At 43.2% G+C, this 288358-nt stretch overlaps 5 protein-coding genes across 5 annotated transcripts in view; 1 reads left to right on the top strand and 4 right to left on the bottom strand.

The window, feature by feature from the left end:
- The first annotated feature begins 58879 nt into the window (after window positions 1-58879).
- Window positions 58880-98654, top strand: LOC120059261 (rap guanine nucleotide exchange factor 3-like). The gene is made up of 27 exons (XM_039008169.1): window positions 58880-59302; window positions 63106-63150; window positions 72226-72332; window positions 72421-72542; window positions 72802-73042; window positions 73209-73293; window positions 73937-73997; window positions 75279-75355; window positions 75510-75656; window positions 75775-75878; window positions 76334-76422; window positions 76942-77020; window positions 83572-83722; window positions 84137-84219; window positions 84638-84668; window positions 86209-86275; window positions 86532-86669; window positions 88142-88239; window positions 91694-91819; window positions 92858-93039; window positions 95481-95571; window positions 95695-95745; window positions 97182-97269; window positions 97388-97452; window positions 97595-97649; window positions 97734-97805; window positions 97929-98654. The coding sequence occupies exons 1-27, from the start codon at window positions 59219-59221 to the stop codon at window positions 98045-98047; spliced, it is 2658 nt and encodes an 885-aa protein (XP_038864097.1). The 5' UTR covers window positions 58880-59218; the 3' UTR covers window positions 98048-98654.
- Window positions 98592-179776, bottom strand: LOC120059260 (integrin alpha-5-like). The gene is made up of 30 exons (XM_039008168.1): window positions 179411-179776; window positions 143371-143501; window positions 137688-137788; window positions 137145-137268; window positions 136565-136626; window positions 136391-136436; window positions 136137-136262; window positions 135811-135855; window positions 135523-135566; window positions 135340-135396; window positions 134641-134693; window positions 134046-134251; window positions 133622-133813; window positions 133460-133505; window positions 132682-132795; window positions 130323-130378; window positions 129736-129893; window positions 127740-127877; window positions 124492-124559; window positions 120309-120459; window positions 119868-119960; window positions 118317-118396; window positions 118053-118133; window positions 117787-117892; window positions 115254-115412; window positions 113660-113767; window positions 110398-110511; window positions 105507-105608; window positions 103250-103372; window positions 98592-101615 (listed from the first exon to the last, which is right to left on the bottom strand). Exons 1-30 carry the CDS (start codon window positions 179605-179607, stop codon window positions 101532-101534), a joined length of 3165 nt encoding a protein of 1054 aa, XP_038864096.1. The 5' UTR covers window positions 179608-179776; the 3' UTR covers window positions 98592-101531.
- Window positions 179777-239594: 59818 nt separating this feature from the next.
- Window positions 239595-250775, bottom strand: LOC120058659 (cysteine/serine-rich nuclear protein 2-like). The gene is made up of 5 exons (XM_039007409.1): window positions 250129-250775; window positions 245380-245552; window positions 244835-245097; window positions 244273-244560; window positions 239595-240581 (listed from the first exon to the last, which is right to left on the bottom strand). Exons 2-5 carry the CDS (start codon window positions 245537-245539, stop codon window positions 239595-239597), a joined length of 1698 nt encoding a protein of 565 aa, XP_038863337.1. The 5' UTR covers window positions 245540-245552; window positions 250129-250775.
- Window positions 250776-251221: 446 nt separating this feature from the next.
- Window positions 251222-263564, bottom strand: LOC120059258 (transcription factor CP2-like). Its single transcript, XM_039008165.1, has 17 exons — window positions 263256-263564; window positions 262508-262743; window positions 260935-261086; window positions 260737-260813; window positions 260478-260583; window positions 260161-260267; window positions 259821-259973; window positions 259574-259684; window positions 259217-259305; window positions 258982-259030; window positions 254802-254846; window positions 254284-254377; window positions 254066-254156; window positions 253825-253931; window positions 253485-253627; window positions 253289-253340; window positions 251222-253182 (listed from the first exon to the last, which is right to left on the bottom strand). Exons 2-17 carry the CDS (start codon window positions 262627-262629, stop codon window positions 253145-253147), a joined length of 1536 nt encoding a protein of 511 aa, XP_038864093.1. The 5' UTR covers window positions 262630-262743; window positions 263256-263564; the 3' UTR covers window positions 251222-253144.
- A 22384-nt stretch (window positions 263565-285948) lies between these two features.
- Window positions 285949-288358, bottom strand: part of LOC120058895 (POU domain, class 6, transcription factor 1-like) — a 6767-nt gene continuing 4357 nt past the window's right edge. The window contains exon 10 of the mRNA XM_039007638.1: window positions 285949-288071. Within this exon, the coding sequence (XP_038863566.1) occupies window positions 287723-288071 (349 nt within the window). The 3' untranslated portion in view covers window positions 285949-287722. The remainder of the gene's footprint in view (window positions 288072-288358) is intronic.

Here is a 288358-nt window from a genome sequence, read left to right as displayed (position 1 = left end):
CTATAGGAAATTGGGTGCCATTTGGAACGCAGCCATAGAGTGTAGAGGTCGACCGATTAAGATTTTTCAACGCCGATACCGATACCGATTATTGGAGGACCAAAAAAAGCTGATACCGATTAATCTGCCGATTTTTTTAATTTTTATGTATTTGTAATAATGACAATTACAACAATACTGAATGAACAATTTTATTTTAACTTAATATAATACATCAATAAAATCAATTTAGCCTCAAATAAATAATGAAACATGTTCAATTTGGTTTAAATAATGCAAAAACAAAGTGTTGGAGAAGAAAGTAAAAGTGCAATATGTGCCATGTAAAAAAGCTAACGTTTAAGTTCCTTGCTCAGAACATGAGAACATATGAAAGCTGGTGCTTCCTTTTAACATGAGTCTTCAATATTCCCAGGTAAGAAGTTTAAGGTTGTAGTTATTATAGGAATTATAGGACTATTTCTTTCTGTACCATTTGTATTTCATATACCTTTGACTATTGATGTTCTTATAGGCACTTTAGTATTGCCAGTGTAACAGTATAGCTTCCGTCCCTCTCCTCGCCCCTACCTGGGCTCGAACCAGGAACACATCGACAACAGCCACCCTCGAAGCATCGTTACCCATCGCTCCACAAAAGCCGCGGCCCTTGCAGAGCAAGGGGAACAACTACTCCAAGTCTCAGAGCGAGTGACGTCACCGATTGAAACGCTATTAGCGCGCACCCCGCTAACTAGCTAGCCATTTCACTTCGGTTACACCAGCCTAATCTCGGGAGTTGATAGGCTTGAAGTCATAAACAGCTCAATGCTTGAAGCACTGCGAAGAGCTGCTGGCAAAACGTACAAATGTGCTGTTTGAATGAATGCTTACGAGCCTGCTGCTGCCTACCATCGCTCAGTCAGACTGCTCTATCAAATATCAAATCATAGACTTAATTATAACATAATAACACACAGAAATATGAGCCTTTGGTCATTAATATGGTCGAATCCGGAAACTATCTGTAACGGCAGATTTCCTCCTCTTTGTCTGAAGAGGAGGTGTAGCAGGGATCGGACCAAAGCGCAGCGTGGTTAGTGTTCATCATGTTTAATAACGACAATCAACGTGAATACTACAAAATAAAAAAACAACAAATGTGAAAAACCGAAACAGTCCTATCTGGTGCATAGACACAAAGACAGAAGACAACCACCCACAAAACCCAACACAAAACAAGCTATCTAAATATGGTTCCCAATCAGAGACAATGACTAACACCTGCCTTTGATTGAGAACCATATCAGGCCAAACATAGAAACAGAAAACTAGACACACAACATAGAATGCCCACTCAGCTCACGTCCTGACCAACACTAAAACAAAGAAAACACAAAAGAACTATGGTCAGAACGTGACACTATCATTTCGAAAACCAAACGTTTATTCTTTCAGTGAAACACGGAACCGTTCCGTATTTTATCTAACGGGTGGCATCCATAAGTCTAAATATTCCTGTTACATTTCACAACCTTCAATGTTATGTCATAATTACGTAAAATTCTGGCAAATTAGTTCGCAACGAGCCAGGCGGCCCAAACTGTTGCATATACCCTGACTCTGCGTGCAATGAACGCAAGAGAAGTGACACAATTTCACCTGGTTAATATTGCCTGCTAACCTGGATTTCTTTTAGCTAAATATGCAGGTTTAAAAATATATACTTCTGTGTATTGATTTTAAGAAAGGCATTGATGTTTATGGTTAGGTATAGTCGTTGTCACGTTCCTGACCTGTTTTCTGTTGTTTGGTATGTGTTTATTGGTCAGGGCGTGAGTTTTGGGTGGGCAGTCTATGTTTTCTGTTTCTATGTTGGTTTTGGGTTGCCTGGTATGGCTCTCAATTAGAGGCAGGTGTTTGACGTTTCCTCTGATTGAGAGTCATATTAAGGTAGGTTGTTCTCACTGTTTGTTTGTGGGTGATTGTCGTCCGTGTCTGTGTCTGCGCACCACACGGGACTGTAGCGTTCGTTTGTAATAGTCTGTTCCTGTTCGTGCGTTCTTCATGTTTTATGTAAGTTCTCTCGTTCAGGTCTGTCTACTTCGTTTTGTTGTTTTGTAAAATTATCAAGTGTTCTTCGTGTGTTTAGTTTCGTCTTGTTAATAAAGTATCATTATGTATTCACAACCCGCTGCACGTTGGTCCAATCCTTGCTACTCCTCTTCGGATGAAGAGAAGGAGGAGGCCCGTTACAGAATCACCCACCAAACCCGGATCAAGCAGCGGGTTAACGGACAGCGCACGAAGCAGGATTTCTGGTCTTGGGAGGAGATCATAGAAGGAAAAGGACCATGGGCTAAAGTTGAAGTGAATCGCCGCCCATGGGAACAGCTGGAGGCAGCTCGGAGAGCGGAGGAAATCGGAGAGAGGAACCGGCGTTATGAGGGGACGCGTCTAGCACGGAAGCCCGAAAAGCCCGCAAGTACAACCCAAAAATTTCTTGGGGGGGGGCTAAGAGGTAGTGGGTCTAGGGCAGGTAGGAGACCTGCGCCCACTTCCCAGGCTAACCGTGGAGAGCGGGAGTACGGGCAGACACCGTGTTACGCAGTAGAGCGCACGGTGTCTCCTGTACGTGTGCATAGCCCGGTGCGGGTTATTCCACCTCCTCGCACTGGTAGGGCTAGATTGAGCATTGAGCCAAGTGCCATGAAGCCGGCTCTACATATCTGGCCACCAGTACGTCTCCTTGGGCCGGCTTACATGGCACCAGCCTTACGCATGGTGTCCCCGGTTCGCCTACATAGCCCGGTGCGGGTTATTCCACCTCCCCGCACTGGTCAGGCGACGGGGAGCATACAACCAGGTAAGGTTGGGCAGGTTCAGTGTTCAAGGGAGCCAGTACGCCTACACGGTCCGGTATATCCGGCGCCACCTTCCCGCCCCAGCTCAGTACCACCAGTGCCTACACCACGCACCAGGCTTCCAGTGCGTCTCCAGAGTCCTGTTCCTCCTCCACGCACTCTTCCTGTGGTGCGTGTCTCAAGCTCAGTGCCTCCAGTTTCGGCACCACGCAGCAAGCCTCCTGTGCGTCTCCAGAGCCCTGTACGCACTGTTCCTTCTCCCCGCACTCGCCCTGAGGTGCGTGCCCTCAGCCCGGTACCTCCAGTTCCGGTACCACGCACCAGGCCTATAGTGCGCATCGAGAGTCCAATGTGCCCTGTTCCTGCTCCCCGCACTAGCCTTGAGGTGCGTGTCTCCAGTCCGGTACCACCAGTTCCGGCACCACGCACCAGGCCTACTGTGCGCCTCAGCGGGTCAGAGTCGGCCGTCTGCCCAACGCCTTCTGCACTGCCTGTCTGCCCAGCTCCGTCTGAGCCATCCGTCTGCCCAGTGCCGTCTGAGCCATCCGTCTGCCCAGTGCCGTCTGAGCCATCCGTCTGCCCAGTGCCGTCTGAGCCATCCGTCTGCCCAGCGCCTTCTGAGCCATCCGTCTGCCCAGCGCCTTCTGAGCCATCCGTCTGCCCAGCGCCTTCTGAGCCATCCGTCTGCCACGAGCCATTAGAGCCGCCCGTCTGTCCCGAGCCATTAGAGCCGTCCGTCAGTCAGGAGCCGCTAGAGCCGTCCGTCAGTCAGGAGCTGCCAGAGCCGCCAGCCAGTCAGGAGCTGCCAGAGCCGCCAGCCAGTCATGAGCTGCCCTTCAGTCATGAGCTGCCCTCCAGTCATGAGCTGCCCTCCAGTCATGAGCTGCCCTCCAGTCATGAGCTGCCCTACAGTCATGAGCTGCCCTACAGTCATGAGCTGCCCTTCAGTCATGAGCTGCCCTCCAGTCATGAGCTGTCCTCCAGTCATGAGCTGCCCTCCAGTCATGAGCTGCCCTCCAGTCATGAGCTGCCCTCCAGTCATGAGCTGCCACTCAGTCATGAGCTGCCACTCAGTCATGAGCTGCCCTACAGTCATGAGCTGCCCTACAGTCATGAGCTGCCCTACAGTCATGAGCTGCCCTACAGTCATGAGCTGCCACTCAGTCATGAGCTGCCACTCAGTCCGGAGCTGCCACTCAGTCCGGAGCTGCCACTCAGTCCGGAGCTGCCACCCAGTCCGGAGCTGCCACCCAGTCCGGAGCTGCCACCCAGTCCGGAGCTGCCACTCAGTCCGGAGCTGCCATTAGTACAGAGTTGTCCCTCTGTCCTAAGCTACCTCTCTGTCCGGAGCTACCTCTCTGTCCTGAGCTACCTCTCTGTCCTGAGCTACCTCTCTGTCCTGAGCTACCTCTCTGTCCTGAGCTACCTCTCTGTCCTGAGCTACCTCTCTGTCCTGAGCTGTCTCCTCTATGTAGGAGGGGCCTTAGTGAAGGTTCCTGGACCATGGTCGGGGGCGAGGGTCGCCACTCAAAGGACGCTAAGGAGGGGGACAAAGACAGTGGTGGAGTGGTGTCCTCGTCCACCGCCGGAGCCGCCACCGCGGACAGATGCCCACCCAGACCCTCCCCTTGAGTTGTAGGGGTGCGCCCGGAGTTCGCACCTTGAGGGGGGGGTTCTGTCACGTTCCTGACCTGTTTCTGTTGTTTGGTATGTGTTTATTGGTCAGGGCGTGAGTTTTGGGTGGGCAGTCTATGTTTTCTGTTTCTATGTTGGTTTTGGGTTGCCTGGTATGGCTCTCAATTAGAGGCAGGTGTTTGACGTTTCCTCTGATTGAGAGTCATATTAAGGTAGGTTGTTCTCACTGTTTGTTTGTGGGTGATTGTCGTCCGTGTCTGTGTCTGCGCACCACACGGGACTGTAGCGTTCGTTTGTAATAGTCTGTTCCTGTTCGTGCGTTCTTCATGTTTTATGTAAGTTCTCTCGTTCAGGTCTGTCTACTTCGTTTTGTTGTTTTGTAAAATTATCAAGTGTTCTTCGTGTGTTTAGTTTCGTCTTGTTAATAAAGTATCATTATGTATTCACAACCCGCTGCACGTTGGTCCAATCCTTGCTACTCCTCTTCGGATGAAGAGAAGGAGGAGGCCCGTTACAGTCGTGCAACAATTTTTTCCGCAAATGCGCTTTTGTTAAATCATCCCCCGTTTGGCGAAGTTGGCTGTCTTTGTTAGGAAGAAATAGTCTTCACACAGTTCACTACGAGCCAGACGGCCCAAACTGCTGCATATACCCTGACTCTGTTGCAAGAGAAGTGACACAAAGAAATTCATGTTAGCAGGCAATATTAACTAAATATGCAGGTTTAAAAATATATACTTGTGTATTGATTTTAAGAAAGGCATTGATGTTTATGGTTAGGAACACGTTGGAGCAACGACAGTCCTTTTCCGCGAATGCGCACCGCATCGATTATATGCAACGCAGGACACGCTAGATAAACTAGTAATATCATCAGCCATGTGTAGTTAACTAGTGATTATGATTGATTGATTGATTGAGTGCAATGTGAGGCAGATGGTTAGAGCGTTGGACTAGTAACCGTAAGGTTGCAAGATTGAATCCCCGAGCTGACAAGGTAAAAATCTGTCGTTCTGCCCCTGAACAAGGCAGTTAAAACCTCTTAAGGATTAGGGGTGGAGTTTACACTTTTGGGGAAAATCGTTCAAAATTTAAAACGGCCTCCTACTCAATTCTTGCTCGTACAATATGCATATTATTATTAATATTGGATAGAAAACACTCTCTAGTTTCTAAAACAGTTCTAATTATTTCTCTAAGTGAAACAGAACTATTTTTACAGGACATTTCCTATCCGGAAGTGAGATTTCCAATATCGAGGTCTCTCTTCAAAGGCTTGTCTATAAAAGGGCTTGTCACTTATGACTGTAGAAACACGCCATACGCCTTCCCCTGGGTGTCATGCGGAAGTGAGAGAAGAAATGAGGTGATTATCTCGTTCAGGGGTTGAATACAACCTCTTTGATTGAGAGGACCGCCATTTATTTTTTTTTGGGAGGCGCGAATTTGGACCTGGTATCGCCTCCTGGAAAACGTTCGTTATTGATGAATATGATCTCTGGCTTCGATTTTATTCGATACATGTCACAATAGCATCCTAAAGTATGTTTTTTCAATATATTTTAATTATATTATTGAAATTTATTCTGGACTTTAGACGTGATGCGACGCAAGAATTTTGTCAAGATGGAGAGGTTAGCGTCGCACTGCCAGTGTGCTTGCTAATTCAAGAGGGAAATCGTTCGTTCTGGATCGAAATAAAGACGTTTCTGAACAAAGGACCCCTTGGAGAACATTCTGATGGAAGATCAACAAAGATAAGGACCCAATTTGGGATGCTTTTTCATATATCTGTCGAACTGTGCTATGCTACCGTTCGACTAGAATCAATGATGCTGTGTGCTAGCTAATGTAGTAAGCTAATATAACGATATATTGTGTTTTCGCTGTAAAACACTTAGAAAATCGGAAATATTAGCTATATTCACAAGATCTTTGTCTTTCATTTGCTATCCACCATATATTTTTCTGAAATGTTTTATGATGTGTAATTAGGTAGTTGACGTTGGTGTCTATTTACTCTGGCTGCTCCCGTGCTATTTCTGACTGTAACTATGATGGTAGCTATGATGGTAGCAGTAATGTAAAACTGATTTATAGCTCAAATATGCACATTTTTTGAACAAAACATAGATTTATTGTGTAACATGTTATAGGACTGTCATCTGAGGGAGTTGTTTCTAGGTTAGTTAGGTTGGTTCTAGGTTAGTTAGGTTGGCTTTGTGCATGCTACCTGCATGCTACCGGTGCTGTGAAAAATGTCTGTCTATCTTTTGTATTTGGTGGTGAGCTAACATAAATATACGTGGTGTTTTCGCTGTAAAACATTTTAAAAATCAGAAATAGTTGCTATATTCACAAGATCTTTGTCTTTCATTTGCTATCCACCATATATTTTTCTGAAATGTTTTATGATGTGTAATTAGGTAGTTGACGTTGGTGTCTGTATTTACTCTGGCTATTCCCGTGCTATTTCTGACTTTAGCTATGATGGTAGCAGTAATGTAAAACTGATTTATAGCTCAAATATGCACATTTTTTGAACAAAACATAGATTTATTGTGTAACATGTTATAGGACTGTCATCTGAGGGAGTTGTTTCTAGGTTAGTTAGGTTGGTTCTAGGTTAGTTAGGTTGGCTTTGTGCATGCTACCTGCATGCTACCGGTGCTGTGAAAAATGTCTGTCCTCTTTTGTATTTGGTGGTGAGCTAACATAAATATACGTGGTGTTTTTGCTGTAATACATTTAAAAAATCGGACATGTTTTCTGGATTCACAAGATGTTTATCTTTCAAATGCTGTATTGGACTTGTTAATGTGTGAAAGTTAAATATTTCAAAAAAAAAAGAAATTGAATTTCCCGCTCTGCCTTTTCAGTGGAATGTGGGAGGAGTTCCGCTAGCGGAACCCCTGTCCTAGACAGGTTAACCCACCGTTCCTAGGCCGTCATTGAAAATAAGAATGTGTTCTTAACTGACTTGCCTAGTTAAATAAAGGTGTAAAAAAATATATATATATACGTATATAAAAACTTGGCCAAATCGGTGTCCAAAATACCGATTTCCGATTGTTATGAAAACTTGAAATTGGCCCTAATTAAAGCGGCAATTCCGATTAATCGGTCAACCTCTAATCGAGTGAAAGTAGAACACAACCATTTAATATCCGCTGACCCCCTGGCGTGCTGTGGGGAGCAGCATCCCTCCCTGTTGTCATTTGTCTTTTGATTATTATATTTCAAACCCAATCAAAATGACCCTGACCTTAGATATCTATCTATATATTTTGGTTAGGTCAGTGTGTGACTAGGGTGGGTACTCTAGTGTTGTATGTCTAGGGTTTTGTATGTCTAGGGTTTTGTATGTCTAGGGTTGTTGTAGGTCTAGGGGTTTTGTATTTCTATGTTGGCCTGATATGGTTCCCAATCAGAGACAGCTGTTTATCGTTGTCTCTGATTGGGGATCATATTTAGGCAGCCCTGTTTCCCACTTTCTGTTGTGGGATCTTGTCTATGTGTAGTTGCCTGTCAGCACTCGTTTGTATAGCTTCACGTTTCGTTTTGTTATTTTGTTAGTTTGTTCAGTGTTAATGCTTTAAATAAATAAGAATGTACGCATACCACGCTGCGCCTTGGTCCGATCCTTATAACGAATGTGACAGTGTCCTTATATAGTGAACTGTAGTGGATCAAGTCTCATATGTAATCTTTGGTCTTTCACAGAGTAATGTGTTCTCTGAGATTAAAGCTCAAACTCAGTAGCTGTAGGTTTTCCACCAGACCTGGTCAGGCTAAAGCTTTTATGTTCAATGGTATTTGGGATAAAGCAAAGCATTACATCTGGGGGTTTTACCCTGTGCCCTTTGCTACAGTAGTGGCATTTCTTTGTTTTGGTTGCCTTTTAATCAATTCCCCTTCGGAGAGTTTCTAAATTAAAAAACAAAAAAATGAATCCATAAAGCAAAGCAACAGATATTCAGCCCAGGGTTACCCCTGTGGCTCCTCTCATTATAACAATAAATGCACCCTCCTGCTCTCATTAGCATGGAAGCATTTTCTGTAGGCCTCAAACAGAGTCTGAGCAACTAAACGACGGCAGGCTTTCATGTACAATGTTATTTTACACAGAGACAGCAATGCTAGGCTGTCAAACACACAAAAACCCACATAACAGGAGAGTGCTGGCTTTGCTGAAGCAGGGATGTGATTGGTAAAGTAATCTACTGCCTGTTTTCCTGTCTAATGCGAAGGTGGACACCAAACAACAACAAAACATGAATAGCTTAATTTTCTGTGTTGTGAACAAAATGCCAATCACCATTGACAGACTCTTTCTCTCATACAGTGTTGAACAGTTCCTACATAGAACAGAGAAGGTAACTCACTGTTCCATTGTCTTGTGACTATGATTTCTGGATAACTGCAATGGTTTGAAAATAGCTTCTACTGTAGCCAGGGAGCACCTCCTGCACTGTAAGTGGACTGAACACTAGTACTGCTAGAGTAGTCATGTCAGTCAGGGGAGCTCTCTCACTTCTCTTCCTGCTCCTCCTGAGCCCCAGCCCGAGCCTAGGGGAAGACACAGGTTAGAACCTAAAATGTTCCAAACACCTGTTACCGTGCTAACGAGAAAATCTCTTGGAAACTCGTCTTCAGTTATAATGACTCTATTTAATTGTCATTGTCAAAGCGAGGGAAATTAGTTCTCGTCACACGTAGAGTACTTTCTAATTGGTAGCAAGTTATACCTCTACCTGACATGATGATAATTAGCACTAGATTTATTCAAATCTGTTCCCGTAATGACATACCTGTTATTTATTGTCACAATGGTTATATCATAGCATAGTATTAATGCATTATGCACCCCCTATGCACTCCAACGCACCTCCACAGTGGCCGAGGACATGGGTGTTCACCAGCTGGGTCGTCTGGTGGAGCTGCTGACCTCCAGGGAGTGTGAGAACCACCTCCCAGCCATGTCCCACTCGGAACATCTTTCAGCAGCTGGACCGTCTCTCACTGGAGTACAACCAGCTAGACCTCCAGAAGAGAGATAAGACAGACACTGGTACTGCAACGCTAACAGTACATCACAACCAATAGCTCAGATGATACACTTTGCAAACTCAACTGTGTCTGCACCATACATTTACCGTACTTTTACACATTTGTATGTATTGAAAGGAGTCTTAGAGCAACGCAGCAATCAAAGGGCATAGCTATCTGTCCATTCCTGTATTGATGAATGTACTTTCATATCACGACTGTGATATGTGGTTGTCTCACCTAGCTATCTTTAGATGAATTAAGTAGGTCACTGGATAAGAGCATCTGCTAAATGACTCAAATGTAAATGTAGCTGAATACACAGCATGCTCTGCTCTATCACAACACTAATGTGGGTATATCACAAAATGAGGCACTCAATGACGTTGTTGTTTATCCCAGTCTGTGAGGACTCAGAGGAGAGTGAGCTGTCTGTTCCCCCTGTGTCCTGCTCTGTTTGCCTGTTCCTAGTTAGCTGCAGCAGTGTGGCTGGGCCTGTTGTCTGACAGCCATTTTCTGTGTGTTTACCAGAGAGGGACAGTGAGGCTCAGTGCCGGACAACTCTGGCAGACTGGCTGCTGAAGCACGGAGAACAGATGTACTACGACAGGCTGTCTCGCGGCCTGCAATACGTCGGGCGGACGGACAACGCCATAGGTCAGACACAGACGGACTGACAGGTTGACAGACAGTCATGCCCTTCAGGTGATACAGACACAGACGGACTGACAGATTGACAGACAGTCATGCAGTTCAGGTGATATAGACACAGACGGACTGACAGATTGACAGACAGTCATGCCGTTCAGGTGATACAGACACAGACGGACTGACAGATTGACAGACAGACAGTCATGCCGTTCAGGTGATACAGACACAGACGGACTGACAGATTGACAGACAGACAGTCATGCCGTTCAGGTGATACAGACACAGACAGACTGACAGATTGACAGACAGTCATGCCGTTCAGGTGATACAGACACAGACGGACTGACAGATTGACAGACAGTCATGCAGTTCAGGTGATACAGACACAGACGGACTGACAGATTGACAGACAGTCATGCCGTTCAGGTGATACAGACACAGCACTGATGATTTGAAAGCAGTCATCAAAGATATGGGATTCAGTTGCCAGAGTAGAACAACATAATAAGTTAAGTTGAACATTTGATTTGGACATGATTTCACCTAACAAGGCTTCAATGACAATGTCTACATAATTACTTCATAACAACAAGATCCGTTTTAATTAGAATTTATAAAATGGCATATTCTGCACAATGCCTATCTCTGGCATGTGGTGGGGTCCAGTTTGGAAGAGACTCCACAGTCGAATACCGATGGATCCGAGGTGGTGTAAATGATCTGACACAGGACTCAGTGGAGTGACACCACATTCACTATGAACCATCTGCTCCTTTCATCATCATCATCATCAGAGAGAGAGAGAGAGAGAGAGAGATAAATAAATAAATAAATCCACTTTTACACAGCAACTTGGTATGTTTGTTTAGATTTAGAGTCAAAAAGAGATCAGTTGCTGTATTTCGGGAACTAATTTTATTTACAGTACCTAAGCATGCTTAGTTCAAGTCCATTAACTTATGGAGGGCACCCAACAGATGTTGGTGCAATTTTAAGCGATTTAAAAAATATTTTTTGTATCACAGATCCAAACTTAACTGAGATGAAGGATGTTTACCATGCTTTGTACATTTTATCACAATTTTTTTTTTCAAAATCATGATGAAAGTGGCCATTTTAGGCCTATACCTGCCTCCTGTAAGACCCTGTGTTTCGTGAACCATACTTGGTAAAGACAGCACATTGGTGTGTCATTATACTCCTTATAGTGTACTCTCAAATATGGAGTACAGCTATATTCTGAAATAAAAATGTTAACATTAATTTATTCAACATTACAAATATTATTCATATCTCAAAAGTACTGTTTTTCAGACATATTTAAATTATAAACTGTATGCCTAGAAATTGACATTTTAGGTCATAAACCAATCACAGCCCATCTGTAGGATTGCACATTCAGTAAATCACCAGCAAAGGGAGTTCCCTTTGAATCCATTTTCCTATGTTCTGTGTTGGTGGTGCTCATAAGATGTATCAGACCTTTAAAAGTAGCAGAGAACCCACTCTGGGATTGTGATGTACTTGTAGAGTATATTGTTTAAAACAATATTTCTAAAAAATAAACTAAATAAAAAAGGGTCATTTTGAGATAGGAATATTCAGAATTTTAATGTTAAATAAATTAATGTGTAGATTGTATTTCAGAATGTAAAGATACTCCTGTCACGTTCCTGACCTTATTTCCTTTGTTTAGTATTGTTTAGTTGGTCAGGACGTGAGCTGGGTGGACATTCTATGTTATGTGTTTCTATGTTGGGTTCATTCAACTAGCCTGATATGGTTCTCAATCAGGGGCAGGTGTTTTAAGTTTCCTCTGATTGAGAACCATATTAAGGTAGGCTGTTCTCACTGTTTGTTTGTGGGTGATTGTTGCCGTGTCTGTTTCGCCACACGGTACTGGTTTCGTTCGTTTGTTCACTTTGTTTTGTATTTTGTCCAGTGTTTTTCGTCTTCGTTTAAATTTATTAAAAGCATGTATTCAAACCACGCTGCGCTTTGGTCCGATCCTTGCTCCTCTTCAGACGAGGAGGAAAACGAGCATTACAACTCCATATTTTAGAGGACACTATAAGGAGTATAATGACACCAATATGTTGTCCCTATCATATACGGTTCACGGATCATTGGGTGTAAGAGAAGGCATGGACTCTAGGTGCTATCTAGAACCTAAAAGGGTTCTAGATAGCACTGGCTGTCCCCATAGGAGAACGCTTTGAAAAACTCTTATTGGTTCCAGGTAGAATCCTTTTGGGGTTATATGTAAAAACCATTCCACTGAGGGTTCTAACTGAAACAAAAATAGGGATCTACCTGGAACAAAAGAATGGTTATCCTAAGGGGACAGCAGTAGAACCCTTTTGGAACCTGTTTTTCTAAGTGTATCGGTCTAAAAAGGGCAATGGTCACTTTAATCATGATTTTCTCAAAAAAAGCATATCAAACGTCCTTCCTCCCAATTAAGTTTCTATGTGAGAATTGCCAGAACAATCTAAGATACGAAAAGTATATTATTTTCTGGTGAAACCACATAGGCTAATATATTACAGACAGGAATGTTTAATCATTCAAAGTTTCTATGTGAGAATTGCCAGAACAATCTAAGATACGAAAAGTATATTATTTTCTGGTGAAACCACATAGGCTAATATATTACAGACAGGAATGTTTAATCATTCAAAGCACCAATGCTCTGATGTTCTTTCAGACTTGGGGAAGAACACCAACCAGGACAAACACCTGAAGAAGTATGTGGTGGAGTACCATCAGAGAGTCAGCTTCTTAGGGTCTGTCACGGCCGTTAAAAGAAGAGGACCAAGGTGCAGCGTGGTGAGCGTACATTTTCCTTTTATTAATAAAAATGACGCCGAACAAAACAATAAACACTACAAAAACGAACCGTGAAGCTAAAGGCTATGTGCCCTAAACAAGGTCAACTTCCCACAAACACAGGTGGGAAAAAGGGCAGCCTAAGTATGGCTCTCAATCAGAGACAACGATAGACAGCTGTCCCTGATTGAGAACCCTACCCGGCCAAAACATAGAACTACAAAACATAGAACATAGAATACCCACCCCAACCAAAATTGAGACATAAAAAGGATCTCTAAGGTCAGGGCGTGACAGGGTCTCCACTGGTTCCGTCAGAGACAGAGGAACATCATGTTGACACACAGCCCCAGGCAAGGCATGGTAAGGTATAGAGCCCGAGGTTATATGATGGACACATAATGTAGATGTATAGATCACTTGTAATGGATTGATAATGTGATGGTCATGTATGAGGCCTTGCAGATAATCTCTACACTGAAAGGAAATTCATTGAAAGAAAGATTTAGTTGCACTAGCTGGGAAGTGGACAGTCATCCAATTTATAGTGCATTCGGAAAGTATTCAGACCCCTTGACTCTTTCCACATTTTGTTAAGTTACAGCCTTATTGTCACGCCCTGACCTTAGAGATCCTTTATTCTCTATTTTGGGTTAGGTCGGGGTGTGACTGGGGTGGGCATTCTAGTTTCTGTATTTCTAGGTTGGCCTGGTATGGTTCCCAATCAGAGGCAGCTGTCTATCGTTGTCTCTGATTGGGGATCATACTTAGGCAGCTTTTTCCCACCTGTTGGTTGTGGGATCTTGTTTTTGTATTGCTGCCTTTGAGCACGACAAAGCTGCACGTTCGTTTCTTTGCTCTTTATTGTTTTTGTGCCGGTTCTCGTAATAAAACATGATGAACCCAAACCACGCTGCATTTTGGTCCGATTCTTACAACAACGATCGTGACACTTATTCTAAAATGGATTCAATAGTTTTTTCCCCTCGTCAATCTAGAGACAAAACCCCATAATGACAAAGCAAAAACTGGGTTTATAGAAATGTTTGCTAATTTATTAATACTAAATATTACATTTACATAAGTATTCTGGCCCTTTACTCAGTACTTTGTTGAAGTACTTTTGTCAGCGATTATAGCCTCGTCCAAATATGGGGACTTTACATTTAAGAGGTTGGCACACCTGAATTCTTAGCTTGGCACACCTGAATTCTTCTCTGCAGATGCTCTCAAGCTCTGTCAGGTTGGATGGGGAGCGTCTATGCACAGCTATCTTCAGGTCTCTCCAGAGATGTCGATCAGGTTCAAGTCCGGGCTCTGGGTGGGCTTCTCAAGGACATTCAGAGACTTGTCCCAATGCCACTCCTGCGTTGTCTTGTCTGTGTGCTTAGGGTCATCCTGTTGGAAGGTGAACCTTAGCCCCAGTCTGAGGTCCTGAGCATTCTGGAGCAGGTTTTCATCAAGGATCTCTCTGTACTTTGCTCCATTCTTCTTTCCCTCGATCCTGACTAGTCTTCCAGTTCCTGCCGCTGAAAAACATTCCCACAGCATGATGCTGCCAACACCATGATTCATCGTAGAGATGGTGCCAGGTTTCCTCTAGACGTGACGCTTGGAATTCAGGCCAAAGAGTTTAATTTTGGTTTCATCAGACCAGAGAATCTTGTTTCTCATGGTCTGAGAGGCCTTTAGGTGCCTTTTGGAAAACTCCAAGCGGGCTGTCATGTGCCTTTTAATGAGGAGATGACCTTCAGATTCCTGGTCACCTCCCTGACCAAGGCTCTTCTCCTCCGATTGCTCAGTTAGGCCGGGCGGCCAGCTCTAGGAAGAGTTTTGGTGGTTCCAAACTCCTTCCATTTAAAAATGATGGAGTCCACTGTGTTCTTGGGGATATTCAATGCTGCAGAAATGTTTTGGTACCCTTCCCCAGATCTGTGCCTCGACACAATCCTGTCTCGGTGCTCTATGGACAATTCCTTCGACCTCATGGCTTGGTTTTTGCTTTGACATGCACTGTCAACTGTGAGACCTTATATAGACAGGTGTGTGCCTTTCCAAATCATGTCCAATTAATTGAATTTACCAAAGGTGGACTCCAATCAAGTTGTAGAAACACCTCAAGGATGATAAATGAAAACAGGATGAACCTGAGCTCAATTTCAAGTCTCATTACAAAGGGTCTGAATACCTATTTGAATAAGTTATTTCTGTTTTTTATTTTTAATACATTCGCAAACATTTCTAAAAACAATTTTTTTGTCTTTGTCATTATGGGGTATTGTGTGTAGTAGATTGATGAGCGAAAAATAAATATTTTATCAATTTTAGAAAAAGGCTGTAATGTAACCAAAATGTGGAAAAAGTCAAGGGTTCTGAATACTTTCCGAATGCAGTGTATTACTAATAATCAGCATCAACCTGATGTTTCCCCTGTCACCTCATTTTGACTAACTACTTTTCCCAGGGCACTTGCAAATTCAAAAATGCAATTATCACCTGTGTAACCCTCTCACCAGGCTCGAATTTGACTCTCACGATATTAACTTACGTAGAATATCTCAACAGCATGGGATGTTAGGTGAGAAGGACATCTCCAATAAGAATCCCTATTGTAAACTATCTAGGGTGATGACAACTAGGGTATTAACTTCAGATAGAATGATTAGAGATTTTTGTTATTGTATAAGGATATGCTTTCCCATGCATTAAATTAAATTGAAACAGTAAATGACTCCATCAAGGCAACATACATAAGGTTCAAGATGTGTATTATTACATTTTCAAAGCACCACATCAAAATAAATAAAAATAATAAACCCCAATGAGTCGTGCACAACCCCTGTCCCAATTATTTAAAAGCTTGCTTAATCTTTCCAAGCAATTCTCTCTCGGTGTCACACGATGCTAGGCTGACCTCAAGGCTGTCAAATACCTCCATGATGAGACGGTAGTTTCAGTCTTTACTAAGTCTTTCTTAACAAAATTATAACAACTCTCTTATAAAATAAAATCGGTATTTCCCTTCAAAGCTCGGTAGGTATGGGTTTTGTTCTATTTTTATCGTCTTCTTTTATAATTACTGTAATGTCCATCCTTTTCTCGACGTCTCTCTCCCTCTCTTTTTTTCCCAGGCCTCCCGTTAACCAGGTCAACTCCCATTGGCCACAGCTTAACAAGCGACCTTATTGGTCAAAACTTAAACTTAAAAGTAAACCAACCTATTCACTTTTACATTACCAATTAGTTATAACAAATAAACTAAATACTTGGTTCTACCAAGGGTATTACACCTGTCAAAAAAGATTCTGGAGATTCTCACGGGCACGAAGGCCAAGTTCTCATGGGCTTGGAGGCCAAGTTAAAACAAAAAACAGGTGTTTGATTCTCCTCTGATTTGGCTTGATTCTCCTGTGCTTTTGTTGTTTGTCACTGTCAGTAAAGGGATCTGTTGTTGTGCTTTTGTTGATTGGCAGGCAGTAAGAGATCTGTTGTTGTGCTGTTGTTGATTGGCTGGCAGTAAAGGGATTGGTTGTTCTGCTGTTGTTAATTGGTTGGCATTAAGAAATATGACAGTAAGAGATATGCCAGTGAGGGACATGATGTGGAGTGATCTGGAGCGGGTGGTGGAGAGGGCTCCACCACCCTGTCCAGCCGTACCTGCGGCGCTTGACTGACGGTGCATGGCCCCTGGTGTGCGGGGTCCTGCTAGGCTTCGCAGGGGCCTTCTTCATGGGGGCACCCATCCTCCTCTTCCTCCTGCACATCTTCCGGGACGACAAGAGGAAGCTACTCCACCTCTCTAACATAACCAGAGGATCGTCATCATCATCACATAAAGCCAGAAAAACACGGCTATGGCTGGAGATGTGACATCAGCAAAAATGTCCACCGATAAAGTAAATTGGAAAGGTTAAGGGATTCAAGCCAGGGGCCTTGGTGCCCTTGCCAAGTCAAGACAAATATCCACTGGGGTACACATAAAGAACTGAAGAGAGTTTTTTTTTTTAAAGTGTTGCTACTGCTTCAACATTACTTGCCCTGAAGTTAATAGGTGTTATCGACAAAGATCAGTGGGAAAAAGTTTCTGGACGACGATCGTGTCATGCTGACTTTCTCTGACTGAAAATGAATCAGACGATGAGGAAATCCCTAACTTAGGTAAAAACATTTTCATTGCACCAGACATTGTAATCTTCTGATGACAGTGATGAGGAAGAAGTGGCGATCAACAGTGTTGTTGTCATGGAAGAAGGTGACCGAGTTTTGAAATCAGTGGAATACCCGGTGGAAGCAGAGACATGATTGCCAAATGTGTAGAGTCGAAAAGAGAACACAGAACGCTGTCGTATAAAACACCTGTCTCCGGATTACATGTTCAAACTAAGGGCAACGAGGGAGAAGGGTTCATACATGTATACGGGTAAGTGTCTAGCTACATTTTCAAATATTATACATTTCTAAATCTAAAGTCGTTTTCATTGCAAGTTAAAGCGTACTGTTAGCTAGTTGGCTAACATTAGCTGGCTGGCTTGCTAGCTAACGTTACGTGTATAATCTGTGTAGTAATATTATTTGTATCTCAGAAATCCATTTGCATTGCTAGTTATAGCCTAATGTTAGCTAACTAGCTAACCTAGTTGGTTAGCTTTAGCTACCTACAGATTAATGCATGGTGCATGGTAGTGTTGCCGTGTTCTAAACAACTGGGAACTCTGAAAAATACGAGGTCAAATCATGAAGTCAGTGATCTTCAGGTAGGAATGTCGGAGCTCTAGAAAGAGGCCCCAGTTCCCGAGTTTGGAATTTCGAGTTAGATGACCGTTCAAATAGATTTTTTCCCAGTCTGAGCTCGTTCTCAGTTGTTTTGAACTCCCTGAAGTCAGAGGTGGGAGATTTCCGAGTTCCCAGTTGTTATTAACGCGGCAATAGAGTTGGGATTATGGTTCATTGTTTAGCTAGCTAGCTACAGTGCATGTCTAACAACAGACACTATGCAAGTAACCATTTCACTCTACCATTTACACCTTCTGTATCATGTGCATGTGACAAATAAATGTAGATTTTATTTTATATAGTGTGTTTACCAGAAACAGTAATGTTAAGAACAACATGACCTGCACCAAAATCAGATTAGGATATAGGCCAAGAACTAGATAAAGTTTATTTTTACTACTACTTTCTGCTACTACTTTCACCACTTTTAGTCTTGAAATCTTTGGTTGTTCACTACACTAAAATAGAATTCACTCTGTTTAGCACATGGCCTTACATGTGAATCCTTAAAGAGATGGGTGGGGCTAAGGCTTAAGAGGGTGTGAATGATGCTGAATGGGTGTAGACAAAGAAGAGCTCTCCAGCAGGTGTACCAAAACATTCACGGGCCATTTTCTCAAAAGTGGGTTTACAAGTTTATCAACTTTCAATGCAGAATTACTTTCCCATGGTTCCTCAACTGCAGGGCATGATATACCATTTTCTAGCATAGGACCGAATCCAAATCAAATCACACTTTATTTGTCACATGCGCCGAATACAACAAGTGTTGACCTTACTTACAAGCCCTTACCCAACAGTGCAGTTCAAGAAGAGCTAAGAAAATATCACCAAATAAACTAAAGTAAAATAAATAAATAAATAAAAGTAACACAATAACATAACAATATTGAGGTTATATGCAAGGGGTACCGGTACCGAGTCAGTGTGCGGGGGTACAGGTTAGTTGAGGTAATTTGTACATGTAAGTAGGGGTGAAGTGACTATGCATAGATAACAAACAGTGAGTAGCAGCAATGTCCGGTGGCCATTTGATTAATTTTTCAGCAGTCTTATTGCTTGGGGGTAGAGGCTGTTAACTTCTTAGTGATCCCATCTCGCGATTTGACAACATAGCAGCGCGCCAAATTCAAAAACAGAAATATTCATAATAAAAATGTATAAATCATACATGTGTTATACATCGGTTTAAAGATGAACTTCTTGTTAATCCAGCCACAGTGTCAGATTTCAAAAAGGCTTTACGGCGAAAGCAAACCATGCTATTATCTGAGGACAGCACCCCATCAAACAAACACATGAAAATCATATTTCAACCCACCAGGCGCGACACAAAAGTCAGAAATAACGATATAATTCATGCCTTACCTTTGAAGATCTTCTTCTGTTGGCACTCCAATATGTTCATTAAACATCACAAATGGTCCTTTTGTTCGATAAATTCCTCGTTATATCCCAAAATGTCCATTTATTTGGCGCGTTTGATTCAGAAAATACACCGGTTCCAACTCGCGCAACATGACTACAAAGTATCTAATAAGTTACCTGTAAACTTGATCCAAACATTTCAAACAACTTTCCTAATCCAACTTTAGGTATTTTTAAACGTAAATAATCGATCAAATTTAAGACGGAATAAACTGTGTTCAATACCGGACGAAAACAAAGTGGAGCGAGCTTTCAGGTCGTGCGCCCCAACCACAACAGTACACTTGGCTCGACTCCCAGAAAGGAAATGGCTACTTCCTAATTTCTCAAAGGAAAAACATCAACCAATTTCTAAAGACTGTTGACATCTATTGGAAGCGATAGGAACTGCAAGCAAGTGCCTTGGAAATCTAGTTCCCCATAGAAAACCAATTGAAAAGAGAGTGACCTTGTCACGCCCTGACCATAGAGAGCCTTTTTATTCTCTATTTTGGTTAGGTCGGGGTGTGAATAGGGTGGGTAATCTAGGTTGTTTATTTCTATGTTGGCCTGGTATGGTTCCCAATCAGAGGCAGCTGTTTGTCGTTGTCTCTGATTGGGGATCATATTTAGGCAGCCATTTCCCCACTGTGTTTTGTGGGATCTTGTTTATGTGTAGTTGCCTATGAGCACTTCATTGACATCACGTTTCGTTTGTTCTTTATTGTTTTGTGCGTTTCACTTCAATAAATATGTGGAACCCATATCACGCTGCGCTTTGATCCGAATGTTCTTACGACGATCGTGACAGACCTAAAAAAAAAACATTTCTGGATGGTTTGTCCTCAGGGTTTCGCCTGCCAAATAAGTTATGTTATACTCACAGACATAAGTTTAACAGTTTTAGAAACTTTAGATCTACCAAATCTACCAATTATATGCATATCTGGTGTCCCCCAGGGCTCTGTTCTAGGCCCTCTCCTATTCTCGCTATACACCAAGTCACTTGGCTCTGTCATATCCTCACATGGTCTCTCCTATCATTGCTATGCAGACGACACACAATTAATCTTCTCCTTTCCCCCCTCTGATAACCAGGTGGCGAATCGCATCTCTGCATGTCTGGCAGACATATCAGCGTGGATGACGGATCATCACCTCAAGCTGAACCTCGGCAAGACGGAGCTGCTCTTCCTCCCGGGGAAGGACTGCCCGTTCCATGATCTCGCCATCACGGTTGACAACTCCATTGTGTCCTCCTCCCAGAGTGCTAAGAACCTTGGCGTGATCCTGGACAACACCCTGTCGTTCTCAACCAACATCAAGGCGGTGACCCGTTCCTGTAGGTTCATGCTCTACAACATTCGCAGAGTACGACCCTGCCTCACACAGGAAGCGGCGCAGGTCCTAATCCAGGCACTTGTCATCTCCCGTCTGGATTACTGCAACTCGCTGTTGGCTGGGCTCCCTGCCTGTGCCATTAAACCCCTACAACTCATCCAGAACGCCGCAGCCCGTCTGGTGTTCAACCTTCCCAAGATCTCTCACGTCACCCCGCTCCTCCGCTCTCTCCACTGGCTTCCAGTTGAAGCTCGCATCCGCTACAAGACCATGGTGCTTGCCTACGGAGCTGTGAGGGGAACGGCACCTCCGTACCTTCAGGCTCTGATCAGGCCCTACACCCAAACAAGGGCACTGCGTTCATCCACCTCTGGCCTGCTCGCCTCCCTACCTCTGAGGAAGTACAGTTCCCGCTCAGCCCAGTCAAAACTGTTCGCTGCTCTGGCACCCCAATGGTGGAACAAACTCCCTCACGACGCCAGGTCAGCGGAGTCAATCACCACCTTCCGGAGACACCTGAAACCCCACCTCTTCAAGGAATACCTAGGATAGGATAAAGTAATCCTTCTAACCCCCCCCCCCCCCCCCCCCACCCCCCTTTAAAGAGTTAGATGCACTATTGTAAAGTGGTTGTTCCACTGGATATCATAAGGTGAATGCACCAATTTGTAAGTCGCTCTGGATAAGAGCGTCTGCTAAATGACTTAAATGTAAATGTAAATATCCTAGCTTCTGGGCCTGAGTAGCAGGCAGTTTACTTTGGGCAGACTTTTCATCCGGACGTGAAAATAGTGCGCCCCTAGCCTTAAGAAGTTTTAAGGAGCCTTTTGGTCCTGGACTTGGCGCTCCGGTACAGCTTGCCGTGCGGTAGCAGAGAAAATAGTCTATGACTTGGGTGACTGGAGTCTCTGACAATTTTATGGGCTTTCCTCTGATACCGCCTATTATATATGATTGCAGGAAGCTTGGCCCCAGTGATATACTGGGTGGTACGCACTACCCTCAGATGCTGAACAGTTGCCATACCAGGTGTTGATGCAACCAGTCAGGATGCTCTCGATTGTGCAGCTGTAGAACTTTTTGAGGATCTGGGGACCCATGCCAAATCTTTTCAGTCTCCTGAGGGGGAAAAGGTTTTGTCCTGCCCTCTTCACAACTGTCTTGGTGTGTTTGGACCATGATAGTTTGTTGGTGATGTGGACACCAAGGAACTTGAAACTCTCGACCCGCTCCACTACAGCCCCGCCTGTTCGGCCCGCCTTTTCCTGTTGTCCACGATCAGCTCCTTGGTCTTGCTCACATTGAGGGAGAGGTTGTTGTCCTGGCAGCACACTGCCAGTTCTCTGACCTCCTCCATAAAGGCTGTCCCATCGTTGTCAGTGATCAGGCCTACCACCGCTGTGTCGTCAGCAAACTTAATGATGGCGTTGCGTCTGAGTTTCCCTTTGTAGTCCGTAATTGTTTTCAAGCCCTGCCACATCCGACGAGCGTCAGAACCGGTGTAGTAGGATTCAATCTTAATCCTGTATTGACGCTTTGCCTGTTTCATGGTTCTTCTGAGGGCATAGCGGGATTTCTTATAAGCGTCCGGATTAGTGACCCGCTCCTTGAAAGCGGCAGCTCTAGCCTTTAGCTTGATGCGGATGTTGCCTGTAATCCATCGCTTCTGGTTGGGATATGTACGTACGGTCACTGTGGGGACGACCTTGTCGATGCACTTATTGATGAAGCCGATGACTGAGGTGGTATACTCCTCAATGCCATTGGATGAATTCTGGAACATATTCCTGTCTGTGCTAGCAAAACAGTCCTGTAGCATAGCATCCGCGTCATCTGACCACTTCCGAATTGAGCGAGTCACAGGTACTTCCTGCTTTAGTTTTTGCTTGTAAGCAGGAATCAGGAGGATAGAATTATGGTCAGATTTGCCAAATGGAGGGTGGGAGAGAGCTTTGTATGCATCTCTGTGTGTGGAGTCAAGGTGGTCTTGAATTGTTTCCCCTCTGGTTGCACGTGTGACATGCTGGTAAAAATTAGGTAAATTTGATTTAAGTTTGCCTGCATTAAAGTCCCCAGCCACTAGGGGCACCACTTCTGGGTGAGCAAAGGGCCATTGTTTGCTTATGACCTTATAGAGTTGGTTGAGTGTGGTCTTAGTGCCAACATCGGTCTGTGGTGGTAAATAGACGGCTACGAATAATATAGATGAGAACTCTCATGGTAAATAGTATGGTCTACAGCTTATCATAAGGTAGTCTACCTCAGTCGAGCAATACCTCGAGCTTTCTTTAATATTAGACATCGCGCACCAGCTGTTATTGACAAAAAGACACACACCTCCACCCCTCGTCTTATCAGACGTAGCTTCTCTGTTCTGCCGGTGAATGGAAAATCTCGCCAGCTCTATATTATCTGTGTTATTGTTCAGCCACGACTCGGTGAAACATAATATATAACAGTTCTTAATGTCCCATTGGTAGGATAATCGTAATCGTAGGTCATCAATTTTATTTTCCAATTATTGCATGTTAGCAAGTAGAATGGAGGGCAATGGGGGTTTACTCACTCACCTACGGATTCTCAGAAGGCAGCTCGATCTGCGTCCTCTTTTCCTCCGTCTTTTCTTCATGCAAATGACAGGGATTTAGGCCTGTTCCTGGGAGAGCAGTATATCCTTCTCGTCAAACTCATTAAAGGAAAAAGCTTCTTCCAGTTCGTGGTGAGTAATCACAAAAAAAACGAACAAAATAGCGCAGTTGGTTAGCAGCATGTAAAACGTCAGCCATCGTCAGCCAACGTCAGCCATCTTCGGCGCCATCAAACATATCCAGATGGTGGGTCACATGTGACATATAGATCAGGGCTGGAGAGCTCCTGTCCTGTAGGTTTTCACTCTAACCCTAATCTAGCGCACCTGATTCTAATAATTAGCTGCAATAATCATTATTAAGCATTATTTTATTACACCATTAACAATAAGTAATGTCCTATAATTCTAATATTAATCCAATCACTGCTATCGGCAGTAGCCAATAAGTAATGTCCTATAATACTAATATTAATCCAAGCACTGCTATCTCCAGTAGCCAGCCCCTCTTCCTCCAACCAATGCAGCTGGACATTTACTTTTGTACTACACCGCTCCTAATTATGATACAAGACGATAATAATAAAGCACTTTCCGATAAACTACTAATAATCCATTCTGTGTTTGGTGAGGTAATAAGCATTACTGTCTTTCCAATGGTTAGATGAGATGAGTGGTGTGACTATGACAGATGCGTTGGAACCGTTGGATCCCAGCCCTCACGCCAAAGGTGTTCCAGTGTCCCTGTGACAAACATGTCCCTTCCCATCTCCCTCCCGGTGACGGGCGGCACCATGCCCACCTTTACCTCCCGGTGGCTGTGACGGCGGTGTGCCTGTCTTGCGTTGAGGAGCAACTAATTATAAAGCCTGCCGCCTTCTCCCTAGAGAATGTCTGCCCGTCCATACCTCCACAGACAGTCCTATCCCAAACACTAATAACAATGACAACGCTAGCAGACAATGAGACACAGCTTGGCAGTGACAACGACATGGCAGCCTCTCTGAGAGACAGAGAGACAGAGTTCAAATGGAAAAGAAGAAACTAGCTACAAGGCCCACAGAAAGAACAACTGTATCGTGTAGGTGAGTAAACTGTAGGCCTACAGTAGCTGGGACCTAGATGTTGCAAAGCTGAACATGACAAGGATTACATTTCACAGAAATATCTATTAGTGATGGCGCAAACTCAAACTACATGGCAGCACGCCATTGTCTTAAAGCAACCATTCTAATTCATTACATGCAATGTAACATTTTGCTTGCAAAAAAACCTTTGACATACAGAACACTGCTGAGACAAACACTTTCAGAATATCCCAACAGTAGGCTACCCTCGCAGCACTGAAGTGCTTAGTGCTTAGTGCATCCATACTTTTTATAGTTTGTATATACAGTAAATTAACTAATTACTTAATTATACAAATGTGTTCTAATGTGCTTCAGGAAGCAGGCGGCTCAGATTAATAGTGCTACTAAGCAGCAATTAGAGGCAATTAGTTCATAAATCAACATCTAAACAAATTATAGTTAGCTGGAGTTGGATCTGTGTGTGCCCAAGAGGGCATGGATGTAGAACACATTGCAGAAGTCAAAGGGAGAATGTTGAATTCTGACAACAGTTATCACAACTAGTTTAACTGTGGTGTCTACATGAGGAGACTCCAGATGGTTTTACCACATAGTTATTTTAACACTTTTTTCCTATGTTGGAAACAGAAGTGAAATAATAAATCTAGCTGATTTGATTAAAAAGTAATCATATTTTCTGATACAATAACTTTACTAAGATATCATGAAGAACTGATGGAACCCTCAGCCTACAGTAGCAGCCAATGTGTGGTGTTCAATGTAGGCCTACATTCCATGAGACTTTTAGAAAGAAAAACGCAGGGCTTGACATTAAACGGTTTATCCACGTGTCCTTTAGACAAGGAGGTGACTTAAAATGTTGTTGTGTTGTTTGATGCAACAACAAAAAAATTAAAATGCATTATTTTTCCCAAACCATTATTACAGAGAGTCAGACAAATTAAACTAACCTCTGCTCATTGGCTACTTAGCTTTTTCGAGCCTGTCTCAAAATACAACACTGTGTAACGATCGTCTAAGGGAGGAGACCAAAACGCAGCGTGGTAAGTGTTCATGCCTTTATTAGAAAAGTGAACACTATGACAAAAAATAACAAAGTGATCAACGAAAATCGAACAACACAAAACAGTTCTGTCTGGTACAGACACAAAGACAGAAAACAACTACCCACAAAACACAGGTGGGAAAAGGCTACCTAAGTATGGTTCTCAATCAGAGACAACGATAGACAGCTGCCTCTGATTGAGAACCACACCCGGCCAAACACACAGAAATAGAAAACATAGAACACAAAACATAGAATGCCCACCCCAACTCACGCCCTGACCAAACCAAAATAGAGACATAAAAAGGATCTCTAAGGTCAGGGCATGACACACTGCCCCTTTAAGACAAAAAAATATCTTTACCGACTCGCTTTCATAGATGTCTAGTAAGCAATCACTCCCCCATTGCTGACTACAAATTATCTATAACTGGGCTAATAACTCACTAACTAGCAAAGTACATGAACAAATGTGCACAAGTGGCTACATGCAGCTCTCGCTTTGATCTCAAAACAAGCACATCTACTCACGACCGCTCATGCTGTCAACACAGTCCAGTTAAAGTGAATGGCACAGATCCATATATGGCAATGGTCTATTTGCATATAGGCCTACTGTAGCTCTGATTGGTTATGCCGCACCAGTCTGGGTCTGTGTAGAGTATGACTGAGTCCTGTGTTTCAATGCAATAGAATCTTACTGCGATGCATTCTGCCTACAACAAAATCTCTTGCATAGTTAGTTTTCCATACTAAGTCTTGCATAGTTCGTTTTGTTTGTTGCATTGAAAGTGGCTAGTATTGCATTGATGTGATCACCATTCCCTCACTAAAGGAAACTAGTAAGTTGAGTGAAGTTCAATCTCGTGTTTCTCTGCACGGGCTGATATTTATTCTGCATGGCTGTCCCGGGGGAGCTGTGTGCCCACGCACACGCGAAGCTTAGAGGGAACATTGCCTGAGAGATGGAGATGTGAAGATTGTTCAATTCATTTTACTATAACATTTCAGCAACCTCAAATGTTTAGATTTGTAACGGCTGTCCTCCTCCTCTTCAGACGAAGAGGAGGAGTAGGGATTGGACCAAAGCGCAGCGTGATATGTGGACATAATGAAGTTTATTAAAGTAAAGACGAAAACACGAAAATACTTAAACAAACTACAAAATAACAAACGAATGTAGACAAACCTGAACTATGAGAACTTACAAAATGACGAAGAACGCACGAACAGGTACAGACTACAACAAACGAACGAACAAACCGAAACAGTCCCGTGTGGTGCAACATACACAGACACAGAAGACAATCACCCACAAACAAACAGTGTGAACAGCCTACCTTTATATGGTTCTCAATCAGAGGAAACGTCAAACACCTGTCCCTGATTGTGAACCATATAAGGCTAATTACACCTGACCTAAACATAGAAACACAAAACATAGAATGCCCACCCCAACTCACGCCCTGACCAACTAAACACATACAAAAATAACAGAAAACAGGTCAGGAACGTGACAAGATTGGAGTATGGTCTGATTGTTTGTATGATTGTTTGGACATTTGAATGCATTCCCTCTCTACAAGTTCAGGCCTTGTTCCATGATGAAGTATGCCTAACCTTCATTTCCAAGTTCTCTCATTCGAAGAAGCAATAACAGAAGCCACAGTTGGAAAGAGACAGTAAAATCTGACATCAAATTGACATTTATCTCTGAAGCACAGAAAATGAGAAAGACGACACTTTTCAGGCACATCCATCCGTTCTTATGTAGATCGACTTTCTTTTATGATGTTTTCTTGTGGTTATTACCAGCCTGCAGAGCAGAGGGCTTATCAAACAGGATTCTCTGTTCTCCGAAGAGAGCACATCTGTCTCCTGTCATCGGCTCTGCTCAGCAGAAGGAGTCAGAAATGCTTGTCGGGGATAAAACTAAAGATCGACGGGATGTGAGGTGTGCCGAGGAGATTCTCAGGCTGGGGCTCAGGCTGGGGCTAAGACAGAAGAGGCTGGTGTGTCCTTGGTATGCTGAGTGTGGAGAGCACCGTGCGTAGCCGGGTCTCTGGGGTGTGTTTAGTGTCATTAAAAGCTTTAACTTCCTTCCCCTCCCACCATTTGCATTTCCAGTGATCCTTAGGCCACTGAGGTGCTGCAGCCCTTGCTGGCCCAATCCCCCCGCTCAGCCATCAGCTAGCTACCTCTCGGTGAGTCCCGACTCCCACCCACCAACTCACCCCTGGCTCAATACATATGGATCACAGGAAAGAAAAATCGCATTTACATGCATCTTCTTTAAAGACATGCTGTTTTAATCACCTCAAGCTCCACTTTTGTGCTCCATTCTTTTTCTCTCTCTCTGCTTTCCTTTGGGGGAATAAGACACTTCAGCAAAGTTTATATTCCTGATCAGACCAGCTGGTTGAGTTTACAGATGAAGCCACAGTGCTCTCCTGTGGTGATGTTTAGTCACTGCAACAGGTGACAGTGCCTTGACAGGGCAATGAAATTGACAGTGTGAGGCTTCAAAAACCTTTAGGCTACGTTGTTAGCCAGTTTATAGTAGCAATAAGGCACCTCTGGGGTTGTGATATATAGCCAATATACCACGACTAAGGGCTGTATCCTAGCATTCCGCGATGCGTTATGCCTAAGAACAACCCTTAGCCAAGGTATATTGGCCGTATATCATAAACCCCCTTGGGCCTTATTGCTTAAGTGTAAAGTACACCTTAACTAATTGATCATCCTATTCTTTATCCAGAATCATATTTAGTCTTATTGATTTAGTTGTTCTTGGGTTTCTTGATAGGGATTCATTAAATCCTTGTCCAGAAAAAGTATTCATAGCACAATGTGTCCAATCCCAAGATAACCAGCAAGTGTCCATAATAAAAATCTCATTACAGAGATTTCAACTCACTGTTCCAAGCTAAAATGTGATACTATACTGTAATTTGTGGAAATGGGCCAACTATTCTACACCAGTTCATTATCAGACTACTGAATCAATTTACCCCAATAAGTGAATAAGTCAAAAGATCAGACGTGACCAATGCATTACATTCTAACACATAATGAATCAGCAACAATATAAGTCGTGAATCAGAGTTATCAAATCAAAACAAAATCAAATCAAACATTATTTGTCACATGCGCCGAATACAACAAGTGTAGACTTTACCGTTAGAGTAAACCAGTTTGATTTGACAGGCTCTAACATTGAAATACTCTCAGAGAACAGCAGGCTAGTTACTAGGCCCATCTTCTTCACTTGTTTTGCTGGCCAAATAGAAAACAGATTGTACAGTATTTTACATCAAGCCATGGGCCAATGTCGTGATCATATAATTGGACGTTAAATAATTAACCGGCCTCTTACCAGAAGCAGCATCTGTAATTTTATACCTTAATTAATCACCCGGGAAACACTCCATTCTTATAACCATTTAATTACCAAAGGAGTAGTGGAGGAAGACAATAGGCAACATGAATGAATATTAGATATCAGTGGTCAGATGTGCCCCCAGCCAAGACTGTAAATAAAACCCTGTCCAGAAGGCGCGGCCTGCCACAGCATTTTCCTGAAATGGTACAATCAAGATTAATGATCCCCTTAGCTGTAAACTTTCCTGTTAACGAAGCTCCATAGATCTCCCTCTCTCAGACACACAAGCCCTCTATCCCAGACCCACGCATATCCATAAGACGAACCGTAGACTGTTGATCAATGTCAAGTGACTGTTACTTAAATTTCTAGTTGTTTAAGATGCTCTGTCATCCTTAGGCGATGTAGAAATTGCGATAACTCTCTGGTTGTATTTAATGGCAGGCTGATACCCAGATTGCCTATGTCCCATTTTGGCAGCAGTGGCATCGAATGTGATCCACCCCCCCTCCTTCTGGTTTGTTATTCAAGTGCTGCATGTTTCAATCTTATTTGTAATTCAAAGGTCAAACGTAACATTTTGCTAAAGAAGGCAGCTCCAAAAGAAGTCTGAGTAACAGTCTACAGAAACAGTCTACTCTCAAGTACCAACAATAATCGATGATCTATAATTATCTAATCGAGTGGCTGATTTAATCGAATGGCGGATCTAATTGAGTGTCTGATCTAATCGAGTGGCTGATCTAATTAAGGGGCTGATCTAATCGAGGGGCTGATCTAATTGAGTGGCTGATCGAATGCAGTGGCTGATCAAATCGAGTGTAAGATCAAATCGATTGTCTGATCTAATCGAGTGGCTGATCTAATCGAGTGGCTGATCTAATCCAGTAGCTGATCTAATCGCGTGTCTGATCTAATCGCGTGTCTGATCTAATCAAGTGTCTAATCTAATTGAGTGGCTGATCTAATCCAGTGACTGATCTAATCGAGGGGCTGATCTAATCTAGTGGTTGATCTAATCTAGTGGCTGATCTAATCGAGGGGCTGATCTAGTCCAGCGGTTAATCTAATCAAGTGGCTGAACTAAAAGAATGGCTGATCTAATGCAGTGACGGATCTAATCTAGTGGTTGATCTAATCTAGTGGCTGATCTAATCAAGTGGCTGATCTAGTCCAGTGGTTGATCTAATCGAGTGGCTGATTTAATGTTGGGGCTGATCTAATGCAGTGGCTGATCTAATCGAGTGTCTGATCTAATGCACTGGCTGATCTAATCAAGTGGCTGAACTAATCGAGTGGCTGATATAATCCAGTGGTTGAACTAATCGAGTGGCTGGTTTAATCAAGTGGCTGATCTAGTCCAGTGGTTGATCTAATCGAGTGGCTGATCTAATGTTGGGGCTGATCTAATGCAGTGGCTGATCTAATCGAGTGTCTGATCTAATGCACTGGCTGATCTAATCGAGTGGCTGAACTAATCGAGTGGCTGATATAATCCAGTGGTTGAACTAATCGAGTGGCTGGTTTAATCGAGTGGCTGGTCTAATGCAGTGGATGATCTAATCGAGTGGCTGATCTAATTCAGTTGTTGATCTAATCGAGCGGCTGATCTAATCTAGTGGCTGATCTAATCGAGTGGTTGATCTAATCAAGTGGTTGATCTAATCCCGTGGCTGATCTAATCAAGTGTCTGATCTAATTCAGTGGTTGATCTTTTTGTATTTAACTAGGCAAGTCAGTTAAGAACAAATTCTTATTTACAATGACGGCCTAGGAACAGTGGGTTAACTGCCTAGTTCAGGGGCAGAATGACCGATTTTTACCTCGCCGGCTCGGGGATTCGATCTAGCAACCTTTCGGTTAGTGTCCAATGCTCTAACCACTAGGCTACCCCACTAGGCCGCCCCAGCCACTCGATTAGATCAGCCACTAGATTAGATCAGGCACACGACCTAATCGAGTGGCTGATCTAATCGAGAGTCTGATCTAATGCAGAGTCTGATCTAATGCAGAGTCTGATCTAATGCAGAGTCTGATCTAATGAAGTGGCTGATCTAATCCAGTGGCTGATCTAATCGAGTGGCTGAACTAATCGAGTGGGTGATCTAATCGAGTGGCTGAACTAATCGAGTGGCTGAACTAATCGAGTGGCTGATCTAATCGAGTGGCTGATCTAATCGAGTGGCTGAACTAATAGAGTGGCTGATCTAATCGAGTGGCTGAACTAATAGAGTGGCTGATGTTATGCAGTGGCTGATGTTATGCAGTGGCTGATCTAATCCAGTGGTTGATCTAATCGAGTGGCTGATCTAATTGAGTGACTGATCTAATCGAGTGGTTGATCTAATCCAGTGGTTGACTATGGCCCAGGGGTATACATTCCTCATGGAGTCATGTATATAGGCTACACACAGGGAGCACAACATCTGGAGGAATCAGTCATGGCAGGACAGCTGTATGAGGGGTATTGCACTAAACACTAACTACATTACTTCAGGTTGCCTACGAGTAGTTAATTAAGCAGTGATTACATGAGAAAAGAGACATTCATTATTGGGTAAAATTACATTACAATGGTCATCTGATTTAAAAATATGAAATGCCCAGTGTCCTTCCATTGCAATTCAATCATTATTTTATGCGCTGATTCTATTCTGGTCACCTATACAAGTAGGTAATAAGTAAGTAATTACATGATAAAATGGAAATTCATTGTAAAGTGCAGAGAGGAGCTACAGTACCACGATACATCACTTTTAATGGAACAAGTGAATGGAATGGAATGGCATTCCATTAAACTCTAGAACCCTGTATAGCACACTCCCACCATGACTCACAATCAGATTGCTTTCATTGGTTTATTCTCTCACTGCCATTTAAAAGGGTTTATCTATCTTGGAATTAAGAACATTTCCAAGAAGAAATCCAATAACTTTCTTTTCAAGAATCAAATTTCTTCTTACTTTTTACTTAAGGAAAAACATAAGAAATAACGTAAGAACACTTCCAATAACCTTTTTGAGGAATAGCAACTTTGCTTAACTTTCTTCATAAATCTATTGTTAAATTAAGAAGACATTTCTTCTTAAGAAGGTTGTACTTACCAGTGACACCTGCTGGGTCCAGGCCTGGCTGCTATTACCAGAAGAAAAAAGCAGCGTGATAGAGAGAAAGCCATTAAAATGTGGAGTGGCTCGTAGTGGCTCTCCTACGACTCCTGATTAAAGCTGATGGCCCAAGGAGCTCTGTAATTACTTATGGTGCCAATTTGCTCCGGAGAGGAGGGAGGGAGGCCACAAGACCTGGTGAGCCAGTATATTTTAGGATGATTTCTTAATAGCTTCATAAATCTATTCATGCATCCCAAGCATACCAACAGCATACCAACATCCGCTGACTTCCATCCACTGACTGCCAATGGGATAGAAGGATTAGATGCACCTGCAACCAACATGATGCAGGGATTCAGTTATAATAATTATGAATAATAATTTGGTAGGTGCTTATATTTGTCCTATTTCACACATGTACACATGTGTATTAATATAGTCAAAAGTTTGGACACAAATCAAAATATATTTTACATTTGAGATTCTTCAAAGTAGCCAAACTTTGCCTTGATGACAGCTTTGCACACTCTTGGCATTCTCTCAACCAGCTTCACCTAGAATGCTTTTCCAACAGTCTTGAAGGAGTTCCCACATATGCTGAGCACTTGTCGGCTGCTTTTCCTACACTCTGCGGTCCAACTCAATTAGGTTGAGGTCGGGTGATACTGGAGGCCAGGTCATCTGATGCAGAACTTCATCACTCTCCTTCTTGGTCAATTGGTCCTTACACAGCCTGGAGGTGTGATGGGTCATTGTCCTGTTGAAAAACAAATTATAGTCCCACTAAGCGCAAACCAGATGGGATGGCGTATCGCTGCAGAATGCTGTGGTAGTCATGCTGGTTAAGTGGGTCTTCAATTGTAAATGAATCACAGACAGTGTCACCAGCAAAGCACCCCTCACACCATCACACATCTTCCTCCATGCTTCACGGTGGGAACCACACATGCGGAGATCATCCATTCACCTACTCTGCGTCTCACAAAGACATGGCAGTTGGAACCAAAAAAATCTCCAATTTGGACTCATCAGACCAAAGGACAGATTTCCACCGGTCTAATGTCCATTGCTCGTGTTTCTTGACCCAAGCAAGTTGTCCTTTAGTAGTGGTTTCTTTGCAGCAATTCGACCATGAAGGCCTGAATCACGCAGTCTCCTCTGAACAGTTGATGTTGAGATGTGTCTGTGACTTGAACTCTATGAAGCATTTATTTGGGCTTCAATTTCTGAGGCTGGTAACTCTAATGAACTTATCCTCTGCAGCAGAAGTAACTCTGGGTCTTCCTTTCCTATGGCTGTCCTCATGAGAACCAGTCATAGCGCTTGATGGTTTTTGCGACTGCACTTGAAGAAACATTTTCCGGATTGACTGACCTTCATGTCTTACAGTAATGATGGACTATAATTTCTCTTTGTTTATTTGAGCTGTTCTTGCCATAATATGGACTTGGTCTTTTACCAAATAGGGTTATATTCTGTATACCTCCCCTACCTTGTCACAACACAACTGCTCAAATGCATTAAGAAGGAAAGAAATTCCACAAATTAACTTTTAACAAGGCAGATCTGTTAATGGAAATGCATTGACTACCTAATGAAGATGGTTGAGAGAATGCCAAGAGTGTGAAAAGCTGTCATCAAGGCAAAGGGTGGCTACTTTGAAAAATGTAAAATATAAAATACATTTTGATTTGTTTAACACTTTTTGGTTACTACGTGATTCCATATGCGTAATTTCATAGTTTTGATGTCTTAACTATTATTCTAAAATGTAGAAAATTGTAAAAATAAAGAAAACCCTTTGAGTAGCTACGAGTAGCTGTGTCCAAACTTTTGAATGGTACTGTATATATATATATATATATATATTTATATCCCACTCTCCCTGAGACACCCTCAGAGAGTGTGGTCACGGCCAGGGTCTGCCATTGTTAACGGCGACCCTGGAGCAATTAGGGTTAACTGTCTTGCTCAAGCAACTGAAAGGTCGAACTAGCGACCTTTCAGTTACTAGCCCAACACTCTAACTGCTATAGGCTCACTGCCACCCTCGCTATGTGAGTTAGCACTCGCTATGTTGTATCTGTCATTACTGTGAAGGTATTCCTGTGTCATAACAATACAATCAGTGTAACGGCAGTCTAGCTCTTCCTCCTCCTCGGACGAGGAGAGGAGAGAAGGATCGGAGGACCAATGTGCAGCGTGGTAATTTTCCATGAATTTAATTAACACAAAGACAAGATACTGACAAACTAATACAAAACAACAAACGACCGTGAAGCTACAAACAAAAGTGCAATACACAAGCTACTAACGTTAGACATAGACACTATACAAAATAACAAACGAACTAACCGTCACAGTCCTAGCTGGTGCAGACAAAACACAAAGACAGGAAACAACCACCCACAATCCCCAACACAAAACAAGCCACCTATATATGATTCTCAATCAGGGACAACGATTGACAGCTGTCTCTGATTGAGAACCATATTAGGCTGGACACAGAAACAGACAAACTAGACACACAACATAGAATTCCCACCCAGCTCACGTCCTGACCAACACTAAACAAGCAAAACACATAAGAACTATGGTCAGGACGTGACAGTACCCCCCCCTCCCCCTGAGGTGCGGACTCCGAACGCACCCCTAAAACTCAAGGGGAGGGTCTGGGTGGGCATCTGTCCGCGGTGGCGGCTCCGGCGGTGGACGAGGACACCACTCCACCACTGTCTTTGTCCCCCTCCTTAGCGTCCTTTGAGTGGCGACCCTCGCCCCCGTCCTTGGCCTAGGAATCCTCCCCACGGCCCCCATATGATTTAGGAGGTAGCTCAGGACAGAGAGGTAGCTCAGGACAGAGAGGTAGCTCAGGACAGAGAGGTAGCTCAGGACAGAGAGGTAGCTCAGGACAGAGAGGTAGCTCAGGACAGAGAGGTAGCTCCGGACAGAGAGGCAGCTCTGGACTGAAGGACAGCTCCGGACTAATGGCAGCTCCGGACTGGAGGGCAGCTCATGACTGGAGGGCAGCTCATGACTGGAGGGCAGCTCATGACTGGAGGGCGGCTCATGACTGGAGGGCGGCTCATGACTGGAGGGCGGCTCATGACTGGAGGGCGGCTCATGACTGGAGGGCGGCTCATGACTGGAGGGCGGCTCATGACTGGAGGGCGGCTCATGACTGGAGGGCGGCTCATGACTGGCGGGCGGCTCATGACTGGCGGGCGGCTCATAACTGGCGGGCGGCTCCTGACTGGCGGGCGGCTCTGGCGGCTCCTGACTGGCTGGCGGCTCTGGCGGCTCCTGACTGGCTGGCGGCTCTGGCGGCTCCTGACTGGCTGGCGGCTCTGGCGGCTCCTGACTGGCTGGCGGCTCTGGCGGCTCCTGACTGGCTGGCGGCTCTGGCGGCTCCTGACTGGCTGGCGGCTCTGGCGGCTCCTGACTGGCTGGCGGCTCTGGCGGCTCCTGACTGGCTGGCGGCTCTGGCGGCTCCTGACTGGCTGGCGGCTCTGGCGGCTCCTGACTGGCTGGCGGCTCTGGCGGCTCCTGACTGGCTGGCGGCTCTGGCGGCTCCTGACTGGCTGGCGGCTCTGGCGGCTCCTGACTGGCTGGCGGCTCTGGCGGCTCCTGACTGGCGGACGGCTCTGGCGGCTCCTGACTGGCGGACGGCTCTGGCGGCTCCTGACTGACGGACGACTCTGGCGGCTCCTGACTGACGGACGACTCTGGCGGCTCCTGACTGACGGACGGCTCTAATGGCTCGGGACAGACGGGCGGCTCTGAAGGCTCGTGGCAGACGGGCGGCTCTGAAGGCTCGTGGCAGACGGATGGCTCAGATGGCGCTGGGCAGACGGATGGCTCAGATGGCGCTGGGCAGACGGATGGCTCAGATGGCGCTGGGCAGACGGATGGCTCAGATGGCGCTGGGCAGACGGATGGCTCAGATGGCGCTGGGCAGACGGATGGCTCAGACGGCGCTGGGCAGGCGGATGGCTCAGACGGCGCTGGGCAGGCGGATGGCTCAGACGGCGCTGGGCAGGCGGATGGCTCAGACGGCGCTGGGCAGGCGGATGGCTCAGACGGCGCTGGGCAGGCGGATGGCTCAGACGGCGCTGGGCAGGCAGATGGCTCAGACGGCGCTGGGCAGGCAAGCAGCTCAGACTGCGTTGGGCAGGCAGGCAGTACAGACGGTGCTGGGCAGACGAGCAGTGCAGGCGGCGTTGGGCAGACGGCCGACTCTAACCTGCTGAGGCGCACAGTAGGCCTGGTGCGTGGTGCCGGAACTGGTGGTACCGGACTGGAGACACGCACCTCAAGGCTAGTGCGGGGAGCAGGAACAGGGCACACTGAATTCTCAAAGCGCACTATAGGCCTGGTGCGTGGTACCGGCACTGGTGGTACCGGGCTGAGGGCACGCACCTCAGGGCGAGTGCGGGGAGAAGGAACAGTGCGTACAGGGCTCTGGAGACGCACAGGAGGCTTGATGCGTGGTGCCGGAACTGGAGGTACTGGGCTGGAGACACGCACCATAGGGAGAGTGCGTGGAGGAGGAACAGGGCTCTGGAGACGCACAGGAGGCTTGGTGCGTGGTGCCGGAACTGGTGGTACCGGGCTGAAGACACGCACCATAGGGCTAGTGCGTGGAGGAGGAACAGGGCTCTGGAGACGCACAGGAAGCCTGGTGCGTGGTGTAGGCACTGATGGTACTGGGCTGGGGCGGGAAGGTGGCGCCGGATATACCGGACCGTGCAGGCGTACTGGCTCCCTTGAGCACTGAGCCTGCCCAACCTTACCTGGTTGTATGCTCCCCGTAGCCCTGCCAGTGCGGCGAGGTGGAATAGCCCGCACTGGGCTATGCTGGCGAACCGGGGACACCATGCGTAAGGCTGGTGCCATGTATGCCGGCCCGAGGAGACGTACTGGAGGCCAGATACGTTGAGCCGGCTTCATGACACCTGGCTCAATGCCCAATCTAGCCCGTCCAGTGCGGGGAGGTGGAATAACCCGCACCGGGCTAAGCACACGTACAGGAGACACCGTGCGCTCTTCCGCATAACACGGTGTCTGCCCGTACTCCCACTCTCCACGGTAATCACACACCTCAGGGCGAGTACCGTGTATACTACGCCAAACCAACATCTCTCTCTCTATATCACCAACAACTCATCAAATGTCTCATAATCTCCCATCCTTTCACTTTCCTCCAATCTGTCCAATAACTCCTCCACATTCTCCGACTCGTACCTCAATTTAGCCCACTGCTCCTTCTGGTAAGCACGAGGAACTGGCTCAAATCTCCCACTTGACCCAGCCATACTCCCCGTGTGCCCCCCCCCCCAAGAAATTTTTGGGGGAGCCTCTCGGGCTTCCAACCACTCTGCCTTGCTAGCTCCCGCTGCTGCTGCTGCTGCCGCTGTTGCCTGTTGCCACGCTGCTTGGTCCGAGTTTGGTGGGTGGTTCTGTAACGGCAGTCTAGCTCTTCCTCGGACGAGGAGAGGAGAGAAGGATCGGAGGACCAATGTGCAGCGTGGTAATTTTCCATGAATTTAATTAACACAAAGACAAGATACTGACAAACTAATACAAAACAACAAACGACCGTGAAGCTACAAACAAAAGTGCAATACACAAGCTACTAACGTTAGACATAGACACTATACAAAATAACAAACGAACTAACCGTCACAGTCCTAGCTGGTGCAGACAAAACACAAAGACAGGAAACAACCACCCACAATCCCCAACACAAAACAAGCCACCTATATATGATTCTCAATCAGGGACAACGATTGACAGCTGTCTCTGATTGAGAACCATATTAGGCTGGACACAGAAACAGACAAACTAGACACACAACATAGAATTCCCACCCAGCTCACGTCCTGACCAACACTAAACAAGCAAAACACATAAGAACTATGGTCAGGACGTGACAATCAGCGTAACTATTTTTTAACAATTGAGGTGTTAGCTTTGAGTCGTTAAGCCCATCACATCTGCTCATACATCTTAAATTGCAACTTAATTCTACATTTAATAACATTTAAAATATTCCGCCATGATGAAGCCAAATGGAAATGAATTAGTTTGAGATTCCAATGTCATTAGCTATGACCATCTACTGGGAATCAGAGGGTCAGAGTAGACTAGCTGGGATAATGTGACTGGGGAATGATGTGTATGCACACAAACATCCATCTCTGCATAATTTAGAACATCATTTAAACTCAATCATGTAGCTCCACATCAGGCCCAGGTGCTAGGCCCCATGTGCTAAACATTAAGAGGGTTGGTGGCACTGTTGTCCCCTTGGACATATACTAAATATGAGTGGGATACATCTATACTAGTATATGAATACATCATGTAACGTAATCACATATCTCTTACGCATTTCACATAAGACTGTGTTATTGGCTTTCGAACTGAGCAAGGAAGGATCTTTTAAAACTGCAGTCAAACTGATAAAATGGCTCTTATTAAATACCACAATACAAGTAAAATAGTATTTTCTCCCAGTCTACAGGAGTATACACAAAACCTTTATATGTATTTATGTTTTCCTCAACTTAGATTCAATTGTGCCATGACTTTGTCAGGTTACAGTATGTAGTATGTTAATGGATACTCCAGAACAAGCCTCCACGCTACGTTGAGACTAGACTATATATAACCACATTAGGGATATAATGCTGTACTATTAAACAGACCAGCGAGGAAAATAATGTCATATGAAAGTGCTGATGCCAAGTTCCTCCCCTCTATAGCCTGCCCTTGCTTCTATACACTCCACAGAGACCAGCCGGATCTCTCCTCTCCACAGCTGCTTTCATAGATGCACACTCAGACTGTCTCTGAGTTAATTACAGGAAGACCACTGTCTTACTATGCAGCAGATGGGTTTAGTCAGCAACTTCTCTAAACAACATTTGTAGGTTAAATGTCCTTTGTGAGTCCCCGGGCCCATACTGTCTGATTTGTGTTTGTCTTATACTGTAGTATACTGCCCCCTGCAGTGTCAACAATAACTATGACAGAAAATACTCATCAACAACAAATTTTTCCTGACTAGAATTATGACGATAACGAGACGAGATGTCCTGGTAAAAACAATAACTACTACAAATTACTTTTCATTTTTGTAGTAACCTGGTATATTTATGTTTACCAATAACTGGCAGTATTGACTCAAGACGGGGGTTTGCTTCCCGCTATCCGTAGCTATTTCCTATGTCTGCCTATATAACTATGATTAAGAAAGCTTCAGGTAGCCAGGTGTATAAGAGAATGTAATTCTAAGTTACAATTAAATACTAAACCGTACTTAAGTCTCATGAGTCGTAACTCTAAGAAGCCTTTCAGGATACTACATATTTGGCGATGAGGATAACTATGGAGAACAGCGTTGGATTTTTTTTGGCACGAATTTAACGGAGAGTTTGGCGTGCGACGCGGGAGGTGAGACTCAAGTGAGCGGTGGAAGATTCTGAAGGATTGATTCCCTGGATACGGGTAGGACAAATTATTGACTGGGTGAGGGGAGAAAGAATCGGAAAAGATGGCTTTGGCAACAATAGGCTCGCTACCACCATTTGATCCTAAAAATCAGGAATGGGAGGAGTACTGTGAAATAATGGAACATTTCTTTGCTGCTAATGAAATAACTGATGCCACTATACAGAAATCCATACTCATAAGCGTTGACGGTGCACAGACGTACAGCTTAATGAGAAACCTGTTGAGCCCAGATAAACCAGGAGAAAAGTCATTCATAGATTTAGTCGAGCTATTAAAAAATCACTTCAACCCCAAACCCAGTGAGTTGGTACAAAGATTCTAGTTTGATTCACGCATGAGAAAACCAACGGAATCAGTGGGGGAATATGTGGCTGAGTTGAGAACTAGCATTGGACTGTAACTATGGGAATACATGATCGCAAATGCTACGCGATCGGCTGGTGTGTGGGATTAATGATGACAGGATACAAATACGATTGTTATCAGAGCCTAATCTCACGTTTGAGAATGCACTCAAACTGGCCCAGGCCATGGAGTCCGCAAATAGAAATGCACTGGATTTGCAGGCAAGTGGCGCAACTGCGTGCCATACAGTAAAAGAGAGCAGCGCTGAGCGCGTAGAATTTCAAAGAACGGAAAGCCGTGGTGCAGCAGCCAATAGAGACTGTTATCGTTGCAAAGGCAAACACGCAGCGTTTGACTGTAAATTCAAACACGAAAAGTGTTATGCATGTGGGATAATAGGCCAAATTGCGAGGGCGTGCCGCAATAATAAAAAAAGCCAAGGGCTGCAGAAAAGAGAACGGACAGTAAACCGAATACCTCCAGACGCTCTAGCTACCACTCTAATCAAGTGAGTGAAAGTGAGTACGCAGAGTAAGCATTCTCAATGTACAGGGGGCGAATATGAAGAAGGTGAAGCCTTTCATTGTGGAAATGGGAATAAATGGATTGAAGGTACCGTTTGAACTAGACACAGGATGTAGTGTCACACTGATGAACAGGTCCAAATTCTATAGGAAGTGGAAAACCGTTGAAGTGCCTAAACTGAGAGACACCCCCATTAAACTCAAAACGTACACAGGGGAGAAGATCACTGTGATTGGAGTTGTTGATGTTCAAGTGGAATATCATGGACAAAAGAAAAGTCTGCCTCTCTTAGTAGTGGAAGGTACTGGCCCCAGCTTACTAGGGAGAGGGTGGTTGGAGGAAATAAAATTGAGCTGGGATGAAATCAAACATGTCACCACAGAGACATTGACACTACAGCAGGTGCTTTCAAAGCATGAGTGTGTTTTCAAAGAAGAGCTAGGGACATTAAAATAGATCCAAGCTACCATTCATGTTGCTGCTAATGCTACTCCCAGATTCTATAGGCCAAGATCAGTTCCATATGCCATGAAGCCTAAAGTGGATGTGGAAATTGACAGACTCTTAGCAGAGGATATAATTGTACCTGTCAAGTTTTATGAGTGGGCAGCACCAGTTGTTCCCATACTAAAACCAGATGGTTCAATCAGATTATGTGGTGACTATAAGCTGACTGTAAATAGAGTTTCCCCTCTGGAGCAGTACCCCATACCCAAAGTGGAGGATTTGCTTTCAACGTTAACCGGAGGGCAACATTTTACAAAACTGGACATGAGTCACGCATATCTGCAAGTGCTAATGGATAAAGCTTCACAGAAGTACCTGACCATAAACACCCACAGAGGGATGTTTACCTATAAACGCTTACCTTTCGGGGTGTCTTCTGCACCAGCTATCTTCCAAAGAACTATGGAGGGAGTTCGGCAGGGGATACCCAAGGTAGCGGTTTACCTCGACGACATTCTTGTCACGGGAGTCACGAAGGAGGAACATCTCAGAAACTTAGGTGAAGTTTTGAGGAGGATGGAGGACGCCGGTCTCCGGCTGAAGAGGAGCAAGTGTACACTGTTAGCTAATGAAGTGCAGTACCTGGGTCACAAGGTGGATGCCAAGGGGTTACACACTGTCAAAGCTAAAGTGAGGGCTGTTGTGGAAGCTCCAGCTCCAACAAACGTTACAGAGCTGAAAGCCTATCTAGGCTTACTGAACTATTACAATCACTTCCTCCCAAACCTCTCTACCCTCTTAGCTCCTCTACATCAACTGCTAAGGAAGGATGTGGTCTGGAAATGGTCAGAAAGACAGGAAGAAGCTTTTGCAAAGTCAAAGGTGTTACTGCAATCAGCTGAAGTACTAGTGCACTATTCAGCAGACAGAGATCTCATCTTATCGTGTGATGCCTCATCGTATGGTGTGGGGGCGGTGCTATCCCACCGGATGGATAATGGTGCAGAGAAACCTATCGGGTTCATGTCAAGAACGTTGTCGCCAGCGGAGAAAAAGTACTCTCAGCTGGACAAGGAAGGACTGGCTGTCATATTCGGAATACAGAGATTCCACAAGTACTTGTACGGGAGAACATTCACTATTGTGACCGACCATAAGCCTCTGATCTCTCTGTTCCATGAACAAAAGCCAGTACCACAAATGGTTTCTCCAAGAGTTCAACGTTGGGCTGTGTGGCTCAGGGCGTACGAGTACAGAATAATTTACAAACTAGGTAGATACCATGGGAATGCTGATGCTCTGAGTAGGCTGACCGTTCCAGAAATCATCATTCAGGAAGAAGAAAATGACCAGGTTTTGATGATCGATGTGTTGGATGATGCACCGGTGAACACAGCACAAATCAGGCAATGGACTTCAAAGGATGTGACGTTATCACAAGTGCATGAATTTATCCTGAAAGGATGGCCTACAGTGACAGAGCCTCAGATCATGCCTTACTACACTCGCCGCTTGGCATTGAGTGTCGAGATGGATGTGTTCTGTGAGGTTCAAGAGCAGTTATCCCACCACAAGGGCGGGGGTTGCTACTGAAGTTGTTGCATCAGTCGCATCCAGGTATGTCGAATGAAAGGCCTAGCGAGGTCATATGTCTGGTGGCCAAAGATGGACCACGATGTGGAAAATGAGGTTAGCCGGTGTGCAGATTGTCAGAGTAACAGGAAGTTACCCCCCACCGCGCCATTACATCCATGGGAATGGCCAGAAAAACCATGGACATGACTACATGTGGACTACGCTGGACGTTTCCTAGGAAACATGTTCCTTGTGCTGATTGATTCTCATTCAAAGTGGATGGATGTTTACCCCGTGAACACGTCAACATTGTACCCTACGATTGAGAAGTTGAGACAAAGCTTCAGTGTTATGGGATTGCCTCAAATGTTGGTTAGTGACAATGCTACTTGTTTTACAAGCATTGAATTCACAAGTTTCATGAAACACAATGGAATTCAGCATGTAACGTCGGCCCCTTTTCACCCATCTTCAAACGGATTAACAGAACGTGCAGTTCAGACCTTGAAGGAGGGGATGAGGAAGATGCAAGGGCCCAGCATTGAAACAAAGGTGTCAAGATTCTTGTTTAGCTACAGGATTACTCCTCAAGCTACAACTGGGTTGTCACCTGCAGAAATGTTGATGTCAAGGAGGTTAAGGTCAACCTTGGATCTCATCAGACCAGACCTGAAAATTAAAATACAACAAAAGCAATGTAATCAAAAATATAATCATGACACCCGAGCCAAACTCAGAAGTTTCTCACCTGGAGATGATGTCTATACAAGAAACTATGGGTTTGGTCCTAAATGGATTCCAGCTACCATTGAGGATTGCTCAGGACCAGTATCTTATACTGTGATCATCGGAAGTGGACAAAGACTAAGGAGACACGTAGATCAGATCCGAGCTCGAATTCCAGTTCCATCCAGAGATCTGGATCAATTCTTAAACGAGCAGGACAGGACATTGGAATGTTCCCCAGAGTTGCAGTTGGACAAACCACCTGAGACCAACAATGCTCAACTTCCTGAGACCACCAGTCTGGGACGACCTCCTCCTGTGAAGTCTCCACAAAAGGACTTTGTTTCACCATCAAGGGGTGAAGATCTGGTGGCACCAGCTACACCACCTCTGAGACGCTCTATTAGAGAGAGACCAGATTTTTCAGATCGTAAAGGAGATCATTTTTGAAAAAATGTAAATAAGAAAATAGCATAGCTCAGAAAGGAATTAAGTTGGGTTATTAGCTTTAAAGGGGGGGAATGTAGTAACCTGGTATATTTATGTTTACCAATAGATGGCAGTATCGACTCAAGACGGGGGTTTGCTTCCCGCTATCCGTAGCTATTTCCTATGTCTGCCTATATAACTATGATTAAGAAAGCTTCAGGTAGCTTAAGCCAGGTGCATTGGAGAATGTAATTGTAAGTTACAATTAAATACTAAACCGTACTTAAGTCTCATGAGTCGTAACTCTAAGAAGCCTTTAAGGATACTACAATTTTAGTCCACGAAAATGTGACGAGAAGAATTCCATATGATACTAATGGACATGTCATTTGACACAAAGTTAATTTTGATATGTTTTGTCCAATCCTAAGCATGCATGTATGCAGAATATTTAATGCAAACCTCTCATTGGCAGAATTGACATCTTTCAGTTGCCCGGTCTGATTGTGCTGATCTGCCGGCATTGTCACTCGTCAATCTTTTGAAACGATGCGAAGGCGGGACACTTGATTTTTAACTAACCTCAACTGGAAACAATGTTTACTCTCTTTTACATTCATGTAGGCTATTTTTGCTTTGATCACATCAGTAGGTCTATTTTACCATATGCACTGTTATTCATTTATCTCTGTTGCTGCTCTCAAGCAGCAGTCTGCAAATGCGAGTTGTGGTTGCTTTTATCCTATGGGGAAAACAAATGCTATTTGTTGAATATTAGGAGTATAGTAATACTTCTGTTTTTTGTGAGGCTCAAATGTTTCCCTTTTAGAGGAAACCACCATTTTTTTTACCCCCTTTAAGGATATGATGGGGAGAAAATCAGAGTAGTAAATTGTTTAACCTGTAGCCAAGGCTTTAAGGTTAATTATGGCTGGCGTTGATTATTTAATTGATTATGCCAGAGAAGCCAGTGTTTGGCGCATATATTGACACAGGTGTTGTTTTTATTATTTATTTAACCTTTATTTAACTAGGCAAGTCAGTTAAGAACAAATTCTTATTTAAAATGACAGTCTACCCCGGCAACGCCCTATGGGACTCTCAATCACAGCCAGTTGTGATACAGCCTGGATTTGAACCAGAGTGTCTGTAGTGACACATCACTGAAATGCAGTGCCTTAGGCTACCAAGTGGCGCAGCGGTCTAAGTAAGAGAACAATATTTCAGCAATGTGCAGCTACTATGGTCTTTACAGTGCAAGCTGTAGAGAGAAGGGTACATTATACCAAGGAGGTGACTTTTGAATAGTAGGCCTAGGATGTTCCTTACCTGTTAACACAATCACGCTAGGCCCGGTCTAACAGGGTAAGAAAGTAGGGTGGATCTAGGAAGAGGATTGTTCAGGTTGTTAATAAATATATGTCGAACTCATAAATACGACATTCCTGCTGGGAAAAATGCACGTGAATGCTCCTCCAACTCATAAATATGACTAGGGAGGAATCTCAATTCCATACTCCTTATGTCCTCTCTCCTCGCCTCTTTCTCAAAACCCATTGGATGAGAAAGCTAGAGGTCCAGCCCCACTGACCTTCTCCTACAATTGGTTTTGAGAAGGAGGCAAGGAGATAGGAGAGAGGAAACGAGGAGTATGCAATTGAGATTCCCTGTAAGAAACTCTGGTATGATCTCTGGACCACAATCTTTCCCGCATACTGAACTCTGATGTCACGCACCACTGAAAATAGCAACAAACATGGCCGTGATTTCGGCTGTCAATGGTGAGAATGGTTCTTGCGGCCCTTCTGAGCTACGAGCACATGAATGCTCCAAGTCGTTACTCCGAAGTAGACAAGCCGTTCCTCCGATCACTCTGACATGATGTGAACGTGCATAAAGACAGAGCCCAGAAAGACCACATCCTGTCACACTGATCTATATTTTACACCTTCTACACAGCAAATTGGCCAGTGTTACCTAGTGTTGATTTTGCAGTGTAACATTTCTAGTGTTGAGTCAGGTGTTAAATTAACACTCATTGGTGAAAAAGAACCTCCGTGTTGGTGTTAATAACCAGTGTTAACCCAAAACCAAGCCCATCATTATCATATTTCCCGGTATACTCTATTGCAGGTTGATTTTTAGAATTGTTTGTTTCAATATCTATGTTTTTGCATGTACATTAAATAATTAATCAATCTTATGCTACTCAAATATAAATAACATACATTTTTCTAAACTAATCCAAAATGTTACTTCTAAACTATCCATTACTGAAATAGTTGATCCAGTTGAAATACAGGTAATTTTGCATTCAGCTGGATTCCAATAGCAATTACACATCACTTTGCGAACCATCATAATCTGACTTGCAAGCTAGAAAACCTTGTGTTTCAGGCCACTGTATTATAGTAAAGTAGGCCCTCAAAATTAGGACTTATTAAATAAAGAATTACATTTTAATGATATCATATTCACTTGGGATCTCACTTTGTGAAGGCCACAGGACTGAAAATTGATGAATCCAACAACCATTTCTCTATCACTGACAAATAGTCATGGGTGGTAACTCTACAATTCACTCAAAAGGCAAGGAAAAACGAAAATAAGGCTTTACACTAAGCAGTGTGTTATTTCAGCACTTAAAAGCGTGGACCTGTATAGACACTGGAACAGTGTTAAATGTAACACTGTCAGTGTTACCAACATCTTTCACAGTAATAAACCCAGGGAAACTCCGGAATTAAAAGAGCTCCTCAACCAGATTTTTTTTTTTTTTTTTAATCAGGTGGCACTAAAGAGGGGGGAAAATATTCAGACAAGACTCAAAAGTAAAATCAAGGAGTGCAAGGGAGCATACAAAGAAAAATTTGAAAACCTTTCAAAATTAAGGACAAGGACAGTAGGGAAGCCTTGCAAGGGCTACAGACCATTACAGGCTACAAACCAAAGAGACTTTGTATGACCATCGAAAATGACCTTGTTTTTGCAAATGATTTGAACAGTTTCTATTGTAGGTTTGAGTGGTTCTGGACAGTATAGACAGCATACTATTGATACTGTATACAGATCTCTGTGAATGACATCAAGCAATTCTTTCAAGTGTTAACCCACGAAAATCATATGGTCCAGCAGCAGCAAGGCACTTCAGGCCTGCGTAGACCAGCTCACATTACCGTTCCAAAAGCTTTTCCAGCTGTCACTGGACAGTGGGATAATTCCAGATTTATGGAAAAAGTTGCTGATTGTTCCAATACCCAAAAACAACAGGCCCAAAGAAAATAACGATTTACGCCCTGTTGTGAAAAAATAACTCAAAAACAAATGATCTCTGGTCTCATCTCAATTAGATCCAAATCAATTTGCCTACTGTGTCTACAGCGGTGTTGATGATGGGTTACTTGATGGGTTACTGGTCATACTGAACAATATCTATGAACACTTATAATAGGCAAATAGCCTAGTGAAAATTGTATTAATTGACTTCAGTTGTGGGTTTAACACCATCCAACCCCACCTACTGATGGATAAACTAGTGAATTTGGGTGTCAACTCTAACCGAGGTAAAGACAGATTACCGTAGGATATTCGATGAATATTTGCCTGCAGTTTTCCTTACGTCCACCAACAGCAGTTAGGGACCGTCAACATAGTGACAAATTAAAATTATTCAAATTTCAATAGCTCTTTAACCATTACTCATAAAACTTTAAAAACTGGTCCTAGCTAACATGATGGCATAGACACACATTGCACACACTTGTTTTGTCTGTTTACATCTCACACGATGTAAAGTTATTTATTAGAATTTTTTTAATTCAATAGTGCCTTGGTCATGTGACGCACACACCTCAAACAAGGTTCATAATGTACACTCAGTGGGCCTACACATTGCACACCCTTTTGTTTGTCCATTTGCAGCTCATGAGATTTTACGAAATGTTTAAAATATTCAACTTTCAATAGCTCCTTAGTCTAAAGACCTACAACCCTCAAACAACTTTCAGAATCTCCACTGAGTAGCCGTATACAGTTGAAGTCAGAAATTTACATACACTTAGGTTGAAGTCATTAAAACTCATTTTTCAACCACTCCACAAATTTCTTGTTAACAAACTATAGTTTTGGCAAGTTGGTTAGGACATCTACTTTGTGCATGACACAAGTCATTGTTCCAACAATTGTTTACAGACAGATTATTTCACTTATAATTCACTGTATCACAATTCCAGTGGGTCAGAAGTTTACATACACTAAGTTGACTGTGCCTTTAAACAGCTTGGAAAATTCCAGAAAATGATGTCATGGCTTTAGAAGCTTCTGATAGGCTAATTAAGTATCTGTATCCACAGTAAAACAAGTCCTATATCAACATAACCTGAAAGGCCGCTCAGCAAGGAAGAAACCACTGCTCCAAAACCGCCATAAAAAAGCCAGACTACGGTTTGCAACTGCACATGGAGAAATGTCCTCTGGTCTGATGAAACAAAAATAGAACTGTTTGGTCATAATGACCATTATGTTTGGAGGAAAAGGGGGAGGCTTGCAAGCCGAAGAACACCATCCCAACTGTGATGCACGGGGGTGGCAGCATCATGTTGTGCGGGTGCTTTCTGCAGGAGGGACTGGTACACTTCACAAAATAGATGGCATCATGAGGATGCTAAATTATGTGGATATATTGAAGCAACATCTCAAGACATCAGTCAGGAAGTTAAAGCTTGGTCGCAAATGGGTCTTCCAAATGGACAATGACCCCAAGCATACTTCCAAAGTTGTGGCAGAATGGCTTAAGGACAACAAAGTCAAGGTATTGGAGTGGCCATCACAAAGCCCTGACCTCAATCCTATAGAAAATGTGTGGGCAGAACTGAAAAAGCGTGTGCGAGCAAGGAGGCCTACAAACCTGACTCAGTTACTCCAGCTCTATCAGGAGGAATGGGCCAAAATTCACCCAACTTATTGTGTGACGCTTGTGGAAGGCTACTTGAAAAGTTTGACCCAAGTTAAACCATTTAAAGGCAATGCTACCAAATACTAATTGAGTGTATGTTAACTTCTGACCCACTGGGAATGTGATGAAAGAAATAAAATCTGAAATAAATAATTATCTCTACTGTTATTCTGACATTTCACATTCTTATAATAAAGTGGTGATCCTAACTGACCTAAGACAGGGATTTTTACTAGGATTAAATGTCAGGAATTGTGAAAAACTGAGTTTAAATGTATTTGGCTAAGGTATGTGTAAACTTCCGACTTCAACTGTACTTTTGTATATATTGTGTATATATATTTATATACAGTGCCTTCGAAAAGTATTCAGACCCCTTGACTTTTTTCAAATGTTGTTACGTTACAGCCTTCTTCTAAAATTCCTCATCAATCTACACATAATACCCGATAATGATGAATCAAAAACAGGTTAAGACATTTTTGCAAATGTATAAAAAAACAACTGAAATATCACATTTATATAAGTATTCAGACCCTTTACTCAGTACTTTGTTAAAGCAACCTGTTTGGGCTAGGCGTCCCACTAGCGGGACAACTGGCGGGCGCGCAGTTCAAATAATCATAAAAACTATGGATATTAAACATTTAGGTACATACAAGTATCTTATATAGGTTGAAAGCTTAAATTCTTGTTAATCTAACTGCGCTGTCCGATTTACAGTAGCCATTACAGCTAAAGCATGCCATGCGATTGTTTGAGGACGATGCCCCACATCAAAATATTTTTCCACCGGCACAGGTTTCCTAAATTCACAAATAGCGATTAAATATTCACTTACTTTTTGAAAATCTTCCTCTGATTTGTCATCCAAAGGGTCCCAGCCAGAACATGTAGTGTCGTTTTGTTAGATAAAATCCTTCTTTATATCCCAAAAAGTCACTTTAGTTGGCGCCATCGATTTGAGTAATCCACTCTTCAACATGCAGAGACAGGAATTTGAAAATCTACCGCTAAACTTTGTTTCAACAAGTCAAAATATGTTTCTATTGACTCATCAGATACCCTAAAATGTAATCAAACTATAATATTTCTTACGGAAAGAAGTATGTTCAATAGGAAACCAATTTTAGCAGGTGCATCTTGTCTTCATCACACGCCCAAACATGAATTTCCAAGACTGTGTCCTTCTACTAAAACTCATATTTCTTATTCGTTTTGGAAGTTACAAGCCTGAAACCTTGCACATAGACTGCTGACACCCAGTGGAAGCCATAAGAATTGCATCCTGGGAGCTAGAAATGAGTATGCCCTTATACTTGCCATTGGAAGAGCATGGTCTCTGGGGGATTTTCTCCTACCATATGTAGTGTGTTATACTCTCCTACATTATTTTAATATTTCTACAAACTTAAAAGTGTTTTATTTCCAATGGTACCAATTATATGCATATCCTGGCCTCAGGGCCTGAGTAACAGGCAGTTTACTTTGGGCACGTCAGTCAGGTGGAAATTGAGAAAAAGGACCCTAGCCCTAAGAAGCAGCTTTGGCAGCAATTACAGCCTCGAGTGTTCTTGGGTGTGATGCTACAAGCTTGGCACACCTGTATTTTGGGAATTTCTCCCATTCTTCTCTGCAGATCCTCTCAAGCTCTGCACAGCTATTTTCAGGTTTCCAGAGATGTTAGATCAGGTTCAAGTCTGGGCTCTTGCTAGGCCACTCAAGGACATTCAGAGAGTTGTCCCGAAGCCACTCCTGCGTTGTCTTGGCTGTGTCCTGAGCGCTCTGGAGCAGGTTTTCATCAAAATCCTCTCTGTACTTCATTTTTGCCTCAATCCTGACTCGTCTCAAAATCAAAATGATGCGTCTGGTTTCCTCCAGACGTGACACTTGGCATTCAGGCCAAAGAGTGCAATCTTGGTTTCATCAGACCAGAGAATCTTGTTTCTCATGGTCTGAGAGTCCTTTAGGTGCCTTCTGGAAAACTCCAAGCGGGCTGTCATGTGCCTTTTACTGAAGAGTGGCTTCCGTCTGGCCACTCTACCATAAAGGTCTGATTGGTGGAGTGCTGCAGAGATGGTTGTCCTTCTGGAAGGTTCTCCCATCTCCACAGAGGAGCTCTGGAGCTCTGTCAGAGTGACCATCAGGTTCTTGTTCACCTCACTGACCAAGGCCCTTCTCCCCCGATTGCTCAGTTTGGCTGGGCGGCCAGCTCTAGGAAGAGTCTTTGTGGTTCCAAACTTCTTCCATTTAAGAATGATGGAGGCCACTGTGTTCGTGGGGACCTTCAATGCTGCAGAAATGTGTTGGCACCCTTCCCCAGATTTGTGCCTCGACCAAATCCTGTCTCGGCGCTCTGTGGACAATTCCTTCGACCTCATGGCCTGTCAACTGTGGGACCTTTATATAGACAGGTGTGTGCCGTTCCAAGTCATGTCCAACCAATTGAATTTACCACAGGTGGACTCCAATCAAGTTGTAGAAACATCTTAAGGATGATCAATGGAAACAGAATTCACCTGAGCTCAATTTCGAGTCTCATAGCATGTAAACAAGTTATTTCTGTTTTTAATTTTTAATATATTTGCAAACATTTCTTTGTCATTATGGGGTATTGTGTTTAAAATAATGAGGGGGAAAAAAGTATACATTTTAGAATAAGGCTGTAACATAACAAAATGTGGGAAAAAATGTATGGGGTCTGAATACCTTCTGAATGCACTATACAGTAGATGCAACACTAGAAGGGTGTCACGCCCTGACCTAAAACACCATAAAGAACCCCCGAGGGCTCTCAATGGTGTTTTAGGTCAGGGCGTGACTAGGGGGGTTTCTAGGTATTATATTTCTATGTTGGTGTGTGTGTATGGTTCCCAATTGGAGGCAGCTGATAATCGTTACCTCTATTTGGGGATCATACTTAGTGTGTCCTTTTTCCCACCTGCGATGTGGGATATTGTTTTGTTTGAGTGCCAATGTGTGCGACGTATTTCACAATCGTTATATCTTTGTTGTTTTGGAAGTTTCACTATCATTAAAAATGTGGAACTCTACTCACACTGCGCCTTGGTCCAATTATTCATACGACGGTCGTGACAAACGGATCATGGATATCCCGGAAACATGAAAGAAGTGTTTTTAACGCTCGTCCTCTGGGTTCCTTTTTTCTACTTTTAAATAGTTTTTAACTGTACAAAATCAATTAATCAATCAGACAATCAATCCATTTTTTATACATTTGCAACAATTTCTAAAAACCTGTTTTCACTTTGTCATTATGGGGTATTGTGTGTAAATTGCGGAACATTTAAAAATACAAATAATTTTAGAATAAGGCTGTAAGGTAACAAAATGTGTAAAAAGTCAAGAGGTCTGTATACTTTCCGAAGGCACTGTATCTCCCCCCCAAAAAATATGCAACCCTTATTTTACCAGGTAAGTTGACTGAGAACACATTTTATAGCAACAACATGATGGTATGAGGGCCAGATTGGGAATTTAGCCAGGACACCAGGGTTAACACCCCTACTCTTATGATAGTGCCTTTGGATCTTTGGTGACCACAGAGAGTCAGGACACTCGTTTAACATCCCATCCTAAAGACAGCTCCCTACACATGGCAATGTCCCCCATCACTGCCCTGGGACATTGGGATCTTTTTTTTGACCAGAGAAAAGAGTGCCTCCTACTGGCCCTCTAACACCACTTCCAGCAGAATCTGATCTCCCATACAGGACCAATCCTGCTTAGTTTGGGAGGAAAGCCACTAGTGTGATAGAGGGTGGTAGGCTGCTGGCACAAAGGTACTATATCTAAAGGTATCTTAATTCTACAGCACAACAAATTATTTTTAATTTATGAATAATAGGATATAGATATAGACAGCTTAGCTTTCCGGTGTGGTTATCATAGTGTGGACTCGACTGTCTTTCACAAAGGTAAACCAGATCCTTGCTTTGCTTTAACAATGAGTTAGTATTCAATATGTGTAACATATTTTGATGCATTCATCCAGACTCCACAGAGACAATGATACACAGATGTTTCTCGCCCTCACTTCCCTCCCTCACTCACCGTCATGGTCTGCATCACATCATGTACAGGTGAGTACTACTGTAACACTGTGACGGTGTAGCAGAGTAGGGGGCCATTTTAGGACAACTCCCCCCGTGACTACCTCCCCCTCTCCACCATGCTGCCATCCCAAGCTCCTATGGGCACATTAGTCATATCCAATCAGACAGCCATAGGAAGCTGACACACACACACACACACAAAGCTCACAAAGCTCACAAACCGTATCTGTGAGGTACTGGCATATCAAAAGGAGAGGAGCGTGAAAGAGGAAGACAGCTTTGTGCTCTCAGAACAAAACGTGGAGGCTGAAACATGGCAGAGGAGGTATCAGGTATGAAGATTTTAGCTTGTTAACACACATGTATAGACAGACTGTGCAAAATTACAGAAATATAATTGATGAGCTTCAGGAAAAATAAGTCATTTTTTACTCATTGTGGCAATAATTTAGTATAAAGTTAGTTTGTTACTTTTTTGAGGGGGTGCATTCAAAATACAGGTAAGAAGGAATTTGTAAATGTATGTGATAACAAACCAAGTTGGTTTGGATTATCAGGAGCAGATAGCCTCAGCTCCCCACATGTTCCCTTTCAGGCACAGGACTTTCTAACATTATCAGTTGTGTTTTTGAATGTGCTGTTGGACAACAGGAATAAGCGTTTCAGTGAGGTATAAAGAGAGGGAGTCTACTTGTCTGCTTGTCTGTCAGCATAAGCAGTCCTCCCTTCCTCTATGAACATAGGGTCAGGTGAATAAATACTCTGACATCCTCTCTCTACTTGCTAACTGGCCAGGCCCAAGGGAGACAATAGGAAGGAAAAGGCGAGAGGGAGGATGGGAAAAGTTCCCGGGTACACTCTTAGAAAAAAAGGTGCTATCTAGAACCAAAAGGTTTCTTCGGCTGTCCCCATAGGAGAACCTTTTGAACAACCCATTTTGGTTCCAGGTAGACCCTTTTGCTTCCAGGTAGAACCCTTTCATGTAGAACCCAAGAAAGTTCTAACTGGAACCAAAAGGGGTTCTACCAGGAACCAAAAGTGGTTCTACCAGGAACCAAAAAGGGTTCTCCCATGGGGACAGCCGCAGAACAATTTTGGAACCCCTTTTTTCTAAGAGTGTATGTACTGTACTGTACAGACTTTCAGGACAGAAGTAAAATGTGCTTTTTTGTATCTTAGTACAAAACTCCATATTGGTAACACTTGTAACGCAGCCTGTCCTACATTCTAAACCTTCCATTTCGCATTCATTTTGTTTGTATACATCTTTCACCACACAACCATTGATCCAAAATATAAGTTTACTGTGAAATATAATGAGTATATTGGTTTAATCACCAAAACACAACATACTGATATTTTCTCAATTTAGTTATTTTAACAACCAGTTAATCCAATAGCAAAAACATTTAAGATACAGTACATGTTTCAAAATCGCCCTTTGAAAGTAGTGTTCACATTAGGCAATACACTTACTTACAGTACCCATTCAAATTGACTGAACATCTCATTTCCATAATTTCCATCCCATGTATGATCAAGGTGTGATCATTGAAAACATTTTTCACATTGTAATCAAATTAAAGAAACATAATGCTTAGCAGGCACAAGTTTGCAACAAGCTTGTCTTGAGCATTTGGTAATAGGTTTTTATCAAAATTGCAGTAAATATCCTCCTTGTTCATGCACCTAAGGAAAAACCTTTTGGCATGGAAAATCCAAGCCTGACATACAGTAGGTCTGGATTGAAACCATTGCATGCCTCATTCATGGCCTGAAGGAGGGTGGTCAAAATGTAACTAGTACTTTTGGGTGTCAGGGAAAATATATGGCGTAAAAAGTACATTATTTTCTTTAGGAATGTAGTGGACAAAGGTAAAAGTGGCCAAAAATAGAAGTAGTAAAGTACAAATACCCCCCCCCCCAAAAAAAAAACTACTGAACTAGTACTTTCAAGTATTTTTACTTAAGTACTTTACACCACTGTTCAATTCCCACTGGGGCCACATACCAAAATGTGTGGACTGTTGTCACTTTGGACAAAAGTGTTTGCTATGTAAATGTCATATATTATAGTAAATGTATTTTATCAAAAGAGAAGAGAATCACATCAAAAGTAATGTGAGCATTGCATTGTGAAAGGCAATTACTTTATATTAACATGTAATGCAATGTGGAACATGTATTTCTAGATGAAACACTGATTTAAGTTTGGTAAAAAAGTGACTGTATTATTTTGTTATGTACTTAATCAATTGAAAATGTGCTTAGAGTTTTTAAGCTGCCTTTTTGATGATCTGTTCTGAGTTGTGAAAATGTACTACATAAGAATCACAAAAGCCCAAGTACAGCAAGAGGATAGTGCATATTGTACAGTAATTTATGTATGTTTCCAGGAACATGGAAAAGGGAGTCCCATGAGGTGCTTGTCCCTGTACTGTGTGTGTGTGTGTGTGTGTGTGTGTGTGTGTGTGTGTGTGCATTTTACAGGCAGTTGTAACAAAGAGCCACAGCAAAGACAGCTGGCTAAGAGCACATTCCAAATGGGCGTAGATGTGATGCAGGAAATCCCACTCCCTTTCCCAGAGGACCTCCTGTATGAGTAAAACACACACACGGTCATAGAGACACAAACACTTACACTGATGAGTTGATGACAAGCTTCTCGTGGGAAAAAAACATTGAGACTCCCCTTTTCTTGTTTATCCAAACTGTAAATCTATGTCACTTAATTAAACAAGTTCAGTATTCCCAGATTACTGACAGAAATATAATATGTAAATTAATGCACAGATGAAATCAAAAATGAGGGGGAGGGGGATCATATCTCTTAAAACTCAATGGAATTGATATGTCAAAATGACTCACTGTTAGTCCACAGGTCCACTCAATTGTAGATGACTTGAGAACAGTGACTAAGACTGTAGTGTGAGGATGCATTCACTAGGTGGCGGCATTCAATTCCCAAAATGCAAGAGAGGCTCCAAGTAATCTTTTTTGGCCCCCCAAAGCTTTTGGTCAAAAGAAATAGGACTGTAAAATCACTAGGAATTCAGCTAAAAATGAGTTTAATTTAGGACATCTGTTCCCAAGAAACATATGTGATCGTGTCTCAATGTAATTCAAGGTATGAAATTATTCTTATTTTAAAATACAATCTCTTTTTAGGCTTAGTTGTGGTCAATTTGCTGTGTAACAGTTATTAGAATTATGTTCTGGCCCCCAGACCATCTGCTCTGACAAAAATTGGCCCACAGCTGAATCTATTGTAGTTACCACCGCCTTAGGGCCTAACCCTAGGCCCAGCTGTTCCTGAACTCAAACACAGTGTTTACTGGCTTGTGTTCCAATTTGTTTCCTGATAAAGCAATCATAGGTGTGAAAGGATTTAATTATTTTAATTCTCCCAGTCCTAACAAAAGTATGATTAGAGAATATTTGTTGGTCATTATGTAAACCGCATATAGTTCTCCTCAACAGATGTGTATTAATATAAGCCTTTTCAGTGAGACTAACCCATTCAACCAAACCATTAAACGACAGAATTGAAATAAAACATAAAGATTTGCAGCCCTCATGACACTCTGCCGTGCAGTTAGACAGTGGAAATTGCTCTGTGAGATGCTTTCTGATGGAGCCTAGCAGCTAGCTACAGCATGTGTTATTCCTTATCGAACAAACGGACGTGTTGACATTCCCTGAGGAGGTCATAAGAATGAAAACTGGATTCCTTCTTCACTGTGAGGATTGTTGAACTAGCATCGTAGAGTCCCTGGAAGGCATTCAGGAGATAGAGGGAGAGAAAGAGAGAGAGACAAACACTAGAGCCTCTGAAGCACACTCAGCCTTCCTTACCGTGTTGTCTGTGCGTCCTCAACGCAGACTGTACATTTTTGTTTATTTGTTTGTTTGGGGATTTTTGGTCTTGTCTAAGCAGGATCGCAGATAGGCAAAACATCCTTTGCAGTCCTCAGGAAGTCATATTTGGTAAGAGATTGTTGTTGCCTGCTTTTCAGGTGGATTGTTTTCCTGAAGTACAGGGAGAGTTTTTTTGGCTTGCTTTGAAGGGATGAGACATTTCACATAGGCTGTAAGTGTTTAATGGGTGCTATTTTTGGGTTAGATGTTTGTTGTACATTTGACATTTGAGTCATTTAGCAGACGCTCTTAACCAGAGCGACTCACAGGAGCGATTAAGGTTAAATGCCTTGCTCAAAGGCACATCAACAGATTTTTTACCTAGTCGGCTCGGGGATTTGAATCAGCGACATTTCGGTTACTGTATTTCGGTTACTGCAACCTGTTTCTGTTACCACCCAACCACTGGGCAACCTGTTTTGTGAACACCCTTAACTTGCTCACCTACTGTCTCTAGAGGCAGTGATAGAGTGAGGAAGGGTGATATCCAAAACTGCAAAATACTTTGAAGAAAAACAATTGGTGTCTGGGTCGAGATAAATAAACAGAGAGTGGGCTGTGACAGCCTCTGTAGGGTCAGCCACAGGAAGGGCTGCTCCCTGCTGGAACAATGACTGGGAGAGCCCTAGGTTATGTCCCAAATGGCATCCTATTCCCTATATAGTGCACTATAAACTAGAAAATAGGGTGCCATTTTGGACAAGATCTGTCCAGCCGGACATTCTACTGGTTTACATTTCCTAACTCTGCCCTCCAGGTGAACTCTGAAGGATGTTGCCAAGATAGACTGCCCCCCCCCCAGAACATTGCTAGAGGAAACTAAATCAAATTGTCTTTCCTCTCCCTCTGTCTTATTTTACCTAGTGACGGCTTCAGCCATGTTCTCCATGGATACCTTCTTCAAATCTATCCTGTTCCCATCCAGACGGATAACAACAGAGGGGGAAGTAAGTTTATAATGTTTATACATCAGGTCACCAAGACAACCAATAGTTCTCCCTCTTCATAACACAAACACCAAATTCCCCACAGCAAAACTAATATCTTAAAGTTCCAATGAGCTTCTTTAAATTCAGAATGGTGTTATCTGAATTGTTGGCGTGTTAAATTCACTACAGCATAATTTGACACTTTTATCAAGCATAACCCTCACAAAGAGAAGGACTTACACTGAAATCAATGGTTAACAGACCCTGTATGATAGAATGCATAATTTGAATAATATTACACACTTAATAAGCACCGGTAATTGTCGTTCTACAGGTGTGTTATGCTCTGGGTTCAAAGAAAGGTCTGTGGCACACATGATGTAATGATAAGAAACTGTGAGGTAGTTCATAACATAAGACTTCATAGCAGAGTATGTCTATGTAGGATGTGTGGGGGGAGAAGTTGAGAAAGTCCATCTTTATATATGGTCCTTTAGCCGTCTCATGCCTACCCTGTTGTTGTCTGTCTGTCCCTGGGGCAGTTTATCTGTCTGTGTCCATGAGTCTGTAGCCTACTGCATGGTTTGCTAAACAGCTGTGGTCACCCTGACAAGTGTCCAGACACCCCAATCCACACGCACACAGAGAGAGAGACAGACAGACAGACACTTAATTCTGCCCATGTCAAAAGTCACCTATATATCAGGGGGAAGCTAACGCCAACTGGGCACATATGTCAATTCAACGTCTATTCCACATTGGTTCAAGGTAGTTTCGTTGAAATTATTTGGAATCAACGTTGTTTCAGCCAGTGTGTGCCCAGTGGAAGGTATCTGACAAAATAATACAGGTCTGGTTCCGGAGTTAATTAAGCAATTAAAAATCCCATCATGCTAAGGGTCATGTATAAAAATGCTGGGAATGCCATTATTTTGGCTACCATGGCTATGCCCCCATAGGATGACAATGCCCCATCCACAGGGCATGTTTGGTCACTGAATGGTTTGATGAGCATGAAAATGATATAAACCATATGTCATGACCATCTCAGTGACCAGATCTCAACACAATTCAACACTTGTGGGAGATTCTGGAGCGGCACCTGAGACAGCGTTTTCCACCACCATCAACAAAACAACTAATAATGGAATTTCTTGTGGTAGAATGGTGTCACATGCCAAGGTGCATTGAAGCTGTTCTGGAACATTATGAATACTTTTATTTGATATAGACCCCCTACTTCTCCTTAAATCCATCTCATCTGGCAGGTCAAACAGAGTGCTGTAGCTGCAGGGCTCAGGCTCGACATTGTGGTGTGTTTTGGAATCAGATAGGCAAAATAGCAAAACAATATATTGGAAACCCATACAGAAGCAGGCTATACAAAAAGTTTAGATCAGCTATTGGAATGACTCCCAAAATTCCATCGCAACTGCAATGTTGTGAAAAAAAGGCAATTTGCTGCAGTGAATAGAGAATCATATCATTCTGAAGAGGCAGACGATTTTTTATTACTTTAATTAATGATAATGCCTTATTGAGCAGCGTGGAATCATTTGAGAGCAAGTGTGCTCATGGATAGTGACAATCATGCGCATGTGCTGAGAGAGTTGAGGCTGATTGAAAGTGACAATCATGCGCCTGTGCTGAGAGAGTTGAGGCTGATTGAAAGTGACAATCATGCGCCTGTGCTGAGAGAGTTGAGGCTGATTGAAAGTGGGTTGTCGTTTCTCCACAGAGCCGAGGCAGCAACGTCGTGCGAGGTGGAAGGGACCTGGCTGAGTTTTGATGTTGGCACAGTAGCCTAACCAGCAGTCCGGTCGGATACAGATAATGTAGACTTGTGGCTTTGGTGACAGAAGGGCAACATGTGTGGATTCAATTGGTCATGCAATGAGGCAGTATGCAATGTTGTTGTAATGGTCCTGAGTCTGTAACGGGTAGACATGCTTGGAGGTGCCGTCTTCGTCATGCGTTATTACCGCAGATCCACTAACCTGGAAAGTTGTTCTGTTTGATTGGGAAAAAATATGCATCTGTTCCGGAGTTACAATTATCGAGTTTTCCCGGATCGTTATTCTGTGGAAACATCGAGCATTCGAGGCATCAGTTGGGTATGTTATTATTGCCTAGAAATTATATTCTATATGTAGAATTGCATTCCAACAGTAGTAAAAAGACAGTAACGTTAGGCTAGTAGGCTAATAATATTGTAGCCTAATAATGATAATCATCACTACTCATCATCATCATTTTTTGTCTTTACCACGTGGAATTATTTAGCTTTGAGATGGTCTGATGATGAAGATAATGCATGATGGTAATGATGAATGATGAATGATGATTGTGATGGTTGATGATTGATGATGAGGATGGTGAGTGCTCATGAGTCATAATATAATTCTCCATAAAAACATTTTCTGTCTTTTGAAAGTATGACTATGGCTGAAAATATGTTCATAATATTCCAACCCATGGCAACAATGTTTTCACAGTAAACTATAGGCCTTCAATAAATAATATAGCGTATTATTTGAATATGTTTTGAGAGTGAGACTCACGGTATAGGTAGTAATGCTGCGCCACAGTAGCCTACTTGATGAAAAGAAGGTGGTGGGAAGTAAAGCAATCTTTACAGAAAGTCTGACGTGGCTGCACTTGCTATGCACTGTCTCTCTAACTTTCTCACACAATGTACACTTCACTGATCATCCCTGTTACTATACACACTGCAAGAGGAGGGAATATAGATCACACTTCAAAACACTGCAGCACTTCTTCAGCATAATAGCTTATATGATTGTATCTGATTTGTGTGTTATTGTGCTATTGGTGTCTGTGTGAGATGTGTGGGTGGGTGGTGTGCACTGCAGGAGTGTAAAGTGAGGGGCTCTGGAGTAAGAGTCAGACACTGTGTTGGTGGAAGAAGAGGGGGGAAGAAGGCTCACCACATCCACAGTGACACAGTCTGTATGTGTCCCCAAAACAAAAGCAGCATCTTGCGTTGCATGTGGAGAATGGTTAGACTGAGCAGCGGACTTCTCTATTGTCTTGAGTATGGAGAGGAAGGTAGCAAAGACCCAGCCAAAGTTTGATTAAACACTGGTTATTAATAGTGCATTGTTTATTGTTCACCTCAATCCCCCAACTCAGTTTACAGGGGATACAAGAATGTATATTTTCCCTCAGATTCAGAATAGTGCTCCTCAAGGAGGATCTAATTTTGACTTTGACTTTGTTATTGAATAGGTCAGGCAGATTATACTAATCTAGAGTTACTAGTTTAAAGACTGTATGGTTAGCTGAATCAGTGATGACCTCAATGTACCTCGAAAAGGCTTAATTCATGAAAAATATGACATAAAATGAACAAGGTGCTTTTTAAAAAAAGTCACATATACATACACTGTATGTTTGGCAATATGGAGTAGACTAGACACAACATATTTCCAGGTGCTATTGGGACTTCAATGGAGATATTACTTATTATTACTTCACAAGTAAGAATGAGTGAATAATGGTTTAGGAACGGCTATAGATATCATCTTGTAACGTGAGTTTTTGTGTTTATTTATTTGTTTATTTGGATGTTGTTTGTCTTTAAGAAGCCTATAGTTGATTAATTACATAGGACACCCTATGGCAATGATCATGTCTTAATGTAGTCCATGTGCTTAATGTTCTTAAAGCCACGGTGCACTAGTGTTTACAGTATTTCGAGTCCAACCTTACCGTAGATGTTCAGACAAATATCAATACAGTATTACTAAAGCATATGTGGCTCCACATTATCCTTGTGTGTCTCTGATGATGTGTCTGGAATTCATGGGCGGCATGCACTAACATTGGACCCAATTAAACTGGCTTCACACTGGGAGCCAGCTAACTGTAGTTAATTGAGACGTGTGACACGTGTGGTAAGATACCACCACTGGTAGCATTTGAAGACAGAGAGAGTTGTTTATAATTAGATGTTAATAAGAACCTGTCTGTACCCCAATGGCAACAGGTAGCCTAGTGTTAAAGCATTGGGCCAGTAACCGAAAGGTTGCTGGATTGAATCCCTGAGCTGACAAGGTAAACATCTGTTGCTCTGCCCCTGAACAAGGCAGTTAACCCACTGTTCCCTGGTAGGCTGTCATTGTAAATAACAATTTGTTGTTAACTGACTTGCCTAGTTAAATAAAGGTTAAAGAAAATGGCCCTGCTTATTGCATACTACAGCTGGGGTGGTGGTGGTGACTCCTGGAGATAGAGCAGGACAAAATGCCTCACATTCGTAGAGGTACATAGCAAGAAGGGCACTTCTTGATAAGAGGGACAGGACATGGCATCTGGTATTTTCCACTGCTGCCTTCCCAGGACTTGAGTTTTGTCTAAGATGTGAGTGAAGGAAAATAATCAAAGTCACTAAAGTCTACAGGTGTGTCTGTGTGATGCTAGATTAACCAAGAAGTGACACCTCTACAGGTATGGTTTTGCTGCCCTGACATTGACAGTGCATACAAGACAGCACACATGAGAGAGACTTCCAGTAAGTCTATTTTCTAGGAGTTAACAATGGAGCAGGGAAAGTCCCTCTGGTTGGGAGCATGTGACAGGGTTGGCTGGAAGACAACCAGCACACTCTGTCAACAGAAATGAAGGGTGGAGAGTTCTCCACGCTCGGAGCATGGAGAAGGAGCATTGTACACCTGACTTAAGAGAAGAAAAACTATCCAGTAAAATAATAAGAAAAGAAAATAGAACAATATCGAAGTAAAGGGGATGGAAGAGGAATACTTTATCGTCTATATTCTTTATAAATTACAGAAATGTGTCTGTTGAAGCAGACAGCTGTTTACCCACTATCACCTTCTTATCCATCTCTATCTTTCCCAGTCCATATAGTGTTCTGACTGCAATAATGGAGCTGAGGGAAAAATGATATGTTCAAACTATTTTCTTCTTGCTGCATTTGATACCCAAGCACAGCACAAGCTCCCACACAAAAAAGAGAAGAGATGACAATATCTCGTCACGTTCCATATTTCTATCGTGCTCATTGATTAAGCTGATGATCTCACACTGTGATACAGTGAAAATATAGGACCTGTATGTTACGTCGTCTGTCTTTTCTTCTGAGTAGCCCTCAAGGCAAGGCACTAAGCACTCACCAGTTAACCAGACCTGGAAAGATACAGGAGAGAGTGGCCTGAACAAAGGCCAATATTAAGTGACTGTGTAACTCCTCTGACACCTCAGCTAGCAGATCCCATCTATATCATGTAATTTAGCAGCTGGCTTGGGAACACATGTAGAGAGGCTGTAAGTGGATCATAAAATAAGAGTTATAAAACTTTAAAAGAGGAAGTGGGAATTAGTCTACAGGATGGTGTTGATGACATCAGGTGATCTTAGCTGATCTTGTGTAAATGATCCCAGTGTACATATGCATAGATTGCATTTGATTACTGCTACAATGCTATTTGGGTTGTTAATAGCTAGTAACATAAGCATTTCGCTGCACCTGCTATAACACCCGCTAAACTGTGTACGTGACCAATAAACTTTCATTTGATTTGAGAGGAAGATTTACGCATATGTAATTTGGTTTACACCAGATCCATATTTTGCCTTAACCCATTGACATACAGAAAAACCTCCCTGAAAAAAAAAAATGTACACAAAAATATGTATCTCATTAAACATAAGAATATTCCAGATTCATCCAACCTTTCTGGTCCCACCCAGTGGTTTCTGAGAACAATCAGTTGAGCTAGATCTGTTGGAATGCCTATGAGAGGAAGCCATAATATATTATAGGCCTTATTTTTCAGCAATGCCTTGATATTGTAGGCCTTCTGAACAGGATGTGAACCTATGATGGAGAGTGAAATTATTTAATAGTACATGTGTCTTTCTTTCTTTCCCATAGACCCCCCTGCCAGAGGCTCTTGACACACAGGACACCATGAAACAGGTACATAGTATGCCAGTCCAGGGACAGTGAGAGCAACAGAGAGAGAGAGAGCATTTACATTTTAGCAGATGTTCTTATCCAGATTGACTTATAGAAACAATTAGGGTTAAGTGCCTTGCTCAAGGGCACATCGGCAGATTTTTCACCTAATCGGCTCTGGGATTCAAACCAGCAACATTTCAGTTACTGACCCAACACTCTTAAACACTAGGCTACCTGCCGCCCACAATACACTCTTAGAAAAAAGGTGCTATTTAGAACCTAAAATGGTTCTTCGGCTGTTCCATAGGAGAACCCTTTGAAGAACAGTTTTTTGGTTCCAGGGAGAACCCTTTTGGGTTCCATGTAAAACCCTTTCCAAAGAGGGTTCTACATGGAAACCGAAAAGAGTTCTACCTGGGGGAAAAAAGGGTTATCCTATGGGGACAGCCAAAGAACCCTTTTGGAACCCTTTTTGGAGTGTATGTACATCACATCCCTACAGCTAGCCTTAGTCCTAAATCAATCTGCTCTGGCTTCTGATGAATCTTCTGATGAATCACAATCTTCCTGAGAAGAGAAACAACAAGGTCACTGAGTAGGAACGTTATTCATTTCAGCCATTTTGACCTCACCCTTAAATAATCTGTTACACCATAGACACACCATAGATTAGAAGCATAGTGGAAATGGTGAATGAAAGTACACTAAATATTGAATGTAGTGTAGTTAACCTCTTGAATCTTTAGGTCTTTAGGGTTAAACATTTACTGATAGGCCTATGTTGTGTCATATTGCATCAAATGATGTCCCACATTACTGTGTCATGTCATAAGATCTCCAACATACAGTAAGATCTCCAACATACAGTAAGCCTCAAAATGATGATCCAAAAACAAACATGACATCAGGCACTACTAGATAGGGGTCTACCTGTGCCCGAGCTCTTGTCCCTTTGCCCTCTCACTCGCCAAGTTCCCTTTTGGGTGGTGGTATATATCCTGTATATATATTACATTTTTTTGTATACAGTTTCTGGTCTGCCCTGTACGGAGGTTGCGCACTCCAGTTATCCAAATATGCATGGCTTGAAATGCGGTCACTGGTTCGTTGAGTGTGTGTAGCAAGCTATCTACTTTGAATATCAGCAGTACTGCCACAGCAGCATAACATTTTAACACTTGATAATACTTCATAATTTATATCATCAATAATATGCAGTTTAGTTGACAGCAGCACTTCATCATTTATTTCCTTATAGAATCATAGCCGCGGAAAGGGGGCTGGAGGTGCTGCTATAACATGTTAATACATTTGCCAACGTTATGAAATTACTGCTGTCTGTTCAGGAAGAAATTAAATCATTCAGAAAAGCTTACTACACCATGGGTAGTCCTATAATTTAGCCACAGCCTAGCTGTGGATGTTGTGTAGCCCAATAACAAGGCATAGCCTACAGTCGGGAACGCGCATCAAATCTGTCAGTGAACAGCATGCAGACAAAGCAGGCCTTTTGCAATTTTTCAAATACAATCGCAGGAAAACCCAGGTTGGAAAGCAAATGGCTCCTGCTGAAAAAAGAAGACTCTAATCTGTCTGCTGTAGGCTACCAAAATATTTTATCAACTTTCAAATACTGTAAATCCAGTCACTTTTAATAGCCAGGCAATGACATACATTTCAGCAAATAAACACCTGCTTCAAATAAACACCAGGTCTATATCACAGGAGGTTGGTGGTACCTTAATTGGGGAGGACGGGCTCATGGTAATGGCTGGAGTGGAATAGGTGAAATGGTATCAAATACATATAACACATGGTTTCCAGGTTTTCATGCCATTCCATTAGCGCCGTTCCAGACATTATTATGAGCCGTCCTCCCCTTCAGCAGCCTCCACTGTTCTATATGCATTGTTTATGAGGTTACCATACATGTTTTAGGAGGTATAATGTTTGATTTTCTACATTAAATCATTCAGTAATGACTTGAAAACATTATGGCAATTATCAGTTTTTATCCAAGTAAGAAACTGCTAGTCATTGGCTGCTAACAGCTGAGAACCGCTAGTTAACTGGCAAGCATAAAAACAGTCAACAACTTCGGGAGTACAGACCCCCAGAAATGCACATTCAAAGAGAATTATATATTTTTCAAAATATAATTTATTAAACAATTACATATCCAAATAAGCAAAAGCTGTGCGCATTAAGGGAATAGATTGCTGGCTCAAATAGAAGCCTGTCTCTAACAAGCACCTGTTGTGTTCAGTGATTTAAGCAAATAAACACCCTGGCTATTTTTGAAGTTTTATGGTAGGCATATTGAGTGAACATTGTTTTACAAAGTAAAACAGAGGAGAGGTAGGCTTTTGGCACTTGCCTGCGAGTGAGCTGCACATCATTGGGTGAGTCAGTGAAACTGGAAAGCTTTTTTAGGACTATAATTTCCTCCTCATATTGTACAATATGTGTGTCTCCACATACCTAGGCCTAGGCTATTGATGGATTCAAGACAAGGTTGTTTTTATTGGTGTCAGATTCTCAGTTTGTCAGTGTCTAAGTAGCCTGTCATTTTGATCATTTGTGGGGTTTTAAAATAGATTCTGTCAAAGTCTCCAGGCATGTAAAATGACATAGAATTGCATGAAATGCGTTTACTAAAGGCAAAAAACTATCTTAGCTGGTCCCCATGTGTGCAACTTCTGTAAGCTCCTCTACTCTACTGCTCTATGCCACAAGTTGTTGTTTTTCTTCTCATGCATTCTGGTTCCTCAGAGCTCCCCAGGTTACGCTCCTCTCTCACTCACTTTAGTTCAGGTACCTCCCGATTGACACTGAACACAGGTAGTATCGACTCTAACCACCATATACTAAAATATAGCCACTAGCCAGCAAGCTAGCCATACTGTATATCATGAGCTAGAACATTGTGAAAATTAGGATATATTATGAAGTTATTATTTGTATTTGATGAGGCAGCATCTTATTTTCCTGGGGTACAGCAGCATTAAGGCAGTTATATACAATTTAAAATATTACATGACATTACATTTCATAACACTTTACCCAATACATTTAGTGTGTTTAAGATCAGTGAAGATCATTTCTTTTTACTAATTGCGATTTATCGAGCTAGCAGATTTACATAAATAAAAATCAGTGATCAACTGATAACCTACCCTCTTTTCCCTTTTTTTATTTTGAGCACCTGCCCCCTGAAAGGTCTGTGCACAGCCCTGCATGACATTCTCCAACAATTTTAGTAATCTCAATTATATGTCAACCACAACGTGATGACAACAGACATGGCCCTGCCTTCATGCTGTATTCCCAGCTAACTTTTTCTCCATGGCAGTTTTATGTGGCATTGTGCCAGCCTCTATTGACGTCCAGAGGTACAGCATTGGCATCCTCTGTAACTGCTGAACCTGTTACTTTTGTGTTCCTAATATCTTCCATCACTGCTTGAGCAGTGGAGTCTATAGAAACACATTCCAAGTCAGGAGAGCACTGCACCTAATATCTAATAATGATGGAGATGGGGATTGATGTCTGGTGGTTTGGGGTTTGGTGCTAGGTATATTCACATACAGGACACACAGTTAAAAAACTTCTTATCAATGCCGTCATGTCTTTTGCAAGTACTGGTCATAAGAGCTTTTGACCTAAATTGTCACATCCTGTTTGAAGTAAAAAGATATATAAAAATCCAGTGCTGTAGTGAGGTATTTCTGAAGTGGGGCAGGAAGTATGCTGGTGGGAAACTATAACCCCTCAGAAAGTCTGACTTGGTCTTGTCTACAGCTCTTCTCTCTGCCCACCTTTGTGATGCTACATGTCTCCCTCCAGATACAGTCATGTTCCAGAGAGAACCTCAAGGCAACACAGCCCACCAAGGTCACAGCACATAGGGAGACTGTAGACTCACCCACAGAGGAAACGTTCATACAGTAGTGGAAACTATAGAGTTTAACACAGACAAGAGGAAGTCGTTCAGTAAACCCACACACCACACTCAGTGACTCATTTATTTGTTTGTGGGCCCCCTGGAATTAATTTTTTTAATTAGTGAGGGCCCACTCCGCTGCCTACATAGCTACTGTGCTGAGTGCTCCGCTGCCCCCACCTCACGTTGGTCGTCTTTGTCTGGTCTCTGGTGTGGACTACAAACTTCGTGTTGTATACAACACTGTTCGAACTATTTCATTCCCTCAGTAGGCTACAAAGCATTAGCACGATTTCCTACGAACTACATGTTGTACACAACACTGTTCGAACTATTGCATCCCATGCCTCAGTAAGCATAAGCGCGATTTACTGTTATTTTTTTCATAAGGAGAGTAGGCTACAGTACATGCCGCGAAATACATTATCGACATGTTCGTCTAGCGATTTCATGTTCTTATAAACTGCTGAGTTACATGCCCCTATTTACTCTCGCCACAATATCAGCATATATGGCTAACGATGCATATACGGCATAACTATGGCACCGTGCAATGCAAAACGAAGTCGCCCATTGTCAGACTATTTTTACCGGTCCGGGTACACGCTCGCTGCCTAGAACGTTCGGCAGCTCAGAGGTGGAACGCAGCAAGTAACAGACACGCAGTGTAATTAGCGATTTGAATGTTTTTTTTTTCATCACCGTTACAAACATTGTCTAAACTGAGCAGGCAGACAGTAAAGTAGTGTTCATTTTTCAGGAAGTACAATATGGCAGCAACTATAAAGATTAGCCTACATCCTCAGACAAACCGCTGATTTGTTTTTTCTCCAAAGTATAGAGACGACGTCCTGCTTGTGCAACTGGAATATATGTTACAACAAAGAGAGAAGGTTGTAGCCTTTTATAATATATATGTTTGAAATGTTCTTTCAAATATCCGCAGGGTTTGTATTTCAGCTGTTCAGAAGAGGGTGCGTAAAGACCAAAACTGAAAGGGAGTGTGACTGTGTGCGTAAAATAACACACACGCGCAAAGCGTGATCCGGTTCCTTTTTACGCCTCGATCACACCGACGGTGATAGGGCTGGTGCTGGTGCTGGTGCTGGTGCTGGTTAAAAATGGTATGCAGCATCAGCTGGACATGTGTGCAACAAAAGTTCAACATTCACCTGCTACCATTTCTGTCAAGCTGTCTACACATACAGTTTGATAAATCCAACGTATTCACCACCCCGAACGTACTGCAACTGCCTCTGCAACGCAATGCGGAAAGGCAAACGCAGCGTTTCATTGGATAATGAATGTAATTCTGGCGGTGTGATCGAAGCGTTAGCTTTACGAAGAAGAAAGGGTTTACCGGAGGAGTGGGTGGGGCGTTATCTGTAGCCACAGCCTAAAGATTTATATATTTTTAAATATAGATAGTGAATCGAGGAATAAATACACAGTGAATAACAATAACAGGGCTATATACAAGGAGTACCAGTACTGAGTCGATGTGCAGGGGTACGGGTTAATTGAGGTAGCTTCAATATATATGCAAAAGTATGTGGACACCCCTTCAATTGAGTGGATTTGGCTATTTCAGCCACACCCATTGCTGACAGGTGTATAAAATCTAGCACACAGCCATGCAATCAACATAGACAAACATTAGCAGTAGAATGGCCCCACTGAAGAGCTCAGTGACTTTCAATGTGGTACCGTCATAGGATGCCACCTTTCCAACAAGTCAGTTTGTCAAGTTTCTGCCCTGCTAGAGCGGCCCCGGTCAACTGTAAGTCCTGTTATTGCGAAGTGGAAACTTCTAGGAGAAACAACGTCTCAGCCACGAATATAAAAAACATCTGTTCTCGGTTGCAACACAGTTCCAAACTGCCCCTGGAAGCAATGTCAGCATAAGAACTAGGATTGCAAAGGGTCGGAAACTTTCCGGTAAATTTCCGGAATTTTTCCCTGTGAAGTTAAGCCCTGTAATTTTGGGAATTTTGCTTACATTCATCAAAAAAGTTAGCTTATAACTGAACCTTGAGCCATCCTCAACAAGGTTGGAAAGTGACAGTGAAGATGAGGCTTCAGAGTCTGATGTTCAAGAGGTGGACATTGAGGAGGTCCAGGGAGAAGACATGGAAGCCTGAGAGGAGGACAACCAAAGCTTTAGTTTCTAGACTATCATTTTACAGATGTATGTTGAAAACGTTTTTGGGAGATGCGATGGATCATTGCCGATCATTCAATATTCCCTTTGTTGTTCAGTGAAATCATCCCATGTGAAGACTAAACTCATTTAATTAAAGTTCAATTCGTAACTAAATATTTTTTTACATTTCTATTGGAAGGATTTAATCATTTGCAATTATGTCTACTTGTGATAAAGTAAAAGGTTTATGTTTCTGTCTCCATTTGATATGGTAAATAAACTCAGCATAAAAAGAAACGGCCCTCTTTCAGGACCCTGTCTTTCAAAGATAATTCGTAAAAATCCAAATAACTTCACAGATCTTCATTGTAAAGGGTTTAAACACTGTTTCCCATGCTTGATCAATGAACCATAAACAATTAATGAACATTCACCTGTGGAACGGTCGTTAAGACACTAACAGCTTACAGATGCATAATATGTAATGTGAAACTGTGTAGAATTATAGGAATTGCGTTTTAAAATGTATTTTAAACAGTAACTCTCACTGAGCCCGAAGAATGAAGTTACCAAACAGTGATTGTTTTTTTTTTTGTGGGCATTACCGCAGACCACATTAGCTATTGTCAGAGACTACCAGCCAGAGACATCCAACCCATAAACCGTTTTAACAGGCCCAGATGTTCAGGCCCTTTTGTGATGCTACACCATTCAAACACAGACATAGCCATCAAAGGCAGACTTTACTTGGTCTCCATAAGACATTTTTTTATTCATGTTTATCTAAAGCACATAGTCAATCTCTTCCGGAGCTGAAATGTCAAAGAGAGCAGTGAGAGAGTGGGCCACGTCTACAGTAAGTACAGTATGTCATTCACTGGCACTGGCACACCTGTGTGAAAAGTGTTTACTCTGTAACCTGACACATGCAGTCAGAACAATTAAGTGAATAACTAGACATACAGGACCACTGACACACTGCCTTTCTTTTTTATTGTCTATGATCAAGGTTAGGAAGTGACATTCTGTACCCAGAATGTAGTGTAGGAAAGGTTATGTTTTGGTCTGTTTTATTAATAACAATGTGTTTAAGATAGCAAACGGAACACAGCCACAGTAGAAATGCCAGCCTGGCTGCAATGATGATAGGTGATTTATGCATTTGGAGATTATTATCTCAGTGTCAGAGGTCAGAGGTAACCTGCTTAAGAACATGGTGGTAGCTAGTGGTCCCACAGGGACAGTCAGGGCACATGGGAATAGTAGTGACCTCCAGCAAGCACAGCCAGTCTGCAGGCCTGGGAATGGGGGGCACAGCAGATGCCAGAGGAGAGGATGAGAGGTTTAGAATGATGCCTACAGTCTTTGAATAAAACAGCCAATGAGAAAACTGGTGGATGAAGGGGGAAAAGAAGGGAGGGTTGAGGATCCCTCAGTTAACTTCTCACACAGCAGGTGTGTCTCTATGAACTTCCATTCCTTTGTCCATGGTTCTGAAAACACTTTATTTGAAATGTTGCTGAGGTCTTTAATACTTGAGTCTGGCTGTATGAGAACCCCAGGTTCTGTCAGGTTATGTTGTCATCGCAGAGGCCTGAGTCGGCAGATCAGTCACGGGTCAAGAGCCAATCATTTCATCCTGAGTGGCGTGGAGCCAGAGCCATTGGCCAGGGCAGGCTAGTGAGAGGAGAGAGAGGCAAAATGTCCTCACAGGGAGACTGGAACACCACAACACCAAGCCAAGTGGAGAGAAAAGCCATAGGAAATGGTGTTCATTGAGTTCAATCTGAATCTCAAGACCACCACCTTGGACAAACAGTGCCCTGAAAGAAGCCCAAGAACAAACAAGCAACTGTGTGAGTCACTAGTGGAATCACAAGACTAGTTTAGGAGCAAGAAAATACAGAGTGGGAGGGAGTGAAAATAAGAAAGGGAGAAGAAGGTGAAAGTGTTCTAGTTCATTAATAAATTCAGTAAATATTGTTATGTAGTAGTTTTTAATATTGGTTTTGTCAATTATTATGTAATAGTTTGTAATATTGGTTTTGTCAATTGTTATGTAATAGTTTGTAATATTGGTTTTGTCAATTGTTATGTAGTAGTTTGTAATATTGGTTTTGTCAATTGTTATGTAGTAGTTTGTAATATTGGTTTTGTCAATTGTTATGTAGTAGTTTGTAATATTGGTTTTGTCAATTGTTATGTAGTAGTTTGTAATATTGGTGTTTGTTACGGACGTTGCACATGAACAGAAAAAAGTAGGACAGAGACAGCATAGCAACAGTCACAATGTGTTGTGAGTTATGTAAGCTTTGGTCTGCATCACTGATTGCTTTTACACTCTTTAAAACAATTTTTTTTATTCCATATCCTGTTTGGGTGGTAGAGCAGGACAGAGACAGAGGGGAGGGGAGGGAGGGGGGGGGGGGGTAAAATTAGAGGGGTGTTCACTCTTTATTCTAAATGATAGTGAGAAAGTGGATGGAAAGTGAAAGCTGTCAGAAAGGAAAAGTTGTCACTATAGCCAAGTGACATCCACCTCTTCTCTCTTATGCGGAGGGAATTTAGTTGTGTGCTTGCCTCCCACACACACAATTAGGGCCCCCGCAAAGAGAAACTCAACTCACACTAGTGACGTATGTGACATCACACATGGTCTACTTTCTATAATGCTCCTCTCAGAAGATATGTTTTCTGACACTTGCTTTTCACATTTCATTCTAACTCCTGCCTGCAGTAGGTCACTGTTGTCACTTATTCTATTGATAAACAAGACCTTCTGTGATATTTCACATTTCTGCTTTATTCCTAGAATCTCCTATCTTAACACATCATATAAAGGATTGTTGGTTGTGTGTCTATGATAAGCATAGAAAGAGACCCATCGTCCAATTATCTTTTGATTTGTACAAAGCCTACATTTCACTTGTATCAAGTATTTTCTAAGCTTTCTCTCTCTCTCTCTCTCTCTCCCTATTTCTTTCTTTCGCTCTCTCACCCCTTGTAGTTTCTGTCTGATCGTATTCTGAAGGCATCGAGGGTGGTGTACAGTGCCTTGATAGAGCGTAACCCTGGCCTGATCAGGGACAGAAAGCATCACCTGAAGACCTACAGGTATTATTGGGCCTCCTATATCAATGACTGCAATAACTATTGCTTTGTATAGTTCCCTTGTAGAGGTCTCACTCTCTCCTCCTTACAGACAATGTTGTTCGGGGAAAGATCTTGTTGATTGGCTGATGAAGCTAAACAAATGCCTCCAATCAAGGAGCCAGGCAGTTGGAATGTGGCAAGTCCTGGTGGATGAAGGAATCATTGTTCATGGTAAATGAGATTGCTTTTTAAGATGTGTATATAAAGTAACTGCAATTCTTTCACCAAAGTTCAAAATTCTTAATCAAGCCATAGCAGTTTTGGTCATTGTAAGTTTTGTGATAGTTATAGTCCTTGTTTTTAACAAGTCCTCACTTTCATTAGAGTGGGTGAGAGTATTATCATCATGTATTATCAAATATGATTAGTGAGAATCAACTCCTCTCTGTGAGTGTAACAAAACTCAATGTCTCCTATCATCACAATGTAGTGAAGCAAGAGTTAAACTTCCATGACAAAGACACTCAATTTTACCGCTTCCTGGATTCGGAGTTTGGACTAAACCACTTGACTAATGAGAAGGATGCACTGAGTCACACAGCCAATGAGAATATCTACCTGAAACACACAACCAATGAGAAGGACCAATCAGACGAAGAGCTGCAGGAGGGTTTGTCGTTATTACTCCAGATGGGTCCAGATGCTCTTCTGACCATGATTTTACGTAAATGGTGAGTTCCATTTTATTATAGTGTGTGTCTGAATCAAGTTTGTTTTACCCTTGAAGTCAAGGGGACAATGAACTTGTATTCTATCCTATCCTATCATAACCCATCCTATTCTAAATCATAGCCTGTGACAGTATTGTAACCTGCCCATATCCCTTCCACTCTGTAGCCCTACCCAGCGAAGTGCTGAGGACCTGGAAGTGATCTATGAGGAGCTGCTTCATGTCAAGGCTGCTGCTCATCTCTCCACCTCCGTGAGTGACAGCATCCTGTTCTGTCCCTGGGCTGGCTGAGTCCTAAATGTCACACTTCCCTATGTAGTACACTACTTTTGAACAAGGCACATAGGGCTCTGGCCAAAAGTAGTAAACTCCATAGGGAATATGGGGCCATTTAGGATGCATACAGCCTGAGTCTAGTCAGAAGATGTTCAGAACGTTCTGTAGAAATAAGAAACTGCTACACCATGGGCCGTATTCAAAGTCTCAAGGTAGGAGTACTGATACAGCGTCAGTTTTGCCTCATAGATCATAATGAATAAGATTATTTGGACGGGGGGGATCTGATTCTAGGTCAGTAGTCCTACTCTTAGACACTTTGTGAATTAAATATGGACCCAGTTCTTAGAAAGTGGATTGAGCCTCCTGTGGACTAGAAAACCTGCACATGATGACGGTTTCCCGGATCCAGATTAAGTCTACTCCTGGGATGCAAAAGCAATCCTCAATAGAGTATCAAAAGTGATTGAAAGTGGTTTTAAATCCAGGAATCCGTTTAATCTGGGTCCGAGAGGAGGAAGTAACCCTACTGTATGTCCCGTAGAGCTTTACACTGCCCCTCCCTCTGACCTCTCCCTGTTCAACCCTGTCTTGTTCCCTTTCCTTTTTCCTCTTGTAGGTGCGTAAGGAATTGGCAGCAGTGTTGGTGTTTGAGTCCCATGCCAAAGCAGGCACAGTATGTGAGTGTGATAGTCTGTAGTAGTCATCTGTGATGTTTGTTTGAACTGTGGTGGACCCACATCACTACCACAGTGCTATAGATGCTCTGTCTCTGTTTCCATCCTCCCCCTCACTGCAGTATACAACTAACCTGTCCTTTAGGCAGAACTAATTATTCCTGCCACTGATGTAAAACCTACTGAAACCCACTAGAATATTTCAACATTCAACTTTATCTTGGAAAATCAGTCCATTAGATTGTCAGAGAAAGCTGTGTATCGGCAGAGCTGACAAACGCCAACCTAAATGCCGTGTGTACCTTTGTGAACATGGACAAGAAGATACAGATCACCAGTATTTTGCCTCCCAGCCTTTCGTTTTGATTGGACTTAGTCAGTGGTGTAAAGTACATAAGTAAACGTTTTTTGAGGTATTTGTACTTTACTTTACTATTTATATTTTTGGCAGCTTTTACTTTTACTTCACTACATTCCTAAAGAAAGTAATGTCATTTTTACTCCATTCATTTTCCCTGATACCCAAAAGTAGTCGTTACATTTTGACAAGAAAATGGTCCAATTCACACACTTATCAAGAGAACATCCCTGGTCATCTCTACTGCCTCTGATCTGGCACACTCACTAAATACACATGCTTTGTTTGTAAATGATGTCTGTGTTGGAGTGTGACCCTGGCTATCCGTAAATAAAATAAAAACCAAGAAAATTGTGCCGTCTGGTTTGCTTAATATAAGGACGTTGAAATGATTTATACTTTTACTTTTGATACTTGAGTACATTTAAAACCAAATACTTTTAGACTTTTACTGAAGTAGTATTTTACTGGGTGACTTTCACTTTTACTTGAGTAATTTTCTATTAAGTTTTCATTACTTTTTCTCAAGTATGACAATTGATGACTTTTCCCACCACTGGACTTAGTGCCCTTTGGGACATCATTACCTGTGAAGATGATTGACTTAGTGCACTTTGGGACATCATTACCTGTGAAGATGATGGACTTAGTGCCCTTTGGGACATCATTACCTGTGAAGATGATGGACTTAGTGCCCTTTGGGACATCATTACCTGTGAAGATGATTGACTTAGTGCCCTTTGGGACATCATTACCTGTGAAGATGATTGACTTAGTGCCCTTTGGGACATCATTACCTGTGAAGATGATTGACTTAGTGCCCTTTGGGACATCATTACCTGTGAAGATGATTGACTTAGATGCTGATGTGTGAGAGAGAGAGACTGGTGTGATTAATCCTGATTATGTGTCTCTGTGTTTCTCAGTGTTCAGTCAGGGAGACAAAGGTACTTCCTGGTACATCATCTGGAAGGGCTCAGTCAATGTCATCACACATGGAAAGGTAAGGCCATTACCCCAAGTATCTTACTTGTTTACAATTCTTTAGTATACACACTTTTGATAAATATGTGGATACTAATTTTGAATTCTATTCACACTGTACTTACAGTTACATAGTTATACCTTGTGTGTGTACGTGCGTGTATGTGATGCAGGGCCTGGTGACGACGTTACATGAGGGAGAAGACTTTGGGCAGCTGGCCCTGGTGAACGATGCTCCCAGAGCAGCCACCATCATCCTGAGAGAGGACAACTGCCACTTCCTACGAGTCGACAAACAGGACTTCATACGCGTCCTCAAGGTGGGTTTGGTCACAACCTGATGTTGTGTACATATCGTATTCATACTGATGTGTACTGTTCCTGTGTGCATTCATACAGTATGTGTGTAAGTAGATAGTCTGTATGACTGTGTTTCAGGATGTGGAGGCTAACACTGTGCGTCTGGAGGAACATGGGAAAGCTGTGCTGGTGCTGGAGAAGGCTGAGTCGACCAATCAGGGAGGGACAGGAAACATCAGCAAGTAAGGCACGCACACCTCTCATACAGCATACTGTATAACAACAGTTAAACAAGCACTTTTAGATTCATCATTCAACCTTAATGAACACACTCATCCAAGGCGTTATTAATCCAATGTCATGTAAACACATTTCTTTGCTGTAGAGTGTAACACGTTTCAGTACCATTTTTGTGGACAGTGTTGTTAATTGTTGCAGTTACCGGCTCACCTATTGTTGATTCAACACAGAAATGGATTTCAACCCTGTTCAGTTGAATGGACTGCACTTTATCTCACCTCAAGTGTTTTAACAAACATTGGGTTTAATGAATGTGATGCTGGTGATGCTGACTGCCTCTTTAGTAAAGTGTCTGCCTGTTGCTCTCTACACACCTACCTATACTCTCTTCCTCTTCCTGTCTTCCCTTTCTATCTCTTTTGCTCTCTCTCTGTCTCTCTCTCCCACAAACACACAGGTATACGGTGATGTCTGGAACACCAGAGAAGATCCTAGAACACCTGCTTGAGACAGTGAAGTTGGATACTAATGGCAATGATGCTATAGGTATGATGCTATAGGTATGATGCTATAGGTATGATACTGTAGGTATTATGCTATAGGTATGATGCTGTATGGCTTGCCTTAGTCCAAACATCTCTCTACTATAGTGGCTGGGCCCCTCTATGTCAGTTGACCACTGACATACTCCCACTGTTTTATGTTCAAAGAACAGGAGTACCTCTTTTAAGACACACTATAGTGAACAATCTGGTGACCAGGATGAACATACAGTAGCTTCACCTCTGAATCCTCAGCCAAACTTTAAAGATAGTTTTATGGGAACTGTTTGTTTGGGTCATTCACATGAAACAGCCAACAAAGACAGAAAACAACAGGCAGAATCAGGTCAGTCACATTCCTGGCTATATATTATATCTCCGCTAAAAGCCAACATCAGATGACTCAAATTGTTCCTGTGTTTTTCAGGTAGGAAGCACGGGGACTGCGGGAGAGACACATAATGCCATTAGGCCTTGTTAGTGTGTTATGTGTTGTTAGTGTGTTATGTCTGTGTGCCTACAGATCCCTGCGTGAGCGACTTCCTACTGACCCACAGGGTCTTCATGCCCTCCAGCCAGCTCTGCCCGGCCCTACAACAGCAATATCCTTTATGATGATGTAGGTGTGATAATGATGACAATGCCGTAAGTTGTTGTGTTTATTTTTATTTACTATGCCTCAATTCAATCAGTTCAAGTGTTAACCGGCATTGGCAGACATCCTTATAGCAGATGTTTTGGCAGTGTAACTGCAGTATTTTAAATGTTTTTATTTAACGTTTATTTAACTAAGCAAGTCAGTTAAGAACAAATTCTTATTTACAATGCCAGCCTAGGAACAGCCAACTGCCTTGTTCAGGGGCAGAACGACAGATTTTTTATTTGTCAGCTCGGGATTCGATCTAGCAACCTTTCGGTTACTGGCCCAACACTCTAACCACTAGGCTACCTGCTGCCCCTATGGGCTGAGCTTGTATGTCACAAACTATCCCTTTCCTTATTATACCTACCGCGTTAGAAGCTCAAAACGGTAACAGAAAGTGTAGGTTAAAAACTTCTTATGGCTGCAGCCCGACGTCGGTACACTTATGACAACAGCCAGCTCAAGTGCAGGGCGCGAAATTCAAAATATATATTTTTTTAAATATTTAACTTTCACACATTAACAAGTCCAATACAGCATATGAAAGGTACACATCTTGTGAATCCAGCCAACATGTCCGATTTTTAAAATGTTTTACAGCGAAAACACCACGTATATTTGTTAGCTCACCACCAAATACAAAAGAGGACAGACATTTTTCACAGCACAGGTAGCATGCACAAAGCCAATCTAACTAACCAAGAACCAACCAAACTAACCAACAAACAACTTCATCAGATGACAGTCTTATAACATGTTATACAATAAATCTATGTTTTGTTCGAAAAATGTGCATATTTCAGGTATAAATCATAGTTTACATTGCAGCTACAATCAGAAATTGCACCGAAAGCAGACAGAAAAATTACAGACACCAACGCCAAATAACTAAATACTCATCATAAAACATTTCTGAAAAATACATAGTGTACAGCAATTGAAAGACAGGCATCTTGTGATTCCAGACAATATTTCTGATTTATCAAGTGTTTTACAGCGAAAACACAATATAGCGTTATATTAGCTTAGCACAATAGCCAGAAAGACAAGCCATTTCCCAGTAGCAAAAGTAAGCGATCGTAACAAACAAGCAAAAGATATATAATTTTTGACTAACCTTGATATTCTTCCTCAGATGACAGTCCTATAACATCAGGTTATACATACACTTATGTTTTGTTCGAAAATGTGCATATTTAGAGCTGAAATCAATGGTTACGCCGTGTGCTAACTTAGCTACTTTTTCCCACTACGTCCGGATTTTTCCTGACACTTTTTCTGACACACATATTCTGACCAAATAGCTATTCATAAACATAACTAAAAAATACATGTTGTATAGGAAATGATAGATCCATTAGTTCTTAATGAAATCGCAGTGTTAGAATTCTAAAAAATAACTTCATTACGATATGCAGCTTCGGTATAGCTAGAGTACCCAAACGTTGGCCGCCCACGACTAGTACAACATGTTCGACAGATATATGAAATAGCATCATAAAATGTTTCTTACTTTTGCTGATCTTTCATCAGAATGTTGGACAAGGTGTCCTTTGTCCAGAACAGTCGTTGTTTGGAATTAGAACGGACACTTTCCCTCTTCATTTAGCACGCACGATTGCCAAGTGGCATGGATCTCTCCATGTCAACAAACGGAAGAGAACGGAACACGGCAAAACTCCCGAAAAAATTTCAATAATCTGATTAAACTATATTGAAAAAACATACTTTACGATGATATGGTCACATGTATCAAATAAAATCAAAGACGGAGATATTAGTCTTCCATAACGGCAGCTAAACAGAAGGCAAATCCATGTCTCTCTTCGCGCCTGCCTGAAAACAGGAAATGGAGGATACGTCATTCCATGAGCTGTAATTCGAGTCCAGATCAAGTTACACAGTCCATTTCTTCTCTCACTCCTTGTCGACATCTAGTGGAAGACGTATGAAGTGCATCTAAACTAATAAATAACAAGGGATTTAATAGGCAGCCCCTGGAACAGAGCCTCAATTTCAGACTTTCCACTTCCTGTCAGGAAGTTTGCTGCAGAATGAGTTCTGTTTCACTCACAGATATAATTCAAACGGTTTTAGAAACTAGAGAGTGTTTTCTATCCAATAGTAATAATAATATGCATATTGTACGAGCAAGAATTGAGTACGAGGCCGTTTGAAATGGGCACCTTTTATCTGGCTACTCAATACTGCCCCTGCAGCCCAAACAGGCTAATGCATGTTTTCATGTTAATTTGGATGGGGGGGACTTATAGATTATCAGTCTAATCGAGGTGTAGAACATAGAATATCACGCATTCAAGTGCTTGAACTTGTAACACAGATGCATGAACTTCTAACATGGCTGCATGGGATTTGTCAGATTATAAAAAATTGGTGGTTTTGTTGCATCCAATAGTAGTGTCCGTGATAAGATAAAGCAAGGAGCCACTTGTGGATTTGACACTTTTGACAGCTCTAACGCAGTTCCACCTCCGAAATCTACTAGAATCTAGCATTTACATTATGTCTCTATAAAGAGACAACAATTTGTCCTTATAAAGGGAAAGCCAATCATGTCGCGGAAACCGACGACTCGCTCCTGGACGACCTAAACACCTTATTTGAGGAAAACACAGAGCCGCCAACGTGGGCCACCGCCGTTCATGAGGACTGTGAGCTCTCAATTTGCATACCGCCCCAACAGATCCACGGATGACGCAATCGCCATCGCAGTGCACACTGCCCTATCCCATCTGGACATGAGGAATACCTATGTAAGAATGCTGTTCATTGACTACAGCTCAGCCTTCAACACCATAGTGCCCTTCAAGCTCATCACTTTGCTTGGAGCCATGGGTCTGAACCCGCGACCTGTGCAACTTGGTCCTGGACTTCCTGACAGGCCAACCCCAGGCAGCAACACCTCCGCCACGCTGATCCTCAACACGGGGGCCCCACAAGGGTGCATGCTCAGCCCCCTCCTGTACTCCCTGTTCACCCATGACTGCGTAGCCATGCACGTCTCCAACTCAATCATCAAGTTTGCTGACGATACAACAGTGGTAGGCCTGATTAACAACAATGACAAGACAGCCATGGCGGAGTGGTGCCAGGAAAATAACCTCTCCTTCAACGTCAACAAAATGAAGGCTCTGATTGTGGACTTCAGGAGACAGCAGAGAGAGCACACCCCCATCCACATCAACTGGGCTGCAGTGGACAGGGTGAAAAGCTTCACGTTCCTCGGCATGGAAAGGGTGAAAGGTTTCACGTTCCTCGGCATGCAAATCACTGACAACCTGAAATGGTCCATCCACACAGGTGAAGAAGGCAAAACAGAAATTTGTTTTGGCCCCTGATCCACGGCCTGTCCACTCCGCTACCATCAAGAAGGCGGAGACCGTACAGGTGCATCAAAGCTGGGATCGAGAGACTGAAAAACAGCTTCTATCTCCAGCTCCTATCAGACTGTTAAATAGTCACCACTAACCGGCCTCCGCCCAGTGCCCTGCCCTGAACTTAGTCACTGTTATTAGCCGGCTACCACTCGGTACTCTATTCTGCACCTTAGAGACTGCTGCCCTATGTACATAGTCATTGAACACTGGTCATATAGTGCATTCGGAAAGAATTCAGACCCCTTGACTTTTCCACGTTACAGCCTTGTTTTAAAATTGATTCAATTGTTTGTTTTTTCTCTTCAATCTATTCACAATACCTCATAATAAGAAATGGAAATATCACATTTACAGAAGTATTCAGAGCCTTTACTCAGTACTTTGTTTTTAGCACCTTTGGCAGCGATTACAGCCTTGATTCTTCTTGGGTATGATGCTACAAGCTTAGCACACCTGTATTTGGGGAGTTTCTCCCCTTCTTCTCTGCAGATCCTCTCAAGCTTTGTCAGGTTGGATGGGGAGCATTGCTGCACAGCTATTTTCAGGTCTCTCCAGAGATGTTCATTCAGGTTTAAGTCCAGGTTCTGGCTGGCTACTCAAGGACATTCAGAGACTTGTCCCGAAGCCACTCCTGCGTTGTCTTGGCTGTGAGCTTAGGGTCGTTGTGCTGTTTGAAAGTGAACCTTCGCCCCAGTCTGAGTTACTGAGCACTTTGGGGCAGGTTTTCATTAAGGATTTCTCTGTACTTTGCTCCGTTCTTCTTTCCCTCGATCCTGACTAGTCTCCCAGTTCCTGCCGCTGAAAAACATCCCCACAGCATGATGCTGCCACCACCATGTTTCACCATAGGGATGGTGCCAGGTTTCCTCCAGACGTGACGCTTGGCATTCAGGCCAAAGAGTTTAATTTTGGTTTCATCAGACTAGAGAATCTTGTTTCTCATGGTCTGAGAGGCCTTTTGGCAAACTCCAAGCGGGCTGTCATGTGCCTTTTACTGAGGAGTGGCTTCTGTCTGGCCACTCTACCATAAAGGCTTGATTGGTGGAGTGTTCTGGAATGTTCTCCCATCTCCACAGAGAAACTCTAGAGCTCTGTCAGAGTGACCATCGTGTTCTTGGTCACCTCCCTGACCAAGGCCCTTCTCCCCCGATTGCTCAGTATGGCCGGGCGGCCAGCTCTAGGAAGAGTCTTGGTGGTTCCAAACTTCTTCCATTTAAGAATGATGGAGGCCACTGTGTTCTTGGGGACTTTCAATGCTGCATAAATGTTTTGGTACCCTTCCCCAGATCTTTGCCTCAACATAATCCTGTATCCAAATCATGTGCAATCAATTGAATTTACCACAGTCTCCAATCTGTAAGGACCGACGCTAAATATGAGAAGCAGGTACGGGGAGTTGACATTTAATACGGAACAGACAGGCAACAAACCAGGAAAAGCATCAGCATACGGATAAACGGGGACATATGACAATTCATGCTGCAGCAGGGAATACAGCGGGGAACTAGACAGATATAAGGGAGGTAATGACAGAGGTGATTGAGTCCAGGTAAGTCCAATAATTGCTGATGCGCGTGATGGGGGAAGGCAGGTGTGCGTACAGATGGTGGCAGGATAGCGTAATGCTGGGGAGCCTGGCGCCTTCGCCCGCCAGGGAGGGAGAGCGGGAGCAGGCGTGACAGTACCCCTCCCTCTAGGGGCGCCACCCGGCGTCCCACCTGGGCAAGTCTGACAGCCGAGGCACGGGCGCTGGGCAAGCCGGCTGGGCGTAAACTCCCGACGAACCGGCAGAGGCATAGGAGCCTGACGATCCGGCTGAGGCGTGAACGCTTGTCGATCCCGCTGCGGCGTGGAAGCCCGATGATCCGGCTGTGGCGTAAAAACCTGACAATCTGGCTGAGGCCCGACGTGGGATGGGCGCCTTCTGAGCCAACCAGGGCAAGAACCTCTCGAGCCAACTAGGGCTTGACAGCCCGACAAGCTGGCTTAGGCACCACCGGTTCCATCGGTGTCGGCCCCCGGAACCGACGTCACCACCAACCGGAACGCCAGCACTCCCTGATACTTCGTTAGATGGCTGCAGCATTCTGTAAGGACCGATGCTGGAGATGAGAAGCAGGTACAGGGAGTTGATATTTAATACAAAACAGACAGGCAACAAACCAGGAACAGCATCAGCACACGGGTAAACAAGCACATATGACAATTAATGCTGCACAGTGAATAAAGTGTGGAACCAGACAGATATAGGGGAGGTAATGACAGAGGTGATTGAGTCCAGGTGAGTCTAATAATCGCTGACGCGCGTGGCGGGGAAGGGCAGGTGTGCATACTGATGGTGGCGGGAGTGCGTAATGCTGGGGAGCCTGGCGCCTTCGCGTGCCAGGGAGGGAGAGTGGGAGCAGGCGTGACACAATCAAACATTTCAAGGATTAACAATGGAAACAGGATGCACCTGAGCTCAATATCCAGTCTCATAGCAAAGGGTCTGAATACTTATGTAAATAAGGTATTTCTGTTTTTATTTATAATACATTTGCAGACATAAAAAAAATAAAAATAAAAAATCCCATTGACGTTATGGGGTATTGTGTTTAGATTGAGGATTTTTTATAATCCATTTTAGAATAAGGCTGTAAAGTATCAAAATGTGGAACTAAGTCAAGGGGTTTGAATCCTTTCCGAATGCACTGTATATTCCGGACTCTGACATTGCTGGGGGGGGGGGGGGATTTGTGTGTATTGTTTTGTATTCTTAGGTATACTGCACTGTTGGACCTACAAACATAAGCATTTTGCTGCACCTGCGATAACATCTGCATAATATGTGTACGTGACCAATACATTTTGATTTAAGTGGATCACATACCCACCATTTGTGGGAGTATTTTTAATTGGTCTACCAAAAACAAATGAAATGTTTTAAATGTTATTAAACTAAATAAATTAAACAAATTAACATAATTTAACCAAAGCATCCAGCTCCTCAAACTGAAGAGACAGACTAGTGTCTCTTCAGTCGACAGGAGCTCAGACAGTGATCTAGGTCTAGAATAGCTGTGTTAAGTTGTTGTTCAGATGGGTAGGTTCCCTTCCTTAACCTTGAGTGCACTTACCATGCCGAGCCGTCTGAGGGCTCAGAGCTGGAGAAGGCAGCCTACGCCCTCAACACCAAGCAAAAGATAGTGAAGCTGATTGGCCAGTGGGTGGCGCTGTTCAGCCAGATGCTCAAAGACGACCCCATCGCTGTTGACTTCCTGGAGGTGAGTGAGTTTGGTAGTGGGCTTCTCTATGAGCACACACAGATATTATGTGTATGTACAGATATATACAGATGTAGGATCTTAATTTGAGACAGCTTGCTACAGCAACAGAAAATGTGGATATTAATTAATAAAAAAATTGTTGCAGGGGTTGATACATTTTTTTGTTAGGGCAAATCAAGACTGACATTTTAAATTGGAAATTAGAAGCCTTTGTAAACCTTGAATACATTACAAGTTTACATTTCCTGCTGTGCAGAAAAATTCTCAGCAACAAATGAGTGATCAAATTAAGATCCTACATCTGTAGATTATCTACACAGGATCAAAAATAGCAGTCTTATATTCATGTTATTTATCCAAATATAAGGCTCTTAAAAGTAGATAATATAGAACATATTGTATGCATGACAGACGCTGAGGAAAGAGGTGTCAGGTGACTCCCGTCTGTCCAGTATGCTGAGAGAGCAGCTCAGAGACAGGAGGAGAACCAGAGTGTGAGTAGGAACACATCACCCAGTCAGTCTGTCATATAGAATAACCGACCAGGTGAATGAATGAGGTCAAAGGTCAAGATACCTGTTATATGTCATGGGTTGGATTGGATATTAATGGTATGACTTCAGTAATGTGAAACTTAAGTTATGTTTATTTCTATGTACTGTACTCACATTTTGAGAGGCTCACATACCCAACATTTATGGTAGTGTATTTTTTATCTGTCTACCAAAACCAATTAACAAGGCATCTAGCTCCTCCTGCTGAAAAGACAGACTAGTGTTCAGTCGACAGAAGCTGAAGCAGCCACGTTGTTAACATTATGAAGTATTGTAACCAGGATGATGGGAATATTTCTAGCATGTAGATTCTAATGCTAATATTTTAGCATTTTTGTATTTTTCAATATCTTTCCAGGCTGGAAAATGGTTTTGGGTCACTGGCAAGGGTAAGCTACTTTATAATAATAATAATAATAATATGCTTATAATGAATAATCTTGGTTAACCCAGAACTAAAATCTTGCATAATTTTGTCAGATTCTCAAGTTATGCTTTAGTAGTCTGTCCACGAGAGTACATGCTCAATAAAGATAACTTGTGCACGCACACATACACTATATATACAAAAGTATGTGGACACCCCTTCAAATGAGTGGATTTGGCTATTTTAGCCACACCCATTGCTGACAGGTGTTTAAAATCGAGCACACCGCTATGCAATCTCCATAAACAAACATTGCCAGTAGAATGGCCTTATTGAAGAGCTCAGTGACTTTCAATGTGGCACCGTCATAGGATGCCACCTTTCCAAAAAGTACGTTTGTCAAATTTCTGCCCTGCTAGAGCTGCCCCGGTCAACTGTAAATGCTGTTATTGTGAAGTGGAAACTTCTAGGAGCAACAATGGCTCAGCCGCGAAGTGGTAGGCCACACAAGCTCAAAGAACGGGACAGCTGAGTGCTGAAGCACGTAGCGTGTAAGAATCGCCTGTCCTCGGTTGCAACACTCACTACCGGGTTCCAAACTGCCTCTGGAAGCAACGTCAGCAAAAGAACTGCACAAGGAGCTTCATGAAATTGGTTTCCATGGCCAAGCAGCCTCACACAAACCTAAAATCACCATGCGTAATGCCAAGCGTCAGCTGGAGTGGTGTAAAGCTCACCACCATTGGACTCTGGAACAGTGGAAACGTTCGACAGACGAACTTGGGTTTGGTGGATGCCAGGAGAATGCTACCTGCCCGAATGCATAGTGCCAACTGTAAAGTTTTGCGGAAGAGGAATAATGGTCTGGGGCTGTTTTTCATGGTTTGGGCCCCTTAGTTCCAGTGAAGGGAAATCTTAACACTACAGCAGCGTACAATGACATTCTAGACGATTCTGTGCAAACTTTTGTGGCAAAAGTTTGGGGAAGGCCCTTTCCTGTTTCAGCATGACAATGCTCCCGTGCACAAAGCGATGTCCATACAGAAATGATTTGTCGAGATTGGTGTGTAAGAACTTGACTGGCCTGCACAGAGCCCTGACCTCAACCCCATCAAACACTTTTGGGATGAATTGTAACTCCGACTGCGAGCCAGGCCTAATCGCCCAACATCAGTGCCGACCTCACTAATGCTGTTGTGGCTGAATGGAAGCAAGTCCCTGCAGCAATGTTCCAACATCTAGTGGACAGTCTTCCCAGAAGAGTGGAGGCTGTTATAACAGCAAAGGGGGGACCAAGTTTATATTAATTCCCATGATTTTGGAATGAGATGTTCGACGAGCAGGTGTCCACATACTTCTGGTCATGTAGTGTACTTCTGCTCCTCTGGTTATTACTACGTTACATGCCCCCTTTACTTAGGCAGATTGTGAGATAACAGAACAATGCGAGTCCTCAGAAATTCTGGAAAAGTAGACAGCACATAACGCCTCCCTGAGCTAAAAGATATAAAAGCATAAAAAACATAAAAAATTAAACTCTGTGTGTTATTTGTCACCATCAGTTTGACTGGTTCTCCAGTTGTGAGGAGCCAGTAGGGAAGTGCCTGCCAATCAGATCACAGGACAAAGGTCAGTGAGACTACTACGAGTTATGTCAACCGTAGCATGATAATGACTATGTCTTGAATAGTATGGTAATGTCTTGAACTATGCCTTTTCTATAATGACACAAAAGGCTAAATGTTTTACTGTTTATTGCTATTGGTTAACCATTCACAGCCCACTGTAACCAGGAAAGGCACTTACAGATTGGTCGGTATTAATGATTGTTTCTATACTTTGTTTTAATGCAAAATGTCTTCTCCCATGTCTCTGTGTTTCCTAGTATTGTATGAGATATTTCGGCCAGACCATACGTCAGTCACGCTGATGCTGCCGGTGAACACCTCTGTTCAGGAAGTGATGTCATCGCTGGTAAACCCAGGAGGAGACCACGTCCTGGTCAAAATGAATTCCATGGGAGGTGGGTGGCTCTTCATGTCATCTGGAAGCAATTTGAATACCTTTTCTAAGATACAACTGTACAGGATATGCAATAAAAGCGCTGCATGGTCAATCGATCGTCTGTATTGTCCGTGCAGCATTTACGGTGATACGGCCTCTGCAGAAGTCACGGCATTCATACTTCTTGCTCTTCGCGGAGCATTGCAGAACTGATGTGACGAATGTTGTGTTTATACAGAACCTCCCGCCCTCACCTACTGTCAACCAATCATGTCAATGTGGAGCTATACGTTGCCCTCTACATCGTTACAGAATTCGAGAGGCGCATAGCGATGCGGTACGGAGCTTGATTTGGTCTCTGCATGCCTCCGGAGGCTTCGCTATTGTGTCACACCCTCGATACGAAGCCCCCGACCACATTTTCAGATTGAGCATAAATTAGATTTTAGTTCCCTATCAGTGTTAATACACTTGATACAACACTATTCATAACGTTACGATTTTATATACACTACCGTTCAAAAGTTTGGGGTCACTTAGAAATGTCCTTGTTTTTGAAAGAAAAGCACATTTTTTGTCCATTAAAATAACATCAAATTGATCAGAAATACAGTGTAGACATTGTTAATGTTGTACAAGTTTATAATTTTAAAAGGCTAATTGATCACTAGAAAAACCTGTTTGCAATTATGTTCGCACAGCTGAAAACTGTTGTCCTGATTAAAGAAGCAATAAAACTGGCCTTCTTTAGAGTAGTTGAGTATCTGGAGCATCAGCATTTGGGTTTGATCTGTTTCTCAAACTAGACACTAATGTACTTGTCCACTTGCTCAGTTGTGTACCGGGGCCTCCCACTCCTCTTTCCATTCTGGTTAGGGCCAGTTTGCGCTGTTCTGTGAAGGGAGTAGAACACAGCGTTGTACGAGATCTTCAGTTTCTTGGCAATTTCTCACATGGAATAGCCTTCATTTCTCAGAACAAGGATAGACTGACGAGTTTCAGAAGAAAGGTTTTTGTTTCTGGCCATTTTGAGCCTGTAATTGAACCCACAAATTGCACAAGGTTTTTCAAATGATCAATTAGCCTTTTAAAATGATAACTTGGATTAGCTAACACAATGTGCCATTGGAACACAGGAGTGATGGTTGCTGATAATGGGCCTCTGTACGCCTATGTAGATATTCCATAAAATATCTGCCGTTTCCAGCTACAATAGCCATTTACAACATTAACAATGTCTACACTGTATTTCTGATCAATTTGATGTTATTTTAATGGACAAAAAAAATGCTTTTCTTTCAAAAACAAGGACTTTTCTAAGTGACCCCAAACTTTTGAACGGTAGTGTATGTACATGGTCAAGTTTTTGTAATATGTAAATGTGATATTACGGTATGTTTTATTGAAAGAATGTGTAGCGCTCAGTAAGTGTTGATACGTTGGGGTGTGTCTGTGAGCTGTATTAAATGGTTTGTGTTTGCTGTATCATAGACAGGACCCAACTGAAGCTGGATACCACAGCAGTCTACACCTCCCTGGGGCTGAATGAGAGACTGTTCCTCTGCTCTGCCAGCCAGGTGGAACAACTGGTGAGTCCTAACCTCCCCTCATCACCTACTTATCCATTTCTGTCTGCTGTAAAAATAAAAAAAAGACCTTTTATTTAACTAGGCAAGTCAGTTAAGAACAAATTCTTATTTTCTATGACGGCCTAGGAACAGTGGGTTTAACTGCCTTGTTCAGGGGCAGAACGACAGATTTTTACCTTGTCAGCTCGGGGATTCAATCTTGTAACCTTTCGGTTACTAGTCCAATGCTCTAACCACTAGTCTACCTGCCGCCCAGTCAGAGATCAGTAGCTCAACACTGCTTATCAATATAAGATACCGTAGCCAATACTATAAAACGGTGTAACTCCAAGGTGAAATGGTTTGACTATAGTCTAGATCAGTGGTTCCCAAACTTTTTATAGTCGCGTACCCCTTCAAACATTCAACCTCCAGCTGCGTACCCTCTCTAGCACCACGGTCAGCGCACTCTCAAATGTTTTTTTGCCATGATTGTAAGCCTGCCACACACACACACTATACAATACATTTATTAAAACATAAGATTGTGTTGTCACAACCCGGCTCATGGGAAGTGACAAAGAGCTCTTATAGGACCAGGGCACAAATAATAATTGTACTCTTTATTTAGCCATCTTACATATAACTATATTTGTTCATCGAAAATTGTGAATAACTATTGGAGAGCGTTTCAGTCTTAAATAATTTTATACACATAGTCTGTGCCTGTATTAAGTTTTCATGCTAGTGAGGGCCGAGAATCCACTCACATAGGTACGTGGTTGCAAAGGGCATCAGTGTCTTAACAGCGCGATTTGCCAATGCAGGATACTTTGAGCGCAGGCCAGTCCAGAAATCTGACAGTGGTTTCTGATTAAATTCAATTTCACAGATTCGCTTGTTGCAATTTCGTAGAGGCTCTCTTGTTCCGATATCGGTAAGTGGACTGGAGGCAGGGCATGAAAGGGATAACAAAACCAGTTATGTGTGTCATCCGTTTCGGGAAAGTACCTGCGTAATTGGGCAACCAACTCACTCAGGTGCTTCGCTATATCACATTTGACATTGTCTGTAAGCTTGTTCATTTGCGCACACAAAAAATCATACAATGATGGAAAGACCTGTGTGTTGTCCTTGTTAATGCAGACAGAGAAGAGCTCCAACTTCTTAGCCTCAATTTTGTCCGCACATTGAATATAGTTGCGGAAAGTCCCTGTAATCCTAGATTCAGATCGTTCAGGCAAGGAAAAAACATCACCCAGATAGGCCAGTCGTGTGAAAAACTCTTCATCATGCAAGCGGTCAGACAAGTGAAAATGATGGTCAGTAAAGAAAACTTTAAGCTCGTCTCTCAATTTAAAAAAAAAAGTGTCAATACTTTGCCCCTTGATAACCAGTGCACTTCTGTATGCTGTAAAGCGTTACATGGTTGCTGCCCATATCATTGCATAGTGTAGAAAATACACGAGAGTTCAGGGGCCTTGCTTTAACAAAGTTAACCTTTTACACTGTAGTCTCAACGTCAACAGTGAAGAGGCGACTCCGGGATGCTGGCCTTCTGGGCAGAGTTCCTCTGTCCAGTGTCTGTGTTCTTTCCCCATTTTTTATTTTTATTGGCCAGTCTGAGATATGTTTTTTTTTTTTTTCAACTCTGCCTAGAAGGTCAGCATCCCGGAGTCGCCTCTTCACTGTTGACGTTGAGACTGATGTTTTGCGGGTACTGTTTATTGAAGTTGCCAGTTGAGGACTTGTGAGGCGTCTGTTTCTCAAACTAGACACTAATGTATTTGTCCTCTTGCTCAGTTGTGCCCTGGGGCCTCCCAGTCTTTCCATTCTGGTTAGAGACAGTTTGCGCTGTTCTGTGAAGGGAGTAGTACACAGCATTGTACGAGATCTTCAGTTTCTTGGCAATTTCTCGCATGGAATAGCCTTAATTTCTCAGAACAAGAATAGACTGACGAGTTTCAGAAGAAAGGTCTTTGTTTCTGCCCATTTTGAGCCTGCAATCGAACCCACAAATGCTGATGCGCCAGATACTCAACTAGTCTAAAGAAGGCCAGTTTTATTGCTTCTTTAATCAGAACAGCAGCTTTCAGCTGTGCTAACATAATTGCAAAAGGGTTTTCTAATGATCAGTTAGACTTTTAAAATGATAAACTTGGATTAGCTAACACAACATGCCATTGGAACACAGGAGTGATGGTTGCTGATAATGGGCCTCTGTACGCCTATGTAGATATTCCATTTAAAAAATCTGCCGTTTCCAGCTACAATAGTAATTTACAGCATTAACAATGTCTACACTGTATTTCTGATCAATTTTATGTTAATGGACAAAAAATTAGCTTTTCTTTCAAAAACAAGTGACCCCAAACCTTTGAACGGTAGTGTATACTAACACATCTTGACCACGAAAGTCCATTTGATGTCACAAAGCCATTACTTTAAAAATATCCTCTCCTGTTGTCCTGGTTTGCAGAAGAGGATGTCTTCCTTAATTGACCCCCCATAAATGTAACGGATATATACCAGCTGTACCAGACCCGCCATGTCTGTTGACTCATCCAGCTGTAACGCATAGAATTCACTGGCTTGTATGCGAAGCAGTAATTGTTTCAAAACATCTCCCGCCATGTCACTGTTGCATCGTGAAACAGTGTTGTTTGAAGGTATCGTCTGTATAGTTTTTTTTGGCCTTTTCCCCCAACATTGTCCCAGCCATATCTGCGGCAGCAGGAAGAATAAAGTCCTCCACAATAGTATGGGGCTTGCCTGTCCTAGCCACTCGGTAGCTCACCATATAAGACGCTTCTAGCCCCTTCTTATTAATGGTATCTGTTGCTTTTATACATGTCTTACTACTTGAAAGTCGTCTTAATTTTCTCTCAAAAAACTCCTGTCTTATTTTTCTAAATGTTTTGGTTTCTAAATGTCTGTGCAAGAGTGAAGGTTTCATCGAGTTGTGAGATAATACTTTTGCACATAACACAATGTGGCTGAGGAAAGGCACTACTCCCAATATAAGTGAACCCCAAATCAATGTAGGTCTCATCATATTTGCGCCTCTTCGATGGTCCAATGTCCCTGTCTGTTGTTCGGTGCTTTCCCCAGGAAAGGGAGCAGTAGCTCTTTGGCTGCATCAGATTCACAACTGTCAGTGTCCATGCTAGCTGGGCTAACAACAAATGTAGAATTAGTTGTTGTTTCTTGGCGTACCCCCGACAGCATTGCGCGTAACCCTGGCGGTACGCATACCCCAGTTTGGGTATACCTGGTCTAGATAATGCATCTATAGTTGCTCATGTGTGCATAGATTAACATACTGTAGCTACAAGTTATCTATATCTACACTACATGGTGAATCAGACAACACACCCAGAGCATACTGTAGATGTTTGTGTGAATTCCCCCCTAAGGTCCAGTATCATGATGTCATGGCAATATTTTGGATGGTTGTTCTCTGGCACCTTCACAGACACCTCTGAAGGAGCAGCAGGGTCCTGATCAGAGCACCATGGACACATGGGAGCAGATGTGTCCCAAGGACATCGCCAGCCAGCTCACCAACTACGACTGGGAACTGTTCACCGCCATGCACGAGGTAAGGAAGGAAACGAGGTGAGGCCATGCCAGAGCTGTGCCAATATTGTGAAGTGGAAGTTATGGATTTGGGACCAGCAGGACAAAAGTTAAAAGTGAAGAAACGGAGTATCCCTGGATAAGGGCATGTTAGGTCTTTAAGGGCATGGCATCTATCTCACGTGTGTATGCACTCTGTTAGGTAGCTAGTGCAACGAGGCAAGGTTACTCAGATGTGAGCTGTCTCCGTGCTAGCATCTATCCTTCGTCCTGATCTTGTATTGATCTTGTCCATTTACACTTGTAAGATCGAATCACAGTCAGTTCCCAATGTGTCTTTTAATTGTCTGAAAAAGTGACAACAATCAGAATGTGGACATTTTACAGGACACATGTTAGCACCAGGTATAAACGGGGCTAAAGGATTTGCTGTCTGTCTGTCTGTCACTCAGGCATGTCTATAAGTTATCCTTTCTCTGACATCTTCAATCTGATAACTGCTACTGCAGCATCATATCAGCCATCAGACCATCTCCTCAATTGATGTATCAGCCACGTGTTTCATCTGACACATACGCCTCTTTATGTAACGTTGATTTAACCAGGTTTTCCCATTGAGGTCAATATGCTTCCCACTGGGCACACACTGGTTGAATCGACGTTGTTTGCACATCATTTCAATAAAATTACGTTGACCCAACATAGAATAGATGCTTAATTGACGTCTATGCCCAGTGGGCAATTTGCCAAGGAAATCAAGTTCAAGTCAGGTTCAAATGTTATGCAAAATCGATTCAATCTGTATTGCTGAAGTTCAGCGCTATAGCACGATTTAAATGTGAAGGTAATTTCCAATTGGGCCAACCTATTTACCGTGAATGCAGTCTTGAGTTTACATTACTATCGCGCTGTAGCGCAGTGCTTCAGCGCTACGGCTTGAATCGAGCCCTTAGTCCATTGGATGTTTGCTTCATATACACTATTCAGGTCCATATAAGTAGCTTTCGATTAGTCCGCTACAGTACATGTGGATGGTAAATAAATATCTCTCTCCCATCAGGTGGAATTAGTCTACTATATATTTGGGCGACATAAATTCCCGGGTGCCACCACAGCTAACCTGGAGCGTTTCGTGCATCGCTTCAACGAGGTGCAGTACTGGGTGGTGACGGAGGTGTGTCTGTGTACTGACCTGGTCAAGAGAGCCATGCTGCTCAAGAAGTTCATCAAGATAGCCGTCGTGTGAGTGGCAAATTAAAACACAGCTTACCTTGTAAAGTGTAGATTCATTATTAGGTTATCTTAGGGGTAACTATCCACATAGAACAGTATACTACACTGAGTATACAAAACATTAAGAACACCTGGTCTTTCTATGAAAGTCTGATCAGCTGAATCCAGGTGAAAGCTTTGATCCCTTATTGATGTCACTAGTTAAATCCACATCAATTAGTGTACAGTCGTGGCCAAAAGTTTTGAGAATGACACAAATATACATTTTCACAAAGTCTGCTGCCTCAGTGTATTTTAGATATTTTTGTCAGATGTTACTATGGAATACTGAAGTATAATTACAAGCATTTCATAAGTGTCAAAGACTTTTATTGACAATTACATGAAGTTGATGCAAAGAGTCAATATTTGCAGTGTTGACCCTTCTTTTTCAAGACCTCTGCAATCCGCACTGGCATGCTGTCAATTAACTTCTGGGCCACATCCTGACTGATGGAAGCCCATTCTTGCACAATCAATGCTTGGAGTTTGTCAGAATTTGTGGGTTTTTGTTTGTCCACCTGCCTCTTGAGGATTGACCACAAGTTCTCAATGTGATTAAGGTCTGGGGAGTGTCCTTGCCATGGACCCAAAATATCGATGTTTTGTTCCCCGAGCCACTTAGTTATCACTTTTTCCTTATGGCAAGGTGCTACATCATGCTGGAAAAGGCATTGTTCGTCACCAAACTGTTCCTGGATGGTTGGGAGAAGTTGCTCTCGGAGGATGTGTTGGTATCATTCTTTATTCATGGCTGTGTTCTTAGGCAAAATTGTTAGTGAGTCCACTCCCTTGGCTGAGAAGCAACCCCACACATGAATGGTCTCAGGATGCTTTACTGTTGACATGACACTGATGGACTGATGGTAGCGCTCACCTTGTTTTCTCCGGCCTTGCTTTTTTCCCAGATGCCCCAAACAATCGGAAAGGGGATTTATCAGAGAAAATGACTTTACCCCAGTCCCCAGCAGTCCAATCCCTGTACCTTTTGCAGAATATCAGTCTGTCCCTGATGTTTTTCCTGGAGAGGTGGCATCTTTGCTGCCCTTCTTGACAGCAGGCCATCCTCCAAAAGTCTTCGCCTCTCTGTGCATGCAGATGCACTCACACCTGCCTGCTACCATTCCTGAGCAAGCTCTGTACTGGTGGTGCCCCGATCCCGCAGCTGAATCAACTTTAGGAGACGGTCCTGGCGCTTGCTGGACTTTCTTGGGCGCCCTGAAGCCTTCTTCACAACAATTAAACCACTCTCCTTGAAGTTCTTGATGATCCGATAAATGGTTGATTTAGGTGCAATCTTACTGGCAGCAATGTCCTTGCCTGTTGTGAAGCCCTTTTTGTGCAAAGCAATGATGACGGCACGTGTTTCCTTGCAGGTAACCATGGTTGACAGAGGAAGAACAACGATTCCAAGCGTCACTCTCCTTTTGAAGCTTCCAGTCTGTTATTCAAACTCAATCAGCATGACAGAGTGATCTCCAGCCCTGTCCTCGTCAACACTCACACCTGTGTTAACGAGAGAATCACTGACATGATGTTAGCTGGTCCTTTTGTGGCAGGGCTGAAATGCATTGGAAATGTTTTTTGGGGATTCAGTTCATTTGCATGGCAAAGAGGGACTTTGCAATTAAATGCAATTCATCTGATCACTCTTCATAACATTCTGGAGTATATGCAAATTGCCACCATACAAACTGAGGCAGCAGACTTTGTGAAAATTTATATTTGTGTCATTCTCAAAACTTTTGGCCACGACTGTAGATGAAAGGGAGGAGACAGGTTAAAGAACGATTTTTAAGCCTTGAGACAATTGAGACATTGATTGTGTATGTGTGCCATTCAGAGGGTGAATGGGAAAGACAAAAGATTTAAGTGCCTTTGAAAAGGGTGTGTTAGTAGGTGCAAGGTGCACCGGTTTGTGACAAGAACTGCAACACTGCTGGGTTCTCATACTCAACAGTTTCCTGTGTGTATCAAGAGTGGTCCACCACCCAAAGGACAACCAGCCAACTTGACACAACTGTGGGAAGCATTGTAGTTAACATGGGCCAGCATCCCTGTAGGGGGTGCGCAACGTAATACTAGGAAGTGTACCTAATGTTTGGTATACTCAGTATAATTTTGTACAATAACAGACTATATACAAAAAATGTAACATACCAGCAGAAATCATGTTTTCATATCCAGTTAAACTGATTTATAAAATATTGGTAAAGGATGGCACTCTGTCTGTGGTCACTGATGCACCAAGGCTTCATTTACACAGGCAGACCTATTCTGATCTTTTGCTATTAATTGGTCTTTTGACCAATCAGATCAGATATTTTGCCAGTAAGTGATAAAATAATCACTTAGATAATGCACATGTTTAGTCTGCCCACAGCTGTTACTGACTGTATTTCCTGTTTCAGATTGAAGGAGCAGAAGAACCTGAACTCGTTCTTTGCAGTGATGTTTGGTCTGAGTAACAGTGCTGTACAGAGACTTTACAAGACCTGGGAGGTGAGGTCTGCTGGGGACAATGACCTACATTTTGATTATCGCTTATAACAATTGATTTGATTATAAGAGATGTGAAATGGATATCAGAGGAGACGTTGTAACAGTTGTTGTTGTTGTTGACAGAGAGTGCCGAGTAAGACGAAAAGGGTCTATTGTGCATACGAGAGGTTAATGGTGAGTGAGTTAATGTGTGCGCACTTACAAGCTAGCCATATAACAGTGTTCCATTGTATGTCATTGATAATGACCGGTGACATCACAGGCCACTTGACAATCCCTCCACTTCATTTCCAATGTGTGTATGAATCATGTTTTCCTCCTATTGTAATATGTAAACATGTTTTCAATAGATATATTTCCTATATAATTAGCAGGTTGGCATTTATTGGGATGACTCATGTACTGGAGGCAGCTCTGCAGAGTTGTCACTATCTGGCACAGCCACAAAGTCCAAAAATCAGATTTTAAACCTAACCCTAACCACACTGCTAACCTTATGCCTAACCCTAACCTTAAATTGGGACAAAAAAAAGCAAAGAGCACATTTTGTGCTCTTGTAGGAAGCAATCACTCACCCATTGCTGACTACAAATTATCTATAACTGGGCTAATAACTCACTAACAAGCAAAGGATATGAACAAAATGTACAACGTCACTACATGTATCTCTCGCTTTGATCTCAAAACAAGTGCATCTATTTACGACCGCTAATGCTGTAAAAACAATCCAGTTCAAAGTGAATGGCACAAATCCATATATACGACAAAGGTCTATTTGTGTTAACTAACGGGGAAAACTCTATAAAGTTGAGTGAAGTTAAATCTCGTGCTTCTCTGCACAGGCTGATATTTCTTCTGCGCGGCAGTCCCGGGGGAGTGGCGCGCAGCTTAGAGGGAACATTGATGCTGGCCTATGTTAACGCCAATGCTTCCCAAAGTTGTCTGGATGTCCTTTGGGTGGTGAACCATTCTTGATATACACAGGAAACTGTGGAGTGTGAAAAACCCAGCAGCATTGCAGTTCCTGACACAAACCAGTGCGCCTGGCACCTACTACCATACCCCGTTCAAAGGCACTTAAATATTTTGTCTTGCCCATTCACCCTCAATGGTACACATATACAATCCATGTCTCAATTGTCTCAAGGCAAAAAAATCCTTCTTTAACCTGTCTCCTCCCATTCATCTACACTAATTGAAGTCGATTTAACAAGTTACATCAATAAGGGATCATAGCTTTCACCTGATCAGTCGGTCATGGAAAGAGCAGGTGTTCTTGATAGTTTGTATACTCTGTGTATAGCCAATTTTGACTTTTCAGCTGGCCCATCTAGTGGAAATCGCTCAGGTCTGCCTCCGGGACAAGATTTATCCCAATAAATGTCAACTTGCATATAAGTAGGGGCGGCAGGTAGCCTAGCGGTTAGCGAGGCAAGCTAGCAACCAGTGTGGCAGCCTCCCGCACCTCTCCCCCCAAAAAATGCACGTGTGTCTTACGAAGGGGTTGGGTTTAAAGCTAATTTTGGATAGACCTTGTGTGCAATTGACCAATAAAATTATATTAATCTATAACTAATGGCGAATTGTTTTTATTTCTGTTAATGTGTCAGGATCCGTCACGTAATCACAGAGCGTACAGACTGGCTGTGGCAAAGCTCAGCCCTCCCTACATCCCCTTCATGCCCCTGCTACTCAAAGGTAATAATGCTTTCTTAGCCTCTTGTGACAGACGTAACATTAAATACCTGAGTTAATTCAACATGACCCTATACTGAACCAGTACGTCGTTCCGTTCACCAACTGTACCTACCTCTAGACATGACATTCATCCATGAGGGAAACAAGAACTACACGGACAAACTGGTCAATTTTGAGAAAATGGTGAGTTGTCTAGCCTAACTATTATACTTTCACATCCTGTAGATGTGCTGGAGATTACCATCCCTCAGCCCTTACCTAAGTTGTCTTCTCTTTGTGTCTGTAAACTATTGGCTATATAAGCTACCTTGTTTCACCGTTGCAGCGCTTGATTGCTAAGACAGTGAAGATAGTTCGAGAGTGCAGAAGCACGCCTTACGGTAAGAAAACAAAATACAAAGGACGGGATAAGAAGGACAATGTTGTGCCAGGGTGTTCACTCTCTATGGTTCTTTGTCCTACAGTGCCTTCATCACCTCAGAAGGGACTTACAGACAGAATGTTTCTGGAGGCGCCTTCCATTCGGGTGTCCACATGTAAGCTATGCCTTATCTACAAAAATCAACACTAATTTTCCATTCTGAGACCTTCAAATGATATTAAGTAAATGTAGCGCTTCCATTTTTTTTTTTGCACATATCTTCCTGTCTCTTGTCCAGATTCCGAGCAATCCCCCCCTCTCAGGAATCCTAGCAACATCCGCCACTATGTTCAGAACTTTGAAGTGATCAACAACCAGCACAAACTGACACAACTGTCCAGAGCAATGGAGTGCTGAACCAAACCAGTGTATAAAGACTGTTATATTACAGCCTGTGAATCAGAGGTTGGCAGGGGAATACACACCTCCATGGTCATACTAATCCACATGCAAGATCTTCTATAGACTCATTTACATGTCTGGTGTCAGGAATGGACTGTGGGGATGTTCAATATCATACAGAGAGCATTGAAGAGAAGCAGCTCGTTGGACTACTCATCAATAGGACAAGAACCTGAGGGATCTGACTTTAGTGACCTCTAGCGTCTTACCAGATAAGTTGTTTGTCCTCACCGACCACTGTTACTGATAGGACTGTGCGGCGCTGCAACCTGAGGAATAAGTATATACATTTGGCATTATCTGTTATTTATACGATCATTTGTAAGATAAGCTTATGGTTTTACAAGTGAGTGCCCTAAAAGCACAATAGTTCTGTGCTATAGCTCCTAGTTATGGTGTCTGTTTTGGTATTTTTCTCCACTTTGTAATACAACTATAATGAACAATAAATTGTTGAGCAATCAGTTGTTGCCAAACCGCATAAACAAATGTGTAAAACATTTCATGCCATGGGCAAGTTTATTTTTTTAAATAAATTATTTTCAGAACTGTGTGTATTCAATCAAAGCATGGCCTTTTTTTAATTGAAATGCAAACCGTATAATAAGACACAAATGATCACTAAAAGACTAAATCATCTTCCCAGAAAGTCTCCCCAATATGGGGAGAGTAAATTTCACAAATGTTTTTTTTCAATTGGATCTAAAAAATATTCGTCAGAAATATTTACAACTTTGTAAAAAGGAGATTTTTTAAAATGGGGCCTAGAAAGCATTGAGAAAACAAGGATAAACCCAGTGTAGTCTTCTACTGTAACCACAGAGGATTCTGTTTAAAACATCCTCTTTCAATATAAATAATACTAGGTTGACATTTTCAGTCTGGACACTACGATCAGACATATACTTTTCAAAACAATATCATACAAATACTGTTACAAATAATATGATACATGTTAAATGAATCCACTGAGTGGCATTAGCAGTCTTTGCACCATGAGTGTTGATAAAGCTTGTGGATTAAATCACCAATATGAGCTAGGGGGCATTCAAAAGAAATAGTGAAAACAGATGTGTAGCATTATGGCTGCGTTTGGATAGGTGATACAATTGAACTGAACATACATTATCACACATGCCCACTCGAGTTCAACTCAGGAGGTTTGATGGATGTATTTTTTACCACTGATATCTGAAATAGTGATACTAAACATTGGCTAGTTATAGCAGTGTAGCAAAATGTAAAAGTGGTGAATACGTGCAGTGGAAAAATGTAGGGGGGAAGAAACAGACCAATCGTTTTTTACAATACCCCATCCGACCATAGGGAGCAGACTTTGTATGGTTTTTAACACAGACTCATCATTAGATGTTAGATACACCTGGTTTAACACAACCCCTCCGGAACAAAATGAAAGAAAATTCAAAAACTACTGCAAAAACTAAAACCAATATCAACCAGAGTGAATAATAATATTGCACGTACAAACCATTTTTTCCCCACCAATGCCCAGTTGCTATCCCTTTACAAGAGGCAAACTGATTTTACTGTGTATGCATGTGCATTTTCATTGCAGTCTCTCTATTGCATTAAGGGCCTGATTCAGACTTGAGATAAGTTGACTTAACATGGACTTGGACTGGTCCTAGCTGTCCTAAACTCTAATCAGGCAGTCACAACCCATCCTGAGTACAGATTGAAGTGATGCAATGATCAGCATTACTGTTGGACAAGTCTACCGTTCCCTAGTGATGCAAGAGAGAAAGGAGAGGACTTAGCAATGGGATTGATCTCTCTGATTCACACAACAACAAAAAACAGACAGGAACATCAACACATGAAAACACAGGCAGTCCGACACACTTACATGACAAATAAATGAGCCCCACAAATTCAGTCCATGGGTGAAGCTGCAGCATCGTGATGTGAGAGCTTCTGGTACTCAGTCAGTTTTTGTTATCATAAGGACATCAAATAAAATAAAAACAAACCAGAGCAAAGATGTTCCTAGCACACTACAAGATCAAGGTGAAATGTGTAGGGACTGGATATTTGGCCGTTTCCCCGACACTCACCGGAGTAAGCCCTGACCTGCAAGCAACCCACTCAGATTGTATGTACTACAGCTTCCCTGATCTCTGTTGGCAACATAGTAATGTACTGACTTCAAGACATCATTACACACCAAGGCTGTGGATACACCTGGATGGTCTGCTTCAACCCAATTTCCATACTGCCTCTTACAGCACAAGCAAAGTCTGGAAAAACTTGTTTACAAGTCACCAGACAGAGTACTGGCACCAGAGTGTTTCAAGCTCTCAGTGGGATCTATCTCACAGGCCCATGGTGGATAGATCCAGTCAAGTCCCAGTCAACTTTGAGGCAATGCTTTCATCTGTCAGAACGAACACAAACATACAGGATCAACAAAGTGATCAGTAATGGTCAAGTCAAACCCAAAGGAAGATCAGTCCGTCAGTATCCTGTCTGTTTTTGGCATCTTGTTAGACATCAGTATATTTCCTTTGAGTGCAAAACAACTGGACCAAGCACTGTATGTCCACCATTCTGAGGCTGAAGAAGCTATTTTGGCAGTACAGGAGTTTGTACGTGCCGAACATTACTGGAGCCAAACTGAACTTACATTAAACAAAAGACTGGCTGTAAAAACATGTAGGTAGAAATGTGGATAGGTAAACAGCTCAGGTGTAGATTATGGAGGCATGAGACAGACATCCTCTGGTGAACATGCTCCTCTGGTGAACATGCTCCTCTGGTGAACATGCTCCTCTGGTGAACATGCTCCTCTGGTGAACATGCTCCTCTGGTGCCCTGAACAGAAAGCATGTTTCTAACTTCGGTTGGGAAAATATCAGATCAGATGTCTTTAATAGCTACAAAAAGGAAGGGAGATGCATTCAGTCCCCCTCAACACCATCATATACCTTTTTAAAGCAGTGATCACACTTTTTTAGCACCAAAATGAAGGCAGTTGAAAAAGAGTAAAACAGAAAGCTGTTTTAAAAACAAAGCTGTTTTAAAAGATGTGCAGGGAGAAACCAAGCATCTTCCTTGATCGAATCAAGGGCTTCCATAGGCTGCTCCTCTTCTTCTGTAGTCACTAGTCTTGGACTCAAATAGGATCAGTAAGTTTAAAGCCAGTTTGTCTGACTGTGACCCGACGACAACAAACATAAACATATATTAAATTAAAAACATTCATTTGGTTTGGAGTTCTTTGGGTATTTCTTCCTCTAGTGCAGTACAGTGGAGTTCCAGTGGTCTTTCCTCCTCCTCCTCCCCTCCCTCTTCAACTGCAGTCTAATCCTCTCTGGATGTTAAAATTAACCACATTTCTCCATTGCAATCATGTGGGTTTCTAGCTTTCTTTGGTTCTGTGACAACAAAATAGGTTGTTTTAATCCTTTCTATGTGGTGTTTAGGCCTCAGACGCAGCCTGGGGCTTGAGTTGGGCCTTCTCCATAGCCGTGCCGTAGGGTAGCGACCTTTTGAAGAAGCCAAGCTGGGAGGAAGAAAGACGACGTTATCAAAGTTGGAACTAAATATATCATATCATTCAACACCTCAAATCTTCATATGTCTCTCCAGCCAGATGTACAGTTGAAATGGGAAGTTTACACACACTTAGGTTGAAGTCATTAAACCTCGTTTTTCAACCACTCCACAAATTTCTTGTTAATAAACTATAGTTTGGGCAAGTCGGTTAGGACATCTACTTTGTGCATGACAAGTAATTTTTCCAACAATTGTTTACAGACAGATTATTTCACTTATAATTCACTGCATCACAATTCCAGTGGGTGAGAGGTTTACATACACGAAGTTAACTGTCCCTTAAAACAGCTTGGAAAATTCCAGAAAATGATGTCATGGCTTTAGAAGCTTCTGATAGGCTAATTGACATCATTTGAGTCAATTGGGGGTGTACCTGTGGATGTATTTCAAGGCCTACCTTCAAACTCAGTGCCTCTTTACTTGACATCACGGGGAAATCAAAAGAAATCAGCCAAGACCTCAGAAAACAAGTCTGGTTCATCCTTGGGAGCAATTTCCAAATGCCTGAAGGTACCACGTTCATCTGTACAAACAATAGTACGCAAGTATAAACACCATGGGACCACGCAGCCATCATACCACTCAGGAAGGAGACTCGTTCTGTCTCCTAGAGATGAACGTACTTTGGTGCGAAAAGTGAAAATCAATCCCAGAACAACAGCAAAGGACCTTGTGAAGATGCTGGAGGAAACGGGTACGAAAGTAGCTATATCCACAGTAAAACGAGTCCTATTCAAAACCGCCATAAAAAAGCCAGACTACGGTTTGCAACTGCACATGGGGACAAAGATCATACTTTTTGGAGAAATGTCCTCTGGTCTGATGAAACAAAAATAGAACTGTTTGGCCATAATGACCATCGTTATGTTTGGCGGAAAAAGGGGAGGCTTGCAAGCCGAAGAACACCATCCCAACCGTGAAGCACGGGGGTGGCAGCATCATGTTGTGGGGATGCTTTGCTGCAGGAGGGACTGGTGCATCTCACAAAATAGATGGCATCATGATGATGGAAAATTATGTGGATATATTGAAGCAACATCTCAAGACATCAATCAGGAAGTTAAAGCTTGGTCGCAAATGGGTCTTCCAAATGGACAATGACCCCAAGCATACTTCCCAAGTTATGGCAAAATGGCTTAAGGACGACAAAGTCAAGGTATTGGAGTGGCCATCACAAAGCCCTGACCTCAATCCTATAGAAAATGTGTGGGCAGAACTGAAAAAGCGTGTGCGAGCAAGGAGGCCTACAAACCTGACTCAGTTACTCCAGCTCTGTCAGGAGAAATGGGCCAAAATTCACCCAACTTATTGTGGGAATCTTGTGGAAGGCTACCCGAAACGTTTGACCCAAGTTAAACAATTTAAAGGCAATGCTACCAAATACTAATTGAGTGTATGTAAACTTCTGACCCACTGGGAATGTAATGAAAGAAATAAAAGCTGAAATAAACGATTCTCTCTACTATTATTCTGACATTTCACATTCTAAAAATAAAGTTCTAAAGGAAAATATGGGAAGTTAAGAGATGGGAATTGCCCACTCTGCCGGACATTAACATCACCGCTATCCTGACCACTCACTTTGTACAGGACGTAGATGAGCAGTGCCAGCAGCAGAAGCCCAGCCAGTATGGCCAGAATGATGATCCACAAGGGCACAGAGTATTGGCTGTCTTGTTTGTTCCACACCAATGGGGTCACCACCTGAAGAGGGGGAGCACATTTAGTCATGACCTCCACTTACAGTGAATCAATGGGTCTGAATGTATTCAGACCCATTGACATTTTCCACGTTACAGCCTTATTCTAAAATGGATTAAATAAATAAAAAATCCTCAGCAATCTACACACAATACACCATAATGACAAAGCAAAAACAGGTTATATATTTTTGCTAATTTATTACAAGTCAAACAGAAATACCTTATTTACATAAGTATTCAGACCCTTTGCTATGAGACTCGAAATTGAGCTCCAGTGCCTTCTGTTTCCATTGATCATCCTTGAGATGTTTCTACAACTTGATTGGAGTCCACCTGTGGCAAATCAATTTGATTGGACATGATTTGGAAAGGCACACAGTTGAGCAAAAACCAAGCCACGAGGTCGAAGGAATTGTCCGTAGAGCTCCGAGACAGGATTGTGTCAAGGCACAGATCTGGGGAAGGGTAAGAAAATATTTCTTCAGCATTGAAAGTCCTCAAGAAAACAGTGGCCTCCATCATTCTTAAAAATGGAAGAAGTTTGGAACAACCAAGACTCTTCCTAGAGCTGGCCGCCCAGCCAAACTGAGCAATCGGGGGAGAAGGGCCTTGGTCAGGGAGGTGACCAAAAATTCAATGGTCACTTTGACAGAGTTCTAAAGTTCCTCTGTGGAGATGGGAGAACCTTCCAGAACTACAACCATCTCTCAGCACTCCACCAATCAGGCCTTTATGGTAGAATGGCCAGACGAAAGCCAGTCTTCAATAAAAGGCACATGACAGCCCGCTTGGAGTTTGCCAAAAGGCACCTAAAGACTCTCAGACCATGAGAAACAAGATTCTCTGGTCTGATGAAACCAAGATTGAACTCTTTGGCCTGAATGCCAAGCGTCACGTCTGGAGGAAACCTGGCACCATTCCTACAGTGAAGCATGGTGGTGACAGCATCATGTTTTGGGGATGTTTTTCAGCAACATGGACTGGGAGACTAGTCAGGATCGAGGGAAAGATGAACGGAGCAAAGTACAGAGAGGTCCATGATGAAAACCTGCTCCAGAGCGCTCAGGACCTCAGACTGGGGCGAAAGTTCACCTTCCAACAGGAGAACAACCCTAAGCACACAGCCAAGACAATGCAGGAGTGGCTTCGGGACAAGTCTCTGAATGTCCTTGAGTGGCCCAGCCAGAGCCCGGACTTGAACCCGATCTAACATCTCTGGAGAGACCTGAAAATAGCTGTACAGATGCTCCCCATCCAACCTGACACAGCTTGAGAGGATCTGCAGAGAAGAATGTGAGAAACTCCTAAAATACAGGTGTGACAAGCTTGTAGCGTCATACCCAGGAAGAATCAAGTCTGTAATCACTGCCAAAGGTACTTCAACAAAGTACTGAGTAAAGGGTCTGAGTACTTACAGTATGTAAATAAGTATTTTATTGTGAATAAAATAGCAAAATTTAAAAAATAATACAAGTTTTTGCTTTGTCATTATAGGGTGGTGTGTAGATTGATTAGGGAAAAAACGATTTAATACAATTTTAGAATAAGACGTAACAAAATGTGGAAAAAGTCAAGGGGTCTGAATACTTTCCGAAGGCACTGTATATTAGCCTCGATTCCAGGCTTCCTGCATTTTCCCAACAGCTGCTGAATGAAACATGGGCATACTATATACAGGGGTTAAGTTAGGCCGGATCCCACCGAGTCCGAGACCCAACACCTATGATCCAAATGAGATCCAGGCAGAGCTGAGACCCTGTAACTTTGGTTATGCGAATTTCGAATTATCTAATGAATTTCTTTTTTTTTTACCAACACAAGTAAGCAACAGCAAAGTTAAACTATTTTACTATAGGGTTGTCTATCTATTCAATTGTTTAGCTCATCACATTCTGTGCACGAAAATAATATCCTCCTCACATGGTCCCTCCACAACCTGTAGTATGCTGTGATGTGCCTACGTCAGTATAGATTGTTTAGGCTACTATATTAAATCCTCTCGGGCACGCCCCCAAACTAGAACCCCCACCTCCCAAATCCCAATTTAACCACTGACTGTATGGTAATGCAAAACTAACAATACAATATTAAAATAGAGAAGTTTGTTGACATGAGTGCACTGCACATACAGCTACCTTTTTAGATCCACTCGGTACTTCCTTGGGCAAGATGGCATAGGGCATCTTGACCACGCTGAACCTTGCCAGGCACTCCAGCACGTACCCCTTGTATGCCCTCTGAGAACGGAAACAAAACAACAGGATCAGATTGGATATCCATTGTGATTTTTCAAATAATTTGTGTAGGAGTGTTTGAAAGGCAAACTGCAACTTGTACGAGTGCTGGCCATGTGTGGACTAGTGATGAGTCCTGTTTGACTCATGTCCAGTAGGAGGCAGTAATGTGCTACAGAGACTGATGAACCTCATCAGACCGGATGGCTCTTCTCACAAAACCCCTCTGACATTCCAATCCTATGAGAAGGCGTTACCCCCAACTAATGAATTTCCAATGCACTTACACATAAGCCTTGGTGTAAGGTCTTTCGCACAACGGCTTCTGTGGACTGATACCCTCCAGCTCTGCTATACCTAATACAGAGACTAGACCAACACACAAACGATACGCTCACAGAACTATTGAAATTACAATTTCATTATTCACTCTGTAAGCTACTGTTTTCCGTTTATTTTCACCAAATATCTGAGTCTTAATACAAACATCTAGTCAATACAATCACGTGTGTGAGTCTGACTGGTCATTCATATTTTACACTCTAATTTGAGGTTTTAAGTCTTGGTGTTTTCTTTGTATAGCTACTTAAAGGAATATTTCTGCTTATACTCAGCCAAATCTTGACATGAGAAAATACACAGACAGCTATGTGAATAGACAGATAGGCCTACAGACAGAACACAAACTGAGACGTTCCGTCTCATGCTGTCAGTGCCATTGTCATCTGGTAGAAACTGTCTACATGTGTAGTGAGTTTGAGAGGAGACAAGACCAGTAGTTCTGGCGGTTGCTTTCATCTCCACATCTGAACCTGACTAAGATCCATTCTTTGATGACCTAATTAAAGTGGAACAGACAGCGTTTTAGCTACTTTGCAGATATGAAACAAACAGACAATCAGAATATCAGTCACAAATATCAAATTCTCAACTTTATAAAGAGGTTTTAATAATAGCTTCTATTTGACAAAAAATGTAATGATGTCAAGTAAAGCATTGTTGGCAGAATAGATGGATGCAGTTCAATGCATGATTAATATAGCTAATTCACCAATACATTTCTTGGTAGTCCAACAAATATTGCTATCATGTTGTAAAGCTGGCCTGGTACATTGTTTGCTGCCTCCAGCCCTTCAGGATGCACTGTATCAGTTTCATTGACTCAATATTTTTGACAAAACACACAAATGTAACTAAGGCTGGGAATGTCAGCAGAATCAAACTATAAAAGGCCAATGACCACAAGTCAGTCATAGCGTGGCTAATAGGCTAGCGTGTCTGTTTATGTACAGTAGCTATTTATTTAGCAAGCTAAAAGCATGGTGCCTATGTTAGCTAGCTAGCTGCTGGGAGGATATCATGTCATTGGACGAGTCAGTGAGTGGCCGACTTTTTCCTACCATATAATTTTTTGGGTGGCTACAACTAGAGATGCAGGTGTCATTTGGTTAGCTAGCAAGAACTGTTAATCACTTTTCTAGCTAGCTATGCTGAACTTGAACGACTTTCATCCACAGTTGGCATCTCTCTTTGTTGTCAATCAAATGGCAGGCAAGTTCCCATTCAGTTGTCAAAACGTGGGTTGGATTACCCTGGATGATTGACAGGGAGCGCTGTATTGAAGCCACCTCCCAGCCATCTTGGAACCAATATTTTAGAAACTATAGAAATGCATTTATTAATCTCTACATTAGTTTGACACGTTTATTGTATTACAGACACCTTAATGCATACTTTGAAATTATATTGTGAGCTAAACATTAACAAATAAATATAAAAGCATTTTCCTTCAAGTTTCTTTTTAGAGAGTTCTGTTACTGTCCCCACTACAACCAGACAATACTTAAATAAATGTAATTTTGTCCTTGAAACATTTAATTGAGAATTTGTTCATAACTGACTTAGTTAAATAAAAATAAAAAAAGTAATTTGTTGTTGAAATACTGTAGAATTCTATTCATCCCTCCCTTAACCTTGTTCTGAACACCTCCAAAACAAAGGTCATCTGGTTTGGTAAGAAGAATGCCCCTCTTCCCACAGGTGTTATTACTACCTCTGAGGGTTTAGAGCTTGAGGTAGTCACCTCATGCAAGTACTTGGGAGTATGGCTAGACGGTGCACTGTCCTTCTCTCAGCACATATCAAAGCTGCAGGCTAAAGTTAATTCTAGACTTGGTTTCCTCTATCGTAATCACTCCTCTTTCACCCAGCTGATAAACTAACCCTGATTCAGATGACCATCCTACCCATGCTAGGTTACGGAGACATAATTTATAGATCGGCAGGTAAGGGTGCTCTCGAGCAGCTAGATGTTCTTTACCATTTCGGCCATCAGATTTGCCACCAATGCTCCTTATAGGACACATCACTGCACTCTATACTCCTCTGTAAACTGGTCATCTCTGTATACCTGTCGCAAGATCCACTGGTTGATGCTTATTTAGAAAACCCTCTTAGGCCTCACTACCCCCTATCTCAGATATCTACTGCAGCCCTCATCTTCCACATACAACACCCGTTCTGCCAGTCACATTCTGTTAAAGGTCCCCAAAGCACACATCCCTGGGTCTCTCCTCTTTTCAGTTCGCTGCAGCTAGCGACTGGAACGAACTGCAACAAACACTCAAACTGGACAGTTTTATCTCAATCTTTTCATTCAAAGACTCAATCATGGACACTCTTACTGACAGTTGTGGCTGCTTTGTGTGATGTATTGTTGTCTCTACATTCTAGCCCATTGTGCTGTTGTCTGTGCCCAATAATGTTTGTATCGTGTTTTGTGCTGCTACCATGCTAAGTTGTCATGTGTTGCTGCCTTGCTATGTTGTTGTCTTAGGTCTCTCTTTATGTAGTGTTGTGTTGTCTCTCTTGTTGTGATGTGTGTTTTGTCCTATACTTATATTGTATTTATTTTTAATCCCAGGCCCCCTTCCCCGCAGGAGGCCTTTTGCCTTTGGTAGGCTGTCACTGTAAATAAGAATTTGTTCTTAACTGACTTGCCTAGTTAAATAAATAAAAAAATCCATATGGAGGACTAGGAAGTGCCAATATGGCCGACCAGTGGCTTCAAAGCCTCTCAATGGCCAATGCATAGTATCAGCAACCCAGGGTTTATTATACGGCATTGGTTGGGACAAGCATGCTTTGGCAGGCAAGCTACTGAAGGGCGAGCAGACTACTATTCCCCAACATTTATCAGTGTAATTTTGTGAGGGTTTATCTACTGTTCCCTCGTTAGATTTTAACGCATCTCGCTCTGGCTAACAGTTGTTGATCATAGGCAACTGTCTAAGGGAGAGAGAGCCTACCTGTTCATGGTTGTTTGATCAATAAGACTGTAGAGTTCCCAAATGTAAGAGGACTCCCGTGGTATTTTTGCAGAAATCCATTCAGTGGCTTTTGGCAAATGCTTCCTAATGATCTAAAGTAGCGCTGTTGCTACTGCCTGTAAATACATAATCCAGTACAAAGTGAATGATGGCAGGCCCGTGTGTAAAATGGCTTATTTGCATATAGGCCAACTGTAGCTCTGATTGGCTATGGCGCACCGGTCTGTGTAGAGTCCCGTCCTGAGGTGTGTTCAATTCCCTTGTACGTTTTCTACGTTGCGAAACGGTTTGTACTGAACGACACGTTTCCCAAAAACATTATTGTACGTTCTTGAACAGACTGAGGTACGTTTGCTTTCGTTTGGTGGGTGTGGCTTGAAGCAATGAGTGATGTTTTTAAAGGGCAGTGACCATGCTGACAGAGTTCCCCAACCCATAACCTCCCAGTTTTTCAACTGGTCGTTCAGAACAGCACCGTTTACATTCAATTGAATGTTCCAGAACGTAAAAACGTACTGAACGCAACCCTGGACAAGACTGTTTTTTATTAGGTTATATTTACTGCGATGTCTATTAATTGTCCAAACGCATGGCAGCTTTCCCATTCTATATTGCTATATACATTTTCACAAATGCCTTACTCTATGTCATTCCCAAACATTCTATGAAAGTATGAAAACATGAAATTGACCAGATGTAAGTGCTCGCTTCTCAGATTTTATAAAAAAAGGTGTAATATTCTTCCTGGGGGCAAGGTGTAATATTATTCCTGGGGGCAAGGTGTAATATTCTTCCTGGGGGCAAGGTGTAATATTATTCCTGGGGGCAAGGTATAATATTCTTCCTGGGGGTAAGGTGTAATATTCTTCCTGGGGGTAAGGTGTAATATTCTTCCTGGGGGTAAGGTGTAATATTATTCCTGAGGGCAAGGTATAATATTCTTCCTGGGGGTAAGGTGTAATATTCTTCCTGGGGGTAAGGTGTAATATTATTCCTGAGGGCAAGGTATAATATTCTTCCTGGGGGTAAGGTGTAATATTCTTCCTGGGGGTAAGGTGTAATATTCTTCCTGGGGGTAAGGTGTAATATTCTTCATGCGGGCAAGGTGTAATATTCTTCCTGGGGGTAAGGTGTAATATTCTTCCTGGGGGTAAGGTATAATATTCTTCCTGGGGGTAAGGTGTAATATTCTTCCTGGGGGTAAGGTGTAATATTCTTCCTGGGGGTAAGGTGTAATATTCTTCATGCGGGCAAGGTGTAATATTCTTCCTGGGGGTGTATATGAACAGATTGTATGTTGCTAAAACGTTGCCAGTTCCACTTTAAAGGTGTGTTGTGGAGCAATTGTGTGTGTAGGTCCTAGATCATCTGTATAGTTTTCTTCGGCCCAGCAACTCAGACAAGTGATGTGTGTTTGACTATGCAGAGTGGTTGGTTTGATCTCCAGTCCACACATACTGTACCTCGATGAAGGTCTCAGCCCAGATGCGGGAGCGCAATTTGAGGATGGCGCTGGTCCCCTTCTCCAGAAGACCCACGTCACACTGCAGTGTCCAGCACTCCACGTTAGAGCAGGACTAGACAGAGGGAGGGGGAGGGGGAAAGAGGAGGGAAGAGAGGGAGAGTATTAATGCTAAACAGATGACATAAGATATGCCATGATTTGAGATATGCCATGCTCAATCTATTATTGCTGTCCTCACCAAGAAAAACCAAACAGCTACAAAACAAAGGTAATTTGTCATTCTATCAGGCTTAATTTAACAATAGTTAGCTAAATGCATGAATTATAAACTGGTGCAGAGGTCAGTAGAGAGGGAGGAGGTGGATAGTAGGCTTGGGCGGTATACTGGGGTATATTGAAATGCAGAGTGTATGATTTTCAATACCCCAAAAAATAAAATAAGTAAAGGCAACGTTAACTCTGCAGGCCATACTGCAGGCCAAACAAATATAACAAAGAGCTCAATGTTATGATCCCTATCCAGGGCTGCTTCCAATTAGAAAGAGATTGAGGGAATGTCATGAAACAAAAAATGCAGCACGCAGTCGACGCTCACCGCCATCCAACATTATTGCCCAACCACTGAAACCCGCCCACTTTTTTAGAATACACAATCTTAATGAAATCCTCATCATGGGAGCTGGGCGCTTTCGTTGTAAACCTCCAAAAACTGACTGTTAGTGCTTTGGTGGTAGACAGGACTCCCCAGGCCTGGGGTCTGGGGGAAGTTGAGGGAGCCTGGTGGGCCTGGGGTCTGGGGGGGTCTGAGGGAGCCTGGTGGGCCTGGGGCCTGGGGGAGGCTGAGGGAGCCTGGTGGGCCTGGGGTCTGGGGGGGGCTGAGGGAGCCTGGTGGGCCTGGGGTCTGGGGGAGGCTGAGGGAGCCTGGTGGGCCTGGGGTCTGGGGGGGCTGAGGGAGCCTGGTGGGCCTGGGGTCTGGGGGAAGCTGAGGGAGCCTGGTGGGCCTGCGGTCTGGGGGGGTCTGAGGGAGCCTGGTGGGCCTGGGGTCTGGGGGAGTCTGAGGGATCCTGGTGGGCCTGGGGTCTGGGGGAGCCTGGTGGGCCTGGGGTCTGGGGGGGCTGAGGGAGCCTGGTGGGCCTGGGGTCTGGGGGGGGGGGGGGGGGGGCTGAGGGAGCCTGGTGGGCCTGGGGGAAGCTGAGGGAGCCTGGTGGGCCTGCGGTCTGGGGGGGTCTGAGGGAGCCTGGTGGGCCTGGGGTCTGGGGGAGGCTGAGGGAGCCTGGTGGGCCTGGGGTCTGGGGGGGCTGAGGGAGCCTGGTGGGCCTGGGGTCTGGGGGGGGGCTGAGGGAGCCTGGTGGGCCTGGGGTCTGGGGGAGGCTGAGGGAGCCTGGTGGGCCTGGGGTCTGGGGGGCTGAGGGAGCCTGGTGGGCCTGGGGTCTGGGGGGGGGGCTGAGGGAGCCTGGTGGGCCTGGGGAAATGGTCCATATGGATATGGTCCAGTGCCAAAGATGCTTCAGCGATTAGTCCCCCTATCCTCCCTAGTGGGGCGGCCTAGGTCAAGGGCAGGAGATGGGGGCTGGGAGGATAGCTGCTGTTCCCACAATGAGTAGAACAGCAGCGACTGGCTATATAATACAGGTGTGTGTGTTCGTGTTAAGGTGTACAATGACAGCCACTGTGTGATATGAGTGTAAATAATAATTACACCTTCATTTTTCTGGATTGTACTAATAGCAGTTTAGAGACCAAGCTCAGCTGACAGTGTGTCTATTTACAGGTCTTCTAGGACGAGGCCAGCCATACAGAGAGGTCTCCCTCATTTATCAGACAACCTAGTAAAACCAGATTCAATCAAGGGGCTGAACAAAACTAACACACTTTGTATTTCTATTCAAAGACCTTTTCAACAAAAACGTCTGTCCTTCGTTCCAAGTCAGCATGAAAACTAAAGCACTAAGAGTGAAACAAAGAATGGAAGACTTTCTAGAAACGTGTCATCGGGCAGGCTTGATAAACGAGGGGTGGGTGAGAGCAACAGACAGGGTGACAAAGACCTCTTCAGTGCTGCAGGTAGTGACAGACAGAGGGAGAGGGAAAACAGAGGGAGAGATAGCTGGTCCTGCAACTGTTTGGATCAAATCAAAATCAAATCAAATATTTTTTGTCATATGCGCTGAATACAACAGGTGTAGACCTTACAGTAAAATGCTTACTTACAAGCCCTTAACCAACCATGGAGTTTTAAGAAAAAATAACAGTTAAGTAAAAAATATGAGTAAAAAATAAAGAAATAACTAACAAATAATTAAAGAGCAGTAGTAAAATAACAACAGCGAGGCTATATCAGTTGGGCCAGTGTGTGCCAGGGCAGGGTGCCTGCACTAACAACACCACGATCTATCAACTAACACCATGACCAAACCGGACGCGCGAGTCCCATCGTGCGCAAATTGATTTTGTCCCCCCACCACAAACGTGATCACGACACACAGGTTGAAATATCAAAAATATCAAAATATCAAAACTCGGAACCAGTTATATTAATTTGGGGACAGGTCGGACTTGCACCGCGTTCAGCGCCACAAATAGAACTGACTTCTATTTTAGCGCTAGGCAACGCAGACACTCGTTGGCGCGAGCGAGCAGTGTGGGTGCAATGATTGAATAACATGTATGTGTACATTTATTTTGCAATGCTCGCACACGCGACGCGAGTGGTGTGGTCAGCATGTAACCAGATCATCATGCCCAGGTGGTTCCCCTGGTCCCACAGATCCCCCTACTCTCATGCCCTTACTGCCCAAGCTCCACCCCATCTCCCTGCAGCCCTTTAATGTTAATCCCCAAAGCGGGGACCACCACCACCCCACGCCCTCTGACCACTCCCTCTTAATTACATCATACCTCATTAGCCAAACCCAGGAGGTTTATCTAAGAGCAGGACCAGGCCAGAGCCACCGTCCCAGATTAACAACATGCCATGGCTCCAGGTGAATCAGAGGAACATAGAAGCAGAGGTTCAACTCTCCAGCTCAGATCTATATCCAAAGAAAAGCCCCTGGTCTCTACCATCCACTTGTCCTGTTTATTTTAACTATTTGACAACAGGAAACAGTCCTTAACAATCAGAGGTTAAAAAAAAGCCCTGCTTATCACTCTAAAAGCATGTTGAATTAGGGTCATTGCCCTAATAACTAATTTCAGCATTAGCTTTCTCCATCGCTCTCTCCCTCCATCCATCAGTCTGTCATTGTGTATGGCCTCACCAGGTTAGTGTGCTCTGCCAGCTGGTCTCTCTGGACTTCTCTCCTCTCGATGTGGTGATCCTGACCAGGCACAAGTAGGGGCGGCTGCTCTGTGGAAGTCTGCTGGAGCTGAGGAGACACAGAGGGAAAGAAGACACTGACCCATTAGGTCAACACATTACGGACACTGACCTCACCCTTGACAGAAGAGTACACCACCCATTAGGTCAATACATTACAGACACTGACCTCACCCATGAGAGAAGAGTACACCACCCATTAGGTCAATACATTACAGACACTGACCTCACCCATGAGAGAAGGGTACACCACCCATTAGGTCAATACATTACAGACACTGACCTCACCCATGAGAGAAGAGTACACCACCCATTAGGTCAATACATTACAGACACTGACCTCACCCATGAGAGAAGAGTACACCACCCATTAGGTCAATATAGAGACTGATGTTAGTGACCCATCCTTATCCTCATCATGAATCTAGTGCATGTGGGTCTTATCCTCATCATGAATCTAGTGCATGTGGGTCTTATCCTCATTATAAATCTAGTACATGTGGGGTGTTATCCTCATTATAAATCTAGTACATGTGGGGTGTTATCCTCATCATGAATCTAGTGCATGTGGGTCTTATCCTCATCATGAATCTAGTGCATGTGGGTCTTATCCTCATCATGAATCTAGTGCATGTGGGTCTTATCCTCATCATGAATCTAGTGCATGTGGGTCTTATCCTCATCATGAATCTAGTGCATGTGGGTCTTATCCTCATCATTAATCTAGTGCATGTGGGTCTTATCCTCATCATTAATCTAGTGCATGTCGGGTCTCATCCTCATCACGAATCTAGTGCATGTGGGGTCTCATCCTCATCACGAATCTAGTGCATGTGGGGTCTCATCCTCATCATTAATCTAGTGCATGTGGGGTCTTATCCTCATCATTAATCTAGTGCATGTGGGGTCTTATCCTCATCATGAATCTAGTGCATGTGGGGTCTTATCCTCATCCTGAATCTAGTGCATGTGGGGTCTCATCCACATGGCTTTGTACAGATCACCGCTAAATGGACAACCACGTCGGGCCCATCTCAGCATCTGTACATTTAGAAGTTCTAGACACAAACAAGCGACTACACCAGAGTCATGTGCCCATGTGAACCCTGAGGTCCCTTTCTGCTGGGTTTTAGCCAAACATTAAATGGAGAAGATGAGTGAGTATCGGTACAGAAGTGGTTAATCAAGCTGTGCTGGGCTGAGGGAAGACCCGAGAGATCAAAGTGACAGTAAGGCTAGTGTCCTGGGTGGGGCTGGTTAGGCTGGGAGGGAGTTGGGTGTGGAGAGCTGAGACTGTTAATCACACACTGAATTATAACCTTTGGGATATCTTCACAGTGCCTGTCTCTCTGAAGTGTTCTAGACTCACAGATGAGCCTCATGTGACCCTGAGAAGGCTGTGTGTGGTGTGTGTGGTGTGTGTGAGTGAATATGTTGACCGTGAGAGATTTTGTTTTTGAGACCTGCTCCACCTTTACAAAAGTGTTACATTCCTTGTCATACATCCAAAGACATGCCAGTAATTGATAGCTCACCTTGAGCTGTAGGTAGTTGATGGAGTGGTTGGTGGTGCAGTTGAGGGGTCCCTCAGTAGACATCTCCAGGGGGTAGAGGAGACCCTGGCCCTGAACACTGAGAGGACAGCTGAGCTGCAGCACTGTGTGGCTGATCCCACTGGGACCTTTGTTCACCAGCTGACAGGGACAGGGGAGAGAACGAGGAGGAAGAGAGAAAGTAAGTAGAATATTACAAGAATATAATCCCCCACCTGGTCTTTGTTCTCAAAAAATTAATCTGTTCAGGCTGACCCAGACCTCCAGGAAATGGAATGTTGATGTGATGTCATCTAAACTTGAGCACTGTTTTTCTTCCTGTTCTGAGAAAGGTTGTCCGGTGGGATGTCTGACAACATAAGTCTAGGTTGTCCTTACAAATTGAGTTAGACTTGTAATGATGTAAGGCTCAAAACAAACCCCTGTGCGTCCTGGAATGTCTTTCTTTCTTCTTCTTTCTCTTTCACAACATTCACAAGGTCGCAGGGATTACCAGGACGTGTACTGCGAGCATGAGCTGACCAACTGGCAAGTGTCTTCACTCACATTTTCAACCTCTCCCTGTCCGAGTCTGTAATACAAACCTGTTGTAAGCAGACCACCATAGTGCCTGTGCCCAAGAACACTAAGACAACCTGCCTAAATAACTACCGACCCGTAGCACTCACGTCTGTAGCCATGAAGTGCTTTGAAAGGCTGGTCATGGCTCACATCAACACCATTATCCCAGAAACCCTAGACTCACTCCAATTTGCATACCGTCCCAACAGATCCACAGATGATACAATCTCTATTGCACTCCACACTGCCCTTTCCCACCTGGACAAAATAACACCTATGTGAGAATGCTATTCATTGACCTCAGCTCAGCGTTCAACACCATAGTGCCCTCTAGTCTCATCAATAAGCTAAGGACCCTGGGACTAAACACCTGACGGGCCGCCCCCAGGTGGTAAGGGTTGGTAACAACACATCCGCCACGCTGATCCTCAACACAGGGGCCCCTCAGGGGTGCATGCTCAGTCCCTTCCTGTACTCCCTGTTCACTCATGCCTGCACGGCCAGACACAACTCAAACACCATCATTAAGTTTGCCAATTATCACCGACAACGACGAGACAGCCTATAGGGAGGAGGTCAGAGACCTGGCCATGTGGTGCCAGGGCAACAACCTCTCTCTCATCGTGATCAAGACAAAGGAGATGATTGTGGACTACAGGAAAAAGAGGACTGAGCACGCCCCCATTCTCATCGACGGGCTGCAGTGGAGCAGGTTGAGAGCTTCAAGTTCATTGGTGTCCACATCACCAACAAACTAACATGGTCCAAGCACACCAAGACAGGCGTTAAGAGGGCACGACAAAGCCTATTCCCCCTCAAGAGACTGAAAAGATTTGGCATGGGTCCTGAGATCCTCAAAAGGTTCTACAGCTGCACCATCGAGAGCATCCTGACTGGTTGCATCACCACCTCGTATGGCAACTGCTCGGCCTCCGACCGCAAGGCACTACAGAGTGTAGTGTGAATGGCCCAGTACATCACTGGGGCCAAGCTTCCTGCCATCCATCAAAGACTCCAGCCATCCATCAAAGACTCCAGCCACCCTAGTCGGACTGTTCTCTCTGCTACCGCACAGCAAGCGGTACCGGAACGCCAAGTCTAGGTCCAAGAGGCTTCTAAACAGCTTCTACCTCCAATCCATAAGACTCCTGAACACCTAATCAAATGGCTACCCAGACTATTTGCACCCCCCCACCCCTTTTTTTACACAGCTGCTACTCTCTGTTGTTGTCATCTATGCATAGTCACTTTAATAATTCTACCTAAATATGCATACTACCTCAACTAACTGGTGCCCCCGCACATTGACTCTGTACAGGTACCCCCCTGTATATAGTCTCGTTAATGTTGTTTTACTGCTGCTCTTTAATTACTTTTATTATAGTAACTTTTTTATTATACTACTTTTATTTAGTTACTTTTATTTCTTATTCTTATGTGTATTTTTTTAACTGCATTGTTGGTTAGGGGCTCGTAAGTAAGCATTTCACTGTAAGGTGAATGTGACTAATACAATTTGATTTGAAGTAGTGTCCGTCTGGTGTGCTTCTCTGCTTCCCCAGGAAGTAGTGTCCGTCTGGTGTGCTTCTCAGCTTCTCCAGGAAGTAGTGCCTGTTTGGTTTGCTTCTCTGTTTCCCCAGGAAGTAGTGTCTGTCTGGTGTGCTTCTACACAAAGGCCACTGTCTGGGAAGTACTACCTGCTACTACAGACCTGCTAAAGGCCAGTGTCTTCTGTATAGAACCCTGTGCTACATCCCGATGACTCTGCCTGTTCAGCCGGCTAGCAGCTAGCCTCCTGGAGGGCCTCTGGCTGCTTACATTGAAAAAAGAGAATGTCCACTGACGGTTTTGATGCACTTCCCTTTTTCTATGCATTGAATGTTCCATTGGATCTTCCCACCCTAATCCTAATCCTAACCTGCCCAACCCCAACCCCAACCCTCTGGCTCCTTACTTCATAGACGTGTTGGACTACAGGCCCAATGTCCTGCTCCTCCTGGGGGGTCTTGGAGACCTTCCAGTTGGGGGGAGGGAAGAAGACCTTGTCTGGCCGGGAGACACTTCAAAAAGAGAGAGAGCGGAGATAACGAGAGATAGCAGAGAGAAGATAGCAGCGAGAGAGTGAGTGACTGAGTGTGTGTGTTTGAGGGGTTAAAGAATAGCATTTTTATGGAGTTCCAAAAGGTTTTCTAACACCGCCAGACTTTTCTCTGAACTCACCCCTGTAAAATAACATCGGCCTGGACAACCACCTCCAGCTTGTAGGGCACCACCTCACTGTGGGAATTATTCTCATTTTTACTGTGGAAATAGGGAGAGAGAGAGGGTGGGGAAGTACAGAATACACACCTATCAGCAACTGTCTGGTAAGTGTGCCTTGGAAAGTTGAGCCTTCAATTATTTGGTCAATGACACAAACACATGTCCAGTTATAGTCCCAGGACAAACATATGCTTAGAGAGGAGAGGTAACTGTGAGTCATACCTGCGGATCTGCAGCTCAAACTGAACCGTCTTGCGTGTGTCCTTCAGTCGTGGCACAGTGAAACGCAGGCCTGCCCACAGCTGCAGATGAGAAGCAACGTGGTCAAGGACTTCAGCCCCAACATGATGTAAGAGAGACAGAGGTACTAATGGCTAAGGGATATTGCAACCAACAGAACAGAGCCAACCTTGTGAGGGAACCTGTGCACTGTTTTGTTACTATTTTCTACACATACAGTACAGAGGCAGTGAGCAGACATTAGCACACCGGGGGTGGGGGGGGGGGGGGGGGGGGGGGAGTTCCCACCAGGCTAACAGGCTTTGCCTCTCCTCTTCTCTCCTCCCAATTCTGTTGTTCTGTTCAGAGATCAATCAATCAGTACTCTCTGTCTATCTGTCTGTCTGCCTGTCTGTCTGGGTGGTATACACCTGGGCATGCAGGTCTGGGAGTTCTTGGTTACAGCATTCTGTTCTGCTGCCCTTTTCTCTATTGGAATGTCATGCCACTTTTATTTTCCATCCAAACCACACGCACGTACAGCACATTAATTGCAATCAGTAGACCAGCAAGGTTAAAGCTTTTACTATTTAACTGTGTGTGTGTGCGTGTGCGTGTGCGTGTGCGTGTGTGTGTGTGTGTGCAATGTTAAAACAATGAAAATATTGCTCATAAAAATGCTGGTTTCTCAATGAATATATTAATCCATATCATCTGTCTGTATATATGCAATTCTGAATTATCACTAATCCACTCCAGGGACAAACTAGGCTAGTGCACACAATGAGTATTACAATGGCAGGATCTATATATACACTATGTATTTGTTGCATACTAAAGTTTTTCAACTTTAGTTTACACTTGAAATAAAACCATTTGATCAGAAAAACCTCTCCACCAACGTCCACTTTACAGTCTTCCTCTGCAGTCAGACACACTACAAACCCACAGCAACCCACTGCCCACGACCAGCAGGTCATTAGGAGGGAACCTCTGCTCAGCAGGGACGTAGACCAGCTTCCTGCTAACCGGACAGGAACTTCCTCTCTGAACACTGATGTAACATGACAAGAAAGTCTTTCCTGTCCAGTTCTCTACCAACCCCTCGATAGCACAACACAATCCCTTCCTTTACACAGGAGAAAAAAGTGATTCTCTGCATAGCTCCGATGACTGTTTTCCACCACTAAACAAATCTCAGAGGGCTAGCGCACTATTCCACTGGTCATCACCACTCATCAGAACTAATGAAGGATATTGCTTATGAGTAGGGCCAGGATCATGTGACCTAATCAGGAAAACCTGGTCGCCCTATTCATAATCAATGCGCTTCAGAAAGGTCTTGAGTAGGACCAGAGCGGGAATATCTTTTTAGGTCCATGTGACCTCATTCTGATTGAGAACAAGATGGCTGAAACGTCAATAATGTTTTCACTTCAAGAGACAGAACTGCTCCTGTTTTCCACCCATGTGACCTAACCAGCAAATACTCCTGGCCCTACTCATAACTAACACTTTCAGAAAGGGCGAGCAGAACCTAAATCCTTGACTTACGCTGGTGCCAGACTTCATGGGATTGCCCAGGTCACAGCTGAGGTAGCGGGTCTGGTTCTCAGCCTCGTAGCTACAGGTCAGCTGGGTCAGGCTCTGGGTGAGAAAGAAGAGAAAATATTTTGAAATTAGAACACAATAGAGAAGAAAGATATTTACAATCTTTAGACTCATTTTATTATTTAATCCTTATGTAAATAGGCTACTCTCAATTAGCTAAAATCTATTTTGCAAGATGACGTGTTAAAGATGGCAGCAGTCAGCAACATTATAAAACGTTTCATAACTCAAGAACATTTGGTTCCATTTAAAGTTTTCATAACTTCCATAACAGTCCTCCTCCCAATAAATCTATCATTGTAAGTCTTATAAGCCAATAGACTGGGAGCCTCCATATCTAATAGAAATGCTGGGGTGAGCTGAATGTTTAGTATTTGCTCTCACCTCGTTATTGCGAGCTATACCGCTGTAGTCTGCTTCAGGAGGTAACACCACATACAGTTCAGCCTCATAGGCCCCACCTTCCCCCTCGTTCCGCGCATTGAAAGTCAAGGTCAGCGAGTTGTCGTCACCTAGGTACACTTCCTTCCTGTCCCTGATGGACCAACAAAACCAGAAATTGATTACTAATAGGGTCAGGGGTCAGAGGTCAGGTCAAGGGGTGTCGGGTCTCTGAGGGTAAATAAGGACAGAGAGGTGGGAGAGAAAACTGTTAAAGCTTTGTGTACAGTTCACATAGTAGTTGGCAATAGCAGTCTGGCCACTAACATGTTTTGTTGCTATAGGCTGATACTTTGTGCTTTGTCTCTTCCTCTTCCCTGTTCAGGCTTTCTGCTATACATATCAGGCTGATTTAGAGCCGGGATTCAGAACGGGACACAGCCCAAAGCACATCACATAGATTCATCTCAGGAAATTCCCTCCCCCTCCCCCTGAACCCCTTCCCTCCCCCTGCATCACCCTCACACAAAACTTTTCCAATGTAGCAATAAAGTCATACATGCGATAGAGCACAGACTAGGACTTTAAAACATATCCCCCTTCCCCTCCATCTCTCCCTCCAGCTCTGAACACAATGAGAGAGGAATTCCATACAAGGGCCACACAGACGCTTCTAATTACAGCTGAACTCATAAAACCAGGCAGAGAGGAAGCAACATGGACCATATTTCAAACACTGATCTTCTGCTGGCCAGTCAGCCAGCCAGCCTAGTCAGCCTCCTACAGCCAGCCAGCCTAGTCAGCCTCCTACAGCCAGTCAGCCTAGTCAGCCTCCTACAGCCAGTCAGCCTAGTCAGCCTCCTACAGCCAGACAGCCTAGTCAGCCTCCTACAGCCAGCCAGCCTCCTACAGCCAGCCAGCCTCCTACAGCCAGCCAGCCTAGTCAGCCTCCTACAGCCAGCCAGCCTAGTCAGCCTCCTACAGCCAGCCAGCCTAGTCAGCCTCCTACAGCCAGCCAGCCTAGTCAGCCTCCTACAGCCAGCCAACCAGCCTACTACAGCCAGCCAGCCAGCCTCCTACAGCCAGCCAGCCAGCCAGCCTCCTATAGCCAGCCAGCCAGCCAGCCTCCTACAGCCAGCCAAGTCAGACTAAAACAGCCAGCCAGCCAGCCAGCCTAGTCAGACTCCAACAGCCAGGGACACTTCTTGAAAGTCCAATATCTTGAAAACTTGACTGCTGACATACAAAACAGTTTGGGACTGTATCAAGTGGACTAATGAAAAAAAATCCTAAATAGTTTGAGTGGATTTTCCCTTTAAAGAAAACAAAGGGCTAACATTGAAAGAATCCACAAAAAACAAAAACCTTTCCTCTGAGGCATTGGTGGAACACGTTGTGTGCCTTGGCAGGAAAACAGTAGAAATATCAACTACATGAATGAAGGATATGTCTCGGATACATTGCTGGGAATTTCATAATTGACCCTTTGCCCCAAGCTACTATTATACAAAGTATTGAAATTAATGCAGCACTATCATCTAACTGCCAAAGACAGTTAATGCATTATGATTTTCCTCACCTGAACTCACTATCGCCCTGTAGCACTCACTTCTGTCATCATGAAGTTCAATGAGAGGCTAGTTAAGGATCATATCACCTCTACCTGACACTCTAGACCCACTTCAATTTACTTACCGCCCCAATAGATCCACAGACGATGCAATCGCCATTGGAATGCACACTGACCTATCCCATCTGGACAAGAGGAATACCTATGTAAGAACGCTGTTCATTGACTATAGCTCAGCCTTCAACACCATAGTGGCCTCCAAGCTCATCATCATACTCAGAGCTCTGGGTCTGAACCCCGCCCTATGCAACTTCCTGACAGGCTGCCCCCAGGTGGTGAAGGTAGGAAACAACATCTCCACTTCACTGATCCTCAACATAGGGGCCCCACAAGGGTGTGTGCTCAGCCCCCTCCTGTACTCCCTGTTCACCCATGACTGCGTGGCCACACGTCTCCAACTCAATCATCAAGTTTGCAGACGAAACAACAGCAGTAGGCCTGATTACCAACAATGATAAGACAGCCTACATGGAGGAGGTGAGGGCCCTGGCGGATTGGTGCCAGGAAAATAACCTCTCCATCAACGTCAACAAAACGAAGGAGCTGATCATGGACTCCAGGAAAAAGCAGAGGGAGCACGCCCCTATCCACATTGACGGGACCGCAGTGGAGAAGGTGAAAAGCTTCAAGTTCCTCTGCGTACACATCACTGACGATCTGAAATGGTCCACCCACACAGACAGTGTGGTGAAGAAGGCGCAACAGCACCTCTTCAACCTCAGGAGGCTGAAGAAATTTGGCTTGGCCCCTAAAACCCTCACAAACTTTTATAGATGCAAAATTGAGAGCATTCTGTCGGGCTGTATCACCGCCTGGTACGGCAAATGCACCGCCGCACCCGCAGGGCTCTCCAGTGGGTGGTGTCGTCTGCCCAACCGCAGGGCTCTCCAGTGGGTGGTGTCGTCTGCCCAACCGCAGGGCTCTCCAGTGGGTGGTGTCGTCTGCCCAACCGCAGGGCTCTCCAGTGGGTGGTGTCATCTGCCCAACACAGGGCTCTCCAGTGGGTGGTGTCGTCTGCCCAACACAGGACTCTCCAGTGGGTGGTGTCGTCTGCCCAACACAGGACTCTCCAGTGGGTGGTGTCGTCTGCCCAACCGCAGGGCTCTCCAGTGGGTGGTGTCGTCTGCCCAACACAGGACTCTCCAGTGGGTGGTGTCGTCTGCCCAACACAGGACTCTCCAGTGGGTGGTGTCGTCTGCCCAACACAGGACTCTCCAGTGGGTGGTGTCGTCTGCCCAACCGCAGGGCTCTCCAGTGGGTGGTGTCGTCTGCCCAACCGCAGGGCTCTCCAGTGGGTGGTGTCGTCTGCCCAACCGCAGGGCTCTCCAGTGGGTGGTGTCGTCTGCCCAACACAGGGCTCTCCAGTGGGTGGTGTCGTCTGCCCAACACATCACCAGCCTGCCCTCCAGGACACCTACATCACCTGATGTCACAGGACATCAACCACCCGAGCCACGGCCTGTTCACCCCGCTATCATCCAGAAGGCGAGGTCAGTACAGGTGCATCAAAGATGGGACCGAGAGACTGAAAATCAGCTTCTATCTCAAGGCCATCAGACTGTTAAATAGCCATCACTAGCCGGCTACCACCTGGTTATTCAATCCTGCAGCTTAGAGGCTGCTGCCCTATATACATAAACATGGAATCACTGGTCACTTTAATAGATAGTTGAATAATGTTTACATACTGCTTTACTCATCTCATATGTATATACTGTATTCTATTCTACTGTATTTTTGTTAATGCCACTCTGACATTGCTCGTCCTAATATTTATATATTTCTTAATTCCATTATTTTACTTTTAGATTTGTGTGTATTGTTGTGAATTGTTAGATATTACTGCACTGTTGGAGCTAGGAACACAAGCATTTCACTACACCCGCAATAACACACTTCTAAATATGTGTATGTGACCAATAAAATTTGATTAGATTTTTATTAAAACTCATAATTACTTAAATGGACTTGTTTATGTGATAGAAGACTAATGACGAATTGAAAGCGCAAACAAATATAGAAATCAAAATGATAGGGCAGAAAGAGAGCAAGAGAGAGAGAGGGAGCAAAATGCCCACAGATCAAAGTGTGTCGATGCTCTGAATACGATGCTCTGAAACGATTCGAGAGGGAGGCTGGTACTGGTTGGCACACATACAACTCCCTCCCCAGTCCCCATACGTTCCAAACAAATCTGTTCCATCCCACCTGTCTTTTTCCCCCCACCAGCTTGACAGCCAATCCCTGTCCCTGTAGACCAGCACTCCTTCCTGTTTTCAAAGCACGGTAGTATCTTCTGTTAGTGGAGCATTGTAGGGCTATTAACAGACTGGCTAAACTAAAAAAACGGGTGGAGCACGACACAGCTTTACTTACCCATCAGATCAAAACAACAACAAGGCCGACTCATCTGCATAGTGGGGTGAAAAGTTCACTTACTACATACAACCTGGCTCACAGTTGACCATACATAGCTATATTCTCCTGATCCAGTGGATGTCCTGAGCCGTGTATGGTCTAGGACTTATAGAGAAGGAAATGAAGGGACTAACTCACCCGTGCACCGCCAGCTTTAAGTCAGGAACACAGATGTTGTCTTCTCCACAGTCCAGCAGAATCTGGGCCTGGAGGAGGGAAGAAGATGAGAGGAACACATTAAACAGTGACAGAGCGTATACATGATCACACAGGCCCCGTTAAAAATGAAGCCTACACTTCTTTCAATTAGAATTCACACAGAGAATTAGACACACTTTGCTTTGATGGTAAACATACAATAGAGTGACTGTAGCGGGACGGGACATGTCGTGTAGCCAATAATGAGGAATATATTCCAGTCCAACCTTCAACCTCCCATCGTCCCCCGAGTAGAGTGTCATCACTACAGACCAGACATGTGTAATACTACTGTTAACAGTCCTCTCTCCCGGGGAAGGTTATAGACTGTATGACTGTGTGTGATGACACAAATAACACTAATTCAGCCCCATGTCTGACTTCACTTCCCTTTTGAGGGAAATGGCTCAATAAGAAGGCAGGAAAAGCTCAAGATCACGTCTGACTGTGTGATCAAAACCTCTGTTTTAACCCCTCTCTCTGGCCTGGGACACAGAGGCATACCATTTAGAGGGAAACTCTCCAGCTCAGCAGTGACTACCATCCCCCGGTTTCACACCTCTGGCCCTGGCTACTATGTTGGGCCCTTCCAGAACACTCTCCCCTGGCTAGAGTCATATGACCTGGTCAGCCAATCACAGGCTGTACCTGGTGGGGATCTCAAACCCCCAACACAGTCTGTGCTTTAGTCTGTGACACAGCGCTGCAGAGACAGGTCAGAAGAACTCTGCACCACCTCAACTCATTTCTGTACCTTCTACATGGACAATCCTGCCTCTAGACATTCCCAAGCGGTATTAGTGCATCTTTGACAATAAAACCACTGTACACTATACACAACACATCCAGTAGTCTATCCTCCTCCTTGTTTGTAGTGCGTGTCTGATTCGGCTCCAAACTTCGGCTTGCCTCTAGAAAAAATGTTGTGTGCCCGAACAGCCGAAAAAACACTCACTGAAGTCCAAAACAAACAAAAACGTCACAAAATGTTGACATAATATGTGCACAAACTCTTCCGAACTGTTTCAGCTGGGAATCATGCCAACGCCTTTAGGCCAGGGTGATCTTGAGGCCTAGACGCTACGGTGGAATGACCAGAAAGACATGAAGCAGGACAGGGTGCAATAACCACTGAACATGTGTGTGTGTGTAGCAGGTTTAGCGTAGGTAATGGTTTCCCTGTGTGATTCCATCACAGTGTGATGATCATGATGCTTTAGATGACAATGAGGATAATAAATAGAAGTTGAGGGAGATTAGAAAGAGCTCAGCGCCTCCCCTGTCATTACACAGCCAGGGGTTCTAATTAAGGGAAAGCAGGGTAACCATAGTAACCTCCAGCTCACTCTGCCCCCTCAGTGTGTGCTGCATGGCCCACAGTCAGACCCAGTCAGTCAGAGAAAAAGTTACAGGTTCCTATCCTCGCTGAAGCTAAGAAATATCAACTGACAGTGCCCCGGCTTCACGGCAACATGTGGAGCACATTACAGAGAAACTCTGAAACTACACAGAGGCATCAGTGAGCTCTCACTCGGCAACCAGAGGGTGTGAGAACCGGGGTAAACCACAACTGCCAGCCCAGTACATACGATGCCATATAGTGAAATCCATAATAAAGCATGGTGCATGTGATTAAATCCAGGCGGTAGTCAGTAATCACCCCCTACACGGTGTTACATTCACAATGGGTATCCATGATTAATGAAATATGTCAGCAGCTTTACACTACTAACCCCCCCCCCCCCCCCCCCCCATACATCATAGACACACATGGGTTATTCGAGTCCCACTCTGAAGTTCAGTTTCAGTACTACAACAGAATTTTTAGAGTTCAGTATTTAGATGTAGTGTAAGTACAACACAGCAGATCTGATGAGGCCCCAGCAGCTTTGATACAACAAGGAGACACCAATGACAGGGCTCAGTCCTGCCCTGCTCAGAGGGAGAGAGATGAAGGGAGATAAATAAATACAGAGAGTGTGAAATACAGAGGTAAATAAATACAGAGAGAGTGAAATACAGAGGGAGAGAGATGAAGAGAGATAAATAAATACAAAGAGAGTGAAATACAGAGGGAGAGAGATGAAGGGAGGTAAATAAATACAGAGAGAGTGAAATACAGAGGGAGAGAGATGAAGAGAGATAAATAAATACAGAGAGAGTGAAATACAGAGGGAGAGAGATGAAGAGAGATAAATAAATACAGAGAGAGTGAAATACAGAGGGAGAGAGAGGCTGCGGTTACTGTGTCTGGCTGTGTGGAAAGTAATCCACGGAGACTCTGTGCCACAAAACGTTCAAAACCCGGACAGATCATTTCAAGTCATCAGTCTTAAGTCTCAAGTTATTTTATTTTCTATTAAGTTGAGACTCAAGTCATCAAATTTGTTACTTGAGTCAGTGTCCACATTTCTGCCATATGGTCCAGCACGCCACAGCTGAAGGCAGGCAGCCCACACGTTGAGCCCTGCTCACGTCTCTCTCCCTCTCTCTGCCTGCCAGGAGAAAACTGGAAAAATTCAGACAAATCTACACCAGATGGCACATGGCCTGTGTGCTGCGAGCGAAGCACTCCATTGGCCCCACCCAGAAATATCTATTAACCCCGTGTGTCTGACTGTGCACCCCTCAGTCGGAACACGACTTATCAACCGTTACACAGCCTATCTGGGCTGAAAGCTGCTATTCCTGGAGGGGCAGTCAAACTCGAACTCTCTCTCCACCATAGTGTGAACATGCCTCACATTTCTTCCGTTGAAACTGCTTTCCAGACCCTCTGGACCCCTTCCCAGCAGAGCGGTTTGGAAATCAACTAGGAGAGCAGCCTTGGTCTTTCTGAGGGTGTGTGTGGGGGAGAGGGAAGGAAGGGGGAGGTCTGGTCAAGGTGAAAACATTACCATCACCTCTGAGTGAGTGAATGGATTTCCAGCCACGCCTTCACTAAGCCTTGTTCATTAAAACATGTGCAGTGCTCCACCACCAGAGATACAGGGGCTGTTGACTCAGAGTAGTCCTCCAGGGTTGGAGTGCTGCGCTGGGGGTCAGACAGAAGGGCGGGAGGGTGTGCTGGGGGTCAGGAGTGCTGCGGGGGTCAGTGGTGCTGCGGGGTTGTTGTACTGGGGGGTCAGCAGTGCTGTGGGGGTGCTGGGGCGGTCATAGGTAGACAGAGGGGGGGTGTATTGAAGTACCTTCTGCTCGATGAGCTCGGTGGTCTGGTAGTTAAGGATGGGTCTGAGTCCGTGGGAGTCGAGCGCTGCCTGAGGATCCAGACTGAAGTTGAGGGAGATGTAGATGGAGGAGAGCTTATCTCTGAACTCCTTGTCATCCTGCAGTCAGATAGAGACAGAGAGACAGAGAGACAGATAGAGAGACAGATACAGAGACAGATAGAGAGACAGATAGAGAGACAGATACAGACAGAGAGAGAGACAGAGAGAGAGACAGATACAGACAGAGAGAGAGACAGAGAGAGAGACAGAGACAGACAGAGAGAGAGACAGAGATAGAGACAGATACAGACAGATAGAGAGACAGATAGAGACAGATACAGACAGATAGAGAGACAGATAGAGACAGATAAAGAGACAGATAGAGAGACAGAGACAGATAAAGAGACAGATAGAGAGACAGAGGCAGATAGAGAAACAGATAGAGAGACAGATGGACAGAGACAGAGAGAGACAGATGGACAGAGACAGAGAGAGACAGAGAGAGACAGAGAGAGACAGAGAGAGACAGAGAGAGAGACAGAGAGAGAGACAGAGAGAGAGACAGAGGCAGAGGCAGATAGATAGACATATAGAGAGAGACAGAGAGAGACAGAGAGAGAGACGGAGACAGATAGAGATGGATAGAGAGAGGGACAGAGACAGATAGATAGACAGAGAGAGAGACAGATACAGAGACAGAGAGAGACAGAGATAGAGAGAGAGACAGAGAGGGAGAGAGAGAGAGACAGAGACAGATGGAGACAGAGACAGATAGAGAGACAGAGACAGATAGAGACGGATAGAGAGAGGGACAGAGACAGATAGATAGACAGAGAGAGACAGATAGAGAGGTACAGAGACAGATAGACAGACAGAGAGAGACAGATAGAGACAGATAGAGAGAAAGAGAGAGACAGATGGAGACAGAGAGAGACAGATAGAGAGATGTATATACTAAACTGTGCTCTTTCAAAAAGGTTCTTACATATATAGGTTTTACGGACACAGTATGTTTTACATGAGTTATCTTGTTGTTATTAGTCCCAACCTTCAGCTCCATTCAACCCCTCCCATCTATCTCTTAACACCATCCATATTGGATTTCTATTTGCTATATATTTTTCAACGGTGCTGTGATGCTTCACAAAAGTTCTGAACCTTCCTATTCTCATTGTTTCTACAGATTGTATATTGAAAATAAAAAAAATTGCTAAAAGTAATATTATATTATTGATCGATTGACTATGACTTTTTAGATCACCCAGTAGTGTTATCTGTGACCAAAAACAAGCTACATATGGACAGTACCAAAACAAATGATCTAATGATTCTGCCTCTTCGCAGCTAAATCTACTTAGCTGGGAAGGTTGTATCCCCCATATAAATGACATTATGTTGGTTGCAAGAATTCTGTATAATAATTTACATAGAAAAATTCTAAGTTTTGAATCTGGCATCGTTTTGCATATCAGTTCAAAAACCATGTTTATTTTTATTTTTTATTTAACCTTTATTTAACCAGGCAAGTCAGGTAAAAACAAATTCTTATTTACAATGACGGCCTACACCTACCAAACCCGGACGACGCTGGGCCAATTGTGCGCCGCCCTATGGGACTCCCAATCACGGCCGATTGAGATAGAGCCTTGATTCGAACCAGGGGGTGTGTAGTGACACCTCAAGCACTGAGATGCAGTGTCTTAGACTGCTGCGCCACACGGGAGCCCATGTGCCATGGAATCAGTACGTCAAAAATCTATTCCCAACTATTTTGCAATCTATATGGCACGGCTGTCAATTATTTGGTCCTTAAATGAAACTGGTATACTTTTTTATTGATCACAATTTTCTTTAACCAATGATGGTCTTTAATGTCGACAGACCAGTTCTTACTTTTTCCCCTTCAACTTTCCTCTTCCATTTTTGTGGTAATGGTGCAATTACTTGGTTGTAATTTTGGGTAGAGCAGACTTACCCTCAGGTAGATCTTGGTCTCGTGACACACACGCTCTCCGCTCCGCACTCTCACACTCCTCTGAAGCATTGCCTGCTGGGAGTCTACAAACAGAGCCCTCTTCACCCCTCCCTTCTGCATGTGTTTCAGACGGTCCAACTGCACCTCTACCAGGAAGCCTGGAACACACACACATACACACAACCATGAATGTGCTATTGTTTTACACACCATCACATTAAAACTAACTTGCATAATCTCAAGCGAATAGAGAATCCAGACTATGTAGTTTGTTTACCATATGGCACCTAGCACAGTAACTATATGCATAGAGGGCTGATTAGTGGAATAATTGCTGGGGTTGTGTATGAACAAAGAGGAGCCTAGTGCTTTGATTGGAAATCATTAAAAGGATCAGAGCAGATATGGGGATTCTGGAAGCCTGACACTGCTCCTCATATCTTTGTCACAATACAATACAATACAAAGCATCAGAAAAGTATTTCAACATACACAACGTTGTGTGCACATCTGATATTCGTGTGCAATTGAGAGTTTGTAATATGGTATTGTACGTCATCTGGACCAGATGAGGACAGTCGGCTCACCTAGGTTGTCTGGTAGGTACTTCCCATTGGCAGAGAGGCAGAAACTCAGGTTGACACTGTTTAGAACAGAGGAGAGACATAACAGAGACACGATAAGGGAAGCATTCATGCCACAAACATGCAAACAACATACATAGAAACGCACAGACAGCTCACTCATTCACGCTCTTCCTTCCATACTTCCTCTTCCTCTCAAATCTGTCTTCAGATATCTAACAAGACAAGCCAAGTGGTATAATGGGTAACACTGTATGATATGAAGTAATGGCTAGTCATATGGGTAATGTTAGGAAAGGCATCTCTATGGTGTAGCCAGCCAAGTTAATACCGTGGCGTGTCCACCCATCCTCAGCTCTCCAGCCTGGAATGGCTGAGTTAAAGAGGGTGAAATTGAACATCATCTCATGTATCCCCACAGACAGCACAGTCAGTCAGTGTCTATATGTGTACGGGCTCAGAGCTCTCTCTCTCTCTCCCCCATGACATCAGTCACAGATTCCAACAGTCCGCAACGCAAACCCAAGCCCTTTACAACCAAACCCTCACTGACTGGAAAGAAAGAGGGAGGCGGCGATGGGGGAAAAAAGGGAGCGAAACAGAGTTAGTGTTGATAGAATACAAGGGAAGGAAGAAATAAAAGAGAATAAAATAGACACCCTCTTTCTGTATCTATCTAGGAGAAACCCCTGTGTCTGTTTGTGTAGGAGTATGTACCTGGGCAAGAGCATCTCCACATCCTGATGCTTCCCAGCTGTGTTCCAACACCAAACAATAACTCATTCAAAAGCAGCTGGCAAACTTCCCGACCCCTCCCTCCCTCCCTCCATCTCCCCCCTCTATTCCTCCTTCCCTCCACCCCCACCTACATCCCACCATCACCTGGCAATGCAGGGGGGAAGCAGCAGACACACCAACACAGTGTCAAGCATGTTGAGCAGCACAGCCAGAGATCAGAGCAACGCTGTTCTGTTCTGTTTCCGCTCCCATTGGATGGTAATGAGTACAATGCTGCACATTCCCTGCTCCTCTCGAAGAAACATAATCTGTTATGAAGTTGCTATAACAACAGGTCACCACCACCAGATAAGCCTGACTGTCTCCCAAATAAATAACATGATTAGTCTTGTGGAGTGATACAGTATGTCCTCAATGGGACTTCCTGTCTAAGTACAAATGAGAGCTAGTTTTGAGGAACTCCTTCCTGTTGCGCCAATTGTAAATCAAGCAGCAGTTAGAGAACAACACCCTTAGATAATGGAGTCTGCACCTGTATTCACAAACTGTCTTAGAGTAGGGGTTGCTGATCTAGGATCAATTTACACTTTAAAACATACTGAAAAAGATAACATGGACGGAGACCTGATCCTTGATCAACACTCAGGTCCTGGAGACTAGACAAGTACTCAACATGACACAGGTATGATGCAGTACTTACCAGGAGACAGGTATGATGGAGTGCTTACCAGGAGACAGGTATGATGCAGTGTTTACCAGGAGACAGGTATGATGCAGTGCTTACCAGGAGACAGGTATGATGCAGTACTTACCAGGAGACAGGTATGATGCAGTGCTTTCCAGGAGACAGGTATCATGCAGTACTTACCAGGAGACAGGTATGATGCAGTGCTTACCATGAGACAGGTATGATGCAGTGCTTACCATGAGACAGGTATGATGCAGTGCTTACCATGAGACAGGTATGATGCAGTGCTTTCCAGGAGATAGGTATGATGCAGTGCTTTCCAGGAGACAGGTACGATGCAGTGCTTACCATGAGACAGGTATGATGCAGTGCTTTCCATGAGACAGGTATGATGCAGTGCTTACCAGGAGATAGGTATGATGCAGTGCTTACCAGGAGACAGGTATGATGTAGTGCTTACCAGGAGTCAGGTATGATGCAGTGCTTACCAGGAGACAGGTATCATGCAGTACTTACCAGGAGACAGGTATGATGCAGTGCTTACCATGAGACAGGTATGATGCAGTGCTTTCCAGGAGATAGGTATGATGCAGTGCTTTCCAGGAGACAGGTATGATGCAGTGCTTACCATGAGACAGGTATGATGCAGTGCTTTCCATGAGACAGGTATGATGCAGGGCTTACCAGGAGATAGGTATGATGCAGTGCTTACCAGGAGACAGGTATGATGCAGTGCTTACCAGGAGACAGGTATGATGCAGTGCTTTCCAGGAGACAGGTATGATGCAGTGCTTTCCAGGAGACAGGTATGATGCAGTGCTTACCAGGAGACAGGTATGATGCAGTGCTTACCAGGAGACAGGTATGATGCAGTGCTTACCAGGAGACAGGTATGATGCAGTGCTTACCAGGAGATAGGTATGATGCAGTGCTTACCAGGAGACAGGTATGGTGGTGTTGCCGTTGTTGACTGAACAACTCTTCTCCTCAGGGTTGATCATTGTGGGGTAGACGGTCAGGGAGGCGCTGGTGTTGACGATGGGCCGGGATCTGTGGTACATTAGATGGGAGCAGAGGCCAAAGTTACATATGATAGAGGCAGACCTTTGGGCTGAAGTTACATATGATAGAGGCAGACCTTTGGGCTGAAGTTACATATGATAGAGGCAGACCATTGGGCTGAAGTTACATATGATAGAGGCAGACCTTTGGGCTGAAGTTACATATGATAGAGGCAGACCTTTGGGCTGAAGTTACATATGATAGAGGCAGACCTTTGGGCTGAAGTTACATATGATAGAGGCAGACCTTTGGGCTGAAGTTACATATGATAGAGGCAGACCTTTGGGCTGAAGTTACATATGATAGAGGCAGACCTTTGGGCTGAAGTTACATATGATAGAGGCAGACCTTTGGGCTGAAGTTACATATGATAGAGGCAGACCTTTGGGCTGAAGTTACATATGATAGAGGCAGACCTTTGGGCTGAAGTTACATATGATAGAGGCAGACCTTTGGGCTGAAGTTACATATGATAGAGGCAGACCTTTGGGCTGAAGTTACATATGATAGAGGCAGACCTTTGGGCTGAAGTTACATATGATACAGGCAGACCTTTGGGTAAACCTCTTAACTCGACACTATTTTTTTACTACTATTAAAAAAATCCCTCAATAGTTTGACAGATAGAAGGTTATGAGTAAAATGAAATTACCTGTACAAAATCGCCTTGTCAACTCCAAAAGCACCAACAATAAGATCTGTTGTGAAAAAACATTTCTAGTTCATAGACTACAAGTAAACAACAAGTACACAGTATAAGCACACTCAGAACTATGAGAGATGTTTTAAAAAATTCACTGGTCTTGTCACTCACCTGGGTAGCCATTCATGTCCTGATCCTTAGCACCTCGAAGTGCGAATCCAAAGCTGGCCGGCACTGTGCCTGAAGCCCATTGGCCAGCTATGACCTGAGAGGGTGTGTCCCTGAGCCCACCGGCGAATCCGTTGTAGATGAGAACCAATCCCTGCTGGTCCTCTCCACCGAAAGGACAGCTGATGGCCAAGTCTACCAATCAGAGAAGAGGAGAGAACAGGAGAAGACCGTGAGATCACTCAGAACTTTCCAGACTACTAGGACTTGGAATTAACTTCATGAGACCAACAAAAACGACATGTAGTAGTCTCAAAATCAATAACCTGACACACGAACGGTCCATAAGAGGGAAGGTTTCACTTTTCAATCAAATAATGCTTTCTTCTGTCCCTTAAAGCCCCAGTATTACCACCACACCTCTCACCATTGTATCCGTCCTGGTTGAGGTCTCCCAGAGGTGCGATGGTGCTGCCAAACCTCCCAAACACCTGGGTCCCGGTCAGGTTGAGAGTTGGCTTCAGGTCTAGTGGTCCACGCTGCAGATAGAGGTACACACGGCCCACCTCCTCCAGACGGCTGTCTGACCCTCGGGTCATGTACATGGGAGCTCCCACCAACAGGTCAGACATCCTGAGGGGAGGAGAGAGAAACACACGGTCACAGACATATACATTGTACAGACTAATGTGGCAAATTCAGTAAGCTTTCCTAAAATTCCCAGGCTTTAGAGAAATTATTTTTTACAATTTCTCAACCCTAGTACAGACACAAAAGACACATTTCCCATAAAAGTAGTCATTGGTCAGAAACCCAGTCTCACCACCACCCATATCATTAAAAAGGGTGAGAACGCCACTATGTCAGCTGTCTGAGAATCGACTCCTACTCATTCTTCATTATTGATGTTGACTGAGTTTTCCCATAACATTATTGGATAAATTAAATCTTGCTCATGGGCGAGAACATACTGTATGACAATGTTTCATTAGAATGTCATGTTCGACTCTTAGAGAACTCACCCGTCGTTATTGATGTCGGCTGTGGCCACAGCATACCCAAAATAGGAGCCCATCTGAGTAAACATCAGTACATCCTGTCAACATCACTATCTATCTGGGTTCAAAATGGCTCAAAATAGAAAAGCTGCTTTTAAGCAAAGGGGCTTCTAACAGAAATGACAGTAAATCTACTTGAATTAAGAGAGATCCTGTAGAAGAGACTACTAACAGAGACAAAATGGTCAATGAAAATGATGGTGCTTGCTTGGTCTAACTTGAAGCTGTTAAGTTAGTCTTTTTTGTCATGTCTGTATAATACATTTCTATCTGAAGTAGCAAAGCCACAGAAACAGCTTAATTTCCAGACTCCCAGGGTAAGCAAATACACGTATGATTTTATTTACTCAGCTGAACCAATCAGCACCATTAAAAGGGGCACACGCTATTTCCATTCCATTTGCAGAAAGGATCATGCTGCTCATTTGGAGAAAATTGCTTCTGCACTTTAACTTCAATAATTATGCTTTACAGCAAACCACAGATGGCTTGAAATCCAGTTAGCAGAGACTTGTAAAGGAAATTATTTTGCTTATATCATCAGTGTTCCAGTATACACTGACTCAGGAAATTAAGAGTTGCCACGAGAAACAGCTAGTTATGGAACCGCAGAGTCTGTCTGAAAAAAACAGCTATGAGTTTGAGATGAGGTTTGTGGCTTACCTGTTCGCCAGTGTAGTTGAGCATGGACTTCAGATCAGTGCCATTTAAAACAGACACCTGCAGAGAGCAGACACACACACAGAACACATGGTCAAAATCGCTGAGGTCCAACATATGTATAGTGTATTAGGCCTGTGTTACGATATTCCACTCAAAATGAGAGCGGTGATGAGGTTTTCTTACCAAACCATAGAGCATGACCCCTTTTGGGACCCCAGCCACAACATCTGAGAAGTGCACAGACAGGGGGAAAACAGAGAAAAAAATGAAGATTTAGGAGGGGAAATATCACAAAGGTCACAGCCGTCTGGAATTCCAGCGATCGCAGTCTTTCCAGCTTAGTAGCGGGACAGAATTGTGTAGGTGAGTTCAGTTTGAGTTCACTTCAGGTATAGTAAACAATCTGAACCCTTTAATGGCTGTCTGACCTGCAGCCAGGCCTGTGGAAGTCTGCGGTACAGATGTCTTTACCTTCCACGTCATCTCCACTGAATTCCCCAACTGCAACAGAGTAACCTGCAAGGCCACAAGAGAGAGCAGACATTAGTCATATGATATCAAGCATTCAGAACCCATACACCTCCATTACTCCTAAAGTGTAATCTATGGATAAAGACATGTACTTTGCCCAACTCTGCATCTATCCACCTTTTATCAGAGGTCAGAGGGTTAGAGGGAACGCGGTGACGTTTCCAAATCATAGTTCTCAAACTCAAGTAGCCTACACAGGAAACCAGCATGTTTGGAACGCAAAGGGATCAGGAGAGTGATAGAATTACGAGAGAGGAATGTCTTACCGTGGTAGCTGTCGTCATATTTGATCTGAGCCTGTCTGGTCTGGGTCTGTCCCTCCACAGACTGCATGAAGTACCCTGGATAGTACGCCTTGATTATCTCCTCTTTGGCTGCTGAGATCACCTGACCTGAGGAGACACAGGAAGCAGGAAACAGGGAGTGAATGGAAAGTTTCTCTCAGGTTTCACACAAATAACTTCAGAATACTGCTACAACTTATTTGCTTGTGGTCCGGGGGGGTTGTCAAACCCTGTACCTTGCCAGAAGAAGCTGCCTGGTCCTCCAAGCACCACTTTCCCATCCTGAAAGCGAGAGAGCGAGAGCAGCAGAGAAAGAGACAGAATCATGAGCGAGATCATGTGTGTTTGCAATCCATAGTATTTGATAAACCTCTGGTACTGAACTGAGAGGAAGTGTTTAGGAGTGTTACCTTCGTGAAATCAGCACTGAATCCCCCCTGACAGTAGCCCTGACCAACCTCGTTAATGAATTCTGAAATAAACAGAGGCAAAGGTTGATACATCAGTTTTAGACATGAATGTTTCCGATTTGAAAAAGCTAATTTAAAGAACCATAAATGTCCTCATATTAAACCAATACTTCAGAATGTAGATATTTTGGAAATATTTTGAACCTTGACGTGATGACTCAACTGGGTATTGTGAACAGAACCAAGCCAGCCAGCCATTACCAGCAGTAGGGATACACTTGGTCAATACGGGATAACATAATTGACTGCATCTGATAAAGGTACATTCTTTCCCCACAGCTAGTGTGTGATGTCGCTGGAAGTGTTTACTCAGTAGGTGTACTTGAGACTATATACATCCCTTCTGTTGTGGCCTTCAGGCGCAGCACTTAACCCCTGTCTAATAGCCTGCTGTGTGGACAGCTGCTGTGTCAGAGGTAGGCCACAGGAGTCACCTGTAGTTGGGTAGTGGGGTAGTCGGTCGGCAGAGAAGAGCATTAGAAAATGGATGATGTCTTTGTGAAAAACCAAGAAGGATTACCTGTGCGACAGGGAGCATATTCCACAAACTTGGTGAAGTTCTTGACAGAGAGGTAGCAGGTTCCCGTGGTATCTGACTGGGGCATGTCTGCTTTGGTTCTCCAGGAGTAGAGGGGGGCACAGGCCTATATGGGGGGGGGGGGCAGAGGAGGGAGTTGTTTTTTCAGTTACAACAACACCCTGTGTAACTCGATGGAAACCCAGGGAGAGGTTAATGTTACATCTGGAGAAAAGTAACAATGTAACCAAATCCAGGTCACGTCCCTCACAATCATCAAAAACAACCTACAGTCGTCTCAACTTCAATGTCACAGGAGCACAAAACAGTTCTCCTCAGAGACACAGTGGAGGTGAAAATTGTAATAGAGTCACAACAAATAAATAGACAAAGACCTTTAAGACAAACTTGGAACAATGAACATATATAACCCCTTGACATGAACGCCAGACATCATAACAGTTGAGGGACTCTGGGCTATAGAGACCAACATTGAAAGTAAACTGACTTTCTCAACCTGGTCTCAGTCTCTGAGTGTCGTCTTACCAGAATGGTGTCTCCGTGGGAACGGACGGTGGCGCCGAACCACTGGTGGGACTTGACTTCAGCCTGGTAGTCTGTGCCATTGACAGTGACTATGCGGTTCCCTGGGACGAAGACAGAACAACAACTAAACTGAGTGTATGAGTGATGACTGAAAAAAGCCCCTAATGAATCGTTGTTGTTCTTCTCTTGGAGGCTCCAGACAACGTCATCCAAACATCTGCTACTACAGGACTTACTTACTGCATCATTAAACACTAACACACATCAAGTTTCTCATGAAGAACCTTCCAGAGAGAAACAGAGGAAAACTAGAAGGTATTTGGTGCTCACCAGAGCCTAATATTCCTCATTATGGCTCTGGTCCTCACTGTTCAGATGTCAACCTGAGTTCTCTGACTGGTCCAGCTCTTGGTGACCACACTGACCCTGACTCTGTTTGGCCACCTGGCCTGTAACCCAGAGCTCTACTCCATCGCTGTCTGAGACCCAAATGGCACCATACTCCCTATATAGTGTGCTACTCTTGACCAGAGACATGCACTATGTAGGGAATAGGGTGCCATTTAGGATGCCGCCTCTGTGACAGGACAAGACATGGCTGCAGGAGTCAGGTTCAAACAGGTTCAAACAGGACGTTTTATTGGCAAGACTGATGCAACATCTGTGTTGCCATGGTGAGACACAAAATCCAAACAAATCGGTTTATACAGTGTACATACCGTGAAACATCCTGTAACAAGTATTCTAAAGGCTTGGAATTCGGACAAGACGTATCCAGTGGAACTTGTACCCAGCAACCGCACCCCAGCCCACTTCTTTTTTCCCACCACTCTCCAGCGCTAAACCACAAGTGTTGCAACAGAGCCATATCTATCTGTCGGGGAAGGGGGCCTGGTGGTGTGAGCCAGAGGTTGTGACCTGTGGATGTGAGGAAAGCAGGCTGTGTTTCAGCCTCCTCTGCAGGCTGTGTCAGCTCTGGGCGAGGGCCTGCTCTGCTCCATGTCTTGGTGGAAGGAAAGAAAGAAAGAGGGGGGGACTGCGTCCAAGGAAAACAAACGCTCTGGCTCTGTTTCTTCCTAGCAACCTCTTAGGCATGCATCTCTCTCTCGCAAGTGTTCCCTCTCCCTCTCCACTTTCTGTTCATCCCTTTGTACATCACTCTCTCTCTCGTTCTGTTCCTTTTTCTTCCCCTCTCCTGCTTTGCTTCATCCTTCTCTCAGTGAGTTTGGTCTCCCCCCTGGCCTGGAAGGAAAGCAGTGGGGATTAGAGTCCTTTAATAACGTCACAGTAGATATAACGTCACCAGGCTTCCCCTTCAGCATTACTCATGGGCTCACAGCACCCCTGTTCCCTACCATAATACATGTGGTCACCTCCATCATGTGTGGAAAGACACGCTTTAGCGATACCACAAATAACATGCCTAACACATAAAACATATCTAAAGAGGCTTGTTCCTTTAACTGCACTGCAATAATCTGCAATACTATTTTCAGAACTCAGGGGCCTTTGATTTGATAAAGTGAGGGGGTGACACTGAGGAGACATGCAAGACAAATAGGACTTTCTATTTAGGACACACTACCCCGGCAACCATGAGTATCAGCAGGGAAATCCATCTATTATTCATGTTTCAGAACTATAGTAGATGGATTCTTCTTGACCACCTGGTCACGGTAAAACAGAAAATGATATTCAACATGACATCTCTACAGTTATGTCAATGACATGATCGCTACGTTCAGAGCCCAAGACTATCAACTCCATACAGAACTGACGTTGGGGTGTTCTCTAACTTCACTTCTCAATGAGCTGCTGTGCTCTGAGCTCCGTGTCTGTCACTGCTCTTATTGTCCATGTCAGAGGCGCTATATTGGCGTTCATACAGTGTGACGGATGGAATGATGAAAAGATCAGTAGGTTAAGATTAAGAGGCAGGACAAGCCAGACAAACACGGCTTTGATACAAACAAGAAAGAAAAATCCAGCAGACGCTTGTGGCAATAACATGTCATGTAACGTCCTTTCATTGAACTTGGGTAGACTTTGTGCTGACGTGACTAGTGCCCCTCTACCCTTCTCTCTCCTGGGACAGGACAGCAGAGGGTAGGGTGAGGTCTGGCGTGTGTCCACAGACTCTCCCCTTTAAACTTTGCGAGAGGAGACCCCTTAGATGAGTATCCTGGGTTAGAGTACAGGGCGGATGCGGTCAGAGACAAGTGGCCAAATTCACTCATCACATTAGCTGGCCCTGGGGGAGTTACTGGTGGTAGGGGAAGATGGTTCAGAGATAGAAACAGGGCTCTGATTCCACCCCCCTGTCCCTCTCCCTCCCTCAGATCCCTGGGCTGTCTCTTCTTATCTCATTGGAATGGGAAGTGGAGAGGGAGGCCTCTTGGTTAGGCTCAGGGAAGACCTCACCCATACTTAGGGGAGACCCTGAAAAATGGCACAAAAACAGACACACCTCTCATATAAAGGGTCAATACTAATATATTACCGGTATAATATCTACCACAGTTAGCTGAGCTCTAACCATGTCATAAACAAATAAGGAAAACATATTTCCTTTGTCATACAGGCAGAGGTGCTAGGCTCTTGTATGCTGGCCCAGATGGCGGAATTGGCTCTTCCTCACAAATCAAATGTGCGCCTTCAAAGCCCACTGTCCAAAACCCCAAAGGACTATCCTTCACCCCAATGCCCTGCTGCACATTACATCACTGTGACGATCATGGCCCTCAGCCAGCATCCAAGGATGTGCAACACATTTTCTAATCTGTTGGAAGAGAAAAGGAAGGAAAACAGAAGAAAGGAGCAACCAGTAATTTGATTCCTTGTGATCTGCTGTAAAATGGGGTTCTAATATACGCAATACACAGCAGATTCTTCTCTCCTACAACTCTGTCACTCCTTAACTTACTCTTTCATCATTCCTGTAAAGGTCGATGGGACCTTCAGCTGTCCAGTCACTGGAACACTTCTCTGAAGAGCTCACAATAATGAGCCATAAACCCAGGAAGGTTTACTGTATGTCTACCCTTTACATTCAGGTTCAAATGAAGCTCTTTGGCGAGAACAAATATATAATTGTATTTATTGTCATTGTATGTAGTGGCCGTTTCTTTTGACTGTGTATTTGTTCTCCCTATATGCCCTGGGGTTGCGACTGAACACATACTGTATCTAGCCTAAAGGGAAGAAACCCTTGTCTAAAACACTCCCAAAACAATTTTTTGTCCCAAGAAAAAAGACACTAATGACATGCTCAAAGGGATCAAATCAAATCAAAACTATTAGCACATTTGCCGAATACAACAGGCGTAGACTTAACATTGAAACGCTTGCTTACGAGCCCTTCCCAAATAGTAAAATAATATTCTAAAAAAATTAAAACAGTAACACAAGAGGAATAAAATACACAAGAATGGAGCTATATTCAGGAAGTACCAGTACCAGATCAATGTGGAGCTATATACAGGGAGTACCAGTACCAGATCAATGTGGAGCTATATACAGGGAGTACCAGTACCAGATCAATGTGGAGCTATATACAGGGAGTACCAGTGCCAGATCAATGTGAGGCTATATACCAGTACCAGATCAATGTGAGGCTATATACAGGAAGTACCAGTACCAGATCAATGTGAGGCTATATACAGGAAGTACCAGTACCAGATCAATGTGAGGCTATATACAGGGAGTACCAGTACCAGATCAATGTGAGGCTATATACAGGGAGTACCAGTACCAGATCAATGTGAGGCTATATACAGGAAGTACCAGTAGCAGATCAATGTGAGGCTATATACAGGGAGTACCAATTCCAGATCAATGTGAAGCTATATACAGAAGGTACCAGTACCAGATCAATGTGAGGCTATATACAGGGAGTACCAGTACCAGATCAATGTGGAGCTATATACAGGGAGTACCAGTGCCAGATCAATGTGAGGCTATATACAGGGAGTACCAGTACCAGATCAATGTGAGGCTATATACAGGGAGTACCAGTACCAGATCAATGTGAGGCTATATACAGGAAGTACCAGTACCAGATCAATGTGAGGCGATATACAGGGAGTACCAGTACCAGATCAATGTGAGGCTATATACAGAAGGTACCAGTACCAGATCAATGTGAGGCTATATACAGGGAGTACCAGTACCAGATCAATGTGGAGCTATATACAGGGAGTACCAGTGCCAGATCAATGTGAGGCTATATACCAGTACCAGATCAATGTGAGGCTATATACCAGTACCAGATCAATGTGAGGCTATATACAGGAAGTACCAGTACCAGATCAATGTGAGGCTATATACAGGGAGTACCAGTAGCAGATCAATGTGAGGCTATATACAGGAAGTACCAGTAGCAGATCAATGTGAGGCTATATACAGGGAGTACCAGATCAATATGAGGCTATATACAGGGAGTACCAGTACCATATCAATGTGAGGCTATATACAGGGAGTACCAGTACCAGATCAATGTGAGGCTATATACAGGAAGTACCAGTACCAGATCAATGTGAGGCGATATACAGGGAGTACCAGTACCAGATCAATGTGAGGCTATATACAGAAGGTACCAGTACATGATCAATGTGAGGCGATATACAGGGAGTACCAGCACCAGATCAATGTGAGGCTATATACAGGGAGTACCAGTACCAGATCAATGTGAGGCTATATACAGGAAGTACCAGTACCAGATCAATGTGAGGCTATATACAGGGAGTACCAGTACCAGATCAATGTGAGGCTATATACAGGAAGTACCAGTACCAGATCAATGTGAAGCTATATACAGGGAGTACCAGTACCAGATCAATGTGAGGCTATATACAGAAGGTACCAGTACCAGATCAATGTGAGGCGATATACAGGGAGTACCAGTACCAGATCAATGTGAGGCTATATACAGGAAGTACCAGTACCAGATCAATGTGAGGCTATATACAGGGAGTACCAGTACCAGATCAATGTGAGGCTATATACAGGGAGTACCAGTACCAGATCAATGTGCATACGTATTTGAGGTAGATATGTACATGAAGGCAGGGTAAAGTGACTAGGCATCAGGATAGATAATAATATATGCAGCAGCATATGATGAGCGTAAAAGTATATGTGTGCGCATGTGTTTGTGTTGTATCGGTGTGTGTGTGTGCGTGCATGTGTTTGTGGTGTCGGTGTGCAAGTGTGTGTGTGTGTGCGTATATGTAGCTTGTGGGTTTGTGTGTGCGCATCTAGTTTCCAGGAACCAACGTGTCAAACAAAGGATCAGTGAAGTAGAACAGAGACACATGATCACCTGCCGGCCACAGCAGCTTGGAGGCCATGGACCAGTGGCTTTAAGAAGTGCTTAGAACAGGACCACGGCTTGACCAGCTTAACAATTGCTAACCATCCTCTAAAATCTCCAGTTCTCAAGAGTCTCACGCTCCAGTCACCAGTCAAGACAATAAAAAGAGAGGAGTGGATGAGAGGTTTATGTTACAGGAAGCAGGGACGGGGCGAAAAGGACAGCTGGCATTCTGCTGTGATGTTTGACTCAAACGTTAGTGCTTAAACCACTTGTGAGTCGATAAGTCAATGTAATTCAGAACATGTTCAGACTGCAAGAGCAAGAAGGTGTGATCAAGACCTAAAGCAATGAGGTCATATTGGTTCTTACCTTGATTGTCAAATTCAATGTTGTGGCACTCAGATTGGCCGAGACTCCATGGGCAGTAGTACACGGACCCGCCCTCTGTGATGTTGAACTGACTGGTATTGGCCTTGGGAGCGCCAATCACTACACTGACGCTGTAAGAAGAGAGAAGAAACATGCAGTCATCCAAATGTCAATATGTCACCTCTACCTAACATGCTTCCTCCCCCAGCAACATAACAGTAGAGGTATAGCAACTTAGATCCACTGAATGAGTTTATTAATGTTAGATTGGTATTATTTTCTGTCATTATAGTTTGTTAATATCTGCTCTTGGTCTGGTATCAAATAAAAAATACATTCCAGACCTTCTATTCAACAGTTTAAGCATGATGCAGAGCCGGCACAGTGCCTTCAGACCCCTTAACTTTTTCCACATTTTGTTACTTTACAGCCTCATTTCAAAATTGATTAAATTGTTTTTTTCCCTCATCAATCTACACATAATACCCCATAATGACAAAGCGAAAACAGGTTTTTAGACATGTTTGCTCATTTATAACAAAATAACTGAAATAACTTTTTTATATACAGTACCAGTCAAAAGTTTGGACACGCCGACGTATTTATTAATTTGTACTATTTTCTACATTGAAGAACAATAGTGAAGACATCAAAACTATGAAATAACACATATGGAATCATGTAGTAACCAAAAAAAGTGTTAAACAAATCAAAATATATTTTAGATTCTTCAAAGTAGCTACCCTTTGCCTTGATGACAGCTTTGCACACTCTTGGCATTCTCTCAACCAGCTTCATGAGGAATGCTTTTCCTACAGTCTTGAAGGAATTCCCACATATGCTGAGCACTTGTTGGCTGCTTTTCCTTCACTCTGTGGTTCAACTCACCCCAAACCATCTCAATTGGTTTAAGGTCAGGTGATTGTGGAGACCAGGTAATCTGATGCAGCACTCCATCACTCTTCTTCTTGGCCAAATAACCCTTACACAGCCTGGAGGTGCGTTGGGTCAGTGTCCTGTTGAAAAACAAATGATTGTCCCACTAAGCACAAACCAGATGGGATGGTGTATCGCTGCAGAATGCTGTGGTGGCCATGCTGGTTAAGCGTGCCTTGAATTCTATATAAATCACTGACAGTGTCACCAGCAAAGCACCATCACACCTCCTCCTCCATGCTTCACGGTGGGAACCACACATGCGGACTTCATCTGTTCACCTACTCTGTGTCTCACAAAGACATGCCGGTTGGAACCAAAAAAATCTCAAATTTGGACTCATCAGACCAAAAGGACAGATTTCCACCTGTCTAATGTCCATTGCTCATGTTCTTGGCCCAAGCAAGTCTCTTCTTCTTATTAGTGTCCTTTAGTAGTAGTTTCTTTGCAGCAATTCGACCATGAAGGCCTGATTCACGTGATCGTGTTACTTGAACTCCGTGAAGCATTCATTTGGGCTGCAATCTGAGGTTCAGTTAACTCTAATGAACGTATCCTCTGTAGCAGAGGTAACTCTGGGTCTTCCTTTCCTGTGGCGGTCCTCCTGAGAGCCAGTTTCATGATAGCGCTTGATGGTTTTTGCGACTGACATTTTCCAGATTGACTGGCCTTCATGTCTTAAAGAAATTATGGACTGTCGTTTCTCTTTGCTTATATGAGCTGTTCTTGCCATAATATGGATCTTCTGTATACCACCCTTACCTTGTCAAAACACAACTGATTGGCTCAAATGCATTAAGGAAATAATTTCCACAAATTAACTTTTAACAAAGCACACCTGTTAATTGAAATGCATTCCAGGTGACCACCTCATGAAGCTGGTTGAGAGAATGCCAAGAGAATCTCAAATATAAAATATTTAGATTTGTTAAACACTTTTTTGGTTACTACATGATTCCGTATGTGTTATTTCATAGTATTGATGTCTTCACTATTATCCTACAATTTAGAAAATAGTAAAAAATAAAGAAAAACCCTTGAATGATTAGGTGTGTCCAAACTTTTGACTGTTACTGTAAGTATTCAGACCCTTTACTATGAGACTCGAAATTGAGCTCAGGTGCATCCTGTTTCCATTGATCATCCATGAGATGTTTCTACAACTTGAGTCCACCTGTGGTAAATTCAATTGATTGGAAATGATTTGTAAAGGCAAACACCTGTCTATATAAGGTCCCACAATTGACAGAGCACGTCAGAGCAAAAACCAAGCCATGAGGTTGAAGTAATTGTCCGTAGAGCTCCGAGGCAGGATGGTGTTGAGGCACAGATCTGGAGAAGGGTACCAAAATTCTGCAGCATTGAAGGTCCCCAAGAATACAGTGGCCTCAATTGTTCTAAAATGGAAGAAGTTTGGAACCACCAAGACTCTTCCTAGAGCTGGCAGCCTGGCCAAACTGAGCAATCGGGGGAGAAGGGCCTTGGTCAGGGAGGTGACCAAGAACCCGATGGTCACTCTGACAGAGCTCCAGAGTTTCTCTGTGGAGATGGGAGAAACTTCCAGAAGTACAATCATCTCTGCAGCACTCCAACAATCAGGCATTTATGGTAAAGTGGCCAGGCGGAAGTCACTCCTCAGTAAAAGGCACATGACAGCCCGCTTGGAGTTTGCCAAAAGGCACCTAAAGACTCTCAGACCATGAGAAACAAGATTCTCTGGTCTGATGGAACCAAGATTGAACTCTTTGGCCTGAATGCCAAGTGTCACGTCTGGAGGGAACCTGGCACCATTCCTATGGTGAAGCATGGTGATGGCAGCATCATGCTGTGGCGATGTTTTTCAGCGGCAGGGAATGGGAGACTAGTCAGGATCGAGGGAAAGATGAATGGAGAAAAGTACAGAGGAGATCCTTGATGAAAAACTGCTCCAGAGTACTCAGGACCTCAGACTGGGGCGAAGGTTTACCTACGAAGAGGACAACGACCCCAAGTACACAGCCAAGAAAACGCAGGAGTGGCTTCAGGACAAGTCTGCAAAAGTCCTTGTGTGGCCCAGCCAGAGCTCGGACTTGAACCCGATCAAACATCTCTCAAGAGACCTGAAAATAGCTGTGCAGCGACGCTCCCCATCCATCCTGACAGAGCTTGAGAGGATCTGCAGAGAAGAATGGGAGAAATTCCCCAAATTCAGGGGTGCCAAGCTTGTAGCGTCACACGCAAGAAGACTCAAGGCCGTAATTGCTGCCAATAGTGCTTCAACAAAGTACTAAGTAAAGGGTCTGAATACTTACGTAAATGTGATATTTCCGTTTTTTTTATATACATTTGCAAACATTTCTAAAAAACTATTTTTGCTTTGTACTATTTGGGTATTGTGTGTAGATGGATTAGGGGGGGATAAACAATTTAATCAATTTAGAATAAGGCTGTAACGTAACAAAATGTGGAAAAAGTCAAGGGGTCTGAATACGTTCCGAATGCACTGTATATACATTTCACTGCTCACAAAGCTATACCCCTACTTCCAACATTCTAAAAGGTTCTAGTACAGTACTATGTTACATAACATTGTAACCATGTGCAATTGTTGCTGTAATGTGTGCACAAGACATTATCTCCCTCTCTCGGTCACACACACACACATGCGATCCCTGTGGGGCAAATTCGATGGGAAAACAAGAAAGCAGAAGGCCTAAGTGGGGTCACACTGCTGTTTCCACAGCTGTATGGCCCTGTCCCTTTAGACAGACATCTAGCTAACCCATTTAACCCTGCAGTAAACTAAAAGCAAAGCCAGGACTGGTACAGACATCTAGCTGCTGTAACCCTGAAGTAAACTAAACGCAAAACCAGGACTGTTACAGACAGCTAGCTGCTGTAACCCTGTGGTAAACATGGACACCCCTTCACCAGATCTACCAGCAACGAGTGGTCTTACAGGTGAGTCTGAGGAACAGCTGACCACGTTAAACATCACTGGGACAGAATATTCAATGACGGAGGAAACCCAAAACAGCCAGGTAATGAGAACTTTTAGACAAACCACTGAACCAGGACATATTGCCATGGCTCAACTGGCAGACATTTTTTCCAGTAGACAGTCTGGCTGAACCAGCACAGTGTAGTCATTACCTCATCGAGGCTCCAATTATCCCATCATCACTGGCATGGTGCTGGACAGTGAAGTGGGCAGAAAACAGAAGAGATGAGGGCAGTGAGTGTAGAGTAGAGCCTAGAGGGGGCTTCCTAAACACAGGAAGAGCACACCCTTTCCTGCTCCAGGTCAGTCACCCAATGATGCGTGGTAGTTTACGTTACCGCTAAATTTAAATATCTTCCCTCAGGGGACAACTACTCAACAATTTCCAGTCCAGACTCAAGACGATCCACCCTCATTTCAGAAACCAGCCTTGGTGAAACCATACTTTCATCCTTGTCAGACTGCACTGCTTTTGTAGAGTCACGACACGTTCCCATCTTGGTTAGGACTTATAGATGGATCGTGGCTTTCTACATAGAAATAAGGTTTGGTAGAAGAGACTATTGGAGTACAGAGAAGAAGTTGGAGTCAGCCAGGCCTTATGGTGTTCAAAACTGAGGCCAAACAGGGGGACAGGTCATAAAGCTGAGGGTATAGAAGAGATAAAGTGCAAGCCAAACCCAAGTCAAAGCTTTGGCAGAAAACCTTGGCTTGTTTTGGAAGAGGGAAAAGAAAACATGGCCGTCCGGATTTGGGGGAGAAAGAGTGAGAGAGTCCAAGTGCTCTGGCCCTGGGTTTAGACTGAGGAGGGTAGCTCCCAGAAGAGTAGACAATGGAGCTCTGGCTGTAGAATAATGTAGATCCGAGAGAACCTTTGCCATCACGGATTCCCACGATGAGACAGCTGACAGGCTCTCTCTCTCTCTCTTCACACTCACGCAGATATGAAGTTTGACACTAGTGTGTTCACTCCATAGCATATTCTATGGTTCATCACTTGTTCATTGAAGGGATAATCCACCCCAAACCACTAATTCCTATAAATAACACTAATATGTGAAAACACATTTTATGAACAAATGTTTCATTTTGTCATTATAAAGGTTGGTAGAAACATGTGAACATTGTTTTGGGAAATCTGTTGCAGCTCAAGCCTACTACAAACCCACAATGCAATGCTCTCGCTTTCTGTGCTGGCTGACCAGCTTGAGGAAAATAGGCAGGTTTCTCTACTCCTACCCTGACATTGAGACGGGATTGCTTGACGATTAGCTTAGTAACCATGTGACGCAGCATTACAACGTGAATGTGATGGGTCAGTCAGTTGGGTGGGACATTTCTCCATTCATTGCCCAATGGGATTCCTATCTCCTCCTTTCTGTAATATCTCTGTTTCCCACAGACACAGGGCGATTTGCGACATGGTACTTGAAGGAGAAACAGAGTTGAATAATTTGGTACACTATTTAGATTGAGCACATCTAAGCAAAATATGATGATATAAGCGGATGGATGTGTTCTAGTATGCCCATACCATCTATTGGCTGATTTGGTGATCTGAAGAGCAGGTCATTGTTTTAAAAGCATTATGAAATGTGATCGTGTGTTATACCCCCATCTCCAGTAACGAGAATTATGTAGCTATGACGCTGTTCCTACACGATTTCCTGATTTTCACAGACAGACCACTTAGAAGTTAAATCATAGGGATTTTTTTTTTTTACCCACTGACAGAACATAGACTGTCACCAAATTGACAGGAGTTTCATGATTTTTATTTCTAGGGGTGGATTATCCCTTTAATAGCCCACACTGCTGTGGAGCTCTGCTTTGTCCATTCATGTCTCATATCTCAGTGCTTCCCCTCTCTTCAATTCCTAGAGAGATATACAGAGCACAAGTTTGGCTGTGCTCCTGTGTTCCAAAATGTGCTTTTGAGCAATACCCTTTGAAAAAATTGTATTAAATATTGTATAATTTGAAGATATAAACATTTTAATCAGTACAGTCCAAAAATGTTTTTTTAGAAATCCTTGTCATGGGGTAAATTTAACAAAAGCCATTAAGCACAAAATCCCAAGCACTAAAATGCCAAAGAAAGTAGTCTTACTACATCTATTGAGAATCTGATCTGTATACACGCCAAAAGTATTCTGTGATGGCATCATTTCAAAGGGAAAAAAGTCAACAAGGGGGAAGTGCTTTAATCAGCAAACTGGAAACAGGGGTGTGTTTTTTTCACCTCTCTCTCTCTCTCACACACACACAATAACACCTTGATAGTGATCTGAAAGTATTCTAAATACAGAATAATTAGCATTTAATGGGCCTTTATCTGGCAGGGGATCAGTCTAGCTAGAGTTAGAATTGTGACTTAGAAAGGGCTTTGCATACAGAGACTGAGGACACTGTCTGGCCCTCTGAGGATAAGGACAGAGCAGAGGAGAGGTATACTATTTTTTATATTTCACCTTTATTTAACCAGGTAGGCCAGTTGAGAACAAGTTCTCATTTACAACTGCGACCTGGCCAAGATAAAGCAAAGCAGTGCGACACAAACAACACAGAGTTACACATGGGATAAACAAACGTACAGTCAATAACAGAATAGAAAATATATATGCAGTGTGTGCAAATGTAGTAAGATTAGGGAGGTAAGGCAATAAATAGGCCATAGTGGCGAAATAATTACAATTTAGCAATTAAACACTGGAGTGATAGATGTGCAGAAGATGAATGTGCAAGTATAGACACTGGGGTGCAAAGGAGAGAAAAAAATATGGGGATGAGGTAGTTGGGTGGGCTATTTACAGATGGCCTGTGTACAGGTGCAATGATCGGTAAGCTGATGCTTAAAACTTATTGCGGATCAGTGGGACGCTAGCGTCCCATTTCAACAACTTCCGGTGAAATTGCAGAGCGCGAAATTCAAATGACAGAAATAGTAATATTTAACATTCATGAAAATACAAGTATCATACATCAGAAAAAAGCTTAACTTCATGTTAATCTAGCCGCTGTGTCAGATTTCAAAAAGGCTTTATGGCGAAAGCACACCATGCGATTATCTGAGGACATTGCCCAGCACACAAAAGCATTAAAAACATTTTCCAACCAGGCAGGTGCGCCACGAAAGTCAGAAATAGCGATAAAATAAATGCCCTACCTTTGAAGATTGTCACGCCCTGACCATAGAGAGCCTTTTATTCTCTATTTTGGTTAGGTCGAGGTGTGACTAGGGTGGGTGATCTAGTGTGTTGATTTCTATGTTGGCCTGGTATGGTTCCCAATCAGAGGCAGCTGTTTATCGTTGTCTCTGATTGGGGATCATATTTAGGCAGCCATTTCACCACTGTGTTTTGTGGGATCTTGTTTGTGTAGTTGCCTGTGAGCACTCCATGACTTCCCGTTTCGTTTGCTGTTTATTGTTTTTGTAAATTTCCTTTATTAAACATGTGGAACCCAAATCATGATGTACGTTGGTTTGAGTATATTTCCAGTTCGTACGACGATCGTGACAAAGATCTTCTTCTGTTGGCACTCCAAAAGGTCCCAGCTACATCACAAATGGTCCTTTTGTACGATAAAGTCCTTCTTTATATCCCCAAAAACTCAGTTTAGCTGGGTTTTTATCCACCGGTTTCCCTCCTTCAAAATGCATACAAAATGAATCCCAAATGTTACCAAACTTCTCCAAACAAGTCAAACAATGTTTATAATCAAACCTCAGGTACCCTAATACGTAAATAAACAATACAATTTAAGACGGAGAATCGTTATTGTCTTTACCGGAGATAAACAACAAAGTACGCGCTCTCATCCACTCGCATGAAAACACTACAGCCAAAACGGGAGCCACTTAGAAAAACTAAAAATTCTAGCTCATTTTTCCAAAAACAAGCCTGACACTCTTTCTAAAGACTGTTCACATCTAGTGGAAGCCCTAGGAACTGCAATCTGGGAGGTTTTCCCTTCATATTAAAAATGACAGCCATTGGAATAACTGGTGGGCTGAATTTTTGTCCTCGGGTTTTCGCCTGCCATATCAGTTCTGTTATACTCACATACATTATTATAACAGTTTTAGAAACTTTAGAGTGTTTTCTATCCAAATCTACCAATTATATGCATATCCTAGCTTCTGGGCCTGAGTAACAGGCAGTTTACTTTGGGCACGCTTCTCATCCAGATGTCAAAATACTGCCCCCTAGCCAAAAAGGAGGTTCAAGTTAGTGAGGGATATATAAGACTCCAGCTTCAGTGATTTTTGCAATTAATTCCAGTCATTGGCAGCAGAGAACTGGAAGGAAAGGTGGCCAAATGAGGAGTTGGCTTTGGGGATGACCAGTGAAATATACCTGCTGGAGCGCGTGCTACAGGCGGGTGCTGCTATGGTGACCAGTGAGCTGAGATAAGGCAGGGCTTCACCTAGCAAAGACTTATAGATGACCTGGAGCCAGTGGGTTTGGCAAAGAATATGAAGCGAGGGCCAGCCAACATACAGGTCGCAGTGGTGGGTAGTATATGGGGCTTTGGTAACAAAACTAATGGTACTGTGATAGACAGCATCCAATTTGTTGAGTAGAGTGTTGGAGGCTATTTCGTAAATGACATCGCCGAAGTCAAGGATCGGTAGGAGAGATAGTTTTACGAGGGTATGTTTGGCAGCATGAGTGAAGGATGCTTTGTTGCGAAATAGGAAGCTGATTCTAGATTTAATTTTGGATTGGAGATGCTTAATGTGAGTCTGGAAGGAGAGTTTACAGTCTAACCAGACACCTAGGTATTTGTAGTTGTACACATATTCTAAGTCAGAACCATCCAGAGTAGTGATGCTAGACGGGTGGGCAGGTGCGGGCAGCGATCGGTTGAAGAGCATGAATTTAGTTTTACTTGCATTTAAGAGCAGTTGGAGGCCATGGAAGGAGTGTTGTATGGCATTGAAGCTTGTCTGGAGGTTAGTTAACACAGTGTCCAACGGGCCAGAAGTATACAGAATGGTGTCGTCTGCGTAGAGGTGGATCAGAGAATCACCAGCAGCAAGAGCGACATCATTGATGTATACAGAGAAAAGAGTCAGCCCGAGAATTGAACCCTGCGGCACCCCCATAGAGACTGCCAGAGGTCCGAACAACAGGCCCTCCGATTTGATACACTGAACTCTCTGAGAAGTAGTTGGTGAACCAGGCGAGGCAGTCATTTGAGAAACCAAGGCTGTTGAGTCTGCCGATAAGAATGCAGTGATTGACAGAGTCGAAAGCCTTGGCCAGGTCGATGAAGACGGCTGAACAGTATTGTCTTTTATCGATGGCGGTTATGATGTCGTTTAGGACCTTGAGCGTGGCTGAGGTGCACCCATGACCCGCTCGGAAACCAGATTGAATAGCGGAGAAGGTACGGTGGGATTCGAAATGGTCAGTGATCCATTTGTTAACTTGGCTTTCGAATACTTTAGAAAGGCAGCGTAGGATAGGTCTGTAACAGTTTGGGTCTAGAGTGTCTCCCCCTTTGAAGAGGAGGATGACCACGGCAGGGATCTCAGACGAGAGGTTGAACAGGCTAGTAATAGGGGTTGCAACAATTGCAGCGGATACTTTTAGAAAGAGAGGGTCCAGATTGTCTAGCCCAGCTGATTTGTAGGGTCCAGATTTTGCAGCTCTTTCAGAACATCAGCTATCTGGATTTTGGTGAAGGAGAAATTGGGGAGGCTTGGGCAAGTTGCTGTGGGGGGTGCAGAGCTGTTGACCGGGGTAGGGGTAGCCAGGTGGAAAGCATTGCCAGCCGTGGAAAGCATTGCCAGCCGTAGAAAAATGCTTATTGAAATTCGCGATTATCGTAGATTTATCGGTGGTGACAGAGGTTCCTAGCCTCAGTGCAGTGAGCAGCTGGGAGGAGGTGCTCTTATTCTCCATGGACTTTACTATAGAGGACACCGTCTGGGCCTCTGAGGATAAGGACAGAGCAGAGGAGAGGTATACTATAGAGGACACGGTCTGGCCCTCTGAGGATAAGGACAGAGCAGAAGAGAGGTATACTATAGAGGACATGGAGTCATTTCAGTTGCTTAATGTAAACACCAGGCTCTTCAAATCTACAGAGAATGTTATTGAGTGTATGAGGAACTCAAGGGAAAGTCAACACTGCAATATCTATATCAGAGTTTGAATCAACAATCTCCGGCACAGAGAGTCAGTCAGAAGAGGGAGGTCCTAATTATAGAAGGTCAACATAGGCCACTTTCACCAGTGAAGTCACAAGGTGCGATCCTCTGCCCAGGCGTTGTGGATGCCTGTAAGATCTTACAACTCCTGGATAGGTATTTTACGTATCAGCTAACCACATCATATGTTTTAGCAATTTGTCAGTCAATGACACTAAAACATATGATGAGCAATGAGGTCACTGTGGTTCTAGACTGGCCAGCAGATTCACCACAACTCTGATGTAGTCATAGCCTGCGTCGAGGTGACAGCCACAATACTTCAGAAACATGCTGGTAGAGGTTTGGTTTAGGGTCAGCTAAACCAAAGCCAAGAAACCCACAATCCTGCACTGGTGCAATCATAGGAAGGGTTCTTTTCATTACGATATAATTCCCAAAAAATGTATTGTGTTCATTTTGGCATCATATTTTTATGTTGAAATATAAACAGCATAAAGTTTAGTACGGAGTCTTTGAGCAATCTACTGCTGGGAATGGCAGTGTGGGTGGAAGAAAAATATTAGTGGCTTTCCTGCGTCTCCCGAAGCGAGACCCACCACCCCAATCAGCAGCCCACTAACGATCCCAACCAACCCCAGTCTGATGGTTTCAGCGTTAATTAAACTAATTGATTTAGGCTGCTAGTGTCGAGCACACAACACAGAAACTCCTCAGTACAAACACAGACTCCTCAGTACAAACACAGACTCCTCAGTACAAACACAGACTCCTCAGTACAAACACAGACTCCTCAGTACAAACACAGACTCCTCAGTACAAACACAGACTGTTGCTGGTGAGAGTTGTCTAATTTGAGGCTTCTGAAATCAGCAATATATAAGCTGCTGGTTGCAGCCACTATTTATAAGGTTTTTTTTTTAAACGAAGGGGCATTATATAATGGTGGAAACTGTTGGTCTACCGCTGATCTTCCCAGGCTTAACCCAATAGAGTTTATGATGACGTTCAAGAGAGAGGCAGTCAGAAGCCAAATTCCTCTCGCCCCCTTCCCACCCAAACACAGCTTTTTACCCATTCCACAGTTAATGGTCTTCCTCCCAGCTGCAAAGCTTATGGCACTTGAACACTATTATAATTGTTTTAAGCCAGCCAGGAAAAAAACAGATGCAGCTTTGACTAAATAGCAAGAAATCACAATCACATTTTGTTGAACTACCAGATGGTGACTGCAGGCGGCTGCAGTCCCCATCTGCAGTCGTAAACCCTGGCTGCAATGGGAATGGTATGGCACAGACAGATTCCCAGGGAACTGGTAGGTCTACATATGAGGGAAAGACTGGAGAAATTTGTAAGTCGCTCTGGATAAGAGCGTCTGCTAAATGACTTAAATGTAAATGTAAATGAGAAAGGGCAGCAGAACTGGAGCCTTTAAATGAACAAGGCAGGAATCACCTGGAATTAAGTCCAGAAAACTGCCAAGACAAGAGTTTGCTGAAAATGCACTGTTGGGGACCTTCGCTCCACAAAGAGTTAAAAAGAATAAGTAAAGAAGCTTTCAAAAACATTAGTCCAAACCTCAGCTAGGGATGGGACTGGCCTGAACAAAATCCCAAACAAAATGAAGTCACTCAACTAACTCTTCACAGAGTTTACACTTCTAAATCAAATCTCCTCACATAAGGGGAAACTGAATTAGCTCAAGTGTAGTGACCCAAACTGAGCCCGTGGCACTCTTGACCTCCCTCCCTACCAGATATTGAGATCTATCCTGAGCCCAAAACCCAATGAGTAAACAGCTACAGCAGCAACGGTCTCTCTCTTCCACTTTGAGAAACCGACTGCCGCACTGCCTCGACGAACTGACGCCAATACACTAAAGAAAATGCATGGCTGTACAAGAGGATGGTCTTCAGTCAGCAAAGCCAACAAACTGTCAAATGGGACCGTCACAAGCACACCAAGTATGGCATCGTCACATTATTACTGGACTGAATTACTGGAGCTATTTCAGACTCACTATTCCACTGTGGAGGGGAATGCCAGTTGAATAGTACTGTAATGTAACAACTTATTTTGGACCACATGGAGCCATGACACACGGCCTTCAGTCAGACACACGGCCTACGGTTCGATCAGAGCCAACGCCAAACCGGGAAACAGACTGTCTGACTCCCAACTGCTATTTTGTCTGGTCATCCACTCAGCACTACACACAGGCACACGTGCACAGACACACGCACTCACACAAACACAGCATGTGTGTAGTGCTGCTGTCCAGGATCTCCTTACTCTTATGGGACAGGCAGAGGGATGATGAGAGTACCAGGGCCTGCTGGGACAGTTAGAGAAGAATGAGAGAGAGCAATGTGCAAAACGCTCACACATAAAACCTGTAAGCTGGTACAGTAGGCTGTATCCTTAGACTAAATGCGGTAGGAACATGCACTGGAAAATATTATTTTTAGAATTATGGAACAGTTCCAATCTCATTAGGGTTTCCTAACAATTTACCAAAACTACCCAGCATCCAGGTGAAAACATAGTTTGTCAAACTCCCATCTTGAGTACTGTCCTTCAAAAGCAGGAGTTAAAACAAAAACTACACACCCACCAATGTTGATCTGATAAACATGATCCCATCTCCAGAACCGGATCTTAATGTCACTGCAAAAAAATGTCCTCCCAAAGGACATTGGTCCTGTGCAGTGGAGCAGGAGGCCTGCAAATCAACAGAACTGGCCCAGGTGCAGAGAGCCACACGTACACTACACTGCTGTTTCGAATCAGGGTCGTTCCACCTCAAACAGCACAAGAGGATTGACACCCACCATTTCTGATTGTTCTGGAATCATTTCTGTTGCTAGAAAGAAATAAGATTGGCATTTCTGCTTTTGTTGATATATAATTTTAAAAAATTTGCGATTGCTTACACACTTATTGCGGAATTTGACTCATTGTGTCAAAACTCTACAAACAAGCCAAATAAGACAACACTTAGAGATAAACATCTCACTTCTATGGCAAAATGAAACTCTGCAATCAAAACCTAACAATCCTTTTTCAAAAGTGTAATTTTGCAACAAAATGATACACATGTGCACCATTTTAATTACTCTTTCAAAGCAGCAACATACTGATGTCTTTAGTACTTTGTAGTAAATTTTCTCATACAGGCTTCTGTGAAAGATTGTTCAAGTACAGTACATCTACTCATATTCCAATGAACACAAAAATAGAAAGGCTTCAGAAAAAAATATAAACAGCTTCTTTTTTTGCCACTTTTACAACAACAAAAACACAAAGAAAAGTAGAATTACAGTACAGTAATCAATACAATATGTTACTGTAAACTCACGTAAACAAAAATAATTAGTAAAATTGCAGTGCGATGGTAAACAAATAATAGTATTGTAAGGGATTGCACACACTGTACATAGATTTTTCTATTTTTTTCTATTGTGTTATTGACTGTACGTTTGTTTATGTGTAACTCTGTGTTGTTTTTGTCGCACTGCTTTGCTTTGTCTTGGCCAGGTCGCAGTTGTAAATGAGAACTTGTTCTCAACTGTCCTACCTGGTTAAATAAAGGTGAAATTTAAAAAAAAACATTTAAAAGGGATGGGGTGGATGGTTTATGGATCCCGCCTTCTGTTAGGGTCTGGCCACATCACCTCATCCACATCACAAACAATGTCATCCCTGGATAGGCAACAGGGAAAATATCGCCTTGAGTGTCATATCCAACCCTGGACTGACCCCACCTCAATGTCTCCGCATGCCTCTTCCATTGCTTGCAGAAAAGGCAGGCGGTCATGTGGTTGGCGGTCATACACTTTCCAAACACCAAGCCAAAAATAATTCCTCAATCGGTTTGAGAAATGGGGAGTAAGGGGGCAAGTATACAACTGTGAAGTTATTGTGGTTGGTGAACCAGTCCCTGACCAGAGCAGCCCAGTGGAAACTAACATTATCCCAGATGACAACAAACCTGGGCTGCTCTGGTCCGTCCTGTACAACTGCATTATGTAGTGCATCCAGACATATGATTATGTGTGCAGTATTGTAGAGCCCTAGGGTGGCATGGTGATGGAGAACTCCTTGCAGACTAATGGCGTCACACAAGGTGATATTTCAAAGTCCAGGACTCTATAACAGAAAATGCTGTTCGTTTGTCGTTTTTGTTGTTTGTCAAGTGTTTTCGTATTTTATTAAAAAAAATATGACCACTTACCACGCTGCACCTTGGTCCTCCTCTCCTTCTCCAGACGACAATTGTTACAGAACCACCCACCAACAACGGACCAAGCAGCGTGGTAAAAAGGAGGAATGGACATGGGAGGACATTCTGGACGGCAAGGGATCTTACACATGGGAGGAGATTCTGTCTGGAAGGGATCGCCTTCCATGGGAACAGGTGGAGGCAGCCAGGCAGCAGGAGAAAGGAACCGGCGGTATGAGGGAACACGGTTGGCAAGGAAACCCGAGAGGCAGCCCCAGAATTTTTTGGGGAGGGGGCACACGGGGAGATTGGCGGAGTCAGGTAGGAGACCTGAGCTAACTCCCCGTGCTTACCGTGGCGAGCGTCGTACTGGTCAGGCACCGTGCTATGCGGTGGAGCGCACGGTGTCTCCAGTACGTGTTCATAGCCCGGTACGTTACATCGCAGCTCCTCGCATCTGCCGGACGAGAGTGGGCATCGAGCCAGGAAGGAGTGTGCCAGCCCTGCTCTCCAGGCCTCTAGTGCGTCTCCTCGGCCCGGGTTATCCTGCGCCAGCTCTGCACACTGTCTCCAGTACGTCTGCACAGCACAGTGCGTCCTGTGCCTGCGCCACGCACGTGCAGGGCCAAAGTCACCATACAGCCAGGACGGGTTGTGCAGGCTCTTTGCTCGAGACCTCCAGTGTGCCTCCACGGCCCAGTGTATCCGGTGCCTCGGCCAAGGACAAGGCCTCCTGCATGTCTCCCCAGCCTGGTGAGTCATGTGCCTGTGCTAAACTCTAACCCTCTTGCATGTCACCCCAGCCTGGTGAGTCCTGTGCCTTCTCCCAGAGCAAAGCCTCCTGTGATAATCCATGGCACGAAACCTCCAGTGATGATCCATGGCACGAAACCTCCAGTGATGATCCATGGCACGAAACCTCCAGTGATAATCCATGGCAAGAAGCCTCCAGTGATGATCCATGGCACAAAACCTCCAGTGAGGAGTTATGGCACGAGGCCTCCAACGAAGGACGTCAGTCCGGAGCCTCCAGCGTCTCCCTCCTGTCCGGAGCAGCAGCCAGAGTCTCCCTCCTGTCCGGAGCAGCAGCCAGAGTCTCCCTCCTGTCCGGAGCAGCAGCCAGAGTCTCCCTCCTGTCCGGAGCAGCAGCCAGAGTCTCCCTCCTGTCCGGAGCAGCAGCCAGAGTCTCCCTCCTGTCCGGAGCAGCAGCCAGAGTCTCCCTCCTGTCCGGAGCAGCAGCCAGAGTCTCCCTCCTGTCCGGAGCAGCAGCCAGAGTCTCCCTCCTGTCCGGAGCAGCAGCCAGAGTCTCCCTCCTGTCCGGAGCAGCCAGAGTCTCCCTCCTGTCCGGGGCCCGCTGCGAGGGTCCCCGGTCCGGGGTTGGCGGTAAGTCCCGCACCAGAGCCGCCACCGCGGTGAAATGCCCACCCAGACCCTCCCCTATTGGTTCAGGTTTTGCGGCAGAAGTCCGCACCTTTGGGGGGGGGGGGGTGTGTACTGTCACGCCCTGACCGTAGATTGCTTTGTATGTTTCTATTTTTAGTTTGGTCAGGGTGTGATGTGGGTGGGTATTCTATGTCTGGGTATTCTATGTTGTAGGTCTAGGTTTTCTGTTTCTGTGTGTTTGGCCTGGTGTGGTTCCCAATCAGAGGCAGCTGTCTATCGTTGTCTCTGATTGGGAGCCATATTTAGGTAGCCTGTTTTCCCACTTTTGTTTGTGGGTGGTTGTTTCCTGTTTAGTGTTTTGTTTCACCTTTCAGGACTGTTCATTTGTTGTTTGTCAAGTGTATTCGTATTTTATTAAAAAATATGACCACTTACCACGCTGCACCTTGGTCCTCCTCTCCTTCTCCAGACGTCAATCGTTACAATACTGTTCACAGTAACATCAAAACTGTATTACATGTACTTCACAGCACTATGCCTATTTTTTTGTTCACTGAGGAGCATAGACCTAATATTGTAGGACTACATTGTATTGTACTGTGATGCAGAATGATGTGCAACAATTACATAGGTACAGTCTAGTGTAGAAAGTTGAAAACATACCTGTTCTCCAGTCTAAATGTCAATATTATGGATGCTAGGTTGTGCTGGACTCTCTGCCCAGCCTCCCTCATCATCAGGCCATGATTTATGACATGGTCCACCAAAGTGGCCCTAATGTCGTCAGAAATATGTCTCTGTCTATTGCCTGGTCCCCTTCTTCGTTCTTGTCCTCATCAAACTCTTCTCTCTCTTCCTCTACCTCTTCCTCTCGCTCTCACTGCCGCCATGTTTGCAAAGTTCTCAAAAGTGGTGAGCTTACCTGAGGTCTATTTGTAGTGCTAAGGCTCAAACTAATTGGGGTTCAATAACTGTAGAAGTGTTTATGTGTGTGTGGGTGTTGCCAATTTCAGGTATGTTTTTCATTTTGAATAGAAGTGTTTTCCCAATGATTGCAAGATATTTCATTCTTGAACGAAGTGTCTAATGTAAGAAACAGTGTGTAGTGTTTTGCAAGTGTGTTGCAGAACTGCAAACCAAGTGCAAAGTGTGTTGCAGAATTGCACACCATGTGCAAAGCAGAAAATGTGTTTGTACTTTAGGTGCCTTTAAGGCATGGTTACAAAAGTTAAGGTTTTGATGCTTTTGTCTAAGCATTCACTTTCAGTGTGTAAGCAATCGGTAAAAACTGTAAACTCATTGATTGCACCCAAATTGGCTCTTAATTTTTAGAATTCATATAATATTCAATAATTATAGTACCTAGCATCTGATTTGGACCAAACTTTTTTATAACAATGAGTAAAATATGAGGAATCCAAAGATGTGGTCAAACGCTATCCACGGACCCCCACATCCACTTCAATCCCACCCCAACAACAAGTATATAAACTCAGCAAAAAAAGAAACGTCCCTTTTTCAGGACCCTGTCTTTCAAAGATAATTCGTAAAAATCCAAATAACTTCACAGATGTTCATTCTAAAGGGTTTAAACACTGTTTCCCATGCTTGTTCAATGAACCATAAACAATGAATGAACATACACCTGTGGAAGGTCGTAAAGACACTAACAGCTTACAGACTAGAGGTCGACCGATTAAGATTTTTCAACGCCGATACCGATTATTGGAGGACCAAAAAAGCCGATACCGATTCATCGGCCGATTTTTATTTATTTGTAATAATGACAATTACAACAATACTGAATTAACACTTATTTTACCTTAATATAATACATCAATAAAATCAATTTAGCCTCAAATAAAGAAACATGTTCAATTTGGTTTAAATAATGCAAAAACAAAGTGTTGGAGAAGAAAGTAAAAGTGTAATATGTGCCATGTAAGAAAGCTAACGTTTAAGTTCCTTGCTCAGAACATGAGAACATATGAAAGCTGGTGGTTCCTTTTAACATGAGTCTTCAATATTCCCAGGTAAGAAGTTTTAGGTTGTAGTTATTATAGGAATTATAGGACTATTTCTCTCTATACCATTTGTATTTCATATACCTTTGACTATTGGATGTTCTTATAGGCACTTTAGTATTGCCAGTGTAACAGTATAGCTTCCATCCCTCTCCTCGCTCCTACCTGGGCTCGAACCAGGAACACAACGACAGCCACCCTCGAAGCAGCGTTACCCATGCAGAGCAAGGGGAATAACTACTCCAAGTCTCAGAGCGTGTGGCGTTTGAAACGCTATTAGCGCGCACCCCGCTAACTAGCTAGCCATTTCACATCGGTTACACCAGCCTAATCTCGGAAGTTGATAGGCTTGAAGCACAGCGAAGAGCTTCTGGCAAAACGCAGGAAAGTGCTGTTTGAATGAATGCTTACGAGCCTGCTGCTGCCTACCACCGCTCAGTCAGACTGCTCTATCAAATCATAGACTTAGTTATAACATAATTACACACAGAAATACGAGCCTTAGGTCATTAATATGGTCGAATCCGGAAACTATCATTTCGAAAACCAAACGTTTATTCTTTCAGTGAAATACGGAACCGTTCCGTATTTTATCTAACGGGTGGCATCCATAAGTCTAAATATTCCTGTTACATTGCACAACATTCAATGTTATGTCATAATTAGTAAAATTCTGGCAAATTAGTTCGCAATGAGCCAGGCGGCCCAAACTGTTGCATATACACTGACTCTGCGTGCAATGAACGCAAGAGAAGTGAGACAATTACACCTGGTTAATATTGCCTGCTAACCTGGATTTCTTTTAGCTAAATATGCAGGTTTAAAAAATATATACTTCTGTGTATTGATTTTAAGAAAGGCATTGATGTTTATGGTTCGGTACCCATTGGAGCAACGATACGCACCGCATCGATTATATGCAACGCAGGACACGCTAGATAAACTAGTAATATCATCAACCATGTGTAGTTAACTAGTGATTATGATTGATTGATAGTTTTTCATAAGATAAGTTTAATGCTAGCTAGCAACTTACCTTGGCTTCTACTGCATTCGCGTAACAGGCAGGCTCCTCGTGGAGTGCAATGTCACCAGGTGGTTAGAGCGTTGGACTAGTTAACTGTAAGGTTGCAAGATTGAATCCCCGAGCTGACAAGGTAAAAATCTGTCGTTCTGCCCCTGAACGAGGCAGTTAACCCACCATTCCTAGGCCGTCATTGAAAATAAGAATGTGTTCTTAACTGACTTGCCTAGTTAAATAAAGATTAAATAAAAGGTGTAAAAAAAAAAGCCAAATCGGTGTCCAAAAATACCGATTTCCGATTGTTATGAAAACTTGAAATCGGCCCTAATTAATCGGCCATTCCGATTAATCGGTCGACCTCTATTACAGACGTTAGGCAATTAAGGTCACAGTTATGAAAACTTATGACACTAAAGAGGCCTTTCTACTGACTCTGAAAAACACCAAAAGAAAGATGCCCAGGTTCCCTGCATATCTGCGTGAACGTGCCTTAGGCATGCTGTAAGGAGACATGAGGACTGCAGATGTGACCAGGGCAATAAATGTCATTGTCCGTACTGTGAGACGCCTAAGACAGCACTACAGGGAGACAGGATGAACAGCTGATCGTCCTCGAAGTGACGTTGTTACACCACGTGTAACAACACCTGCACAGGATCGGTACATCCGAATATCACAAATGCGGGACAGGTACAGGATGGCAACAACAACTGCCCAAGTTACACCAGGAATGCACAATCCCTCCATCAGTGCTCAGACTGTCCGCAATAGGCTGAGAGAGGCTGGACTGAGGGCTTGTAGGTCTGTTGTAAGTCACCAGACAACGTTGACTGGCAAAAAGTGCTCTTCACTGACGAGTCACGGTTTTGTCTCGCCAGGGGTGATGGTTGGATTTGCGTTTATCTTCGAAAGAATGAGCGTTACACCGAGGCCTGTAATCTGGAGCGGGATTGATTTGTAGGTGGAGGGTCCGTCATGGTCTGGGGCGGTGTGTCACAGCATCATAGGACTGAGCTTGTTGTCATTGCAGGCAATTTCAACGCTGTGCGTTACAGGGAAGACATCCTCCTCCAGCATGACAATGTCACCAACCATACTGCTCGTTCTGTGCGTGATTTCCTGCAAGACAGGGAAGTCAGTGTTCTGCCATGGCCAGATTTCAATCCTATTGAGCACGTCGGAGGGTGAGGGCTAGGGCCATTCCCCCCCAGAAATGTCCGGGAACTTGCAGGTGCCTTGCTGGAAGAGTGGGGTAACATCTCACAGCAAGAACTGGCAAATCTGGTGCAGTCCATGAGGAGGAGATGCACTGCAGTACTTCATGCAGCTGGTGGCCACACCAGATACTGACTGTTACTTTTGATTTTGACCACCCCTTTGTTCAGGGACACATTATTCCATTTCTGTTAGTCACACGTCTGTGGAACTTGTTCAGTTTGTGTCAGTTGTTGAATCTTATGTTCATACAAACATTTACAGATGTTAAGTTTGCTGAAAATAAACACAGTTGACAGTGAGAGGACATTTCTTTTTTTGCTGAGTTTAGTACCAGTTCTCTATGTTTGATAAGTAGTAAGGAGCTGCGCCTCGGATTATTGTTCATTTATCCTATGTAATGTATTCTCAGTGAATTTGGAGATGTTTCGCCCCCCCCAATTAAGAGAAATTAGTCATTGAATACATCCTGATATTATTATTGTTTTTTATTGGATGTATTTAACCTTTATTTATCAATGCAAGTCAGTTAATAACAAATTCTTATTTACAATGACAGCTTACCGGGGAACGGGGGTTTAACTGCCTTGTTCAGGGGCAGAACGACAGATTTTTACCTTGTCAGCTCAGGGATTCGATCCAGCAACCTTTCGGTTACTGGCCCAACGCTCTAACAACTAGGCTCTCTGGCTAGTTCTGACCACTAGATGGTGCTGTTACTGCTATTAGGAGACTGCTTTAAAAAAATAGTCTATAGAGCAGGTATGACAGCAACACATGCTTTGGTTTTGTTTACCTGGCCACTGTTTCAAATGCTAAGTTTTTATAATTTGTGTCACAAATCCAATGCAAGTCAATGGTACCTATATTAGTATTTTCACACGTCATGTCCAAACCATCCTAAAGTATCTAAAAATGTGTTGTGTAACTCAATGTTACTTATACATGATTTGGATATGAAGTGTGAAAATGCTAAAATAGGTACCATTGACTTGCATTGTATTTGTGCCACACATGCTAAACAGGACAGGGATAAGGCAGCACTGGTGAATACATGTGCAGGTTACAGCATTGAAATAGAATTGCATTCCATTATGGCCTCATTGACTTGAATGGGGACGTCACTTCTAGTAATTATATTTCTATGGGCTACAGTACCGCTACTCTAACATTGCACGTTTTGATTTGGGAGATATATTATAAATGTGATGGGGTTTCCCATTAATTTTAACGTATTTCATGGCTATAATCTAGAGTAGTGAATGATGAACATAATTTCAGATACCCTCAGTTCCTCTGTGAAACATAAATAAATCTGTGGTTTGTTTTACTTTACTTGATTTGTGATTATGGGCTCAATATTAAATCAAATAATCCCAATTCAAATATGTGGGGAATACTAGTTGAATGTTTTAATTTATCTTGCCATAGCTCTTTCTATGGTGATGTAGTGAAATGAGAAGCACAGAAGTACTTTAGCTCATTCAGCAAACCCACCAACCGTGTCATTTCACTGCAACATGGGTTTCATTCAGCAAACCCACCAACCGTGTCATTTCACTGCAACATGGGTTTCATTCAGCAAACCCACCAACCGTGTCATTTCACTACAACATGGGTTTCAAAAGTGGCAAGTTGGTCATTTAAAACACCCTACTCTTTCTTCATAAACATGGAGCTGAGGTTAGAGACGCTATATTTTTCTGATGCCAAATTGCAATCCACCCCCAGCTCTGAAAAATCCCCAAACCCCTAATTTACACACCCCCATGGACCTCATAAACATGAGGGATGTTTTAACTACAGGCCGTTCACACCTTTCCACAGTGACAACCGAGGGGGGTCCAGTCCTTCCCACCTCTAAAGAGAAAAACAGTGAGGCCGATGGGAGGAGAGTCACACAGCCATCCCTCTGATCACCTCCCATTCACCACAGCTGTCTGGAAACAAACTGTCTCTGTTGTCTCCCAAGCACCCTCTTGTGCAAACTGACTGCCAGAGTAGCTGAACTGTGGTCAATTCCATTTAATTGAAAATGTGAATCTGAACTGGAAAGAGCTAGTCTATTTTGATTCCAATGTTTGGTCTGGCTAGGTCCATTTTCCCTAAAAGGAGAGTGCAGTTACCAAATCTGCACAATAAATAGAGTCCCTTTTTGACCCTAATAGGGTTAAACAAGCCAGGACTTCTGGCAGTAAAGATTAAATCTACCTAAGTGTGTGTCGTCAGGGCGACTCAATCGACGAGTCAGCTGCTGAGTATGTGACGTCCTGAGGGCATTCCGCACCACACAGGCACAGCAGACCTAACACAGAGGTCCGCAGGGCCAATTGGGCTTATCATGACCAAACACACGTACCTTTTTCCACTGACTGACCTACACACACACACACACACACACACACACACACACACACGCACACACACACACACTTCTTTATATAAGCCTCCCATTACCGAACAGGGGAGTAAAATCTAGACAGGCCTTCAATGTTTGAGACAGGGTTGTTTCATGACCTCGGTCACCAGGCTAAGCATGTCCCCATTAACCTTTCAAACAACACACTAATGTTACAGAGTGACCAGACCAACCTCACAGGCCTGAAGCAAGAACAGAGAAAGACTCAAAGGCCTTTTAAAAAGTGAATAAAGAAAGAAAGAAAATGGAGTCACATGGAAAGCTTCTCAGATGGAAAACAGCAAACCTTTTCTGACATCCCACAAAGAGCCCCATTGTCCAACACACAGGGCCGTGAAAAGCAGCTAATCGCAGAGCAGAGAACCTGAGTGAAGAATAGCTTGGCAGCCCAAATACACATGCCCAATTTAAACAACTACCCCACACACAAACTATGATTTATAAGAATCTCACAAAATAAAAGAATACCAACAATGAAAACAATACCAGAAACCTGTTTGATCATATATGGAGAGGGAGACAGTGTAGACACAGAGGGAAAATGCATGTTTTAGTAGCTAACAGAGCCCCCAGTGGGTCCAGTGTCAATATTGTATTTGCAGAAACCCTATTTAAGGGGGTAAACTCCAGGAAAGTGACCAACTAACACGGTGACCTCAATCTGGGTACGTCACAGCCAAACCATCCATGATCTAATCCAGAACACCACCCCATCTAGACCACATGTGGCAGGGATAGGCTGGGAAACATTATCAGCAGCAGCAGCAGAGGCATCCATGACCAAACATCTCCTTATGACTGTCTTGTAATGTAATCTGTACAGAACTACACCACACAGAAAGACAGACAGAGACTATCCTCAGTAATTCAGGTCAGCCCACCGGATTTGTGATGCACTGAGTATATGACAGACTCCTTGAATATTTAACTTTATCATAGTTCAAAAGGTCTCTTGATATATCCTCTATTCTCTTCCTTTGACAGACAGATAGGAAAGCCTGCTGTTATTGGGACAGGAGCATGGAAACTTCTTTGATAAATCTATGAAGCAGACATCGATCAGTCCAGACAGACAAGACCCTCGCGGACAGCCTGTCATCTATAGTCTGACCTCTGACCTCAGCCATTTTAGCAGTCCATCCCCTGATCCCTGTCTGGCACCAGAGACAGGGAAGGAGGAATGTGATGCTGCTGCTGGATGGAGAGGTATTAGGCAGTCTTCTTCTCAACATGGTGGATCTGGCCTGGCACTGATGCCTCGCTGAGATTCATATCACATCAGGTTGAGGAGCAGACCTATCCTTACAAGGCCCCACACTGTGCTGCCTCTCCCTCTCTAGACTACTAACACACACACACACACACACAGCGCTACTTCTCCCTAGTCCACACACACACACACACGCACGCGCACACGCACACAGTTCATAGACCCTCAGGCGGTCTACCACGGTGGTGTCAGCGCATGGCTAGTGTCCTCTCTGTCTACTAGCTAACTTCACTCTATTAGTCCAGGCCAGGGGGCATGACAGGAATCAGACACACATACACACTCATGGAGCCATGCTATCAGTGAGGGTGAAAGTCTGTCAGTGTGTAGTAGGGTGAGGGAGATGAACGTGTGAGAACGTTCTAGCTTGCTTTTTCTCATTTTTGTGTGTCTCTGTGGGCCTATGCTGCTGTTGAGGCTGGGAAATAAAACACACACACACACAGACAGAGATAACACCCCCCCCACCCCGGCCAGACTGACCTCACCCCTGTATTCAAGCTACTCCCCTACTCCCCCGTCTCACCACAATGTGGGCGATAGTCTGATAACTGAGAAGAAAACGAGTGATAACTGGAAACTTTTCTGTTTCTGATGTGTCCGTTTCCTGTTGGTTTATGTTATTGACGCGTGAAGCTGTCACAAACAACGAGTGTGAAATGTGGAAGAATTAGACTGATTTGGACCACTGGTTGCTAAATTTGACTCTGCTCTCATTCTGTGTTTGGTTTGGCTACACATTTGGTAGTAGCATTAGCATACATATTCAAATCAAATTGTATTTGTCACATGCTTCATAAACAACAGGTGTACCCTAACAGTTAAATGCTTACTTACGGGCCCTTCCCAACAATGCAGAGAAAAATATATACAATAAAGTTTGAACACACTTACTCACTCAAGGGTTTTCCTTTAATTTTACTATTTTCTAAATTATAGAATAATAGTGAAGACATCAAAACTATGAATTCATTTTTTATTTAACCAGGCAAGTCAATTAAGAACATTCTTATTTACAATGATGGCCTACAGCAGCCAAACCCGGACGACACTGAGCCAATTGTGCGCCGCCCTATGGGACCAATCACAGCTAGTTGTGATACAGCCTACACGTACGCTACGGTCACAAGACGCAGGCCTCCTAATTGTCCCTAGAATTTCTAAGCAAACAGCTGGAGGCAGGGCTTTCTCCTATAGAGCTCAATTTTTATGGAATGGTCTGCCTACCCATGTGAGAGACGCAGACTCGGTCTCAACTTTTAAGTCTTTACTGAAGACTCATCTCTTCAGTGGGTCATATGATTGAGTGTAGTCTGGCCCAGGAGTGTGAAGGTGAACGGAAAGGCTCTGGAGCAACGAACCGCCCTTGCTGTCTCTGCCTGGCCGGTTCCCCTCTCCACTGAGATTCTCTGCCTCTAACCCTATTACAGGGGCTGAGTCACTGGCTTACTGGTGCTCTTCCATGCCGTCCCTAGGAGGGGTGCGTCACTTGAGTGGGTTGAGTCACTGACGTGATCTTCCTGTCTGGGTTGGCGCCCCCCCTTGGGTTGTGCCGTGGCGGAGATCTTTGTGGGCTATACTCGGCCTTGTCTCAGGATGGTAAGTTGGTGGTTGAAGATATCCCTCTAGTGGTGTGCGGGCTGTGCTTTGGCAAATTGGGTGGGGTTATGTCCTTCCTGTTTGGCCCTGTCCGGGGGTATCATCGGATGGGGCCAAAGTGTCTCCTGACCCCTCCTGTCTCAGCCTCCAGTATTTATGCTGCAGTAGTTTATGTGTCGGGGGGCTAGGGTCAGTTTGTTATATCTGGAGTACTTCTCCTGTCTTATCCGGTGTCCTGTGTGAATTTAAGTATGCTCTCTCTAATTCTCTCTTTCTCTCTTTCTCTCTCTCTCTCTCTCTCTCAGAGGACCTGAGCCCTCGGACCATGCCTCAGGACTACCTGGCATGATGACTCCTTGCTGTCCCCAGTCCACTTGGCCGTGCTGCTGCTCCAGTTTCAACTGTTCTGCCTGCGGCTATGGAACCCTGACCTGTTCACCGGACGTGCTACCTGTCCCAGACATGCTGTTTTCAACTCTCTAGAGACAGCAGGAGCGGTAGAGATACTCTTAATGATCGGCTATGAAAAGCCAACTGACATTTACTCCTGAGGTGCTGACTTGCTGCACCCTCGACAACTACTGTGAGTATTTTTATTTGACCATGCTGGTCATTTATGAACATTTGAACATCTTGGCCATGTTCTGTTATAATCTCCACCCGGCACAGCCAGAAGAGGACTGGCCACCCCTCATAGCCTGGTTCCTCTCTAGGTTTCTTCCTAGGTTTTGGCCTTTCTAGGGAGTTTTTCCTAGCCACCGTGCTTCTACACCTGCATTACTTGCTGTTTGGGGTTTTAGGCTGGGTTTCTGTACAGCACTTTGAGATATCAGCTGATGTAAGAAGGGCTATATAAATACATTTGATTTGATTTGATTCAAACCAGGATGTCTGTAGTGACCCTTCTGGCACTGAGATGCATTGCCTTAGACCGCTGTGCCACTCGGGAACCCTGAAATAACACATATGGAATCATGTATTAACCAAAAAAAAGTGTTAAACAAATCAAAATATATTTTATATTTGAGATTCTTCAAAGAAGCTACCCTTTGCCTTGATGACAGCTTTGCACACGCTTAGCATTCTCTCAACCAAATTCATGAGGTAGTTACCTGGAACGCATTTCAATTAACAGGTGTGCCTTGTGAAAAGTTAATTTGTGGAATTTCTTTCCTTCTAATGTGTTTGAGCCAATCAGTTATGTTGTGACAAGGTAGGGGTGGTATACAGAAGACAGCCCTATTTGGTAAAAGACCAAGTCCATATTTTGGCAAGAACAGCTCAAATAAGCCGAGAAACGACAGTCCATCATTACTTTAAGACATGATGGTCAGTCAATCCGGAAAACCATCAAGCACTATGATGAAACTGGCTCTCATGAGGACCGCCACAGGAAAGGAAGACCCAGAATTACCTCTGTTGCAGAGGATAAGTCAGGTAACAGACACATCTCAACATCAACTGTTCAGAGGAGACTAAGTGAATCAGGCCTTCATGGTCGAATTGCTGGAAAGAAACCACTACTAAAGGACACCAATAAGAAGAAGAGACTTGCTTGGGCCAAGAAACACAAGCAATGGACATTAGACTGGTGGAAATCTGTCCTTTGATCTGATGAGTCCAAATTTGAGATTTTTGGTTCCAACAGCCATGTCTTTATGAGATGCAGTGTAGGTGAACGGATGATCTCCGCATGTGTGGTTCCCACCGTGAAGCATGGAGGAGGAGGTGTGATGGTGTGGGGGGTGCTTTGCTAGTGACTGTCTGTGATTCATTTAGAATTCAAGGCACACTTAAACAGCATGGCTACCACAGCATTCTACAGCCATACGCCATCCCATCTGGTTTTCACTTAGTGGGACTATCATTTGTATTTCAATAGGACAATGACCCAACACACCTCCAGGCTGTGTAAGGGCTATTTGACCAAGAAGGAGAGAGATGAGTGCTTTATCAGATGACCTGTCTCCACAATCACCCGACCTCAATCCAATTGAGATGGTTTGGGATGAGTTGGACCGCAGAGTGAAGGAAAAGCAGCCAAGTGCTCAGCATATGTGGGAACTCCTTCAAGACTATTGGAAAAGCATTCCAGTTGAAGCTGGTTGAGAGAATGCCAAGAGTGTGCAAAACTGTTGTCATGACTGTCCTGTGAGGATCCGAATGGGTCAGGTCAGCTTGGCAATGGATGACAGTAACCAGACCCTCTCTCATCCACAGAGGGGGGAGGAGGGAGCTGTTGGGGGGTTGACAGCTCACACCACGTCATAAATTAGGAATATTCCTTTGTCTTCAGAGACTTTTCCCGACGAAACTCTAATATATTCTAAAGCGAATACTGGAACAACATTTCTGACATAAGAACGTGGGAAATGGTCAGAGGTGATCTAAAGAATAATAATGTCATATTGGATGTTATTTGTGATGTCATAAAGTGTTATAAAGGAAATACTGCAACTTGAAAAGTATATACACTACATGTAGGAAGTCTCAATCCTTTATGTTGTGCATGAAATATGAGCAATGATTAAAGTATTTTTGTTAAGATAGGAATTTGATTTTAGGAGAGACCATTCTACTACTCTTCAAACCATCATATTCTACTACTCTTCTCAAATCACGGTATTCTACACCTTTCATCACCAATGGGAACCGTCAAAACAGCTGGCAAGCCTATCTTCCAAGGAGCATCTTCCAGAGAGAACAGTAGAAGACGGGGGAGGGGAGAACCCTTTTGGACAATCAGAGCCTCACAAGCGTGCCGCTGAAAGGCCCAACACCCTTCCTAAGGAGTGAGGGTTCCGACAGAGATCCACGGTGAACGAAGGCATTTAAACGTAAATACGTTCATGATTTTTTACTCCAAATGGGTGGCGGTTCATGTGCAAAGGATATGATTACTGTGAGAATAGTTTCTAAAATGTATCAACGATAAGTGTCTTTTTCTCTCTCTCTCCCTCTACATGTCGTTGTGTAACAAGTCGCCATATGTTGCGTCAGTCCGCTACGGACCTTTTCCTAATGTATTAAGTGTGTATGTTATCCTGTCTTATCATTTAGTTAGCTAGTAAATAAATAATTAAACCAATTTGTGTAGTACTGAATCATAAGTAAGGCTGGAGTTTTTGCAGATGCAGGAGGTTACGACTGTTCAGAATGATGATATGATACGAGGTTATGATTAATATGTTGACTGTTTTCTGGATGTGATAGATAAACAACCGCTCTCGTGGTGTCCCAAACTCCTAATGAGTTAATTGTTACAATATTAATTTAATTGGGTAACAATTAAACATAGTTAGTTGACTCGATTAATAACAGTCATCAGATTAATGAAAGTAAAGTCACGACACCGTTATGTTGTGCATGAAATATGAGCAATGATTAAAGTATTTTTGTTAAGATAGGAATTTGATTTTAGGAGAGACCATTCTACTACTCTTCAAACCATCATATTCTACTACTCTTCTCAAATCACGGTATTCTACACCTTTCATCACCAATGGGAACCGTCAAAACAGCTGGCAAGCCTATCTTCCAAGGAGCATCTTCCAGAGAGAACAGTAGAAGACGGGGGAGGGGAGAACCCTTTTGGACAATCAGAGCCTCACAAGCGTGCCGCTGAAAGGCCCAACACCCTTCCTAAGGAGTGAGGGTTCCGACAGAGATCCACGGTGAACGAAGGCATTTAAACGTAAATACGTTCATGATTTTTTACTCCAAATGGGTGGCGGTTCATGTGCAAAGGATATGATTACTGTGAGAATAGTTTCTAAAATGTATCAACGATAAGTGTCTTTTTCTCTCTCTCTCCCTCTACATGTCGTTGTGTAACAAGTCGCCATATGTTGCGTCAGTCCGCTACGGACCTTTTCCTAATGTATTAAGTGTGTATGTTATCCTGTCTTATCATTTAGTTAGCTAGTAAATAAATAATTAAACCAATTTGTGTAGTACTGAATCATAAGTAAGGCTGGAGTTTTTGCAGATGCAGGAGGTTACGACTGTTCAGAATGATGATATGATACGAGGTTATGATTAATATGTTGACTGTTTTCTGGATGTGATAGATAAACAACCGCTCTCGTGGTGTCCCAAACTCCTAATGAGTTAATTGTTACAATATTAATTTAATTGGGTAACAATTAAACATAGTTAGTTGACTCGATTAATAACAGTCATCAGATTAATGAAAGTAAAGTCACGACACCGTTATGTTGTGCATGAAATATGAGCAATGATTAAAGTATTTTTGTTAAGATAGGAATTTGATTTTAGGAGAGACCATTCTACTACTCTTCAAACCATCATATTCTACTACTCTTCTCAAATCACGGTATTCTACACCTTTCATCACCAATGGGAACCGTCAAAACAGCTGGCAAGCCTATCTTCCAAGGAGCATCTTCCAGAGAGAACAGTAGAAGACGGGGGAGGGGAGAACCCTTTTGGACAATCAGAGCCTCACAAGCGTGCCGCTGAAAGGCCCAACACCCTTCCTAAGGAGTGAGGGTTCCGACAGAGATCCACGGTGAACGAAGGCATTTAAACGTAAATACGTTCATGATTTTTTACTCCAAATGGGTGGCGGTTCATGTGCAAAGGATATGATTACTGTGAGAATAGTTTCTAAAATGTATCAACGATAAGTGTCTTTTTCTCTCTCTCTCCCTCTACATGTCGTTGTGTAACAAGTCGCCATATGTTGCGTCAGTCCGCTACGGACCTTTTCCTAATGTATTAAGTGTGTATGTTATCCTGTCTTATCATTTAGTTAGCTAGTAAATAAATAATTAAACCAATTTGTGTAGTACTGAATCATAAGTAAGGCTGGAGTTTTTGCAGATGCAGGAGGTTACGACTGTTCAGAATGATGATATGATACGAGGTTATGATTAATATGTTGACTGTTTTCTGGATGTGATAGATAAACAACCGCTCTCGTGGTGTCCCAAACTCCTAATGAGTTAATTGTTACAATATTAATTTAATTGGGTAACAATTAAACATAGTTAGTTGACTCGATTAATAACAGTCATCAGATTAATGAAAGTAAAGTCACGACACCGTTTTCAAGGCAAACGGTGGCAACTTTGAAGAATCTAAAATATATTATATTTGTTTAACACTTTTTTGGTTACTACATGTGTAGAAAATGTAGAAATTGTTTAAAAAAATTAAGAAAACCCTGGAATGAGTAGGTGTGTCCAAACCTTTGACTGGTCCTTTAAATAATTGAAAAATGTAAAGATAGCAAGGAATAAATACACAATGAACAACGATAACTTGGCTATATACACAAGTACAAAATCAAGTGTGTGGTAGATGCTAAATGCAGTATCCATCTTCTAGAACACAGTACACATGTTCTAGAATCTTAAACCCATTGTCTCTTCTCTCCTCCCCTTACCACGATGTCTCAGCTGTTAAAAGTTAAGATGAAGTCATCGACGGGAGAGATGACTGCTGTTCATGCTGTTGCTGTGACTTCACACTACATACATGAGACAGACGGGGCCTGGGCAGACAGAGGGGGAGGGGGTTAAAGACCCTGCAGAATGATATCAGACCAGAAGAGGGGGAGGAAGGGGTGAGGAGGAGGGAGGTAGAGGAGGTAGATGGGCTTTTATCGCACTCTCCCGACTCAGTGTCTGCTAGCATCACATCCTAAATCATACAGCTTTGCTAGACCTCTCTGTGTCTGAACTGTAGTCAAGAGAACTAGGGAAGTGGGGAGGATTAACACTGGGAAACTGGAGTCACTGGTGACCCACTCGGCACAAAGCTCCTCTCCTAAACCCCTAGGATGCTCTGGCAGGTGAGATCGTTCTGGGCAGACAGACACAAACATAGTCAGCCAGGACATCTGACTGCGTCTGACCCCGGCAGTCCAGCGTAGCTTCACTTTGGTTAATGATTAATTATTACAATTACAGGGCAGATAGCTAGGTCCAGGCTGAGTCGCTGACACGGCATACTGATGAGTGGTGGTCGACACACACAGCAAACAGCCCATGGACAGCAGTGACTGTCTGGGTGCCTTCCATCATCAACTATGTCTGTCTTCAGTCTATCTATCAGTCCAGACTATCAAATCAAATCAAAGTTTATTTGTCACGTGCGCCGAATACAACAGGTGTAGACCTTACAGTGAAATGCTTACTTACAGGCTCTAACCAATAGTGCAAAAAAAAGGTGTGTGTGTGTGTGTGTGTGTGTGTGTGTATGTGTAGCTAAGTAAAGAAATAAAACTACAGTAAAAAGACATTTGAAAATAATAGTAGCAAGGCTGTATACAGACACCGGTTAGTCAGGCTTATTGAGGTAGTATGTACATGTAGATACATGTAGGTTATGAACATGTAGGTTAACTTCTCTAGGATAGGGGGCAGCATTTTCACGTTTGGATGAAAAGCGTGCCCAGAGTAAACTGCCTCCTACTCAATCCCAGATGCAAATATATGCATATTATTAGTAGTATTGGATAGAAAACACTCTGAAGTTTCTAAAACTGCTTGAATCATGTCTGTGACTATAACAGAACTAATTTGGCAGGCAAAACCAGAGGACAAACCATTCAGATTTTTTTTTTTTTGAGGTCACTCTCTTTTCAATGGGTTTCATTGGTAATCCAGATTTCTAAGGGACCTTCCTGCAGTTCCTATCGCTTCCACTGGATGTCAACAGTCTTTAGAAATTGGTTAAGGTTTTTCCTTTGAGAAATGAAGAAGTAGCCATGTTCAGAATGAGGCTCCAGTGAAGTGTACTGTTTGTTAGAGGCGCGTGACCAGAAAGCATGCTACACATTGTTTTCCTCCGGTATTGAACACAGAACATCCCGTCTTCAATTTTATCGATTATTTATGTTAAAAAATACCTAAAGTTGTATTACAAAAGTAGTTTGAAATGTTTGGACAAAGCTTACAGGTAACTTTTGAGATATTTTGTAGTCACGTTGTGCAAGTTGGAACCAGTGTTTTTCTGGATCAAACGCGCCAAATAAATGGACATTTTGGATATATATCGACGGAATTAATCGGACAAAAGGACCATTTGTGATGTTTATGGGACATATTGGAGTGCCAACAGAAGGAGCTCGTCAAAGGTAAGGCATGAATTATATCTTTATTTCTGCGTTTTGTGTCGCGCCGGGAGTGTTAAAATATGATGGTCTGTGATTGTTAGCTGGGGTGCTATCCTCAGATAATAGCATTGTTTGCTTTCGCAGTAAAGCATTTTTTTTTAAATCTGACACGTTGGCTGGATTCATAACAAGTGTAACTTTAATTTGGTATATTGAATGTGTGATTTCATGAAAGTTAAATTTTTATAGTAATTTATTTGAATTTGGCGCTCTGCATTTTCACTGGATGTTGGCCAGGTGGGACGCTACCGTCCCACATATCCCAGAGAGGTTAAAGTGACTATGCATATATGATGAACAGAGAGTAGCATAAAAAGAGGGGTTGGCGGGTGGTGGGGCACAATGCAGATAGCCCGGTTAGCCAATGTGAGGGAGCACTGGTTGGTCGGGCTAATTGAGGTAGTATGTACATGAATGTATAGTTAAAGTGACTATGCATATAAGACAAACAGAGAGTAGCAGCAGTGTAAAAGAGGGGTTGCTTGGGGGGGGGGGGGGGGCACACAATGCAAATAGTCCGGGTAACCATTTGGTTACCTGTTCTACCCTGACCACATTTTAGCTGTGCTGCTCTAGTAGTCTGTAAGTACCTGTAATAAGTGTGACATGGACTAACCCTTCTTAAAGAGTTTCTTCGGTACTTTTTTATACTTTCTAGCCAGTAGTTCTGAGAGTAGCACTCACGAGTCAAATATGGTCCCCGAAAACTGCATACTACATCACATATGTGCAGATATGTGTACCACGTCATTGCTCTCTATCTCGCTCTGCTATGTGTGCATCTTGCTAGCTGTCACTCAAAAAACGAGGGGCTGAAGCTCATTGGTTAGAACTCAAATTGTTAGGGGTTGGCCCACATGGGGGGAAATGTAGGGAAAATGGCGCAAGCACAGCTTCCAGAAAAACAGTTGCTTTCGAACTAGAGATTTCGGGGCAAATGGAGGTAAAACAATAATTCTGCTCATAGATTATGCATTTTTGAAGTACACATTGACACATCCAGCCCAACGCGGGAGGTTTAAAAATACTTAGCAGTCGCCAAAGTTCCGGAGAATGTCTTTGATGAATGATCTCAGCAGAACTACAGACTGGCAATTCAAAGTAACAGAATTACGCTGAGACTCATATTTTTGATTTCAAAGTTTAACAAAGCAGACAACTCTATGCAGAAGGACAACTTTCAACAATTTACACTGAGTTTCTAAAAACTCAAAAATATCTGCTCCGAATTAAGATTCTACGATGTCTGCAGAAAGAATGGGGTGTTAACTATGACATGACACATTGACACCCAGTAATGGAATTGCGGTAACGGAATTTCAACATGGGTCCCTGATCTGTACTACACAGAAATGCATAATAATTATGGATATCAATGTCATTCTCCTGGTAGTGATGTATCCTAAATAGGCATACAAAGGTATACATATACAAAATTCTCCTTTGCATATTTGGGTATTATTCTACACATTGGCTATTATTTTAATGAGTTCTGCCGCCAAACAAGACCGTATTTGATTGGTCTGAACCAACCATAGACGTCTATGTTTCACAAGTTTGGTCATTAGAGATCAGTACAGAACAGTAAAGCATAGTTCAGTACACTAGAGTGCATTATAGTGTACTCGACTGTAGTGTGCTCTACTGTGTACGGTACTAAACTCAATGTTTCTTTACTGTACTGAACTCCACTGTACTATACTGTACTGAACTCTACTGTACTGAACTATAATCTACTTTTCTTTACTCTACTCTACTGTGCAGTACTGTGCTTTCCAAACTTGGGAACCCAACTGTGGTTTGTGACTACTATGCTTTCCCATTGTAGCCAACTCAATTGCAGAAAATCTGTTACCGATTTTTCTGAAATTCGAGTTTCAATCACTTACCGTAATTGCTGGACTATAAGCCGCTACTTTTTTCCCACGCTATGAACCTCGCGGTTTATACAATGACGCAGCTAATTTATGATTATTATTTTTTTCACAAGATTCACGCCGCCAAAAAACTGAGCTTCGTCACATAATGTGACGTAAATCGAGCGCGCTCAAACTTCCAATCACTTTGATTACGGTAGTCATTTTGTCACCCTCATCATGGCAAAGACACGGAGAAATGCATATGATGCAGCTTTCAAGTTGAAGGCGATCGATCTGGCTGTTGGAAAAGGAAATAGAGCTGCTGCACGGGAGCTTGGCCTTAATGAGTTGATGATAAGACGTTGGAAACAGCAGCGTGAGGAACTGTGCAAAAAGACAACAAACGCTTTCAGAGAAGAAAAGCAGATGGCTCGAACTAGAAAATGAGCTTGAAGACTGGGGCAACACACAGAGAGCAGACGGCCGAGGTGTTTCAACTGTGCAGATCCGACTGAAAGCCAAAACAATCGCCACCGCAATGAAGTTTGACTTTCTTGGTAGGCTACTGTTTACTGCTATTTTTTTAATTTTTGTTACAAGTCGTGTTTCGTTAAAGCCTATTTATTTTTGTTACAAGCCGTGTTTCGTTTAAAAGCCTATTTATTTTTGTTACAAGCCGTGTTTCGTTTAAAGGCTGTGTAAAGTTCATTTGTTTCAATGTACCGGTAGGCACTTGTGGCTTATAGACATGTGCGGTTTATTTATGTACAAAATACATATTTTTAAAAAATTCAGTGGGTACGGCTTATATTCAGGTGCGCTTAATAGTCCAGCAATTACGGTAATAATTTATAGATATTTTTTTTAAAGATCAGTAAAAACTAACTAAGTGATAGGTCTACCTTTACTTATTACTTCTGTGAACTTTCATTGTCCTCCTTCCTCATGAGGGAGAGAATTTAGAAAATATCTTAAAGATATGTGGGTTTTTGGTAACGGCATTTCAAGGCACAAGGCAATGTTTCTTAAACTTAGAAGACAGAACATTTTCTCTGAAACTAGTGTTGATATTAGTTGCAGGGGTCTTTACTTCAACATCATGTTTTAATGTATTTCTAACACCTTTTAAGACTTTGTCTGGTAGATGTTTTCTAAGACCACTTTTCCATCTGTCTGACCAGAAATCAAAGCCTTTGCGAATTCCACATTTTTATGATGGAAAATGTTTGAAAAATGTATATATGCCTTCATTTCACAAATATAGACTCTTAGTTTTCATTTTACACCCACTTTGACATGCTTCTATGAACTGCACGTTGGTGCTCATGGGTCCTTTTACATGGAAATGACATGACAGGACTGATGTGATGGAGCCACTGCATGCCAGGATGCTGAGATAAAAGTCACAGCTTTTTTGTGACTCAGAGGTCACATTCCCACACGTTTTCCAACAGGAAAGATTACGTTTTTATTCCCAATCCTACCATAGGGCGGTCACTGGTCGTCATCATATAAGGGTAACCTTTTCCAGTGCATCGTGCACGTGCACGGATGGATGGATTTGTAACCAAAACCAAAAGAGAAAATCTAATTCCATATGTGCATTTACCTGATGTAATAACTGATTTATTAAATGTAGGCTATACCAAAAGATGCAGTTCGGCAACTCGGGAATAAACCCTCTAACCTCCTGGGATAATATTTACCATTTACCATACAATGAAAATTACCGACAACTACCTAATATTTCCCACCGTGTTCACAGTAACTTTCTAAATTACTTCCAGGATAGAAAAAATACTCACCTTGAAGAATTGGTCAAGTAAAATTCCACGGAATATCCAAAGTAGCTCCCATTAGGTCCGCTGTAGACAGAAGGGTTCTCCACGTCCAAATTGAATGTATCACACAACGGTAGCAGAATTATTAGACAAACCCCAATGCAGAATAATGAGTAGCTCAGTTTTCCCGGTGTCTTTGAATGGTATCTTTTGGAACCCATTCTATTTCTCAATTAATCCACTAAAATTGTATTTGTTTTAATCAACACCTGAGTTGCTCTGATGTTTTTAGATCAGTAGAGCTTGTGGAGTGGTTGTTCTATTTCTCTAAACTGCATGCCTTGAAACTCAAACTCGCTGTATCTCTCCTAAATGCTCAGTCAGCTTCTTCCCTCGACTCGCTCTCGCTCGCTACGCTCGCTCCTCTGTCCTAATTGAAGGGATATTGAAAGGAGGGAGTTCCTCGACTCGTGACAAACTTTTGAAGAGGTGGAGCTCTTAATTCAGAAAAAGACAGACAGAAGACCAACTTGTAACGTCCATCTAGAGTGGGCTACACTCAGAACGGAGTCATCTGTATGATACTGAAATCTTCCCGAACTGGCTGGAGAAATCTTCCCGAACTGGGTATTCTGATAATTGTATCCTCTCCTTGGCGCGCAGCCACCATTTGCGTTCAAGGCTTTAGAATGGGGAGGGGATTTTGGTCTATCTGCCTAATAAAGATCACATGGTTGTGTCTCTCTGTAACCTTTTCTACCTGGGTGATGCTGACCAACAGAGATTTAACAAAGATAACCAGATACAGTATATTATTAACTTGGTGGTCAATTGATACAGAGCAACATCATCTGTATTTATCATCCTATTATCTCAACTCTCAATGACCTTTTCTACCTTGGGTTGTTACTAAGTATTCCTCCTGGTTGGAATGGAGTGAGGAGGGTGGCTATTTACCAACATTATTTTCTTGAGGACGGTTACACAGGAATTTGATGATCATCAGTAGATTTAGAGGTTTGGGGTGATATAGTGGTCAAACGATTATAATTAATCAGACATTCTGGAAAATACAATGTATATTGTGAATTCTAACTGTCCCCATCTTGCCCATATGCAGCCATATGTTACAGTATGCATGAGTAGGCCAGTATCACACAAGTCTGGGCTGCGTATCTGTTCTCTATTAGTTGAATAATGCAACATAAGATCTGATTCAGGTAGATGATGCATTCTGTCCTTCATCTCTCACAGTATGCGGTTATTTCTCCCAGGGTGTGGGAACTAACTGAGAACATTTCCTATTTCTGTTTCTGAGTCACACCAATAGAGACAGACACAGTTGGAAAGTGGTTACGTTGCAAGTCAGAAGCAACCACCTCACTGAAATGAGATGTTCAATAAAACCACTCACCTGGCTGGAATTGTGTCTGTTGGTTTAGCTGATTCACACAGCTAAAGGGGATTGGGACTGAGGGGCCACATTTAGCTGGGTGGCACTAAGGACTGTCCACTCAAGGCTCACTCATATTTAGAACTACACTTCCAGAAGCAATGGTTTTGATATTCTAACTCTTTAGAATCAAAATGGGTTCAATGGCTGGCCTCATATTGAACATCAAAAAGGTTCAATATAGAACCACAAAGCACCCTTACTTTTAGTTCTATAGTATAGTCTTCATGCCGAGGGGGGGGGTCATAGAGTCGTAGAGCTGCTGGGATAATAATGGGGATCGTCTGTGGGGCGATTCACAGCTGTTGGGGGCAACGTGCCGGTTCACAGCCCTAATCCTGGAGCTAGTGCTTCCATTCATCACTCTCTCTCGCTCCCTTTTTAGACCCACATGATGAGCTTGCAGATGGATGAAAGTGAAACCGTCTGTTAATGACAAGGGTTTATACACTGCTCAAAAAAATAAAGGGAACACTTAAACAACACAATGTAACTCCAAGTCAATCACACTTCTGTGAAATCAAACTGTCCACTTAGGAAGCAACACTGATTGACAATAAATTTCACATGCTGTTGTGCAAATGGAATAGACAACAGGTGGAAATTATAGGCAATTAGCAAGACACCCCCAATAAAGGAGTGGTTCTGCAGGTGGTGACCACAGACCACTTCTCAGTTCCTATGCTTCCTGGCTGATGTTTTGGTCACTTTTGAATGCTGGCAGTGCTTTCACTCTAGTGGTAGCATGAGACGGAGTCTACAACCCACACAAGTGGCTCAGGTAGTGCAGCTCATCCAGGATGGCACATCAATGCGAGCTGTGGCAAGAAGGTTTGCTGTGTCTGTCAGCGTAGTGTCCAGAGCATGGAGGCGCTACCAGGAGACAGGCCAGTACATCAGGAGACGTGGAGGAGGCCGTAGGAGGGCAACAACCCAGCAGCAGGACCGCTACCTCCGCCTTTGAGCAGGAGGAGCACTGCCAGAGCCCTGTAAAATGACCTCCAGCAGGCCACAAATGTGCATGTGTCTCCTCAAACGGTCAGAAACAGACTCCATGAGGGTGGTATGAGGGCCCGACGTCCACAGGTGGGGGTTGTGCTTACAGCCCAACACCGTGCAGGACGTTTGGCATTTGCATGAGAACACCAAGATTGGCAAATTCGCCACTGGCGCCCTGTGCTCTTCACAGATGAAAGCAGGTTCACACTGAGCACGTGACAGACGTGACAGAGTCTTGAGACACCGTGGAGAACGTTCTGCTGCCTGCAACATCCTCCAGCATGACCGGTTTGGTGGTGGGTCAGTCATGGTGTGGGGTGGCATTTCTTTGGGGGGCCGCACAGCCCTCCATGTGCTCGCCAGAGGTAGCCTGACTGCCATTAGGTACCGAGATGAGATCCTCAGACCCCTTGTGAGACCATATGCTGGTGCGGTTGGCCCTGGGTTCCTCCTAATGCAAGACAATGCTAGACCTCATGTGGCTGGAGTGTGTCAGCAGTTCCTGCAAGAGGAAGGCATTGATGCTATGGACTGGCCCGCCCGTTCCCCAGACCTGAATCCAATTGAGCACATCTGGGACATCATGTCTCGCTCCATCCACCAACGCCACGTTGCACCACAGACTGTCCAGGACAGTCTGTGGTGTCTCCGCCAGTCTCCGCCACCTCATCAGGAGCATGCCCAGGCGTTGTAGGGAGGTCATACAGGCACGTGGAGGCCACACACACTACTGAGCCTCATTTTGACTTGTTTTAAGGACATTACATCAAAGTTGGATCAGCCTGTAGTGTGGTTTTCCACTTTAATTTTGAGTGTGACTCCAAATCCAGACCTCCATGGGTTGATAAATTTGATTTCCATTGATAATTTTTGTGTGATTTTGTTGTCAGCACATTCAACTATGTATAGAAAAAAGTATTTAATAAGAATATTTCATTCATTCAGATCTAGGATGTGTTATTTAGTGTTCCCTTTATTTTTTTGAGCAGTGTAGTTTCTACCCAGATCATATCACCATCTAACGATTACCAATTCTATTTCCGATCACAAGATTGTATAATTTCCAATGGTACAGCGATTTTCCATACACTTCTGAACCCCACCCCACACACTCATTGCCTCAACAAAAGAAATCTGAAAGAGACTCCCCACTGGGCACAGATATCAGTTTAACATCTAGTTTTGATTTACGTTTGGTTGAGTTGTCAACTAACGTGAATTCAATGTGAAATCAACCAAACATTTCACACTGTCATTGGATTTAGATTAAAAGTTGGGTGACTTTAAGACTTTTTGCAAATCCAATCAGTTTTCTATGTTGATTCAACGTCATAACATTGAATTCTTTGGTTGAAATTACTTGGAAACTGTCACACCCTGATCTGTTTCCCCTGTCTTTGTGCTTGTCTCCACCCCCCCTCCAGGTGTCGCCTATCTTCCACGTTATCCCCTGTGTATTTATACCTGTGTTCTCTGTTTGTCTGTTGCCAGTTCATTTTGTTCGTCAAGCCTGCCAGCGTTTTTCCCCTTGCTCCTGTCTTTTTCTAGTTCCTGTTTTCTAGTTTTTCCGGTTTTGACCATTCTGCCTGCCCCTGAACCTGCCTGGAATTCTGTACCTTGTCACACCAGCCTGGATTATTGACCTCTGCCTGCCGTTCTGTACCTTTTGGACTCTGACCTGGATTACTGACCTCTGCCTGCCCTTGACCTGTCGTTTTGTCTGCCCCCTGTTCTAGTAATAAACATTTGTTACTTCGACACTGTCTGCATCTGGGTCTTCTCCTGAAACGTGATAGGAAACAATGTTGATTCAACCAGTTTTTGCCCATCTTCATATGTATGTCTGTTGATTTTCAAACCATTGCAAATGATCTTCTGACATGTTAACACTGATGGGTCTTGCGACCTCAATATGCTTGTATGGACAGGCCCTAAAGGATAAAAATAAATACAAATAAGTGCACGGTTGATACAGTCCCAAAATGTTTTGCATGTCAGCAGATATTGGACTTTCAAGAAACAAAATGTCACTTGCCACATCATCATGATGACTTGTTTTGTGATTATTGTGGTAGACAGACAGGCATGTACAGACCCAGTCTTATCTCCCTGACAAAGCAGGGTCAAAAGTTTGAGGTCAGACAGACGAGAGAGGTAAAGGAATACGTAAGGGATAGATAAGAGATCTGTGTGCTCCTAGTCAGTTATTATTATGGCTGATTGTTCCACCTAGCACTCTGAATTGTTGACCGGTTGCATCAGACTGGTCTCATAGACTAGATGTAACATAGTTAAAGAAAATACGGGACACTCAAATTAGTATGATATGTTTACATGTTTGGTATGGTTAAATAAGATAGGTTACTTAAAGCAAAAACAAAAGGAGATTGGTTGGTCGGGGTGGATGGGTGGGCGTATAACGCAAACGTCTAGCAACCCAAAGGTTGCGTGTTTAAATCTCATCATGGACAACTTTAGCATTTTCGCTAATTAGCAACTTTGCAAACTACTTACTACTCTTTAGCTACTTTTCAACTACTTGGCATGTTAGCTAACCCTTCCCATAACCCTAACCTTAACTCTTTTAGTTAACCCTTCCCCTAACCTTAACCCTTTAACCTAACGCCTAACCTTAACCCTAACCTTAGACCCTAACCCCTAGAGCTAGCTAACGTTAACGTTTGCTACAACAAATTGGAATTCGTAACATATCATACGTTTTGCTAATTCTTTGTAATTTGTAACATACATACGAAATCAATGATGGACATCCACAAGTTAATACATACCATACGAAATTTGTCTTTTTACGTACAGAATAAAACCAAATGCTCTTGGACCACGTTGGTTGCATATCTCACTGACCCGGGAAAAAATGCTTACTGACTTAATTAAACACAATTTTCCGGATGTTGCATACCACGTTCAGCCAATCAGGTTGCAGCAGTCTGTTGTTTCCCCTGGATGAACGCGGCGCACAACATCAGGAAGTAGCATTAGCCACTCGTGGTGGTGGGAAATTGTGTTTTATTAAGATAGTTTGCATATTTTCTCCGTTTTTTTAAGCCGGTGGGCCATTAAATTGAGTTATGGGGGAAATAGATGCCTTTGCAGCTTGAATGAAGGATGTTTTATGTACGACCCGGTCGCCAAGGGACACGAGTGTATAGCCGGCTGGGCACATTAAAGTCGGATGCAGATGACAAATGACGTAAAATAAATAATTGTGCCATCTGGTGGCTGGTTGGGCTAACGTTAAGCTGCTCAAAAACCTGTGAAGTAATTCTGTAATTACACTATTAAAAACATTGTATTAACATGTTGGAATATAGACTGTTCGTTATGTTATTAAGTAATAACAAAAAAACAACACTCAACTCTAACACCATCTAATTGTATAGCAAGTCCTATATAATTACTGTAGTAATTACAGTGTTACTACACAGGTATAAGCGCGACTTTATTGCATTTTGCAGTTCAGCTTAGAACTCAGCCATTTTAGTACAGGGATTCTTATCTTGTAAATACATGTACTACTTCAAAAGCTCTCCAAACAGGAAGGGAATGTAACTTTGGTACTGTACAGCTAATATGAAGCTAAAACAACTAAAATGCAGTTGGATTTAGGTCATGGTTTTTTGTCTCACATGTCATTTTCCAGGAGTGCTGTCATTTCAACTAAAGGGTCATGTTCAATATGCTACATCTTTTAAAGGGGAGAGAGGATTGACAATTCAATATACTTTATCTATATTCTGACTCTCTGAGGGAGTCAGCCCATCCAGATGGAACTGAAAATGCCCTGTTCTGTTCTTTTCCAGGCCAACTTGAGAGTATGCAACTGAACAGTGTTTTGTTTTCCATATTTTTCTCAATTTATTTACCCTCGAATTCTCTCGTCATAAGAGATTTCTCACAAAAAAGGGGTGTGGCTATCCCCATGCCTCCGCTGTGACATCGTCACCATGTTGTTGTGGCAACAGATTAGGTACACAACAAAACACTTCACAGTACTCCAAACAGCTTGGCCACTCTTATAAATATAGACCTCACACACAGACACACACACAGGCATGCACACACACACACACACACACTTTCTCTTACAAGCAATTGGACACATGTCTTTCCACACGGTAGGGCAAAGTTTTAATAGCAACACCACAAGGCCAGTCAACTTTTTGATCCTGACACAATTTTAAGGTTAGACTCTGCTCTGCCTTACAACTGTCTCTGAACTGGTAACGTGATTAATTGGGACTGTTAAACGGACTTGATATGCTGCACAGTGGAATGGGCCAAAGCGGGAAACAAGCTCAATACTATGAATTATATGGTCTCCAAATATCAGTTAATATTCAACTCTCTGTTTCATACCCAGAATAATACACACCAAGACTAAAACCTGTATTGAATATTTTACACTTTATTTCCCTCCAAATGCCAGAAAACTCATACATTCAGAGATGAACGCTGCTGATGCAGCAACTAATTGCATGTGCATCTGATATTCAATCCCCCACTATTCACTGAGACCCTACCCTGGCCGGCACCCCTTCCTCCATACCCTAATTTCTCTTTGCAAGACAAACAGTCGTTTGACAAACACTGACACAGTGGGGGTTGGGCTTGGGTGCCACTCCAATGGTAGTTATAAGGCAACCCGGACCCTTTTAAGTCCCAATGCAAATGCCACTTTACCGCACAGCAACAGACAGCAAACAAAGGACACAACAGACTACATGGGATGTATACACGCATTCAGTAAGTAAAGCCACCGCAAGCAAGAGCTAGCCGGAGCTGTAACCTCTTTGTTCCTTTGCTTGTTGGCAAAGCTCTTTATTTGACATCGTGTTCTGTGTGTGTTTAAATAAAATTTAATTGTCTTGTCAAAGAAGGAAATTGGAGGCAATAGTGACAGATTTGATTGTTGTTCAGTATTTATAAAGGCTTGATTTGCACTTAGTGACTCCTGAGTTAGACATGGGGTACCACTGTAGTCTCCAAATACTAAAGCACTGGCCTTAATCTAAACCTTAAGCCTTTAACCTGTTTCATAATACCTTTAACACACACACACACACACACACACACACACACACACACACACACACACACACACACACACACACACACACACACACACACACACACACACACACACACACACACACACACACACACACACACAGCTCAGCCCTTCCTCTGTATTCCCCCCTTACCCCCTCTACTGTAGTAATACACATCTAACAGGCAGGAAATTCTTCCAATGTAAAGGCCCGCCTGCACTTCCTATTTCTACTACACTCATATAAAAAAGGGTTCCAAAAGGGTTCTTCGGCTGTCCCAATAGGAGAAGCCTTTAAAGAAACCCTTTTTGGTTCCCAGTAAAACCCTTTTTGGTTCCAGGTAGAAAAGTTTTAGGTTCCATGTAGAACCCTCTGTGGTACGGGTTCTACATGGAATCCAAAAGAGTTCTACCTAGAAACACACACACACTTGAATTCCTCCTCTCTTTCTTTTCAATCTTTCCATTTAGAGGAGAAGAAGGGTGGGGAGGTGTTGCTGATTACTCCAGGCCAGTCTAACATTGTCAACTGGTCGACAGATTCGTAATGAAGGAGTGGAACTTGGCTGGACAGACAGGGTTGTTGGAAGGAATTGTCCATTGTTGTACACGCTGACTCCTAGCAACAGTGAATCATAGTATTGATTTAGACAAGGGATCATCTGGGTAGTTCTCATTGCAAAACAGTTACAGTCATTCTCATTACCCCTCTTCTTCCTCTTCCTCTTCCTCTAAAACTACAACAGGTCCTGGACTTATTTTATTTTGACCTTCTTCTCTGCCTGTGATTTTTACTGTGGGCCCATGCCAACTGAGACATGTGTGGTGGCGGTAAGACCATCCAAAAGTGTCCATACACTGTTTGCTTACCTAGTTAAAACAGCCACAAAATGTCTGAAAATGGGCACTTGTGTTTTTATGTACATCCGCTAATCAGCCTCAGTTACAGAAGCAGTAAAGCAGCGGCACATGTAAAGACTAAGGACACCAGGCCTCTGTGGCCCTGCCTGCCGGCAGCGAGATCGTTGGACACTCTATGATGCACATAAGTGTCCCGTTGCACCAGCGGTTCCCGCTGTGCTGCTACCATTTACAGCCCATGTCCAAGCTCTCATCAGCATAATGCTGCTTCACGCAGAGTTTAGCCTCTGTTACCTCACTTTACGCATGTTTGCCTGAAAACGCACAAAGGTTTGCATTATATGAATGATATAATTTGATGAGGTTTTAGTGGTACAGTGAACATGTTGACAGAGATTGTGTGTAAACCTGTCAGACTGAAAGACTAGCAAGGAGTCAGGTTAGGAAAATACTGTGTACCAGTAGTTGTGTTTCTACCCATACTATCATGTTCATTTCCTGAGTATGTGTCCAAATTATAGAGGTAAAGCATTTATCTGCCGGTCAAGATGGGTCTAATTGTGATAAATATAACTCTGACCCCCTCTTTGACTAAAGAGGAGCACGCTCTCCGCAGCCGATATGAGTAAGACCGATGTGAGCAGCCGATGTAAGACCTTTAAACAGGTCAACATTCACAAGGCCGCAGGGACAGACGGGTTACCAGGATGTGTACTGCGAGCATGCGCTGACCAACTGGCAAGTGTCTTCACTGACATTTTCAACCTCTCCCTGTCGGAGTCTGTAATAGCAACATGTTTTAAGCAGACCACCATAGTCCCTGTGCCCAAGAACACTAAGGTAACCTGCCTAAATGACTACCGACCCGTAGCACTCACGTCTGTAGCCATGAAGTGCTTTGAAAGGCTGGTCATGGCTCACAACACCATCGTCCCAGAAACCCTAGACCCACTCCAATTTGCATACCACCCCAACAGATCCACAGATGATGTAATCTCTATTGCACTCCACACTGCCCTTTCCCACCTGGACAAAAGGAACACCTATGTGAGAATGCTATTCATTGACTACAGCTCAGCGTTCAATCAATCAATCAAATGTATTTATATAGCCCTTCTTACATCAGCTGATGTCACAAAGTGCTGTACAGAAACCCAGCCTAAAACCCCAAACAGCAAGCAATGTAAACAAGCCAGCAGCATACCACCCTGGCTTGCATCCCACTGCTGGCTTGCTTCTGAAGCTAATCAGGGTTGGTCCTGGTCAGTCCCTAGAAGGTAGACCAGATGCTGCTGGAAGTGGTGTTGGAGGGCCAGTAGGAGGCACTCTTTCCTCTGGTCTAAAAAATATCCCAATACCCCAGCGCGGTGATTGGGGACACTGCCCTTTGTAGGGTGCTGTCTTTCGGATGGGATGTTAAACAGGTGTCCTGACTCTCCGTGGTCACTAAAGATCCCATGGCACTTATCATAAGAGTAGGGGTGTTAACCCTGGTGTCCTGGATAAATTCCCAATCTGTCCCTCATACCACCATGATCACCTTTTCATCCCCAGCTTACAATTGGCTCATTCATCCCTCTCCCCTGTAACTATTCCCCAGGTTGTTGCTGTAAATGAGAATGTATTCTCAGTAAACTTACCTGGTAAAATAAATAAATGCAGGTGTAGAAGCACAGTGGCTATGAAAAACTCCCTAGATAACCTGGAACCAAGCTATGAGGGGTGGCCAGTCCTCTTCTGGCTGTGCCAGGTGGAGATTATAACAGAACATGTTCATAGACGACCAGCAGGGTCAAATAATAATAATCACAGTGGTTGTGCAGGGTGCAACAGGTCAGCACCTCAGGAGTAAATGTCGGTTGGCTTTTCATAGTATCTCTACCGCTCCTGCTGTCTCTAGAGAGTTGAAAACAGCAGGTCTGGGACAAACAGGCAGGATATAACCCCACCCACTTTGCCAAAGCACAGCCCCCTACACCACTAGAGAGATATCTTCAACCACCAACTTACTATTCTAAGACAAGGCCGAGTACAGCCCACGAAGATCTCCCCCATGGCATGAACCCAAGGGGGGGCGCCAACCCGGACAGGAAGATCACGTCGGTGACGCACCCCTCCTAGGGACAGCATGGAAAAGCACCAGTGACTCAGCCCCTGTAATAGGCTTTGAGGCAGAGAATCCCAGTGGAGAGAGGGGAACCGGCCAAGCAGAGACAGCAAGAGCGGTTCATTGCTCCAGTGCCTTTCCGTTCACCTTCACACTCCTGGGCCAGACTACACTCAATCATAGGATCTACTGAAGAGATGAGTCTTCAATGAAGACTTAAAGGTTGAGACCGAGTCTGCGTCTCTCACATGCATAGGCAGACCATTCCATAAGAATGGAGCTCTACAGGAGAAAGCCCTAACACCATAGTGCCCTCAAAGCTCATCAATAAGCTAAGGACCCTGTGACTAAACACCTCCCTCTGCAACTGGATCCTGGACTTCCTGACGGACCGCCCCCAGGTGGTAAGGGTTGGTAACAACACATCCGCCATGCTGATCCTCAACACACGGTCCCATCAGGGGTGCGTGCTCAGTCCCCTCCTGTACTCCCTGTTCACTCATGCCTGCATGGCCAGGCACGATTCCAACACTATCATTAAATTTGCCGATGACACAACAGTGGTAGGCCTGATCACCGACAACGACGAGACAGCCTATAGGGAGGTCAGAGACCTGGCCATGTGGTGACAGGACAACAACCTCTCTCTCAACGTGATCGAGACAAAGGAGATGATTGTGGACTACAGGAAAAAGAGGACCGCGCACGCCCCCATTCTCACCTACGGGCTGCAGTGGAGCAGGTTGAGAGCTTCAAGTTCATTGGTGTCCACATCACCAACAAACTCTCATGGTCCAAGCACACCAAGACAGTCGTGAAGAGGCCAGGACAAAACCTATTCCCCCTCAAGAGACTGAAAAGATTTCGCATGGGTCCTCAGATCCTCAAAAGGTTCTACAGCTGCACCATCGAGAGCATCTTGACTGGTTGCATCACTGCCTCGTGTGGCAACTGCTCGGCCTCCGACCGCAAGGCACTACAGAGGTTAGTGTGAACGGCCCAGTACATCACTGGGACTAAGCTTCCTGCCATCCAGGACTCTCTGCTACCGCACGGAAGGCGGTACCAGAGCGCCGAGTCTATGTCCAAGAGGCTTTTAAACAGCTTCTACCCCCAAGCCATAAGACTCCTGAACATCTAGTCAAATGGCTGCCCAGACTATTTGCAGTGCCCCCCCCGCCCCCTCTTTACACCACTGCTACTCTCTGTTACACCACTGCTACTCTCACTACTCTCATAGTCACTTTAATAACTCTACCTACATGTACATACTACCTCAACTAACCGGTGCCCCCGCACATTGACTCTGTATCGGTACCCCCCTGTATATAGTCTCGCTATTGTTATTTTACTGCTGCTCTTTAATTACTTGTTACTTTTATCTCTTATTCTTATCCGTATATTTTTGAAACTGCATTGTTGGTTATTGGCTCGTAAGTAAGCATTTCACTGTAAGTATCACTGTTGTATTCGGCGCATGTGACTAATACAATTTGATTTGATGTGCAGGAATGTTTGTAGAATGTTTAAATTGATAGTAAAGAAAAGACGCTGAAGCAACAGTCTGCCCTGTCTACCACCGTTGTCCTCCTGCAGCATTCAGAACCTATGTTACTCTGTTCCGGGTGTCATGTTTATTTGCCTGGCCTATTTGTATCTCAGAACAATGTACGCCCTGTGACCCCCTCCTGTGTTATCTTATTGGGCCGGGTGTGCTGTGGGACGGGCGTGCTGTGGGACCGGGCTGTGAGGCTCTGCCTGCAGTGAAAGAATGTGGCTGTAAAGTAGTGGATGGATCTGGGAGTGGTGGGGTACAGGGAGAAAGCAGAGCAGAGGGGACTGTTTCTTTCTCACACACAGGCATGCACACACACACAGGCATGCACACACACACACACACACACACACACACACACACACACACACACACACACACACACACACACACACACACACACACACACACACACACACACACACACACACACACACACACATACAGGATAACCCCCCCCACACACACACACACACTATGGCACTGCTGTGGCTGGTTTTCCCACACCCACTCCCATGGTCTAACGTTTTTAAAAAGCGTTTTTAAAAAGAATAGAAAACAAAAGTGATAACTGGCTCAGGCCACAGTGTACTGTGCATTAGTTTGGTCCGCTAGAAAGTGTCATGTCCCATTTCAATCTTCAGGCCACTGCTTATATTGAGTGCAGCGCAAAACTGAAATTATTTTCTCCTCTACTGGCCTATAAGATCATTTCTTGCAATGCTTACATTAGGATTTCATATTGACTGCAGACTCCATGTGAAATATTGTACCAGTTATAATGCCATTTTTTTAAATAATTCATAGTAGAATGATTGTGTGAACCTTGTTTTTGATTAACCTCCTTTAAATGTTCACACCCAATGGAACAAACATGTTCTTCGATGTATGCCCAGACTTAAACATTTTGTCATTTGTTTTCTTGGTTACCTAAAACCTAAAACACACAGTCACACTAGGCATCACAACATAAACTTTTTTCATTGAGACTTTTGTGACCAGAAGGTTCACACAATAATATAGAAACATTACTGTTAATAGATGACAAAATACATGGAAAGGTGTTTTAGTCACACAATCAAACTAAAATGTGTTTGTTATTCTTCTAATCTGACAAATCATTTACTTTTCTCTAGATGTGTTTTTCTAAAGCCTGAAAGCCCTGTATAGCTCTCTTTCCTGTGTAGGCTAATTGCCATGTCTCCCTCTAACAAATGGCTAATGACATCAGTAAAGTAAACATTGTTGTGAGGAGTTGGACTATCATCACCTCCTCAACACCCGCTACATATATTTCCTACTCTGACAGTGAACCTTCAAGACAAAGATTGATGGGGAAAGAACAATATCTCAGCAACATGATCTCACAAGATCTCCCACCTCAGATCAATAGGGGGGAAAAAGCACAGGCCTTCACATTAAAACTCTTGACCTCATCCTCACAATAGGACACATATTAGAAACTGGTGGTGCTGAGAAGTGCAAATATTTTATGGGGGACTTTAGACATATCTTATCATCTTGCAGCATCCAGCCATACTTGGTTCTAACAGAGGTTTGAAGCCTCTTAGTGCTTCCTTCCTGCTCATGAGGCCATCTGTTTGTTTATCAAGCTGTTCCATCAGCTCTGGGGCTAAATTTATCATTCAGAGTGTTTAGTGTGTTACCTACAGTAAATATGTTGTTTTCTAATTCTCTTAGAAATATTTCAGATGGTTTACACATTTATGCATTGGATGGTTCTCTCATCGAGCAGGTTCCCGCCTATAAATAACTGGTCTTTTGGATTGACAAAAAATTGACGTTTAAAAAACATACAGATGAGCTAGAAGCTGAAGCTGAGATTTAAAGTAGGCTTCTTTTATAGAAGTAGGCCCCTCGTGTCTCTACAAACCTAGGCAAATCAGTCTAGTTTTAATGCCCCCAATGTTTGGAATAATTTACAATCCTCATTACATCTTGAATCCCTGGAGCCAATAGGGCAGTTTAGAACACTGATGAGGAATACATTCACTGAGGTTTGCAAGTGTTTTGGTTGATTGCAATAATTGATTTGTGTTGTTGAAATGTAATGTATATGTGACTGGAGGTATCTTTCAATTTCTTTTTTTGTCGCTGTTCTATTGAATTATCATGTTGATTTGTGAATTGTTTGTTCTCAGGGCACCATTGAGAGTGAGACCACGGTCTCAATTGGGCTCCCGTGGATAGATAAAAGTAACAAAATCTATCTATTAAACTGAGTGTGTGATTTCAAACACAGATTTACACAGCTAGATTGATGTATAAGAAGTAAGTATTGAAACTTTTAAAGTATTATAAGGTTGTCTGTTAATGATGAACAGTGGTTGTATATACAATTGCTGACATTTTTACACTGTTACATAAAAAAAACAAATGACTGTCCTCCTTTGTCATCTGTAGCCCTAGTTTCATGACCAGAACACGACCCCCCATGTGTTTGACCAGAGTCTTTCTGCTTGTTTTCGAACTTCTCTCCTATCGCACACCTAACTATTTCCTGCTGCATTGTTTTTCTACATCCTGTCCAGACTGTGTTTAGCCCTGGCTGGTGGTTGACAGCGTGGCTAGAAGAATGCTCAAGAATGAAGAATGCAGGGGTTTGTTCTGCCTGTATTCCATCATCTGAGTCCACGCGCGTCACAATGACTATGTCCCAGCCCTCTAAGTGGAAAAACAATGTTTAGGATGGTGAGTCACAATACTTCCCATTAAAACAAGGTTATATGTAACCCATCTAATCCCAGCAACAGGCTCCTCCTTATAAGCTCATGTTGGTGCTCATGCTGTACAGACCACCAAGGTGTCACACCGAGCCACACAGCCTTATATAGAAGCCATTTCAAATGCTAACTCTGTGATCAGTGCATTAGGGTAACCAACACTAACGTTGAGGAGGTACAGGCTAGCTCGCTGCATGAGCTTATATAGAGAGTGGCTGGGACTAATGCTGGAGTCACTGGAGGGATGTATCTCATAGTGGGTCTGAGAAGTTTAGAAACTGATATCCTTTAATGTGAGTGTCTTTCAATTCCCATAGAGCCACGACAGCGGGGCCTGAATGATTGGAGTTGTAATATCAGTTTGTTTGGTGCAGAGGTAGAGGACAGGAGACTTTACACACCATGTCCTGTCCGAGGTTTGAGTTACATCTCAAACAAACCGGAGCGTTGTTTCACAAGCAAGCAGCGGAGAAGATGAGAGTCTGTTCTAATGAAGAGGGCAAGGGTCGACAGATCTATTATGGTTCAAATCTTTTTTCTCTCTCCGGTTGAAACCTGACACATCCTGGTCCTAATAAAGGGTATCCAGCCTCCCATATCCCAGGCCCACAAAGAGACCTCCACCTGCTCTCAGTCTCAGGGCCTTCTGGTCAGAAAGGCGTGAGATTACAATATAATCACAGTTTTGGAGATTTGAGAGAAGGAAGGGAAGACAGAGAGAGGTTGAAGCGGGGGAGAAGAGGACATGTGACTGAGGTGAGGAGTACTTCTGGGCTCATTAAACTCCAACTGGCCCTGTGTGAGAATCAAACAGCCAATGGTTAGAAAGAAAGAAAGATGTCAGTCGAGCCTTTTTACAAGAGCTTTGACTTGCTCTGGGACCAGCTCTGAGACACGTCTATGGAAAATGTTTCGCTAGGCCTGGTAGCTTTTGGACAATACTTAATGCTGTAACAGAGACAGCTTGTAAGGCTTCGCTGCTGGCTTTCAGAACGCCATAATTCAAACAGCCTGTTCCAAACTAAAAATATTCTCTGTTTTTATTAAACTGTCAATTTTTCTCAGGAAGGGCAGGTTCACGTATCAACTCTCAAGTGACAAACAAATTATGTAAAATGCAAGTGGATTTAAATATGAACAGACGCATGTTGTATGGACAGACGTACGCACATAGAAAATAGAAACGTGATATTGCAAACATCTACAGTAAATCCATAAACCACCATTATTATCAGATAGCCTAGTTGCGGTCGCCTTTAAGAACATGGCATCACAGTTTATTGGAAACAACAATCACACTCTCTATTATGAACAGGAAGAACACAGAATCAAAACATTCTGTACAGATGTCCCATTGATTGAATAACCTTGGAATGTGATAATGGGGTAGATTGACACAAAATATCAATTGGAGTCTGCCATGTCTTCTCTGTCAAAGCACTATAAGTTAACACGTGAGACAGGCAAACAATACCAGTTTCCGTGCCTTTGTCCCGTTGGAATGTGGTGTGTTTCGGTTCATGTGTTACTGTTAAAGCATCCCCAGCCTTCACACACACAGAGAGAGAGAGAGAGAAGAGAGAGAAGAGAGAGAAGAGAGAGAAGAGAGAGAAGAGAGAGAGAGAGAGAGAGAGAGAGAGAGAGAGAGAGAGAGAGAGAAGAGAGAGAAGAGAGAGAAGAGAGAGAAGAGAGAGAGAGAGAGAGAGAGAGAGAGAGAGAGAGAGAGAGAGAGAGAGAGAGAGAGAGAGAGAGAGAGAGAGAGAGAGAGAGAGAGAGAGAGAGAGAGAGAGAGAGAGAGAGAGAGAGAGAGAGAGAGAGATCATGCTGCTCTTTGTGGGCTAAAATGAGTTTTATCACCCAACTCACATTCTGGGTCTTTGTGATACCAGCTAGATTTATTAACATCTTTCTCTTTGCTAACTTAGTCTCTCAGGTCGCTTCAGGGTGACTGATGCCATTTGTGATGAAATAAAATGCATCAAACATCTGTGAATGACGATATGATTTATTTGACCAATTTAGGCACTCACATGCAGCGGTAGGGTCTAAAGCAGAATGCTATACCCTATCCCCAACCTTTGTGTACTTGTCACCAGTATAGGGGATACAAACTGGGCTGAGCAAGGACCACCTGTACGCTGGTCCCCACTATATGGGGTACAAACTGGGCTGAGCAAGGACCACCTGTACACTGGTACAGCAGGGAAAGGAGAGTGACCTTGTTTGTCCAATGAGAGGCAGCTGTTTGTCCAGCAGGTGTTCTAAATATACACTTAGGACCCATCCTGCATCTGTTCTTTTTCTAATGATTTTGTGATAGTGGAACACCCAGGAAGAAAAATTGTAATAGCTCATCATAAAACCACCACAGATGGTGAAGGAGACGTCAGCCACACATCTATTACTGGTTATAAGGAGACAAGAACACAGGTTGGTCCTCTCATGTCTGAAGCCAATAGCTGTGTGTGTTCACCTGTCCTCATCCTGAATCCTAATGGCCAAATCCCTTTGTAGTTTATCCCCTGTAAAGATAGATGCAACATGTGGAAATCAGTGCCCACTGCCCAGAGGGTGGTGTTCTCTCATTCCTTTGTAGATTAACAATTGAGATGTATTTTGATTGTGTGCAGCTTGCCCATGATTCAGCGGTTAGTGGATGAAATTAGAAACACAATGTTTTTCCAAATGCTCATTCAAATGAGATACATTTTTGTTTTGACAAATGTTGTAAATTATTACTACCTTGATTACTATTCCTCAGACTCATGCGTTGGTGAGTGGACCTTCAGGGAGTGATACAGCTCTCCATGTAAGGGCTGAACTATACCTCTGTCTACCATCATCTTAATATCTTCACTCCAAATCAACACAACTGACCATTCAAGGTGATGCCTATCATGACAAGTCCCCAAGGATAAACAGTAATATTAGACTGTTTGGACTAAACTCTTGATTCACACAACTATTAACCTTCTCTTAAGAGAGACATGGAGTCTTAGTGATGATTTACAGTATGACTCACCATGTTCTCTTCTCTGTCTGTGATTCTCTGTAATGGTTTATCAGTCTCAGTAGCACTCACTGTTCCTGCTGCTATCACATGCTCTGAACTCTGGCACAGGGGCATGTAGAGCCTAAAGAGGACGCTCAGTTCCCACTCTGGATGCCTCACTTATGACCAGCATGCAACTCATCCAGGAGAAGAGGGAAGGAGAGGAGGAGGGAGAGAAGAGGGGAGGAGTAGAGAAGGATGGGAGGAGGAGGGGGAGGAGAGGAGGATGGGAAGAACAGCCCTGAGTGCTCTTGGAGACATCATGAGTCACATAATTATGATTATGAATCATCTGATCAAAGTTATACTCTGACTCCAACTATTCTCTCTCTCTCTCTCTCTCTCTCTCTCTCTCTCTCTCTCTCTCTCTCTCTCTCTCTCTCTCTCTCTCTCTCTCTCTCTCTCTCTCTCTCTCTCTCTCTCTCTCTCTCTCTCTCTCTCTCTCTCTCTCTCTCTCTCTCTCTCTCTCTCTCTCTCTCTCTCTCTCTCTCTCTCTCTCTCTCTCTCTCAACTTGTTTTTTAGGCTTCAAACTTTTCTAATGAATAGCAAATAACCAGAATTAATGTTTTATATACAAATAACCAATGTACACTTTGCTACTTCATTCTCTCGTAGCAAGATTCTTCTAAACAACAAAAGCGGGCCCAAATGTTTATAAAACAAAAGCTTTGATAATTATAATTAATCAATGTCAGAATAGATGGGGATCCCTCTCTCTCTCTCTCTCTCTCTCTCTCTCTCTCTCTCTCTCTCTCCTCCTGTTTTCACTTTTACATCCCTTATGTTGCCTTCCTAATAGTCACTATGGAGTGTGTGTGATGTGTGTTTGTCTGTGTGCATGTGTGTGCGTGTTTATTTATAAGCCCGTGATAAGTTAAGGTTTAAATAGAGCTCAATCTGTATATTCACAGAGCACTATCTTACACCATCTAACAGTGGGACCATAGACAGTGGGCCCACTTCCAAAGAGATACCTGACTGAAGTGTTATGTTGGCTGACATTCTACCGATCTGCTTCCACTCATCTTGGCAGGGGAGTGGACTTTCTCCTCTGACACCTCTATGGGAGGCAACAACTGTTCTGAGCGATGTGATCCAGCCTCTCTGAATGGGGCAAAGTAACAAAAATCAGTTAAAGGTTGCTTGACCCCTGAGCCTGTGACATCTGATAGAGCTGGGGAGAGAGGCCCTGCCACCTGAAATGTCCTATGAAGAAGATATATTTTTCCTCTTTCCTCTCCTTTCTCTCCCTGAGTTTTTCTCTTTCTCCTCCTATATTCTCCACCAACAATCCCCTCTGGAATTGTGTTGTGCTGTGAAAACCTCACTCCTCATGTGCTACACGTCTGGCTTCTATTAGCAATTTGGCACGGGCCTCTGCCTGCGTTTCGCCTGGCCACAGGAGCTGTCATTGCTGAGTCTCCCTCAGCCTGGCTGGGTCCAGGGCCAGATGGAGGGATCTATGTACTGTATGATGTGACTACGGCCGCCCAGGGAAGATCAGCGAGAGGGAGTAAGAGAGAGAGAGAGAAAGAGATGTGGGAAGATGAAAAGTGAAGGTGAGGAGTCATGAGAAAACTCATTGTCTAGATGGAGAAATGAAGATGGACTTAGATTTAGATGGTGGGCTCACATCCAAGTACAATAGCTATATCCTCATTGTCATGTCTGAAAGTTCCCCCTCCGCTAGCTAACACCAAATATAGTCAAGAACAGTTTTCTTCCATCATGATACTTTCACGGATTGCTACCTACCTAACCCACAGAAATCCCCCTGCTCTCAATGTTCTAGAATAAATCCTAAATCACAGATCAAATAAAACACTGATCAATGTCCTGGCATTCAGGCTGAGGGAGCAGAGAGAGAAACAGAGAGAGCTTTGAAACCCGTGGTCTGCTCTGATTTGACTTTAGTCTCCTTAAACGTTCCCGTGCTTCTCTTGCCTCAAATGTAATTACTTCCATCTCTCTCAGTTGTGGTGCAGGCCACGCTGACTGCGTCGGAATGAGAGAAGGGGGAAGACTTAGAATGAGGGCTGGGTAAGTAGAGGAGAGGAGAGGGTGGGATTGCTTGTCTCTTTTTTTGTGGATACCTCTCTCTCCCAGCTGAGTCTCACACAGCACATGGATGAGACTGCTGTAGCAGGAGACCTCTTACCATGAACAGAACACACCCTCTCTCTGCCTGTGAGAATGAGTAAGGCTTTCCCTTCCCTTTAGGAAATACACTTCTCTATTTCCATGGCTACACCAACAGTTGAGGGATGTCCCAAGAACTGTATACACCACAACCTTTTTAAATGCAGTGAAACCCACCACCAAATACTGAGGTTGGCAAAAAAAAAATATATACAAAGTAAATGAAAGGTGCGAGAAGAGAAGCAAGACAAGTTCTCTGATTTGCTATAAGAGGCCTTTAGATGTGAAAGGAAGAGCATTTGATTCAAAACATATTGCAGGGGATTTAGTAAATCATGCTCTCAGCTATAAAATGTGTGTGGGAACGGGGGTTCTGCTGTATTTTGATCTGCAGAATTATTCTGTGAAACTTTGCGGTGCAAATTGTGAAAATTGTATTTTATTTTGCTCTCCTTCTTTAACACTTGTAAGTGCTGAAGCCTTAGATGTAATGAAATGATGAGAAGTCAGAACTATGGCAAGGAGCGGATACAGACAGACAGACATGGAGAGCGAGAAATAGAGTACAGATGTAGGATCTGAATTTGACCTAGTTTGCTACAGCATGAAAATAATCCTGTGCCAACAGGAAATGTGAATTATTATGTGGATTATATTTAATGGGATTTTTTTGTAGAGGTTGATACATTTTTCATTAGGGCAAATCAAGTCTGACATTTTAAAGTGGAAATTATAAACTTTAGAATAATTTTTAAACCTTGAGTACACTACAAGTTTGCATTCCCTGCTATGCAGGAAAAGTCTCAGCGACAAAAAAGTGATCAAATTAAGACCCTACATCTGTATTCTGTGTACAAACTACCAGGTGCACTCGTGCACTGGTGAGGAGTCTGTCTGAATTCCACAGGTGCTGTGGACTGACGTCTGCCTGCCTGCCTGCCTGCCTGCCTGCCTGCCTGCCTGCCTGCCTGCCTGCCTGCCTGCCTGCCTGCCTGCCTGCCTGCCTGCCTGCCTGCCTGCCTGCCTGCCTGCCTGCCTGCCTGCCTGCCTGCCTGCCTGCCTGCCTGCCTGCCTGCCTGCCTGCCTGCCTGCCTGCCTGCCTGCCTGCCTGCCTGCCTGCCTGCCTGCCTGCCTGCCTGCCTGCCTGCCTGCCTGCCTGCCTGCCTGCCTGCCTGCCCGCCCATCCCTCAGATCACAGCAGATCTTTTTGATATGGGAGAGAAGAGGTGGCACAAGGACGTCCATGGAGAAGGAATCCATGAGGAGAATTTGTTTTTGAGGAGCAAAGTGAAAACCTACTGACAGCCTGTAAGATTTACATAGTCTTTAACCCAAAAGTTATAATGCCCTCGTTGACTGGGTTTGATTGCCGACTGAGCTGAGGTAAGCCTACCTCCGAGAACACAAGTACTGCCAGATGAGGTCTCTGGTTTACAGTTTTACTTAGCTAAGTCTTTGTTTGCAAGCAGACCACATGAATTCCATCACGAATAAAGGTGTTGGTTTCATTGTTACTGCAAAAGGGTTGACTGACTCACAGAGTATCTAGAGAATCAGGAGTTGTCGCAGACCAGAGGCGAAGGCTGCAGTCAGGTTAGATAGCTGCAGTCACAAGAAACAGATGCATATTGATGGGGCTGTCCAGTGACCAGCACACACATGAGTACATCCAGACAGCAGACAGTGATACGAGGTCCACTCACAGCTGACTGTGTGTAGGTATGTGTGTGAAGAGGGGCTGAGGTCAACAGACAGAAAGGGAGTGATGGCTGCTTGTTTAACTATCCTTGAGGACACATAGTAACAGTGACCAAACAAACATAAACTTGTAGTAGTCTTCATGTGCTTGCCAGTGTGAGTGTGAATGTTTAAGAGTCCACCGTAATCAGCAGCCAGATAAACCATATTTACACCCCTCACAGCTGTCCAGCTGCAGTGACTCGTGGAAGCGGGGAGACTCTACGTACACAGCACTGCAGTGACTCGTGGAAGCAGAGAGACTCTACGTACACAGCACTGCAGTGACTCGTGGAAGCGGAGAGACTCTACGTACACAGCACTGCAGTGACTCGTGGAAGCGGAGAGACTCTACGTACACAGCACTGCAGTGACTCGTGGAAGCAGAGAGACTCTACGTACACAGCACTGCAGTGACTCGTGGAAGCAGAGAGACTCTACGTACACAGCACTGCAGTGACTCGTGGAAGCGGGGAGACTCTACGTACACAGCACTGCAGTGACTCGTGGAAGCGGAGAGACTCTATGTACACAGCACTGCAGTGACTCGTGGAAGCGGGGAGACTCTACGTACACAGCACTGCAGTGACTCGTGGAAGCGGGGAGACTCTACATACACAGCACTGCAGTGACTCGTGGAAGCAGAGAGACTCTACGTACACAGCACTGCAGTGACTCGTGGAAGCGGGGAGACTCTACGTACACAGCACTGCAGTGACTCGTGGAAGCGGGGAGACTCTACGTACACAGCACTGCAGTGACTTGTGGAAGCGGGGAGACTCTACGTACACAGCACTGCAGTGACTCGTGGAAGCGGAGAGACTCTACGTACACAGCACTGCAGTGAGACAAGACAGGAAAGGCCATGCTGGAGTTGCCTAGAGACAAGCGGCATTGCAAAACTTTCACACACAAAAACGTTTTTGAGGAACAAGCTAGTCCTAGCAATGATGCAACCCCACAACATTTGAGGATGTACGGTAGTAACCAAAAAAGCTTTGTTCATAACACTCACTATTTTCAATGGTTGTTTTGATAAAAGTTCACCACTATGCATGAATGACTCCTATTCAGATAATAACATGTTTGGGTTAAACTGTAAAACACCTCAGTTGACCTCTTGACATCTTGTGTGAATTGATATCTTTGTTAACAAACATTATGACAATGTTTATCTTGTTAGGGGGGCTGTGAGAAAAATAAAAGCAGAAAGACTACGATAAGGAGTTATGGGCTTCTCTGGATGAATGGAGTCCCCTTCTCTGTAAACGTAAGAAATAAATGAAAGAACCGAACTTCAGTGATTGATGGTAAAACACACATAGACACGTGTACCACAGACTCTCAGAGCTGAGAAGAAATAAAAGAGTGACCTCTAACTGCATCATGTGTACATTGTTATCAACTCCCATACTGGGAGAGACTGTATATGCCCCTCTCATTAACACAGCATGGGCCCTTCGCCGCCGCCACCACTCCCTCACCACTTTGTGATCTCTTTATTCCTCCTTTTACTAACTTTTACATTATTTTTGGTCCTTATAGACAACCAGGTAATAGACTCAAGCAAAAAGGCAAAGTGTTTTCTCTGTTTTTACAGTATGTGACTACTCAAATACACGCACGCACGCACGCACACGCACGCGCACACGCACACGCACACGCACACGCACACACACACACACACACACACACACACACACACACACACACTCCAACTACTATAATAACACATATCAAAAGAACAGGGAGGTAATGAATGAGAGGCAGCTGCTACCTCCAGTCCGCCACCCCAACAAAGAGCAACTCTGACTCCGTGCTCTCTCCACTGGGAAAGCAAGCCACTAATCAGTAAATGAGGAATTCAGGGGGAAAAGACTTTCAGGTGTTTCAACAAAGAGTGCGTTGATTCACCTGCCTGTGGTGGTTAGTTAAGTGGGGTGGGGGGGGGTAGAGAGAGAGGGAGGGAGATGACCTCTCCTCCCTGGGTGAGTGGGCACGCTTAGCACGGGCCTAATGAGGGGCCAGACACACGGGAGAAGGAGAACACCCAACACCCTCAGAGGAAGACATCAGTATGTAAGTATCTAAGAGCCCTCTAATCTGGTGATCCGGTGACACCCTACACAAGGTGTACTGGGCCTGGACACGTGTATAATCTGAAAAAGTAGACAGATGCAACACACTCCCTATTCACCCTTTTAATCAATATGGTCAATATGGTCTGGCTCCAGCATATACCTCCTCAGGACACAGACGCTGTGAGACATGCGAGTTGAGACAGGAAGTTGAGTGGTGTCAGAGAGGATGCTAGATAACTATACTACTTTACTACTGCAGCCAATGTATCAGAGTGACAGCTAAAGCACAAAGCAACAGTGGTTGCCTGGCTGTAGTGATTTCACACTGAAAATGTACAAGTAAGGCATTAATACTGTCTCCAAAAATTATAAAAACGAAATTAATCCTGAACACTTCGGCTAACTCTCCAAACTTCAACCACTACGATACTAACACACTAACATAACACCGTGACTTTTCCAAATTTTGTTACGTTACAGTCTTACTCTAAAATATATATTTTTTTTTTTAAATGTCCTCATCAATCTACACACAATATCCCATAATGACAAAGCGGAAGAAAAAAAATAATGTTAAAATGTTATGGAAGTATAACATTTACATAATTATTCAGACCCTTTACTCAGTACTTTGTTGAAGCACCTTTGGCAGCGATTACAGCCTCGAATCTTATTGGGTGTGACGCTAGAAGCTTGGCACACCTGTATTTGGGGAGTTTCTCCCATTCTTCTATGCAGATCCTCTCAAGCTCTGTCAGGTTGGATGGGGAACGTCGTTACACAGCTATTTTCAGTTCTCTCCAGAGATTAATCATTAATCAAATTCATTTATATAGCCCTTCTTACATCAGCTGATATATCAAAGTGCTGTACAGAAACCCAGCCTAAAACCCCAAACAGCAAGCAATGCAGGTGTAGAAGCACGGTGGCTAGGAAAAACTCCCTAGAAAGGCCAAAACCTAGGAAGAAACCTAGAGAGGAACCAGGCTATGAGGGGTGGCCAGTCCTCTTCTGGCTGTGCCGGGTGGAGATTATAACAGAACATGGCCAAGATGTTCAAATGTTCATAAATGACCAGCATGGTCAAATAATAATACTCACAGTAGTTGTCGAGGGTGCAACAAGTCAGCACCTCAGGAGTAAATGTCAGTTGGCTTTTCATAGCCGATCATTAAGAGAATCTCTACCGCTCCTGCTGTCTCTAGAGAGTTGAAAACAGCAGGTCTGGGACAGGTAGCACGTCCGGTGAACAGGTCAGGGTTCCATAGCCGCAGGCAGAACAGTTGAAACTGGAGCAGCAGCATGGCCAGGTGGACTGGGGACAGCAAGGAGTCATCATGCCAGGTAGTCCTGAGGCATGGTCCTATGGCTCAGGTCCTCCGAGAGAGAGAGAGAAAGAAAGAGAGAAAGAGAGAATTAGAGAGAGCATACTTAAATTCACACAGGACACCGGATAAGACCCTAGCCCCCCGACAGATAAACTACTGCAGCATAAATACTGGAGGCTGAGACAGGAGGGGTCAGGAGACACTGTGGCCCCATCTGATGATACCCCTGGACAGGGCCAAACAGGCAGGATATAACCCCACCCACTTTGCCAAAGCACAGCCCGAACACCACTAGAGGGATAACTTCAACCACCAACTTACCATCCTGGGACAAGGCCGAGTATAGCCCACAAAGATCTCCGCCACGGCACAACCCAAGGGGGGCGCCAGCCCAGACAGGAAGACCACGTCAGCGACTCAACCCACTCAAGTGACGCACCCCTCCAAGGGACGGCATGGAAGAGCACCAGTAAGCTCTTGTTATGTTTGATGTTTGATTGGGTTCAAGTCCAGGCTCTGGCTGGGCCACTCAAGTACATTCAGAGACTTGTCCCGAAGCCACTCCTGCGTTGTCTTGGCTGTGTGCTTAGGGTCGTTGTCCTGTTGGAAGGTGAACCTTTGCCCCAGTCTGAGGTTCTGAGTGCTCTGGAGCAGGTTTTCATCAAGGATCTCTCTGTACTTTGCTCCGTTCATCTTTCCCCTCGACCCTGACTAGTTTCCCAGTCCCTCAGCTGAAAAACATCCCAACAGCATGGTGCTACCGCCACCATGATTCACCATAGGGATGGTATTGGCTAGGTGAGGCCAGCTCTTGGAAGAGTCTTGGTGGTTCAAAACTTCTTCCATTTAAGAAGGATGCAGGCCACTGTGTTCTTGGGGATCTTCAATGCTGCAGACATTTTTTGGTACCTTTTCCCAGGTCTGTGCCTTGATACCATCCTGCCTCGGAGCTCTACAGACAATTCCTTTTGCTCTGACATGCACTGTCAACTGTGGGACCTTATATAGACAGGTGTGGCGCAAAAATACCATCTGAGACGCATGCGCTTTGAGATTCTCAGACCAGGAGGCTTCAGTTCGCACTTTCTGAATGCTTCTCCTTTTAATAACAGAGCATGATTTATCCTACCACAATTAACTTACTAGCATCCTCTTACCCGCCTTATTTCAAATCGATTATTAGAGGGACCTTTTCAACCACACATGAATGATGTCATCATTTTGATTGCGAGGCAACTGAAGCCTGGTATAATGGAAAAAGTGTCTGGCCGTTAGAGACCTGAGGTATGGGGGATACAAGGATTACCCATCAACTAACTGGGCCTTCTGCCATCCCAACTCGAGAGAAATGGGTGGAAGTGGGGCGAGAGTGCATCCGTTCTCATAGCCAAAACATCCTCTAGAGGTCTGTGCTGCCTAAGATCTCCTAAAAGGTCTTAATTCCTAAATTCCCCCGTCACTAAATAGAAACAGGAGGCACCAAAGACAATGCTGACGGCTAATTGAATACATTTTAAACCCATGCACCTCAACAAGAAACAATAGCTTTCATCACTGAGGTTGCACAGCCTCTGGGAATCAGGTTTTGTTTACAGTGTGGACTTCATAACAGACATGGTGTGGGAGAGAAAAAAAAGGGGTGCGAGAGAGAGAGAGAAGCAGAGAGAGAGAAAGAGAGGGAGAAAGATAGAGAAAGGTTTTATGAACAAGAGGACACACTGATCCAGAGCAGGTCATAATCATTAACCAACCTAGCTGACCATCTAGTTTACAGTACTGCCCAAGAATTTATGGCACTTTGGATCCCCCACCGAGCTGGATCCCAGGGACAGGAGCTGCCCTGGAAATAATCCAACAAGGGAGTCATGTAGAACCAGTGAGATTTGAGCTCTGTCCTCTCTGAAGTTCTTAGAATTTCCTTGTCAGACGTAGTTTTAAAAATCCAGATAAATGAAGACCCTGGTAGCCCCCGTGCTATGTGATCTCCTCTCCCCTCTTTGAGTCTTGCTGGGAACCCAGGGCACCACGGCAACTCACGGGAGGGGAAGTGCTGAGCCGGAATGCTCTAGAATGCAGTTAAAGGGGCAATCAGCAGTAGAAGCAATAACAAAGTGTACTCCCCGCCACTGTTTCGGGTAAAAAGCTGAGGGATGGGGCTGGAGAATTGTAAACACTCTCAAATTCATAGAGAGAGCAATGGATGCAAGAACTGACAATGCATGACATCATAGTTTTAACCATGGATGTAGAAACTGCAGATTGGCCCTTTAAAAGAAGAAGAGAAGAAGGTCAAGAAGAAGGAGATAGGGCAGCGTGACACCCTAAATCTCCACCAGAATACGGCAGTAAATCACCCAAACCCCAGACCCAAACCACTGGGCACCAGAAATATTATTTACAGCCGTAATAGTTTCCTTATGTGAAAATGTTTTGTTTTCTTTTTATCTTTATGACTGATTTGTTTTATTCTACATTCTCTACATTCTTCTACAATTCTACATTCCAAAGTATCTCTATTTTTATTGGTTGGATTGACCTCTTGTGATAATAAAGGAAAACAACTCTGAAACGTAGACCCACACACTGACACACAAGAGGAAGCAATATCCCTTGGCAGCAGAATATCAGTTTAGGAGCAGAACTGTTACTCTGTTTATTCTTAGTGGAGGAGAGTTCTGGATACTTCAATTCTCACTGAGATCCCTTTCCCTCTTAAAGCCCCTGGACACCCTGGAAGGACCTATAAATATCACAGTGAGGTCATCACAAATGGTTATTAATGTAAGTATAGTTCCCTGGTGAAGAGGAACCTGGGGTATTATGACAGCCAGCCACCCATTATGACAGCACTCTCCTTCCATCCGTCTGTCACCTGTTTGATTCTTGCTAGTTCTGTTTCCACAACAGCAATCTGAGATAGGATTTTAGGGGAGTCGTGTGCGTGGCTAGGAATAAGAGATTCCAGAAAAAACTGTGCATCAAAGAGGAAAATAAATGGGCATCCCGGACCTCTTCCACGGACTTCTCTCTATTCGGGTGTCTTTCGGGTGTCTTACGTTCATTCATTTCTAACATACCTGTTTTATGCCAAAGTTCCTTGGAAAGAATTCCTTAACTATATCGCCACCCAAGCAGATCACTCCAAAACAGGAACCAAACTTTGTGACACCAGACCCCTGTGGTGACACCATACAAGCAGATCATTCTGAAACTGTTTACATCCTATATGTATGAGCTCACAGTGGGAGAAACTACACAAGAAAACAACGACATGGGGAACTCTCTCTCCTCCCTAAAATAGTACATTAGAGCGTTATTTCCTGGAACCTTTCCAATGAATAACCAAAACACAACAAAATGATATTTCTCAATGATATACACTAGTCTAGACTGTGAATACCAAACATTAGGAACACATTCCTAATATTGAGTTGCACCCCCCCCCCCCCCCTTTTGCCCTCAGAACAGCCTTAATTCGTCGGGGCATGGACTACAAGGTGTTGAAAGCGTTCCACAGGGATGCTGGCCCATGTTGACTCCAATGCTTCCCACAGTTGTGTCAAGTTGGCTGGATGTCCTTTGGGTGTTGGACCATTCTTTATACACACTGGAAAATGCTGAGTGTGAAAAACCCAACAGAGTTGCAGTTCATGACAGAAACCGGTGGGCCTGACACCTACTACCATACCCTGTTCAAAAGGCACTTAAATCTTTAATCTTGCGCATTCACACTCTGAATGGTACACATATACAATCCATGTCTCAATTGTCTCAAGGCTTAAAAATCCTTCTTTAACCTGTCTCCTCGCCTTCATCTACACTGATTGAAGTGGATTTAACAAGTGACATCAATAAGGGATCATAGACTGACTGGCTGAATCTAGGTGAAAGTTATGTCATGGAAATGTTTTGTATACTCAGTGTATATCAGTGTTTCCCAACTCCAATCCCAAACAGCAAAAAATAAAAAATATTTTTATTGAACCTTTATTTAACTAGGCAAGTCAGTTAAGAATAAATTCTTATTTTCAATGACGGCCTACCAAAAGGCAAAAGGCCTCCTGCAGGGACGGGGGCCTGGGATTAAAAATAAAATAAATAAATGAATAAATACAATATAAATATAGGATAAAACACACATCACAACAAGAGAGACAACACAACACTACAGTCGTGGCCAAATGTTTTGAGAATGACACAAATATTAATTTTCACAAAGTTTGCTGCTTCAGTGTCTTTAGATATTTTTGTCAGATGTTACTATGGAATACTGAAGTATAATTACAAGCATTGCATAAGTGTCAAAGGCTTTTATTGACAATTACATGAAGTTGATGCAGAGTCAATATTTGCAGTGTTGACCCTTCTTTTTCAAGACCTCTGCAATCCGCCCTGGCATGCTGTCAATTACCTTCTGGGCCACATCCTGACTGATGGCAGCCCATTCTTGCACAATCAATGCTTGGAGTTTGTCAGAATTTGTGGGGTTTTGTTTGTCCACCTGCCTCTTGAGGATTGACCACAAGTTCTCAATGGGATTAAGGTCTGGGGAGTTTCCTGGCCATGGACCCAAAATATCGATGTTTTGTTCCCCGAGCCACTTAGTTATCACTTTTGCCTTATGGCAAGGTGCTCCATCATGCTGGAAAAGGCATTTTTCGTCACCAAACTGTTCCTGGATGGTTGGGAGAAGTTGCTCTCGGAGGATGTGTTGGTACCATTCTTTATTCATGGCTGTGTTCTTAGGCAAAATTGTGAGTGAGCCCACTCCCTTGGCTGAGAAGCAACCCCACACATGAATGGTCTCAGGATGCTTTACTGTTGGCATGACACAGGACTGATGGAAGCGCTCACCTTGTCTTCCCCAGACAAGCTTTTTTCAGGATGCCCCAAACAATTGGAATGGGGATTCATCAGAGAAAATGACTTTACCCCAGTCCTCAGCAGTCCAATCTATTTTGCAGAATATCAATCTGTCCCTGTTGTTTTTCCTGGAGAGAAGTGGCTTCTTTGCTGCCCTTCTTGACACCAGGCCATCCTCCAAAACTCTTCGCCTCACTGTGCGTGCAGATGCACTCACACCAGCCTGCTGCCATTCCTGAGCAAGCTCTGTACTGGTGGTGCCCTGATCCCACAGCTGAATCAACTTTAGGAGACGGTCCTGGCGCTTGCTGGACTTTCTTGGGCGCCCTGAAGCCTTCTTCACAACAATTGAACAGCTCTCCTTGAAGCTCTTGATTATCCGATAAATGGTTGATTTAGGTGCAATCTTACTGGCAGCAATATCCTTGCCTGTGAAGCCCTTTTTGTGCAAAGCAATGATGACGGCACGTGTTTCCTTGCAGGTAACCATGATTGACAGAGGAAAAACAATGATTCCAAGCACCACCCTCCTTTTGAAGCTTCCAGTCTGTTATTCTAACTCAATCAGCATGACAGAGTGATCTCCAGCCTTGTCCTCGTCAACACTCACACCTGTGTTAACGAGATAATCACTGACATGATGTCAGCTGGTCCTTTTGTGGCAGGGCTGAAATGCAGTGGAAATGTTTTTGGGGGATTCAGTTCATTTGCATGGCAAAGAGTGTTTGTGTCATTCTCAAAACTTTTGGCCACAACTGTACATACAGAGATACCTAAGGCAACAACATAGCAAGGCAGCAACACAACATAACAACAACATAGTAGCAACACTACATGGTAGCAGCACAAAACATGGTACAAAGGGCAAGAAGGTAGAGACAACAATATATCACACAAAGCAGCCACAACTGTCAGTAAGAGTGTTCATGATTGAGTCTTTGAATGAAGAAATTGAGATAAAACTGTGTTTTATGAGTGTTTGTTGAGTGTTTGTTGCTGAGTGTTTGTTGCAGCTCGTTCCAGTCGCTAGGTGCAGAGAACTGAAAAGAGGAGAGACCCAGGGATGTGTGTGCTTTGGGCAACTTTAACAGAATGTGACTGGCAGAATGGGTGTAGTATGTGGAAGAAGAGGGCTGCAGTAGATATCTCAGATAAGGGGTAGTGAGGCCTAAGAGGGTTTTCTAAATAAGCATCAACCAGTGGATCTTGGGACAGGTATACAGAGATGACCAGTTTACAGAGGAGTATAGAGTGCAGTGGCAAATCTGATGGCCGAATGGTAAAGAACATCTAGCCGCTCGAGAGCACCCTTACCTGCCGATCTATAAATTATGTCTCCGTAACCTAGCATGGGTAGGATGGTCATCTGAATCAGGGTTAATTTATCAGCTGGGGTGAAAGAGGAGTGATTACGATAGAGGAAACCAAGTCTAGATTTAACTTTAGCCTGCAGCTTTGATATGTGCTGAGAGAAGGACAGTGTACCATCTAGCCATACTCCCAAGTACTTGTATGAGGTGACTACAGTACCTCAAGCTCTAAACCCTCAGAGGTAGTAATAACACCTGTGAGAAGAGGGTCATTCTTCTTACCAAACCACATGACCTTTGTTTGGAGGTGTTCAGAACAAGATTAAGGGTAGAGAAAACTTGTTAGACACTAAGAAAGCTTTGTTGTAGAGCATTTAACACAAAATTAAAGGGGTTGTTGATGTAAATTGAGAAGTGCGTGGTCCCTAGGATCGAGCCTTGGGGTACTCCCTTGGAGACAGGCAGTGGCTGAGACAGCAGATTTTCTGACTTTATACACTGCACTCTTTGAGAGAGGTAGTTAGTAAACCAGTCCAAAGACCCCTCAGAGACACCAATACTCCTTAGCTGGCCCACAAGAATGGAAGGGTCTACCGTATCAAAAGCTTTGGCCAAGTCAATAAAAATAGCAGCGCAATATTGCTTAGAATCAAGGGCAATGGTGACATCATTGAGGACCTTTAAGGTTGCAGTGACACATCCATAACCTGAGTGGAAACCAGATTGCATACCCGAGAGAATACTATAGACATCAAGAAAGCCAGTCAGATGTTTAAGTTTTTCCAACACTTTTGATAAACAGGGCAAAATATAACAGTTAGGATCAGCTTGATCTCCCCCTTTAAACAAAGGACGAACCGTGGCTGCCTTCCAAGCAATGGGAACCTCCCCAGAGAGGAATGACAGGATGAAAAGTTTGGAGATAGGCTTGGCGATGATAGGGGCAGCAACCTTAAAGAAGAAAGGGTCTAAACCATCTGACCCAGATGTTTTTTGGGGGTCAAGTTTCAGGAGCTCCTTTAGCACCTCGGACACAGTGACTCCCTTCAGGGAGAAACTTTGTAGAGGGGCAGGGGGGAAAGAGGGAGAAGCATCAGGGATAGGCACATTGGAAGGGGTGGGAGATGAGGAAATGTTGGACGGGCAAGGAGGCATGGCTGAGTCAAATAGGAATCCTGACTTAATGAAGTGGTGATTTAGAGTTAAGAGTTCAGCCATGTGCTTCTTGTCTGTTACAACCACATCATCAAAATTGAGGGACATGGGCAGCTGTGAGGAGAAGGGTTTATTCTCCAGGTTTTTAACCATTTTCCAGAACTTCTTGGGGTTAGACCCACAGAGAGAGAACTTCTCCTTAAAGTAGCTAACTTTGGCCTTCCAGATAGCCTGAGTGCGCTTAATTCTCATTTGCCTGAATGATAGCCAGTCAGCTTGAGTATGCGTGAGCCTTTCGCCAAATGCAATTCTTGAGGTGGAGTAACTCTGCAAGATCACGATCGAACCAGGGGCTGAACCTGTTTTTAATTATCATTTTCTTTATGGGGGCATGTTTATTAACAATACCACTGAAAATATAAAAAAAGAAGGTCCAAGCGTGTTGGTCCAAGTGTTGTCGCCGCTGACAAACTCACCTGATTAAACTCATCCAGGGATTGACGATTAGCTGAAAAGTTGAATTAGGTGTGTTTGTCCAGGGTTAAAATATAAATGTGTACTGTTGGGGGTCCCGGAGGCCTGGAGTTGGGAAACATTGGTCTATATTATCTCATCAATTCCAAACCTCTTCTACACTTCCCAGATCATTCCACTAGTGGAAAGAACCCACCATCCTACGCCATAAGGCCTGCATCGAGATATACATTTCCATGACACCAACAGAGAAAAAAGCCAAGCCAAGCACAGTGTGTGGAAACTCTTACCAGTGGAGGAGACATACAGGGCAAAGCTTTTTTTTCACAGGTAGTCTCTCTTGTGCTACTGTGTAACAGGAAATTAGGTCATGATAAAGTTAAAAACATGGATTAATAAATGTGCCTTCTACTGAAACCTCCATAAACAGCAGTCCAGTTGGTACCCTGCTGGGAACGAGTCGCATTACTTCTTTCCAACGTGCAAGACAGAAATAGAAAGAAAGTCATTAGCAACAGTATATGGTTTCAATTAACTTGTGAGGTGAACTGGTCTGCCATTACAAATGTTGACATTAGCCATAAACAGGGACTTTTTCATCTGATGGAATAAAAGTGTTCATCCACCCTTTCTCAGCTTCACAATCACATATGCCTCCTCTGATTCCGACCACTGTTTGATTAAATGTAAACCTATACCTCCTCCTCACTCAGGCTCTCAAGTGTCAGAGCAGGGTCAGCAGCAATATGAAGTGGGAGAAACAGCAGCACAGGGTATGGAATGCTGTGGGATAAAGTGGCAGAATACAGCTGGCCAGATTCAAAAGAGGACAGACAGCATCAAGTAACAGTCATGGCTTTATCAAATGGAAGTGGCAACAAGAGGCAAAGGTATAAAAGAGCAACAGACAGGGTAGTGTAAAGCAGTAGGGAAAGCACAGTGCTGTCCAGCCGCAATCATCACAACAGGAGATGCAGCAAGCCACAGCATCCTGAACAGAGCCGATGGACAGACAGATGGACTCAGAAGCTGTTGCGTTGCATCCGGGGAGTCCAGCTGAGGTAGCTTTCCCATGAAAGTCTTTATTTCACACACATGCTAGCACACGCACGCACGCACAAGGAAAAGGAACACACACACACACACTCACTCACAGAGAGAGAGACAGAGAGAGAAACATCCTCTCATATCCTCTCATTAGCTGGCTTCCTAAGAATGTGCTATTCAAGATGAACTCACCACAATGGAGACTGGCCAAAGAAAACAGGTAGATAGTAAAGTGGGATAACTCCTCCATACATCACAGCAGTCCTTTCTGAAGGCAGGGGTGCATCCCAGAGATACAGAACCTATTACACAATGAGTCATGTGTCTCTCTCACCAGTTCTAGTTCAAGGTTTTGCTTAATCTGATGAGTGTGACTGACTCGAGAGACCGCAAGTTTGTTCAAATGTGAATTAGTCTACTTCTTCTTTGGTTTTGAGTGTGTTTCTCATCTGGATTCACACCCCTCAACAAGATACAACTACAGAAGAAGAGAGACAAGCTGAATTAGTGGGAGGTCACTCTCAGTCATACAATGAAACTACAGTAATAATACATTTGATATGTAAAGCGCTTTTCATGTACATCTCAAATTCACTGTGGGTTCTTTCCATTTCATGCCTGAATGCTGGATATGATTATGAAGATTGAGGTCATGAGGTCATGAGGTCATGATTCATTATCATTATAATGCAATTACATAAGATGATTTCCCCAGCCATTCATCAGCATCAGTGCTGTATCCACCATCCCCACGACCCCGATTAAGTTAACATTATCCGCTACAATTGATCTCAGACCTTTGACCCTCAGGGGAACACTGTTCTTGACTCCACTGTGTCCAATCACAGGAAAGACACTGTGTTAAAGCAATTTCACACCAAAGAGAAAGTTTCAGATTGATTTTAACCAAATCTAATACACAGACAATTAGAGGTGAAATTGTCCTTATTTGCATCAAATGCATAATCACAGAATGACTTTAGACCAAACACTCAGCCTAGGCAGACGGATTGCCTCCCACATTAAAAATGCTCCAGCGTGTTCCAGTGATGTTGCCCTGGGTCTGGGATTTCCAAGACTAGCCAAAGTATAGATCACTTGTCTTGTGTAAGATATAAGGTATTCAGATGACGTGGTCCCCTGATTATTGTAAAGAAACTATGTAAGCCTATAGACATTCAAACATCCGCCTCTCTTAGGGAGAGCTGGGAACAGGGCCAACTGCTTGTTAATGGCCTGGATGCTTGTATTGCAGCAGCAGCCACTTACTTGATAGAAACAAGAACTGAGTAGTAACAACGTGTATGATTAAACATTACATAAAAAAACTACAGTAAATTTGCTGTTCAAGCTGTTTTTCTAAATTGTGTATGTTCCAGACACAGACTGCATGGCGACTGCAGCCCATTGTTAGAGCAGTTGGAAGTAGAAGTTGACCAAGTTCTCTGTAGAACAGGGAACAGGGAATGTTTGCCAACCATTTTTTAGCCGACACAGCTGTTTTTCTTGCTCCCAAGGGCATAGCTTGGCAATGCGGTCATCTTTTTGCCTTTGTTTAGTTCCCTTCTTTTTGCTTGCTTTGGCATCATCGTTCCTTACCCCTGGGCTAAAAATTTGAAATCATCTGGTTTTAGCCCAGTCGTACCCATATAGCAGCCGATAACTGTCACAGAAGAGCTATGGATGGAATTGCAGTCATCTCAGATGCACAGATTATAATTGTATGGTCCTTGATTGGGGAAAAAATTACTTAGATGAACTGAAAGAGTGGTGAAACATAAGTGTGTGTGTGTGTGTGTGTGTGTGTGTGTGTGTGTGTGTGTGCGTGCGTACAGTTTAATCCTATTACACACACACGTACAGTTTAATCCTATTGTTCAATAGAGTTTGTGTGCTATGGAAAATGGGTTCTCCTCAGTTGAAGTTAAGTGTGTGCTATTAAACTGGTCCCCAAGATAATGTACTTATGGCACTGAGTCAGACTATCACTGAAAGTGGACTGTATTGTGAAATTTCGGGCCCAGTCAGAACATTTTTCTCTTTTGAGTATGGTTGAGGTACTTATGGAATGGTATGTCTATGCCTTTTGGCTCACTCCCTTTTGGCATAGAGGAAATAGCAGCTGTCATACAAATGGAATGGTGTCCAACATTAACACACACACACACACACACAGAGAGAGAGACACGTGCACACACACAGACAAAAACATAAAGCATGTTTTCTCTACAGTGCTTTACTGTTTTTTCAGGTGCTGTAGTTAGTTTGGATAGCCATCACCCATTTTGTATTATATGTTACGAATTACAATTTGCAAAGCGTACAATATGTTACGATTTGCAAAACATACAATATCTTACGAATTCGCAAAACCTATGATATGTTACGAATTCCAGCTAAGTGGCTAACGTTAGCTAGCTGGCAAAGGTTAGCTAGGCTAGGGGTTAGGGTTACGGTTAAGTTTAGGAATTAGGTTAAAAGGTTAGGGTTAGGGAAAGGGTTAGCTAAAGGGTTTAAGGTTAGTGTTAGGGGAAGGGTTAGCTAACATGCTAAGTAGTTGCAAAGTAGCTAAAAAGTAGTAAGTAGATGAAATGTTGCTAATTAGCTAAAGTTGTCTGTGATGAGGCTCAAACTTGCAACCTTTGGGTTGCTAGACATTCACGTTATGTGCCCACCCATCCACCCTGACCAACCACCCTAAGTAACCATCTGTCTTATGTAACCATACCAAATGTAACATATCATACTATTTTGAATGTCCCAGATTTACATTTAGTATGTTAAGTCGTCTATGAGACCAGGCTGGCACAGCAGGAAATGCAAACTTGTAGTGTTTGAGGTTTAAAAAGGGTTCTAAAGTTTGTAATTTCCACTTTAAAATGTCAGTCTTGATTTGCCCTAACGAAAAATGTATCAACCCTTACAAAAAAATGTCCTGTAGCAAACTATCTCAAATTAAGATCCTGCATCTATATAACCCCCCAGCATGTGAAGACCAGCGCGGAAGGAAATAGCCATTGGCAACTTTAATTAATAGTACAATTTTAGAGGGAATGAGCTCAATGAAACCCTAATGATGGTATAGCACTGGCATCGCTTACAGAGGGAGCACATTCTTTCCAGGCCCTGAAGCAAAGTTTGCAGATTGGTGGACTGGAGCTATGTGGTGTGGCACCCCTCCACTCACTTCTCTACAGCTCTCTGACCATTACTTACAATAGGCTGGGGTATAACCAGAGGGGGAGACAGGTTTTGTATTGCTGTGTGAGTATCGACACTAGTGTTAATTCTCACATAAGTTTTTATCATTATATAATGATTGTGATCATGCCCGATAGGTTATTTCCCCCACATATAAAGCTCTTCCACAGCCCTATCCTGCGCTCTCCTCCGTCATCACCCCTGATGCTATCAGCTCGAGCCGAGTTCTTCCGGCCATTGGAAAGGCTACACAATGCACAGACAGAGAGGCAGGAAAGAGTAAACGGATGATACAGTGCAGTCTGAGCCATGGACCTCTGCCACGATTGTTCCAGAGGTCCTGTATGTGTGCTGGACCAACATTCTCCAGTCACTCTGACTGATGGTTAATGTAATAATGCCACACACACAGGCTGGGATCTCAGATGGAGGGGCTGGGACTGCATGGTGATAATAAGGCTTAAGGGTGGCAGTTTCAGAGAGTGAGAGTGAGGGTGAGGTAGAGTGCAGTTACAGAGAATGAGGGTGAGGTAGAGGGAAATTACAGAGAGTGAGGGTGAGGTAGAGGGCAGTTAAAGAGAGTGAGAGTGAGGTAGAGGGCAGGCAGTTACAGAGAGTGAGGGTGAGGTAGAGTGCAGTTTCAGAGAGTGAGGGTGAGGTAGAGGACAGTTACAGAGAGTGAGGGTGTGGTAGAGGACAGTTACAGAGAGTGAGGGTGAGGTAGAGGGCAGTTACAGAGGGTGAGGTAGAGGGCAGTTTCAGAGAGTGAGGGTGAGGTAGAGGGCAGTTTCAGAGAGTGAGGGTGAGGTAGAGGGCAGTTACAGAGAGTGAGGGTGAGGTAGAGGGCAGTTACAGAGAATGAGGGTGAGGTAGAGGGAAATTACAGAGAGTGAGGGTGAGGTAGAGGGCAGTTAAAGAGAGTGAGGGTGAGGTAGAGGGCAGGCAGTTACAGAGAGTGAGGGTGAGGTAGAGTTCAGTTAAAGAGAGTGAGGGTAAGGTAGAGGGCAGTTACAGAGAGTGAGGGGGAGGTAGAGGGCAGTTACAGAGGGTGAGGTAGAGGGCAGTTTCAGAGAGTGAGGGTGAGGTAGAGGGCAGTTACAGAGAGTGAGGGGGAGGTAGAGTTCAGTTAAAGAGAGTGAGGGTGAGGTAGAGGGCAGTTACAGAGAGTGAGGGGGAGGTAGAGGGCAGTTAGTTACAGAGGGTGACAGTGAGACTGGTGAGGTTGTGAGGCAACAGCTGTCAGAGAATGTCTAACTCTTTTACACCTTTATTCTTGGAGTATAAATTCCAGCATGTGTGCTGCTGTAACACCACCCTCCAGCTTGGCTTGGGGATGTGTGTGGCTATAGTATCTCATGACAGATGAAACAGGCCAGACCGTACGGAAAGATTTGGTTCACTTCTGGATGTCGATATAACTTTGGTATAGGTCCAAAGGAAGCATATTTTACATCACTCTGTGTGCATCCTGAATCTGGACCTCATAGCCAGCTGCAAACTCCAAAGTCCGTTTTTTTCCGCATTGGCAGCATGAGTCAACTGACAGGAAGTCACTTCTACACAGCGGCGCTCATGGGGAATAGAGGAGAGACGTTGTGTCACTTTGCCCAGCAAGTAGCTTCCTGACATTAAAGTGAAAGGGAAAAATATTATCAGTTCCCCAAACAAAAGTAATGTTCTAAGCATTTAGCATAACTAAAGGGTAGCATTGCCTTTCTTAGACAGGTGAAAAGGGTAGGAGTATTTTCTTGTCCAGGAATTAGAAGTGAGAAGAGTTGAAGTCTCTTCCTTTAGAGGAGAGTAGGGCCTTTAGAGGAGAGTGGGGCCTTTTAGAGGAGAGTGGGGCCTTTTAGAGGAGAGTGGGGCCTTTTAGAGGAGAGTGGGGCCTTTTAGAGGAGAGTGGGGCCTTTTAGAGGAGAGTGGGGCCTTTTAGAGGAGAGTGGGGCCTTTTAGAGGAGAGTGGGGCCTTTTAGAGGAGAGTGGGGCCTTTTAGAGGAGAGTGGGGCCTTTAGAGGAGAGTGGGGCCTTTAGAGGAGAGTGGGGTAAGTTGAGCACAAAGGGTTAGTAGAGCAACCCCTTCCCACTGGGCACACATTGGTTGAATCAACGTTGTTTCCACATCATTTCGTTGACCCAACGTGGGATGGACGGTGAATTGACATCTGTGCCCGATTAACATTTGAGTTGTTTCTAGGAGCCAATGGCCATGGGGTACGTTAAACCAATGGCCACCATACCCCCAAAAATTATGATTATATTTTGTCAGTTTTATAGATAATATGCATAGTGTCTTTGCAATGTGTCATGCATATGAACTCAAAGAAAACGTACATGTGCAGTACCTGCGCAAAATTGAGGCTATGATAGTAGCAGAGGCACACCCACCCACTCTTAATCTGATGACATAGAGTCTGAGCTTGCTAAACAATATAAAGAATCTCACGGACCAGTTTCATGGGCTTGGTAGCCTCAAATGCAGAGAACTTGCCTACAAAATGGCACATGGAAATAACATAACTGTCCCAGACAACTGGTCAGAAATGGAAGGGTAAGTGATATTGAACAGAGAGATCTAAATCTGAATGTAGGCATACATTTAAGATATATAATATACCACACCCCCATTCCATGAATTCAACTTTGACCTACCAGCACCATCATCCACTGTCACAGGACACCATCACCCACTTACCCCAAGGCGGCTCAACTTACCTTGTCCCTATGCTCAACTTATCCCATACCCGGGGTAACTTGCGCCAAGAGACCACTTTTTATTTGACAAGTTATGTTTTCAAAGCTGTTATGTTTACATGAATTCTGATTATTTCCAGGGATACACAACCTCCTGCAATAGATGTAGATATCTTTGTGAATGTAAAAAATGGCTCAAGATACCCCACGCTCCCCTAGATTAGTTTATTGATGAATGGCTAGCAGCAGGAGAACATGACAGATGTTATAACCCAGGGATAGAACATCAACATAAACAGAGGGCGACAGCTGAAAATCTAACACAGCTAAAGGAGGCGAAGAGAGCACTAGATGGATTGCTGACAGAGAAGGTAGAAAGAAACCTACGATTTTTAAAACAAAGATACTATGAGAATGGGCGTAGAGCCAGTCGACTTCTGGTATCTCAACTCAGGAAACAGTCTGGGTTGACAATTGCACAGAAAATGTAAAGCAATAATTTAGACGAACTATCTAAATATCTAAAACCTTTGCTAAATTCTATAAGACATTGTACTCTAACACAGACATGTGGGGATGTCAACAGAATGGATCCCTTTTTGGATTCCATTAATTTACCCAAAATAGATCAAGCTGCCTCAAAAACCATTGATTCTCCCATAACAAGGGAAGAGATTGAGGAATAATAAGAGTCCTGGATCAGATGGCTTGGCTACTCAAATGAGTTTAATAAAACTTTTACTGACCTCATTAGCCCACTGTTGGAATGGGCCTATTCTCATGTTGTCCAGAAGGAGGCGCTCCCACTATTCTGGAAGAAGGCGATTATATCTGTCCTCTACAAAGACTATAAAGATCCCACAAAATGTGCCTCATACAGGTCAATTGCACTTCTAAATACAGACTGTAAACTCCTGACCTCCATATTGGCTAAACAGTTGGAGGCAGTGATAACAACAATAATACATCCAGATCAAACAGGTTTTATTTATTGGTCGTCACCTACCTGACATCATACGTAAATTCCTTTACATTATGTCCCACTCCATTCCCCAACCAGCGCCATGTGTGGCATTGGCACTGGATGCTGAAAAGGCAATCAAACGAGTGTCATGGCCTTTTCTCTTCAGAACATTGGAAAATGTGGATTTGGTCTGAATTTCATTAAATGAAATCCGGCATTATACTCTGCCACACAAAGCAAAGTCTGTGTAAATGGCAGCTTCTCTCAGTCCTTCCAACTGGAATGAGGATGTAGACAAGGTTGCCCTCTATTGCCACTACTGTTTGTCATACGCATTGAACCCTTAGCTTAAACAATAAGGAACAATACTGATATCAAAAGGATAAAGGTTGGGTCTGATACGCATAAAATATAATTGTACACTGATGATGTTGTGGTACACATGTCTGACCCTGTGAATTTTGTCCCAAAGCTCAAACAATTTTTAAATACACATATCACCCCCTATATAAAAACATTGCTCTCTTTTAAGTGGCCGAATGAAGGTATCACATATCTAGGAAATACTATACCTGCGGATCTGGATAACTTATACAAAGCCAACTACACCAAGCTGATAAATAGAATCAAAAGAGATCTGGACTGCTGGTCTGTGTTGCTACTCACCCTATCGGGAAGGGTATAATCAATACGAATGAACGTATTACCTAGATTACTGTTGCCCTTTCAAACACTTCCAATGTCACCATAAAAATCTGTTTGTGCTATTAGACAAACTTATCTCCAGATTTATCTGGCATGGAAGACATCCCAGGGTCAGATATAAAGTACTACAAATGTCAAAACAACAGGGAGGGTGGGGACTACCTAATCTGAGACATTACTGGTTTGGATCGCAATTTAGGGCCATGACAGTATGGATGTCTAAAGCTGTAGGTTCAAGATGTCTGGAAATATAAAAGTCAGAATGTCATCGGTCCCTCTATCTGTATTAACATTCACTGAGGACCCCCGTAATTCACATTAAGACCACAAGATCTCACCAAATTATTTTCCCAACACTTTCCCTGGCTGCCACTGCTAAAAACATGTCCTCTGTGTCATTACAACTTTTGGAGATATTTCAACTAAACGATTTTGTGATAAGTTATTCAAATGTTTGGAAATTCTTGAAAAGTTGTAGATATAATCCAATGTAAATATACAAGTAGCCTTAAGATAAATAATCCACTTGTTTAGAGAGAAAAATTTCAATAATTTTTGAGTACTGAATGCTAGGAGCGGAGAAACGGTTGCCAGATTGGAAGACCTGATGCACTGTGGGCCGTGGGAAAATCTAAGTCGTTCTATACAACATCTACTGATCGTTGCACACCTGTGCTGAAAGACCTCTAAAAATCAGCATTATGTGTCTGTTACTGTGCTTGCTCTTACTCAATGCCAAAAATCAATTTACATAAAATAAAATGTATTGGTCACATACAGATGGTTAGCATATGTTAATGCAAGTGTAGTGAAATGCTTGTGCTTCTAGTTCCGACCATGCAGTAATATCTAACAAGTAATCTAACAATTTCACAACAACAAAGGAATGAATAAGAATATGTACATATAAATATATGGATGAGCGATGGCTGAACGGCATAGGTAAGATGCAGCAGATGGTATAGAGTACAGTATATACATATAGTATATAAGATGAGAAATGTAGGGTATGTAAACATTATATAAAGTGGCATTGTTTAAAGTACTAGTGATACATTTATTACATCCAATTTTTTATTATTAAAGTGGCTAGAGATTTGAGTCAGTATGTTGGCAGCAGCCACTCAATGTTAGTGATGACTGTTTAACAGTCTGATGGCCTTGAGATAGAAGCTGTTTTTCAGTCTCTCGGTCCCAGCTTTGATGCACCTGTACTGACCTGATAGCAGGGTGAACAGGCAGTGAGTGGGTGGTTGTTGTTCTTGATGATATTTTAAGCCTTCCTGTGACATCGGGTGGTGTAGGTGTCCTGGAGGGCAGGTAGTTTGCCCCCGGTGATGCGTTGTGCAGACCTCACTACCCTCTGGAGAGCCTTACGGTTGTGGGCAGAGCAGTTACCAGAGACGTCGCTTAGCCCCCCCCTAAATAAATCAATATATCAGTCAATATATATTCTCTGTGATTTCTTCCCTCAACCTTCTGCTCTCAACCGTTCCATCGCATCTTAAACTTCTTCCCAGGCGGACACTAGGACCTGGGGGAGGTTGCTGCTGCAGAGGCTGCTGCACGCGCTAGTGACCATTAGGCCTACTTGTAGCTAACATTTTGGTTGACGTTAGCTACTGCTGTGGCTTGAGACTGCTAGCTAACAGTAAACAGACAGGAAAAGGATCTGACAGGACGGATTCATGCAGATAGGCTACGATGTGAATTTGTGGTAAGTTAGAACAGAGAGAGAGAGTATTCACTACTATAGACTTTGGTCATAATCAAAACTTTGTTAACCAATACATTTTTATGTGAGGTTGCCTGTAAGTTACAGTGTAACAGACGTTGCGAGCTAGCTAACGGTAACGTCTTTTAAATTTGACATATGTTAATTAGACATCATCGCCACATAACTTTGTATTTAATGTAGCTTTGCTATCTGTGCCAGGCTATAAATGAGACAGATGACGTAACACGCAACCTGCGTTATGCCAATGTAACAGTATAACTTTAAACCGTCCCCTCGCCCATACCCGGGCACGAACCAGGGACCCTCTGCACACATCAACAACTGTCACCCACGAAGCATCGTTACCCATCGCTCCACAAAGGCCGCGGCCCTTGCAGAGCAAGGTGCAACCCTACTTCTAGGTTTCAGAGCAAGTGACGTAACTGATTGAAACGCTACTAGCGCGTACCCGCTAACTAGCTAGCCATTTCACATCCGTTACACTCACCCCCCTTTCAACCTCCTCCTTTTCCGCAGCAACCAGTGATCCGGGTCAACAGCATCAATGTAACAGTATAACTTTAGTACGTCCCCTCGCCCCGACCCGGGCGCGAACCAGGGACCCTCTGCACACATCAACAACGGTCGCCCACGAAGCATCGTTACCCATCGCTCCACAAAGACCGCGGCCCTTGCAGAGCAAGGGGCAACACTACTTGTAGGTTTCAGAGCAAGTGACGTAACTGATTGAAACGCTAGTAGCGCGTACCCGCTAACTAGCTAGCCATTTCACATCCGTTACACCAACAGTAAAGCATCCTGAGACCATTCATGTGTGGGGTTGCTTCTCAGCCAAAGGAGTGGGCTCACTCACAATTTTGCCTAAGAACACAGCCATGAATAAAGAATGGTACCAACACATCCTCCGAGAGCAACTTCTCCCAACCATCCAGGAACAGTTTGGTGACGAACAATGCCTTTTCCAGCATGATGGAGCACCTTGCCATAAGGCAAAAGTGATAACTAAGTGGCTCGGGGAACAAAACATCAATATTTTGGGTCCATGGCCAGGAAACTCCCCAGACCTTAATCCCATTGAGAACTTGTGGTCAATCCTCAAGAGGTGGGTGGACAAACAGAAACCCACAAATTCTGACAAACTCCAAACATTGGTTATGCAAGAATGGGCTGCCATCAGTCAGGATGTGGCCCAGAAGTTAATTGACAGCATGCCAGGGCGGATTGCAGAGGTCTTAAAAAAGAAGGGTCAACAGTGCAAATATTGACTCTTTGCATCAGCTTCATGTAATTGTCAATAAAAGCCTTTGACACTTATGAAATGCTTGTAATTATACTTCAATATTCCATAGTAACATCTGACAAAAATATCTAAAGACACTGAAGCAGCAAACTTTGTGGAAATTAATATTTGTGTCATTCTCAAAACTTTTGGCCACGACTGTAGGCTAGCTAACGACTAACGTTAGATGGATATATGTACATTCTTCAAGAGAGGCAGTGCCAGCAGCTCTGCCGAAAGACAATCCAGTGAAAAATTAAGATTTGATCAGTTCAAACAAAAATAGGAGGTACGCGTTGATGTGTCCACACACAAAATAAGCATCAAGGTTGGTTGGAGCAGTTCTGTAATATAGGCTGTAATATTTGTTATATTTATTCCTAATTATTTTTCTGTTTTTACTTTTTTTATTTAGCTCATTAGTTGAATTTAGTTTTGCCCCATTGTGGATTATACTGTTCCATGTGTCTGAATTATTGGGTTCATTTTTAGCAACAATTAACAAAAGGGTGAAACTCTAATGGTATAATATGACCAGCATGTCTTCTCATTTCTCTCTCTCTCAAAATAAAATCCAAAAATAATTTTGGCTACATAGTACAGCCATTTTTGTGCCTTTTGTTGGTGTTGGATGGATGGGGACAGGGTGGACTTTAATTTCTTTATTTGGATAGAATTTAAGAAAGTCATATTAGATCAGTGACTTACCACAAACTATGAGACAGGTATACTTTTAGCCAACCTTCACCAAAAATAACCTTATTTTGATAGATTTTGCACCCGTTGTTACTCAAAAAATACATGATGAAAAGACGTTGTGGGAGCTTTAAAAAAAACCTGGGGGGAGTATGCCCAAACCCACCTAAAAGAGGCTTAGCCCCCTTATCCATGATTCTCTAGTGGCGTCCTTGCTCAATGCCATCCTGGATTAAACAGGCTGGATGATCAATCGGTGAATACGTTATTTTAACCTTATGCCCTACAATTTGCAATCACTCCGACGAGACCATCATGTCAATACCACCAGGAACTTGGTCTTTCTGCAGTTGCATTTGTACCACTCTGAAACGCAAGTGGACCTACAGTACATTTGACAGCATACTTCCAAAATCTCAAACTCTTGAATTTTTTTCTGTGTCAACGACTCTCGCTCGTTTCATTGCTCGTTTCATTGACAATGGTGCTGGCTCCGCCAAGTCCTCACGCATTGGGCAACTGAGATATATTGTAATGCTTTTATTGTTGATCTCTGGTCATGTACGACCAAACCCTGGGCGGGTAGATACCATGCAATCTCTACCGACTCCCTATGATTTTAAAAACAGAGCAGGTTTTGGCCTCTTGCATGTGAATGTCAGAAGTCTATTTCCAAAAATAGACATGATTAAAATATGGGTCAATACGACAAATGAAGACATAATGGTTTTATCAGAAACTTGGCTAAAGAAATGTGTCAAATAACTTGATTTCTATTGATGGGTACACGGTTTTTAGAACGGATCAGATGAGTAAAAGAGGGGTTGCAATTTATGTGTAATTCAAGTTTAACACCTCTGAAATTCTCTCGATTACCAAAGCCAAACATTTTGAATTGCTTACGGTTAAAGTGAACCGCCCTCGGCTGCTACAGACCACCCTCGGCTGCTACAGACCGGCATCAGATGCACTTAACTCTCTTTCTGATGTCCTGCACAAACTAAATTACTCTGAATTAATTACTTTAGGAGATTTGAACTGGGAGATGCTTACATCTGTATCGGACTCTTTTAAAGAACTGTGTGACTCTGAATCTCGCACAATTAATTAATGCGCCTACAAGACCGAATCCCAGAGCACCTAACAAATCAACACTATTGGGCGTTCTTCTAACGAATACACCTCACAAATACACATCGACTGGTATATTCTGTAATGATGTCAGTGATCACTGTGCAATTGCTTGTGTTAGAAATACAAAAATGACCAAAGCCAAACACCGTTATATTTTTAAAATACATTTTAGACAGTTTGATGAGCAAGTGTTCTTACATGATCTGTACCATAATATTGACAGAGTAAGTTTGATTCCCGACTATTTTTGTATGAAATTTGTGTCCATTTGTGATAAGCATGCCCATGTGAAGAAATGTAGAATCAGTGGAAGGGACAATCCCTGGTTTTCTGATAACTTGACAGAATTAATTAGAAAGAGAAATGTATCTTGGGCTCAAGCTAGACATACAAATGCTCCTGTTGACTGGACCTTCTTCAGAGCGCTAAGAACAAATTTACAGGATTGATCAGGAAGTCCATATCAGATTTCTATCTCAATGTAGTCACAGAGAACCTAAACAACCCTACCCAGTTCTGGAAGATAATCAAATCAGTGTCAGGTTCTAATGTATCCTCAGGCCTTCCTGACCATTTAATGATGGATTCTAATGAAGTGAAGGATAAAGCTGATATTGTAGAGGTTTTTAACCAGCACTTCATATCTGCTGGTTCAGTTTTTGATAATGCTGGGGGCCAGGCCTCTAATGTAAGCTCTTTTATAGTAAACTGTGATATAGGCCCTCATGTGAACCATTTTAACGTTGAGCCTGTTTCTTATGCTGAGGACTACAAAGCACTGAGGCAATAGACACTAAAATGTCTGCAGGTCCAGACAACCTGGAGCCCTACCTCTTAAAGATAGCAGCTGGTGTTATTACTGAACCTGTGGCTCACATTTTCAACTTGAGTCTACTTACCCAGAATTTGGAAATCAGCTTATGTCCTCTCACTGCTATAAGGTGGAGATCCCTCTGATGCTAATAACTATCGTCCTATCTCTAAACTCCCTATCCTGGCCAAAGTCAATGAATCCCCAGTGAACTCACAGTTAAAAAACCTCTTAATTCAAAATATCATACTGAGCGGGGTTAAGTCTGGCTTTAGATCGAGGCACAGCACCATAACTGCAGCTGTAGCAGTGGCAAATTATATCATAAATGCACTTGATAAATAGCAACATTGTGCTGCTCTGTTTGTTTATTTATCAAAGGCATTTGATTCAGTTGACCATGAATTGTTGCTAGCTAGACTCATTAACATTGGTCTCAGTGAAGGGGCAGTAGATTGGTTTAGGAACTATCTTTCTGACAGAACACAATGTGTATACACTACACTGACTATCACAAGTCTAGCTTTCTTGAGATTAATAGAGGTGTGCCCAACGGTTCAATTTTACCTCCTGTGTTGTTCTCAAATTGTATTAATGATTTGGGAAATGGGATGGAACCAGCAAAGTTCTATCTATATGCAGATGATCCAGTCATATATTAATGTGCTCCTTCTCTGGTTCAGGCTGTTGAAGAGCTCCAGACTGCTTTTCAGTTACCGCTGGCTTCTGTTTATGTTCTCAAACTGTTCTAGAATGTACAAAAAACTAAATACATGACCTTTACCAGAGCTCGCACTCAGCCAGAGAAGGTTAGCATTGTCACATCTGGTAGATTATCCATTGAAAAAGTGTCATCCTACAAATACCTAGGTATATGGTTGGATGACAAGTTGTTCATATGGATAATCTTGTGAGGAAGCTTAAATTGAAGTTGGGTTTTTATTTTCTTAAGGCTTGCTTCCCGCTTATGGCTAGAAAGAAGCTTGTTCAGGCCACTTTTCTCTCTGTAATTTATTATGGTGACTTGTTGTATATGCATGCAGCTTCCTATGTCTTACAGAGATTGGACTCTGTTTATCATGCATCCTTGCGCTTTATTACAAATGCCAAGTCACTCAGCCACCATTGCACCTTGTACCAAATGGTGGGTTGGACCTCACTTTATATGCGCAGAAAGCTACATTTGTATGTCTTCATCTACAAAGCCATTTTGGGTAAACTCCGTCTTTACCTTTGTAGTCTGGTCTCCTTCACCACCAGCAGTTACCATACCCGGTCTGCTAGGTGGTTGCTACTTAAAGTCCCCAGGACATTTACAGTATTAGGCAAGACTGCCTTATCATCTTGTGCACCAGAGGCAGTACAAGGCACCCCCCCTGGCTATAGAACAATATTTAGCCAGAGTTCAGGGGAATCAATACGCTGAGAAACCAACAACTAACCTATTCAGGGCTTTATCAGCCATTAAACACAATAACACATGTATTCTTAGACAGAGGTGGGAAGGTAAACTTCATCAAGATATAAGTGAAGAGACCTGGTTAGATATATTCTCTGAACTTCATAAAGTTCCCAATGCAAATTAATGGAGGTTATTTCAGTGGAAAACAGAGTTGTTTTTTTTCAGTACTCCTCAAATTTTAGCTAAAATGAGTTCAAATCAATCAAGTTGTTGCTGGAGAGTGTGGAGAGGAGGTGGCTACCAATCTACATATTCATGGGAAATGTCAAAAATCTGTTTTCAAAATGATTGATAAGGTGTTTGGTTTTCAAATGCTCAGAAATCCCATGTTAGCCATTTTTGGATCTAAGTTGGACATGGTGTTAGAAAGGAAAAAATATTATTTATTACAAATACTTTTCATTCAACTAAAAAAGCTATAACATTAAGATGGCTCCAGAAAGAACCTCCAACAGATGAGGAGTGGATGTCAATTATAAGAAGAATATGCATAATGGTAAAAAAAATACATTTAGATCAATTTATGTACAGAAAGTCATTACTAGCTGTCAACATGGAGATTCAGTGGGACTAGGGATTGTGTCTGATCAATGATCCCTTCTATTTTATGGATTGTAGCCTACATGTACAGTACCAGTCAAAAGTTTGACCACCATAGTCCATGTGCCCAAGAACACCAAGGTAACCTGCCTAAATGACTACCGACCCGTAGCACTCACGTCTGTAGCCATGAAGTGCTTAAAAGGCTGGTCATGGCCCACATCAACACCATTATCCCAAGACCCTAGACCCACTCCAATTTGAATACCGCCCCAACAGATCCACAGATGATGCAATCTCTATTGCACTCCACACTGTCCTTTCCCACCTGGACAAAAGGAACACCTATGTGAGAATGCTATTGATTGACAACAGCTCAGTGTTCAACACCATAGTGCCCTCAAAGCTCATCACTAAGCTAAGGACCCTGGGACTAAACACCTCCCTCTGCAACTGGATCCTGGACTTCCCGATGGGCCGCACCCAGGTGGTAAGGGTAGGTAACAACACATCCGCCACGCTGATCCTCAACACGGCAGACCCTCAGGGGTGTGTGCTCAGTCCCCTCCTGTACTCCATGTTCACCCATGACTGCATGGCCAAGCACGACTCTAATACCATCATTAAGTTTGCAGATGACACAACAGTGGTAGGCCTGATCACCAACAACAATTAGAAAGCCTATAGAGAGGAGGTCAGAGACCTGGCCGTGTGGTGCCAGGATAACAACCTCTCCCTCAATGTGATCAAGACAAAGGAGATGATTGTGGAGGCGGTGATGCAACCAGTCAGGATGCGCTCGATGGTGCAGCTGTAGAAATTTTTGAGGCAATAGGCATTGTCGTGCTCTTTTCACGACTGTCTTGGTGTGTTTGGACCATGAGAGTTTGTTGGTGATGTGGACACCAAGGAACTTGAAGCGAACACGCCCCCATTCTCATTGACGGGGCCTTAGTGGAGAAGGTTGAGAGCTTCAAGTTCCTTGGTGTTCACATCACCAACAAACGCTCATGGTCCAAACACACCAAGACAGTCGTGAAAAGGGCACGACAATGCCTATTGCCTCAACAAGTTCTACAGCTGCACCATCGAGCTCATCCTGACTGGTTGCATCACCGCCTTGTATGGCAACTGGTTGGCCTCCAATTGCAAGGCACTACAGAGGGTAGTGCGTACAGCCCAGTACATCACTGGGGCAAAGCTTCATGCCATCCAGGACCTCTATACTAGGCGCTGTCAGAGGAAGGCCATAACATTTGCCAAAGACTCCAGCCACCCTAATCATAGACTGTTATCTCTGCTATAGCACGGCAAGCGGTACCGGAGCGCCAAGTCTAGGTCCAAAAGGTTTCTTAACAGATTCTATGCCCAAGCCATAAGACTCCTGAACAGCTAATCAAATGGCTACCCAGACTATTTGCAACGTCCCCCCCACCCACATTTTTACACTGCTGCAACTCTGTTTATTATCCATCCATGCATAGTCACTTTACCTACATGTACATATTACGTCAATTACCTCGACTAACCGGTGCCCCTGCACATTGACTCTGTACCGGTACCCCCTGTATACAGCCTAGCAACTGTTATTTTATTGTTGCTCCTTAATTATTTGTTATTTTTCTGTATTTATTATTATAATATTTTTTTTAACTTCAGTTTATTTTATTAAATATTTTAACTTATTTTTCTTAAAACTGCATTGTTGGTTAGGGGCTTGTGAGGAAGCATTTCACTCTAAAGCCCTTAACAAGCCCTTAATCCTATACCTGTTGTATTCGGCGCATGTGACAAATACAATTTGATTTGATGACAGCTTTGCACACTCTTGGCATTCTCTCAACCAGCTTCATGAGGAATGCTTTTCCAACCGTCTTGAAAGAGTTCCCACATATGCTGAGCACTTGTTGACTGCTTTTCCTTCACTCTGCGGTCCAACTCCATTGGGTTGAGGTCAAATCAAATTTTATTGGTCACATACACATGGTTAGCAGATGTTAATGCGAGTGTAGCGAAGTGCTTCTAGTTCCGACCGGGTCTGGTAATTGTGGAGGCCAGGTCATCTGATGCAGCACTCCATCACTCTCCTTGGTCAAATAGCCCTTACACAGGCTGGAGGTGTGTTTTGGGTCATTGTCCTGTTGAAAAACAAAAATGATAGTTCAACTAAGCCCAACCAGATGAGATGGCGAATCGCTGCAGAATGCTGTGGTAGCCATTCTGGTTAGGTGTGCCTTGAATTCTAAATAAATCACAGACATTGTCACCAGCAAAGCACCCCCACACCATCATACCGCCTCCTCCATGCTTCACGGTGGGAACCACACATGCAGAGATCATTTGTTCACTTACTCTGCGTCTCACAAAGACCAAAAATCTCAAATTTGGACTCATCAGACCAAAGGACAGATTTCCACCAGTCTAATGTCCATTGCTCATGTTTCTTGCCAAAGCAAGTCTCTTCTTATTATTTGTGTCCTTTAGTAGTGGTTTCTTTGCAGCAATTCGATCATGAAGGCCTGATTCACTTAGTCTCCTCTGAACAGTTGATGTTGAGATATGTCTGTTACTTGAACTCTGTGAAGCATTTATTTGTGCTGCAATCTGAGTTGCAGTTAACTCTAAATTAACGTATCCTCTGCAGCAGAGGTAACTCTGGGTCTTCTTTTCCTGTGGCGGTCCTCATGAGAGTCAGTTTCATCATAGCGCTTGATGGTTTTACGACTGCACTTGAAGAAACTTTCAAAGTTCTTTAAATGTTCCGCATTGACCTTCATGTCTTAAAGTAATGATGGACGTTTCTCTTTGCTTATTTGAGCTGTTCTTGCCATAATATGGACTTGGTGTTTTACCAAATAGGACTATCATCTGTATACCACCCCTACCTTGTCACAACCCAACTGATTGGCTCAAATGCATTAAGATGGAAAGAAATTCCACAAATTAACAAGGCACACCTGTTAATTGAAATGCATTCCAGGTGACTGACTACCTCATGAAGCTAGTTGAGAGAATGCCAAGAGTGTGCAAAGCTGTCAAAGGCAAAGGGTGGATACTTTGAAGAATCTAACACTTTTTTGGTTACTACATGATTCCATATGTGTTGTTTCATAGTTCTCATGTCTTCACTATTATTCTACAATGTAGAAAATAGTAAAAATAAAGAAACCCTTGAATGAGTAGGTGTGTACACACTTTTGACTGATACTGTATATATTAACTGATTCCTTCAAAGTATGTGCACAACCCAAGCCACTCTGTGTGTGTTGTTGTCACTTTATGTTTTGGTTAAGGTTTATTGTTTTTATTTACACTAAAAATGTTATGGAAAAATGTATGTATTTGTTGCTTTAGGTTACGTGTCTTATTTTTCAACAACAATCAGTGCAGTACCTGTATGTTGGAATTTAACAATAAAAAATAAGTTTTAAAAACTAAGCCAGGGCTTTGGTCTGGTGGTGGCTTAAGGTTGTTCTCCCAGTTTGTGTCTGACGTGTAAATACACTACAGGGATCACTCTTGAGGCTCTGCTGCAGTAGACCGTGTCAATATGACCAGTGTTTTTGGTACTCCATCAAATTGCAATGGAGACCTTTGGAAGAGACGTGGCTTCACAGTGTAGCAGAGAACATGCTGCTGATAAACAGAGAAAAAGGTAGGGCTTTGAATAATCTGCTGCCAGTGCAGATTTATCACGGAGTCAAAATAAAACGAGACTAGAGACTCTATGCTTTTTGTTAGAATTAAAATAGACATAAGCTTGTCCATTCAAAACAAAGGGCTGTGTTCAACACAAATGTATAGACAGCCTTTGACATGGGTAGATGGTAGAAGTAGGCTGCAGTACAGTACAAGCTGGGGTGCAGCACTTTAAAACTGATTCAATCCTTCCCTCTAGTGGCCATTATGATGACTTGTCCTGGTGATACTACACGGAACAAATATATAAATACAACATGTAAACTGTTGGTCCCATGTTTCATAAGCTGAAATAAAAGATCCCAGAAATGTTCCATATGTACAAAAAGCTTATATCGCTCAAATGTTGTGCACAAATTGGTTTACATCCCTGTTAGTGAGCATTTCTCCATTGCCAAGATAAATGTGCACCTGACAGGTGTGGCATATCAAGAATCTGATTAAACAGCATGATAATTACACAGGTGCACCTTGTGCTGGGGCCAATAAAAGGCCACTCTAAAATGTGCAGTTTTGTCACACAACACAATGCCACAGATGTTTTTTCAGGGAGCGTGCAATTGGCATCCTGACTGCATGAATGTCCACCAGAGCTGTTGCCAGATAATATAATGTTAACTTCTCTACTATAAGCCGCATACTACATTGTTTTAGAGAATTTGTCAGTAAGTCCAACCGGCCTCACTACCGCAGACCACGTGTATGGCGTCGTGGAGTGAGTGGTTTGCTGATGTCAGCGTTGTGAACAGAGTGCCCCATGGTGGCGGTGGGGTTATGGTATGGGCAGTTATAAGCTACGGACGACAAACACAATTGCATTTTATCCATGGCAATTTGAATGCAATGAGATACCGTGATGAGATCCTGAGGCCCATTGTCGTGTCATTCATCCACCGCCATCATCTCATGTTTCAGCATGATAATGCATGGCCCCATGTCGCAAGGATCTGTACACAATTCCTGGAAGATGAAAATGTCCCAGTTCATACATGGCTTGCATACTCACCTGACATGTCACCCATTGAGCATGTTTGGGATGCTCTGGATCGTCGTGTACGACAGCGTGTTCCAGTTCCCATCAATATCCAGCAACTCCGCACAGCCATTAAAGAGGAGTTGGACAACAGTCCACAGGCCACAATCAACAGACTGATCAACTCTGCATAAGTCAAATGGTGGTCACACCTGATACTGACAGTTTTTTTTATCCTTGCCCTTTTTTTAAGGTGTCTGTGACTAACAGATGCATACCTGTATTCCCAGTCATGTGAAATCCATAGATTATGGCCTAACTCATTTATTTTAATTGACTTATTTCCTTATTAAATCAGTAAAATCTTTGAAATTGTTGCATGTTGCATTTATATTTTAATTCAGTATAGAACTTCTCTGTCAGTATAGTGATAAAATGGCTTCGCTTGAACCTACACATTGTTGGATAGAATTGCTCGTCCTTGCCGCTATCCAAATTCATGTGTCACTTTGGCCCTGGAGAGATCAAGACATAAAACTCACTTTTCTACAAGTATTAGTGTATATTAGGGTCAGTGTCCCATACCTCTCCTGTTTGGTGCTGTCCAGCCACTGCAGTCCTCAGCCTAGATCTTATCCAGGTAGAGGGTGAAGTCACTGGTGAATGATCCGCCTGAATGGCTTTTGAAGATGTTGATGACTTTCTGTCCTTTTCACAGCATAAGTGAAAGCCACCTGGGAGAGACAATGAGTGATATTAACCCCACAATGATCAAGAGTCACAGAGAAATGTAGAACCTCGTAATATAAAAACAGGAGTCATATTTTATTTTTTATTTTTTATGTGTCTTTTAATTGACATTTTTTGTATAAAATGTTTTGTCCACTTTAGGCAACAGTTAGCATAAGAGTAATTATCACAGCTTTGAGATGAAGTCCAACCAAACCTCAATCAATCTTTTCAGTCATACATACTGTACCTCTGCTCTCACACACAGACACATACAAACATAATAATCATATCATTATAGTGGGTTGGAGTTCATTTAGTGCAGTGGTCCCATACCTAAATCCATTCATAGGAAGCCAAAGATGAAGACTCAACAATAGGCAACTATTCAGTTTCACTCAACAATTCCTTAAAGGCCGGAACTGTGTTACGGTAAGCAATGGTGGAAAATAAATCTATTTGATTGAGAAGATCACTACAAGTCTCATCAGAATGAATCAGAGCTGAAGTCTCCAATTAAATTTTCTAGAAATTGGTGGATGATGAGAGCAACGAATCCGGTTTGAAACCACTGCTTTGGTGCAACTCTTAAGCATGATTCTATTATTAAGACAATATCACACCCCTTATGCACAGCATCTCATCCTGTGTTAGTTAGGCCCATATACTGTACAGAAAAAAAGGGTTCCAAAGGGATCTTCAGCTGTCCCCATAGGAGAACACTTTTTGGTTCCCTCTGTGGAAAGGACCCTACATGGAACCAAAAATGGTTATTCAAAGGGTTCTCCTATGGGACAGCTGAAGAACCCTTTCAGGTTCTAGAGAGCACCTATTTTTCTAAGAGTGTACATGATACACTGGGCAAGATGGCAACAAGCTTTAAAATAGATCATCAGTTAAAGGAGCACAACATCAGGAAAGGATGAAGACAATGTGCATAATGTGTCGGCACACACACACACAGGTCAGTACAAACAGACAGCATAAAAATACATTTAAAATAAAAAGAATGTTATAGGATTGCAATTACATATACTGACAACATGTACAGTATGTCATTCCATAATTCTCTCAGACGCCTTAACGCAATGCTTCCCTCACCACAGAAATGGTTGATTAAAATGCATTTTCTGTGGATTTCAAACTTTCAATCAGAAACGTCCATGATTCAATGTCCATCAAGATACACTTAGTCCTCAAAGTAATATTTTGTGTAATGGCAAGATTTTTACAATTATTGTAAACATATAAGAACAGTACCTTTTAAGAAATAATATGACTACTCATATGCATGCCCCACTCCCAGGCCCCCAACACACTCAAACAAACACACATACACACAACAAAACTTCTATAATTCGGGTTTTGTCATATCCTCTTTACATCATTCTGTAATAATACTTCAAACACCTCAGGCTTTCCTTTTCTTTTGACTCTAAAATATATTTTTTACATGACATCTTATGATGTAAAATAGCTGTGTTTCATAGAGAATCCTACTCTGTAAAAAAAAAGATCTAGTTGTTTCAACTAATTATTACTAAGTACAGATGAAGTAAGAAGTGTACATACACCTTAGCCAAATACATTTAAACTCAGTTTTTCACAATTCCTGACATTTAATCCTAGTAAAAATTCCCTGTCTTAGGTCAGTTAGGATCACCAGTTTATTTTAAGAATGTGAAATGTCAGAATAATAGTAGAGAGAATTATTTATTTCAGCTTTTATTTCTTTCATCACATTCCCAGTGGGTCAGAAGTTTACATACACTCAATTAGTATTTGGTAGCATTGCCTTTAAATTGTTTAACTTGGGTCAAACATTTCGGGTAGACCTTCCACAAGCTTCCCCAATAAGTTGGGTGAATTTTGGCACATTCCTCCTGACAGAGCTGATGTAACTGAGTCAGGTTTGTAGGTCTCCTTGCTCGCACACGCTTTTTCAGTTCTGCCCACAAGTTTTCTATAGGATTGAGGTCAGGGCTTTGTGATGGCCACTCCAATACCTTGACTTTGTTGTACTTAAGCCATTTTGCCTCAAATTTGGAAGTATGCTTGGGGTCATTGTCCATTTGGAAGACCCATTTGCGACCAAGCTTTAACTTCCTGACTGATGTCTTGAGATGTTGCTTCAATATATCCACATAATTTTCCTGCCTCATGACGCCATCTATATTGTGAGGTGCACCAGTCCCTCCTGCAGCAAAGCACCCCCACAACATGATGCTGCCACCCCCGTGCTTCACAGTTGGGATGGTGTTCTTCGGCTTGCAAGCCTCCCCCTTTTTCCTTTAAACATAACGATGATCATTATGGCCAAACAGTTCTACTTTAGTTTCAACAGACGAGAGGACATTTCTCCAAAAAGTATGATCTTTGTCCCCATATGCAGTTGCAAACCGTAGTCTGGCTTTTTTATGGCGGTTTTGGAGCAGTGGTTTCTTCCTTGCTGAGCGGCCTTTCAGGTTATGTCGATATAGGACTCGTTTTACTGTGGATATAGATACTTTCGTACCTGTTTCCTCCAGCATCTTCACAAGGTCCATTGCTGTTGTTCTGTGATTGATTTGCACCTTTCGCACCAAAGTACCTTCATCTCTAGGAGACAGAACACGTCTCCTTCCTGAGCGGTATGACGGCTGCGTGGTCCCATGGTGTTTATACTTGCGTACGATTGTTTGTACAGATGAACGTGGTACCTTTAGGCATTTAGAAATGGCTCCCAAGGACGAACCAGAATTGTGGAGGTCTACAATATTTTTTTTGAGGTCTTGGCTGATTTCTTTTGATTTTCCCATGATGTTAAGCAAAGAGGCACTGAGTTTGAAGGTAGGCCTTGAAATACATCCAATTGACTCAAATGATGTCAATTAGCCTATCAGAAGCTTCTAAAACCATGACATCATTTTCTGGAATTTTCCAAGCTGTTTAAAGGCACAGTCAACTTAGTGTATGTAAACTTCTGACCCACTGGAACTGTGATACAGTGAATTATAAGTGAAATAATCTGTCTGTAAACAATTGTTGGAAAAATTACTTGTGTCATGCACAAAGTAGATGTCCTAACCGACTTGCCAAAACTATAGTTTGTTTACAAAAAATTTGTGGAGTGGTTGAAAAACGAGTTTTAATGACTCCAACCTAAGTGTATGTAAACTTCCGACTTCAACTGTAACTGGTTCCATAGCCGTTTTTTTGTTTACTCAACTTTTTTGGTCCAAGTGTTACCTGAACTAAAAAAAAATGTTGGCCCAAACTTAAAGAAAACTTGGGCAAAAAATTCTGTCAATATAAAATGTGTTTGTTCAACTCTCATATGTTCATTCAACTATAAATTGTTATTTGGGCATGTTAACTAAAAACGTCTGTGCAACTGGTTACACACACACAGTGCTTTTCACATACAATGTTTTCAATGTACATATTTGACATTATGCATGTTCATTTATAAATAAATAATTATTCAATATGTCCTCACCTGAGATTTGAACTCACAACCTCTTGGTTCATGACAATCCGATCTCCCTGCTACACCACCATATCTATGTCAATTATCAGTTTATCTGACTATTCTCTCACCATTGATTTGATTGTTATTTCAGCAATTTTAGTTTTTTCTGTATAGTTGTCTTATGCTGGTGAGGCATATTACTCTGTTTTAATGCTACTCCTTAATCACTATGATAAATACATGTTTTTATTGAGTGTACATTTAGATTCAAACTGAGATTTACTTTGAATTGCAAGGTGTAACAAAACACCAAGAGGTTGTAATTTTCAATCCCAGCTGAGGCCATGTTGAATATTAATTACTGTATAAATGAACATGCACAATATAATCATGTATTTCAACTTGTGTCAAATATGTAAATTTAAAATATTGTATTATAAAAGCGCTGCGTGCTTTTAACATACAATTTGTTGTATATTACATTTTTTGGGGTTCAGATAACACTTGGAACAAAGAGTAGAGTAAACACAAAAACAGCTGTGGAACCAGTTACTTAATAATAATAATTAGTTGAAAGAACTCGATTTGTTTTTACAGTGTAGAGCTTTGCCCCTACAGACTCATTATATGAGGTCTATTCTGTCCCATCTTCATATGGACTCTGACCACCTCTACGATGATCTGACATGCTAACTAAAAACAAAGACAGGTTTCTTTCAGTCGTGCATAAAACAGAGATCACAAAGACTTCTTGCGCTCAATATCAACAGCATCACAATTTTACAAAGACGAAGTGTAATATATCATTATAACATTGTAATGGTTACTATTATAGGTCAACTGTCTTTTAATAAATAAACTGTGCTTGCGTGAGAGGTCTAAGATAGGTATACCCGGAGAGACGCTATTTAGAAAGAGAAGCCGGTGCAAACCTTCTGATTTTAACAAATGTTTTACCATTTTGCCCCAATGCAGAAAGGGGCCCATATCACCCTGTGCCTATGCTAATTGACCACAAAGTGCATATAGATCATACAAGCAGCTCTTTCAGCTCTGCCTTGCCCATTGCAAACTCTTATACAGTACACCAAAAACAAGTATATCCAGGATTGTTTGTTAGGTCTATTCTCAGTCAGAGGGGGAGGTGGGGAATAGATACTACCAGTGGCCCTAATTTGGCTTCAAAACTTACAGCTGAACAGCTGTTAGAAGTGTACCAGACTAGCGTGACGTTTACAATGCTCACTAAATACTCACACTTTTTTTTAACACAACTGTTGTTTATTATATCGGTCAACAGTATAGAAAAGGGCACATATTCTTCTTAACCCCACCTCCTTTCAGTTGTACAACTGACTAGGTATCCCCCTTTCCCTTGTTTAATCAAGCCACTCGAATCCACTGAATGATTCTGAAATGCTCCCTTGAGGGGCGGCAGGTAGCCTAGCAAAAGGTTGCTGGATCGAATCCCAGAGTTGACAAGGTCTGCCCCTGACCCAGGCAGATAACCCACTGTTCCCCCGGTAGGCCGTCATTGTAAATAAGAATTTGTTCTTAACTGACTTGCCTAGTTAAATAAAGGTTAAAAACATTTTTTTAATGAAAAGGCCCAGAGCCAATGTTAATGATCACACCACCACATTGTCTCTTTGTGGTGCCGGGAACTAAAAACAAGACAACTTAGTTCTCAATGACTCAATTACACCTCCCACACAAACATGTAATTTCTTTCGTTAAGGCCAACATGGCTGCCAAATGGCACCATATTCCCTACATAGTGCACTACTTTTGAACAGAGCCCTATGGACCCGGTCTAAAATAGTGCACTATAAAAGGGAAAAGGGTGCCATTTGGGACAGGTCCCATGATCTCCACCCCGTTAAAATAAGAGCATTTCATTGACATATAACTGAACCAACAGTACTGCTGCAGGGGAAAGATCTGTGTGTGCTTTCAGGATGACTTTCTCTCCTTTACTTTATTTTAATGGAACTGCTCATTTTTTTCAAATCGATTATCGTAGTAATGATGGTTATTATTATGAATTCTAACCTGTAACATCATACTCATTTTTGATAACTACACTGTCTATCCATGTAGTGTAGGCTTTATTCAGCTCAAAATAAAGCTATTGTGCAAAACATCTGCAGAGGTGCTAGTACTAAACCTCAGGGGGCAGTGGTGGGTACATATCTCCTGTGGCCAGGCAGATCACTTCCTGACACTGCCCTTCTGAGGAGCTCTGCTGGGGGCTGAATGGTACCTCCTTAGCCTCCTCAGCCCCAACGCCATTCTCTGAGCACAGAGCCACCGGGGGCGAAAACTCCCCCTCATCCTGCCCGCAGGTAATACCTCTATGCTCTGCCCTCTCTTGCTCCTCTCCTCCCTCTGGTTCTTTATCTACACACTCCTCCTCATTCTCCACAGGCTGAGACTCCTCAAACGGCTCATTCTCCATGGGACCTAACTGGTAGTATAGCAGGGAGGAGGCCTGGTCTTTGAGGCCACCACGGGGGTTGTCCCCTTCACCCTCCCAATTTCCCTCCTGGTTCTCTGTGATGCAGAGCAGGGTAGCCCCAGTGAGGAATGGGCCCTGGAGGAGAGGGATAGGGACCCCCTCCACCCCAACCCCCACCCCAGGCTCCCCAGACAGCTCCCCCTGCAGGGCCCCAGGCAGGAGGCACAGAGCCTGCTCCCCCAGGCTACCTGCTCCCCCCCTGCCCCTCTGCGCCTCCTCCTCTTCCTCCTCCTCCCTCATCCTCTCCTGCTCCTCGGCACTTTGCAGGTGGAGCACGGCGATCTCGTTCTCCCGCTCCAGGCAGGCCTGCTCAGTCAGGAGGTCCTGAGCCTCTAGGACCACCTGGACCGCTCTCTCCTCTGCCTCTAACTCCAGGCCATGGGCCCCTGTTGACAGGTCAAGGTCTGGGGAGGGAGGCCTGGTGGAGGAGGGGGAGGAGAGCAGGTCAGACTCTTCATACTGCTCCCCAACACCCGACCTCTGCCCCAGCAGCCTCCTCTTCTCCAGGTCCAGCTTCATGATGGTGTGCAGGTAGTGTGTTCGCACGCGCAGAGGATTGAATTCGATGCGGCCCGCCGAGTTCCTACAGCCATCCCGAGAGCAGCCACAGGGGAAAGACATCCTGTCCACCTGGGAAGAGAACATATGTGGAAATAGAGAATATACGCAGTTATACTGTATTTTACTGAATATTATATGTCTGTAAGGCATTGATTTCCTGTTCATCTTAATACTAATGCTGCCATCTGTACTAGGGTTGAAAAGCAGGAACCAGCATACCAAGATTTCCCGCCCAAACCTACTCCCTTTTCCCGAGATAAATAACGGTGAGAAACTGTTCAATTATAATACATTATTTCTATGAACAGCATGACGTGAAATGGAACTGTTAAATTATATGTGATGTCTAAATATGGCTTCTCTACGGCCTTCTCTCTGCTATCTGCATGATCAATCATCAACGCTCAGGGTGGGGACAGACAGCGCATCTCAGTCTGGAGCGCAGTTCACAATGCATGTATCATCGATCTCATCATGGTAAAAACAATATTGTGAGGTAGGCCTACATTTGCTGCAGCATAGCCTATGCTACAGAAATATAACAACTGAATGTGTGTCTAATTTGCACATCTCCATCTAGCATCCGGGTCACCTTATCTTTTTAATGTAAAGATTATTATTTTTGAATTGCAGCTGCAGAGTTTTAAAACAGCCTATCACACGAATATCGTTGCGAGCACTCTTTCGCAGTCTTTCTGTCTCCATCACTTCCATTCAAATTGTACCAAAAACAGATCATCATGTTCAAGATTGATATGTATATACAGTACCAGTCAAAAGTTTGGACACACCTACTCATTCAAGGATTTTTCTTAAATGTTACTATTTTCTACATTGTATAGTCATGTAGTAGCCAAAAAAGTGTTAAACAAATCAAAATATATTTTATGTTTTACATTCTTCAGAGTAGCCACCCTTTGCCAAGAGTGTGCAAAGCTTTCATCAAGGCAATCTCTCAACCAGCTTCATGAGGTAGTCACATGGAATGCATTTCAACTAACAGGTGCGCCTTTTTAAAAGTTAATTTGTGGAATTGCTTTCCTTATTAATGCCTTTGAGCCAATCAGTTGTGTTGTGACATGGTAGGGGTGGTATACAGAAGACAGCCCTATTTGGTAAAACATATATTTTTTTTTTACCCCTTTTTTCTCCCCAATTTCGTGGTATCCAATTGGTAGTAGTTACAGTCTTGTCTCGTCGCTGCAACTCCCGTATGGACTCGGGAGAGGTGAAGGTCGAGAGCCATGCGTCCTCCGAAACACAACCCAACCAAGCCGCACTGCTTCTTGACACAATGCCCATCCAACCCGGAAGCCAGCCGTACCAATGTGTCGGAGGAAACACCGTACACCTGGCGACCTGGTCAGCGTGCACTGCGCCCGGCCCGCCACAGGAGTCGCTAGTGCACGATGAGACAATGATATCCCTACCGGCCAAACCCTCCCTAACCTGGACGACGCTGGGCCAATTGTGGGCCGCCCCATGGGCCACCCGTCGCGGCCAGCTGCGACAGAGCCTGGACTCGAACCCAGAATCTTTGGTGGCACAGCTAACACTGCGATGCAGTGCCTTAGACCACTGCGCCACCCGGGAGGCTGGTAAAACATTTCTGCAGCATTTAAGTTCCCCAAGAACACAGTGGCCTCCATCATTCTTAAATGGAATTAGTTTGGAACCACCAAGACTCTTCCTATAGCTGGCTGCCTGTACAGACTGAGCAATAGGGGGAGAAGGACCTTGGTCAGGGAGGTGCTCAAGAACCCGATGGTCACTCTGACAGAGCTCCAAAGTTCCTCTGTGGAGATATATGGTTGTCCTTCTGGAAGGTTCTCCTATCTCTGCAGAACGCCACTAATCAGGCCATTATGGTATAGCCACTCCTCAGTAAAAGGCACATGACAGCCCACTTGGAGTTTGCCAAAAGGCAGCTAAAGGACTCAGACCATAAGAAATAAGATTCTCTGGTATGATGAAACCAAGATTGAACTCTTTCGCCTGAATGCCAAGTGTCACGTCTGGAGGAAACCTGGCACCATTCCTACAGTGAAGCATGGTGGTGATGTTTTCAGCAGCAGGGACTGGGAGACTAGTCAGGATCGAGGGAAAGATGAACGGAGCAAAGTACAGAGAGATCCTTGATGAAAACCTGCTCCAGAGCGCTTAGGACCTCAGACTGGGGTGAAGGTTGACCTTCAAACAGGACAACAACCCTAAGCACACAGCCAAGACAACGCAGGAGTGGCTTCAGGACAAGTCTCTGAATGTCCTTGAGTGGCCCAGCCAGAGCCCTGTTTTTGCTTTGTCATTATTGATGAGGGAAAAAACTATTTCATCAATTTTAGAATAAGGCTATAACGTAACAAAATGTGGAAAAAGTCAAGGGGTCTGAATACTTTCCGAATGCACTGTACAAAAAATTAAGAACACCTGGTCTTTCCATGACATTGACTGACCAGCTGAATCCAGGTTAAAGCTATGATCCCCTATTAATGTCACTTGTTAAATCCACTTCAATCAGTGTAGATGAAGGGGAGGAGACAGGTTAAAAAAGGATGTTGAAGTCTTGAGACATGGATTGTGTGTGTGTGCCATTCAGACGGTGAATAGGCAAGACAAAATATGTAAGTGCCTTTGAATGGGGTATGGTAGTACCGGTTTGTGTCAAGAACTGCAACGCTGCTGGGTTTTTCATGCTAAACAGTTTCCCATGTGTATCAAAAATTGGCCACCACCCAAAAGATATCCAGCCAGCTTGACAACAGTGGGAAGCATTGGAGTCAACATGGGCCAGCATCCCTGAGGACCACTTGGACACCTTGTAGAGTCCATGCCCTGATGAATTGAGGCTGTTCTGAGAGCAAAAGGGGGGCTGCAACTCAATATTAGGTAGGTAATCTTAATCTTTTGTACACTCAGTGCATGTGTATATATATATATATATATATATAGTAAATGTCCTAGCCTTCCTCTTTCTGGCCGTATTAGCCTTATATTTAGCTAATGAATGATGGGTTATGCATAAGCTTCTAACTTATAGCATCTGTCTCTTGCACAATACGCACCTGCGCTCACCTTCACGCACGTCGCACAAAACTGGGGGAAATATTATGACAGGTATATATGCGTCAGCCTATTAATTATAAAAATGTAAATATGTCCTATTATATTTTCAAATTAAAATCTAATTCGCTAGCCTACAATTGTAACTTTGTAGGCCACATGTCCTGCACCAGCATGGCATGTTCTCTCCCAGCTTCATGGTTTGAAGGAAGTGTGTAATTCCAGTCCATATAATACAGTATAATACAGTACAGTAATACAGTCCACACTCAAAAAGATTAGCCTTCTGGAGCATGTTTCATTTATTTACCTAAGATAGCATCACTACATCTATGGGCTATTATGTTTTTCTGACTCTTGCGTAATGTGCGGTAGCCTATAGGGTATATCATAGGCTATGTATTGGATAACGGAACAATCATTTGGGCTTGGGCTTGGGCTCATAAATGTCTTTAATATATGTCTCCTCAGGCTGAGGTAGCAACAGGCTTGAATTTTTATGCCGATCAAAGCTTTAATCAAATCCAGACATATTTATATGCTTTAAAATTACACTTCCAGTTTGAGCAGGAAAATACCAGGTTACCCAGGAGAAAAGTGATGTATTTTCGGGATGGAACATTTGTCAAATACTGGGAAAATATTAAATCCTAATCTGTACTGAGTGCTGTACAGATACATCTCACGCACAAACACACACCTGGCACTTGATGCCAGCCTGGCTGCAGACACAGTGGCGGGGGTCACAGTAGAAGCGGCAGTCACAGCCACACTCCTCCCTGGACAGCCTGATGGTTCGTAGCTCAGCCTTCTCCCGGGCATCTATGCGGGCGTTACCAGAAGCCCTGAGGAGAGCGCGGCGCCGCTTGGTGGGCAGCGGCTGCAGGAAGAAGCAGTCATCCACCTCCACGTCAAGGTCATCGTCTGATACATTGTCGAGGGTCAGCAGGTCAGCCTGGGCACACTCCACCGTACCATTACGTGTCAGCTGGGGGTGATGGGGTGAATACAGAATACATACAGAACATTAAAACAAACAATCACACATACAAAGCTCACTAAGGGTGGAATTCTGACTGGGGATGCATGCACATAACTCAAGTTTTAGTGCAAATCTTCCATTGATATCAACACATGATTTATGCAATTGTAAAGTTAAATGTGCCTGCATCCCAATTATGATTCTAATCTGAACAGGGATTTCTCATTTAAACCCAAGGAGGTCCTTTAAAATGTAACTAAATATCAATGTTTGACCTCACCTTCATCTTGCGAGCGTTGAGCTTCTCCTGGCGGAGGTGTTGGCGCAGGGCGTGGCGGTGACTGGTCTCTTGCTCGCAGGCAAACTCTCCCAGGGTGTAGCTGCGGATGGAGCAGTGGTGGCGAGCCATGCCCAGGGAACTGCCTCCCTGGCTGGGCACGCTGGTGAAGCCCTGCCGTCTGGGGAAGTAGTACACCGTCACCACATCAAACCGCACCCGCTTCCGGCCTGGAGAGGGCTTGTGACGTCTTAGGATGGAGGTCGCTGGGTAGGGAAGGAGGAGGAGAAAAGAACAGGGAAGAGAAAAGGGTAAGGGTGGATGACCAGTTTCCATAAACAGATTATAACCACAGATAGTATAAGGGTTATTATAGAGTAATATTCCACCATACACTTTAACACCAAGCCTATTTCAGCTGGACTTGAAATTCACTTTTCATTTTGCTAACTATTTGCCTAGTGCAGTCAGTAGGCCTACATACATCAGTCTTTGGCGAGTAACTTAGCCAACAAGTACTGCCGGTTTTACGGTAGCCTAGCCCTTACGTATGAGTGCAGTACTGGAGGGGGGGTTGAGGCTATCACAGCTGTCAGCGCTGTCACTGCTGGAGATGTCATCGTCCGAGTCCTTGGGCGTAGAGTATGGAGAGCCACTGTCCACCTCCTCGAATCTTCGCTTGAGGCTGAGAGATGAAACTGCCTCCATGGAAACTTGGCGTCTGAAGGTGGAGACAGACAAACTTATGGTCAGAGACAGGCAGTTGGCAGTCGTCCCAAAGAGATAAAGAGAGAGAGAGAGAGAGGGAATCAGTCTGGCACATGCGTAGGTAAACCATTGGAAAGACTTCATGAATACAATAGCGAAGGTCAGTGAGGCATATAACAAATAAGACTTTCATCAAGCCAAGACATTTGAGAATTAGACAGTAGGCATAGTAATAATACATACAGTTGAAGTCGAAAGTTTACATACTTAGGTTGGAGTCATTAAAACTCGTTTTTCAACCACTCCACAAATTTCTTGTTAATAAACTATTGTTTTGGCAAGTCGGTTAGGAAATCCACTTTGTGCATGACAAGTAATTATTCCAAACATTTTTACAGACAGATTATTTCACTTATAATTCACTGTATCACAATTCCAGTGGGGCAGAAGTTTACATACACTAAGTTGACTGTGCCTTTAAACAGCTTGGAAAATTCCAGAAAATGATGTCATGGCTTTAGAAGCTTCTGATAGGCTAATTGACATCATTTGAGTCAATTGGAGCTGTACCTGTGGATGTATTTCAAGGCCTACCTTCAAACTCAGTGCCTCTTTGCTTGACATCATGGGAAAATCAAAAGAAATCAGCCAAGACCTCAGAAAAAATATTGTAGACCTCCACAAGTCTGGTTCATCCTTGGGAGCAATTTCCAAACGCCTGAAGGTACCACGTTCATCTGTACAAACAATAGTACGCAAGTATAAACACCATGGGACCACTCAGCCGTCATACTGGTCAGGAAGGAGACGCCTTCTGACTCCTAGAAATGAGTCAGTGGTACTTGAGTACTTTGGTGTGAAAGGTGCAAATCAATCCCAGAACAACAGCAAAGGACCTTGTGAAGATGCTGGAGGAAACAGGTACGAAAGTATCTACAGTGGGTAGAAGAAGTATTTGATACACTGCCGATTTTGCAGGTTTTCCTACTTACAAAGCATGTAGAGGTCTGTAATTTTTATCATAGGTACACTTCAACTGTGAGAGACGGAATCTAAAACAAAAATCCAGAAAATCACATTGTATGATTTTTAAGTAATTCATTTGCATTTTATTGCATGACATAAGTATTTGATACATCAGAAAAGCAGAACTTAATATTTGGTACAGAAACCTTTGTTTGCAATTACAGAGATCATACGTTTCCTGTAGTTCTTGACCAGGTTTGCACACACTGCAGCAGATTTTAATCCATGACGGCATAGTGTGTTACTAATGGTTTTCTTTGAGACTGTGGTCCCAGCTCTCGTCAGGTCATTGACCAGGTCCTGCCGTGTAGTTCTGGGCTGATCCCTCACCTTCCTCATGATCATTGATGCCCCACGAGGTGAGATCTTGCATGGAGCCCCAGACTGAGGGTGATTGACCGTCATCTTGAATGTCTTCCATTTTCTAATAATTGCGCCAACAGTTGTTGCCTTCTCACCAAGCTGCTTGCCTATTGTCCTGTAGCCCATCCCAGCCTTGTGCAGGTCTACAATTTTATCCCTGATGTCCTTACACAGCTCTCTGGTCTTGGCCATTGTGGAGAGGTTGGAGTCTGTTTGATTGAGTGTGTGGACAGGTGTCTTTTATACAGGTAACGAGTTCAAACAGGTGCAGTTAATACAGGTAATGAGTGGAGAACAGGAGGGCTTCTTAAAGAAAAACTAACAGGTCTGTGAGAGCCGGAATTCTTACTGGTTGGTAGGTGATCAAATACTTATGTCATGCAATAAAATGCAAATGAATTACTTAAAAATCATACAATGTGATTTTCTGGATTTTTGTTTTAGATTCCGTCTCTCACAGTTGAAGTGTACCAATAATAAAAATGACAGACCTCTACATGCTTTGTAAGTAGGAAAACCTGCAAAATCGGCAGTGTATCAAATACTTGTTCTCCCCACTGTATATCCACAGTAAAACGAGTCCTATATCGACATAACCTGAAAGGCCGCTCAGCAAAGAAGAAGCCACTGCTCCAAAACCACCATAAAAAAGCCAGACTACAGTTTACAACTGCATATGGGGACAAAGATCATACTTTTTGGAGAAATGTCCTCTGGTCTGATGAAACTAAAGTAGAACTGTTTGGCCATAATGACCATCGTTATGTTTGGAGGAAAAAGGGGGAAGCTTGCAAGCCAAAGAACACCATCCCAACCGTGAAGCACGGGGGTTGCAGCATCATGTTGTGGGGGTGCTTTGCTGCAGGAGGGACTGGTGCACTTCACAAAATAGATGGCATCATGAGGCAGGAAAATGATGCGGATATATTGAAGCAACATCTCAAGACATCATTCAGGAAGTTAAAGCTTGGATGAAAATGGGTCTTCCAAATGAACAATGACCCCAAGCATACTTCCAAGTTTGAGGCAAAATGGCTTAAGGACAACAAAGTCAGGGTATTGGAGTGGCAATCACAAAGCCTTGACCTCAATCCTATAGAAAATTTGTGGGCAGAACTGAAAAAGCGTGTGCGAGCAAGGAGGCCTACAAACCTGACTCAGTTACACCAGCTCTGTCAGGAGGAATGGGCCAAAATTCACCCAACTTATTGGGGAAGCTTGTGGAAGGCTAACTGAAATGTTTGGCCCAAGAAAAACAATTTAAAGGCAGTGCTACCAAATACTAATTGAGTGTATGTAAACTTCTGACCCACTGGGAATGTGATGAAAGAAATAAAAGCTGAAATAAATCATTATCTCTACTATTATTCTGACATTTCACATTCTTGTGGTGATCCTAACTGACCTAAGACAGGGAATTTTTACTTGGATTAAATGTCAGCAATTGTGAAAAACTGAGTTTAAATGTATTTGGCTAAGGTGTATGTAAACTTCCGACTTCAACTGTACATCCTATGGGGCTATCTGAATAACAAAATATGATATAAATCTCACTGTAAATGTTTATAAACATCTGTTAATTAAATCAAATCTGGATCTGTAAGTACATTCTAAATAGCCTACAGTAGATCAAGAAGAATCCCCGGAGCACGTCTCTGGGCCGTGGGTCGATTCCTCATACCACAACAGAGTGACATCAGCTTTTTGGTGTGGTCTCACTCTCCTTTTATCTGTATTCTTACCCCCATCACTCTCTCTCTCATGAAAATCCTGCTTCCAAATCATTGAGTCTGGAAAATAATCACCATGGCAACTAGGAAAGCAGCTAGTTAGAGGTTTACATGAACGGAAAGACAAACTAGCTGTTCTCTAGATAGGCAGCCTTATGTCCCTTTATCTTTTCCTATAAAACATAGCGGGCCCCTTTCAATAGCACAGGATTTCGATGCCAGGGACAGGAGGCGGCTCTGGCAACAGCAGAGGGTCAAATAAGGCCATCCTGAGACATTTGAACAGACTCCCTCTATACATCTTTGTGACCCTTTCATGGTTTCAATGATCTTCACTATCATATAAATAGCATCCCATCCCATGAGATTAAAACCAACCGTCAGAATTCAAATTTGATTTTATGGCCCTATGGAAAATATGGGACTGCAACAAATCGCTTCTCTGTTGAAGTTTCAGTGGAAGCTAGCCTATTCATTACTACATATACAGTGGGGCAAAAAAGTATTTAGTCAGCCACCAGTTGTGCAAGTTCTCTTTTTTGCCCCACTGTAGAGATTGCATTGCAAGTAAATGTGTCTCCATGTCTTTTACAGTGGAAAATTGTTACATGCATATTACACGTTATGTATTACCTGTCACAGAATTACCTTACAGGAGGCAGCACCAATCTCCTACACAAAACATGCTGTGGTTATTGCAAAAAGTTGTAATGCCCCCCCCTAAATATCACAAAAATATTTGACTGATACAATTACAACCATGCAGGTTAATCACAACCAAGAGGGTGGCCAGACAGCCAACATCAGTTAATGGCTAGCCTATTACATACAGAGGACAATATATCAGGCCTTGATTTTCATACTGTGAGCTTGTAGGCCTAATAAAACAAAAGCTGTTCAATACAACTGTTCATCATTTAGCCTGGCATTAAACCACCAGGTTGCAGTAATGGCTATCAGAAAAAACTAAATATTACATCTCATGATGATGACCTAATCAAATTGAACCAAATTAGAGTACCATAGACTATTCTAGTATCGGGAATGACCATAATGGGCATAGGCTAGACTCAATCTTCTACAATTATAAGAGTAAAAGAAGACTAGCCTATAGGCATATTGTTTGGTAGACTACTACAGAAACTGTGAGACTGTGCCTTGTTTCCAAAATTCCTGACTGCGTGCAATATAATTTGTAGGAGCGTCCTAAAGCTACGCACAGTCGACTACGTGCTGATAATAAACCTTAAAAACGTCGGAGTGCCGAAAACGACAGCAATCTATATTTTGTAAATGGACTGACGCTCGACAGACTGGGTGCAGTAGGAAATAATGTAGCTAAATCTAATTGTCAGACATAGGAGCCTCTAAAGACCCCGTCTCTCCAGCATACCATCTCACCCCCATCACTAACATACAATGGCAAACTGCCCAGGCTCATAAAACGTTAAACCCAAGTGCCTTCCTTACCTTAAGCAGAAAAAAGATCCTCTCTTCTCCCGATCAACTGCTGAACGTTCCTTTTATTCACGGAGGATTGTTCATGGATCTTGTAACGCCCTATTTAGATTTTTTCATATTTTTTACTGACAGTTTTAGGATCTTTCTTTCGAGATGTAACGATAGGCTAACGATTGTTTTTAAGTAAAACTGTTGTTAATTTGTTCAGTATGAATGCTTATTTCTGCATTTGTAGGCTACACCGGCTTCAAGTAGATATTGGACTACATAAAGGAAATGTATTTTATGGTCGCTTCCAGGAGTGTATGTTCCATTTAACTTTGACGTAGCAATCCTGTATAGCCGGGGCAGACGGTGGGAAAGAAGGACGTCAAGTTTAATTAACATTTATTAGGCTATTGACATTCTTTTCTGCTAAGTTGTAAAAAATGGGAGATAACTGCCGGATGCCTTATCTTCCAGGTTTGAACCTTTAAATGCTTGCATTGGAAGAGCATCCGCTGACATCTGTATTCGTTTATTCTTTCTTTTCAAGGGCGGTTTCAATCGGCCCAACGTCGTTTTTCTTCAAGTATAATGGCCGTTATCCCCCCTCGCCTTATTTGGTACAGAAATGTCACAGAATTTTAGCCGATTGACGTCCTCCTTTTCCTCGCCTCTGCCCCGGTTTGTTACAATGTAACAATAGAATAAAGAACGCCAGCGTGTAGCCATATATACTCATTGTGACATCACAAACATACCATGCACCACGTATCCTGGGAAGTGTAGTCCTAATGATCCCTTTGTCCATTCTTTGCGATCATGCGTTGCATAACAAGGTTTCAAATAATTATTCTAGTAATAATGATAAACAATAAAACACTTTTAGATTACACGAATGACTCGGTTATATTTTAAATCATCGTTTTGGAGTTAGAAACATACGCCTTATATTTCACACATTCCTCTCTAGGTATTCCCTCGTACCAAAAAGACCATAGCAACCAACATGGTTACCAAATGTACATAAAACAACGTATGAATAGGAGTATTTCTGGCATGGGGTTAGACTTATCCAGCTATTGTGCCGAACAAGGAGTCCAAGGACAGACCAAACACATTCAATATATAAAAAAAATCTACATTATATGTTTGGCCAATATTAGGACATTCAAAGTTAACTCTGGAATTCTTTTCAGGCTTAAAATACCTGCTTATACAGAACTCAAAAGCTTGAGGAATATAGGAATAATACAATTAAAAAAACATTACAAACAGGCAATGAATGGGTAACTAGTTTAATCATTCTGATGACTTGAGCGAGGGGCAAAGCTGGACATCTAAATATCACGCAATCGATATTCTGGAAGCGTTCAGTTGAACTTGATTGAATGGGAACCAACTCTAGCTTTACACGTGCAGGTTTATCAAGCCCTATACAACCCACTGCTATGTATTAGTGGCAATATCCAAAAACAATGCAAAGAGTGGTTCTCTAAACAAGGAAGGAACACATCTGTTAGAAAGGTTATAAAACAGCTAAAAGTAAGACATGATTCATATATTTTAAACAATTGTCTACTTAAAATAAAGGTTTGAGAATTGTCCAAAACCTTTGTAATGAGACTGTAAAGTGATAAATACAGTATGATGTAAGTAGGGATAGCAGGCAAGACAGAGACTGGTAAGTTGCTGGTGTTGCCACTGTGTGGTGTCACTAACAAAGAAAGACTGTGTCAATCAGATTAATGTATACATTTGAGTAATTTAGCATTTTTTACCTAGTAGGCTCAGGGATGTGAGGGCCATATCATGACGAAAAGACCAGTATCCTGACACGGTCTTGACAGTGTTCAAAAGCTGCACAGATGTTCTCTCACAAGTAATAGAGGAGGACACAGGACTGTGGGCTTTCACAGGAGCACAGCACTCACTGGAAGAGGACCGAGAGGGGTTCTCATGGGCCTTTTCTCAATTAGATTTGCTCAACTCCTGCATCCTCTCTTGCCTCCTTTTGAAAAAGGGAATCGAGGAGAGGTGGCAAGGAGATTGAACGTGGATGAAAATACTTGTTTGAAATAAGAAGCTCCTTCTCCACTCGCGCGTCATCAGGCAAATTACGTTTACAGGGGTGGATCCCAAAATAAATGTTGTGCAAGACATTTTATAGAAAAAAGGATAAGTAGCATATCTCTTAAATGTGTGCATAATTTTCTCCTCTGACAACACAAAACACGTTTTTCAAAGGGGGTGTGGCAAATATCAAAACTCTTTTGTGGTAGAATACACTTGTGCTTCCTCGCCAAAAGGAGGCTACTGAGGGGAGGATTATCTTCCGTTTGCCTACTACAGATTTGACACAGTCCTCGACCACTTATCAGTTTCCGGGTCAGAGGAGAGAACAGAGGACAGACTTTCGCCCAAACGAGAAAAGGACATAGGCTGCTGGTGTCACTTTCATGACCTATTATGACACCAATTCCTGTTAAGGTTCTCTTTCCCGTGTCGTAGCTACGTAACCATGGCCACGGTACTCACAAACTGGTTCCTTGGTGTCAAGCCAGGCAGCCTAGCAGTAGGAGATGGAGACCAATGTATAAGAACTCTGTATCTCTTGTTGTGGATCCCGTTTCATGTGACAGCAAACTCCTTGATTCTGAAGCATAGAACTTTGGCAAACCAGCTGCTCATCATGATGCACTATTAGTGGCAGGGTATGTTCATTCCATTCTCTTTTTCAAACACATGAGCAGCGAAGAAGGAAAATGCAACCGTTTTAAAAGGGTTTCTAGCAAGGGAGGAAACTGAAGCGTGTTGCTTCAATATGGCAGCTCAAATAGAGTCAGTCACTGCTTTAAAATAAGACAAGGTATCAAGGATGGGCAAGCTACTTCAGTCGAACATTCCCCCTAGCAGGGGCCTCTAGAGAATCGAACAGGTCATCTTCAGCAGTCCAGGAATATCAGGGGCAGAGCCTGTAGAAGGGCTTGCAGGGTTGAGTCTAAAGGACAGAGCAGGGGTTAGGCAATCCCCCAGACAGTCTTCATTTCAGGATGATGTGGTAGCCGTCATTCGTCTCGGCTGTTGATAAAGAAATGGAGCCAAAGTCATGAAGGGTGATACCGAAAACATTTCTCCACTCCCCAATATTTGTGGCAAAAGAAAATGGATTGAATGACTCTCATACCTTTCATTGTGTCCAAAACAAAACATACTTCATCCTGGAAGTTTTGAATCATCTGTGAGAAATGAGAGATTCCATCAGAGGCCAGGAACAGTGTACACATTAGGACTCAGACTTAAGGCAGACTGATTCAGAAACAAAAGGCTGTCTAAAAATCAGACCCTATTTAGGAGTGCACCACTTCTGAGACGAGCCATACCTCGTCACTGACCAGGACATGTATACCAGTGGGTCCCTGTTTAAAGATCTGACTGATCTGTCTGGGTGAGATGTTGAATAGCTGAGCGATCTTCTCTGTCAGCTCAACTGCTGTCAAGTCCTCCAGGTAGATGGCATGGTACACTGCAAAAGAAAACAGAAGTGTACAAGGATATATATTGTCAATCATTTTCATAACACCCTATGTAGCTAACAGTGTATTATGCCGTAACATCAGAGCTATCCTTATGCTATCATTTGGCACATTGCGCCGCCATCAGCAAGTAAGTAAGCAAGCATGTGTTATGAATGCTTTATATATAGAACACACACACACACACCGAAGAAAGTGCTGCTAGCTGTGTCTCCGTTCTCATGTTTCTGCTGCTGTTCCCGAGCCTGCTGGGACTCCTGGCACACATACACCGTCAGCCTGGGACGTACCACTCTGCGCGCACACACAGAAATGAGCTGACACGAGAAACTTCTCACACTCAATAATTGATTAAATTCAATAGGCATTTCCATATTGCAGTATGAATGGTGCAATATGGAAGTAGAGTGGTAAGGAAGTACACCTACCGGCCTTTCAGTGCGTTGAAGAGCCTAATACCATCTGCTGGCCCACAGATCTGAATGACATCTTCCCTGGTCAGCTTCAACAGATCTGCCCCTGGAACATAGAACAATCAGTCTAATACTCAAAGAATATAGATATTATTTCAGACTGACTTCCACAAAATGACAACAAAGTTGAGAATATAAATTCACCGCAAGAAATTATATATTGACCTTCTTACCTGAGAAATTAGTGAAGAGCCGACAGAACGGTGAAAAGCGGTTTCTATGTAGCCACTGCTGAGCATCCTGTGGTGTTGCCGCAGGTAACAGGTTCTATTTGTTCCAAAAGAGACGCAGACAGGCAGGGCAAAAGCCATCAAATTATGTTGTTAAACTTTGGATTGGTTTTAAAAGTGTACAATCAATTCCACTGTAAGGTCAGATATATACAGCCAGGTATGAGTAGTTTCTCTGAGCTAACCCATCCCACAACATGCTAAAAGGAGGAATAAAGCCCCATTACAATGTCAGAGTAGATATAATATCACTGTAGCAGTTATCCACTTCTGCACAGAAACACACAAAGAATGAATCAAATAAAAATTGTTTGTCATCTTGTTCAATTGTTCTACACGTAAACAGATCTGCTCGGAAGGCAGAGAAAAAGTGTGTGTAATACAAATCCCACCTTTGCTTTAAAAAGGCAAAACGATTCAACATTCAAACTAGAAAAATCATTAAATAAATTAATATATACCTGATGGACACTTTCACTGTCTCTTGTAAGCAGATGGGACGACAACTGTAAGGCAGAATGTCTCAATTTTTAAATTGTATTTTATCATCATGTACCAAACCCCCCCCCCCCCCCCCCCCCCCCCCAAGCCCCCAAAAACCTTGCTTATGTATTTATGTCTAAAATGGGGGTAAAACACAAAGGGTGATATTTTGACAGTGCAATCAGCGAGGCTATGGTCAAAATATATCATCACTATCAACACTCAGCACTGCATTTATTTCAAAACTAGTTTACATGTATGACTATTACATACATCATGGAGAGGTGTTGTTATAAATACTGGTACAAGTACTCTGAGTATTAAAGTAGCCTGGTCCCAGAACTATTTTAGCTCTTGCCAACTCAATTGCCAATGTTTGGCATGACAATGAGTGACAAGGAGTTTGCATGATAGCACAAACAGATTGGCACTCAGGCTAAAATCAGTCTTCTTTGACACAAACGCCACTTATGTCAAAAATTAAAGTGGGCCTTAGGGAGAGTTAAGGTAGATGTTGCTGCCTAATACTAGTGAAGACATCACAACTATGAAATAACACATATGGAATCATGTAGTAACCAAAAAAGTGTTAAACAAATCAAAATATATTTTATACTTGAGATTCTTCAAAGTAGCCACCCTTTGCCTTGATGACAGCTTTGCACACTCTTGGCATTCTCTCAACCAGCTTCATGAGGTAGTCACCTGGAATGCATTTCAATTAACAGGTGTGCCTTGTTAAAAGTTAATTTGTGGAATTTCTTTCCTTCTAATGCGTTTGAGCTAATCAGTTGTGTTGTGACATGGTAGGGGTGGTATACAGAAGATAGCCCTATTTGGTAAAATACCAAGTCCATATTATGGCAAGAACAGCTCAAATAAGCAAAGAGAAAATGACATTCCATCATTACTTTAAGACATGAAGGTCAGTCAATGCGGAACATTTCATGAACTTTAAAGTTTCTTCAAGTGCACGGTCTGATTTATTTAGAATTTAAGGCACACTTAACCAGCATGGCTACCACAGCATTCTGCAGCGACACGCCATCCCATCTGGTTTGCGCTCAGTGGTACTATCATTTAATTTTCAACAATACAATGACCCAACACACCCCCAGGCTGCGTAAGGGCTATTTGACCAAGAAGGAGAGTAATGGAGTGCTGAATCAGATGACCTGGCCTCCACAATCACCCGACCTCAACCCAATTGAGATGGTTTGGGATGAGTTGGACCGCAGAGTGAAGGAAAAGCAGCCAACAATTGCTCAGCATATGTGGGAACTCCTTCAAGACTGTTGGAAAAGCATTCCAGGTAAAGCTGGTTGAGAGAATGCCAAGAGTGTGCAAAGCTGTCATCAAGGCAAAGGGTGGCTACTTCGAGGACTCTCAAATATGTTCTGATTTTTTTAACACTTTTTTGGTAGAAAATAGTACAAATAAAGAAAATCCCTTGAATGAGTAGGTGTCTAAACTTTTGACTGGTACTGTACTTATCAGCATTATCAGACAGCAAGCAATAGGGTTAATAAGTGCAATCAATAATTTAAAGATTATATTATACATCAGTGAATATTGCACACTCCCACATTCTGTTTGAGTCTGTCTAAACCATGAAGTCTGCATCTTTAATCAAAGTCAGACATTTAGAAAATGTTGGAAACTTACAATCGTATCAGTCAGACAGCTTTCAATCTATATTGGATAATAATGCGGGAGAAAGAAGGGAGAAAAGGTGTACATACCCTTTATAAAACTGAACTGATAGGTGCATAGACATGGATGTATAGGCTTATTTCAAGGTCTGTTTCCATCTATCAACCGTATTAATAATTTGGGATGTGCGTCATGCAATAGATTCTTTATGGAGGACGACAGTCTACTGCATTAGTTAAATGATTGCTTTGATGGACCGAAAAACAAAAAGGGCATGTTTCATCCATGTATTAGTAACTGGAATCTAGGAACTCATGAATGGGGGGGGGGGGGGGGGGGGAAATCACAATTCTTGCACTAGTCAAAAATAATAGAACTGTTCAAAGCAAATAGACCTATCCAACTTTTATGACATTTCTCATTCTGCAGGTTCTTATAAAGTAGTCTGGTATTCTAACCCAAATCTGACGAGACTTATCCATGCATCACCTTTCCTTTTCACAAAGAATTTGACAGAAAACCAAAACAGTATTGCCATATATACACTGCTCAAAAAAATAAAGGGAACACTTAAACAACACAATGTAACTCCAAGTCAATCACACTTCTGTGAAATCAAACTGTCCACTTAGGAAGCAACACTGATTGACAATAAATTTCACATGCTGTTGTGCAAATGGAATAGACAAAAGGTGGAAATTATAGGCAATTAGCAAGACACCCCCAAAAAAGGAGTGATTCTGCAGGTGGTGACCACAGACCACTTCTCAGTTCCTATGCTTCCTGGCTGATGTTTTGGTCACTTTTGAATGCTGGCGGTGCTCTCACTCTAGTGGTAGCATGAGACGGAGTCTACAACCCACACAAGTGGCTCAGGTAGTGCAGTTCATCCAGGATGGCACATCAATGCGAGCTGTGGCAAAAAGGTTTGCTGTGTCTGTCAGCGTAGTGTCCAGAGCATGGAGGCGCTACCAGGAGACAGGCCAGTACATCAGGAGACGTGGAGGAGGCCGTAGGAGGGCAACAACCCAGCAGCAGGACCGCTACCTCCGCCTTTGTGCAAGAAGGTGCACTGCCAGAGCCCTGCAAAATGACCTCCAGCAGGCCACAAATGTGCATGTGTCAGCATATGGTCTCACAAGGGGTCTGAGGATCTCATCTCGGTACCTAATGGCAGTCAGTCTACCTCTGGCGAGCACATGGAGGGCTGTGCGGCCCCACAAAGAAATGCCACCCCACACCATGACTGACCCATCGCCAAACCGGTCATGCTGGAGGATGTTGCAGGCAGCAGAACGTTCTCCACGGCGTCTCCAGACTCTGTCACGTCTGTCACATGTGCTCAGTGTGAACCTGCTTTCATCTGTGAAGAGCACAGGGCGCCAGTGGCGAATTTGCCAATCTTGGTGTTCTCTGGCAAATGCCAAACGTCCTGCACGGTGTTGGGCTGTAAGCACAACCCCCACCTGTGGACGTCGGGCCCTCATACCACCCTCATGGAGTCTGTTTCTGACCGTTTGAGCAGACACATGCACATTTGTGGCCTGCTGGAGGTCATTTTACAGGGCTCTGGCAGTGCTCCTCCTGCTCAAAGGCGGAGGTAGCGGTCCTGCTGCTGGGTTGTTGCCCTCCTACGGCCTCCTCCACGTCTCCTGATGTACTGGCCTGTCTCCTGGTAGCGCCTCCATGCTCTGGACACTACGCTGACAGACACAGCAAACCTTTTTGCCACAGCTCGCATTGATGTGCCATTCTGGATGAACTGCACTACCTGAGCCACTTGTGTGGGTTGTAGACTCCGTCTCATGCTACCACTAGAGTGAGAGCACCGCCAGCATTCAAAAGTGACCAAAACATCAGCCAGGAAGCATAGGAACTGAGAAGTGGTCTGTGGTCACCACCTGCAGAATCACTCCTTTTTTGGGGGTGTCTTGCTAATTGCCTATAATTTCCACCTTTTGTCTATTCCATTTGCACAACAGCATGTGAAATTTATTGTCAATCAGTGTTGCTTCCTAAGTGGACAGTTTGATTTCACAGAAGTGTGATTGACTTGGAGTTACATTGTGTTGTTTAAGTGTTCCCTTTATTTTTTTGAGCAGTGTATATTCATTATTTTGTTAAATATGTTCGACTACATGCAAATGTGATCAATGGAAAATGGGTACACAAATGGACAGCTCTCTCATGCGAAAACATAATGATGTCATGTTAAAGTGTGTGCTGCTTTGAAATTAAAACAACATGTAATGATTGCAAAGTCATTCTCAGTCTCAGTCCTCATTCTTTCAGTTTAGTTTAATCTCCCACTACAGACACTTTTCTACAGTATTTCACTAGTCCTGCTGCCAACAGCAAAAGCAAAAGCATGACCACAATGTGTCAACTTCAGTTATGTGAAAGAAGCTGGACTTTAAACATGTAGATATGGGGTTAGTTTGAAGGGATGGAGCAGGAGATGATGAGCCTTGGGTGGGTTTAGGACACACAATGGGACGTACTTACATCTGCCACCTGAACAACTGGCTCTGGCTGGTGACCGGGGGATCCATTTCTGGGAAGGACAAAGAAAAATTACTTGAAAATGTTGGGAGGGACTTAATGGGAGTAGATGGAAAACAAACAGAAATTCCAAAATCAAACAAAAAAAACTGTTGTATTAGACATTGCACCCCCATAATATTATATAAATTGGCAGTGTGGTTCAGAACAGGCTGCATGTTTATGTCCTGATCCCTACCCCTCTGCCACTGGAAAACTGTTGTGTGTGCTGTTGAAGCCAGGCGATGGAGAGTTATTGACATAGGTGACCTCTGGCCAGGGAGAGCACTGCAAGAGAACATTTCTGTTATTCTAGTGGAGAGGGACCTAGGCTCTTTACTTAATCCAGCTCTCCAGATGTTAGTTCTTGATTTCAGAAAGAAATCCTGTGTTGTACATCATTTCTATACATTATGATTAAATTATTGATACAAAAATTAAATGCATAATTTCGTTCATGTTTCTTTATCTCTTAGACATACTGACTACTACCACACCCCTTCCTCTCCAAATCCCTCCATCTCTTTTCCCATTCACTCAACACACTGACTCCAACCTCTGTTAGGATGGTGGTTTCATAGGATGGCTGGTATTTCTCCTTCTCCTGAGGCGCCCTCTTCTCCATCTTCTCTCTGTCCGTCTTCTGCTTCCTGTCTGCACCTTTAGGCTGCCACAGGTGAGGTAAAGTTATGTTTATTATGGATAGCACCATGACAGGGATCAAATTAAGCTAACATCTAATGTACCTTTGAATGACCAAAGTTACCCCATTTTCATTGTTTTTGCTCAGACTTTCTTCTCACCTTGAAGACTTTGACCTGACAGCTGGCAGAATGCTGGTGCTCTGTATACTCTTCGCCATCATTCTCTTTGAAAGTGTCGATCTGAATGCGAAAAGGCACGCCCTTTTCTCCCCCATGCTTCCGCATGGTGAACTCTGTGCTGATGCAGTGAACCTAAAACAAGGAATTGTCATGACTATTTGAAAACTGGTGGATGTTGTTTTATTCAATAAAAGAGAGAGCTCTATTTTTTTGAAAACCACTTGTTTCCATTCCATTCAGACAGCCTTGGACTGATGTTAGACGATAAGCTACGACCAACCTTATGAAAACAACTATGTGGGTGTGTTTATCATGCTACCTGGATAAAAACAGAGGTTCTTTTTGATGGGTCCCACAGGAACTCCACCGTGTTAAGCTGAGTAGGGTTAGCCCTGGGGTCGACCATGCCAACTGACATGGGGATATCTGCAATGGAGCAACACGAGACAAGTTATCAGAAGGATTGTGTGAGCAAACTAACTACATGTTATGCAGCCTGTTGTCAATCATCATTTCATTCAGTGAAGATACAGCTCTGTGTTATTTAAAGCAATTCCAGTTCCAGTCTTAAAAACAGCCCTTTCAGTCCTTCTTCACCCACGGTAGTCCAATACCCTTCCCAGACAGAGAGCTCACCCAGGTCGAGGATGCGGTCTCCAGGCCTGTTCCAGCGCCAGCCCTCCAGCTGCTGGTGCTCTGTGTACTGAAGACGCCGGTCATGGAAGACCACTCGGATGATGCTCTGAGGACACACAGAAACATCACTGAGGAACCAGGAAGTACCTGCACTACTGGTAGAAGACATAGGAAATTACAGAATTGGAATAGGCCCAGACAAACAAACGCTCACTCTCATGCCTATGGTCATGACTCATTGTGTTCTTGTTCATCTTACCTTCACCATTTTGCCAGTGATTTCTGGGAGTTCACCCATTTTCCGATTGTCAAGCATTCGAATTTCATAAGACTGTCCTGAAATCAAAAGACATAAGTTCATAAACATACCACATCATTGTCTTGCTATTTCTTTAAATTAGCAACAAATTCACAAGAAAAGCACAATCATGAAAATGGAACACAGACAGATGCTAACCTTGGTTGAGGTAGGTAAGTGTTTCATCGTGCAGTTTGATGGCAGGCGAGGTCGCTGCACACAGAACATACTGGAAAGGAAGAATCTTGTTCTCACTGTCAGGCGGCAGGTTGGACTCCTCCTGCTTAAAGATGGGTAGGGCCAGCACATCGCTGGAGAAAGAGATGCAAGACAACATGGTCAATGAACTGGCAAGCCAAAGTCTTTTACAAGCACATGATATTGGCATAGTATCAACATGTCTGAAACAACTCAACAGGCCTTGAATCTCCCCAGTATGAGAATGAGGGAGGAGACTAATTTCTTAAAATAACCTCCTTTGTAAATTCTGTTACCCATACAATAAATGTAGGCATAGATAAATGTATCACTAGGAGACACTGGAAAAAGGAGAAGTGATATAACATTTTCTTTCTTTACAGTTAATTAGTTATGATGGTAAAAACTTGTGGAGAAAAAAAAAAAAAAAAACTACCTTGGTATCTCATCCCCTCTCTCAACATAAGATTTTCACTGACAATAAGGCACTTTCCAGGCACTTCAGTATCATGTAACAGAACACTTACAAAACGAACAAAAGAGCAGTCTGAAAGAGAGAGCCGTATCCCTTACACAAACTGTTCCTGACTCTGCAAAATCCCAAGGTTTTTTTAAATACTTTTTTTCACCTTTATTTAACCAGGAAGGCAAGTTGAGAACAAGTTCTCATTTACAATTGCGACCTGGCCAAGATAAAGCAAAGCAGTTCGACACATACAACAACACAGAGTTACACATGGAGTAAAACAAACATACAGTCAATAATGCAGTAGAAAAATAAGTCTATATACAATGTGAGCAAATGAGGTGAGATAAGGGAGGTAAAGGCTAAAAAAGGCCATGGTGGCAAAGTAAATACAATATAGCAAGTAAAACACTGGAATGGTAGATTTGCAGTGGAAGAATGTGCAAAGTAGAAATAGAAATAATGGGGTGCAAAGGAGCAAAATAAATAAATAAATACAGTAGGGGAAGTGGTAGTTGTTTGGGCTAAATTATAGATGGGCTATGTACAGGTGCATAAGGCCTCCTCTTTTCTGGCATAAGAACAACCCTCAAGAGAGAACTGATGGAAGGTTAGGCCTATGCATGATCAGTGCATACTTTTGGCAGACATTATGCTAATTTTTTCATCGATGAAACATTTGATCTCCATACAGTTTTCTGTTTGCAAAACTAGAATATGTAACAAACAGAGTGGACTGTGTTTTGTAGACTTTACCCTTTGACAAAATAAAAAATAAAAAACTGTTGTTTAGGAGTGCAAGGGAAAATTTTGTTATTGCACACGTGCACTTCACACAGTAGGCATTCCCTAACTGAAATATGCAAATAAATGCTACAATGCACCAATAGGCTCGCACTAGATGGTGCATGGCCCTGCCTACCTCCTTGCTTGTTCTGTCCACTATGATTAATTTGCTCCCGTTGGAAACGAAAGGCTCTGGTCTATCTTGGGTTAGTTACAAAACATATTTATTTCAATTCTAACATATCAGTGCATTTTCAATAGACTTCCAATCATGATTCATACCTCATACTGTATGCCCCAGCTCCAAGCTCCTGTCCAATGCCAGAGAGACTGGCATCAAAGTCCTGGACCAGACCTGACTCAATCACCTCATCAGTGAGCGGCAACTTCAGAGCCCAAGCCATGGCGACGATACGTGAATCTGATTCCAGTCGAACTTGAATCAAATTCTAGTCCCTGGCCTCAAAATTCCAATCTGCTAATTTCTTAAAGCCTGGCAGATGTCTGCTGCTACCAAGCTGGAAGAGAAAAGCCATGATAGATACACCGTTTGGTACCATTATATGTCAGTTTAGCAAGGAGAGTGTAAAGACTATTTGTTTTAATATAGGCCTAGCAAATTAACTGACAGATCATAGATAGTTAGCGATTCCAGATTGTGTGGACAACAAAAAGTAATCACAGCAGACAGGTACTTAACTATCCCTGACAGTCCCACATTGAAGATATTGAAGATAGAATGACTGATAACGTATATGGTGTGTGTAACCGTGAATGTAACATTGCTAGCAATGAAAATGGGGCATACGCATACAAGCTGGCTAGCTCAGCAGCTGAGGACCTATCGGACTAAACTCCACCCCACAGTGGCGTTTAGTCCGCTATTGTGGAACTTGACTGTGAATGAATGTTAGTTAGCTAACCGTTAACTACTAAACAGGTCAACACATAACAATAGGTTTGTGTTAAATATGAAGTTCGATTATGATAGCACTTCTAGTAATTAGATTACGTTAGCCATCGAACTTACCTTGGAAACCAAGTAAATTGGCTAGCTACTGTAGCTAACTCTGCGACCGTTGCATTCCATGTCTCAGTTGCTCCCTCGTTCTCGCACTATAAACAACATAAGATTGCTAACTACTCTTCGGGAAAACAGCCCTGTGGACACCGATTATTTGAATATAACGAGCACTAATTAAGTCGTATATGGTAGTTAATTAAATCTACATTAAAATGTATCGTTATACAAACACAAGTCACGAAAAAAAAATGCTTCTTTATCTAGCTAGCCAGACAAATAGCTAATTTTCGCAAACCATATCATAGCTGCAAAGCAGTCAAGAATAACTGAGAACTTCCGGGTCACGGATTTTTGAATCCTTCAGAATAAGAGTCCCGTCCTGTATACTTTGTAAATGAATAATTAGGGTTAGAAATTATGGAAATGTGCACAACTATCGATACATTTTATGCTAATTATCGTACAAAAATTATCAAAAGTATTTATATAAGATATTATGTGATGTATTTGTTTATATAAAACTACTAACTAATATGATCACTATGTAGAAAGGGGAGACTCACGAACATGGATGGTGTTCTCAGTTTTACTCTGTGACCCCACGTGTCACAGGATTCGTCTAAAGTTAACCGATACAAATGAATGGAAGTATAGAGGTAGTTTTGTGCCAACAAAAATAAGGGGTTAAATATGTAAAGAAGAAAAAAAATACTATAATAACAATAATAAATATATTTACAATACCAGTCAACACACCTACAATTTTCAAGAGTTTTTCTTTATTTTTACTATTTTCTACATTGTAGAATAATAGTGAATACATCAAAACTATTAAATAACACATGGAATCATGTAGTAAGCTAAAAAGTGTAAAACAAATCAAAATAGATTTAAGATTTGAGATTCTTCAAAGTAGCCACCCTTTGCCTTGATGACAGTCTTGCACACTCTTGGCATTCTCTCAACCAGCTTCACCTGGAATGCTTTTCCAACAGTCTTGAAGGAGTTCCCACATATGATGAGCACTTGTTGGCTGCTTTTTCTTCTGCAGTCCAACTCATCCCAAACCATCTCAATTGGGTTGAGGTCGGGTGATTGTGGAGGCCAGGTCATCTGATGCAGCACTCCATTACTCTCCTTCTTGGTCAAATAGTCCCCTTCACATCCTGGAGGTGTGTTGGGTCATTGTCCTGTTTTTTTTTTTCTTTTCTTTTTTTCTTTTTAGGGGTGGATCAGCTTAATATTGCGGAAAGAATGTTGCTTCCAATGTAATTGTCTGCATCATTTCCAATCCCCCATATTTTTTTGGGTAAATATATATATCCATACACGCATGCATACATATATACATATATACATACACATACCTATATAGACATACATACTTTTTTAAAGAATATACCTTTATTATTATTCCCCGCAACCCTACCACCGCTCCCCCAATTGGAGTAAACTAATAAACACTTCTGCTTTTACCTTCAATTTATACATCTTATACCTATTTTACAGACACAGACTACTTTATAATAGTTCTCTCTTGTTTGTTCTTAGTCCTTCCTCTATTTCTGTTGTCCATCCAATTTTATTTCCACTTGTAACTGTGCTATTTCACAAAAGCTCCGCACCTATACACATTTCACAGATCCCGTATGCCCTACATTGTTTATCTTGTTATTAGTCCCACCCTTCAGTTCCACTCAACCCTTCCCATCTATCTTCCAACATCATCCATTTCGGATTTTTATTTGCCATATATTTTTCAACTGTGCTGTGATGCTTCACAAAAGATTTGAACCTTCCTATTCTCATAGCTTCTACAGATTGTAAATTAAAAATAAACATTTTTGCTAAAATAATTATTATATTATTGATTGATTGACTATGGCTTTTCAAATCCCCCAGTATTGCTATCTGTAGCGTTAGTTCTAGGCAAATGTTGCAATTCTTCAGCCATTCCTGGACCTGTGACCAAAAACGAGCTACATATGGACAATACCAAAATAAATGATCTAATGACTCTGCCTCCTCACAACAGAATCTGCAGAGCTGGGAAGATTGTATACCCCATATATATAACATTCTATTAGTTGCAAGAATTTTGTACAGTAATTTAAATTGAAAAATTCGAAGTTTTGAATCCGGCGTTGTTTTGCGTATCAATTCATAAACCATGTGCCATGGAATGGGTACATCGAAAATCTCTTCCCAACTATTTTGCAATTTATATGGCACAGCTGTCAGTTTTTTGGTCCTTAAATGAAATTGGTATATGTTTTTATTTATCACACTTTTCTTTAACCATTTATGTTCTTTAATACAGGGCCGACATACAAGTTCCTTACTTTTTTCCCCTTCTACTTGCCTCTTCCATTTTTGTGGTAATGCTGCAATTAATTGGTTGTAATTTTGGGTAGAGCAGACATTTCCATATGTCTGTGTTAGCTGCATGTCATTGTCCTGTTGAAAAACAAATGATAGTACCACTAAGCACAAACCAGATGGGATGGGGTATCGCTGCAGAATGCTGTGGTAGCCATGCTGGTTAAGTGTGCCTTGAATTCTAAATAAATCACTGAGTGTCACCAGCAATGCACCATCACACCACCTCCTCCATGCTTCACGGTGGGAACCACACATGCGGAGATCAACTTGTGGACTTGTTTACGTGCTGCTGTGCGGTTTGTTGCTAACGTTACTTTGATACCTGCCAACCTTACAGTTTTTACTTTTTAATTACCGTTAAAAAAAATAATCCCTCACTCAACTTTTTTCATTCAACTTTTTCACCCCGGATGCTTTATCTGGACATGGTTCTACACGATCTCCACCAGCCGAAGCTAAGTAGTAACATTAACATTATGCCTTCTAATTGCAGTCGCTGTACTCATAATATACAGGAGAACGATCGCCTTCTGGTGAGGATAGCCGTGCTGCAAGCCCAGCTTCAGACGCAATCGTTAGGCCAGGGTAATTTAAGTGTAGGAAAGGATGAAACAGCATCTGTGCCACCAATAAGTAAAGATAGTAGTATAAATCCCCTTGCATAGTCCCCGCAGCCGGACAATTTTCTCATGGCTTCTGGAAGGAAGCTCAACCGGTCTCGCTCATTCAGCCGACAGAAGCTTTAAACCGGTTTTCCCCATTAAGCAACGAGTCGGAGTCAGAGACGGAGCCTTCTCTGGTCTCTCCTCCACCCGTTACGGGTCTGAGACATCGAAGCCTCCCACCATTAGCTCTGACAAATTGAAAACCCTAGTCATTGGCAACTCCATTACCCACAGTATTAGACTTAAAAAGAATCATCCAGCGATCATACACTGTTTACCGACGTTAAGGCTAGTCTGAAGATGGTGCTGTGGGGCATGAAACCGCTTTTTGTTTCGTCTTTCTATCTCATTAGCACAAGCAATGTTAAGCTTCTCTAGCAAAACCTCATCTGATGTTTCGCTATCTAGCAGGAGAGGCTGCATGTCTATCCTGATACTGTCACTCTGGAGACCTGTAAGGACTGTGTGTAAACACATGCGCTGGACTAGAGCAGGGTCATACTTAAGCCCTGATTCTGACTCCTGGGATGCAAACAGTACTTTTTGCCACAAATCTAAGACGCGCATCAGGAAGCTTTGAGGGGTCTCTTTGCTATGCTGTGCTTCTGAAGCTAGCTGTTTGTAAAGCTCTGTTGCACTCTTCTCTTGGAAGTGGGAACGCAGGATACATCGAAGTGTGGGAAGAGTTAGCTGGGGTTTACCTTCCAAGTAACTGCGTAGCTGTGAGCCTGGAGAAATAGCCCTGACTACTGCGTCTACTATTTCTACCTCAGGATAGCCTCTGTTAAGTCCACTCTCGATCTGATGGGCAAGGCTGGAAAAAATCAGTTTATCTTTCTGGCCCGGTTCACCTATCTGACCAGAAATTTTAAACTCTTTGCGCCAATATGAGCTGGGCTGTGCATTGGGTGAGAGCGGCACGCTCCCCTGAAGATTGGCTGGGGTTGGGGCTGACGCAGGGAATCACTGGCTTTGGCTGCAGTAATCTGCTCAGTTCCCACCCTTTGTTGTGGGGTTACAGTTCTCAGTTCCTCTATTCTGTGATGTATTCCGGCTGTTTCAATATCATGGTCAGTTTGCCATGTTTTGTTATCTATGCCACTGATCATCTCTGTCATTTTGTCTTTAAGTAGCAACAATTCCGACATGCCGCCATCTTCTAACTCCGCAACTTCCTCTCTTTCAAGGAACCTCATAATGTGAGTCATCAATGATATGCGGGATTTGTCTTGAACATCTCTTCTCTGTTCGCCTGATATGTCAAGGAAACCACATATCTCTAGTAACTTGTCTTTAGTCAGGGTGTGCAATTCTCCTACTACCTCTTCCTGTAGTTCTTCCAAGGCGGTTATCATGTTGACAGAACAGGAGGAACTTTTACTGTGCAGGAGTTGACTCTGAATTAGATGGTCCTTACTGTCTCTGATGGTCGATCAATGGCCTCAGTTGACACGTACTTAACCACCAACTTCCAGCTCTCCTCGAACAGCAACACTTTCCTCACTGCAGCCTGCCTGAGTTGTTATGTGGGGATTTAGCTGGCTCGGAATTCAGCAACCAGGATGTGGAAACTGGACATCTGAGCAGCTATCTCAGCGGAGCCTCCAAAAATGTTACACCCCTGAACAAGGGGGGAAAGAATCACAATTGTGATACGGAATGTTTACTTATTGAACTTTTAGTGCAATGAGAAAAAGACCGCGAATTCTCCGTGAACTTGAGTGGAGACCAGAGCAATCGATCTCAGGCTCATAGATTAAGAGCATTTAGTAGATCACAGATTAACACTTTTACCCACGACAACATAAAGTAATCAACATAACATTTACACATTCCTCTCACAATTCGTACCCTTTGTATGCTTGACGGATTTTAACACAACATTTATATAATTATCAATCTATCAACTAATACTGAATGCATGATCTTCTTAACCTTAGATGTTTTAAGATCCTCACATACTATGAACTTACTAATACTTTTTAATGTATAACAGGCTATTAGTATTTCCTTTAACCTGTCACACTCTCCCCGACAAAATAAATGTTGTCCCAACATTACCAACATTGTCTTCTTCAACAGTCTGTATGCACTGGACCTCGAAAATCCTCTTCTGTAAGGTAGTACTTGAGCAGAGGTCAAGGGTCACAGTTCAAATATAACTAACAAGTTATTCACAGTCCATATCTGTTGACCAGCTGTATAACATAAACAGTCCTTTCTCATACTATTGATCAACAGTCCATCAATTTTAATGATCTAAATGCATAGTCTGCAAATTGTCTCTTGTGACAGTCTGTGAATCAGTCAGTAGTCCATGGTCAAACATGTCAACTTTGTAGCCTCATGTTTGCTGAAGCCCATACATGTAAGGTGGCTGAAAGTAACATTGCTGTAGTAATGGCAGCCATGGAACCAGTCCTGGTGCAGAGTAGACAGGAAACAACTGTGGCTGTATACTGTAGCAGGAAGGGATACCAAGCTGATCATAGGTGATACGTCTTGGAGGGTGTCTCTCTCTTTGTGGCAGCTGGTAGGCTGGTTCCTCAGGTTCAGCAGCATCAGTTAATGAAGGAAAGGCACTTGGTGGACGATCATCAGGCAAATTTTCAGCAGGCAAGTTCATCTCCTCAGCAGGCAGGTCTTGAACTGTTGTTGTCTCCTCCAGCCGCTTTTCAACAAGAGGCTGTGCTGGTAGCGTATCAGGGACTGTCACCGCAACTGTCTGTTTCACTGGTGGGGGCCTGTGTTCCCACTCTCTCGCTGGTTCAGCATTCCTCTCCTCAGGTACTGTAGGAGATGTGGGAACCTGTAGCGGCTCATGATGAAGGTCATATTCATCCCCGCTGTCATCAGAATCTAGAGGATGTGATGCAGGCTGATGTCTCCTTTTTTTCTGACTTTTGTCATCTTTGGTCATTTCTGGTTGTGTCTCAAAAGGTAAGTGGTCACAGGACATGAGCAGGTTTCTGTGCAGGACCCTGGAGCGTCCCCTACCCTTTTCTGGTCTCAATTCATAAATCGTCAGATCTGAACCCATTTGTCTCACTACTGTGTGAATTGTATCTTCCCAATAGTTACGGAGTTTGCCTGGTCCTCCTCTTGGTGTCAGGTTTTTAATCAGAACTCGCTCGCCAGGCTGTAGCACTGAACTCCTAACTTTAGCGTCATAGTACTTCTTACTTCTTTCAGCGGCTTTCTGAGCATTTTCATTTGCAATGGCGTATGCTTCTTCCATCCCTCGTTTCCAGTTCTCCACGTAGGCTCGATGGTTACTGGAACCTGCCTCTGTGCACAATCCAAAGAGCATATCAACTGGAAGCCTGGGTGATCTCCCAAACAGAAGATAAAATGGTGAATAGCCAGTCACTTCGCAACGGGTGCAGTTATAGGCATAAACCAGTTTGTTCAGAGACTCCTTCCAATTTGACTTTTGTGTCTCAGTTAGTGTCTTTAACATTTGCAACAATGTTCTGTTCATGCGTTCCACTTGACCGTTCCCCATCGGGTGGTAGGGTGTTGTTCTGGACCCCGCCATGCCACTGAGTTTCTTTAACTGATGGAACAACTGATTTTCAAATTCTCCCCCTTGGTCATGGTGGATGCGGGACGGGAACCCAAACTTCAGGGCAAAGTCATTGAAGATTTGCAGCAGTTTTACCTGACTTTGATGTGATGGTGTAGGCTTGAGTGAAACGTGTAAAATGATCAACAATCACGAGGATGTACTCATATCCCCCTTTGCATCTGTCGAGATGAAGGAAGTCTATACATACCAGTTCAAATGGCTGTGTTGTCACAATGTTTGTCAGAGGAGCTCTTGTTTCATGGGCTGGCTTTTTCTGCTTGACACAGCTACAAGTTTTAGTCACATAGTGCTCGATGTCAGATTGCATATATGGCCAGAAGAAGCGGTCACGTACTAGTGATACAGTGCGGTCTGTACCTTGGTGTCCCATGTTATTGTGCAACTCTTCCATCACTTTACCTTTGTACTGCTCTGGTAGAACTAACTGCTAACTAACTGCGGGCTGTAGTGATTCTGTACAGAATGCCATCACTGTCTATTGTCAATTTGTCCCATTCTCTGAATAGGCATTTTGTCTTTGGACTGAATTCCTTTTGCTCTTTAACTGGCGGTTTGAAACCAGACAGTTTGAAATTGAGCACAGGACGGATGACCGGATCAGATTCTTGTGCTTCTCTTATCCCATCTTTTGGGATCGAGCTGGTTGTTGCAGTGGTTGTCTCACCTTCAGCTGACACTGACATAGCTGCAGCTGAAAGTGACCAAGGTACAACAGCCTCTTTCTGTACCTCAACTGCTTGTATCGTGGCGGCAATGGTGTCTGGTGGAAGCTCCTCAGAACATTCTCTCATCAGTGACTCTACATCCAGTGGCATCCTTGACAACGCATCTGCATCACCGTTCTCTCTGCCTGGCCTGTACTTTATTGTAAAGTGGAAATCAGCCAATTCTGAAACCCACCTGGAAGTGGTTGCGTTCAGTTTCGCAGTAGACAGAATGTAGCTGAGCGGGTTGTTATCGCTGTATACAGTGAAGGACGGTGCATAGTACAAATAATCATGGAACTTATCAGTGATTGCCCATTTTAGAGCTAGAAATTCTAGCTTGCCTGAGTGGTAGTGATAGTTCTTCTCAGCTGCTGTTAAGGTTCGAGAGCCATAAGCAATGACCCTAAGCTTCCCATCTTGCTTCTGATAGAGAACTGCTCCCAAGCCTTGGTGTGACGCATCAGTGTGTACAACAAATGGCTGAGTGAAATCAGGGAAACCTAAGACTGGTGGGTGAAGCGAACACTCAATCAGCTGTTCAAGTGCCTGTTGATGCTGGTCAGTCCACAGGATTGGCTTGTTTGAAGGCACCACATGACTTAGTTTCTTTGTTTTTGTTTTCCGTGGGTGGTCAGGTAATTTCTCTGAATCTGCTTTCAGGAGGTCATACAGGCAGCTGGCCCTCCTAGAAAAGTATTTGATGTACTGTCTGTAGTAAGTGAGTAAACCAAGCATTTGTCTGAGCTGGCCCACAGTCCCTGGTCTGATTTCTTTCAATGCTCTTACTGCTTCAAAATCGGCTGGGTCAACTCGGCTGCCCTCTGCAGACACTACTCTGCCCAAATAACGGACCTGGGGTTTAAAGAGATCACACTTACTTGGTTTGAGTTTAATGCCATACTCTCTGAGACGCCTCAAAACTTTTCGCACATCATTCACATGGCTGTCGAAAGTTTTACTGAAAACAAGCGTGTCGTCCAGATAAGGAATGCAAATGTCATCCCGGAGCCCTTCCAAACACTCCTCCATACACCGCTGAAAAGCTGCAGGAGCGTTCATGAGGCCGAATGGCATCCGTATCCACTCATAGAGTCCCCACGGGGTCACAAATGCTGTCAGTGGTCTGCTTTCTTCAGAGATGAACCCCTGGTGATAAGCTTTTCCCTGATCTAAGAGGGAGAACCAGGAATTACCACCTAAACTGTCCATGATGTCTTGGACCCGAGGGATGGGCTGGCGGTCGGGATGTGTCTTTCTGTTCAGGTCTCTGTAATCTATACACAACCGGAGGGTCCCATCCTTCTTACGAACGCACACGACAGGTGAAGAATATGAAGAGTTTGACTTCCTAACCCAGCCCTGGGCTATGAGGTCATAAAGGTGACCCTTCATCTCCTGATACAGTGGCCTGGGCACTGACATGTATGTGCGCTTGACTGGTTCAGAGTCCTTTAGAGAAATAGTCATTTTCAATCGTTCAATGCAGCCAATGTCATTGTCTGATCTGGAGAAGGAGTGACACTCTTCTCTAAGCATTTGCCTAACAACCTCTCTCTGCTCTTCGGTTAGGTGAGTTAAACCTACTGGTGGATCCCACTGTTCAGTAGCAGTACATGGGGTTCGAACGCTGGTGTGATTCACTGTGGCTGGGGTGACAGTTTTTTCAAAGACTTGGGCAGGTAACACAGTCATAATGGTTTGTACTGTACCGATTATTGTGCGTCCTAGCAGGGCAATGTCGTGGTCAGTAGGGTTAGAGACATCAAGCCTGATAACTGGAAAAGCACCTTTCCTGACTCTGACTAGTGTGACAAAGAACTCAAGGTCGTCTGGCCACTGCGGGTTCAGGTCTGGCTGGAAAAGCATTGTCATGTCCTCTTTGAAAGGCTGGGAAGCTACGCGGCACTCAATCTGAATGCTACTGTGTTTTGGGATAGCAACCTTCTCTTTCTTGGTTTTCACTGCATATTCATCTGTCTGTTCTGCGCTAACAGCCTGTATAAAAGCACTCACCTTGTTTCTTTTGAGGCTTGGGAAAGCTGTTCTTATTGTACTGTATCGTTTAGTCTTTTCGGTCATTGTCAGGATGTGCTCGATAACATTGAAACCTATAATGGGATGAGATAGGTGACAGCCTTTCATTACCAGCACTGGGATGATCAGTTCCTTTGTTTCGTCAGTTTCAGAGGCTAGCCGAAAAGTTGTTTCAATCCATCCCAGGTACGGCATTTCAGTCCCATTTGCTGCAGTCAACCTTAGATCAGCAGGTGAGTCCAGGATTTCTGAAACATCTCTCAGCCTTGCGTTTGGGAGAGATTCCTCTTTCCATCGTTCATCAATGACCGATACCTGAGAGCCTGTGTCCCATAGAGCTTGGAGGTGGTGGCGATTCAGGTGACACTCAATAAGGCACTGTCTGCCGACTAGCGAGGTGACCTTACGGGGGTGGCAACCTTGAGCTAGGGATGGTAAGGAGTGGGCATTTTCCTCTGTGCAGGAAAACCTTTCACTGGTAGAGTTAATTTTCAGGTGAGTGCATTTTTCCTTATGTTTAATCCAATGTTGATTTTGACATACTTTGGAACAGTACAGTGTCTCTTTACATGATGAACATTGTTTCAGGTTCTCAAATGAATCTTCTCTGGCACAATTTGCACATTTCTGGGACTTTTTGGTAGCTACGGTTAACACTCGTCCCTCAGCGGTAACCTTTGCCCGTTTAAAGGGGCCTCCCTTGAAGGTCTGACTCCCCGGATTTTACATCCAGCTTGAAAATGTTCTCCACTCCCACATCGGAAGCAGTGTGTGCAGCGTGCATCTGTTCTGGCCTGCTGGCAGACAAAACACCTCCTTGGAGCTTGAGCAGAGCGGTTGGCATATCGGTTAGGTGCATATTGATGCTGCACAGGGTCAGGTGCTTGGGACTGACTGTAGTTGCTGTAATACTGCTGCTGGGACACAGGTGGCTGGGGGTCCCTATCTGGCCTCCTAACTGGAGGTGGGGCATAGGCACAAGGCGGTGACCGAAACATAGGCTGCTGTAATGTCTCCTTAATCTGAGCAATCTCTGCACTGAGACCTTTTAGAGAAGCTACACCTGTCTTAAGTTCAGCTAACTCTGTTAATAGTTCTGCGGGTATCTTAACTTTGGCTTCCTTCACAGGACACTTTGCGGATGGCGTATCTTCTAACTGGACTACACTTACAGTTGTAGCAGGCTGTGGGGCATGAAACCGCTTTTTGTTTCGTCTTTCTATCTCATTAGCACAAGCAATGTTAAGCTTCTCTAGCAAAACCTCATCTGATGTTTCGCTATCTAGCAGGAGAGGCTGCATGTCTATCCTGATACTGTCACTCTGGAGACCTGTAAGGACTGTGTGTAAACACATGCGCTGGACTAGAGCAGGGTCATACTTAAGCCCTGATTCTGACTCCTGGGATGCAAACAGTACTTTTTGCCTCAAATCTAAGACGCGCATCAGGAAGCTTTGAGGGGTCTCTTTGCTATGCTGTGCTTCTGAAGCTAGCTGTTTGTAAAGCTCTGTTGCACTCTTCTCTTGGAAGTGGGAACGCAGGATACATCGAAGTGTGGAAAGAGTTAGCTGGGGTTTACCTTCCAAGTAACTGCGTAGCTGTGAGCCTGGAGAAATAGCCCTGACTACTGCGTCTACTATTTCTACCTCAGGATAGCCTCTGTTAAGTCCACTCTCGATCTGATGGGCAAGGCTGGAAAAAATCAGTTTATCTTTCTGGCCCGGTTCACCTATCTGACCAGAAATTTTAAACTCTTTGCGCCAATATGAGCTGGGCTGTGCATTGGGTGAGAGCGGCACGCTCCCCTGAAGATTGGCTGGGGTTGGGGCTGACGCAGGGAATCACTGGCTTTGGCTGCAGTAATCTGCTCAGTTCCCACCCTTTGTTGTGGGGTTACAGTTCTCAGTTCCTCTATTCTGTGATGTATTCCGGCTGTTTCAATATCATGGTCAGTTTGCCATGTTTTGTTATCTATGCCACTGATCATCTCTGTCATTTTGTCTTTAAGTAGCAACAATTCCGACATGCCTCCATCTTCTAACTCCGCAACTTCCTCTCTTTCAAGGAACCTCATAATGTGAGTCATCAATGATATGCGGGATTTGTCTTGAACATCTCTTCTCTGTTCGCCTGATATGTCAAGGAAACCACATATCTCTAGTAACTTGTCTTTAGTCAGGGTGTGCAATTCTCCTACTACCTCTTCCTGTAGTTCTTCCAAGGCGGTTATCATGTTGACAGAACAGGAGGAACTTTTACTGTGCAGGAGTTGACTCTGAATTAGATGGTCCTTACTGTCTCTGATGGTCGATCAATGGCCTCAGTTGACACGTACTTAACCACCAACTTCCAGCTCTCCTCGAACAGCAACACTTTCCTCACTGCAGCCTGCCTGAGTTGTTATGTGGGGATTTAGCTGGCTCGGAATTCAGCAACCAGGATGTGGAAACTGGACATCTGAGCAGCTATCTCAGCGGAGCCTCCAAAAATGTTACACCCCTGAACAAGGGGGGAAAGAATCACAATTGTGATACGGAATGTTTACTTATTGAACTTTTAGTGCAATGAGAAAAAGACCGCGAATTCTCCGTGAACTTGAGTGGAGACCAGAGCAATCGATCTCAGGCTCATAGATTAAGAGCATTTAGTAGATCACAGATTAACACTTTTACCCACGACAACATAAAGTAATCAACATAACATTTACACATTCCTCTCACAATTCGTACCCTTTGTATGCTTGACGGATTTTAACACAACATTTATATAATTATCAATCTATCAACTAATACTGAATGCATGATCTTCTTAACCTTAGATGTTTTAAGATCCTCACATACTATGAACTTACTAATACTTTTTAATGTATAACAGGCTATTAGTATTTCCTTTAACCTGTCACACTGGCTAAGGCTAAAACTGGCGAGTGTAGAGAGTATAGGGATATTGTTATCCACGTCGGCACCAACAATGTTAGGATGAAACACTCAGAGGTCACCAAGTGCAACATAGCTTCAACGTGTAAATCAGCTAGAAAGATGTGTCAGCATTGAGTAATTGTCTCTGGCCCCCTACCGGTTAGGGGGAGTGATGAGCTCTACAGCAGAGTCTCACAATTCAATCGCTGGTTGAAAACTGTTTTCTGCCCCTCCCAAAAGATAGAATTTGTAGATAATTGGCCCTCTTTCTGGGACTCACCCACAAACAGGACCAAGCCTGGCCTACTGAGGAGTGACGGACTCCATCCTAGCTGGAGGGGTGCTCTCATCTTATCTATGAACATTGACAGGGCTCTAACTCCTCTAGCTCCACAATGAGATAGGGTGCAGGCCAGGCAGCAGGCTGTTAGCTAGTCTGCCAGCTTAGTGGAGTCTGCCACTAGCACAGCCAGTGTAGTCAGCTTAGCTATCCCCATTGAGACCATGTCTGTGCCTCGATCTAGGTTGGGCAAAACTGTTCGCTCTAGCAATCTCACTAGAATAAAGACCTCCTTCATTCATGTCATTATTGAAAGAGATTGTGATATCTCACATCTCAAAATAGGTCTACTTAATGTTAGATCCCTCACTTCCAAGGCAGTTATAGTCAATTAACTAATCACTGATCATAATCTTGATGTGATTGGCCTGACTGAAACATGGCTTAAACATGGCTTAAGCCTGATGAATTTACTGTGTTAAATGAGGCCTCTCCTCCTGGTTACACTAGTGACCATCCCCGGTTGCTAACAGGTGTTGCTAACATTTCCGATAACAAATTTCAATAAAACATTTTTTTTAAAGACTGCATTTTTGTCTTTTGAGCTTCTAGTCATGAAATCTATGCAGCCTACTCAATCACTTTTTATAGATACTGTTTACAGGCCTCAGGAGCCATATACAGCGTTCCTAACTGAGTTCCCTGAATTCCTATCGGACCTTGTAGTCATGGCAGATAATATTCGCATTTTTGGTGACTTTAATATTCACATGGAAAAGTCCACAGACCCACTCCAAAAGGCTTTTGGAGCCATCATTGACTCAGTGGGTTTTGTCCAACATGTCTTCAAACTTACTCACTGCCACAGTCATACTCTGGACATAGTTTTGTCCCGTGGAATAAATATTGTCGATCTAAATGTTTTTCCTCAAAATCCTGGACTATCGGACCACCATTTTATTACGTTTGCAATCGCAACAAATAATCTGCTCAGACCCCAACCAAGGATCATCAAAAGCCATGCTATAAATTCTCAGACAACCCAAAGATTCCTAGATGCCCTTCCAGACTACCACCACCTACCCAAGGACGTCAGAGTACAAAAATCGGTTAACCACCTAACTGAAGAACTAAATTTAACCTTACGTAATACCCTAGATGCAGTCGCATCCCTAAAAACTAAAAACAGGTGTCATAAGTAACTAGCTCCCTGGTATACAGAAAATACCCGAGCCCTGAATCAAGCTTCCAGAAAAATGGAACGGAAATGGCGCTACACCAAACTGGAAGTCTTCCTATTAGCTTGGAAAGACAGTACCGTGCCGTATCGAAGAGTCCTCACTGCTGCTCGATCATCCTATTTTTCCACACTTAATTGAGGAGAATAAGAACAATCCAAAATGTATTTTTTATACTGTCACAAAGCTAACTAAAAAGCAGCACTCCCCAAGAGAGGATGGCTTTCACTTCAGCAGTGATAAATTCATGAACTTCTTTTGACGAAAAGATCATGATCATTAAAAAGCAAATTACGGACTTCTCTTTAAATCTGCGTATTTCTCCAAAGCTCAGTTGTCCTGAGTGTGCACAACACTGCCAGGACCTGTGATCAAGGAAGACATTCAAGTTTTTTAATACTATATCTTGACACATTGATGAAAATAGTCATGGCCTCTAAACCTTCAAGCTGCATATTGGAGCCTATTCCAACTAAACTACTGAAAGAGCTGCTTCCTGTGCTTGGCCCTCCTATTTTGAACATAATGAACACCTCCCTATCCACCGGATGTGTACCAAACTCACTAAAAGTGGCAGTAATAAGGACTCTCTTGAAAAAGCCAAAACTTGACCCAGAAAATATTTAAAAAACATCGGCCTATATCGAATCTCCCTATATCGAATCTCCCAGAAAAAGCTGTTACACAGAAACTCACTGCCTTTCTGAAGACAAACAATGTATACGAAATTCTTCAGTCTGGTTTTAGACCCCATCATAGCACTGAGACTGCACTCGTGAAGGTGGTAAATTACCTTTTAATGGTGTCAGACCAAGGCTTTGCATCTGTCCTCGTGCTCCTAGACCTTAGTGCTGCTTTTGATACCATCAATCACCACATTCTTTTGGAGAGATTGGAAACCCAAATTGGTCTACACGGACAAGTTCTAGCCTGGTTCAGATCTTATCTGTCGGAAATATATCAGTTTGTCTCTGTGGATGGTTTATCCTCTGACAAATCAACTGTAAATTTTGGTGTTCCTCAAGGTTCTGTTTTAGGACCACTATTGTTTTCACTATATATTTGACCTCTTGGTGATGTCATTCGGAAACATAATGTTAACTTTCACTGCTATGCGGACGATACACAGCTGTACATTTCAATGAAACATGGTGAAGCCCTAAAATTGCCCTCCCTGGAAGCCTGTGTTTCAGACATAAGGAAGTGGATGGTGGCATTTTTATAAACTTTTAAACACGAACAAAACAGAAATGCTAGTTCTAGGTCCCAAGAAACAAAGAGATCTTCTTTTGGATCTGACAATTAATCTTGATGGTTGTACAGTTGTCTCAAATTAAACTGTGACGGACCTCCGCGTTACTCTGGACCCTGATCTCTCTTTTGACGAACATATCAAGGACAGCTTTTTTCCATCTACATAACATTGCAAAAATCAGAAACCTTCTGTCCAAAAATGATGCAGAAAAATGGATCCATGCTTTTGTCACTTCTAGATTAGATTACTGCAATGCTCAACTTTCCGGCTACTCGGATAAAGCACTAAATAAACTTCAGTTCGTGCTTAACACGGCTGCTAGAATCTTGACTAGAACCAAAAAATGTGATCGTATTACTCCATTGCTAGCCTCTCTACACTGGCTTCCTGTTATGGCTAGGATTGATTTCAAGGTTTTACTGTTAACCTGCAAACCATTACATGGGCTTGTGTAACGGATGTGAAATGGCTAGCTAGTTAGCGGGTACGCGCTAGTAGCATTTCAATCAGTTACGTCACTTGCTCTGATACCTAGAAGTAGTGTTGCCCCTTGCTCTGCAAGGGCCGCGGCTTTTGTGGAGCGATGGGTAACGACGCTTCGTGGGTGACTGTTGTTGATGTGTGCAGAGGGTCCCTGGTTCGCGCCCGGGTCGGGGCGAGGGGATGGTCTAAAGTTATACTTTTACATTGATGCTGTTGACCCGGATCACTGGTTGCTGCGGAAAAGGAGGAGGTTGAAAGGGGGGTGAGTGTAACGGATGTGAAATGGCTAGCTAGTTAGCGGGTACGCGCTAGTAGCATTTCAATCAGTTACGTCACTTGCTCTGAAACCTAGAAGTAGTGTTGCCCCTTGCTCTGCAAGGGCCGCGGCTTTTGTGGAGCGATGGGTAACGACGCTTCGTGGGTGACTGTTGTTGATGTGTGCAGAGGGTCCCTGGTTCGCGCCCGTGTCGGGGCGAGGGGACGGTTTAAAGTTATACTGTTACACTTGCTCCTACCTATCTTTACGATTTGGTCCGCCCGTACATACCTACATGCTACGGTCACAAGACGCAGGCCTCAATATTGTCCTTAGAATTTCTAAGCAAACAGCTGGAGGCCGGGCTTTCTCAGATAGAGCTCAATTTTTATGGAATGGTCTGCCTATCCATGCGAGAGACGCAGACTCGGTCTCGACCTTTAAGCCTTTATTGAAGACTCATCTCTTCAGTAGGTCCTATGATTGAGTGTCGTCTGGCCCAGGGGTGTGAAGGTGAACGGAAAGGCACTGGAGCGACAAACCACCCTTGCTGTCTCTGCCTGGCCAGTTCCCCTCTCTCCATTGGGATTTTCTGCCTCTAACCCTATTACGGGGGCTGTTAAGTTTATTAATTAGACCATTTTAAAAAAAAGCACACACAAGCACACATAAATCTTGAAAAAGCCATACATGCACATGAGTAAAATCATCGAGGATAACACAAAATAAAGTCTGGGACTGATTTCCATTGTGGTCCTCTTGAGACAAGATGGCTAGACATGATCGAACACAGTTAAACACAGTATGGCAGTGAAATAATAAAACAAAAGCAGAGAAGAACATCTATCTCATTGCAGTTACATCATAGGGGTTATTCATATGGGCACAGAAGACATCAAACATATTTTTACTTTATTTTTAAAGCTGCCAAGAGAGGATGTTGTTTTTATGGGCAGAGGCAACTCATTCCATTCTGAGGCCCCAGTATACAAGAAAGTACCTTTCCCAGCATTACTCCTGAACCTGTATAAGCACACATCAGCAACACCTGATCTGGTGCTGTGTTTGTGTGCATCCCTAACACGAGGAAAGTAATCACTTAAATATCTGGGGGCAGGATCATAAATACTCCTGTAAACCAAACCTAGTCTAATCTGGGACACCCTAGCCTCAACAGGCAGCCAGTTTAGTTCCTGAAAGCAGCTCCTGCTTATGTGAGTACGTGGACTCACCTTCAATACTACCCTGATCAGCTTATTCTGGGCAATCTGGAGCTTCCCCTTCATAAGTTTAGATAAGCCCCCAAACCAGGAAGTACTAGCGTAGTCAAAATGGCATTGAATGAGGGCAGTAGCTAGCACTTTCATGGAGTCCTTATCAAGCAGCTTGGACTTTCCAGACAAAAACTTAGTCCTGGCATTAACCTTCCCTAGCACTTTATTGGCCATGCTCACACTTCCCAAGCTTCCATCAAGGATACATCCCAGGTAGCTAACAGAGGTTTAGTAGTCAGCACCTCAACCCCTAACTCCACTCTGATTTCAGACGACCTACTCAATTTAGGTCTGGATCCAAAAATAATTGCCTCCGTTTTCCCTAAGTGCAGAGATAGCTTATTATCTCCAAGCCATTTGCTAACATTAGTAAGCTCTATGCTAAGCATACTCTCCAACGTAGTTTTACTTTTGTGAGACACCAGAAGTGTAGAGTCATCCACATAAAGAAAGGACGGCAAGAACAAGCATATTTCATATTGTTAATATGCAATAAAAACAGCAGAGGCCCAAGCATCCTCCCCTGTGGAACGCCACATCTCATTGGTTTTGCCTGAGACAGTGAACCATTAACCTATACTACTTGCTCCCTTCCTGATAAATTGGACTTTGCCCAACCTAGAGGGATACTTACTGAGTCACTGGCTTACTGGTGCTCTTCCATGCCGTCCCTAGGAGGGGTGCGTCACTTGAGTGGGTTGACATGATCTTCCTGTCCGGGTAGGCGCTCCCCTCAGTTTCGTGCTGTGGGGGAGATCTTCGTGGGCTATACTCGGCTTTGTCTCAGGGTAGTAAGTTGGTGGTTTGAAGATATCCCTCTAGTGGTGTGGGGGCTGTTAGCAACAAAACATAGTGTGTTGCTAACCCAGCTATTATAGTGTTGCACAAACATAGCAGGAATGCAGTAAAGCTGTTGCTAATCTAGGGTGTTGACTTTGCAAACCAGAAGGTTGAGACAAGATGGAAAAATGCTGAATAACAAGAAAACAGGAACTGAGGAATGTGTAGACACCGACAACTCAGCTCAATCTTCACAACAAACACTTCCGGATATCTGGATCCTGTTTGCTGTGAGGCTGGGACCAGCCTGGGCACCACCGATAGGCTAGCAAGTTTAAACCACGCTAAGCCTCTACTGTGACAGGCCAACTCTAAAGTTGGAACTACCTCTGTCACAGTATAAAAGAAGATGTCTGTACTATTTCAGTCAGTTCTCTGCTTTACCCTGCGTGGTGATACAGTGAACCCGTATATACGAAAATTGCATTTACCATTTATCGCTTGTGTTAAATAAAAATACTTAAAAGTATATTCGGTGACTCTGAATCACATGTTATCCTGATACCAGATTTGATTGACGCAACCCTTTACAATCTACAGTAGCTTTGATTGGACTGATCATGTCAACATCTTATTTTCAAAATCTTAGCTAACAGTCATCAATCATCAGAAATCAAGTAGACAATCTACTGGCAAATCCTTTTTATTCCTTGTCATATGAAGAGAAATAAGGAAGATAAATTATAGATAAAACGTATCAGTGCTCATCGGCCATTGGACATAAACATTACACAACAAGTTGGAAATTGTAAATTCAACAATGAGTTGTTTGGAAGGAATCAGTGACAGTGGCTAACCGCAAGCATTGCAACTGGGAAGTCAGACTGGGAACATACGTTTTGAACTGTCATTCAACTCGAAATTGTACATTTTTTTCTTTGATGACAAAATTTGCCAACGTAGGACCGCCGCGCACAACAAGGTGAGTCCAAAAATGTCTTATATGCTGCTGCATAAATGATGTAATATGCCAGGGAGATATGGTCAGCCATATTTTTGTAAATGTTTTTTTGTTTTTATTATTATAAAAAATATATGTTTTTAAGAAGGCAGTAAATGAGGCTGAATGAATTGTTTCGCTGCCAGACAAGGCTGCTGATAGCCAGGTGTAGCAGTGGTAAGGATTCACTCCATTGTGCTGGCAAGAAAGCTCTGCTGTCGGGACAGCTTTATATAGGCCCTAGCAGTTTGTGGGCACCGTTTGTCACTGTTATAGTGCAATTAATGTATTGTGTATTGTTGTGTGGTGTAGTGGCTTTGCTGGCATGCTGCTAAAATCGCCACAGGAATGGATCCCCCTTTTACTGCGACACAACATAAAGAAAATTGTGTACGTTGCAATATGTATGTCCAATATGAAAAGAAGTTTGGATATAAGCTGATTGGCCGCTCTTCAAGGGCAGCAAAATCAGCAGTGATGCTCCTCTGTGTGTAAGCACGAGGGCTGTAAACTGTGGATTTGGGGTAAACTCTTTGGATTTGGGAAGTAGAAGTGATTCTGAGTAGAATGGACCCTGTTTTACTGCGACTCAACATACAGAAAATTGTGTTCGATGTAATATGTGTGTCTAATGTAAAAAAAAAAAAAAAAGGATTGGATTTAAGCTGATAGCCCACTCTTTAGGAGCTGCAGAATGAGCAGCAATGCTCCTTGGGTTGTAAACTTTGTGGATTTAGAAACTAGAGCTGCTCCTGACTAGAATGGACCCCCCTTTTACTGTGATACAATGTACAGGAAATTGAATATGGTGCAATATGTAAGTTCAATCAGTAGTTGACTTGGACTGAAATAGGTGCCATTACTCATTTTGGGTGCCGGACCTGTGTATACTTAGGTGCAGGAGCACCACAATACTTTTGAGCTAATATTCTACAAGAGAAACAGGAGTTCAAGCAGTAAAACATTTGAGGTGCTGGTACTCAGCTTCGGTGAGCTCCTGCCCAAGTCAAGCATTGTTGTAACGGCATTCCTCCTCCTCTTCATACGAAGAGGAGGAGTAGTGATTTGACCAAAGTGCAGCGGGTTGTGAATACATAATGATTTATTAAATCAAACGATGAAACACGAAAACAAACACTTGGAAGGATTTTACAAAATAACAAAACGGAGTAGACAGACCTGGACATGGAACTTACATAAAATACACGCAGAACTCACGAACAGGAACAGACTACATAAACCGAGACAGTCCCGTGTGGCGCGACAAACACTGACGACAATCACCCACAAACAAACAGTGAGAACAACCTACCTTAATATGACTCTCAATCAGAGGAAACGTCAAACACCTGCCTCTAATTGAGAGCCATACCAGGCAACCCAAAACCAACATAGAAACAGAAAACATAGACTGCCCACCCAAAACTCACGCCCTGACCAATAAACACATACCAAACAGAAAACAGGTCAGGAACGTGACAATTGTGTCCAAAATGAAAAACGTATTGAACATTGTGCAATACGAATGGGCTAATTAACAATGGGATTTAAAAGTGTTTTCTAATATTTGTTATTATAATTATAATACTATTATTAATAGCAGCATTATTTGTTATTTTATTACTGTTGTTACTGTAACAGATGTATAATGTACTCTCCATGCGTTGTGTTTTCTCTTCGACCAGTGGTCCCAGTTGAGCATAATTTATTTCCCTTGCATCACATTTTCCTACTGGGCGAACAAAATACAAAAATACAATACAAAATATAACATGTGTAAATACCTGTTGTTAAATGGGAAACAGCACGTTAGTTGTGCAGGGCTTAACAGTATTGATGGCTGTCGATGGCAAAATCTGTAGCATGAAGACAACTGTGTTAACAGTGGCTTATGTGACCATGACATCGGTGTATGCTAGCTAACACACTTATTTACAGCAATCATATGCCAAAGCATATCCCAGAAAGCCCCTCAATCCCTAACAGGTACCATATACCCACACATGTATAAATCAGTAACGTACAGCAAACTTGTACACATTGTAAAATAGAAAATAGAAAACACTATTCAGAACGTGACCTACCCCTTGCATCTCATTTTCCTACTGGGAAGACCTGACGTTCACGATCTCCCCTTATCTGCAAGCGGGGCCAATCACAACACACCTTATTGTCATCAGAGTTGAACTAACCAATAAGAATACTTGAACATTAAATACACATTTCTTTAGAGGCAAGTGGAAACATAACCAACCCTGTTACATTACCATGATAACTACCTAGTAATCATTACTTTTAATGCCGCTAACAATAATGTCAATCCTATATTATTTGTGCTGTTAAACAAAATTCTAGGACTGCTAACATTTCCTCATAAATTTTTTTACTTTTCAACCATTTTTTTTTTTTTACATTTTCAATGCGGGACCTTTATTTTGAATGGAAATCACCGAGGTCACTTCCTTATTCTTACTAGGTCTTGCTTATTCTTGCTGGCGGAATGGAGGTGTCTTCTGTCACAGTTTCTTCTTCTTGTTCTTTAGATTTTAAATGGTGGTTGGCAACCAACTTTAAAGGTGCATTACCGCCGTCAACTGGACTGTAGTGTGGAAAAGTGACAGGGAAGGTCTATTCTAAACCCTACCCATTAAACCCCCTAGAGTCGATGTCTGTGCCCCGTGGAAATCCAATTAGCACAATAAAAAAATCCCCATACAAATCCGTCTGTTTAAACTAGAGATAACTTTTTGCATGGGCTGCGTCTCAGTCCATAAAATCTGCCTATGTTGGAGTTCCGCATCTGCGGTGAAAGGTGGCAGGGCTACAGCAGTGTTTGTCAGACCATGAGACATGCTGAAAATCGGTCTTCTAGCGAAAACGGCTGTAGCGTCTGAACGGTTTAGGCTACACACTATGGAAAGGAGAGACTCTCATGAACACACGTGTTGGTTGTTTAGCTCTTACTAGTTGAGATTTCTCAGCCCCCACCTTTTCCTGGATCTTATACTTGTCTTCCCTTCCACTCCCTGTTCCACAACTCTTGCCAATTGTTTTTAACCACTGTTCTTATTAGCCCCTTGGCTTCTGCTTTACTAATTGGCATGTCCATGTCAAAATTAAGATGTTTGAGTGCCTGCCTGGCGAGAACATCCATCTCATTCCCCTCTACTCCCACATGAGCTGGTACCCAGAGGAACCTCGCAAATACCCCCATCTATCTCACCCTAAACAGGCACTGCAAAATCTCATACAATACATCGTGTCTGCTCTGTGACACAAAATAATTTAAGCTCATCAGTGCTCATCAAGCTCATCACCTCCTCCATCCATTCTGCAGCCAAGACTATGGCCAGCAACTCAACTCAATTTGTCACTGCCACCTTAAACTTAGGAACTCTAAAAAGCTGCACCTGTCCTCCCTATTTTATGGTCCTTAGATTCATCAGTGAATATATTCAAGAAAGCATAGTAATGTGTTCTTACATGTTCACTTAAAATATTTACTGGATTCTATGGTGTTCTAACCAGACTAGTTTATGTGGCACAAGTACACGATCGCCACCTACTGCATTTGAGTGGAAAATAATTTACGGTTGCCTCGTCCGGAACTACCCGTGTTTGTAGATCTGAAGAGACGGGATAGGTGTGAAATAAGGCAGAAGCTCCATATATCCAGGATTTTAGATCTTTGGAAGCCTGGCTAGAACCATAATGCTTATGCAAAGGCATATGGTGTAGAGAAGCGACAAGTGATTGGTATAAATCACATAAGAACAAAGACATAATTAAGTCAAGAGTCATAGTGGTACACAATACAATAACACATGGGAGGTTTTCAGTAAGCATTTATTAATATTTGGCAGAGAATGCCATGATCCAAAATGATCCAACAGTTTAATCACTTTAATGATCTCACACAGATTCAATTGAAATAAAAATGAAATGTAATTGGATGTTATCACAGGTGCAGTGAAATGCTTGTGTTTCTAGCTCCAACAGTGCAGTAATTTAGCTGTATTCAGTAATTCAGATGTATCGCTGGTTTTATACTGCACACATTTTCATATGCCCAACATGAACAAAATAATTAGTAGAATTAGTTTAATTCTTAGAACTACACTATTAAAATGTGTTCACCTACGATTTGCATTTGCATTCTGTCATCTCAAAATCATTCAGACAGACAATTCACTGGTGAAAATTTTAAAAAGTTGTAGGTTATAGCTACCTCTGAAATGGCAGTTGTGTATGTATAACATAACACAGGATTCATACAAGTTATTTCCTTTCTCTCTCAAAACATATTGTCAATCATAAAAGGCAATTATGAGGAACAAATGAATTGTTACACTGCTCAGCATGGCATATCACAGACATAGACAAATTATATGCAGTTGGGCCAGAATAAAGTATTGTAGTTTATTCTCTTTCTTTGAAATACCACTGCCTAAAGTAAATATCACCTTACAAAACTAATGCTAGTGGCGCACAGAAGTTTGATCGTTAAAACATTTTAGAAATCTGTATGCCATGCAAAACATTTACTTATCAACCACTTAAATATGATGGGTAACCAGTTGGTATTTGCTACAGATAACTTTAAAGTCACTAAAGTGCAAAGAATTACAAGGTTATAGAAAAGGGATGGCAAGCCATAAGTCCTTAAATTTTGTTTGTCCCTAATTGACCATTCCTTTCAGTGGAGAAACCGTATTTTCTATGAATCAAAACTACAATATATGAATCAATTAATTCACATAGACAAGTTGTCTCATTCAATCAATTTGATTAATTTGATGATTTGTTTATGTTATGTAAGTATTTTCAATACACAGTACACATTAAACAACACTGACGCCTGACTTATTTGAGACAGGGAATGTTTTCAACTCTTTTCACTCTGTATTGTCTGCTCATAGACCACACAGCACAGTCATCTGTTAACTATTTAAAACAATAGATTTGTAAGTGGCTTTTACAGATTAACTCGTCTAAATGACAACCTTTACCATGGTAAACTTTTTCCGACTCAGAATACTTTCTTAAAGTATTAGGACTACATTCACACATTACACACACAGAATCACACAAACTTAATAAAGAGATACAAATTCCAAAACTATTTTGGTGGCACCAGCATAATATCTGAATGGAGTAATTTGACATTGTACAACTGTAACAATGTAATGTAACCAAATATTTGTTGAGGCATTTGCCACACAATTCACAAAAACGTTCTTGTAAGTGTATAAAACCACTTATCAAATTTCATCCATTGTTTTACATAATAACATGGTATAACAATAAATGAAACAAGAGGTTGTCAAACTGATAGAGGATTTGTGAACATTAAACCTCATCACGTTTCACATGCAATGTCTTTTTTTCTCTCTCCCACACACAAAAAATATGGAGATAAGTGAGTATTCTATGTCCCATACTGTAACACTCAGTTCAAGAGTTATTCAGTCTTTCATTTTCTTCCCAAAGTCCATATAATTTGAAACTTACTAGGGTTTACTGTTTTACTGTCTTTACAAAACGTTCTTCTTTAGCTGATTATCCTGTTCTGCCAACTTCCCCACTAGTCCACGCCTACTTACTGCACAGGCTTACAGCTGAACCTGAAACGCATTGATCTTGCTGGTGTTCTTCAGTGTCTGCCGCCTGTTGCAGAACCATACGCGGACAACCTCACGGTCATAGTTGAGCTCCTTAGCGATTTCCGTAATCTCCTGGCCCGTGGGCAGGGCATTCTTCTCAAAGTAGATGTTGAGCACTTCGATAGCCTGCGGGGTGAAGCTGGTGCGACGCTTGCGTTTCTTGGACGGCTCACCACCCACAAACTCCATTAGATTCTGCTGACCCTTCTGGTTCCACAACTCAGCTTCGGCCAGCCATCGCTCCAGCACAGGCTTCAGCTTTTGAGCACTCTTAGGTGTAATGTCCAGCTTCTCAAACCTGCAAGAGGCAACAGAGGAGCAACAACTTTTAAACTAATTACACAGTAGCCGCTGATCAACTAGATTGTACCCGACATCTACTCTTCAAAATAACACCTAACCCCATTTCATCTGGTCTCTAACTATTTTCAAGAATCTAATTTCTTCTTAACTTTTTGCTTAAGGAGAAACATAAGAAATAGAGCAAGAACATTTGTCAGTTAAGAAGAAATTTCTTCTTAAGGTTTTGTGAATCTGGGCACTGGTCTCCAAGTATTTTTTGTCACCGTCCTGTGATTTTCCTAC

The sequence above is a fragment of the Salvelinus namaycush genome, chromosome 14 (genome assembly GCF_016432855.1).
Source record: "Salvelinus namaycush isolate Seneca chromosome 14, SaNama_1.0, whole genome shotgun sequence".
NCBI classification, from domain to species: Eukaryota; Metazoa; Chordata; class Actinopteri; order Salmoniformes; family Salmonidae; genus Salvelinus; species Salvelinus namaycush.
The sequence above is the reverse complement of the archived record's forward strand: the minus strand, read 5'-3'. Positions and strand labels throughout refer to the sequence as shown.

Excerpts from the sequence above, each read along its gene's own strand:
- LOC120059261 (XM_039008169.1), top strand. The coding sequence starts at position 59,219 with ATGCATCTGTTCCGGAGTTACAATTATCGAGTTTTCCCGGATCGTTAT. Across the intron at positions 84,669-86,208 it reads GTTTTGGGTCACTGGCAAGG|TTTGACTGGTTCTCCAGTTG; the intron begins GTAAGCTACTTT and ends TGTCACCATCAG. Across the intron at positions 95,572-95,694 it reads GACTTTACAAGACCTGGGAG|AGAGTGCCGAGTAAGACGAA; the intron begins GTGAGGTCTGCT and ends TGTTGTTGACAG.
- LOC120059260 (XM_039008168.1), bottom strand. The coding sequence starts at position 179,607 with ATGGGTTCCAAAAGATACCATTCAAAGACACCGGGAAAACTGAGCTAC. Across the intron at positions 143,502-179,410 it reads TACTTGACCAATTCTTCAAG|CGTCAGTGTAGTGATTGGCG; the intron begins GTGAGTATTTTT and ends CTCTTCTTACAG. Across the intron at positions 105,609-110,397 it reads GGGCTGAGACCTTCATCGAG|AGGGCATACAAGGGGTACGT; the intron begins GTACAGTATGTG and ends TTCCGTTCTCAG.
- LOC120058659 (XM_039007409.1), bottom strand. The coding sequence starts at position 245,539 with ATGGAGGCAGTTTCATCTCTCAGCCTCAAGCGAAGATTCGAGGAGGTG. Across the intron at positions 244,561-244,834 it reads TCAACGCTCGCAAGATGAAG|CTGACACGTAATGGTACGGT; the intron begins GTGAGGTCAAAC and ends CATCACCCCCAG. Across the intron at positions 240,582-244,272 it reads AGGCTGGCATCAAGTGCCAG|GTGGACAGGATGTCTTTCCC; the intron begins GTGTGTGTTTGT and ends TTCTCTTCCCAG.
- LOC120059258 (XM_039008165.1), bottom strand. The coding sequence starts at position 262,629 with ATGGCTTGGGCTCTGAAGTTGCCGCTCACTGATGAGGTGATTGAGTCA. Across the intron at positions 254,847-258,981 it reads CAGTTGTTCAGGTGGCAGAT|TTGTCGTCCCATCTGCTTAC; the intron begins GTAAGTACGTCC and ends TCTGCCTTACAG. Across the intron at positions 254,378-254,801 it reads ACAGTGAAAGTGTCCATCAG|AACCTGTTACCTGCGGCAAC; the intron begins GTATATATTAAT and ends TGGAACAAATAG.